Consider the following 288,358-nt stretch of genomic DNA (forward strand, 5'->3'; position numbering starts at 1 on the left):
TGCAAAAATCATTATAGAGAAGGTTTATGGAAAACTTCAGAATGGGTAGATAGAGCAAATAATATGTGAACTCACTATTCAATCTCAACATCACACACACAAAAAAGTAACCAGACATCACATATACTTTCTTATACATCACAATAGATAATACACTGCATTGCCTATAAATTATTTTTTCCAAACACCAAAATGAATCTGATAGAATTTCTAGATCCAAATACCAATTTACCAGCAATATAGAGGATAGAGGCATATATGAACCAATGCCATGGCCTGGTAATCAATCACATCCAGAATGTAGGACATTCTACTAATAAATGGCAAAAAGATAAATGTGAAGAGGGAAGTAGGTTTTTAAATATTCACCAAATTCATTACATGGAACTTGTTTTATTCTGAGTCACAGAAAACATCTAAGAAAATAAATAAGATAATCATAGAAGTTAATCTGATATTTGCTAATATTAAGAATCAATTTAGGGGTGCCTGGGTGGCTCAGTCAGTAAAGCGTATGACTCTTGATTTTGGCTCAGATCATGATCTCAAGTCTCGTGAGATAAGCCCTATGATAAGCTCTGTGCTGACAGTGTGGAGCCTGCTTGGGATTCTCTCTCTCCCTCTCTCTCCCTCTCTCTTTGTCCCTCCTCTCCTCTCTCTCTCATACACACACACACACACACACACACACACACACACACACTCTCTCTCTCTCTCTCTCTCTCTCTCTCTCTTTCTTTATCTCTCTCTCTCTCTCTCAAAATAATAAAAATAAAAAGAATCAATTTAGAAACTGTCCTTATTAAAAAGAAGTGTAAGTTTTCCAGCCATCCCTGCTTCTATTCAGTATTACACCCAATGTTCTAGGTAAAACAGATGAGAAGAATTAAGATTGAAAAAACTTGCTGTAAGTGAATGGGCATATGATCAAGCCTTAACTATCTCACGGAATCTATGTCAAAAATTAGGGTTAGAGAGTTCAGAAAGATGATCAGATAAGATAAACCTGCTTTTTTGTGTGTTTAATAAATTTGAGTAGCTTAAGCAGAATTTAAAAAGAAAAGACAGTAGCAGAATTTAAAAAGAAAAGACAGTATGTAATACATTGTAAGTAAAACAAGCTGAGCTTTCCTAAAAATAATAGGAAAACAAATTTATGCAATAAGCTTTATTTTAAACATATTTTCTACATATATTTTCTTTTTTTTCAATATATGAAATTTATTGTCAAATTGGTTTCCATACAACACCCAGTGCTCATCCCAAAAGGTGCCCTCCTCAATACCCATCACCCACCCTCCCCTCCCTCCCACCCCCCATCAACCCTCAGTTTGTTCTCAGTTTTTAAGAGTCTTTTATGCTTTGTAGATAGATTTTCAATATCAAAGTAGATATAAAAATAATTCCACTCAAATTTCATTGTTTCTTTTTAAATGTGAAGAAATGTTGAGAACTAATTTCATTTAAAAAGCAATAAATCAATAAATATATCATTATTATGAGAAAGAATTCCAAATTTCTGTGATTTCATTGCAGAGAAAAAGTCATCATAACTAAAATAAAACACATTTGATTACTGAATATTATTTTTCTTTTAGCAAAATAGAATTCTGTAAAACCATTTCACAGACAATATTACATTTCCCATCTACCTATAAATACAATTCTTTGCTTAAGTTATATATCCCTCAACCTATGAATTTTATTTTTATTGAATAACTCTAATTTACTGTAAATGTGATTATTCATTTCTGGGTCTTTGAAACCATTTCCTACTATTTGTAAATAATTGCTCTTGTGTCTTATTTTCTCCAAAATTTTAATTTTGTTTACTCAAAGGTGGCATAATATCTATTAATGAAACATTTATCTTTTTACTTGAGTGGAGCTTTTCAATTTCCTTTGGACCCTAGATTTTTCATGCAATCCTCATAGAATTTTTAAAATTCTAGTGCCTTTGCAATCTTCTGAAGGGGGAAAAAAAAAACAAAAAAAAAAGACTTCCAATATCCAAACAATAATAAAATTGTTTTGGAAAATTTCCTCCAAGTTAATGTAGTTCCTTGGCATTGTGTGAGGAAGGCTGAGTAATTTTATACAGTAAATAACAACTTCAAAGAACATTGAAAGTAACTTTCTCAATGTTTCAGTAGACTGATTATAAATATAAAAGATGGGTGCATGCCAATAAAGCACAATTTATTAAAGAATAGATTTGGCAATATATTTCTGTCTGTGGTTCAATATATGCTTTACTTTCAGAAGGTAGATAATTTAAAATTTAGAATAAGAATTTCTGATAGTAATTATTTTTTAGTAACAGTTGACACAATATAACATATTTCACATGAAATAAATGTTTTGCAGTTTTTCAAGCCTTAAAATTTCTTATAATGTGGAGCATGGCTTAAAGTCAGGTTAAATGATGATCAGAATTCATTGTTTTTAAAGAGGCTAATGTTCATTTGTTAAACTAAAAAATGAGTCCCTTCAAATTTAATTATGATAATTTTTGGAAAATAGTTTTACCCTTAACTAGAAATATACTATCTAACAATTATACAGTACGTTTTATTTTATATAATAACATAAAATAATTTCTCAATTATATTCTTATATATGAGTATATCATATGTAAAACATTCTATCATATTTATATGATCATATATATTTTATATATTATTTATATTATTTTTCTGTAAAATGGAGGGCTTAACCCTCCATAATTTTAAATTGGATTAAAATTTTTCCCATCACAATTTTAGCTTATAATTAAATATATGTTATATCATTCATATTTGTTATTTTCAAATCCATTATATGTAGGAATGGTTGATAAAGAAATTATAATACATTAAAAGCATTTAGAAAGTAAGAAAAATAAGGAGGAAAATACCTTTTTCACCATGAGATTTTTTTTCTCCTGCTTATATTTCTGTTGTTAATGGTACATTTACCTAAGCCTCATCATCATGTCAGTCAACTTTCCATAACACATTCTTCTGTCTTCTATTGGAAGGGATCGTTATGCTTCACGTATTGGAAAAGAAAACAAAACAAAAACAAAAAGCCCTTTTCTCCCTCTTATAACTTGTCCCTCAGTTACAAGTGTGCTCCTTAGAATTGGCAATGGAGAAATTCACTCTACTACCTACGATTCTAGGAGATAATTTAGAGCTTTTTCAACTAAATTGATGCTGCCTTTCTTGGCACATCACTTTACTATTTAGTACGCAATCAAATCAGACATGAAAAACTTTTTGTAGTGTTTAACTGATAAGATGTGCTTGCTGTTTTATAATGTATTAAATCATCACAAAGGATATAATGGATTTATCTGTTATGTTCAAAGTTGGGATGTTCCTGTGTCAATTTCTGCTGTCCTCAAGTACATGTTCCTCACCTCTCAGACAACAGTCTCCATTTACCCTTAATATCTCATGCTCACTCTGAACTCAAAATCATTTTTTGTATTATTGCCTATGCTGAAATGTTTTTATCCTTTTGATCTTTATATTAATGCTCATACTTGGCCATCAGCTGCCAATAAAAGGTTTATGTCCACTGATTTGTTTTTTCCAGCCTCCTCTGGCTGACATTAGTGTCTCATTCCCTGAGCTTTGTGATACTTCTTTGTGTTATGACAAACTCACATAAAAACGTATTTCTCTGAATTGGTTTTAAATATGTAGAAGGCAAGCCCTACACCTAAGTTGGAAAGTGAAAATTCTTCTTCAGTGCTTAAAAAAGATAGACTATATACATGAATGGGATTTGTGAGTACCTGTGGGGTGAAGGTATATGGTATTCAAATTAGAGGAATAGAGAAATGTATTCTTTTTTTCTTTGTCAATTATGAATATGGAGATGATTTATTTTGTCTACTTTCTAATGCACCATTACCACTGGAACCAGTGCATTCCAATTTCCATGCTTATGACACTTAATATGTTGACTTCTAAATGGATGTAACATTTTACTATACATGCCATCATTAGACTTTTTATCTTAAATAGAAAGAATATTTTTATTTTTGAATTTTAAAAGGTCATTTTTCCCTTAACTGACTAAACCACATCCTGCTCAAGTAAGTAATTTTATTTCCAGATCCTTCTACTGGAAATTGAATTAATTGAAGCACTGTTCTTTTATAATGTATGATAGGCTTGTAAGAAAGGCTGCAACTTTACTGCAGTTGGGGGAAAAAAAATCTATAAATGAATCAGTGGCAACTTCTCCAGCCAAATATAGCTAGCTGTACGTCTTTTAAAATTTTAGTGAAGATTAAAACTTTGTCATTTCAGTGCATCACTCAATTTAACATGTAAAATAATGTTCTTCAGTGAATGATGAAAGATAATGATATAAGAACTGGAAGGATATAATGACAAATGCTTGGGAGAAAACCTTCCTTGTTTGAATTATTTTTTTTTCCTTTTTAAAATGCTAAGGGTTTATAAACACAGGCTTCTCAGTATTATTCTGTGATAACAAGCTAATAAAAGTATAGCCTCATCTGTAAACTGGGAATGATGATACTTCTAATAAAAAGTTGAAAATGCTTTACTTTGATAGATGTTTGATAATGCAAGTAATTCATTATTTTTACTATTTTGTGCTAAAGCTAAACTGATATTGCAATTACATTAATGCATGTAAAAACTAAATTTCAACAATAGACACAAATGAATTATACCTTGAATCACTAACTGCAATATACAGCAAATTCATTTAAATCATTTTAATTTTATATGTTTGATACACCTATCAAATTTGTACATGCACTTACCAAATAGAAGATTCTACTTGTGCACAAATACTGACAATTGATGTTTTTATTGAACTTATGCATCTATTTAATGAGCTTCTTCTGTGATGTCAAACACTGTACTTGTCTACCTTTCTCACCTGACATATGTTCTGAGTTCCTGGTGTGCACACACACTAAGTTACTGAGTGACAAACTTCAAAATCATCAAGTTGGAATACTTTCTTATTACAACAGAAAAATTCAACCAATGGTGATTAATTTGCCATACAAATCACAGAACTCTCACGCTCCTACTTCCTTCCTTCCATTGCCCGTAGATTTTCAATCTAATCCTGCACTGATACTCTAGAATTTGACTGAAAATTATGTTGAGTATCAGGAACTGAATGAAGAATTTTCCTGGAATATCAAAATGAGATACCCAAATGGCTACTTGATTCCTACATATCTTTGGGTACCCCAAACTGTACCTATATATATTTTTGCTGCAAAGAACAGAGTGTCCTTTTCTATTGAAAAATTATCTGTTCCTTATGTCATTAAGTTTTATTACTATAATGTACTTTACCTGTAACTACTGCAAAGGACCCCAAAGGAGACTGTAATTGAACCACAATGTGACTCTCTACTTAAGCCTCTCACCTTGGAAAGTCATGCTATGTGATGGTTATTTATGTTGATTACTAATACAGTGAAAGACATACACAATCTAAATGCCTAATACAGGACATAGTATTGTGACTCAGTCAACATGAAATGACTACAAGATGATGACGTATTTCTATGGGGATTGAAAAGAATTAAAACAATAGAAGCATTAAAGAAACATAGATAACCTTTAGTTCAAATTATTGCAAGTGCAACATAAGTGTATATAAATATGTAAATTTGTACATAAAAGATGATAAAGTTTCCAGTAACTAAATTGAGTGAAAAGTAAATGTGGGGTGGAAAGATGTGCAAGAAGTTACCACTGTCTAATATTGCCTTTGAATGTGTGAGAGTTTATGAGAAACGTATACTAAACAAAAAGTTCTTGTGTGTGTATATGTGTTTATGTCATGAGACAAACTCCTGTTCAGCATTTTGCATTTGAAAATGTCTCGTTGATTATAATATTTAGAGATCTTATCCCGAGAAGGGAGAAACGCCAGAAAAATATAGCCTGTTCTGCCTCTTTGCAATTCTATGTAAGACAATTTTTAAAAACTTATAATTCAGAGGAATTCATAGTAAAGCCCATCTTATAAATGAGATCAAATGATAAGAAAATGGCTGGTGATGAAGAGATATCAGAAAACTTGAGAAGCTTATGACACCCAAAGACGCAGCTGGTAACTCTCTAGAACATTGCTGTAAACTCTCATTACCCCAGCATGATGACAATTGTTCATGCTTTTCACAGCTGTTTTTTGCATTGCCAGAACAGCTGTTACCTGCAAAAGAATATTTGAAGAGATTAGTCTCCTGTAGACCGTCCAATAGCCCTCTCAAGAGTGAGACAGAGGTAGGGCACAAGTAATGCTGCAACACAAGTAAGGCAGAAACAACATTAGGTTTGAGTTGTCAATTGAAGAAACATTGGTAATTCATGGGGATTAATGTTTCAATTTCTCAAACTTGTCTCTCAAGCTACTGAAGTGATTTCTGTAATCATTTTTTTAGTCCATTTATAGGAAGAATAACTTTGGCAAATTTCTAATTAATTGTGAGTTGATATCTTATGCAGATAAGTTGTCTTAAATACTTACTATTGTCCTGATAACTCTTAATCTGAACACTGAATGTTTTTAGGGTTTGTGAAAGAAATAAAAGAATCTTTGAAAAATTATTTTTATCTGAGAGTTTAGAAATATTTTTTCATCACTTCAGTTGATTTTTAAACCTTTAGCATTGAACAGATGTTCAAGATCTGCTGAAAATTCATTGGTAATTTTCCACCTGTCGTGGACTCTGTTTTGAAGGGATTGTAAACGGCTGATTGTTACTGACAACAGTATTTCTTTTTCTTATTTAGAATCTGTAGATATTGAGTTTGTGTGAATGGTACTAATGAAATTCAAAACACTGTATCAAATCCAGAAAATTTTGTTGTTCTGGGTGCCCTATCATTTTATATGAATTAGATCTTTTTAAAGTCTTTTCCTTCAATTTTATTATTTGTATTAGAAGTAGTAATAAAATGCCACTTCATACAAGAGCATTGCTTCTGATCTCTCTAATAATACAAGTATATAAGAGTTTTTTTGTGAAGACTTTTCAATAGGCGTATTCACTTCTTAGTAGCCCCTTCAGTTTTGTCCATAAAGGATGATATGGCCAAACACTGAAGATATATTTTTCACTATAGTCTAAAAAGATGACAGTTTGTAAGGTTTAAAATAAAGGTGACTTTCAAGTGACTGAGTTGGCTTTTTTTGCTGTTGTTGTTAGTTGATTTTATTTATTTTTTAGAGAGAGAGCATGAGTAGGGAAGGGGCAGATGGAGAGAGAATCTTAAGGAGGTTCCACAGTCAGCACAGAGTCTGACACAGGATTAAATATCATGTCCTTGGGATCATGATCTGAGCCAAAATCAAAAATCTAAAACTTAACTGAGCCATGCAGGCACTGCGAGTTGGTTTGCTTTTAGGCAGAGTAGGGTTTAATATACTTATCTTATACCCTCACCAAATAATTTTATCATGATATTGCTTTTTGCCGTGAAAGATCCTATATATTTGTTCCATCTTTGTAGTTTGCAGCTAATCTTTTCTTCATAGTCTAGTGTCTGTAAAGTTCAAAGTAAATATCTAATTATAGTGACAGAATATAATCCCTTTAATATATGTTACTGTTATAAGGCATCTATACATGTATAAATAGTATTTCTTGTAAAATTTAGACATGTAATTGCTTTCAACAAGGATATTCTGAAATGTAGATATGAAAATTTATTTTATTTTTTAAAACAGTGTTGATGACATCAATTCTACAAAAAAAAAGACCATTTTTAGAACTGGTTAAACAGTGTTTACAGAGTTTCAATTCCTTAAGATGGTTTAAAATTGGGACTCATATGATTACTTTGTTGTAAAATAAACTTATTTGGGAATAATGACATATTAATAATGCATTTAGCATTTCTACAATGACTAGTGTTGATTAGGAAATGGACTACAAAGAGGAATAGAGAATATAGCGTAAGAAAATTATGCTGTTTATATATTTGACCTGATTTTTTAAATGTTTTTACATTTTTGCAGTTTTTCTGCCAACTTATTTGTCCTTCAGGGAAAATAATTATTTTTTAAAGTTTTTATTTAAATTCCAGTTAGTTAACATACAGTATACTATTAGTTTCAGGTGTAGTTTAGTGAGTCAATATTTCCATACAACACCCAGTGCTCAACACAAATGCCCTCCTTAATCCCCCCATCACTCATTTAATTCATCCCTCAACACACCTACCCTCTGATAACCATCAGTTTGTTCTCTACAGTTAGGAGTCTATTTCTTGGTTTGCCTATCTATCTCTTTGGTTTCTCTTTCTGCTCATTTGTTTTGTTTCTTTTAATTCCACATGAGTGAAAACATATGGTATTTGTCTTTCTCTGGCTGATTTATTTTGCTTAGCAAAATCTTTTCTAGTTCCATCCACATAATTGCAAATGGCAAGATTTCATTCTTCTTTTTGGTTGAGTAATATTCCATTACACACACACACACACACACACACACACACACACACACACACACACCATTTCTTCTTTATCCATTCATCAGTCAATGAACATTTGGGCTCTTTCCATAATTTGAGTATTGCTGATAAGGCTGCTATAACTGTTGGAATGCATTTATCCCTTTGAATTAACATTTTTGTATTCATTGTGTAAATACCTAGTACTGCAGTTCCTGGATCATAGGGTAGTTCTATTTTTAACTTTTTGAGGAATCTCCATACTATTTTCCAGAGTGGCTGCACCAGTTTGCACTTCCACCAGCACTATAAGAGCGTTCGCCTTTCTCCACATCCTTGCCAACACCTGCTGTTTCTTATGTTGTCAACTTTAGCCATTCTGACAGGTGTGAGTGATATCTCCTTGTAGTTTTGATTTGTATTTCCCTGATGATGAGTGATGTTGCACATCTTTTCATGTGTCTGTTGGCCATGTGTATGTCTTCTTTGGAAAAATGTCTGTTAATGTCTTCTGTCCATTTTTCTTAAAGTTTATTTATTTTTGAGAGAGAGAGAGAGAGCAAGAACATGACTGGGAGAGAGGCAGAAAGGGAGAGACTAAATCCCAAGCAGGCTCAATGCTGTCAGCACAAAGCCAGATGCAGGGCTCGAAATCATCAAGTGTGAGATCATGACCTAAGTGGAAATCAAAAGTCAGATGCTTAACCAACTGAGTCACCCAGGCGTCCCATCTTTTGCCCAGTTTTTAGTTGGATATTCATTTTTTGGTGTTGAATTTGATAAGTTCTTGATAGATTTTGGATACTAACCCTTTATCAGATAGGTCGTTTGCAAATATCTTTGCAAATATCCCATTCCACGTGTGGTCTTTTAATTTTGTTGATTATTTCCTTCACTGTGCACAAGCTTTTATCTTTATATAGTCTTAATGGTTTATTTTTGCTTGTGTGTCCCTTGCCTCAGGAGAGTATATATAGTAAGAAGTTGCTGTGGCCTATGTCAAATAGGTTACTGCCTGTTCTTCTCTAGGATTTTGATGGTTTCATGTTTCATGTTTAGGTCTTTAATCCATTTTTATATAATTTTGTGTGTGGTGTAAGAAAATGGTCAAGTTTCATTCTTTCACATGTTGCTGTCATTTTCCCAACACCATTTGTTGAAGAGACTTCCCCCCGACCATTGGATATTCTTTCCTGCTTTGTCAAATATTAATTGACCATATGGTTATGGGTCCATTTCTGGGTTTTCTAGTCTGTTCAATTCTTCTATGTGCCTATTTTTGTGCCAGTACCACACTATCTTGATCACTATGACTTTATAATACAACTTGAAGTCCAGAATTATGATGCCTCTAACTTTTCTTTTTCAAGGTTGCTTTGACTATTTGGGGTCTTTTGTTGTTCCATACAAATTTTAGGATTGTTTGTTCTAGTTCTGTGAAAAATGCTGGTGGTATGTTGATAAGAATTGCATTCAATGTGTAGATTGCTTTGAGTGTTATAGACATTTTAACAATATGTGTTCTTCTGATTCATCAGCATGGAATGTCTTTCCATTTGTGTCCTCTTTGAATTCTTTCATCAGTGTTTCATAGTGTTCAGAATACAAGTCTTTCCCCTCTGGTTAGGTTTATTCTTAGGTATCTTTTGTTTTTGGCACAATTGTAAATGTGATTGATTCCTTAATTTCTCTTTCTGTTGCTTCATTATTGGTGTATAGAAATGCCACATATTTCTGTAGGTTGATTTTGTATCCTTCAACTTCACTGACTTCATGTATCCATTCTGGGAATTTTTTGGTGAAGTCTTTTGGGTTTCCTATATAGAGTATCATGTCATCTGCAAATAGTGAAAGTTTTACTTCTTCTTTACTGATTTGGTGACTTTTATTTCTTTTTGTTGTCTGATTGCTATGATAGGACTTCCAGTACTATGTTGAATAACAGTGGTGAGAGTGGACATACCTGTCTTGCTCTTGACCATAGAAAAAAAAGCTCTCGGTTTTTCTCTGTTGAGTATGATGTTAGCTGTGGGTTTTTCATAAATGGCCTGTATGATGTTGATGAATGTTCCCTCTAAACCCACTTTGTTGAGGGTTTTTATCATGAATAGATGTGCTTTGTCAAATGCTTTTTCTGCATCTATTGAAGTGCTCATATGGTTTTTATATTTTCTTTTACTAATGTGGTGTATCACGTTGATTGACTTGCACCCTTGCAACCCAGGAATAAATCCCACTTGATCATGGTGAATGATTCTTTTAATATAATCTTGGATTTGGCTTGCTAGTACATTATTCTCACAAACCAAGCTTTTATTGTATTATATTAAGAATTTTTGTTAACCATATTCATCTAGGATATTTTCCTGTCGTTGTCTTTTTTAGTGGAATCTTTATCTGGTTTTGGTATCAGGGTCATGCTGGCCCTATGGATTGAATCTAGAATTTTTTTCCTTTTTTCTTTTTGGGATAGTTTGAGAAGAATTTAAAGAAGAATAGCTTCTTTGAGTATTTGGTAGAATTCACCTGTGAGGCCATCTGGCCCTGGACTTTTTTTATTGGGGGGATTTTTTATTACTGATTAAATTTCTTGCCAATTATAGGTCTGTTAAGTTTTCTATTTCTTTGGTAGTCTATATTTTGTAGGAATTTATCCATTTCTTCCAGACTGTCCAATTTGTTCACATTTAGCTTTTCATAATGTTCTCTTATTATTGTTTATATTTCTGTGGTGTTTGTTGTTCTTTCTCTCTCATTTGTGATTTTATTAGAAAATAATTCTTTTTCACTTAATTCTAAGTTCAATCTCAAAGTTTGAAAATATAAATAAAATAATCAAATCTTTCCTTTTTATGTAAAGTATATCTTGTTTACTATGTTTTGGTTAGTCTGCCAAATATTTTATATGTAATTAAGTATTCAATTTTCATAGCGATCTTAAAATATACCTATCATATAATTTGGTTGTTTGAATTACTATTTTTGCAGTACATCTGTATACATTGAAAAGTATAAATACTAAGTGTAAAATTTCACGAATTTAGATAACGTAATCAATAATCCCCAATAATCAGTAATCAATAATCCTATCAGAATATAAATAATATAATAGGTCCACTTGCTTTCTGCCCATAAACTTCCTTTAGTATTTCATGTAAGGCAATTTTGTGACCAAATAATTCTCTCAGTGTTTATTCACCTAGGAAAGTTTTTATTTTGCTTTCATTTTTTAAAGGTAGCTTTTCTAGTCACAGGATTCTTGATTGATAGGTTTTTTTCTTTGAGCATTTTTAATGTATTATCCCACTCTTTTTTGGCCTGTTTTGTTTCTTATTGGGTTTTCCTTGTAATAACCAGTGATTAGAGTACATATTTTTCACTGAAGTATTGATCTGTTCCAATATGAGAGAAAACTTGATAGATTGGTTTTCTTGAGAGTTTTCTCTTTCTAGGGTGAGGATAGGGCTCAAGGGTGAGTTTTTTGTAATTTTTCAAACAGGTTTTTTTTTTTTTTTTTGAGAGAGAGAGAGAGAGAGAGAGAGAGAGAGAGAGAGAGGGAAAGCACAAGTGGGGGAGGAGCAGAGGAAGAGGGAGAGAGAGAATCTTAAGCAGGCTTCATACCAGCACTAAGCCTGAGGCAGGGCTCAATCCCATGAACTGTGAGATCATGACCTGAGCTGAAATCAAGAGTTAAATGCTTAACTGACTGAGCTACTCAGGTGACCCTGTTGTAATTTGTAACTTATGGGAAACTATCCTTTATGAAAGAAATACTCCTATTGTATTACTACAAGCAGCAATCCATAATAAAACTTCCAGTTTTAAACCTCACAACTATTCATTGATCCTGTTTTATTTTTGCTTATTTTCATTTCTCTTTGATGTAATTCCTTTATTTATACCACTTCTGCCACTGTCTTCTTTTTTCTGTCCACTAAGGGTCTACAAACAAGACCTTCTATCTGCAATTCTGTTAATTGTGGTCAATTGTCTTTCACACTGTAGTCAGAGTTATCTTACTGTTATGCAAATTAGAAAATATTTTCCCCTGCTTAAAACTTTTGGAGGACCTTCTATTGCCTTTATGACAAAAATAAACCCCATTTACTATTTTACAAGGTTTTCCAAAATCTGGTTCCTAATTTCCTCCATATCTAATTCACTCCTTTGCTTTCATATTTGACTCCCTTTAATACTCTAAGCCTAGCTAAGCTGAATTCGTCATTCCTTGAATACATCATATTTCCACTTACCTCTGAGCTTTTGCATCTCTTTACCCTGCATGGAACTAAATCTCACCTCGCTTTTTTCTACTGTCTCAGCACACCTGTCCTGTACAACTTCATCACTCTTTCTGAGTAGTTTTTTGTATATAATTCCTACCCTAGGAACTCACATAAAACATCATTTTCTTGTTAACACATTCATCTCTGGGGAAAGCAACAATTGGTCCCTTGTACACTGTTGTTTACAGCAGCAGCCTACAGTCCTTAAAACAATATTAAACCCTTTTTTGAACAGTATCTCCAAAGACCATCTTAAATCTTTGAAAAATAATTGTACATCAAACAATTGTTGAAAGTAATGCACACTGGAGAACAGATGCTTTTGAAGTTCTAAAGATATAATCTGAAGATTTGCTGTTGCAATTAATTCATGTGATTATTTATAGATATTTAAATTTAGTAGCATTTACCAAAATGTGATTCATACAGAATGATGGCTCACAACTACAAATGAATTGTCATGTACCCATGAGCCCTAAAGTGCAAACTTCAATTAAGTTACATTCTCATGTAGAAAGCATAAAATGGGTATAATGAGAAATATATAAATTTGCATTATCCCTTAATTATAAGAATATTACTATAATAATATAATTTTTATCTTGAGAAAATCAAGGAACATTTTACATATGTCTTTGATTGAAGAGTTACTAAAAGATAGGTTGCAAAATATACATGACTATTTTTGGCTATTTATCAGAAACCTATTATTTTTCCTCCTCATTTCCATGTTGGGTAATTTTATTGTGTTGCTTATTTTTATCACTTCTTTTTTATGGCAGTCTGTGAGATTTTTCTTGACTAGCCAGGATAATTATGCATTTTATATACTAGTAAGGTTATTTGAAACAAAATCAATGAGATCATATTCAGTCGAATACTTACAGAATAAAATTTGTTAGTAAATTTATTTTTTCATTAGGAGTTATTAGTTTGTAGAAGAAATAAGATTCCTAGTTTTATATTCAGAAAAAAAAATCTCTTAGAATTACCAACGTATTTTTCCAGATTTGTAGAAACAAATAAGGCTGAAAATCTCAGGAATTTCTTATAATCAAGTGAAATCATGCCAACCTTATAATGATGGAGACATAAATCAATGAAAACACACAGTGTGTAATCACTAGGTGTTATTAAGTGAATAAATTGCTTTTGCCACAGCAAACATTAAAGAAATTGTGCAATTATCAACATCTTGTATTTTAATGTTATTTTATTTAAAAGAAAACAGTAATTTTGTTGTTGTTGCTAAGGATATTAACAAGACATCTCATTTTCCTTTCAACATTTCATTACATCCAAATTTGGGCTCATTTTCCCCAAGACTAGTATTCTTCCTGTTTTATGAATCTTGATTAATGCTGCTTTCATCCACATCTAACAAACTCAACTTTCCTCTCATTCTTTCAATTTCAATAAATTATTGATTCCTTTTTTATTCTACCATATTTTTATCAGTTTCATTCCTTCTTTATATCCTCTGTTAACACCTTCATCTAATCCTTTCTATTTCCCCTTAAATTTTGCAATAGATTGTTATCCAGAATACATTGTACTTATTTTTCACACTGCTACAAGAGTTACCCTCTAAATCTTGTCACTTTTCTTCTTACAGTGTTCAATGAATCCCTACTACCATCAAGCTAAAATCTAAATTCCTTAGTATAACCTGAGATAATATTCTTTATTTTTCTACTGTATAAACTGTTTCAAGTATACTAATCAAGTTGCTCATTCCAAAAATATATATATTTATGTATATATATATTTTTTTCATAAAGAAAACAGAAATATTGACTTGTGTGTAATGGACAAAAAGGCATGTTACTCCTTCTATTCCCTCACAGATCTCTTACTTTTAGTTCCAAGGTAGGTTGATTTTACAATCGGAAGCAGAATAGATATGGTAATAGATATAACATTAGGGAATTCTCTTAGATCATGCTTTGACTGGTATAGGGTTCTTATTTTTAGAATAAGACAATTCAGGAGTGAAAAGTTATTTCTGGTCAGGTCTCAGTGTATCACCTGAACACACAAGGTGTAGATGACTACTGGAGTCAATCTTCTATCGTAAAACTGTTTCCAAATTGGTAACTCATTTTTCCCAGTGCACTGACTGACCAAGAAGTAAAATTTATTTATTATTGGTTTATTTGCTTATTTATTCCTGAGGCTTACACTCTTTACATGGGTTTTATTTCTTGCTTTTTCAACTTTATTGTGTAATGAGACAATCTTATGAAAATTTGAAAATGGAATAATCTTGTAACTGATATTGGTGGACCAGGTTGAGGATCCAAATTTTTCTTACTGTTCAGGGTGTTCACTTGTATGATAGGAACATAGGTTAGTTTCTATTTCAACTCAAAATTTCCCACAGGAATAACTAAAATATGTGCAGAGAGGTGGGCAAATGGAATTCTTAGAATTCGTAAATCTTAAATAATTGCAGATTACTCTTTTTAAAAAAATTTTAATGTTTATTTTTGAGAGAGAGAGAGAGAGAGAGAGAGAGAGAGAGACAGACAGACAGCATGAGTGCGGGAGAGGCAGAGAGACAGGGAGAGGAGAGAGAACCCCAAGCAGGCTCCAGGCTTTCAGCACAGAACCTGATGAGGGACTTGATCTCACCAAACATGAGATCATGACCTGAGCCAAAATCAAGAGTCAGACAGAAACTTAACCAACTGAGCCACCCAGGTGCCCCTGCAGATTATTTTTGTTAGCTTTAAAGTTTTTGATTTTATTAAAATTAGCTATTTTGTCACAAATATTCTCTCATATCATGCTGCTCATTTGATTTTTTCATAGTGTATCGTCATATCTAAATTATAAGGAAGAATATTAAAATAAGAAAAATGTTTGCTAAAATCATGGTAGAAATTCTGATTCATATAAACAACAACCTGTTTCAAACTAAAAATTTACATAGTTTGGTTACTATTTTATGTTTTCCAGCTGACGTTGACTCTTCTCATATGACAATAGTGTATATACGCAACTTCCAATTATTTGATCTGCCCATTTTTAGTTTATACAATTACAGATGGATTTTCTAATAAATTTTGGATTTGCATTATTTCAAACTTTATGTAAAAAAACATGCAGTAGATCTATATCACAGAATTTCAAGTGTGCTATGATAGATATTCTCCAAAGTTACCTGCTAAAAATTCCTCTCTTCCCTGTGCTTACATGATCTGTGTTCCAGAGATGGATTTCATTTCTTATTTTCTTCAGTCTGGATTTAACTTGAAGTAACACTGTTTCTATTCTACGACTAGCTTATATGAGGTCTGGTAGCTTCTACTGGCTAAAGAAAGACCAGGGAATCCAGTCTCATAGCCAGCATCAACTGCTAGTCAAATGCATGAAGCCTTCCTGGGCACTCAGCTCCAGGCAAGTTCCATGTTGAATTCAGCCTCATGCATGGCCAAGACAAATCATGTAGAGCAGAATGCTGCATTCATTCTTGACCCACAGAATAATGAGAAATAATATCTCATATTTTGAAGACTAAGTTTTGGGGAAGTTTGTCATAGAGATATAAATACATAATAAGCATTCACTTTAAATGAGGCTATATCGTCTCTGCAATTCATAAGCAGATTATGTTCTTTATTTTCTCCTTAGTTGAGATAATCAGAAAGAGAATTAAAAATAATCTATTGTGTATAATCTCCTGGTAACTGTTTATAATACTGTCATTCTTTAAAAACGTTTCTTGTATCTCTTTTATTTTCTACCTGGGTCAGTGTTTTTCATACAATTTACTTCCTTCCAGAAGGTATATCCTCATTGTTTCATCTTTAATTTCTACTTGTTCTTCCAAATTATATAGAGTCTACTCCTCAAAAAAATATTTTCTTTATTTACCTCCCTGAATCCACTCTTTCCTCTATCTTCTATGTTCTCTTATATGTTCAGAGATCTCTATGTTCAGAGATAGGAATTTGTGTTTTGCATTACATCTCTGCCAACTGTTGTCCAAGCTAAGCAGTTAGGCTTGTCTCTTCCATATTCTATGTCAGGAAATCAAGTGACTATATGATTAAACTCTTTGAAAAGATTGATTTCTCCCTCATCCTGACAGCTGATGAGTGCACAAAATCTACAAAAGCAAGCTAGAGACTGTAGGGCCTCTGACAATATTGGAAAGATAAACAGCTCTGTAGAAGTATACAACATTTTTCAGGATAATTCCATTAGTCATTTTGTTACCACTATGCTGCAGGTGACAAGCTTCTTCTTTCAAACCCATTGTAAAAATTCAATGATATAGATCTATTTGTACATAGACATGGTATATATCCCTTTCACAAAATTAGGAAGAAAAGATGAATGATTAAATACTGATCTGTTGCTGTCTCCCCTAGAATTTTTTGTTAGTTTATCTTGTTATTTTTTTTATTATTGCTTAACTGTTGGCACACCAATAAGACTTATTTATAATAATAATTTTTACTATGTACAGATAAATGATTGATATGCCACGTGTATATTAGTCTCAAGGGGAATAGCATACGTGAAAATATCTTTTAAACAGTGAAGGGATCATATTGTAATGATGCAATAGTAGTGTTATTGCTTTTATTGTAACTACTTTTTATAGCTTCTAAGTTAAAATGTTGACAAAACCACAAGTTGTTACTCATCCGTAGAACAGCAAAATAAATATTTTCAAGGGAAGATTATGGGTGGAAATTTCTGTATACTGAAATATCTTAAGTATAGTAATCTTGCTTCTCCAGGTAGTAAATTGTGGAAACTAAGGGAACAGTCTGGGTTATAGCTCTATGAATGTGGTTTTTACTTGCATGTACACTTAGGATATAATTCAAGGAGAGAAGATCACCAGTTCTTAACATTTGTAGGTACTAAATGTCTTCTCAATTTTTTCTTCTCACCTCCTTTATATCTTCTTTTTACCCACTCAGAATTTTATGACTATTTTTGTTCTATTTTATTTTCTAGACATTTGATTTGCTATCTTTATAGGACTTGTCATTTTGTATTATTGCTTAACTGCTGGAGCAACAATAAGACTTATTTATAATAGCCACTCTTACTATGTGCAGGTGATTAATAAGCTAAGTATACATTAGTGTCAAATGAGACAGAACTCTTATACTTACTTGTATAGGACTTTTGTGGTCTAAAGTCACATGATTTTAATAAGGCAGATTTTGTTTTGGCCACCTATCAGGATCAATTATATCAGAATCTCCTGGGTGAAGCCCAGGAAGTAGCATTTTGGAGTGGCTCCCTCAAGTGGTTACACACACATGAACGTTTCAGCATAATTATTCTCTAGACTGAGAAAAGGGGAAATTGCCATATTATTTTAGCTATCCTTATGTAACAGAAAAATAAAAATAAAATGATAAAATTAGTACCCTTGATGAGGGTAAAGGGGGAAATGATGTGTTTGTTTTATTTTCCAGTTTGTGAGGTTGTCATAGAGATATGCATAGTATTATCAGAGTTTTATGGTAAATTTATAGTTTTTTAAAATTTTTTTATGTTTATTCATTTTTGAAAGACAGAAACAGAGCACAAGCAGGGGTGGGGTGGAGAGAGAAGGGGACACAGAATCCAAGGCAGGCTCCAGTCTCTGAGCTGTCTGCACAAAGCCCTATGCGGGGCTTGAACTCACAAACTGTGAGATCATGACCTAAGCTGAAGTCAGATGCTCAACCAGCTGAGCCACCCAGGTGCCCTGGTAAATTTATAGTTTTTAAAGACACTGGATTAATAGTGCATAAACTAAATTTATTAAAATTCAGATGAAGCCTTTATAACCTATTAGAAATTAGGTTTTTCTGTTACTATTTTTTTCTATTTACTAATTTATTTCATAAAATATATCCTAAAATTTCTCTGTAGAGGTGTTTTTCAAGTAATTAGAATTACACTGGTGATAATATTGACAAGTTTTATATTAGCTTCATATTCATTTCTCACATTTTCTTAGATTTGAGAATGACAGCCATTTCATACACTTTTTAGTATCTCTTCAAACATACAATCTCTATACCATGTTTTATACACTATCTTATCTGACACTTCTCAAAAATTCCTTGAATATTACAGTCTGTAGTCTCTAAATGAAGTGCTGATTTCTGCTTACCCAAATAATGTATCAGTCAGAGACCTGGCAGTCAAGGTTGATCTGTTGTAGTCAAGGTTAAGAGAACCAACAATACTGAAGCATTTAAGGTCAGAAATATCCAAATACTTTTAACAATAGTCCCTCTCATTGTACTTCAGCCTAGATGGTAACACTGGCAAGAATGAACTGTATCAATGAGAGAGGAGCTACTTAATGGTAGACATGGACTTTGGTAGTACAACAAATCATATGGAAGGATGTAGGTGGGGACATATAACTGCCTCCACCTCCTTCCTCCCTATCTTATTCTTGTGCCTCCCATTAGTCAAAGCCAACCATATGTAAGAGGGAAAAAGGATTCTGAATGATAAAGTTTATAGAGAACTTCCCAAGGCAAAGAACAGGTCAGAGAGTAGGGGACTATGGATTTGAAAGATAAAAATCTGTGCTTGTCCTTTGTTTAGACAGAAAAAAAATCAGGTCAACAAACCAGAGGAAATATAAAAATCTCATTAGACTCTGCATCTTTGCAGGGAAGTTTTATTTCAATAATCACCAGAAGATTTCATATAAGGTAGTAGGGAAAAGCAGGAGATACTAATTAGTGTTAGAATCTTCACTTCTGTCCTTTGTCTTCAAGTCTAAGATGATATTCCCACAGCCCTTCTACCATAACTCCATGTTTTTTATACTCATTCAGCGTCGTGATGTATTGGGAATTTTTACTTGGTATGCTTTAATGGGGCAAGAATAATAACAGGCAGCCAGAGAATGCCTGAAGGCCTGAGTATAGTCCTCCTTGTTTCCATTTGTTTCCTTGTAATCAAGATTCTAAAAGTTTAACAGTTGGAAGATTTGTCTCCTCAGTTCTTGAATTGAACTGAAAACCTTTGCTAGTTAAATACGTACAAAACAGAGGATATGTTGTTTTCCTAGAATTATTATACCAAATCTGGAATTACAGCTGTGATTAATGTCACCACCCGAATAAGTTTACAATAACCCACAGTTATTATCCAAGACCCATCTGATTTTTGCACTGATCAAATAAGCAAATTAAATAGGGATATGATGGGAATTATTACCCTGGCATCATTCAGATTTTTGGTAATAGCACTAACATCTGTAATTTTCTCAAATGTATAGTAATGTTTTTGGTTATTATTTTGGTGAGAGATGGGAGGCAATTCTACTTGACCTTGCCTACAAAATTAGCCTTGACTATTCTTGTGAGATCTCTCTCAGTTAATAAGTACATATCATCACTATACATTTTGTAATGAGAAAATAACTATAATTTACTTCTACATTTCCACAAAACCATTTGTAAGATGTGAATTCCATTAACCACACTTTTAACTAGAAGACTATAGTGGCATTTTGGTTCTACAAGAAACAGGAAGTTTTGAGTATTTTCAGAGGCAAAAGTTTTGAGTATTTTCCTTTCCAGAGTAAAGAGTCACCCTGATATATAGCCAATGCTCCATTTGAGGGTAGCTTAGACTAAAAGGAAGAAATAGAGTGTACATTTAGTGTTTGCATTGGAGAGTGCATTCTCAAAGTACTATGGCCTGCCCCTTAAGGATATTTATGTCTCTTGAACTGGTTTAATACCACGGAAGGTATGACCAAATACAAGATAATTCAAACATTCCAAAAAAGGATATTCTGGAATGGGCAGAGTTGAGGAATAAATAGCATGACCTCTCCCTTCTCCCTTCTCTAGTGTCTTGGTAGTGTTTCCCTTTGATTAATTTCAGCCAAAAGATAAATGGCAAGGGAACACTGCTGATACAGCCCTCAGAGAGTAGCCTCCCAGAAAATGATGAAAGCAGAGGAAGGCAAAGACTAAGTACACAATGGTTCTGAAGGAGCAAAGAGAATAAACAGGAGAAAAATAAGTCAATTTTATGCACCAACTCTCCTCTTAAATATGAGATGGGGAATCCATTACCATTGAAGAAACAGCGTAGATAGACCTTTATACTTCACAGAGCCCCTAATCATAAGCCTTAAACAAGTAGGAAAAGGGTTTAGGCAAATTAAAGAGAAGTTTTCCAGACATTAGAGAATATGTATAACTTTTTCTTTGGAATTGTTCAAATTGAATAGTGTCATGTGATAATAATTCCATTAATAAGAGTAACTGTTACATACAGTTGAGAATAAAATGTACAGTAGTCCATGCACAGGTAAAATATGTGCATAATTTAATTCATTTAACTGTAACAAAAATTCTATGATATTGCTACTGATAATTCTGTAAGAATTCTAAACATTCTACAAGTTTTCACAGATAAATTTTATATTTTAGTAAGCACATATTTTCAGTATCACTGCAGTAAAAAAAAGAAAAGTAGAAAAAAAATTCAACCACTGCCATCCTTTTCATTTTTTTTATTTTTTTTAACGTTTATTTATTTTTTTTTAATTTTTTTTCAACGTTTTTTATTTATTTTTGGGACAGAGAGAGACAGAGCATGAACGGGGGAGGGGCAGAGAGAGAGGGAGACACAGAATCGGAAACAGGCTCCAGGCTCCAGGCTCCGAGCCATCAGCCCAGAGCCTGACGCGGGGCTCGAACTCACGGACCACAAGATCGTGACCTGGCTGAAGTCCGACGCTTAACCGACTGCGCCACCCAGGCGCCCCACGTTTATTTATTTTTGAGACAGAGAGAGACAGAGCATGAACAGGGGAGGGGCAGAGAGAGAGAGACACACAGACTCTGAAACGGGCTCCAGGCTCTGAGCTGTCAGCACAGAGGCCGACATGGGGCTCGAACTCACAGACCGTGAGATCATGACCTGAGCCGAAGTCGGACGCTTAACCAACTGAGCCACCCAGGTGCTACACATGCTTTTCATTTTTAAAAAAGAACTTAGTGGTGCAATGACTTTATCAAAATCAATCCACTGCCCTAACTCAGAGACTCTCTCTCTCTCTCTCCCTTTGTTTTTGTTTTTTAATAGTATATCTCAGTTATGCTATCTGTTCCATATATTTTTTTTTTAATTTTTTTTTTTCAACATTTTTTATCTATTTTTGGGACAGAGAGAGACAGAGCATGAACGGGGGAGGGGCAGAGAGAGAGGGAGACACAGAATCAGAAACAGGCTCCAGGCTCTGAGCCATCAGCCCAGAGCCTGACGCGGGGCTCGAACTCACGGACCGCGAGATCGTGACCTGGCTGAAGTCGGACGCTTAACCGACTGCGCCACCCAGGCGCCCCTGTTCCATATATTTTAATAAACATTCATCAGCACATTTTAAAATCAGTCTACACTACTATTCCAGATATTAATAATTCCTCATAATTTATACTATGAAAAGTCACTGATCTCATCTAGATAATCTGGCATGCAAAATTTTATAAAATATGTTTGACTATAATTTAATATAGAGATATGGATTCAGATCTTCTACTCAGCTGCTGTCTGTGGGCGTGATTATGGAAGAAAGAGGCATGAAGTGAAACAGAACAGATCTGGCATACACAGTGATTCATGACATGACTCAAAAGTAGGAAGAAACTTATAAATCATTCCCGTTCCTTCTAAAAATAAATGTTAGCAGATTTTTATTGATGCCATTCTAAGTTCTCCATGTGACAACATCATTATCTAAACTTAGAAGCAATATTCCCACAGGTGAAACGAGGGAAAATTGCAAAATACCTTTGACTGTGTTTGGTTGAATGATCCCAAATGAATGATTATTTTGGATCTTTTGAGTCTTTTGAAGCATCAACATCTTTATTTGAGTTCCGTGGACTAAAGAAATGGATTTTTAATTGGACATTTGCTGAGTTCCTGCACTAAGGGCATTTGCTGAGTTCCTGCACTAAGGGCATTTGCTGAGTTCCTGAACTAAGGTATCCCTTAGTGCCCAACATCTCTGGGGCACTTCTAATTTCACTGCTGAGGTCACTCCTCAAAGCATTTAGATTTGTTCTTGTCAGTGAAGTGTCCCTGACTTTTCCACTGGAATTCCTCACAGATTCACGGAATTATCTTTTTCTACAAATCTGTGACTTATATCCTTTTTAAAGACATTTTAAAAGAAAAAAAAAGTCACGTATAACACTTAGGTACTAAAAGTATGTGTATCTATGTCTAAAACTAAATGTTGAATTTATACACCTTCATTGTTGACAAGGGAACTTAAAAAATTCTCCTAATACACTTCCCTATTATCCTTAGTGGTCTAAGCTTAAAAGAGTGTCAGCCGTTCTTTTTTTTTTTTAATGTTTATCTATTTTTGAGAGAGACAGAGACAAAGTGCGAGTGGGGAAGGGGCAGAGAGAAGGGGAGACAGAATCCGAAGCAGCCTCCAGGCTCCAAGATGTCAGCACAGAGTTCGACCTGGGGCTCAAACCCACAAACCTGATCATGACCTAAGCCAAAGTCTGATGCTTAAACAACCGAGCCACCCAGGTGCCCCTGCCATTCTTAATATATGTCTCATCTCCTCAATCAAATGGGATGTTCCTGTGGCATCCATTTTTTCAAAGAACAAAAGGGGAAGGAGAGAGTGAGGCAAATAACTGTGTTTTTAAAGATGTGAGTTAGAAGTTGTACACTTTGCTTTTGTTCAGTTTGATTGGATTGAATTTAATCATATGGTTATATGTAACTGCTAGGGCTGGAAGATGCATCACCAGCTTGAAGGAAGGCAATGTGCCCTGCTAAAAATCAAGGTGAAGGAAAGAGAGGCAGGAAGAGAGAATGGGTATTTGGGAAGATTAAGAAGTTCCCAATACATTGTGCATATGCTGACAGTAGATTACTGTTACTCTTTAAATTCCATTTAAGAATAAACATATTAATGGCCTTACCTGTAAGAAAACTCTTTTTGAATGTTTGTTTATTTATTTTGGGAGAAAGAGAGAAGTCAGGGGAGACGCAGAGAGAGGTTGAGAATCCCAAGCGCAGAGCCCCATACAGGGCTCCTATCTCACAAACCGGGAGAGCTGAAATCACAAGCCAAATGCTTAACCAACTGGGCTATACTTAGGTGCCTCCACTACCTGTAAAAACTCTTCAGATTGGCCCTTAGAATATGTGTGTGGCCATTTTATGCAACTCTATTGCAAACACAGAGAATATCAGATTGAAATGGATAATGTGCCTAATCTGTCAGGACTCACTGGACAGTGTCTTATGCATGGGTGTTAGATATGTTTTCCACTCTTCTATAAACCCTGCAGAACAAGTGGAACAATTTGGACCCTAAGTCATGTGAGATCAGGGCAGTGGTCAGGAATCAAGAGATAAAGACTCAGATTCTCTTTCTTTCATTTAGTAATTGTGCAACCTTGAAAATCACTTCAGCTCCTTAGAGCTAACAAAAACATTTAGTGCTTTGGACAAGTTTATCTCTAAAAACCATTCCAGCTCTAACAGCCTGTGATTATGACTGTCTCAGCTCTACATTCCAGCTTTCCTTTCTTGCCAAAAGTCTTTGTTGCCTCCATTTTTCCTACTTTCTCTTTCACAGGGTTTCTTTGGATCTTGTATTTTGTGGACCAGAGGAAAAATACACTGTCTTTCTACTAATGACATTTACAAAAATGTTGGGGGAGAGGGAGGGCACAACTCATTATATCTTCTTTGTATAAGAATGGTGAATTTTTCACAGGAGTACATTTCATATCCTTATAGAAAGTAGGGAGTGTAATGTGGCAAATCATTGTTTTCTGCTCTTTTCTGTCATTGTGTTTGTTTGCTTTTAATATCGACAACTTACTTATGACCCTAGTTAATGCTTATGTTGTTGAATTGTTCTTCACTTTGCCTTCTCTTTGTATGTTACTTTTGTGCTACTTTCATTATGTCGCACTGGTTTCTAGCTTAACACCTAGTAAAAGTGAAATCTGAATGTATTCATTTTTGTCCCATCAACTTGTGTTGAGAAATCACAAGTTCAAGAAGACTTGAGTCAAACCAGAAATGTTGCTGAAATATATATCTGAATCCCTTAAAACCAGACCCCTGATAATCAGGAGGTATAGTTTCTGTTACATAACAGTTAGATAGAAAGAGTTTCCTTCTAGGTAGTCACTTGGGTACCTCTTAACACCCTTTTACCTGATTTTGATGATAAATAGACAAGTTAGGCAGTCATGGCCTGAGAATATCACAACGCTCAATGGCAAACACCTCTCAGGGAAGAGTGTTTGAGGTTATTGCACCAAATACACCACACATACCCAGAGGTGCTGGCTGAGAATAAGGGGAATCTAAAATGGATACTAAAGATAGAGGAAGGGAAAGTCTAGTACTAACTGTGGTCTCAAGACCAGCTGGAATGACAGATGTTGTAGTTTGTCCTGCTAAACTCCCACTCATAAATTTCCCCCTGGGGGAAATAAAAAGCCCATTGGAATCCTATAGTTCTTCTTCTAGAAATTTTTATTAAAAAAAATATGTCTAAGCAGGGCCTAGGGGGACTGCCATTGATGCGGTAATCCTTTCTCTAGATTTTCCCTCAGTAATTACCTGGAATTATTCCTGCCAGATACTAGGATACTCCAGGTTGACTGCCCTTGGCTGTTAGACTTTTCCATGAATTTTCCTCAGCTGAAGAGAGAAATCTAAATCTTGGTCATGCTCTGTTCCTAGGCAAAGGTTATATCCAATGACTGTTTGATGTGGACAGCACAGGAAAGTATACTATCAGAACTAAATGTAAATTTTTCTCTTTTTAATTTAGTGCATTAGTAACCTACAAAGATAGACAGGAGTTTGGAATTTGAAGTTGGAAATTTTAACCTATCTTCCCTTCCCCCAAATTCAAAACTGTGACTCTACAGAATCCTTATAAAATAACCTGAGAAAATATGATAAAAATATGCAACGTGATGATAAATAACATTTTATTTTATTTAACAAATGTTTATGTATTTACTTTGAGAGAGAGAGAGAGAGAGAGAGAGAGAGAGAGAGAGAGAGAGAATCCCAAGCAGGCTCTGACTGTGAATACGGAGCCCAACTTGGGACTTGATCTCACAACCTGAGCCGAAATCAAGAGTCATATGCCAAACTGACTGAACCACCCAGATCACCCCAATGACAAATAATGTTTTTAAAACATGAGTAAATTTTAACTCTAGAAGGTATTAGGGAACTTGCCGCTCTTCTCTTACAAGATTATTTTACTTTATCTAACTCCAATAGAAAGAAACTGTAAACAGAAGTCAGTCATTTATAACTGTTTTTGCTATCATTCATGTAATAGGAGCATTCAATAAATAGGCACTTTGCTTTATGTAGGACTATGCTAGATTAAAACAAAATGGAGATTTGCTTTTAAATCTCACAGCTCTAGAAGTAGCATCAAAGTGTATCTGGAAGAACGGCTGGGAAAAAAATGCAGTTGAGCAAGCAAAGTGCAGGGAGAGCAAGGCGTAATCTCATATATACTCACCTGCCAACTAATGAGGGTGGAATTGCTCAGCCTGCCTTTCCTGGGTTAAAAGACAAAGAAATTGAGCTCCCAGTTAGGTGGAAGGCCACCCCACAGGAAGCCATGTTTTCTCAGGCCATGACTGCCTAACTTGTCTATTTATCATCAAAATCAGGTAAAAGGGTGTTAAGAGGTACCCAAGTGACTACCTAGAAGGAAACTCTTTCTATCTAACTGTTATGTAACAGAAACTATACCTCCTGATTATCAGGGGTCTGGTTTTAAGGGATTCAGATATATATTTCAGCAACATTTCTGGTTTGACTCAAGTCTTCTTGAACTTGTGATTTCTCAACACAAGTTGATGGGACAAAAATGAATACATTCAGATTTCACTTTTACTAGGTGTTAAGCTAGAAACCAGTGCGACATAATGAAAGTAGCACAAAAATCAAAACTAGTGATTCTTATAAAGGACCATACATCCAAATAGGTGGTGCTTGTTAATTAAGCAGTAAGGCTCTAGAATGTGCTCAGGCAGCTTGAACTGATCAGGAGGTTAGCAGTTAGGGAAAGAGAAATGTTGGGTAACAGAAGAGCCCTCAGTAGGAATTAACTGGATGACTATTGGATGAAATGGACATACAAATAATTTGCTATTTGATACATGGTTTGAGGGTTTGACAAAGATGTTTTCATTTGTGCTAGAAAAAAATATATTTTGAATATCAAACTATGGCTTATTTCCCCATGTCTTAGGACCAAAGTTGTTATCTGAAAATTCTGAAGATGTTTTGTCTTTTGCCTCCCAAATGCTATTTTTTTTTAATTGTAGTGTTTTTATTTTATTTTTGAGAGAGAGGCAGATTGTGAGTAGGGGAGGGGCAGAGAAAGGGAGTCACAGAATCCAAAGCAGTTTCCAGGCTCTGAGCTGTCAGCACAGAGCCCCAAGAGGGCTTGAACTCATGAGCTATGAGATCATGGCCTGAGCCAAAGTCACGCTTAACCAACTGAGCCACCCAGGCGCCCCTGCCTCCCCTGTGCTGTTGCCTGATGTTTAAAATTATCTGAATCCTTGTAAGGTAGAGTAGCTCAGCCAGAGTTTTGATATTCTATTTAGCTATCTTGCAGGATTAACAAATTTTCTAGCGGATAATTCCACAATGGATAATAAATATTGCTCTAAAACTATGGGCAAGGTAGCGAAATACATCTTGTGTTTTAAAATGAATAAAAAAATTCTCCATTACATTGTAATATTTCATCAACATGATTCTTAATTTTGTTTTTCTGGCTGGCACACATTTGCCTTTTAAATGGAGCATCCAAATCCTATACACACAAATTATTTTAAATTGTAGATATTATATGATATTTACTATTACTGTACACCACAGGTGAGGCAAAGTTCATGGTCCAGGAGAGTGCACATTATTGAGCAACATTCCGCATAAAAAGTCAACCCAACAGAGAAGATAAAGGGAGTGTTATGAAGTTCATGACATCTTTACATTGGTTACACAAGTATAATTTGCACCAAATAAACAATATGCACAAAATCAAAAGCAAAGTTAAAATTTGGTAGTGGAAGCAGTGGGGAGGGGGGGCGGGAAGACAATGTTTTATTTTTTAGTAAAAAGAAAGCAAACATTCTTTAAATAGAAAAGTTATTATATCCTTAGCCAATACAATCCCAGAGCTGTTGTGGGTGTAAACACAGACCCTGATAAATATCTAATATTATAAAGTCTGTTTGATTCCTACAAGGCTCCAAGGCCAGCATCCTCAATGCATTCCTCATTGGCATCTAGGTGAGAGCCCCATCTTGCTGGATGTGCAAACTTACCTTTTTTGCCCTCATTTTACATAGCTTCTCTTTATTCTGTGAATATAATACTTTTTAATGCTGTTCTTCCCCTAGATTGAAGTTTAATTTTCATCTATTTGGACTTTGATCACTTCATCCATTACTTGCTGTTTTAGCGAATATCATTCAAGTTTTATTTTTTCTCATTTTCTGCTTTGTGGGCTGAAAACTTACTCTTCTACAAAATAATCATATCCTTTTCTAGAGCAGCAATCTCAGACATTTTCTGAAAAGCCATCTGCTGCGTTTTGGTGATCACATCTTTGTGGATGACGTTGTTGTCATATATGATCTACTCGAATGCAGATATATTTCTGTCTGTTAAATAGTAAACACACTAAGGTGTAGGTGTCAAAGAAGTTTCTTCCTCCCAGACGTGACATCTCTCCTTTTGTGCTTTAGCTACAGTGATTGACAGAGGGATAAGTTCTCTTGGAGAAAGTAAGAGTTTCAGCTGCCCCTGCAACCACAAGGAAACTTTGCAGACAGTGCCATATTGAACAGGGCGTGATCAGGCAACCACTTGCTTCTACTCTCTATGGGCATATGCTTAGTGCCCACTGCTTGGCTAGACAGTTCCCAGTCTCCAAGTCCTAATTGGCTTTAGGGTCTGGTAATGCAGAACTAACTGGTGACCTTGGATAAGTGGTGATTGGAAAGTCTGATTGGACTGAATGTCCAGGAAACAGGAAGCAAGCAAGCCTTTTGTGGAGTTTGGTTCTACACTGGAACTTAGTACTTGCCCAGAAGATGCAGGGATAAAACGTCCAGGAGGTCTCTGTTTTGTTTTTCAATAAAATATAGTATGTTCGTATAGGGTAATAATGTAAGCGTGTGTGGGGGGGTGGGGGGAATAAGGATTCATTAGTGAAAGGAGACACTTTCAAGAGCAAAATCTCTGAGTACATTAAAGAATTGGGATCCTGGTCAGGACTAGAGGGGTTGGGACTTGGGAACGTGTAAGTGCAGTTCATCCACTGTAAAGGTGATTGGCAAAGCAGGGACTATGCGTTCCAACATAGTTTTATGTGTTTATTCCTGAGTCTGATTTTTGTGCTGATTGTCCTTAAATGTCTGACAGTTCTTGGATTTATGTTCAGATTTCAAGGACATGATTATTAATTGCTATAGACAGTTTAAGCATATCTCATTGTGAGAAAAGACTGCCCACTGGATCTATGGATGTTGGCGACAAGTCCACACTGAAGGTCTCGATGAATAGGGTGCTGGCAAAGAGCAAACAGGGAGTCTGCCCCTCCCTAACATTATGCGATGAAAGGGAAGAATGGGCCATGCCGGCCAGTCCATCTTCACTCTGGGAAACCTGCCCAATATATTGTTCAGTACTTTTAGATATGTATGATGTGCTCAGTTGCAGTTTTGGGCCAGATCTACTACTCCCGCAAGACAGAAGAAGTGGGGAGAAGAATCCTGACACTCCTGACTTTCCATCAACTAATTCTTCTCAGTCCAACATTGTAACCCTACTGTTGTGTGACAAAGTCACTCTGCTTTGCTTTCAGAATTGAGACTTTACCTGGGAAGACTTCATCTTAAAAAGTTATTTTCCCAGGGGCGCCTGGGTGGCGCAGTCGGTTAAGCGTCCGACTTCAGCCAGGTCACGATCTAGCGGTCCGTGAGTTGGAGCCCCGCGTCAGGCTCTGGGCTGATGGCTCGGAGCCTGGAGCCTGTTTCCGATTCTGTGTCTCCCTCTCTCTCTGCCCCTCCCCCGTTCATGCTCTGTCTCTCTCTGTCCAAAAATAAATAAAAAACGTTGAAAAAAAAATTTTTAATAAAAAAAAAAAAAAGTTATTTTCCCAATTGCCAACATTTAGTCTCCTAATCCTGCTTTAGGTTATTTCAAATGTAAAGATAGTGGTGATACATTTGAGTAGAGACTTCCTTACAAGGGTGCTGACTGACCATTTATTTCCCTTTTAAAATCTTGCAATAGCTTTATAACCTTCCATTTCTTTAACTCTTCCTCCTGAATGTATTTAAAAAGTTATTGCTTTGGTTTGTGTTTTGTATCAAGACTCACAGTTAATTCATTGAGTTCACTCACTTTCTATTGTCTTATTTGTTTGATTCTTAATTTTGCCAATTCCTTCTCTACGTCTTAGACATTTAAAGCATGTAATAAGAAATTTAGTATTCACTTTTGCCTGGACAATAAGATATAATAGGAAAACATCTTTATTATGCTCATGAATTTTTGCAATTAAAACAAATATGTGCTGGGTTTTGATTTTTAAAAATGTATTTTGAAAAGCTTAATTGATTCTTTTTATACTTTCTCTTTTTATGTATAATTTCTAAGAAGCTTTTTCCAAATGAAGCAATTCTTTTTCTTCATTCCCAACAAATGCTAAAAATGGTAACTGTCCCTAGTGTCAGTAGAAGTTTTGCTTGTGTAAACTGCCAAATCAGGTCCCGTGGGTGGAATTTGACAGCTGTATAATGCCATACTGCAAATTTCTCGACAGCTGAGCACAGGAAGAAATTCCATTTGAAGATTTGAAAGTTCAGGATAAATTTAGTTGAGAAGGGAATTTCACAAATTGGAATATACATAAGCTTTTGAAACTGTTTTTGTTTTTTTCCCTTAAAAAGTGTCAATGACCATAAATGGTTAAGACCTCAATTTCATATCACAAAACATATACTATCCAGCTTCCCTGCTTCTTTGTCTGTCTAATCTTCCAGTTAAGTGACTGAAATAATTCATTGTTTCAATAGCAATTTAAAAAATCCTTTGTGGTCAAAAATTGATTACCTAAGATAATACCTCTCATTTTGTATATTAATGTAGAATTTTATATCTAGGAAAGAACATGAGGTAATGTGTAGGCTTCAGTGTTAGAATTAAAGCTTCCATGAATAACCCCTTTTGAAATGAACTCTTACAAATGAAATACTCAATTTTCTGGCAGTGCTGAAATCAATTATATTATTCTTGCATTCATTTATTAATTATTAAGTGTAAGGTATCTGCCAGGCAATAGTCTAGAAATTAGTAGTCAACTATAATAGATAGGCTTCTTGCTAGGATTTTAGTTTATTTCATTCTATTGAGGGAATCAAGACAATAAATTTTTCAAACTAATCATAATAGGAATTATTACATAGGGATAGTGTATCAGGTTCTTAAAAATCAGATAAACCTTGATTAAAACAGTAGCACCACCGCTTACACATTTAGTAATATTACCTATTCAATAATGTATTTAAAATTTAAAAAGATAATGCTTTTGTGGTTAACAAATAGTAAGTATTCAATACACTTTAGCTATTATTTTAGTATTAGCATCAGCTATAATTTTCCAGAATCATGATTAATGTGCTATGGAAATGCAGAAAACGTACCTTATGATTATCTTGAGAGCCTCAAAAATTTGCTTTTATTTGCCAAGAACTTAAAAGAGTAATAAAATTTTCTAAGTATTCAAGGGTGTATAATTTTCAAAAATTAAAATAGCCCAAAAAAGGTCTTAGTGGTTTTTAAAGAATTAGGCACATACAATATGACTGGGTCAAAGAGTGCCCAGCAATAAGATAGGAAAGTTAGTCAGTATTCAGATCCATGAAATATTTTATATCACATGATCACTAACACTAATCAGAGCAAGGAAGGTCCTGAATTTCTACTTAGCTACATGGCTCTTGAGAGAGTACTGAAAATGATTGAATGAGTTTGCAACTTCACTAGATCTTTTGGTTAACAATATTAGTTAAAAAGGAGCTTGCAGTTGAAGGGAAAAAATAAAACAAAATTGCAGATATTACAGGAAAACAAGAATATTGTGTCACTCAAATTTAAAAAGAAATAAAAGACATCCCTGTATTTACATCTGGGTAAGATAAACAGTAAAAAAGAGATGCTTTAGGTAACTGATAAATCCAAAGATTTAAAGGAAAGTAAATTTCTCATCAACTTTTTTGTGAAATTATAAAATTGGAGTTTTAATCATCATTGATATCTTAAAAGATATGAATAGACACATCTTTAAAGAGGCAGACACAGTATTAAAATCATCAATCATCATGGGGCGCCTGGGTGGCTCAGTCAGTTAAGCAGCGACTTCAGCTCAGGTCATGATCTCGTGGTCTGTGAGTTCGAGCCCCACGTCAGGCTCTGTGCTGACAGCTCAGAGCCTGGAGCCTGTTTCAGATTCTGTGTCTCCCTCTCTCTCTGACCCTCCCCCGTTCATGCTCTGTCTCTCTCTGTCTCAAAAATAAATAAATGTTTAAAAAAAATCATCAATCATCAACATATTAATCAGCTCATATATACTCTGAAACAAGCAACCAGTAACGATATTCAGAAAATCTATTTTATACAGAAAACGAATACTGACCTGTTAATGATGTTTGAAAAAGAAAAATAAATTGGTTTGGTTGACAATTAGTAGGAACAAAAGGCATTCTTTCTTTTGTCTGGAGAGTAATACTCAGCCTCAAGGGGCATAAGGCAGTTTTGACCTCCACCTTTTAGTACAACTCCCGGCAGCTAGTGATGGTACCTTGTTTCACAAATGTAAGAGAACAGTGTTATGCTTTAATTCACATCGAATCTTTGTAGCCAAAATTAACTATGCTTCTCTAATGTTTCTGTATTTTTTGACCATTTCTGAGATGTGCGTTAGCTCTCAAACTGACCTTGTTTAATTTATGAGTGAATTGTACAGAGTAGTTCATGGGCACAGGAATATTGTAATAATGGTATTAAAATGATTTTTATTTTGTAGTTTCAGCCAAAGGCATGGTCATCCACACATTCTGGAACAAGTGTCATTTTCTGCTGTCCTAGGAACAGGCTGTTCTGGTTGTATATCTTTTTGCCAGAGAGATATTAAACCCTGCCATACCTACCCAATCATCGGGTACCCAGCATTGACGTTGAACAAAACATGACACGTCCCAGAAATACACCAGGTGCTATGTAGATCCCATTAACAAAAAAGAGAAAGTTAAAGCATTCAGAGTTTATGAAGGCAGTACAGCTATCAACTTGAAGACATCATTGTTTTAGCTTAAATTTTCTTAAAATAAATATTTTTCTTAAAAGAGAATATGTCTTCATCCAGAGGGCCACGAACTTGGAGCTTTCTAGTACCAGCAGCCTGTTGAGAGCATTTCTTAAGCCCATAGTATTCTTCCTCAGACATCACTGCATTATGTCACAAGCTTATAACATGAAAAACAGGCGTGTGTTCTTATAAAAGCCACAAGCTGTAAGCTTCAGAGGGTGACTGTAAATAAGCAGACTCATTCATGTCTCTGAAAGGCAGCAGTGGCTCTAGCTAATCAACATGTTACCTGAACCAAGGTAACACATAATTGGGAGAAAACTGTGATTACGGGATGTTTGATCTGGGATGCAGCAAACCATCTGCTGACATATTTATTATGTTCTTCCAGAATCTCATAAGACACACAGGACAGAAACGCATTATCTTTACCATAACCAGCAATATCAAAATACTTGTGATGAGGATTTAGATGTCCTATAACAAAGACACCAGCCTCATCTGTCAGCTATTTTATAATAGGATCCTTACAAATCTTCCAATTCTTTCTTGAAACCTCTTGATATAAAGGTGGCAACTACAATAGGTGTCAAAATCCTCTGCAAAACAAAAAATTTTCTTTAATAGGTTTTGCCCTCAGACATTTCTGAGGGACTCATCACACAAAAAAACAACAATGTGATTTATAAACATCAGCACAGTTCAGAAAAAGAGTTAGTAGGCAGAAGAATAACTTGAAAACATATAGTTAATTATCCTGCAAATTCTACTTAAATATAAGGGGCCACTATCACAGTCAGATAATTGAAAAAAACTCATGAGTTCCACAGAGTATACTCATGTAGGGATTTTGTAAAGAAAAAGACCTATAAACATCAGGAACAAACTAATGGTTGCCAGAGGGACAGGAGTTGGAGGTATGGGCAAAACAGGTGAAGGAGAGTGGGAGATACAGTTATAGAATGAATAAGTCATGAGAATAACAGGTATAGCATAGGCAATATGGAATATAGTCAGTAATGTTGTAACAGCATTGTATGGTGACAGATGGTAGCTACACTTGTGGTGAGCATAGCATAGCATATAGAGATATTGAATTGCTATGTTGTACACCTGAAACTAATGCAATATTGTGAGTCAACTACACTCAAAAACTTTTTAATAAAGAAGAAAAAGAATGTGGTACAGCAAGAGAAATAGAGTACAGACAAATAGCTAAGAAATCTAAGATTTCCCGTTAAGTTACCAGGGCCTGTTCTCAATCACACAGAATGTGCTCTGTCTTCCAGTCACCAAGATACATGCATGATGCCTTTTTAGACTCCTCTGGTAATATAGCCAACTTCAGGCTGCATGACCGTTCTCAATGACAGAAACCAAGAGACCATAATGAAAACCGTGCAAAACCCATGAATGTGTATATTTTCTGTAAACATCATTAACAATCTAGTTCAGTCTGCTCTGTAACCTGTCTCAGACCTTAGTAGGTACAGGAGTATTATCATTGTTGGTTAGTTCATTTCAATCAAGTTTGGCTAAGATCAGCACCACGACTTCAGGCATCACCAGAGATAAGCTCTGGGTTACCACAGACAGCTGATGTGACTCCTATACCTATAAATAGGGAAACTAATATATGGAACATTTTCAGAAAAACAAAGGCAAAATATGATTTATAAAAAGCATTCAAAATTAAATGACAAATTCATAAATGGTTTGGAAAGACTGAATTTTGATTATTTAGGAATGTGGTAAATAATAAAGCTGTCATCTGGGAGTCACTCTGAGCGTTCTGTCTTTGATTAGGCTGACCAAGATTATAAAAAAGAAAAAAATCAGTTGTTTACAAATTCTGCATATAACATTGATGTTTCTGGAAGAATATGCCATTTACTTTGCTAAAATTTCCATCTTAATCCAGATCTACACCATTTTTCTCATCAGGATTTCTTTATCACTTGGAGAGTGAGAGACAGAAAGACGGAGAGATAGAAAGAAAGAGAGAGATCTTTACATCTTGGGATGCACAGGTTTAGAAAGAGTCCACTATGTTCAAATATGGTGCTTTTTAGACATTAACTGTTGAGGAATTCATTCAGACATGACTCTGTAACCTAAACTACACCCTTGTTGCAGTAACTATGATATATCTCAGAACATCAGCCAAAGTAATATAGAAAGTTGTTACACATGGATAGCTGAATTTGTGACTATCTTTGATGTATTTTAAAAAAAATCTAGAATCGCTATCATAAACCACTTCTCTAATAAAGTAGAATACTTTCATTTTATATCCAACATAGGTTATAAGGCTCAGCAAAGCAAGCCCTTTGATTAGGAAATATCTCTCATGTTTCTTTTTTCAACATAATAGACACAAATAAATATATTTTGGGTGTTTTTAACACAGTATTATCACAATGATCAATTTTGGAATCAAAAAGTCATTTGGAAATATTTTAGCACAGGAGAGATTTCACTGGGTATAATGGTAACTACCTAATTGTGAAGATTGCCTAGCCTTTAAAATAGATATGCTGTCTAATTCAAACACATCTTCTTGGTTTACCACCCCTAGATACAGAAAGGAAACAAATGAATGCAACTGGATGAAGAACTAAGCCATTGAACAAGTCAATCAATTGTTCTCGTATTAATTCTTCTTTAAAATTTATTCATTAACTAGATCTTTCTGAAGCATGTTTTAAAATGGCTGAAGGGGAACCTGGGTGGCTCAGTTGGTTAAGCATCTGACTTTGGCTCTGGTCATGATCTCAAGGTTTGTGAGTTTCAGCCACGCATTGGGCTCCATGCTGACAGTGTAGAGCCTGCCTGGGATTCTCTCTTGCTCCTTCTCTATCTCTGCCCTTCCCCCTCCCCTGAGCAGCTGCTTGAAAGCACTCTGCTCTTGCTCTCTCTCTCTCTCTCTCTTTCAAAATAAATAAATAAACTTTAAAAACAAACAAAAAAACTATAAATAAATAAAATTACCAAAATTACTTGATTACTATCAACAAAACTTTTTAAAACTTATTTTTTTTTTAATTTAAGTGTAGTTGACACACAATGTTACCTTAGTTTCAGGTATACAAAATAGTAATTCAATATCTCCACACTTTATGCCATGCTCACCACAGGGGTAGCTACCATCTGTCACCATACAAAGGCTATTGCAATATCATTGACTATCTTCCCTATTCTTTAACTTTTATTTCCATAACTTATTCGTTCCATGAGTGGAAACCTGTATCTTCCCTTCCCCTTCACCCATTTTGTCTAGTCCCCGCCCCTTTCCTCTGGCAAATGTCAGTTCTCTGTATTTATAGGTCTGATTTTGTGTTTTGTTTATTCATAAACTACTTTATAAAAGATACTACTTTATAAAAGGTATGCCATGAGGAATTAATTCTAAACCAGATAGAATAAAGGAGATGCATTTTGACTTCCTTGAAAAATGTTGTCATTCTTTTTTTATTTAAAGTGCAAGAGGGGGGAGAGCAGAAAGAGAGGGAGACACAGAATCTGAAGCAGGCTCCAGGCTCCAAGCTGTCAGCACAGAGCCCGAAGCAGGCTCGAACTCATGGACAGTGAGGTCATGATCTGAGCCGAAGTCAGACACTTAACCGACAGCCACTCAGGCACCACTGTCATTCTTTATTTTAAACATTTAGGAAAAAATAAATCGGACTTGCAGCATACGTATGAGAGATATGAAATGAAAATTATCATAGATAAGTAGTCTCTGTTGCCTGTAGTTAGCATTAGGACTACTACCACGGACCTCCTGCAAAGTTATTGGCTTTTTTCCTCCTGGATAACCACCTGTAAAGACTCCTATTTTTGTTTTTAGATGTAATGGATTATAAACAAGCATTCTAATGAAACACTTTTGTTCTATAGACAATCTTTAAGAAAACACAAATTTGTCATTACAATAGGAGAGCAAGCAAAAAAAATAGCTTTCCTATATACAAATTTATCTAAAATAATGTGAAGAATCCCAAAATATGTAAAATTCCACTTCTTGGGATGTAATTGACTAATTCTATCAGAAAAGCTGGTGGATTTAGTATAGATGAAGGTATACCATTAGCCAATATGCCAACATCAGCTAACCAACTAAAACAAGTAATGAGTCCATGAAATATTAAAACTAAATTACTTTCTTCTCTCTTTTAATGGAAATGATGTTTTGGTTTTCTTCACTGCCATTTGATAGATCAATAATTACATAAGTATTCTTTTTCTTTCTATCAACCGTAATCTTGTGACGTTGAAGGTGATCTGCTTTTGTTAAATGTATATAAAAATCATGATAATAAGATGATGGAGATTCAAACGTTTTGCATTATTTACTTTCCCCAGAATAATTAGTATATATATTTAATATAATATAATAATATATTATATATTATGTTATTATATTTTCTATATTAATTATATATATCATATTATATAACATATAATAATAATGTATTAATATAATAATATATATCATATAGTGTATATAATATGTAAATTAGTGTGGTTCACAGGAACTTTATTCACCCAAAACAAACAAAACAAGACAAATAGTATATACTACTATTACTTCATCATTAGTGTGATTGTGTTTTCTGTCCTGCAGCTTGCTGGCAGAGATGAAACATGTCTCTCAGGGAAAACAAAAAAAGCTGAAGGGTTTTTACAGGAGGAGTAGGTTCTTATCATTCCTTCTTTTGCCTCAGAAGAGTGGGGATGGGAGTAAGGAAGAGGCAGGGAGGAAAAGGAGGAAGGAGACGGAGAGAGAGAAGGGGAGAGAGGAGACAGCAGAGGGTGTGGGAGTGAAAGCAAGACTTAAGGAGAGAATCTGAGAGCACAAGAGTGAAAGTGAAGGAGGTTCAGAAGGACTTAGAGAGCAGGCAGTGCAGAAGGAGAGGGTATCAGAGAGGAAGGCGATTTCAAGAGTGCGGCCTGAGAGTAGGAAAGGATGTGTAGGAGGACAGACAGAGGAGAAGGGGCTATAAGACAGATTCCAGAGGGCACAGTGGAGAAGCACCAAGGCTGTGAGAGAAAGAGCGCCAGTAGGAGGCAGTGTGCAAGCAAGAAAGAAGCTGAGAAGGGAGTGTGAGAGCAAGTGAGAGTGCGGAAAATCAAAGGTGGTGTGTATGCGTGAGAAAAGTAGGGAAAGAATGTGTCAGAGGGAGAGAGGCAAGGAGAAATCTATGGTCTAGTGGAGAACAAAGAATTTGAGTCTGTTGGGACATTTCTTATTTAATGAAATGTAATGTGGTCCTGAAAATATAGGACTATACCCAGCTGCAAATGTAGTCCTGTCAGAGTGTGTCTGTGTAAGAGAGAGAGTGGGTGGGTGTGGGTGTATATGGGGAAGGGTTAGAGGATCAAAATAAGCATGAGTACAATTACTCTCTGGAGTTGGGAGAAAGACCTAAAGAAACTCATCTCTCTTCAAGAAGCCTAAATATATTTAATTCTGTCATTCTCCTCCCTAATGGAGAGAGACTCATTGAGACTAAAATTTAAAGAGAAATAAATGTGTCTGTATAAGTACAGTGTAAACACTACACATGGATGTTACCACCAAAATTTGGATGAATTTTTTTTCTCCTTTTTTACTATCTTGATAACAGGTGATAAAATTAGAATTCAGTAAAGATCATTATGTCTAAAGATGAGCCAGTTTCAGGGTGCCTGGGTTGCTCAATCGGTTAAGCGTCCGCCTTTGGCTCAGGTCATGATCTCGCTGTCTGGGAGTTCAAGTCCCATGTTGGGCTCTGTGCTGACAGCTCAGAGCCTGGAGCCTGCTTCAGATTCTGTGTCTCCCTCTCTTTCTGCCCTCCCCTGCTCATGCACTCTCTCTCTCTCTCTCTCTCTGTCAAAAGTAAATAAACATTTTTTTTTAAATGAGCCAGTTTCTTGCTGCAATACAGTGTATAAGTGGTATAGGAGCAAAATTAGTTAAAAGATGAAATCATAAAAAATATATCTAATTTTCTTACGTCGGTTGTCCTTTACCCACGTTTTGTTGTATTTAGCTTTGTGAGTGTGAGTACTCTTTGAACAATAGGAAATAGGAATTCATGCAATAGCTCATCACTGAAATATTCAACAACAAAGTTCCACTGGATTTGATGATTCCCAACTCCGTACTCTTTTTCTGGTTTGCAATCGCTGTGGCATTTTTAATGTTAATTTTATTGCTTAATATTGATGGGATATTAACTTTTTTTCATTGTAGAAGATATATTTTAAAAATTAAAAATAAGCATTGTGAAAATATAAACGTCAAAACTGCCAAAAATGATTCAAAAATTAGAAAAAGAAATGAAGGCAACACAGGAGTGAGATTTTATGTTAGAAACAGCATTGAAACCAACTTGTGATGATGATTAAGATATAATCAGACTGTGTAGTATGGATATTAATATTTGTGAATTAGTTTTATTTCTTTAAATATCTTATTGTGTTGGATTTTGGCCAAACTCAGAAATTTTGGCTGGTGCACTTTTTTCCCTTTATCTTTTTTGTTTTCTTTTTCCCTTCCCTTCCTTTCCCTTCTCTTCCCTTTTCCTTTCTTTCTTTCTTTCTTTCTTCATTGTCATCTTAGACTAAGATGTACTTATTATTATTCAACTGGAAAAAAAGCAACGCATGCTAATATAATAAATATTGTACTCTAAAGCAGTTAACTACTTTGACATAACTGTGAATAGGGGGGAAATGTTTACATCTTTCTAATAATTAATAATTTCTCCCTTATACTGAAAATTCTAATACCCTAATTCAATACAATTATTTTTTCTAAGAAGAGTATTTTATATATCTATTGATATGACAATCAGTGGCTTAGCTGCTAATGTGTTCTTTCAGTAATCACCTTCATACTCAGGAGGGCAAACAGTAGCTGACCCTGTAAGCTTTCAATGAAAGGAGCTATCTTTGTAGGCTGGGTTCCCTGTACATGTGTGCAGGAGGTTTAGCAGGGAATGCACTTGAGAATAACATCTGTAAGGGTATTGGAACACAGACTTATGCAGAGAGAGGGTGAACTGTGATTCAGCTGTGACAGAGGTGCCAGCCAACCACAGGAAGAGTTCAGAGGCTGAGATGCCCTCTGAGACGTGTCCTGAAATGAGTCCCAGTGGTTAGGCCTTTGGACAAGGACATCAACCAGTCATGGGATACAGGCTGCTCCCATGGAAAGTGGATAAATTTTGGGTGTCCTTCGGGCAGGGAAATTCCTGGGGAAGAATTTAACTAGACACCTTCAATAGCCAATACAATTTAAGGGTAAATTCATTTGATATTATATACACTTTCTTCTCTCAAGTGTTTTCTAGGAGTTTGGTCCTGGGATAGGCACGGATGATAAAGAGACAAGTCAGATGTGCTCATGGTGATGTTTGCTCTCAATGAGAGGGTACGATATGAGGGAATGATATGCCTCAGGGCATACTTGCAATAGGAAAAATAAGTGCAATATGAAAAAATAAGCCTAGATCAGTTATTTAAATTCAAGATTATTTTGCCTCTTGGGAATATTTAACAAAGTCTGGAAATATTTTTGGTTGCAGGAACTTGGTGGGATGCTACTAGGATGCTAGTTAGTAGGGGCCAGAGATGCTGCTGAACATTACAATGTCCAAAACAAGATTTATCTGGTCTAAATTGTCAATAGCTTTAAGGGTGAGAAACCCTGACTTAGATGCTTTGACTGAAATATGTATTGGATGCAGTGGAATAAAGTAATGAATATAGAAATATTAAGGGTTTTATTAGGCAGTGATCCATGGAATAAGTAATTGGAAAGTATTCATTATGTAGGAAAGGTGAGGGATACAGTAATGAAGACAAAGATGCAAGAAACATACAGTGTAGCTGGAATGTGCTGAGCAGAGTACTTTCAGTGGATATTGAAGAAATTGCCAGCACCAGAGAAAAGTATCTATATCTCACTCAAAGTATTAAACAAAGTCATTGGTTGATTTCAAGTAAATTGGCAATTTTCTTTACCCGAGCCCTCACCTCACATGTAGGAGGTGAGTTGTTTTGCACTTTGGGTAGGTTCTCCTCTCTCGTTCACTCCACTACCTTCCTCCTGGATACGGGTTTGACATTTCTACTCCAGAATTAGGGTGCTGGCACCAACTCTCTTCCAGATCTCCTCAGATCTCCCATTGATAGAAGAGGAAAGAAAAGAATCGATCAGTCAGATAAATTAACCAGTTAATTATGGGTTAACCAGTTAATTAATTATTAATGAATAATTATCTTATGCTAATCACTATTACACTATACTGAATCAAATACATTATACTCTCTTTAAAAATTGGAGTGGATGGGGCGCCTGGGTGGCGTAGTCGGTTAAGCGTCCGACTTCAGCCAGGTCACGATCTCGCGGTCTGTGAGTTCGAGCCCCGCGTCAGGCTCTGGGCTGATGGCTCGGAGCCTGGAGCCTGTTTCCGATTCTGTGTCTCCCTCTCTCTCTCTGCCCCTCCCCCGTTCATGCTCTTCTCTCTGTCCCAAAAATAAATAAAAAACGTTGAAAAAAAAATTTTTTTAAATAAAAAAAAATAAAAAAAAATAAAAATTGGAGTGGAGACAAGTTAAAGTTTCTCTCCATCCTCTTGCATTTTTATTCCCTTTGCTATTTGAAGTTGCACATGGTGTTTTTTAATTCCATTTAAATAAATCAGTGAGATGAGGTGTTAATATTTTATTAGATAGCTATCATCATCCTTCTGAAAAAGAATATGTTGTTTCATTATCAACAGTATATTATCTTAAAAAGATATTGCTCCTTGGCATGTAGGTGAATTTCAGAGTGTTCATCAGGAAAGTTCAGAGAAATCTGGATAAAATGCAGTCCTGAAATTCATCCCATTGATTTGTGTGTGTCAACAATTTTTTTTTAAATACTTACAAATTGATACAACCTTCTGAAAGCAATATATATCACAGTGTTAAAAATCTACATACCCTGGGCTACTATAAAAACTTTGCAGACCATAATCAATCTTATTTTTCAAGATCCCACTCTACATCAAATATATTCAATAATATATCAAATAAATTAAAATATATCTCTTTATTTTAATTATATTTTTCCTATAATTTTAAATGGTGCTTATAAAATAGCTTGCCTATGTGGAGTGTAATTATATGTTTGTTTCTGATTTTCATACGACAATTATGCCTACATAAAATTTCTTACTTCATAAGAAATTTTAAGCAACAAAATGTGTCTACTAGGTGATATTTTAACAAATTAAATGCAATCACCAATAAAGTAACAGTGTTACCTTTCAATTATTAATTTTGATTTTGTTGCTTTACTTAAATATCTTTTAACTAACTCCTTACTCTTTTGTGACTCAAGTATTTTTCCAGTGCCTTGAAAATGTCTTGAGTATTAGGTGCCTATATGTGTGAGGTGACCATAAAATTTCATATATAAAATGGCACCATATATACCCTTGCTATGAAAAGTCCACCTATAGGAATTTATAGTAAAAATGAAAATAAATAATATAATAAATCACTGACAAATATACTTATTGTAGAACATGTATTGTTTATAAACGCAAAAATCTATTTCTTAAAATGAGTTTAATGTGTAAAGTTCATATTTATAATGCAATAACAGGTGGTCATTAAATGTGATTGTTGTAGAATTTTATTCCCCGTGGAATAATATGTTAACATTTTTAAAGTTTATAAAATAGTATCCATATCCTGATTCCTTTTATAACATATGTATAAAGATATCATGTCTGAATGATACATAGTGACATGCATAAAAAAGGTATTTCTATGTAGTGAGAGGTTTTGTGATTTTCAGTTTCTTCATTTTTATTTTCTTTATTTTCTACTTTTACTGCTTTTACTATGAGCATGTGTTACTGATTTTTACAATCATTCAGTAAATATTTATTCAACAATATGCACTACACTATTCCAGTCCTCAAGAAGAATACAAACACATTCTCAGTGTGTTTATGGCCAAGTGACAAGATAGGTATGTAATGTAGAAATGTAATAGAACTTTTGATGAGGTTGGAAATGAGTCAGTGCTATGGGTGTATATATGAAAGATAAAAATAATCATAGTTAAAACTGGTAAAACATATACAGGAAGATAATAAATTGATATTTAAAAAAAAACCAATAGCTACTCAATAGATTCTAAAGCTAGTGTTGTATTCTATTATTAATGCTTCATATTTATACTTTGATATGTGTTATTTTTTAGTAAAATATTTTTTCAAGTTGAGACAAAAACAACAACAACAACACCCACTAACCACTGGGTAAAAACCAATAGTTAGGGGCACCTGATTGGCTCAGTTGATTAAGCTTCCAACCTTGGCTCAGGTCACTGATCTCACAGTTCGTGGGTTCAAGCTCCATGTCAGACTCTGTGCTGACAGCTCAGATCCTGCAGCCTGCTTCAGATATTGGGTCTCACTCTCTCTCTCTCTCTGCCCATCCTCCACTGTTCTCTCTCTCTCTCTCTCTCTTTCTCTCTCAAAAATAAATGAACATTAAAAAAAAAAACAATAGTTAAAAATAAATAAGTAACCCATGAAACTACAAGCAAGTACATCAGGCTTAATATTCATATAGTAACAATATTCTCAAGCCATTAAATTGCATATGCTGTATAAAAGTTGCATCTTTTCTTTCTTTAAATTTCAAATAATTACATTCCAAAATTGCTGCTTGTTGATTACTCACTCCTATTTATTTCATTTTTTAAAATCTTATCTTGTTACAGTTTCCTAACTAAAACTATTCATGATTTTAGATTATGCATGTTTGTCCTTATTGAAAAGTTCGCACTTTTCTTCTGGAAAGTTTCCATAAATGAACTGTGCAAGAATCCTTAATGATATCTTCTTCAGTGACTTACCAAGTCAGGGGCTATAGAAGTGATCTACCATATGGGAGAAGAAGACTTTATCATCAACATTGTTTAGAATTGGTAACACATGACAATGATAAAAAGCAGACTGAAATCATTAAGTTGATTGTACAACTTAGCTCAGGTGATCATGATCTTGGCTCAGGTCATGACCTCATGGTTTGTGAAATCGAGACTGCCCTCAGGCTCTGGGCTGACAGAGTGGAGCCTGCTTAGAACTCTCTCACTCCCTCTCTCACTCTGCCTCTATGCCACTCGCTCACTCTCATTCTCTCTCCCTCTCAAAATAAATAAAGACACGTTTAAAAAGTATGAATTTCCAAATTCATAAGGAAAAGGTTATATGTTAATTATAGAATGATACATAAGCCTGTAAGCCTTTTGGGGAAGCTAAATTAGATACCTAAAGAAATAATTAGCTAGGGGCACCTGGGTGGCTCAGTCGGCTAAGCGTCCGACTTCGGCTCAGGTCACGATCTCGCGGTCCGTGAGTTCGAGCCCCGCGTCGGGCTCTGGGCTGACGGCTCGGAGCCTGGAGCCTGCTTCCGATTCTGTGTCTCCCTCTCTCTCTGCCCCTCCCCCGTTCATGCTCTGTCTCTCTCTGTCTCAAAAATAAATAAACTTAAAAAAAAATTAAAAAAAAAAGAAATAATTAGCTAAAGTACCAATTTAATAACTTGTGAATTCAGATTTATGATGAAAGTACTCATTTAGAATCTTACTGGTTTGAGTATTATTTATGAGAAATGTTGGTGCCACAATTGTAAGTGTAGATAATGTCAATGGAAGGATTGCATTTTAAGTTTTAGTGAGAACTAGCTAACTTCTTGATATAAATAAACAGGGAGGGAGGGAAGCAAACCATAAGAGACTCTTAAATACAGAGAACAAGCTGAGGGTGGATGGGGTGGGGGTGGGGGAGACGGGAATGGGTGATGGGCATTGAGGAGGGCACTTGTTGGGATGAGCACTGGGTGTTGTATGTAAGCGATGAACCATGGGAATCTATCCCCAAAACCAAGAGCATACCGTACACACTGTATGTTAGCAATTTTGACAATAAATGTTTAAATAAATAAATAAATAAATAAATAAATAAATAAAAGAGATGACACTAAATGGTTAATAAACTAAACCTACTTATTCATTGCTCAAAAATGTATTTCACTGATATTCATCATGAGTGTGCATAGTGAATTCTGGCCATAAAATAATTTAAAGAAAATAATGAGGTCATGAAAAACTTGTAGATGTATTCAATTTCCTACATTATAGTCCATATGCAAAAATGTTAGTTTGTTTCTTCTCACAATAGCCACTTTTAAAATAGATACAATATAACAATCCGAGCACATTTTGTTTATTTTTATTTTCATTGTCTTTATGGTTCACACTTCCCTGAGGCCACAAAAGTTCTTTGTTTTGAGATTTCCTCTCTGCTTTCTGCTGAGTAAATGTAAACAGTGATAATGCTAAGGACTTAATTAATCAGAATAGGTGACTTTAAAAAACATTAGACTTAGCTTTGCAATTTAGATGTTTTGAATGTTGATACAGGAGAATGAACTTTTTTCTGTGTGGAACAAAAATAAAATTGACAGGTTCACTGTAATGGCTTACTAATTGAAAGTACTAATAGAACATTAAAACATAGAATCATCAGCTATAAACACAAATTTAATGAAACAACTATTGGGGGAAAATCATCTACCAAATGTTCACTTACTCTAGACCATGTGGCATGATATATTTACAATTCTTTTAACTTACTCTTTTAATTATTAGGCATATATTCCACATTTCCAAATTTCTATTAATTTTAGATTTGAATTAAAATGCATATCACTAAGATGATACATATCCAAATAAGGAGCCATCTGACATGCTTTTGAAAGCCTCTTTGTTTGGAAAAAAACCTTCCAAATGCACACAAACACCCATATGCAGTGTTCCAATTTGTGAATTCCTTTGTAAAACAATCACTTCTAGAGACAGTAACAAGGTTCTATCCACAGCAGAAAAGTTATGGGTGAGTGTTGACATATTTTGGTAATAGAGTGATTCTATTTTCAAAATAATTGACAAAATAAATATATTCTCATAAAAAAAGTCTTCACGGTTGTTATTTATAGACAAGGAAGATATATCAAAGTGTAATTTTAAAGCATCCAACAAATGTGTATTAGTTATCTATTGCCGCATAATAAAACATTAGCACAAACATACAGCTTAAAACAATACACGTTTATTATCTCGTTGACTTGGTGGGTCTGGCCCGGTTTCCTGCAGGGCCATAATCCAAGTGTTAGCCTTGCAGTCTCAGACTGAGGGCTTCAGTTGCTTGCTGGCTATCAGCTGGAGGCTTTTCTCAGTCCTTTGCCATGTAGATCTTTTCCTAAGCTACCTCGAAACATGTCAGCAACCTTCTTCAAAAACAGGAAAGGGGAGTCTGTCCACCACAAATACTTTTCCTTTTTATGTGACTTTAAATGTGCAGAACATATTGTTTACGTGGAATTTGTGCCACTAGCATGTGATAATAATTCGCAGGAATTACCTAAACCACTAGATCCATTAGGAGATATTGAGTAGTTTCTGAGATTATCTACTTAAAATCTACAGTGACAATTTTGAAAAAAGTATGGAGATATCAGGTATGTTGGTGGTAGTTGTAGTGGAAGATAACTATTGTTATTATCTAAACCTTAAAAACACACTGAATCCACCTATGATATTGTGGCAGACACTGCTGCTTTTCTAAAGACATTTCTAATCATGTTTCCTACTACTCTCCTCTGTATTACCTAGAGAGCCATATATACTCACTTTCCTGGCCACCCTTGCGTGTAGTGGTGGCAAAATTACTGTTTTAGTACATAACAAATAACAGATAAACTTTGGGGGAAGCTTCTACTTTTTTGGTTAAAAGAAAGCCATGCCTGGTATGACCCTTCTCTCTTTTCTAGCTTAAAGGTGAAAAACACCTTGCAACATTACTGAATATTTAAGATAATCAGAGAAATATCAGTGATGTTGTTGAGGAAATAAAAGAGCAGCGTAACTTTTGCATCTGTGGTGCTGAGTTTTGTGTTTCTTGCAGCTGAAAGAAATCTTAACTACTTAAGGAATTTATAATGCAAACCACAGAAATAACACTAAGCCATGATAGCATAGAAACAATCATGGATTAAAATAATTGATAAACACTGACCTTTAAGTTATTAAAGAGGTCTATTACATATTTTCCCAGCGGGTGTCTTCTGTTAGTTTTCCAGCGCTTCTTAAACATTTATGTGTTTTTCAATCACCTGGGGACCTTGACAAAATGCAAGTTCTATTTCTGTAGACAAGGTGTGAGGATTCATATTCTGCATTTCTCAAGTGATTCCAAGTGATGCCCATGCTAAGGGTCACACAATACACTGGAGGTAGCAGATTTTATAGCCCTTATTTTTCCTGCTGTCTGATTTCTGTTCATAACAATAAAAATGTATTATCCATCTCATGGAGGACAGATACTTGATCTATTTAGTTTACTGCATTATCCTCATTGTCCATGATATTTCTTTGCAAGTAATGAATGCTGAATAAGTGCTTGTTTAAGGAATAAATGCAGATATTCAATACAAAACTGAGTTGTTTCTTTAATGGGCATAAAATCCTGATGATAAGGGCACATGGGTGGCTCATTTAGTTAAGCATCCGACTCTTGATCTCAGCTCTGGTTTTGATCTCAGGGCTGTGAGTACAAGCCCCAAGTTGGGCTTCGTACCTAAAAAAAAAAAATCCTGATGATAATGGGTTCAAGAAATAGTGGGAGATAAATAAGTGGAAGTTTTTGTGTGGAAAGCTCTTTGTGTATATTTAGGAGCAATATGTGGAGAAATATTAGGGTCAAGGGCAGGTTTTTTTAAGGTGAGAATTTACAGCATTTTTGTACTCTGATGTGAATGTTTATTTTCTTATAATTCTGGTGGATAGAAGTCTGACATCAAGACTGACACCTCTTTCTTTGACTTGTAGATGGCTGTCTTCTTGTGTCCTCACATGTCTTTCGTCTGTTTGTGCCTGCGTCCTAATTTCTTCTAATGAGGACACCAGGCATATTGGATTAGGGCCCACACTGATAACCTCATTGTAATTTACTCTTAAAAGACCCTATCTCAAAATATAGTCACATTCTGAGGTACTAAGGGTTACAACTTAAACATATAAATTTGGGGAGGGGTGGGAAACAATTTGGCCTTTACCACATACCTAAAGATTATAAGACATTGTTGGGTATTGTATAACTTACAAAGTCATAAGGGTACTAGAGACTCAGTGCATGAATAAAAACTGTTTTCTAAAAAACAGATAAATAGAATGTGTAGAATCCAGTATAATGTGGTTCTTCTTCAATAAACATATAATCTGTTCTTCTCATGTGGTAAGAGAGTACAGATGAATATGTCCATTGCCAATGAATAAATAAACATCTGTGCCCACACAAAAAAATGGTTAAACAAACACAAAAAGAACTACTTTATTAATGTGACTTTTTAAACACAACTTTTCTAATATATCTACATCAGCATAATTCTCTATCGTTATTGTCTCTAGTTATTGTATTCTGTGCTTAAAATATCAAAAAAAAATGGATAATTGGGGGAAGTAACTGTGTACAGAGGAGTTCCATTTCACTTACAACAAGTTTAAGCCTATTCGTGGTCACTATAGCTAAATCCCAAAGCAAACATGATAGCTGACTTTGAGAAAAGCAGTGTATGATTCACAAAAGCTAACTTCCATTGAGTTTATGATGTTTGGTTTGTTGTACATAGTATATGATGATTCTGAAAGGTTTAAGATCAGCATAGGGAACAGTCTCAACCTTGAAAGGATAAAAGATTGGGAACTTCAATGGTGGAAATATTTAGCATTTTTCAAATATAGAACATATACAGTAGTAGCTGGCTTTCGTAAGTCCTCCCTGGCATTTAGACAGGAAGTGATGGATTTAAGTTGGGAAGAAGTTGAACATTGAAAATACTTATTCACCTTCATGGTGATACAATTGAATAATATCTTTTTCTGTAAGTTATTTATGAAAATAATTAATTTCTATATTCTCAAATGTTTTCAATATAGACTTGCCAAAATATCAAATGAACTTGAACTATCTTTAAGTAGTTTCAGGTTCATTTATCAGTAAAACTAATAAAAACTAATCCAGCTAAATTCACTCATTTTCAAAGATATCTTTGGCTTAGTACATATTTACTAAAGTATAATAAGTCAAAATATATTGATTATAAATACAGCACTATGCCTAATATTTAGGAAGTCAAGATTTACACACTTGGAAGAGAGAAATCTCAGGATAAAAGACCATGTTTTTTTATAGGACTGAGATAGCTTCAGATAAGCTAGAAACCTCAAAATGATCCTAACAAAATATATGATGCATGTGAGTGGAGAAGAGGAAAAATACTACACAGGAGAAAAAGTTACAAAAGATCATTCAAGGTATAGTTAGTAGATACTTCTTTCTGAGCTACAGAATTTATGTAAGAGAACATGGGAGAAGAGAGGTTGGGAATCAATGTTTATTGATGTTCTACCTTCTTATCTGAAAACATGTCCATTTTTAATAGACATGGGATGTCAAGAGAGCTGATAAGTTTTCATGTTAATAATAGTAATAATAATAAAAATGAAATACATGGCAAAATGCATACACAATGAGGTAAATTTAAAATATGTATTTGTTGTTGCCCAATATTTCTACATGTCAGTTATTATGTTAGGGAAACAGCCAACAACTGCAAGGAGAAATATACAAGGATGTCTAATATAGCAGATCTGCACCACCACAAAAATTGACTAAATACTTAATGCCAACCAGTAGGGATATAGATAAACAAGCTCTAATTAATTCATACTATGCAATACTATGTAAATGTGTGTAGCTTTAAGAGTACTACTATAAAAACATTGCTAAGATGTACTGTTAAAATTGAAAAGTCATACAAAATGAACTGATATCTAATATTATATTAATTTTGTATTTTTTAGGACATACAAAAGTTGTATAAATGGAAAGAAAAATGTAGGAAAATAGGAGAGGGAGGAGAGTCCAATTCAGAGTTAGAAGACATTGCCAACTTTATCTTAGTCTAATATAAATTTTTGTTGCTGAATAAACAAAATTATTTGCATAACTAAATTAACTAAATGTACATATTTAGAATTTAATAGAATTCCCACCAATCACTATGTTTTGGAAGACAAAACAGACAAAGGTGAGCCATGAGCTGTAAACAAATATTGTTAAATTATCAAATTCATCTGTTTAGGTAGTAATTTAGCAATTATTTATTAAACATTTACTATATGCCATTCATTATTTGGTGATTTATATCTTTACTCTTGGAGTATTTTATGAATTTTTAAGCCAGGATGAATTTATCATTATAATATAAGGGGCTTAAAACTTTATAGAAAATATTGGTCAGATTAGGTTTTTTTTTATTTTTTATATTTCTTTACTTTCTGACTTTTCATTATACCCTTTGTGTGGCTCAGATGATAAAAATTCCTAGTGTCCTTTTCTCCATCTGAAGTACCTTTCATGTCCTATTCAGTGGAAATGATCTGCCAAAAACGTAGATAAAGAGATACATCTTTAATCTTACAAGCTGTCTCCTTGCACAGGATCAGGAAAATGATTTTTCTTTTAACAGTTGTCAGCATGCTTGACATCTGTCACAAAGGCTTAGGCTCTATTTTTATTTTTCCTATTGAAATCATGCTCCAACACCTGCCCCTTTGATACTTTTAGACTGATGCAGTAAAGAACTGAGTGCTTTTCAGTCAAAGAACTCACGACATTTCCTTTCTTTTTTGTTTGGTTCAAAAATACGATTAAAAATAAAACTTATCTTCAGTAGGATAGATGTGTAGAAATATCCAAATTAAGTAAAAATCATTACTATGTTGTGAACAATGATGTTTCCTTTAAAAAAAAGATACAGCTGATCTACATATTCAGTTTTCTCAAAAAGTTTTAAATAACATATTCAAAATTATCTTCTATATTCATTACATTAGAGGTATTAAGCATTAAAAAATAGGTATGTGTTTGTCAGTCGTTTCTGAGTAAAACCTAATCACAAATGCTATAGCAACCATAATAGATGTATTAAAAGTTCATAACATGTTTATAAATTTTAAAATGGTATTTGCACCATTTTTTAAAAAATTCATTATTTTAAGGGTACCTGGGTGGCTCAATCAGTTCAGCATCTGACTACTGGCTTTGACTCAGGTCATTCATGATCTCATGGGTCATGATTTCAAGGTCTGAATTGGGCTTCAGGCTGACAGTGTGGAGCCTTCTTGGGATTCTCTCCCTCTCTCTTCCCCTCTCTTATTTTCCTTGTCTCTCTCTTGAAATAAAAAACAAAAACTTGAAAAAATATTTTTAAAACCGTTATTATTTTATACGACATGTCAGGAGGTGTGAAGAATTGTGATGCTTGCATAAGGAAGAGTAAGATAGTATTAAATGCCAGAAGTTATTAGCTTCACTGTATAGTAACAAAATTGCCAAAGTAGCATCCCCAAGTAAAGGAATTATTGTGTATGAGGCTGGTATTTTGCCCTAAACAATATAATAGATAAATATCTTGGACAATAACATCAGAAAACTGATAGAGTAGGCAGCTCAAAACTCTCATTTCTCACAAAAATATTTTTTTTTAAAGAGGCACAAACTGTCAGAAACAACTTTGTGAGAATTCTGGAAGATAGAGATTTACAATAACCAGTGAAACACTGAATCAAGAAAAAAAACAATTGAAAACAGTAGGAAAGTTGTGGGTATTTCCATTTGTACTTGGCTCATCCCACTCCCAGTATGACAGCAGCCTTGAATTGGCTGCATACTGTGTCCCCAGTGTCAACCCCTGATTCCTGGTGCTGGAGTAAATATATTTTATTTAGAAATAACTATACATACTTATGCTAACCTGTCTGAGAACTACCTGAAGGACTAATGCAAGGTATCCAACTTTGTTTTGCCTAACTTGTAACTCAAGCCAGAAGGGAGAGGCATTACTTATAAAATTCTGGCAGTAAATCTTACAACCTACATAATGTTTAAAATTAAGATTTACACTAGAACAGTTAAGATCTGGGAAGAAAAGTCAGGGAAGATTCTTGGAAAAATTAGGATGTTTAAAAACACCTGAGTATATAGGGAAATTTAGAAAGCCACATACTTGCCCAGGGCAATACTCGTACATAGAAAAGACATGAGAAGATTAAGCTTTCACCTGTGCTGAGCCCAAGGCTCAATGTGAACCTGGATAAGTGATGAAGAAATACCCCAGAAAAAAAGGTAATCTACACAGACTGAGATATGAGTTTGTTTTTTTGTTGTTGTTGTTTTATTGTGTTGTTTGATTTTGTTTTGTTACTTTCTGTAATTTTTTTGTTACTGGTAATTTTGTTTTCTTTTTCTTTTTCTTTTTCTTTTTTTTTGCTTTCAAGCTCTTTCCTGTCAAAGACATATCTGTGAAAGCACTTAGCTAAACATAAGAAACCTAGACTTCACTGACAACAAATGACGAAGAATATGGTCTTTGCAAAAAACAGTTTGGAAAAATCACTAAACAAATGGACCACCTTAGCCTTCCAATATTTTATATAAGCTAAATCATGAGAAAGAGAGAATTTTATTTCTAGTGCTACCATATTATACACAAATGTCCAGTTTTCAACAACAAAAAAATGACAAGCCATACAAAGAATTGGGGAACAAAATAGACTGATAGAAATCATCCATGAAGAAGCCCAGACATGAAACCTACTGAGGGGGCGGGGGGGGGGGGGAGCAACTTTAAAACAACTGTCTTAATTATGTTCAAATGACTAAGGACAAAAAAAACTAAAAAAAAAAAAAGAGAGAGAAAGAAAGAAAAGGAAAGAAAAAAAGAAAATCAGGAAAACAACGTATACACAAAATGAAAATATCAATAAAGACAATAAAGACATAGAAATTATAAAAAGAAACTGAACAGAAATTCTAGAGGTAAAGAATGCAATAACTGAGATGAAAAAAATTAGTAAATGAGTTCAACAACAGATTTGAGCAGGCAGAAGAAAGAATCAGTGAATTTGAAGATAGGACAATTGAATTCGCTAAGTTGGAGAAACAGAAAGAAAAAAAAATGAAGGAAGAAAAGTAAACAGAACCTAAGAAACCAATGGGACACCAATAATCAGAGCAACATGTATAGTATGAAAGCCCCAGAAAGAAAATAGGAAAAGAGGGAAAATATTTGAAGAAATATGTCTCACATCAGGTGAAGGACATAAATTTACAAGTCTAAGAAGGTCAATGAACTCTAAGTGCAATAAATTCAAAGAGGTCTTTACCTAGACCAATTACAATCAAAGTGTCAAAAGGAATTACAAAGAGAGGAGAGTGAAAGAAGCAGGAGAGAAGCAACTCATAATGCACAATAAAATTAATAGCCAATTTTTCATCAGAAACCCTGGAAGGCAAGAGGCTGTGATGTGACACATTTAAAGCACTGAAAGAAAATAAAGGTAAACAATTTTGTATCTGAGAAAACAGTCCTTTATTAGTTAGGGAGAAATTATCAACATTCCCAGATAAGCAGAAGCTGAAGTAGTTTATTACCAACAGACAAGAACTCTGAAAGGAATCTTTCTAAGTTGAAATGAAAGAACACTAGACAGTAATGTGAAGCTATATGAAGAAATAAAGATTTCTGGTAATGGTAAATATATGGTCAAATGTAAAAGCCAGTATAATTATAATTTTTCCTTGTAACTGAAATTTTATTTCCTACATGATTTAAAAAGAAAATTCATAAAATACAATTAACAGCCTATGCTGTTCAGGTACAAAAGAAGATGTATTTTTTGACAGTAAGATAAAGATGGATGCTATAGAGGAGCACAGTTTTTATATGTGATTGCAATTAAGTTTGTATATACCAAATTAGATTGTTATAAATTTAGTATGTTAAATGTAGTCACCATAGCAATGATAAAGAAAACATCTAAAGAATATACATGAATGGAAATGAAATAGCGATCAAAATGTTTCACTATAAAAACCAACTAACCACAGAAGAAGGCAGTAATAGAGGGAATGAGAGATGTAAGTAATTAAGGAATACAAAAATAAATAGAAAAATGGCAGACATAAGTCCTTCTTCATCAGCAATTACTTTAAATGTAAGTGGTTTAAACTCTTCAATCAAAAGGCAAAGATTTGCAGAATGAACTAGAAAAACAAAAGATAACTATATGCTTTCTATAAGAGACTCAGTTTAGATCAGACACAAATAGGCTGAGAGTGAAAGATTGAAAAAAAGATATTCCATGCAAATAGTAAGCAAGAGATAGTGAGGAAACTATACTAACAGACTAAATAAACTGTTACAAGAAAAAAAATAACACTTTGAGAGAGAGAGAGAAACACTCACTTGGGGAGGGATCCACTTTTAAACTCACGTGGTTTGGCAGAATTTCAGTTCCTGCAGGTCTATTGCACTATGGGCCTCAATTCCTAGCTGGCTATTCCCCAAAGACTACCCTAATTTATTATTAACTGGCCTCACCAAAATGTTAACTGGCTTCAAGTCAGCAAGGGAGAGAATATGCTATCAATACAAACTCCTAATTTTATATAACTCAATCATGAAAGTGACATTTCACACTTTTGCTGTATTCTATTATTTAGAAGCAACTTACTAGGCCAGTCTCCATTCAAGGAAAGGGTATTACACAGAGTGTGAATCCCTGGAAGCTGAGATAATTGGGGACCATCTTAGAGACTGCTTGCCACAACCTCTATGATATTTAATACATATAGATTTGCGTAAATGTCACAACAAATAATACAGAAGAGTTCTATCATTCCCCCCAAATTCTCTAATATTCTCCTTTACAGTCAGAGCCATCACCATACTTAACTCCTGGTAACTGTTGATCAATTATCCATCACTGGAGCTTTGTCTTTAAAAAATGTCAAAAAATGTATGAAATCAAACAGTACTTTTTGAAACCAGCTTATTTCATTCACATAATGCCTTTGAGAGTCATCCAAAGTACTGGTTGTAAAAATAGTCTGTAACTTTTATGTTTTTAGTAGTATTCCATTGCATGGATGTACCACCATTGTTAATCCATTCATCCTTCGGAAGGCATTTGGATACCTTCTGGTTTGGGGTATTATGTATAGATACGAACATCTGTGTAAACGTTTCATGTAAATATAAATTTTTCATCCTTACCATCAATGTATAAGGGTTGTAATTGTTCTACATCTTCAGCAGCAGTTGGGATGATAATTTTGTTGTTGTGTTTTGGGTTTTGTTTGCTTGTTTGTATTTAGCCATTTTAATATTTATGTAGTGGTGTCCTTATGGTTTTCATTTGTATTTATCTAATAGCTAATGCCTCTGAACCTACTTTTGTATACTTATTTTTATCTTTGATTCCTGCTTGGTAAAGGGTATTTTTAGATTTTTGCCCATGTTTAATTGGGTTGCCTATTTTCTTCATGCTGAATTTTAACAGTTCTTTACATATTATTTATATAAATCCTTCTTTAGATGTGAATTGCAAATATTTTCCCTCAGTCTGAAGCCTGGTTTTTTCTTCTCTTTCATGTGGCAAAAATTTGTAACTTTGTTAAAGTTTAATTGATACATTTTTCTTTTATGCATTGTGCTTTGGGTGTCATGTATATGAACTGTTTCCCTAATCCATGTCATGAAGATTTCCTCCTACATTGGTCTCCTAAGAGTTTTGTAACTTTTTTGTTTTCTTATACAATTATATGCAGGATGCATTTTATTTTATTAATTTAATTTAATTTAATTTAATTTAATTTTACTTTATTTTATTTTATTATGTGTTTTAAATTAATTTTTGCTTTTTCTTTTTTTTGTATATGATAATAACAAATTATTCCTATACCACTTGTTCAGAAGATTATTCTTTTTTAAATTTATTTTGCACCTCTCAAAAGTCAAATGGCCATGTTTGTCTGGGTCTATTTTTGGACCTTCTGTTCCATTGATCGATTTCTCTTTGCCTTTGTGAATACCACACTTACTTATTTTCCTAGCTTAAAGGTAAGTCTTAAAATCAGGTAATGATGTGTATTAGTTTCCTATGTTGCTGTGATAAATAGCACAAATTTAGTGACTTAGAACAATAAGAAGTTATATTTTTAAAGTTTATTTATATATTTTGAGAGAGAGAGACAGAGACAGAGACACTAAATGCAGAAAGGACAGAGAGAGAGAGGGAGACACAGAATCCCAAGCAGGCTCTACACCATCATCTCAGAGCCATATGCAGGGCTTGAACTCATGAACTGTGAGATCATGACCTGAGTGGGATGCTTAACTGACTGAGCCACCCAGGCATCCCTAAGCTATTATTGTATAGTTCTGCAATTCAAAAGCCCAAAATCAGTCTTACTGAGTTAAAATTAAGATTTTGGTAAAACTATGTTCCTTCTGAAGTTTCCCAGGATTCTGTTTCCTTGCTATTTCCAGCTTTTAGAGGCTGCTCACATTCCACAACTTGTGGCCATCCTGCAGCAATGGTACCACACTGACATCTACTTCTGTAGACACATCTTTCTCTGACTTTGACTGTCTTATCTTATAATGATTTTTGGGCCTATCCAGGTAATCCAAAATAATCTTCCCATCTCAAAATCCTTAACTTAGTCACATCAGCAGTCCCTTTTGATGTGTAGGATAACATATTAAAAGGTTTAGGAGATTAGGATGTGGATATATTGGAGGGTCATTTTTCTGAATACTAAATGGTGAGAGAATCTAGTTTATATGATTTCAATTATTTCAAAATTTAAAGGTTTATTTTATAACCCATGATATGGGTCACGTTGAATGTGAATAATCTACCTTGAATATGTATGTGCACTTGATGTGAGAACATTTATTATTTTTATTTTTATGTTTTGACAGAGATAGTATGAGCAGGGGAGAGGGGCAGAGGGAGAGAGAGAGAGAGAGAGAGAACATCTCAAGTAAGATCCACGCTAAGCATGAAGCCCAAGGCAGGGCTCAATCCCACGACTCTAGGGTCATGACTTGAGCTGAAATCAAGAGTGGGATGCTCAACTGACTGAGCCACCCAGGAACCTCAACAGTTTTTTTTTTTTTAAACACCCTACTATCTTCAATTAAGGTCATAGATAGTATGATCTAATTCTCTATCTAATTGAAAGAAATAAATAGATGAAATATGTGCCGGAGATTCAGAGTACACTTAACCATGATGAACACTGAGTAAAGTACAGAATTGTTGAATCATTATATTGTACACCTGACAGTAATATAACACTGTATGTTATTATATTTATATATTGCACTCAAATTTTAAAAAATCAATATAATGCCTATTGTTTTAGATTATTTTCCAGAAAACATTTACTCTGTCCCCCCACCAAACCTCCGTGGAAGACATGTACTTTCCCACAGCATTAATGCTGTACATAGTCACATGTCTTGCTTTGAACTCATGATGAGTGTGTGTATATCCTCACTCTTTGATTTTTTGGTTTGGTCATATGACTTGTTTTGGTGAACTAATGTTAACAGATGCCATATGAACACAGATTTGAATTGTGCTCATTCATTTGAGCTATATACTTTATGCTCCTGTATTTGAACAAAAAGAATATGTTTCAGATTGTCTCTGGCCCAAGGAGGAAAGATGTGGGAGCGGCCCTGACTGCAATTTTCTGATTGTAGACAAGTCTACCCTAAGTCATCCAAAACCTGGACTATTCAATAGTTAACACAAAAGTAAGAAATTAATAGAAATATATATATTTTAGTCTTTATTTATTTTTGAGAGAGAGAGAGAGAGAGAGCACAAGCAGGAGAGGAACAGAGAGGAAGAGACACAGAATCCGAAGCAGGATCCATGCTCTGAGTGGTCAGCACAGAGCCCAATGTGGGGCTCAAACTCAGGAACAGTAAGATCATGACCTGAACTGAAGTCGGGTGCTTAACCGACTGAGCCACTCAGGCACCCCCAAAATTAATAGAAATATTTATGTGCGATGGAATTTGTGGCTGAGTTCTAATGCAGCATCATTGGGGAAATAATTGACAAATACTATGAATAAATGGAAATTTCATTAATAAGTGTCTTTGAAATTATGTGAAAATATTTTCCGTTCACATATGAAACAGAGTAAGTCTTATGCTAGGACAAATTATACATAGGTTTATCACCCACACAATGTTTTATAGGTCACTTGAAAGTCCTGTGGCATAGTGTTTATCTGTGTAAACAGTTTGGATACCTACCAAGACTTTTATCATCTTTATTCCCCAGTTATTGAATAAAAGAGGAACTCACAACCATTCTGACAAACAAAAACACTTCTACAAATCTTTAAAGTGTCTTCCTAGTGGACAATATAAACCATACATGAATATCATAGATTTAAATGTATAGTAAACCTAAGAATATAATAAAAGGAGGAACTCAATTTCTAAATATTTGAAAAATAGAGTACAAAGGGTCTCCATAATGAGCGAACAATCTAGAATGCCCTCCAAGCATCAGGTATACTGGGTATCGCAAATATAAAAGGAGAATGCATCAATGAGTTTAAAACTTAGATAACAGAAGATAACTGTGGAAAATAGGGATTAATTGGAAATGATCTGAGTTAGCAGTCCAACTACATAAACCCAGAAAAACTTCCCATTATTAGTATATATCTCAAAGGGAAAGCTTCACAAAGAAGCTACTAAATGTTCCCTGACACACATTTCAATTCTAGACTCATATTGATAATTATATCATAAATCCAAATAACTATCTTAGCAAATGCTCTGGTGTTAATTAAAGTGCACTTAATGGATATATCCAAACCCTCAGTAGTGTTGAAAGAGCCACTTTTCCATGCAGTTAGAACAAACTGCATAATAGAATTTCACTGTAGTCTTTGACTTCTAATACATATGAGGTAGGGGAAGCAGGGCATTTCAGAAAATAAAACTGTAATAAGAAAATAACTATGAAAATACTTAATTTAGGTTAATTGTTTAGACTGCTGAAATAATTCCTGGTCGAACAGACAGGTAAGCTTATGGATCATTATTCTAAGCATTGAGAGGTCTCATTTAAATTTGATTTATTCCAGTCAAGAGAGCCAAGAATAATACCCTGCAGGATAGGGTAAAGGGTGACAGACAATTTTAAGCACATTTATTAATAGTCTTTTCTTCAATCTTAAAAGTCTTTTTTTTTTTTTTTTTATAAATTAAGATCTCTAAAATTAGATTGCATCTTGCAAATTATGGTTTCTTATGTTAGATAAAATACTGTAGTGTGTCAATCTTTACTCATTTAAATAGTCTATTTTAGGTACTCACTTAGATAAAAATCCATTCTTCTGGAATATTCTCTTGTTCCCTAAAAAGACATTTGGCAGACTCAGCACATGCATGAAATTGCAGTGGAAGGAGTGGGGATACCTGGAATCCACAGAGGATCAATTGCTTTCTTCTTTGCCTTCTGACTTCCACATTAGTGCCTTGCTCAGGTTTTTATATAGTTTGTTGGCATCTGCCACTGAAATCTCAAGTGTTGAACCCATGTTTTGTTTATTTGGCTTATTTAGGGCTCAGTGTCTGTCCTTCTGTAATATGTCTGTGCTGCTTTGATGTTGCCTCACAGTGCTGTAGACACATTGCCTTTCAGCCATATTCTCTACTTGATCTATGGGGCAGCTCAGCCCCCATAAAGCCGCTGCAGTCTGTTTCCTTTTCTTTGCCATAGAGACTCTCTTGCATGGTGCTGGAGCTCAGCTTCATTGTCTTTAATTTTATGGAGCCTGGGGAAACATATGCATTACTTCCATGCTACAGTGAGAATTAAGGTAGATCTGGGAGGTCTAATTCATGCCTTTTCACTGCTGATCTACTAAGTGTTGACAGTATAGTTCTTTGTTTCATCTATGCCCATGGATATAGGTCCACTCTGTAACCCTGGAAGAGACCACTGCATACAAAACCCTGCCTGCCCCCACCCCATTTTGTTTTGTTTTTTACTTCTCCCATCTGTATATTTGACAGTACTATTCTGGTTCCAAGCACAAAGCAGCAAAAGGAGTCTTAGTGCAAAAATATCTTCTAATCATTTTTGAGGAATAGAGAATCTATCAGATAGATCTGAAGATTACCTGTATTTTACAGATGGATACATCTTATTGTCATATACAATTAAATCAAGTAATTAATATTTTTATTCTAAGTTCTTTCTCATTAAGAAACTTTTTGACAATTTCCTTTCACATAAAGTAACCTATCCAGAAAACATTCTACTCAAGCATAGTCAAAGAACTAATTTCTTAGGTCCTGTATTCATAATTTAACTTAAAAATATACAGTATACTAGGGACTCCTGGGTGGCTCAGTCAGATAAACCTCTGACTTTGGCTTGGGTCATGGTGTCAAGGTTTGTGGGTTCAAGCCCCACCTAGGGCTCTGTGCTGACAGCTTCCAGCCTGGAGCCTGCTTCATATTCTTTGTCTCACTCTCTATCCACCCCTTCCCTGCTCACGCTCTCTCTCTCTCTCTCTCTCAAAAATAAAATAAACATTAAAAAAAAAATAAAAAATATGCAGTATACTGTATGGTATAAGTCTGTCAGTCACTTGTGGGTTTTGCTAATATGAATCCACATTCTCAAAGACTCTCTGAGACTCCAACAAGAATTTATAAAACTACAAGTCTGCGATCAAAATTGAGACTATAATGAATTCAAGGAGGTAATATGTCTCTGAGGATATATCTGGGTAGCTTTCCAGATTTCTACAAGTACCATCTCCCTATCTGCCTACAAAATTTAGATTTTTGCACCCAAATGCTCATAAATATTTCTTATCTCTACCACATTATAGCTTGCCTCAAATCTCCCATCGTAAATGTTCCTAAATAGGGGCGCCTGGGTGGCTCATTTGGTTGAGTGACTTCAGCTCAGATCATGACCTCTGGGTTGTGAGTTTGAGCCCTGAGTTTGGGCTCTAAGCTGTCAGCCCAGAGACTGGAGCCTGCTTCGGATTCTGTGCCTCCCTCTCTGTCTACCCCTCCCTTGCTTGCTCTTTCTGTCCCTCTCTCAAAAATAAGTAAATAATAAAAAAAAAAATTTAAGTGTACCTAAATAGATTTAAGTAACTAAGAATTTATGTTAAGGATTAAAAGCTCTTTACTATGTTGGACTAATTGTTAAAAAAAAAAAAAATAGCAAAAAAAAGTGCCCAAAGCATAGTGTTGTCCTCAATAAGTAATAGAATTTTTTTATATTTTAAAAGTATTAAGAATGATTTTAAAAAGTTGGTTACTGTAAGTCAGTTTATAAGTTACTACAAAATAGTTTATATTATAAAATTTAACGACAAGGAGACTTCAATATAAACTAAATACTGTGAGCCAAATATTAGCCTGATAGTCTGAGATTTAGCTAAATTTAAGTTTTTTATCCAATTACTTGTAGGAAGTTTAAAGTCACTCCACAATTTCTGGAATTTTCAGGAAAACTCATGATTATTTTTACTTGAACATCCAAGATTTCAATCCTTGGCTCTAATGGAATGTTATTATGATATGGAGTTTATCTCACCCTGGTATTTTTTCATTACTCTGCACAAACTCAGATGTCATCTTTTTTTCATTACAACTGGGTGATCATGGTAGTGGGGGACTTATGAGGTATTCATAGGGAACAGGATTTACTATAACATTGTGTTAGCAGTCAGAATATATACTGAAGTAAAAGGAACTAATAAAAATAGAATATTATCCATCAGTGCTTGTAAAAAATTCTTGAATCACCTTGTTCCTTCATCAATTGGAATTTATTGGTCATTGCTATGGACTGAATGTGCCCCTCCCTCCAAGTATATGTTTAGGCCTTAACCCCAAAAGTGTGATGGTACTTGGAGATAGTGCCTTTGAGAGGTAATCAGATTAGGTGATGAGGGTGGGGTCTTCGTGATAGGATTAATACCTTATGAAAAGAGAGACAGGAGATAGCTTTTTGTTTGTCTCTTTGTCCCCTTTCCCCCTCATGAGAGAGTACAGGAGAGAGTACCACCATCATGAGAGAGTATAGCAAGCATGTAGCCATTTGCAAATCAAGAAGAGGACTCTTACCAGAAACTGATTCTGTGAACACTTTAATCTTAGAATTCCTAAGAATTGTATCAAGAATTGTGATAAATAAGTGTGGGTTTTTCTTGTTGTTTAAATCAACTAGTCTATGGTATTTTGTTATAGAAGCCTAAACTATAACAATCATCTTTCTCTATATGCTCCAATATTCTAGGATATTACATAGACTGTGTCTGCTCTCTTACACTCCTACCATGCTTTCTGTTCTTAGACAGTTTCTAAATCATCTTCATTACTAATCCCAAGCAAGATATATAGTTAAATTTGACATCGTCCCTGAAGCTTAACCTTAAACTTATAAAGTCCATTTTCCCCTTACCTCTCTAGGAAATAGTTTTAAATCATATGTCAATAATGTAATCACACAGAAATTACCAATGGCTAAGTTTGTTATTTCTAAATTTATTTTGATGTTATTGGTTTTTGGCCAATTTAGTGGTACTGCAGGACATAACTGATCTAGCCCAGAACTGTATTATAAAATAAACTAACAAAAACTAGCAAAAACGTAGAACACTTAATCCTATAGTTGACTAATTTAAATATCCTGGAAACAGTAATTATTTTCTAATTTACATTTTTGACAGTTACCCCTTTATAATCACCTGCTGGATCAGTTGAAAGCCAGAATTACAGATGGAGGATAGATATGAGTAATTTACCAACTGGATTAACAATAATCATACACTAAAGGTGAATATATTAAGTAGCTTCATTCTTAAGGAAGACAAAAATGCATTTTAAACTTGTTAAGTATAAAAACCAAAATTAAATAAATTATGCGAATTATTGAATTATTTTTAATGTATTTCTTTTTCAATAGAACACTTTTTCATCTGAATCTGCTTTTCTATTTTTCATCTGAAAATATTTTTTATTAAGGCTAAGAGAAATATAAAAATAATAGGGAATATATTATCTCCAGTGTGCACTTATATGGCACACATCAAGTCATATAGGCTAAAATTTATGTTCATATATATATCCTTCAAATAAAATTATTTAAGCACCTTCAAAAATGCATATAGGGTATTTATAATAGGAAGATCCTCTCCCCTAAATGGATCACTCTCTTTGATTAGTGGATTGAATACTCTGATCAGTTGAACAGTTGGCTGCTCCATTTCTTCCTCAGTGTTGACACTGACAATGTGGATGTATCTCCTTACAAAAGAAAACAAAAATATCCCTTAAACAAAAATTTTCAAGTGGCTCTACTTACCTTCCAGGAACTTAGTGCTGTGCTTTGAAAGTTATTATTAAACTTCAAGAAACACTTCTTACTTCAGAAATACAAGTTTTACCAACCATTGTCAAAAATATATTCCCTTTATAAGATTTATATGCATACTTCCTACTTTTAATTTTAATACAGTAAATTTGTCATTTAATACTTAATATATTTGTTTGACCATGTAAGGATGGTGTTCCAAGGAAGTGTCACAAAAATTGGCTATAGTTACATTTTTTTTCTCTTTCAGTTCATTGGTTGAAAATTCTTCTTTATGCATGTATTATTGGCAGTTACATTACTCAGTTCTGATTATTAGTATAGTCTAAGATCAGAAGAAATAGCTATAAAAGAATTGCCTTTTTTTTGGAAAATATTTTTTTTAAAGTTTATTTTTAAAGTTTATTTTTAAACTTTAATCTTTAATTACTTTCAGTATGTGATCAGAAGGAAAGGGGCTTTGGGAATTTCAATTTTAGGAGTGGAAACTACTTATTTCTTAATAATATTCACCAGTTTGCTTAAAAAAGAATAGCACTAACTCCTAAGGAACAAAATAAATAACCCAACAGACACTTTTCTCTTTATACTTCTTGTTTAACTGTGGAGTGGGGAGTAGTGCGCAGGCCGTGTTGGGCATCCTGAAGATTTTTTAGAAACAGTTTGCCTTTGGAGGATCCGAGTGATAAGTAGATATCTTTAAGACGGAGGTACAGGAACAATGCCTCTTCTAACTCTTCTGGCCATGAATTTCTTTTTTTAATATTTCTATTTATTTTTGAGAGACAAAGTACAAGCGGGGGAAGGGCAGAGAGAGAGAGACACACACAGAATCTGAAGCAGGTTCCAGGCTCTGAGCTATCAACACAGAGCTCAACTCAGGGCTCAGACTCAACAACTGTGAGATCATGACCTGAGCCAAAGTCAGATGCTCAACCAACTGAGCCACCCAGGTGCCCCTAGCCACAAAGTTTAAGAAGTAAAGAAGCTCAGCTTTCTCAGAGGCTGTGTCTGCACAGTGAAACGAAACAGAGAAAAGCATTTTTGCAAACTTGCTTTAAGTAAATTATCCACTAGGATTATCCTTGTCCCTTAAAAAGGATTTTTTTTTTTCATTCCTTTTTGAATGACTTAAGGCCTTTTTGGTCACACACTATCAATGGACTCATTCAGACCTTTGTTTCTTTGTTTTAAATGTCTTTTCTGATCATTTGATTCAGAGAATTGGTCTAAAATGCAAATAGTTGTGATAATCCTTAGGCAATCATACTCATTAAGGTTTTTTCATCTGAAGCTTTGTTTCACCATAAGTGTAAAAAAATTGTTTTTGACAGTTATTTATTTTTTGAGAGACAGAGCAAGAGCAGAGGAGGGGCAGAGAGAGGGAATCAATCACAGATTCCCCAAGCAGGCTCCAGGCTCTGTGCTCTCAGCACAGAGCCCAACATGGGGCTGGAATTCATGGACCACAAGATCATGACCTGAGCGGAAGTCAGATGCTTAACCGGCTGAACCACCCAGGCACCCCAACTTTCACTGTTTTTTTGTTTTTGTTTTTGTTTTTTAATTCTGAGGTTTATTTAGGATTGGGATTTTGAATTTTCATGTCCTAAGGTAGGAGGGAAGGGCTTAGCCTACCCATTCATTCTCTCTCTGGCAACTCTAGGGTTGCCTGCAGCTTTTTGCAAACCAGCACAGAGTGGTTTGTTTTCTTTTTTGCCTCTTGTTCTTCCTTCTTTTAACTCTTTTGCTGCCCTAATGTTCTCTCTACCCCTCTAAATGAAATTTTCTAACAGACTGTAGGAAAGGGGATAAAGATACAAAACCAAAAAATAATATAACTGGACATGACATCAGAAATCTTGATTTTATAGAGCACAGCTCTCTGTACCACCGGGCAGCTTCTTTCATCTTAAAGGTGATGAAAGTTCATTTGATCCTATTCAGTGAATTTTGTGTGATAAAGCTCCATTACAGTATATTCATGTCAGTTATTTGGCCTGAATTTTGGAATAATGCTATTGATTATGAATTGGGAAAAATAAAATGTAACATCACAAAATTAAGGAAAAAACTGAGCAACAATTGACGATTTAAAGTAAAATATTTCAATATCACTTTGAGTTATAAGGTAGAGCTACAACTACTCCACCTTTCATGGAAAGGTGAAAATTATTGTAGCACTGCTTGTTCTGGGACTTACTCTATAAAGCACTTGCCATGTAAATGTTCTTTAAAAAGTATAGGTAAGTTTTATTTGCTATTGCATATTTTCAAACTGATTTTAATTATCAGTCCAAAACCACACTCCAAATTTTCACTCTTAGTATTGACCTTTTTTCTTTGGCACACAGTTTGGGGTTTCTGTAAGTACAAATAAAGTTTTATGTTAACTTCAGCATGCTTTTACAGTTCAGATTACTAATATACAAAATAATGGATTTCATTCGCTTGTTGATAACTAAATTGTCAACTGCAGCAGCTAAAATAAATCATGTATCTATCACTATATAGATACATATATACATATAACATAGATACATAGATACATATATATATATATAACAAGTAAATAAAAATTGTAAGTTTCTCATAGTGAAATATATTTATGATCGTGATTAGTTTTCACCATTATTTCCAGATATCTTAGAATGTATACTAAATTACAGGTTATTTATTATTTAAATGCACTTGACTATCATTTAGCTCTGAAAAGATCTTTTTTGGAGGGTGCCTGGGTGGCTAAGTGGGTTAAGCATCCAACTTTACCTCAGGTCATGATCTCGCAGTTCATGAGTTTGGGCCCCCATGGGACTCTGTGCTGACAGCTTGGAGCATGGAGCCTGCTGCTTCAGATTCTGTATCTCTTTCTCTCTCTGCACCGCACTCCCTCCCCCCACCACCACTTGCACTCGGTCTCTCTCTCAAAAATTAATAAACATTAAAAAAATGTTTTTAAACATCTTTTTTTTCTAACAACTGAAATGTACTTAGCATCAAAGGTACTGATTGTCAAGCAAATGAATTACTACATATAAGATGCAATAACAGAGATAATATTCTGTACACAGTTACAGTATTTTCTGCATCTGGTTTCTAAGAGAAAACTTTAATATTTTAACCAATAATGATTATAAACACAATATTTTTGTGAATCATTTACCTGTGAATTTCTGGGCCATTTTTTATTTGTCAACTAATTATCAAGATAGCATCTCCACTTGGAGCACCTTGCTGGCTCAGTTGGTAGAGCATGTGACTCTTCATCTCGGGGTCATGAGTTCAAGCCCCATGTTGTATATAGAGATTGCTTAAAAAAGTAAAAATAAAATAAATTGGTTAAAATAACAAAGGTTACATGTACTTTACCTGAATAAAATAAAAAAAACATATATATATATATATATATGGCATCTACCCAAGTGTAATTATTCTTGCTATTAAGTTATATAGATATATATATCTATATATATATAGATATATATAGATATATATCTATATATCTATATATATGGCATCTACCCAAGTGTAATTATTCTTGCTACTAAGTATATGTATCCATTCTCCATATCCCAATCCTTAGACATTCATCTTTTTCCTTTTCCAAACTATCTCTATTCAGTTCTTTTAACCCACTTATATGGTGTTTTGAGCTTTACACCTCTTCTTTAATTCCCATGGTTGCTTCCTCATTCCAGGCATCTCTCCTCTGGCTTATTACATTAGCTTCAATGCCTCTGTTGGGAGATGATTCTCGATTCTCTCTCGTCAGTCCCTCACATTTCTGCCCATCTTGTGAACAGATACTGACTAACTTGGTTCCAGATTATCTTTCCAAGGATGTCTGTATAACAAACAGCCTTGGAATATAGATCCAGTATGTCCTTCCAGATCAAAGAGCATGTTTGTTTATGGTGCATAATAATAAAGATAATGTCTCTTCAGGGCAAAAGTCAAGGACACTCACTGGCCTTTAAAAAAGATTGCTCCATGATGTTCTCTCTCATCTTCCTTTTCCTAGATAGAAGTAAACTCACTTCTATGTTGTCCTAATATTTAATCTACAATTCTGTCAAGCAAATTCCAATTTGAATTAATCTCATTGTAAATACGCCTATTGCTTTTGCACATTTTAAATCCTTTACATTTAAAACTTTGTAAATGTTTGAACTAAATCTAGATAATCCATCCTTCAGAACTTCAGAGTTTTAAATGGTCTTAGATATCAGTTGGTTGAGGTGTGAAAGAGTCCCTCATTGAAGTTATTGTTCTTCGATCAGATCAATGGCCATTTACCTCACCAAGGTAGGACAACTCAAAGGTATTTGACCAGGTGGTTATTCTATCACTCAGATTAAAAAGATTAATAAGAGAAAAGTACTCATATGTAAGTACCATTTCTGCCTCCATCTCATCTTTTCTGCCCTTAAAAAGGAAATCAAAATACATAGAGCAATAGGTGTAGAGGTGAAATAACCAAGAAGATTCTGGGTGCTCAAGTCCCACCCTCTTGGAATTTTTGCTTTTGCTTTTATTTTGTGGTGATGTTAGACTACATTTGGAATAGATATGTCATTTTGTTTTCTTTTTTCCTTTTTTCTCCATGAATTTGTTTGCTGCTGCTTCTTTTTGATAAAAAAGAAACTCAGGGCCTCAGTATATTATGTTAATAAAAAGAAGCTTACTTATTTTGGATAAAGTAGAAACAAATGTTCACAACTCCTGATCTTTCTTTTATTTATTATTTTTTTTCCTTCACTCCTTTAAAGCAGTCCCTATGATATCTCCATTAAATCCTAGTCTTTGGTGAAAACGACTTGAAGTTCTAATCTAATCGAGTTTTTTTAACTTTAAAAGACCTATAGAAGTATCAAAAGAAAGCCTTTTGGCTTCTCGATAAAATTCATTTTTGTTTATAATGTTATTTTTTGTAATATAAAATATGAAATTTCTCTTAAGTTTTTAAAACTTTTCTTAAAATTTTTCATTAGTTATTCAAATTGCCATAGCAAAAATATCTGAAGTTATTTGCTAGTATTCTGAATGCGTGTGTATGTGTGTATGAGAATGTATACATATATGTGTGCACATAAACACATATGTGTGTATATTTTGCATACATTTATATAAGTGATTACATGTGACATAGTATATAATGTGTATTTTATATATATAAATATTTAACCCCTTTGTGGTCGGCTATATGCTAGGTGACTCGGAAATAAATTATTTCTTTCAAATGTCTAGCATACTAACAGAGAAGCAGTTACTTAAGAATTTAAGAAAGCAACTTGCCACATAGTGACAAATTTAAAATGACTTCATTCTGAACTGCCATTTGAACATAATTTCTGTAGTGTGAAAAAAAAAAAGCACAATGTTGCAAGGTTTTAAGTGTTTTGGCCTTTTCCAATTCTTAAAAAATAGCCTTTAGACTTCCTTTTGACTTTTAAGAACTTACCAAGATGATCTTTTCCCCCCAAATTTTGTCTACTAAAAGGTCAAGAAAACTATGGAGATCACTTAAGAAATTGTATAGGTTAGATACTTAATTTAAAGAGCTGTTATTAAGAACATGACCTATCTAAGATGATACATATTCCTCAATTTACAGAAAATGAGACTTTTTCAGAGTTATTTGAATATTCTCTGTGTTTCTGCAAGAATAATAAATTATCATTAAAATTGGAGTGGAAAGTTGAAAAACAAATCACTCCTTTATTTACTGTCAGGGTTTTAAATTTGTATACTGTGCCAAAGTGTAAGAGTTTAAATCTAATGATCAAATCTTCAAAATTGTGACCCATGAATAATTTTAAACTACTGAAAAGCTTCAGACTGTGATCCATCTGATTCTCTTCATGCAGTGCATAATTGCATGTGTTCCCAAATCAATAAGTTTTATAGAAACTGGTCCGATACCTCTCCAGCTCTGTCCTTCTCCTTAGCATATTAAAAACAGTTTCACCTATGCATGAAGATTGCTAGGACATTTGAAATATGCATTTTTCATTTCTTTATTTAATAAACTATAGACACACTAAAACTGATTTTCTCTGTGGGGTCACATCCACTTTCCTTTTTGTCTTCCACTTCTCTACACTATTGTTAAAAATCCAATTTTGTTAGACTAATATGTATCATTCACCTTTTAGTCACAACGTAAGCATTACTTTTTCTTAAATAGCTTATATGAACCCCAAACGATGCTCATTTATACATTGTATAAATAGCATACTATTTTTGTCCATTTTGGTATGTATCACACTTTCATTTAATTGCACAATGACCATTTTTCATGCCACATTTTAAAGTTTTTGAGACCATGGACTATTCTCTTTCCACTGTATTATCAGGGTCTAGAATTCAAAGCCTAGAATATAGTAGGGACCAACAATGTTCATAGATTAAGTAAATCGCCTATGCTTTTCTTTGTTGGCCAGGACACGGATCTTAAGACTCTTAGGCTTCTTAGAGTTCTTTCTGCAACTCCCTAAACACATTTTGCTTTGTTTTTCCTCTTCTTTTGATACTCCAATATTCTCCTTTACCGAGTTCTTAGGTTCTGTGTAGGCTATTACATGATGGATGATGAACTTTATCAATACCATCCCTGTCTTGAGCCACCTTTTCTTCTCCTTCTATATTTTATTCCTAGATGACACATTCCTTATTTTACTATAGTCACTATACATAGGTCCTAAATTCTCATCATACAAGTAAAATTATCTATATTTGCATCCTCATGTATATCTTGAAAGGGATTCAAACTACAAAAGGTCAAAAATGATTTATGATATCTCTCTCAAATCTACTCATCATGTTCTGTAGGTTGTTAAATGATAGTTCCATTCATTTAATTTTATTACCTAGAAAAACAATCCTATGTGTTTACATTTACATTCTTTTTTTTTTATTTTATTCTTTAATACCTTTTGAATCTGCCCACTTTTCTCCACTCCTACTGACTTCAAACTAGAATGGGTAATCATACCATTTTATAACCATTTCCTACCATATCTATTGCAAAAGTAAATAGAATGGAGTCTGGAAAAACTGATCTGTGTATTGGAATTCCAAAGAGAAGTGATTTGTTAATAGTTCAAATAGAAAAATCAAGCAAGTGACACTCAAGAAGAGTATGGCCCAAACAATCAACAATGTTTACTGAAGGCATACAACTAAAAAGAAGATGGACTTGTTAGGGCAAAAGTTGGGAGTCTGTCTGTTCATAATCCTGGAGAAGCATGGGGCCAGGAGATACAAAGACAGTTGAAAGTAAGGCAGCAGATTGGGTGATTAATTGAAGATCTGTACGGAATCAACCTCATCTTTATTCTATCCCATTCCTCCCTCAGCACTACCACCTTCCTTCATCTCTAGGCAAGATTCTCAGGAAACCTAACAAACTACTTCAGGGATGCAAGGACTTTAGTGTGAGTATTACAGAGTAAAGTTCTCCCTGTTTTTACATTCTAGAGAGTACAGTTTTTTCCTTGGCCACATTCCCATAGGTCATAAAGAAAAACCTACTGGGGAAAATACTATAAATGGGTATTAAACTTCTAGCTATTTACCCATTCAAAAACCATTGGTAAGAGGCATCACAATCCCAGACTTTAGCCTCTACTACAAAGCTGTCATCATCAAGACAGCATGGTATTGGCACAAAAACAGACACATAGACCAATGGAATAGAATAGAAACCCCAGAACTAGACCCACAAACGTATGGCCAACTCATCTTTGACAAAGCAGGAAAGAACATCCAATGGAAAAAAGTCTCTTTAACAAATGGTGCTGGGAGAATTGGACAGCAACATGCATAAGGTTGAAACTAGACCACTTTCTCACACCATTCACAAAAATAAACTCAAAATGGATAAAGGACCTGAATGTGAGACAGGAAACCATCAAAACCCTAGAGGAGAAAGCGGGAAAAGACCTCTCTGACCTCAGCCATAGCAATCTCTTCCTCGACACATCCCCAAAGCAAAAATGAACTACTGGGACCTTATGAAGATAAAAAGCTTCTGCACAGCAAAGGAAACAACCAACAAAACTAAAAGGCAACCAACGGAATGGGAAAAGATATTTGCAAATGACATATCGGACAAAGGGCTAGTATCCAAAATCTGTAAAGAGCTCACCAAACTCCACAACCAAAAAACATATAATCCAGTGAAGAAATGGGCAGAAAACATGAATAGACACTTCTCTAAAGAAGACATCCAGATGCCCAACAGGCACATGAAAAGATGCTCAACGTCGCTTCTTATCAGGGAAATACAAATCAAAACCACACTCAGATATCACCTCATGCCAGTCAGAGTGGCCAAAATGAACAAATCAGGAGACTATAGATGCTGGAGAGGATGTGGAGAAACGGGAACCCTCTTGCACTGTTGGTGGGAATGCAAATTGGTGCAGCCGCTCTGGAAAGCAGTGTGGAGGTTCCTCAGAAAATTAAAAATAGACCTACCCTATGACCCAGCAGTAGCACTGCTAGGAATTTACCCAAGGGATACAGGAGTACTGATGCATAGGGGCACTTGTACCCCAATGTTTATAGCAGCACTCTCAACAATAGCCAAATTATGGAAAGAGCCTAAATGTCCATCAACTGATGAATGGATAAAGAAATTGTGGTTTATATACACAATGGAGTACTACAGGGCAATGAGAAAGAACGAAATATGGCCCTTTGTAGCAACGTGGATGGAACTGGAGAGTGTGATGCTAAGTGAAATAAGCCATACAGAGAAAGACAGATACCATATGTTTTCACTCTTATGTGGATCCTGAGAGACTTAACAGAAACCCATGGGGGAAGGGAAGAAAAAAAAAAAAGAGGTTAGAGTGGGAGAGAGCCAAAGCATAAGAGACTGTTAAAAACTGAGAACAAACTGAGGGTTGATGGGGGGTGGGAGGGAGGGTAGGGTGGGTGATGGTTATTGAGGAGGGCACCTTTTGGGATGAGCACTGGGTGTTGTATGGAAACCAATTTGACAATAAATTTCATATATTGAAAAAAATTTTAATAAAAAACAAAACCATTGGTAAATACAATAGCAAAGGGAACTCCTGCTTTCCACTATCCCAACCAGCTTATTCTTTCCATTTCAAGAATAAATGATGAAATAAGCATGAACAGATACATGGAATATCCATTAAAAAGTAAACACCAACATGAACAGGGAAATAATTGAGAATTTTTCAAAAGGAAATAGTATCCCAAAATAATTTTTTAAAAGATGAACTTCAGAGATGACTGGGTGGCTCAATTGGTTAAGCATCTGACTCTTGATTTTGGCTCAAGTTATGAACTCATGGTTCATAAGTTTAAATCCCATGTGGGGCTCTGCACTGACAGAGGGGAGCCGACTTAGGATTCTATCTCCCTCTCACTCTGACTCTCCTTTGCTCTCTCTCTCTCTCTTTCTCAAATAAATAAACATTAAGAAATAAAGCAAGAAAGCAAGCAAGAAAGAAGTTAACAAAATAGGGATACTATGAAGAAAGAGTAGAATAAGATCTATCTGACATTAGTAATATTTATGTATTTAAAAATTATAATATATATGTGTGTTGTGTGTGTGTGTGTGTGTGTGTATTTAGACAGACAGAGAGAGCGAGCATGAGTAGGGGAGTGGCAGAGAGAGCGAGAGAGAGAATCTTAAGCAGGCTGTATGCTCAGTGCAGAGCCCAGCATGGGGCTCAACTAATTCCATGACCCTGGGATCATGACCTAAGCTGAAATCAAGGGTTGAACACTCAACTGACTGAGCCATCCAGGTGCCCCAGTAATTTTGTATTTAGTATAAAACACTGGGTAGAATGGTTAGAAGAATGACTTCACGAGTCTAGAATATAGCAAACGAGGAAAGAAATGGTAAACTTAAGAGAAAAATAAGTGTTACAGAGAAATTTCCCATTAGTTCAACAAAGAAAAATGAAACAATTAATTTGAGAAAGGGAGGTTATTAATGAAACAGTTAAAAACAGGTCCTTTTGACCTAAAGAAGGAAAAAAATTTCGGGAGGCCATTAGGTGGCCTGGTTAAGTGCCAGACTCTTGACTTCTGCTCATTAAATGATCTCACAGTTGATGAGATCGAGCCCCGAATTTAATAAGCTCTGCACTGCTTGGGATTCTCTCTCCCTCTTTCTCTGTCCCTCCCCTGCCTGCATGCTATCTCTCTCTCAAGGTAAATAAATAAACATTTTTTTAAAGAAAGAAACAAATTTTAAAATTAAAACGATTCATTGAGTAGGGTGAATTAACAAAAATAAAACTATGGTGGAATTGCAAAAGTTGAAGGATAAAGAAGACAATTCTAAAAGTTTTTAAAAGACAAAAAAAAGAAGTTAACAAAAAAAAAAAGGATTTACTATAAAACAATAAGATTCAGACTGACATGGGCCTTCTCATATAGAAATTATTTTCTGTCTAGAATTCTAAAATATAAATTATCTCTCAAAGGTATGATCATCTATACAAATAGTTGGAAATTCATAAAGAAAGGATCAAATGGAAGATGCAATCAAGAAAAAGGGAAATATGAGATCTAGAAAACAGTAGATCTAATGCAGTATTATAGTGTAGGAAAATGCAATGGCAAGATTAAGTAGAATTCTGAAAGAAGTCTTTTTTAATATCTGATCCAGATTGGAGTAGAAAGCAAGAGGTATCCAAAAGGAGGAACACTCCAGTGAGAATATGGATCTTTTGATTCAGAGAATAAAACTAATGATGTTGATAAACTTGAAGCTATGACCAAGACAATCTTTTGCGAACAGCAATAAAAATGAGTAACGATATAATTTAAAAATAAAATGACTTAGAAATAAGACTAAAAGATGTACAAATGCATCACGGCCAAATAGGAAAAAAAATTAGTATGTGCCATGATTTTGCACAATTGGCAGAACATAAAAGAGGCTAATCCAGATAACATTCTCTTTTGCTTTGAAATCAGAATAATGGCCTTGGGTTTGGGTGCAGTATTTACATCATAAAAATCATATAATTATTTTGATTTTATAAACAATCTACAGGAAAACATCATTATGTATTTAATTATGATTACTGTGCAAGCATTCAGTTACAGAGCAATGACAGGAACTTAAAGGACAAAGTTATTGATGTCTATGAAAGTATTTTTATTAAAATATGAGAGTCAAAAGGATATGAACATCTATATGTACAGAAGCAATTACACAAAGCCAGACAATGTGCATACTCTCAGTTGAAGGTACAAACTACCATGGTTCTTGAAACCTGTTAAGGGACTTCACATTACAATATTACCATTCAAATACTTTGAAAACCTCTGGTTTGCCATTTTCAGGTTTTCCTTTTCTATCTGCCTGGCCCATCCTGACTGTTTTGCAGATTCTCAACCTGTCTGCTTAAATGTCAGATAATTAATACAAACTAAACTCAGCATATTCATGAAAACCTAGATGGAGGCCAAGTGAATTGAACATTCATTCCCAGATATCCCTACCTTTATGGTAGGAACAGTCTTCAGAACTGAATGCATATATAGTTAATATTATCAATATTAAAACAATAATATAGTTAACTAAAACCATGAAGTAAAAGTGGGAAGGGAAACCTAAAATGCTAATAACCATATATCATAGATAAGGGAGTAAGGGATAGTGTCTGAAGCTAATAAAATATGGAAATTGCAATATATTATAAAGTGTCAAAAAAGTTAAAAATAACAAGACAATATAACTATCAAAAATATGGAGAGAGTATAACTTATGCAAGATAAACTTATATCTATCTTACTGCTGAATTAATAATAATATCTAGAGTTGACAAAATAATGAAAGAGTCATAAACACGTTACTTGGAGCTATACTAGGAGCCTCATTGGGAACAGAAGAGTGAATCTGGGACTGTGGGGGGCGGGATCTCTATTTTAACTTTAAGTTCGTCCAAGTAGAACTTTTTTTTTCACCATGTTATATCACTTCGTTACTTCAATAATACTGTATACAAATACCTGCAAAATCAGTGACATAAACACAATAAGCACTTATTTCTTGCTAACATAGCTGTAGTTCAGCTAGTGCCACTCTACCCTGGGCTCTGGGATACACGTTTTATTCTTGAGGGCAAATTGCAGCCAGTTGCTACCCATGGTGTCCTTCTTATTGAGATGGCAGAGGCTCAAGAGAGCAATGCCAATCATACAAGCACAGAGAAAACCTCTACAAATATCATGCCCACTAACATTCCATCATCCCAAACAAGATAAATGATCCAGGTCCAAGTCAAGAGACTGGAAAATACACTTCACTATGAGATTTTAGCAAGTGTGGGTACATGCAATTCTTATTTAGAGGAGTAAAGAATCAGGACCAATAAATTAAATTTATCATAATTGCCCATAATTTACTTTGAAGAAAATTAATGCTTTTTAAATTTTACATAAATGTGAAGAAATCTATCTTGCCATGTCACTACTCTGACCAAAACCTTTCAATGCTTTCTATTTTGACCTGAATAAAAAATTCCAAAATAATTAATATATCCTGAAAGACATTTCATGATACAAATTTATATATTTTTTCATTTGGATAGACTCAGCCTCATTCACTAATCATATTGGACTTCTTTTTAGTCTTCATATACTTTATACATTTTCCCTTTACATGTGTACTCTTTTATTCTGTTGGAGTGTTATCTACACTTGCTTTTGACTACTTTGTAATCATTTTTTGAGTACTACTTGGCTTTAGATTAATGTTTTTTATGATCTTATTTTAGTTTTACCTTGTACTTTTTATAAGAAATGATCAACCATCATGAAATTATTTGTACAGGGACTTTCCTTCCCTGGTAAGCTAATGGGTACATAAGGAAATGACCTTTCCTTTTCAACACAACATCACCGGATGAAATATACTGCCTGGCATGTATTTATAGAATGAATAGTCTATCAACCCTTTTTAGTATACATAATGTATCCATTTCTACCTGAACTAGTTCCATGAAAAAGTGGAAGCTCTTAACAAATTTCCTTTCTCATGCTTTATTTAAGCAGGTAGTAAAATCAATCAATATTTGATCTGTGTTTGTTATATTGGATGTAATTAATGTTTTAATTCATGTATTAGCAGAACATTTATTAGATGTTAACTATACCTACCTTAGAAATTACTATATAAAACTTGTTGAAAATGCACTGACTTTAGAAAGATGTTAATGTTCATACAAGTGTTAATAAAACACATCAGTGTCGGTATACTGAAATATGAACTATATGAAAAAGTATAAGTAATTATATTCAGTATATCTGTTTATCTGTAACTATTACCCAAGCAAATTAAGTATAGTAGATGCAACTGTGTGCTGTTATTTCCTTCTATACAAGTGTCAACCTGAAAATAAGAAGTGTAATGAGAGACAATGGAGTGTTTATTTGGAATCAAGGAATTATAATCCAAGGAGAACAAATCCAGGCATATACCAAAATAGTGTCTTGCTTGTAGGGTGAAACCATGGGTATTTTATGGGGCAAAAGAAGGGAGCAATTACATGGGTTGAAGGAAATAACAAATTTTTCTATGGATGTTAACAACAACGATTTTACATTCATTGACTATGTATTCTATCTTCAGAAACTCCACAACTATCAATCTTATTATCAGGATATCTTGTTTCCCATTGATTTCTCAAGCAATTGCCCAAAACAATTGCTATTTTGCTAAGTCCAAAGGTTTCGACCTGAGTCAAATAAGTCAGGTAAGACAGTTTTTCTGCTGTGACCATTTAGGCTGCATTTTAAAATGGCTATAATCATGTCAAATTTTTGCACAAGTAAACACAAAAATTCAACAAATTGAATTGATTACATCCCACACCTCTCCACACACTTCACTGTAACATATTCTTAAATTAGAGTCATACAATATATGATTTTTTTTGAACTTAAGCACTATTATAAAACTAATCTCAGAGTTAAACCATTTCTTTTCAGTGTGAGAGGGAGGGAGGGAAAATATATATACTATAATTTCACACAGCAATAATTACTATAAGAAAAAATAACATATATTTAGAGTAGTGAGAACATTTTTTTTTGATAGAGACAGCTAGGAAGGCTTCTCTGAGATGATATTCAAGTGAATACAAAGACAGGAGTGATCTGGGAGGCAGCATCAGTAAAAATGTTGAAACCACATTATGAGAAACTGAGAAATTAAACTTTGTAAATTGAATTGAGAAATTCAGTAAAATAAAATATTGAAGTTTGAGTTAAAATGGCCAAGAGCATTAGCATTCTCTTATAGTAGAGTGTTAATGGTTAAATAACCATCAATATGGGACTAAAAGACTCCAACTCTTGTTGAGTGCTCACTGGAGTATGAAACATCTGTCATTGTGATCCTCTTCTGTCTTAGTTGGTAAGCAATAGAAAAGAGAATTGTTTTTGAAAGCTACTTGAAGTTTTTAACAACTAATTAACATTCTAGGGGAAAATATATCTTTTTAAAAAAACTAAACCTTAGAGTATTAAGTACTTGAGATTGAATAAATATGAAAACACTGCACATTGAAGTCTAAACAAACCAGAAGACTTATTATAATTTCTATTATCCTGACATCCCCCCACTGATTATACAACTATTCGATTTCTATCATCACAACATCTATGAGTATTTATGAAGATGGCTCAGTAATTTAGTGATTTACATCATAATCATTTACATTTAATTGTTTTTTACCTTTGTATGAGAGGATAACCGTGCCATTGATCAATTTACTGCATTTGTAGATATGTTTCTAATGAAGAGATTGTGGATTCAAAACTAAAGAGAGAATAAATGAGATACAAAAATATTTATGAGAGAGAGATTGAGGTAAGCAGAGGATTAAAATTGAGTAGCTTCACATGCATACATTGTGAATAAAAACAAAGAACCTACTTGGATAAAAGGAATTCTATTAGGGATTTACTGAATTTAAAGTGTGACTGAATGAAATTAGGCAACTAATAAACTAAATGTAGACATGAAAATAAGCAGTAACAGTGGTATCTAAAAGATAATTAAGATATAAATACCATATGGTGTTTTTTTGTTTAGGATGATGGACATGTGTTCATCCACATTCCCTTACAAACATAACATTAAAATGATGAAAACATCATAAAAAGTTGCAAGAATGGGGGCACCTGGGCTGCTCAGTTGGTTAAGCGTCCGACTCTTGGTTTCAGCTCAGGTCATGATCTCAGGGTTCATGAGTCCAAGCCCCGCATCTGGGCTCTGTGCTGACAGTGTGGAGCCTGCTTGGGATTCTCTCTCCCTCTCTCTCTGCTCCTCCCACTCTCTCTTTCTCTCTCTCTCTCAAAGAAATAAATCTTCTAACAAAGGTTTCAAGAACGAGAAGAACTGAAAAGCCCATTATAGAATGAAATATTTCAAAAGCCATTTTGTAAGATGAAAGGCACATGGAAGACCATGATGAGTAAACTTTGAAGCATAGGTAAGGAGGTCAAAATCTATGTGAAAAGCAGCTCATTTGCCCTGAAGGATCTTAAGAAGTCTACATATTAAAAAACTAAGGTTAAAAGTATGGCAGGAATGAAATACTTCTGAAATAGCAATTAAAGATCTACAAATGGAGCATCACCTCAATCACTACAATCATACGCACATAACAGCATCATGAGATGAGTGCCCATTCACTGAGGTTCATTTCTACAGAAGTAGAATAAACTCTCTGAGGAAAAAAAATGCACAGATAATGTGGGTATTGTTCAGGGCACAGATCTTCCAATTTACTTATTTATGGTCACTATGCCAAATAATTACTTTTCTAATTTATTAGAAAATATATCAGATGTTGAGTTATAATTAACTGTACTAATTTCATATTAAATTATAATAAGAAAACCAAGAATCACAAGTCATCTGAGTAAAGCTTGCAGCAGGAAGAGGAAAAAAGCAAAATAAACTGAGTAAATTACTCCCTAGGAAATATAAATAATTTAAAGAACATGGGAGAATAATAAACTAATGCAAAAAATCTCTGGTTATCACCTCAGATTTTCTGTTAGTTTGTTTTGATATTACATCCATTATGTAAGTTTCTAGGAGAAAGAATTTCCAGCACAATAAAGGTAATTTAAAATAAAAATGATTTCAACAAATGGTACTGGGGCAACTGGATATTTATGTGCAAAAAAAAAAAAATCTGGATAAAGGTCTTATACTCCTCACAAAACTGAACTCAAAGTGGACCACAGACCTAAATGTAAAATGTAAATGGTAAAAGCCTAGAAAATAACAAAAGAAAATCTAGATGACCTTGAGTATGGCAACAAAATTTTCAATACAACACTAAAGACACAATCCATGACAGAAATAATTATTAAGCTGGACTTCATTAAAAGTAAAAACTTCTGCTCTGTGACAATATTCAGAGAATTAGAAGACAAGCCACAGAGTAGGAGAAAATATTTATATGAGATACATCTGTGAAAAATGCCTTTGGAAATTTGATAGGGATTAAATTAAATCAATTAAATCAATGCATGCATTAAATCAATGCATGACTTTGGATAGTATGGGCATTTTAACAATAGTCATTTTTACAGTCCATGAACATGGGATAATTTTCCATTTGTTTGTGTCTTCTTCAATTCCTTTCATTAAAGTCATATAGTTTTCATTGCAAGGATCTTTCAATTCCTTGGTTTGATTTATTCCCAAGTAATTTATTATTTTGATACCACTGAGAATGGGATAGTTTTCTTCATTTATTTTTCAGATATTTTATTATTGTGTATAGAAATGCAACTGATTTCTCTATGTTGATGTTATATCTTGCAGCTTTACTGAATTCATTGATTAGTTCCAATAATTTCTTGGTTGAGTTTTTAGGATTTTCTATACATTGGAACATATCATTTGCAAATAATGACAATTTTACTCCTTTCTTTCCAATTTGGATGTTTTTATTTCTTTGTCTTGCCTAATTGCTCTAGCTAGGGCTTTCAGCACAATGTTGCATCAGAGTGGTGAGGTGGGTAACTTGTCTTGTTCCTGATCTTAGAGGAAAAGCTTTCAAACTTTCACTGTTGTGAATGATGTGAGCTGTGTGTTTGTCATATATGGCCTTTATTATGTTGAGGTATGTTGCTTCTATACCCAATTCGTTGAGTTTTTGTCAGAAAAAGTGTTAAATGTTATATCTTCTCAAATACTTTTTATGCATCTATTGAGATGATCATATGATTTTTATCTTTCATTCTATTAATGTGGTATGCTACATTTATTGATTTACATACGTTGAACCACCCTTGTATCCCAGTGATAAATCCCACTTGCTCACGTTGTATGATTTTATTAATTTATTGTTGAATTAACTGCTAATTTTTTGAGAAATTTTGCATCCAAATTCATCAAGAATATTAGTCTATAGTTTCTTTCTCACAGAGATAAAGAAATTCTAAAATTTGTATGGAGCTACAAAAGACCCCATATAGCCAAACCAATCCTGAGAATAAACAAAGCTGGGGTACCACCCTTCCTATTTCAAACTATACTACAAGGCTACATTAATTTTAAAAGTATTGCAATGGCATGAAAAGACACATAGACCAATGGAAGAGAATAGAGAGCCCAGAAATAACTCCCCACATATATGGTCAACTAATATTTGTCAAAGTTATCAAGAACACTCAATGGGGAGAGGACAGTCTTTTCAACAAATGTTGGGGAAATTGAATAATCATGTGCAGAAAAATGAAGTTGGAACCTTACCTCACACCACCCACAAAAATTAACTTGAAATGGGCCAAAAACTTAAGCATAAGACCTGATACCATAACACTTTTAGAGGGAAAAGAGATGAGATGCTTGAAAGTGGTCTTGGCAATGTTTTTTGTTTTTTGTTTATTTGTCTTTGTTTTTTTTTTTTTAATATGGCACCTTAAGCACATGCAACAAAAGGAAAAATCAACAAATGGGACTATATCAGACTAAAGAGCTTCTGCACAGCAAAGAAAAATGGAAAGACAAACTACATAATGGGAGAAAATATTTTCAGATATATTATACACACACAAAAATAAAAAACTCATACAACTCAATAAAAAAATTGAAAGAGTCCAATTAAAACACAGGCTGAGGAACTGAATAGATGTTTTGCCAAAGAAGACACCCAAATGACCAATAAGTACATGAAAAGATGCTCAATATCACTAATCATAAGGAAAATGCAAATATAAACAACAGAGATATATCATTTCACACCTGTTAGAATGGCTACCATCAAAGAGACAAGAGATAAGTGTTGGTAAAGATGTGGAAAAAGGGGAACTCTTGCGCACTATTGGTCAGAATGTAAATTGGTTCCGCTGCTATGGAAAACAGTATAAAGGTTCCTCAAACAATTAAAAATACAACTACCACATGATCCAATAGTCCCACTTCTGGGTATACATCCAAAGGAAATTAAAACAATATATCAAAAAGACATCTGCACCCTCATGTTTTTTGCAGTATCATATAAAATAGCCAAGAAATGGGAATTAAGTGTCCTTCAGTGGATGAATGGATAAAGAATATGTGATCCAAACACACACACACGCACACACACACACACACACACACACACAAAAGAATATTAGTCAGCTATGATAAAGTAAAAGAGGAAATTGTTGCTATTTTGCAACAATATGGATGGACATTGAGGGCATTATGCTAAGTGAGAGTAGTAGACAAAGACATACTGCATGACACCACTTATATGTGGGATCTGAAAAAGCTGAACTCATGGAAACAGAGTAGAATGATGGGCTTGGCAGGGTGGAGATTTTGAGGAAATGTTAAAAGGTCAAAACTTATAACTAGTGCATAAATAAGTTGTGGAGATGTAATGCACAGCCGAGGGATTATCATCAGCAATACTGTATTTTAAACTCCCAATCTGCTGAGAGACTAGATACTAATTGTTTTCACCACAAAAAAAGGCATGATCATTCTGTAATGTGACAGAGGTGTTATCTAATGCTACAGCTGTAATCATGCTGCAATATATAAATGTATCAAATTAACATATTGTACACCTTAAATTTATACAATGTTATATGTCAATTATATCTCAGTTAAAAAAATACATCTAATGAGGGACTGTTATTTAAAATATACAAACAACTCTTGGGGCACAAGAGTGGCTCAGTTGGTTAAGTGTCTGACTCTTGATTTCGGATCAGGTCATGATCTCATGGGTCATGAGCTCAAGCCCAGCATCAGGCTCTTCACTGGTACTGGGGAGCCTTGTTGGGATTTTTTCTCTCTGTCCCTCTCTCTCTCTCTCTCTCTCTCTCTCTCTCTGCACCCCCTGCTCATGTTTGCTCTCTCTTTCTCAAAATAAATAAATAAACATTAAAATAAAAATAAAATAAAACAAAGTAAAATATACAAAAACATCTTAAACTCAGTAAGAAAACAACCTGATTAAAAAATGAGACAAAGTCATTACAGGCACACCTTATCACATGAAAAAACACAGATGGAAAATAGCAGATGAAAAGATGCTCCATATCATACGTCATCAGGGAAATGATAATTAAAACAATGCTTAGATACCAGTACAAATTTATTAGCATGACCAAAATCTTGGACACTGACACCACACCAAATGCTGGAGAGGATGTGGAACAACAGAAACTCTCATTCGTTGCTAGTGGGGATGCAAAATGATATAGCCACTTTGGAAGATAGGTTGGTGGTTTCTTAAAAAAACAAAACATACTATAACCATATGACCAAGCAAAGGCACAAGTTCATATTTACACAAAGGAGTTGAACATATGCCCACACAAAAATCTGCACATGGATGTTTACAACCAAAAATTGGAAGTAACCAAGATGTCCTCAGTAAGTGACTGAATAAATAATCTGTGGCACATCCAGACAATGGAATACTAGTCAATGCTAAAAATAAATGAGCTATTAACTCATGAAAAGACATGGCATTATCTTAAACACTTATTATGGAGTGATAGAAGATAATATTTTATGGATTTATAAAATTCATTGTTATAGTTAAAAGAGTTTAAGAAGAATAATGTTGCAATATACACATAGATCATTCAGTTGTACACTGAAGCTAATACAATGTTGTATGTCAGCTATGCTTCAACAAAAAGACAAAAAATGAAAGCTTCTCCTTATTTTTTTGTTTTCATCCATGTATTACTTAAAATTTAAACACATTTTAACATGTATTAAAACTGTTTCAAGATCCAGTGTAGCTAAAAAATCCCAACTTGCTTGACGTATAAATACATTTTCATTTACCTATATTATTTGCATATAGTTTTTGTTATTTAACTTAAAAATGTGGCCTCATTTGAGCTAATATTGTGATTTTGAGAAAAAAAATGGCTCAATTGAGTTAATGATAAAGTAGCTACATGGTTGTCAACTTGGTTGAGACAAAAAGATTGACTTAATGTGGCACTGAAAACTTCTAAAATATCTTACCTTGAATAATCTTTTATACAGGCTTGAATAACCCACTCAGTAACAGTAAAAGGGAATTAGAAAAAAATCACAAAGCATTTAGATATGTTGGGGGAAAAAACAATAAGCCATCTGACTTGAATATAAGATTTTATTTCAAGAAACATTATACTGTAAGTGAATCATGTTTTGAAAATTTGTCAAATATATTTTAAATTGTTGTTATATTTACTATTTCCCTCAGTTCTAGGGCACAACGGTGTCTGAAACTTATTAAATTCATTTTTTTTTGAAAATTATAAAGTTTACTACATTTTAATATTAAACCATTCACTTTTAGAAAATGAAGTATTTTTCCCAGTGTTCAAAAACAATTACTTTTTATGAGTTGACACAGCTTTTGATTGAGTCTGTCAGAAAAACTTGTTTAGTTCTCTTGCTATAATAAATGGAATATTTGGGTTCTAATTTCCATAAAAATAGATTTTAGAAAATAACAATTCTGGGATTTATTAGATTTTCCAGCAAAGCATTGTAATTATCTCATACATCAACCGTAACTCGTGCTTATTACAAGTGCCAGTTGTAATCATTTGCTGATTTTGTTCATGTTCAAAGAATACTGAAGATGTATTTGCAGTTTAGCTTAAAATGATGAGCTCAGAACCCTACATTTTCTTTAAATTTTTTGATAAATATTCATACAGAGAATATAATGGCATGATATCAGAATTTACATGGCTGCATGAAAGGTTAATGATTATTTTTTTTACTTGATCCTAAAAGGGCATTGGGTATCTAACTCTTGGGTTGTGAAATCCAGAGCCTCTGTCCTGTTTTGCTTTGCCTCCTTTGATTTTTCTTGCTATGCACTTGACTGTTCCTCAAATAATCTGAACTGATACTTGAGTGCAGCTTTCATTGTACCAATGAGAAAGCTTGGCTGGGGCGCCTGGGTGGCGCAGTCGGTTAAGCGTCCGACTTCAGCCAGGTCACGATCTCGCGGTCCGTGAAGTCGAGCCCCGCGTCAGGCTTTGGGCTGATGGCTCGGAGCCTGGAGCCTGTTTCCGATTCTGTGCCTCCCTCTCTCTCTGCCCCTCCCTCGTTCATGCTCTGTCTCTCTCTGTCCCAAAAATAAATAAAAAACGTTGAAAAAAAAAAAAAAAGCTTGGATCCAGGAAGAAATAGATGACTTCTTGGACATGATAAAGTATTTAGTAAGTAAAGTAATTTTTTTAAAAAGGTCCAGATATAGTTTCATGCACCCCCTCCCTCTCACCAAGATTTAGCAATTCAAAAACATAATCTACCATATAATCACTCTGCATGTTCTTTAGATTTAAGTGTGATATGCTCTGTTCCAGTGATATGTAAAGCTACATATTTGTGAAAGATGAAATAGAAAAACTCTGTATAATCATCTTATTATCACTACAGTGATTTATTTGTGATATTTTCACATTGTATTTGTATTTTCAATGAGATTATGCTATATGATTCTGGACTGAGTAATGATTAATAAATAAGAGGCTAAAACGTACACATTACTATAAAACTCACAAAATGATTTAGGGATAAGTTATTGATATAAACTAGGGTGCTCAAGGCATAGTTAAGTGATGGTAGTTTTAAGCAATATTATCAGAGGGTTTGACAATTGAGGGTCAAAGTAAAAGTATTGCTGATATGTGTTTCCCTTCTATATTTTTCATCTTGCAGATTCACAACAAATAGTAGGTCATTAAAAGAACTGAGATACCCTGTAATAAAATATGGCTTACGTTTTAGTGGCAATCATTTGAAAAAGACATATTTTTCTACTTTGGGAATAACATTTGTAAACTTTACCTATTAACACTACTTAGAACCATTTTTTCTTAGCACTAATTGTAGTAAAGTGGAAATTAAGTATAAGGAAGTGCAAAAACGTATGGCATATCTTCTTATCTATCATCAAAGATCTGACGCCAATTTTAAATGTGTGATTCAGCGGCAGAATACATAGCTAAAATTCTGGCATACATAAGCCATTCTTAGTCTGTGGTTCCTGATAAAATGCAACTGTTGCACCAATTTTATTATCACAACTTTGATAGTAACTAAGTTAAATAAATTTGGACTTGTGAGGTCTATCATTTATTCCATTCATTAACAAGTGTGATTAAGTCTATACTCAGTCTTTCACTATAAATACGGTATTACTAGTTACAACTCAGTATCTCTGGTGGCACAGATCAAACTCTATCTTTTATAATTCAGTATTTTAGATTATCCGTAAACATTTTACTAAAGGTTAGCTTTAACAATTCTCAAGCCAGGATGACAATCCTTGACCTGTTATTTCTTTCATTCCCTTTTTCCTATCCCTCCCTTTACTCCAAATCATCAAAACAGCAAATCATACACTATACCACTTAATGGTGAGCTATGTTCAACATTCCAACATGCTTATGAAGTGGGCAGAGGTTTACTTCACTCCCAAGTTGATTTCCACTAATTTTGTTTATACAGAGTAACACTGCATTACATTATAGGCAAACTTACTTTATATATGAATTCTATTCTGCTTTGACTAGTTTTCTGGCACACTGATAATATAATAGTCCTCAGATTTATTTTGAATATTTTTTTTAATTATGCACCAACCGTGAGGAAATACTTTGTGGGCAATGCATTAGTTTAAAAACTTTAGTTAATCTTGGTTGCATTTTAGGTGTTAAAACTGGTTTAACATCTTATTTCACTGGATTTAGGATGTGACCATGTCCCCAGTAGATTTTTTTTTTTAATTTTTTTTTTTGACATTTATTCATTTTTGAGAGACAGAGTGTGAGTAGGGGAGGGGCAGAGAGAGAGACACAGATCTGAAGCAGGCTCCAGGCTCCGAGCTGTCAGCACAGAGCCCGACGCGGGGCTCGAACTCAGGAACCATGAGATCATGACCTGAGCCGAAGTCGGACACTTAACCAACCGAGCCACCCAGGTGCCCCCCCCAGTAGATTTTTAAGAACATGTGAGTTTAAAGATTAAGAATATATATTTGATTATTAATTTTTTTGAAAATCACAATAAAAAGACTGCCCTCTCAACAAGGTTTTATAGATTATTGAACAGAAGGCAGCTACCCAAAACCTGATGTATGCCTGGATGACATGATTTTATGGAAATTGTATTCTTATCAAAAAAGATTAAAAATTTTCAGAAAATCTCACAGGTAATTATTCAGTCAGCTTTTGGCATATGATTGATTGCTTTTGAAACACATTAGAACCCCTTGAGCGGAAGCAGAGTTAAAAGCTTAAGTCTAGACATGAGGTCATCATTCTTCATTATCACATTCTATGGAAAGAAAAAGTGATATCCTCCTGATTAAAATATAGGTTCTTATTGATAGAGTTTTCCATTTAAAGCTTAATTATTCTTGCTTGAATCCACTGCGTTTCTCACATCTGAGGATTCATGTCTTTAGCCTAACTTGGAAAACCACGCACGCTATCTCTTCAAATAATAATTCTCTTCAATTTTCTCTACTCATGACTTCTAGAATCCTATTAGATTGGTGTTGGCCCTTCACAAAGCTTTGAAAGCCTATTTATGTTGTCCTACCTCCAGCATCAACATGAATAAAATTTTTGTCTCATTTCATGGAAGCCAGGTCTATTGTGCCTTTTCCAAGATGAAAAAAGCCTGAGCTTGGCAATTATGGCAAATTAGCAGCTGCAGAAACAGTAAAACCTCACTTAGTAAGCATATGTGCTATTTGGAATAGTATTTGAATCAGTTGGGACGTTTGTTTGCAGGTAACCAGAAAACTTAACTTCCGACATTAAAAGGAAAGCAAATTTATTTTATAGGTTCCGTATTCCACAATGGGTCCTTGCTATTTTCCTATTCCTTTCTCCTTTTCCTCTTTCCATCTTCAGACACAGCTTTTTCTTCAAAATTCTACATATCATCAGGTCTCACCATGTCTGTATCTTTTGACTTAATTCGCTTACATGAGCATGACGAAAATGGCTGCTAGCTGGTAGACCAAGACCCAAGGTCCAAAAACAACAACAACAACAACAAAAAAAAAAAAAAAAAAAAAAAAAAAAAAAAAGAAAGAAAGAAAGAAAAAAAAAGGAGGGGGAGAATTTTTGTTTTGTTTTACTTTATTTTCTTCTGACAGGCTTTTACACACAATGTCCAGGATCCATTCTGATTGAAACATTTTAATGGTAATGTTTCAACTGATATGAATCAATGTGGTCAGAGTGATCACACTGCACTGTTTGGACAGGCGTGTGTCACACAGTGACTATGGAGTGTTGTGCTCTTTGACCCAAGGTGGGGTCACACATCCCAAACTTAGAGTTATAGATAGTAAATAAAATACATGTACCCTAAGTGGGCAAGATGTAGTTCCTAAAAGACATTTCAAGCACTCTTACTAGTAGAAAATGGAATGCTTATTGGATGAGCAAAATCAGCATATGTTCACTTTAATAAGATATGGAGGTAATTGACCAGAAACCAAATTTCACAACTATTTCCATAATTAGAAAAAAAAGGATATGCATGATATATATTAACAGAATGCAAAATTACCTAAGTGTGAAGTTAACATATTTATTGTATGTTAAATTATATGTTGAGATAGATTTTATTAATGTTTCCTAAATAATCAATTTTATTCCTGTTGTGCCCTTCTCTGAATCAGAAAAATATATGCTTGCCCTAGAGACCTCAGGATTGACTTGGCTTGGCCAATGAAATGGGAATATAAGTGCCATATGTCACTTCTTGGCAGAAGCTTTAAAGCCATTGTGTGATTTCCCATGTCTTTTTTCACTCATTCACAGTGACTTTGAATGTACTCAGAGGTTGGGGAATGAAATAAAGATTCAGTGGAGCTGGGTGAGGCTAATATGGATAGACATGTTGATTGAGTAAAAAAATAAATATTTTTGATATAAGTTACTAAGAGTTTGAGGTTATTTGTTGTCATATAACTACAAATCCTTATTGATAGGATCTTTTTATCTTAAAATAATGCTTATCAGGAACTCTTATGGTCAAAATAATTAAAAAGGTAAAGTTATTAACTTACCAAAGACTATTTAAGGTATTCTTCTACCTTAATTTTGGAGGATGGCAAATTAGCACAATTTAACTGTAGATCATCTGAAAACAAAGAAACAAAAACAAGAAAATAAACATCACCTGTGTCCCCCACTATCAAATTATCTGAGAATGCTATTGTGGAGAATATCTTTTGAAGACAGGTTGTATTATTCTGAAACCAAAAATAATACCACGTTTCTTTCTTTGCATACACACATTTGTATTATGCAGCCTTGCACCCTGCTTGACTATAGAAGATTATTTTATTCCTTTAACCTTGAGAGATGTCAAAGAATGCTTATGCTTAGATATTCTACAAATTAGTCCTTGCCATGCACTCGATTCCTTCCCTCCTTAAATCATTAATCTAGCCCACTCAACTAGCTGCTGCTCCCCTGTGATTTTTATATCAAGCATGAATACAGGCCTATCCCCTAATACTTTATTACACAGCAAACACAAGACTATTTCGCTTGAAGAAACAAAGTTCCTGAAGGCTTTGAGTATAAAAGAGAAACTTTAAACAAAGACAACTTAAAGGTTTCTTTTTTTAATGTATATTTATTTTTGAAAGAGAGACAGACAGACAGATTGTAAGCAGGGGAGGTGCAGAGAGAGTGGAAGACACAGAATCTGAAGCAGGCTCCAGGCTCTGAGCTGTCAGCACAGAGCCTGATGCGGGGCTCAGACTCACGAACCCTGGAACCATGACCTGAGCCAAAGTCAGACGTTCAAACTGAGCTACCCAGGCGCCCCTAAACAACGACAATTTAAAGCATTCCACTGATCAAAGAATTTATTATCAAAGAATTTTAACACCTGTTGCTCTTCATTCAACAGTGGCTTTAATTTTGCATAACTAAATACCCAAATATAAACAATTTTCTATATGCTGGACCCCAAGAGGTTCTTTTCTAAAGAATCAATAAGAATAACAACAAATAAAGAATCAATAAGAGCAAAACTATGTATTCCCAAGCTTAATATTTATTTTTTTTATACTTTTATGGAATACGTTTTTACAATGTATCTAAGAATCTGGTCTTATTCAGAATATTTTCTGACAAAAAAAAATCTCAGGCGTGAAATACATATACAATTTTTTCTCTATGGCTTATTCTGCATTTAAACATTTATGTCCCCACTGATAATAGAAAACACAAATGAGTCAGTTCTATAGGGACTTGATCAATTCAGTATTTTCTAAGTCATTTCATGTTTAATTGAATTCAATTCCAGATTTCCGCATACTATCTTATCTTCCCAAGATGGCATGCACATTAGAGCTATGTGAATTCCATACATCAGTGGCGAAGGAGTGTCTGATCCAAAACCATCCTTGGTTTTCTCATCATCCTTGGTCATTGAGCCATGAACTCTTCCTTTTCCTTATCTTGTTACATTTGTTACTTTTCACCCTACTAGAAACATTCAGATGCTCCCTCATACTTTTCTCTGCAAAGAGAAGACTCTGTGATCACCTTGGCACAACAAACTTCGTACAGATGTTTGTAGTTCCCCTAAGCTTCAACAGGAAATAAAGCAAAGCAGTCCACTTGACCTAAAATCCTTTCTTGTATCCAGGGCTCCTACTGCACGTGCTTTCTCCTGCATCAGTGCTTGGTACCTTTACAAGGACTGAGAATAAACCAATGTTTCTTCTGTTGCTCTCTTTAGGGATCTGCTTCATCTGCCTAGCTAACATTTATATAATCAAGGAGGGTTAAGTACTATAGTCTCCCATCTGTTCTCTTACCAATGTACTGATATGGCTTAGCTGGCTCTGCATCTTCCACAGCTTAGACCTTAAACTCAAAATGTTTTTTCTTGGTGATACACATGCTGAAGTATCTATAATAAAGTATGTTGGTGTTTGCAAATTACCTGCAAAAGCATCCAGAAGCAAAATGAATAGTTACATATAAATGGATAAATATGTGATAAAGCAAATATATTGAAATATTAGTGGTAAAATCTAGGAGTAGATGCAGGTGTTCCCAATAAACTTTTCAACATTTCTTTAAAAAAAATTTTTTTTAATGTTTATTCATTTTTGAGAGAGAGATAGAGTGCAAGTGGGGGAGGGACAGAGACAGAGAAGGAGACACAGAATCTGAAGCAGGTTCAAACCCATGACCTATGAGATAATTACCTGAGCTGAAGTCGAACGCTTAACTGACTGAGCCACCCGGGTGTCCCTCAACATTTCTATATGTATGAGATTTTTAATGAAAAATTGGGGAAATTTCTCAGAATCATCATGAGTTTCAAGAGTCCATTTCGTATGTAAAACACAAAGAAATCAGATCTTTGATGTCTGAGTTCTGAGTATTTCCTCTCCTGAGGAAATACGTGCTTTTGACTTCATAGATAAAAGTCACAATGTTCTAAGAAAATGTGTGAAAGGTAATAGAATAGAATCTTGTTTAATATTCTAAAATTGTGGGACACCTGGGTGGCTCAGTGGATTAAGCATCAGACTCTTGATTTCAGCTTAGGTCATGATCTTGCGGTTCCTGGTTTCTAGCCCTGAGTTGGGCTCTGCAGTGACAGTTTGGAGCCTGCTTGGGATTCTCTCTCTCTCTCTCTCTCTCTCTCTCTCTCTCTCTCTCTCTCTCCCCTCCCTCCCTTTGTCTCCCCCCCACACACTCTCTGCCCCTACCTGGCTCTCATACTCTCTCTTTCTCGAAATAAATACATAAACTTTATCAAAAATATTCTAAAATTGCATTGATATATATAGGAATTTATTTATGCATATATCCTATAGATTACACCATTTTTTAAAATACAAGCAAACTACAGTATGGGCAGCTTAGAGTCTTGTTTTTTTTTTTACTTTTCCACCAAGCTCTACATCATGGAAATCTGTCAGTTTTTTTTAAATTAATTACAGTATATGGTATTTCTTTGCTATAGAACATTTTGTGGTTAGAATATTTCAAAATTAATTTTGATACCTCTGATTTTTATGTGTAATTTATTTCCAAATTTCTTCCATAAATAATTAATAATAATAATTATTATAATAATAAAAGACAAGATAAAAAATAATAAAATGGTATTTATGAGAATACCCTCAAATTATTTAAGGGTAGAATCCTAAGGAGTGGTATCATTGAATGAAATAATATGGATATGTTTCAGATTTTTGTTATGAACTACAATACTTCTCTCTAAACGATTGCATACATACCCTCCCATAAAAGATCCACATATCCATTTTGGCACATTTCTTCAACATCATAAATGACATATTTTCCTCTTTGTCAAATTCATAGGCAAATTACTCTTGAAAAATTAATTTCTTTGATTTTTAGCAAAGTTAAACTATGTCTACATATATATTTGTGTATATAGTTTGCAAATTTTCTATTCATGTCCTTTGTCAGTTTTAAAAAAGCAATTTATACACTATTTTATAGATTTTAATCCTCTATAATATATTACAAATATACTTTCTGAATTAGTTATTTTACTTTTAATTATGTTTGTGTTATTTTAAGGACTGTAGAATCTGTTAACTTATAAGTATAAAAGTCTTTCCCATTTACATTTATGTTTTTTTCTTAGCATTTATGCTCACCAAGATTTTTGCATGATTGACTCAACTAAATATTTAAGTATAATATCTAGTTCTTTTATAGCTTCATGTAATATATAAATATTAATATATATTTATACTAATTATATACTATTATACTAATGACATCTATCTATCTATCTATCTATCTATCTATCTATCTATCTATCCATCTATCTATCCATCTATCCATCCCTCAAATATAGTTAACCAATTATCATAATTACTTTGATAAAACCCTTATTACTACTCTACTGCACAAACCCATTTTGAAATAATTCTCCCTTACCTCTTTTACCTGATCACATATTAGACATTTAGATTTACTTCAGATACCCCTTGGAAGTTATTATTGATCTGTTAACATTGTAATGTGCATACAATGGACATCTCCTCTGATGTAATTCCATAGTATTTTGACATAATTCCTATTAGAAAACAGATAGCAGAGTGTACTATCTCCTGATAGTATGCTATCAGTATACTATTCATTATGTATAAATGAATATTTAACTGAATATTTAAAAACTGTAGATTTATATTTTCAATGATGTTTTGGAAATCGAGGATTAGGATTCTGGAAGGAGTGCTACCTTTTTTATGTTATTCCTCTCTTAAATCAGAACTACATAAACTTATCAGTCAGAATTTATTTCTTATTCACACTACATATCTATTTTATAACAGGAGGAGGTTCTTTTCCATGTTATTTTTACACAAGGACCCAGAGTGAAAGAAACATTTAAAATTATCTAAATTATCATCAGTAAGGCGCAGCAGGGTGAACACAGAGAGGATTGGAAACATAGAGTCACATGTTGGCTTTTCTTAGCTTGTGCCTGGATTCCATGCATCAATTTCATTCATACTTTACTGGTGAAAACAAACAACATGGCTTCATTTAACATCAAAAGAGAGAGGATATGCAACCTTATCATGATGGCCAAAGATTGGAGTCACTAATATTCATGAACATCTCCATAACCATAACCTTATATAATAGTTAATATAGGAGGGAGGAAAGGGAAACTATGTGAGGTGAAGATGAAGAATTACTACGTTGCTGGAACCCAGATCAATGTTTGAACTCAGATATTAAAATTAAATGGACTTAAACAAGTTAGACAAGTGTGTAGCCATGAAAGTCACAAATATATTTATTTTAAAAAGGAGGTACCAGGGGCGCCTGGTGGCTCATTTGGTTGAGCGTCTGACTTTGGCTCAGGTCATGATCTCACAGTTTGCGAGTTCAAGCCCCACATCGGGCTCTGTGCTGACAGCCCACAGTCTGGAACCTGCTTCAGATTCTGTGTCTCCCTCTCTCTCTACCCCTCCCCTGCTCACACTCTGTCTCTCAACAATAAAAGTTAGAAAAAAAATTAAAAAGGAAGTACCAAATATAGATGATATGTGAGTACTTTATATAAACTTGAGGACTGTCTGGCTTTTTTTAAGCTTTAAAGTATATAATTATATAGCTTTGAAATACCTCTACACATTTCATATATATTATATGAAAGAAGCATAAATTGTTAACAAAAATTTAACAAGTATAGCACAAAAAAGGAAAGATTACAGAAAAGTCTTCATCAAAATGTTACCACATGTAATCCAGCAACATAGATTAAGAAAAGAATAATAGAACTTGATTAAGCTAGGTATATCAAGGAATGCATGGTTTATAAACAGTTAAATTTAATATTTAAAGAGAGTATCCTTTCCTTATTCAAGAATTTCACCCTAATACGCTGTTGACAATAGGTGTTACATACACATCTAAATGGAGCTAAGTTGCTGTTATCATCCTATTGGGTTTACTAAGAGGTAGTCAAGTTGGTCCTTCAACCATTTCTCCTGCTATGTCCCAGTTAATTTATTTGCCAAAGGTTATATAGTAAGTAGAAGGCAGGAGATTTTGATCCAATTCTAGTCAACATTAATACTGATATTAATACTCATGTCACATAACACTAGCTAATGGTGTTTTCCATAAGGAAAATGTTTCAGATAAATGCCTTAATTCAAAGTAAATAGGGGTGTCTGGGTGGCTCAGCCGGTTAAGCATCCAACTCTTGATTTAGGCTCAGGTCATGATCTCAGAGTTTGTGAGTTTGAGCCCCATTTAAGGTCTGCACTGACAGTGCAGAGCATGCTTGGAATTTTTTTTCTCTTTCTCTCTGCCCCTCCTCTGCGCTCACACACACACACACACACACACACACTCTCTCTCTCTCTCTCTCTCTCTCTCTCTCTCAAATATAAATATATAAGCTTAAAAAATAAAAAAATATTTTATTAAAATCATTAGTTTTTTTATAAATGTCCTTGACAAATATTTTAAAATTAAATAATAAAAGATACAATTCATAAAATTAATAAGACTATCCAAATACAATTATAAGTAGATTTATGAAATACTCATATGGAGGGGGAAAAATTTTTAGAGACATCAGGTAAGAAACATTTAAAAATAGTTTCCCCCTTATGTCTTGCATAGCCAATTCTTAAGGGTGTGACCTTTCTTGTGTCCTCTATCACTTGATAGGTGACTAGCAAGTTAAGCACATATGAGAAGACATTATGAAATTGATAGAATATTGTGTTCCTGAATTAGATGACATAATATTGTAAAGACGTTAATTTTCTATAAAACTCCATACAAATTTAAATTCATTCCATTTAAAACTTTGATAAAAAAATGGAACTTTACAAAATTATTCTGACATCATCTAGAAGAATGATAGCTAAGGAAAATTTTAAAAGAAAAATAATTGGAGGGAAATGATCTACCAGATACTAAAATGTTTTATATGCTACAGTAAATTAAGGCAGTATTTTACTGGCCCAAATATATTAAAGCAGAACTAGTATAACAAAGTGAAGAGTGATAAATCCACCTTGCTGTTTCTTTAATACATACTTATTGAGCTTCTAGGGAAACACTAAGCTCTGTGGATACACACTGGGAAAAAAGATTAGGTCCCTTCTGTAAGTACTATTGGTACATTTTTCTAATATATTTTGCTTTTTAGTATCTTGAGCATGTTCTATTTTTTTAACAACATGGATTCTTCTCGTTGGTCTCTTATGTTTATTGTCTTTTAAAATGTTTTTATTGACCTAACTTTGAATAAGGGGGTGTTATTTTCTGTTCTGTGGGTTACCTGAGAATATAGTGGATATATTCTCTCTGAGTACCCTCATACATGACTATCTACTCATAGCTAGTGAACATTCTTTTTAAATAATAAGAGGTATGGTCTATGTGTTTATCCACCTGTCTACTTTGGAAACTTCTGCAGTTGTTAGGAGAGACCCCAGGACCCTACTCCACACAAAGGTAAGTGCCATTTATTCTAAAGCAGTCACAGTACTCATCCTGACACATATCCTGCCAGTTTCACAAGTCTGGATTTAAAGTAGCATCCTGTATTCACTTCTGTAGATAGATATGTTACTTTGCTTAATTTTTTTCCTTTTATAAAAATAAATGGTATTAATGTAGAAAAAAACAGAATATTCTGATTCTGTTTATACCAAAAGACAGCTTTCAGACAACAGAGTTTTTATTTCTCCCCGTTTAATTAGATTTCTATGTCCCTATTGTAGAGAGGATGGAAATATTATACCACATTTTGACCCTTACATGTAACATGTACATTGTAACAATGTTAGGTATTTTAGAATCACAATTAATGTTTTATATTATAAGATCTTTCATTTGTGATATATATTAATGCACTTTCATACTGTAATAAGAATATGTGTACATACACACAATTTTTTTTACATTTATGATAGCACTGATATGTTTAAATGTTTCAAATTTGTCACATTATTTTGTCTTATATTTACTAGGTATATATTGTTATTTACTGTATTTCTCTATGAATTTTGTTTTCTTTGTTCTTCCCTGAACTCCGTTGTTTTTTAAGGAAGATTTTATTTTTTTTTCCCCCGTGGTTATCTTTGTATCAGTATCTTTTGTAATGCCTTTGTCCTTTCATCATCCAGAGGTTTTTTTTTTTTTTTTCCAATTGTTTATTCAAATTCTAATTAGTTAACATATAGTATAATATTGGTTTCAGGAGTAGAATTTAGTGATTCACCACTTAACATCTAATACTCAGTACTCAACACAAGTGCCCTCTTAAATACCCACCTAGATTTCTAATTGCTGTTTTGCCAGCTTTAAAAAACGGCTTTGAATCCTACTATCCCCAATGCAGCAATCAATACAGCTACTTCACTAGAATTTTTCTACTTTTTCTCCCGTGTTTAAGCTATATACTTTCTATTTTATTAGAGAACATAATGCTCACATGTCATTCTCTCTCTCCATACCCATCATGGTATTAATCCATGGTATAATCCAATTAAGTATGTAAAATACTCACAGTCAGTCTATGTGCCAGTTTCCTTGGTCATTTCTTAATGGAATAAAGTTTATATTCCAGTAGATTTCTCAAAAACAGCTAATTATTACGCTATTCCCTAAATTCTTACACATTTAAACTTTCCAGCAACATTATACTTGAAAGACAGTTTAGCTGGTATAAAACCCTTGACTCAAACATTCTTGAGTTTCTTTGAAAGGATGCTCCATTGTTGATGATTTCTCTATTGCTATCAAGAAGTTTCATGTCAAACTTATTCCTTCATTCATGATTTTCCTTTGTTCATTGTCAGTTCAAGGATCTTTTTTAGTTTTGCGCCTTAAAAATTTAATGATTCTATTAGAATATACTCAAAATTGACTGGTTTATTTTTATTTCCATGCAAATGACTAAGTCTTTACATATGGAGATGCAGATTTTCTTCTATTCCTAGAAGCTTTTTGGGATTATGGCTCATTGTTTCACTTTCCTCCTTCTCTTCCCCCACCTTCTCCCCCTCTCCCTCCTCTTCCTTTACTTCTTCTTCCTATAATGCAATAGTTGGGTCTTGGTCCACTTATTGATGGATCTTTATGACTGTTTCCATCATTTTTGTTTTTTCTCCTGGCCATTGTCCTCCTCTCCTCATTAGAGGAAATTTTAAATTAATTTTCAGTTTTTAGATAAATTCATCTTAATCTTTAAAAATTTTATTTCTGACATCTGTCAACTTTCATTTCTTTCATTCTGTTTGGATACTTTGTTTTTTCCTATTATCGTGTAGCTTTATGATCTTATGTATTTGCCTATATCCAATTGTGTAAGAATGTTTAGTTTACATAGAGTATTGTATTATGGTTTCTTTAGTTTGGTGGCATTTTTGAGGAATATTTTCAGTTGCAGAATTTATTTGCTTCTCTTGTTTCCTTTCTTTTCAAAATAGTTTTGTTACGTTTTCTTATTTTTTTAACGTTTATTCATTTTTTGAGAGACAGACAGAGACAGAGCACAAGCCGGGGAGGGGCAGAGAGAGAGAGAGAGAGAGAGAGAGAGACAGAATCCGAAGCAGGCTCCAGGCTCTGAGCTGTCCGCACAGACCCCGATGCAGGGCTTGAATCCATGAACCGTGAAATCATGACCTGAGCCCAAGTCAGAGGCTTAACCAATTGAGCCACCCCGGTGCCTCTAAAATAGATTTTTTTCTTTAAAAAAATTTTTTTATGTTTATTTATTTCTGAGACAGAGAGAGACAGAGCATGAGTGGGAGAGGGGCAGAGAGAGATGGAGACACAGAATCAGAAGCAGGCTCCAGGCCCTGAGCTGTCAGCACAGAACCCAATGCGGAGCTCCAACTCACAAACCCTGAGATCATGACCTGAGCCAAAGTTGGTCACTCAACCAACTGAGCGACCCAGGCGCCCCTAGATTTTTTCCTTTAGAAGTTACCTGCTATCTTTGTAAATGTTGAAAAATCTCCCTGTATCAGTATGAGCAGGTGTTTTGAAGCAGACAGCAGTAATGATTTTGGGTGGTTTACCAGGTTGTTTTTACTTCTTAGCAGACTTGTCTTTCTTCTCCTCCTCCTCCTCCTCCTCTTCTTCTTCTTCTTCTTCTTCCTCTTCCTCTTCCTCTTCCTCTTCTTCTTCTTCTTCTTCCTCTTCCTCTTCTTCTTTTTCTTCATTAACTAATGAATCATGAGATCATGCACCTGAACCAAAATCAAGAATCAGATGCTTAAACCAGGCGCCCCCTAGCAGACTTTTCTGTTGGTGTAGAGATGTGTAATTTCTTAAATAGATAATGTCTTTATTGAAGAGGAGGGGAGGGATTGGAGGTTCTTTTTGTGTAATGATACTGTTTCTGTTGAATCCACAGATTTCGTCACATCTTCTCTCCTTTTTTGTCAAGAGTAAGCCTCCAAGAGATAGTCTTTTTCAACTTGCTTCTGTCATCTCTAAATTTGTGCTTTCTCAAGGCTGCCACTTCTGCTCTCATGCTTTCAAGTTCATTCCTGTTCGGTTCCCCAGTGCAGGGGTGGAACGTGCCACTCAGGGCTTTATTACTCCATTTGTCTGAGGTTTTATTTATTCTAATTCTTTCATAGTTGATGATACAGTTTGCTGAAAACATAACCTCTTTTCCTACATGTCTTCTTTTATTCCTTCTCTTATGTAACTGAAATACCTAAATTGATTGTTGTAGAGTGGTAAATGAGATTTGTAAACTTTTGATTCTTTTCCATTTTAGATTTAATAATGCATGTATGTCTGCATCAGAGAGTATAGAGATAATTTTTCTTGAGGTAAAGACATTTGGTAGCATGCACAACTGGTTTCTTATTAATTTATGGTAGGTGCCATAGCCTCCCAAATAAGTAGGCTCACGTTATTGTTTTAGCCTAACATTGTTTACTTTTATGTTTTCTTCTACTAATTTAGAGATGTATAACCTATTGTGGGTAATTTTTAAAATTTTTTATTGTTTATTTATTTTTGAAGGACAGACAGAGCATGAGCGAGGAGGGGCAGAGAGAGAGGGAGACTCAGAAACTGAAACAGGCTCCAGGCTCTGAGCTGTCAGCACAGAGCCCGACATGGGGCTTGAACTAACAAACTGTGAGATCAGGACCTGAGTGGGGGTCAGATGCTTAACCAACTGAGCCACCCAGGTGCCCCTATTGTGAGTAATTTAATACATAAAATATAATAACTTTGGATAGTAAAAAATAAATCACAAGGTTCTTCCAGATTCCAAAATCTTCTGTTTTAAACAATGATTTCTGCATGGATAATTAAACTCATGAAGAATTGGCATATGATAGTTAATTTCAGGGTGACTTGCTTATTATTCAAACATCTCTGCTTTTTTGTCAATGTCATTCAAAGTGAATAAATCCCAGCATTGCCACTCAGTTGTACACCAACATGCACTGCTATAAAATATGAAGTTAATGTGAGCATAGTTGAACAAGCTCTAATGGCAGCTACTGCATACAAGTATTTATGGTTTATCGCTTTCTATTTGTCTTCATTTCACTAATTTACTTAGCAACACTAAATTCTCAACTAAAATTTAGTAACTTCGAACATGAATTTCCTTAGGCAAATACAAGGGTAATGGATAAAGTAAAATATGTTGGATAATTGGGAACAACTTACCACCTTTTACCTAAAATAATGGGGCATAATTGAAATGCTAATGAAACTGATGACAGCTGCTATCTTCTCATACCTTTGCCACTGTGTATCTATGCTTTCATTTTGCTTTCCTTATTGTCTTTTTTTTTTTTTTTGGTAAATATTTGCATTGTATCTATGGTGTACATTACATTATATTCATTGCTGTAACACATCTTGATCATCTCCACTCTTAAAATATTTTTCTTTACCTGATTACCTGAATTCAATTGCTCACAAGTTTGGGAGGTTTCATAGAAAGAAACATTTTTATAACACTCATTAACCTTTTTGATACTACATGGAAATGGGACAGATATTACATATAAATTAAAAGGTAACAGCTAGACAACGGATGCAATTAAAATTTAATATTGAATATTAGACCTCTAAATGGTAAATTTTGATGTGAACTACTTAGTTTTTCATCTTTTGGGGCTTGTTACATAGCATATCTTTATAGAAACTGGTATAGAAGTGTGTGAAAAGACAAGGCTACCTTTAAAACATTTCATTCTTCCTAAAATTTTATTCTCAGAAGCTTTGAGAGGTGGTCAGGCAAAACAAAACAAAACACTATAGATCCATGTCCTTCTGAAGAATACAGTAAAGCATTTGATGATAGAGTAAGTCATAAATGCTAAAATAGCAGCAAGATTTTCAACTATATGTGTAATATTTCTTCCAGTGGGATTATCTTTCTAGTCTAGAGCTTCACACTTTCCTTTTTCCTATTTTCTTGGGAAGACTCAGATTTTTTTTTAGTTATATGATTTTGGTAAGTGCATTTAAAGTAACAGAAGGATTATGAACATAGAGTATCTCAGGCACTTCTTCAAAAGTAATTCATCAGCATATACCGAATAGGTTGGTGCAGGAAATATGTGGTCCTAATTTACAAAGAAATACTATGAAACAGACATACAAACATTTAGAGGGATGGTATAACACAGTGGTTTAGAGGGGACTTTTAAATCAAACTTCATATGTTCAAATCCTGGATCTACCACTTATATCTTTTTTACTAAGCAGTTGACCTTATATTTTGTGCCTGAGTTTCCTCACTGAGAAAATAAGCATACTGTCTACCTAATAAAAACTGAGGATTAAACCATTTAGTTTATGGAAGGAAATGTGCTGTGTTTATTGTCATAAAATGAGTCATCTTCAATGAGTAATTGAGATTATTACTTAGAACAGTGGGTCTCAAACTGTGGCCCATTTAGCTCCCAGGGTCATCAATGTACTTTGACGGGATCAGCATGTTAATACCATTGTCATTATCATACTGAATGGTATTTTTATTTTTCAGTATTTTAATATTTTCATTGATGGTGAAAAGGCAATAGCAGACAAACATTTTGGTCTCTTAGTCCAAATAAAGGCAAGGGCACAAAACTAGTAGTCATTCATACTTCTTTACCATACACACTAAGAAGAAAGAAAATCAGTTTCACTTAAGAATGCATTGATGAAGCAGTACATTTATTAATGATGTTAAACTGTGACCATCGGGTATATGTATTTTGAAATGGAAATGTACATAAAGTACTTCTGTTGTATATTAAAGTAGGATGATTGATTTGACAAAAAGTATTTTGTGCAGTTGTTTGAGTTGCATGCTAAACTAGCTGTGTTATTCTGTTGAAATACAATATTCATAAGAATGGCTATCAGACCAATTGTATTATTCAAAATTGGGTATTTGAAAAGTTTTTGAAAGTAAACAAAGTTTGTCACTTCAAGGGAAAATCCTGGCAGTATTTGTTGCCAGTGATAAAGTTTGAGCCTTCAAGTGAAAATTAAAATTTTCTATGTATCTAGCACCTTGAGTTTGAGAACTGTCTAATATGTAAATGCCTTTTTAATGAGCTTGCTAGTGATACCACCATATGGTATTTTTGGTATTCTATAGCAAAATATGTCAGCATTTAGAAGATATGAATAACTCAATGAACAGTATTTTCAAAATCACTGGTGATTAATGCTACAAAATCATATACTAAATGAGTCATTCCAAATGCCGGATAGGCCGATGGATTTTAATGTAACCTAACAACTGAACAACAACAACAAAAGTTTACTCATAATCCACATTGCAACTAGGTTTTAAGAAGCTAGCAGTTGCCAAGTTGGGGTACAGCATCAAAAACAATATCCACCATTATCTAAAATACTTCTATTTCAAGTAACATGTCTGAGTTATTTTCTTCATATGCATCATCATCAACAACAACAACAAGAACAACAAAAGAGCACATGCTGTATAGATTGAATGAAGTTATGAAAACATAATTTTCCTTTATTAAGCCAGACATTTTGTTTGTTTGTTTTGTCTGAATATGTTTTTTTTAAATATAAATTTTAGTTAACATACAGTGCAGTATTGGTTTCAGGGGTAGAATTCAGTGATTCATCACTTACATACAACACCCATTGCTCATCACAAGTGTACTCATTAACACCCATCTAACCCATATTCTCACTCACCTCCCTCCATCAACCTTCAGTTTGTTTTCTATTGTTAACAGTCTCTTGTGGTTTGTTTCCCTCTCTTCTATTTTCCCCCTTGCCCATATGTTCATCTGTTCTGTTTCTTAAATTCCACATATGAGTAAAATCATATGGTATTTGTCTTTCTCTGTTTGACTTCTTTTGCTTAGCATAATACGTTCTAACCCCATCCACATCGTTGCAAATGGCAAGATTTCATTCTTTTTGATGGCTGAGTAACATTCCATTGTATATAGATACCACATCTTTATCCATTCAGTCAATGGACATTTGGGTTGCTTCTATAATTTGACTATTGTTGATAATGCTGATATAAACACTGGAGTGCATGTACCCTTTCAAATCTGTATTTCTGTATCCTTTGGGTTATTACCTAATAGTGCAATTGTTGGATCATAGGGTAGTTCTATTGTTTTTTTTGCAGAACCTCCATACTGTTCTTGAGTGGCTGCACCAGTTTGCATTCCCACCAATAGTGCAATGGTGTTCCCCTTTCACCAACACCTTTTGTTTCTGGTATTTTTTTTTTTTTAATTTTTTTTTTTTCAACGTTTTTAATTTATTTTTGGGACAGAGACAGAGCATGAACGGGGGAGGGGCAGAGAGAGAGGGAGACACAGAATCGGAAACAGGCTCCAGGCTCCGAGCCATCGGCCCAGAGCCCGACGCGGGGCTCGAACTCACGGACCGCGAGATCGTGACCTGGCTGAAGTCGGACGCTTAACCGACTGCGCCACCCAGGCGCCCCTGTTTCTGGTATTTTTAATTTTTGTCATTTTGACAGGTGTGAGGTGATATCTCATCATGGTTTTGATTTGTATTTCCCTGATGACGAGTGATGTTGAGCATCTTTTAATGTGTCTGTAAGCCATCTAGATGTCTTCTTTGGAAAAGTGTCTGTTCATGTCTTCTTAAGCCAGACATTCAAAAGTTTGCAAATAAGGAAAATAATGCCACTCTTAAAAAATGTTTTGCTTTCAAAAATGTAGTTTTTTTAATGTCATTTTTACCAACATGATACATGTATTACTGTTATTTTCATATAAATTAATAAATTAAACACAGTCTTTATCTTTAATATATAAATATCAGTAGATATAGCCGATGATGTACTGGAGTTGGCTCATACTGACACATGAGAGCCAATTGCTTAATATTCCAAAATTTTAAGAGGTAGTTCTTAAACTATTGGCATCTAGAAATCTGAGATGATACAAAGATTTACTCCAGACAAATCACAGAGGTTAGAAAGTGGGACTTTTTTCGGATATCTGGCTTACCAGCCACCACTGACATAACCCACATACCACATAGACAAAAGCTCTTTGGATTCCTTGGCAATTTTTCAGAGCATAAATATTCTTGAGATTAGAAAGCTTGAGACTGACTTCAAATTTAATATGATATATTATATTTACAATTAATCCCAATTTCTAAAATTAAATATAATTCAAAATCTTTGATAAGTAAAGATTATTTTAATTATGGACAGTGATGGGAAAGAGACTAATATTTGTTGAACACCTAATATGAACCAAGACATTGTGTGATATGATTTTCCATATTGTAATTTGGATATGAAGTAACTGTAGCTATAATAAACTATGTGAAAAACATCAGTGACTCAGATATAAAGTGTAAACTTCTGGTAGGCTTCTTTTGTGGCATTACAATTTAAGGGGATCTAAAAGATGAGAACAATACTTAAGTGGGGTGGGAGTAGAGGTAGTCAAATGTACCCAGAAATTAATGACTGATTTTGATCTTTTATGGTATCACTTTAAATCCAGCTCATCATTCTTCTTTTGGATTATTGAAATAACTTTTTAATTGGTCTCTCTGGTTCATTTGTGCCATCTCAACATATTTTTAACAAAAGTAGGTACAAAAAATTGTTTAATGTTATTTAGATTGTGTAATCTTCTGATAAAATTTTTATAATAGTACCACATCTCATTAAGAATCAGTCAGAGTCTTGGTAGTAACCTACCACCCCACAATATGGATCTGGGGTAACTACTTTTGTTACTATTCTTCCACTTGCTTCTCATCCAGCCATGCATAATCTCATGCTGTTATTTGAAGAAACCAAACATGACACTGTATTAAGGCCCTGGAACACATTGTTATTTCTACCTTGAACTTCCTTCACATAGATAGCCACATGGCCTTTATAATATCTCATATGCCTTTACTCACATCTTTCTCTATTAGACTCTCCCTGATAACTGTATTTGAATTGTAACCTTCTGGGGCTCCTGTGTGGCTCAGTTGGTTGGGCATCCAACTTTGGCTTAGGTCATGATCCCGTGGTTCATGAGTTCAAGCCCAGCATCGGGCTCTGTGCTGGCAGCTCAGAGCCTGGAGCCTGCTTCAGGTTCTGTGCCTCCCTCCCTCTCTGCCCCTTCCCTGCTCACACTCTGTCTCTCTCTCAAAAATAAATAAACATTAAAAAATAAAAAAAAAACAAATTGCAACCCTCCCTTGAGCCGTCTTGCTCCCCTTCCCTGTTTTATTTGTCGAATTTCATATCTTCTACCATAAAAATATTGCATACATTTTGTTTATAGACAAACACTGGAATGGATGCTCTTTTAAGGGGAATATTTTCCCTCATTTTAATTATTTCTATATCTTTAGCAACAATAAAAATGCCCAACATATAATTGGTGCTTATAAAATGTTTTTTGAATGAATGAACAAACAAGAACAGAAGACGAAACCTTAATCTAATACAGCATTTAGGGGACATACAATAATGCAAAGTCAATAGAACTTAAAAACATGTGTTTGCAGAGGGACAGGGAAGGGCAGAAACAGGGGATGAAGTAAGCAAGGTAAAATCATAAAAAGTTATTCATACCATGTATAACAAGGACAGTTTGAATCACATGAGTATGAAAAAACCAGAATTAAAAATTTTAACATAGAAATAAGGAAGAGAAAAGTAGAGGAAAAGAAAAATGAGAGGAGGAGACATAAGAACTAGGTCAGAGGAAGAGTAGAAGGCTTTATAAATAAACTTAGTTATAATGAGGGCATCAGTGGAAGCTGAAGACAGGAGATTGATATAATTGGTTTAATTTCAATTAGAGAAGACAGAAATGAGACTGAAAAGGAAACCCTTAGAAAATAGAAATGTTTGACAGAAAGGTCAAAGAATAGGAGCAGTGAATGGGGTGTTGATATTGTAGGGAAGTAGATATTGGAAGCAGTGGCTTACAGAGCTCATTTAGTTTGGCATCTAGGAAATCATGTATACCTTTGATAACAAAGTTTCATTAGTGTGGTCATGACAGATGCCTGATTTTCATGTGTGTTAAAATGAGAAACCTACAATACCCAAGGGGAATGGCCTGTTTAAGACTGCTCACAGGTTATTTCCCAAGATCTTAATTTTGATGAGATCTGGTTTCTTGTCAGTTGACTAATGGGTTTTTCTTATCTAGAAATCCTTTCGATATGTGGACAATAACAATAATTGAAGCCAGAATCTCCCAAGAATGTTTATTATGTTACATTAACCTCACCCAATGGGCAAACTAGTGGTAGCAGGCATTACTGGCATAAGTAAGGTAATAGTAAATGAAGTAGAGGCAGCAAGAAATTGACTTTATTGCAAGAGGTAGAATGGTTATGGGAAAAAATAGTGATACCTTGAGAGAGAGAGTGAATTTTTTAAAAGGCAAGTATGTTTTCAATTATATGTGTAGTACATAAGTGCATATATATGGATATGTATAACTGGTAATCTATTGATCAGATATTTTGTTCATAGAAGAGAGGACACAAGTATGGTATCTCCTTGGCAAATCCTTAAATGCAATTCTGTTACTTAAGAACTTCATTCAACTGTGAAAAAGTGGCATTATTTGCTACATATATTTCATCTACAATATCTCCTCACCATAAAGCTGGTTATAAGCATTAGAATTAGTGAGGGAAGTCAAGGACAACTTTATTGAACACATTTCACAAACAATCCATTAGATTGGCAAGAGAAGATGGTTCTCATTATGCCGTAAGATCACTTTGATATTACTTTAGTGCTGTGCTAATGAAAAATGGGACATGCAGCAGAAGCCTGCATTCCCAAATAAGAAAACCTAAGTACAGATGACCAATTGATTTTGAAACAGAAGTGAGCACTCCACCTGTTTGTTCATGCCCTGAATTTCACAATTTGTGATTCTCCCACCCTGCCCCTGGTGTATACTAGGCATGTGAAAATATAACAAAGTTAAATGTTTGACAACAGGCGGAAAAAGAGACAATAACCACTCTAATTCCAATATTAGTTTTGTCATTTGACACTCCTTCCAAACTTCCAAAATAGCTGTGAACTTTAAGGAATGACGTAAGCAAAGAGTTTATGGCAGCATTCATCTATATCATTAGTTAACTGCGTGGGAGGAAAAAAAATGGTTAAACGTATGTAGTTGTCTTTAATTCAAAATCCCAGTAATACTAAATTAAACATCATTTGTTATTCTTTTTTATTTTGTTATATGAGCTATAGTAAAGGTCAGTGAATCTAATCTGTATGAGAAGTGGATGTCACCAACAGAGTCCTTCTCATGGAAAAGTCTATATGATCCTGTACAATAACTGTTTCAACAGTGACTAGTGGTTACTACACACCAGTAGTTCCTCCTCCATTTTATTTTTTATAGGATAAGCCCCAGGGTCTTCGCCTAAACCTAGGAGAATGGGTAAAAATATACCAAAAGGGTACATATTGGAGACTTTACACTAACTTTTTCAAGTAAAATCTCAAAGCCAAGTTTGATTTAAATGAATACATGCCATAAATCTTGCAACTCGAAAATCATAAAGCAATTTATACTTGTTTAATGAAAAATTCCTGTGGTCATCTAGTATTTATTATACTGATTATAGGTTACCCGGAATAATTTATCTCAAATAAAGCCTACTAACAAATTTAACTAGAAGTGAAAAGATGTGAGAATATAAAATTAGAAAAATAAAGAAACTATTTTATTTCAATTTTTTCTTTTAAAACTATTGAACAATTCATGTGTAAAAGATTCACAAAATTGTGTGTTAATGACTTGGTACGATAAAAAATATAGCAAATAGTTTAAGGATTTTTCACTAATGGAGAAATAGAGCCAAAAGGATTTTATTTTCCTGTTAAGCTTTGTTGGTATAAGAAAAAAAAGCAAATAAATGCACAATCTTTGTGTTTCACCTCCATCCAAATTCACGGTTTCAGGCTTTAATCAGTGATGCTCAAAAATAACATCAAAGTAAAATAGAGATTGTTTTTGCATGATTTAGGGTGGAAATGTAAAGAAAAATAATATTAGTATCATTACTGAAATCTCTACTTATGTCAGTGAAGTGATATTTTGCATCCTTGTTATGGAGAAAAGATTAAAACATTTTAGAGTAGAGGTTAAAGAAGCTCTTTACAGATACATCATTTAGCACACAGATGTAACTTCCTTAAACAGTGATCTCGAAGAACAATCATTGTAAACAACGCAGACTTTTTCTTTCTGATCTGATTGTCTGCATCCTAGGAGTGTGACATTTTAATACACTGCACAAAGTTGACTAACAACTCAGGCTTCTTCCTTAGTGTGGCATTATCATCACCAAAGTCATTTAAAATGACTTTCAAAACTAAAATAGCTGAATTTATAGCCACAGAGTTTTCACACTTTTTAGCACACGACTAAAAAAAGCACTTTCCTGATCTTTGGAAGGCAAGTGTATAGATGTTAAAAAGGGAAAGAAATGATTAAGAGAAAAATCAAAGGTACTCTTTAAAATTAGTAACTTATTTATTTAACTATATATTCTATAATGTTATGCTAGATTAGTCTATAGTGAATATTAAGTTAAGTAGTTTGAACACATTCATTTATTCTCTGCCACATTCACATTAGACTTTAATGTGAATTATTCAAGCATTTGCAACACAACATGGATTTGTCAATCTCATGACAACCCTGAGATCATGACCTGAACTGAAAACAAGTCAGATGTTTAACCAACTGAGCCACCCAGGTGCCCCTCAGTATCTGCTCTTATGTTGTTGACACATTTATCATTTTTCATTCTATTACTACTTCTTATGTAGCTTTCAAACAATCTTTTCTCTTTTTATCAACTTTTTTTTGAGACAATGATAGATTCACAGAAATTGTTGCAAAGATAGTACAGAGGGGTTCCATGTAACTTTGCTCAGTCTCCCCAGTTATGATGTTTTATATAACTGCAGTATAATATAAAAACCAGGAAACTGTCACTGATACAATGTGTATATGTAGTTCAATGGCATTTTATCACATGTGTAGATGTATATGACCATCACACAGTCAAGATTCAGAAATATTTTATTACACCCGCTTCCCTAACCTCTGCAACCACTCATCTATTCTCTAGCTCTAAAATTTTGTCATTTTTAGAATGTTATAACCTTTTGATTTTGGCTTTTTTTTTCACTCAGCATAATGCTCTTAAGGTCCATCCAAACTGGTGTATTGATAGTTTCTTTTTATGGCTGCATGTAGTTGAGTTACATTTTTAGTTTTTAATCTACTTTGCCAATGTTTTTAACTGATTTTTTTAGTCTCATTTTTTGTTTCTTCTGTTTTTTTTTCTTGCCTTTCTATGGATTGACATTTTTAGAATTTCATTTTGAATTATCTATAGTGTGTTTTTAGTGTATCCTTTTGTAAAAGTTTTTAAATAATTGTTTTATGTGTTATATTACATGCTCATAACAGAAACAATCTACCTGTGTCCATTTATCAATTTGAGTGCAGTGTAGAAATCTTATGTCTTTTTGTCTTCCTTGACCTTTCCTCTTTATAATGCCCTAAATATTTCCTTTTCATAATTTACAACTACATAATACAACATTATAATTTTTGTTTTGACAAGAAAACATAACTTAGAAAACTCTAGAAGAGGAGGAAAATCTACTATACTTATCTGTATTTCTACTCTGTAAATGGTACTGTTTTCCTGACCTTGTAACATTTCTTTTTTTAAAAAATCATTTTCTTTGTTTGGGGAACTTCCTCTAGCAAGTATTTGATGGTCAGTCTGCTAGCAACAGATTCACTTTTCCTTTCATCTGAGGTTTTGATTTTCCCTTCACTCCTGAAATATATTTTTGCCGGTTATACGGTTCGGGATTGACAATTATCCTTCATGACTGGAAAAATATGTCACTTCTCATTGGCCTCCATGTTTTTGATGAAAATTTTACTGACACATAAATTATTTCTCTCTATAAGATGTCATTTCTCTTTCACTTTCAAGATACTTGTTTCTGTTTTTAGTTTTAGATTATGATGGGTCTTAATGTAAATTTCTTTGAGATTATTCTGTTTTGGGGTTCAATCAACTTCATGAGTCTGTAATTTTGTATATTTCATGATTTGAGGTTTGGTCATGATTTCCTTATATTTATTTTATAACCCCACCATCTTTTTCATTTCTTTCTGAACTATGATGACATAAATGCTAGATCTTCTGTTATAGTACCACTTTTCCCTGAAGCTCTGTTCATAATTTTTTCATTCTGTTTTCTCTCAGTTGTTCATATTATATAATTTCTATTGTGCACTATTCATGTTCACGGATTCTTCTTCCTTCAGAAGTTCAGCACATTTGTTGATTTTTTTTTTTTAATTTTTAGTTATTTTAGTTTTCTGGTACACAAAATGTATCCCATTACTGATAGATAGGGTTGAAGTCCAAGTTTCTTCCTTAAACTCATTACTGCTGATTGAGAGTCTCAACTTAGCTTCCGTTGATATCATCTTGGCTGAGAAGGGTAGGAGTGCCTTTCAATGCTCCCTTTGCTATTTCCATTGACACAGTGAGGGCTACTCTCCTTGATGAAAGCTCTGACTCACCATAGGCCTCTTCTGGTAACACCCAGCAAGTACTGTTACTTCCAGTTGAGAGTGGAGCTCCAGGATGCCCACATGGTATCCATGGACACTTAAAGTAGAAGAAGGTTTGTTGCCAAAAACCGGGGATAAGAGTCCCAGCTCCACACTTGTCCATCTCTGACATCACAGATGGTGTGTTTGTGTGTGTGTGTGTGTGTGTGTGTGTGTGTGCGCGCGCGCAAGAGAGATAAGCCTTTTACAATCTTGCAAGATATAAAGTGTAGGCTCTTTACTCAACCTTTGCTGACAGAACTGGTGGCATAGATTTTACTGAGAACTGTGGTGTTTGCCTGTAGTAGAATGATTATTGTCTAGAAGTTTTGTGTCTTGTCAAACCTGCTCTTGTTTTTCCTTTGGATAAACAGACCAGTCTTTTGGGGGACTTTCTTAGCTCACTGGAATTCCCAGGTTGCTGGTTTCCTTAATATCAAGGCCAGGATATATGAAGAAAACTGAAAACCCAGGGGACAAACCATTGTGTTGTTCCTCAGATCCCAAGGTCCGTAGCTGGTATGCTTTCTTCTTTTTAAGCTTTCAGAGTCTTAAGCTATCTCTTTTATGCATAATGCCCAGAGAGTTAGCTCTACTTAGTAGGACAAAAAGGGAAAAGTTCATCTACTCCATCTTTTCAGAGGTATAAGTTAATTCTTTACCTACAACATAGAATATTTTAAAAATGCAAAATAATACTGTAACAGCTCTGCAATATTTAAAATATGTTAATATAAATCAACACCTATCAATTTGCTACCCAATCCAAGAAGTACATAAGCCTATGCCCATTCCCCTGGCCCCAGGTTTAAAGTTGTTTGTTTGTTTTTTATTCATCAGTCCCTTCATTTTAATAGGCTTAGCAAGTTTTAACTATTTTATCCATTTGAAAATCCTATTTGTTCACATACAAGCATATAGGTCTTTCATCTAAGCTAATGGGGTCATCTCTACATCCTGTTCCACAATTTGCTTATTAAGATAACTATACTTTGATATCTTTGCAAGCTTTTCCTACAAAACATATATTCTTGAACAATAGTATTCTTGACAAAACATTTGAAACAGAGTTGGTATTAATGTATTATGCTTGGCTTTATTCAGTTTGGCAAACGTATTGCTTTTCTTCATTTGACTTTTGCTCATTCAACTTTTCTGTACATCCAGTATTCCTTTGAGGTACATACATAAGCTAGATAAAGAATTAGGATATGCTAGTTTTATCCACTGCTCCTCATTTTCTGGATAAGACATATGGATGTAGGCATAGTTTTAGCTTGTTTAATATTATTCACATGTTCATTTGCAGAACCATAAGTTGTATCCTGAAAGGGGTCATGACACCGAACTTACTCCAAATGTCACTTCTCATTTCAGCATCTCAAACTGTGGTATAAATTAAATAGTTTGGATTTCCCACCTGTCATACTTTTTAAAGTCAAAGTAGAAGAGCACATTCCAGTTAATGAGCACAAACTTTAACCAAGTTCAAGAAATTCACAGGCAATAATATGCTCAGCTGCTGCTTCTCCATAAACCTGTGAGTTCTTTGTCCCTTTAAGTAAAATCTACACTGGCAGGGTATTCAGAACAGATGTGTGCATCAGAAACTGATGTAAATGCATTATTAAGTGAAAGGACCCATGGATATTGATTGGCTTTGGATATGATTATAGTGTACTATCTCCAGTTCCTTCTAATAACAGATCATAGAACAACCCTTAATAACTTTAAGGGTTAGCTAAATTTATAATGAAAGTTTGTTATGAATGATATTTAGAATTTTGCTTAGGGATAACATACATTTATTGATTCTTATTTTCTCTTTTTAAACAGAAATCTAATTTGGAGAAAACCTTAATAAATCCAGTAGAAATACAATATTAATCAGAAAAAAGTCAGGTAACTTTTCCCATTCAAATCATTGTTCAAAAAATTTGACAAATTTATTTGAGAAATAGTAGTCACTGTGTCCGTAACATTTAAAGTGTTTTATAAATATTAACTAAGGTTATCTTCATAACAATCTTTTGAGGTAGACACTATTAGAATCCCTATATTATAGGTGAGGAAATTGAGGCACAGAGAGATTAAGTTATTGCCAAAGGACACACAGCTAGTTAGGGGTAGAACTAGGATACAAATCCAGACAATCTGCTTCCAGAGTCTTCATTCTTTACTATTAATATCTGTTGTCTCAATTATCCACCCCCCCAAATATTGAGGTGATGTTAAAATTAACAGCAAAAAATAAAATTAACTTTTTAAAGAATAAACAAGCAAAGTTCTTAAGCAGTAAATTTTTTGAGACTTGTATTTTTGTTCTCTCTATCTTTATGTATGATTTTTCTACTTCTGGTTAACACCAAATAACCAATTACCTTTCTGATCAGTACTTGCTGATCTATGTCATTATCTCTGTTAAAATCTACCTATAATCACCTTTTCTTAAGCCGTATTTCCTGAGTAGTTCCAGTCATTTCTTTATTAGGTGTTCTTTCTTGTCTCTTCCATACTTTTATCATGTACGTGTTGATTGACTTGACTCTTTAAGTGAATTTGTGTGAATGCCTGTATGTCAACTCAGCTGTTTAGTTAAGAGTGTTGGAGGGCAGGCACTGAGTGTAAGGACCCAGGGAAGGGGTGTGCTCCACAGTCTAATTTAACAATAGCTGGGATGTGGTAACAGAGAGAAAAGGAAAGTGGTGCTCATTTTACTGCTCTAGGCTTATCTCAGAATTTTTCTTTTCCTCCAGTCAGCAGAAATACAACTTTTCTGTCATCTGCCTACAGAAAAACTTTTCAGTTTTCTGGTCAGAGTATAAAATCACAGCAATGTGCCTTGAGAATTCTATGTGTATAAAAGTGGTTCTTGTTAGGTACCAGTAAATGGACTCAGTTGATTCATAGCCACACTTCATATTAATCAATCAATTGCAAGTAGCCAATGGTCAAACAAAATCTTAGAATAGCGTAACAAATGTGTTATATTGTAACACTGATATTTTTACAAATTTAGACAAAAGTCTGATAAATACGTATAAAAAAGATAAATGAGGGGTTCAGTTGGTTAAACATCTGACTCTTGATTTTGGCTCAGGTCTCGTGATATGCAGGTTCAAGCCCAGCATCAGGCTCTGTGTTGACAGCGCAGAGTCTGCTTGGGATTCTCTGTCTCCCTCTCTCTCTCTCTGACCCTCCCCTACTCCCTCTCTCTGTCTCTCAAAAATAAACATTAAGAAAAAAAGAAAAGAAAAAAAAATGGGTAAATGAGATTAAGGCTCAAAAGTGATTTTCCCAGTATGCCTTCCAAACATATTTATTTCAGTGACTTCTTTGGGAGACAAGTTTTAAAACAAACACTGTTTGAACCAATAAATGGATGTATGGATAAGCTAATAAATATTGTATAGCTCAGAAATAGTTTTTCTTGTTACCTATTAACACCTGTGAACAAAATTACATCTATAGAAAAATATCCACTGTTTGGGGGTACAAAATGTTCTTCCTGTGTTCCATCCTGCCCCACCCCACACCATATTAGTTTACAATAGCTGCTGTAACAAATCACCATAAATTTAGTGGCTTAAACAACACAAAGTATTACCTTTCAGTTCTGGAGGCCAGAAGTCCAAACTGAGTCTTAAAGAGCTAAACTCAAGGTATCAGCACAGTTGATTCCTTCTGGAGGCTCTACAAGAGAATCTACTACTTACTTCTAGCTTCTAGAAGTTGCTGGCATTCCTTGGCTCCTGGCCACACCACTCCAATTTCCTTTCTCCTTCCCACTTACAAAGACCTTACAAGTACACTGAGCCCACCTGGATAATCCAGCCTACTTATCTCAAAATTCTTAAATTAATCACACTTATAGCACCCCTTTAATAAGTGAGCTAACTCATTCAGTTTCCAGATATTAGAATGTGAGCATCTTTGAGGAGCTGTTATCCAGCATATTGCTTCCCCCACCAAAAAATACTCAAAATACATGTGTTTCCAGAATGCTGGATCATGGATAATTAAATATATTTATATTTAAAATGATGGATAAATCATGGATAGTGAAATCAAGGATAATAAAATAAAAATAATTGATAATTAAATACTTTACTGCTTCAATCAAAGAAAGATTTTCAGAAATCTGGGGTTTCCCAGGCTAACTTGACTCTTTCATATTAATTTTAGGTGTAGACAGGACTTAAATACCACTGTGCACTTTAGTTGGCCCCCTAAAAATATTGTACAAATTATTAGTTATAGAGAAATATCAAAGGAAGACTTAAGTGAAATAAAATAAGATAAATGTAGTTGGTTTGAGGAATGGATATTAAAAATAGGACAAGTAGGGAGATATAGGAGGAACAGATTTTTTCCCCATATTTTGATATGAAGCAGAATTGTGGTGTGATCCTTTAAAGAACAAAAATATTTTGTTGATGTACTACTCAGGAATGTATTTAGGTGCATGTAACAGAAACCTGATGAGGTCTTAAACAAATAACAGTCTTAGTTTCCTTACTTAAAAAGCAATCTGGAAGTAGGAACTTCGGTGTGGGCTTGATAGCTCCTCCTATATCCTCTGCCATACATAGGTGTATCACAAGATGCTTTCCACCTTCAGATAGCTTATCTGCATTTCAGAGATCAGAAAGAAAGAAAGTAACAAAAGTGTAATCCTGTGTTGGTTGCATCTGCCCCTTTTTATCAGGAACACAAAGATTTTCCCTGAAGCTTATACCCACAACTCTTTTACAAGGCATTTGCAAGACTGTGACATGGCTATGCCAATCGCATAGCCTTGGAAGTAAGTAGGCATACTACTTTCTCCAAGTAGGAGATGAGATTTTGACTAGGCCGCTACCAATGTCTGTCAGAGTTTATTAACAGTGTTCTTATATAATTGTTTCATCATACGATTCATAATCAAGGCTGGTGGTCCTCAAGAAAGGTTCTGTGGGCGGCATTTTTGCATCGCCTTGGAAGTGTCATCAAAATACCCATGACCCAAGTTTCTATTATGATTATGACATTATGAGATACACTGTGGGCATAAAGGCATAAACATAGATATTCTGGAGAGAAATTCCCTACCTTTTCTTCCCCATCTCCTAACATTTGAGAACTATCACACTATATGCATCACTATACACATAGTGAACAATGAGCCATATACCCAACATATAGGTCTCTAATTTGCATACAAATATTGTCCAAGAGAAAATTAAACTGAGGTGTTTTTTACTCTATTTTCTACATTTCTGGTTAGCCACCAACTAAAGGTGAGAAATATCTAATAAATGAGACCTACAAGATCTAAGAGACACAGGGTCAAAACAGGTAACCCCACATTACTCAAAATGAGATGATGACTCTTTTAAACAAAGAAAAACTTGAATGAAAAAACTCAGTCTTTTAGGAGAGATATCAGCTTAAAATGATTTACACACCGTTACTGAGAGAGATGATGTATTGCAGACCATTAATTTCTATCACTTTTATTTCTTATAAATTGATGTATATAAATATATTTATAAAGGATAATTTACAGTTCTTGTTCAAGAAAAAAACATAATACCTTGAAAAATACAACATATTTTTGGTTATACATTTACCTACAATATTTTCCCTGAATTAAAAAATAAAACCTGACACATTCTTTACTAAAGTTTAGATGCAATATAGCAGGAATTATCTAAGTTCTCCCTCTAATTAACTGAGTAATTTCATTGTGTTTAATATAAAAATGAATCAATGAATAATTTTATTTAATATGATCTGTAAAAACTATGGTGGGTGACAAAGCAAATATTTCTTTTCCTTAAATGAAGCAATTTAAAGTATCTTCAATTTATTTTTTCGTAAGAACCTATAAAATAGAAGACCTTTTCAGACTTAGTGCTATAGGTTTTTTCAATTATATTTTGTTAGCTTATTGAAAAGGGAAAGAGTAAGCAGAAGGAAATAAAAACTGCAAGATTCATAGTGGAGGAAAACAAATATGAATTGGAATAATGAACATTTTCATACCACCAAGAAGACTGTTTCTGCATTTCCATAACTTTTGACAAGGCACTTTTATATTTTAACAGCCTTGTTGTTCATGAATGAGGGATAATCCTTGAGGTCATTAATTTTTATACCAAAAGACAGTTAAACATTCTCATTTACTAGAATTACTGTGTATGAACAGACAAAATAATGAACTGGAATGGACACATACATCATATTAGAACATTACAGATTTTAAAAAGTATTTTAGAGTTAGGTTTCAGAAGCTGACAATGGTCTAAAAAAGGGTCTATTTTGTTTTATTTGTGTGCTTTGGTTTCACATTCTTTCTGAGAATAACTGCTTTTACAATATCCTCAAGAGGTGGTAGTTTATTTGTATTTACATACATGTAACTAGGTTCTAGAATGACTTTATTATCAGGTCACAGCTAGTTTTCACCAAAACTAGGCAGTGATTGCATGTATATATACAATGTGGGTGTATATGTTTGTATGCATCCATGTGTACACTTGCCATTAGCCTTAGCCTAAGAAATGGTCTGGTTAAATAAAATTGTCCCAAAAAGATGGTAATAACCAAATTTAGGTAATCATATTGTCTTGCAGGTTGGGAAATGCTTGAGTACTAAGTTTTCAATAAAAATTTCAATCTTCTGTGGGAACTATTGTTCTCCAGAAGTTAATCAGTAGAATTGTTATCAACGTTCTAGAACTACTCCTGTGTGTTATAATGATATTGCAGACTGTGAAAGTTAGCCACAGGGTCAAGTTTTCTGCTATCCTCATATCCAAATGTATCCATATTATTAACCTGCATTTCTAGATATAAACTGAATGATTCTGTTTCTTGCAAACTGGAAGAGTGTGGAGAATTGCACAAATAACATTCATTGTAGCAAACCTCCATTATGTCGTTACTTTCCAGGGTTTGATGGTAGTTTAGGTAAAGACAGATGATGTAGAAATTCTGTGCATGGGGTTTAAAGTAATAAAAAAAATTCTTGCCATATTTTTGAGAATGTCTGTATACCAGAAGTTTGCTAGTCCCTGGACATCAGCTTGATAACAGAGCCCAACCATTGTGTGTGTACAATACATTAATAAAGAACATCATGTGGAAGCTGAGAATGATTTTCACACATTCTATATTGTTAAGCTTCTTGAGAGAAGAAAAAATGAAAAGAACTGATTTTGAAATATGATACAGGGAGGCTGAGCCTCCGACTAGCACTCACACAGTCAGGGACCTCTGGCTTTGCCGTTTATTAACAATGATGCTGGTTTACATGACACTTTTATGTAGAAGCAGAAAGCTACTTGGGATTTTAAAATGTGAATTATAGTTCCATTGTACTTCCATTGAATTATGAGCCAGGGAATTATTTAATATTATTGGAGTTGTTCACTCAGAAGCTGATTATGTGTTCTCTTTGGTGTGTTAATGAAGAAGGGGATTTCTTGCATCTGCAGGATAACTTAATTGTCATTCTGAGAATTCTTTTTCAGGTAAATTGCATATTTCAATGTTAGTTTGGCAGGAAAAATTCTAACATGAAGATAATATTATTGACACTAAAAAAACAAGGGAATATTACAGTTTCTTAAATTATTCTCAGACTTTGGAAATATAATTAAATATTTTGTGACTAATCTTACTTAAGTAACTATAATATGGGGAAAAGTATAAGGTGCATTTTTCAGGACTGGGTGTGAAGAGGAGTGATTATTCTTACAAAATAGTCTGTAATTTGCAACCCAATATAGTTCAATGGAAAGACTCAGAGATGATTCGTACATAATCTAGTAAAATGCCATTCTAAATTCATCTTTGCCTTGTTGTGATGTGTTCCCGATGTGACAAACATGTAGCATTGTACTTTTGATTTATTTTGCTCTTAACACAATCCTATATTGATAATAACTACAATAGTTATTGCTATTATTATTTTTTAATGTTTCTCTATTTATTTTGAGAGAGAGAGAGGGAGAGAGAACAAGCAGGGGAAAGGCAGAGAAAGATGGAGAGAGAATGCCAAGCAGAATCTGTGCTGATTGGATCTCACAGTTTGTGAGACCTGAGCTGAAATCTAGAGTCAGACACTTAACTGACTGAGCCACCTAGGTGCCCCGTTATCTATATTATTGTACTTGCAGTTTTTTACTGTGTACCAGAGAGTATGCTAAGTTCTTTACATATATGATTTCACTTTATAGTCAAACCAAGCTAATGCAATAGGTATCAATAGAGTAGTTAATTAGATTGGCTTTAGAGTCAGATGTACATGCTCTATTTTTTGCTCTACCAATCAATAATGAGCTTTGTGATCTTATTTACCACTTTATGTGTTAGTTATCAATAACATGAAAGTAATAATATGTACTATTAAGACTGTTGTGAGGATTAAATGAGTTATTTGCATATGATAAGCAATTTGTAAATTATAGTTGTTAATTATCTCCATTTTATAGTTCAGAAAACTGAGGCTTAAATGTATAGCATTTCGTCAATATCCTATAGCTACTAAAACGATTATAAAGGATTTGGATCCAGGTCTTCTTTCTGAAATCAGAACCACATTTTCAAATACTATGGCTGTACTGTCAAATATCCAATACATATAGGTATATCTACATCTAATATAATTTTATCAATTATTTTTAATATTTTAATCCTTTTTCCATGTAGAAACTTAAATTCTCCATATAAAGAGAGTGAGTGATTTACTGAATATGACTGAAGATGGGGGGGGGGCTTGATACTCTATCTTGGGTATAGTAAATATTAATCAGAATTATATGTAAATAAGAAGGTGTGATCTTCATATTTTGAGAAATGTCCCTTTGCTAGCACATGCTAAATATTTCATGTTGGAGAGAAACCTTATAATAACCTTATAAACAGATGCATGTACTCCTGTGTATAAATTGAAGAATGAATATAAATTAGCACTTGGAAATTGAGGGATGGAGGAACCATGACAATTAATATTGATGGAGAAATAGAGCTAATAATTACTGATAGAGTACTGTGGTTCTACATGTTCATTCTTACATTAATTATCAAATAATCCCATAAGTCACTATTATTCCCATTTTAGAATACAACTGATAATCATCAATGTTGGGTATCTTGCTCACCATCAGAGTAAAAGATTAATATCAACTAAGAAAGAAAGAGAACTTTAGTTAGAAATATAAATGCCTGTTGCAATTAAACTTGAAGGCCATCTAGAATTGTATTCTAACATCTGGTGACAGTTTTAAATAAACACCGTTGAGGTGCATTGTTTGATGATTTTGGCTAATGCCATTCCCAGCACCAAACCAGTGATAAGCTGTTTTCCCAATATCACTTAGTGATGCAGTTCTTTGATTCAGTATGCATTTCCCTTATTTTACTGTTCAATCCTTTTGTATTTATCACATTTTGATTGTGTTTTTAAGCCAAATTTATTCCATTTGGTTAACTTGATCTATTTGGGGGCTTAGTTAATAAATTCCTAAAGAGAAGATGAAAACTACTCAGAATTAGTTAAAGCTGATCTTTGTCAAAGTTACCAAATAATGGAATCAGGCCAAGTAGGTATATTTGTGCTAGATAAACCCCATATATGAAGCATGATAATATCATTAAGGAGTTTGGAGTTATAGGAGCATTGTCTCCAACTCCTCAGTGGAAAAGTTATTCGGCAGAAATGTATGGGTCAGTTAGCCTTCCCTGAGAGTCTCCATTGAAAGCCAGTCCAATTTGCTCTGGTTGAAAGATGAAATAAATCAAGCACAGGACTGTAGAAAAAAGGTGTTTACTCTGTTAAATACATTCCTTCAGTTTTGGGACACACTGCCTATTTTATCCTGAAGACAAACTATTATTAAAAGAAATGGGGATGTAAAAGGAAAAATAAGTTTCAGATTAGATAGGAGGGTAATCAAGGCATGAAGTTGATCTCATTTATTTTATCTAAAATAGGGATAACACTATCATTGATTTATAACCTCCTTTGGAGCTTCCTGGGTGAAATCTGAAATCAGGGCAAAGGCAGGGGGAGACGAAAGAGGCCGAACAAGATTGGTAAGTGGCAGGTTTAAGAAGCAAGGGAACTTAACACAGGAAGCTTGTCTTGGACGGCTGCAAAAAGAAAAGATCTCCACACCTTCCCACCAAATCTTATAAGTTTATATAGAGGACTTAACTGAGTTAAGTCATGAATGCCTTCCAGATGTTCTTAAGAACACATCACTATTTTAAGGCTGTATTCTTGGGAAGCTCCTGTGAGCGGGAAAAGCAAGTGGAATGCATATTCCTGGGACAGGTCACAAATCTCTGATTGCCAGGGTCCAGCTCAGCAGTCAACTGGCTGTCAAGTCTTCTCAATGGCCTTTCCTAAAATAATATATTCATCACAGGATTGTCCTAAAGATTAATTTCGATTACATGTAGGATAGACGTAACACATAATACAAACTGCAATTTTATTTTGTTCTCCTTTCTCAAACCCCTCTACACAAAAACAAAATAAAAGCCTCCACTTATGGATTAAGTTAGCTATATCAGGTTTCCCTCAAGGAATATCAAGTTGAACCACAATTTTAAACATTCTTGTTTTTTGTGATCTGCTGCTTTTCCTAATATCTCTTTGCAGAGCCACGATTCCTGACAGGAAGTATGCGTGTGCTCTGGGACCAAGAGACTCCAAATTAAAATGTAAATCTCCTTTTCTGTAAAATTTGCAATTTCTGTAGGCAGTAAGCAAGCTAATGGCATGCTGACTTTATCCAATACGGTTCAATTTATTGTGTTGCCCACAGATAGTCCTTACCTTGAGGCAACTGGGATCCATTCCCACAAATGAAATGCCTGAACTGAAGCCAAGGAGACTGGGGAGGAAGACAGTGGGGAATCTTATTTTCTTCTCTATTTCTTGATTCGAAGTTGGCTGCAAATGAGTGGATGTAGACTACAGAGATAACCCACTAGCTAAGAAACTTCATGACCCTCATCAAGGCCATCATTTGGGATAGAGATGATCTATATTATCAGTTAAATAATCCGAAAAATAGAAAGCTACCCATCTTGATATTATAAATTATAAATATGGTCAAAAGGTTGCAAGACAGTAGGTAACTTTTAGTTAATCTTTAAAGGGTTGCAGTATTTGTTTTTGTTCTGAATGTGGTCTAAAATGTCTGATCCCAAGAATCTTAAAGTATATATTGTAATGCTTTTCTTTTCCTTCTGTGCATGTTGCATTCTCTTTTTAAGCCATTTTTACCTTACAATTCCAAAACTATTTTTTCAAGAATCTACACTCCAGTTTCTTATTTTTAGTATTCACATATTTCAACAAACCCATGGAACTTGACTTGTGTTTCACTGTAGAATGACATATTTTATATCAATATTCTTTTACTATCAGTATTATTCTGTATGTAATTCATTTAACATATAAATTAATTAGATGATTACTGTGCTAGGTATGAGAAACACAAAGATTATTGAGACAATTAGGCCCTACTTTGTAGACTTCATAGTTTAGTGCATCACTATTCAGTAGAAATATATTAAAATAACATAGATATTTTATTTTATTATTTTTTTCACATAGGTAATTTTAAGTTTCCCAGTGGTAACTTTCAAAAAGTAAAATAAAACAGGTAAATCAACTTGAATTATTTATTACTATAGGCAAAATATTATTTCAAAAGGTAATGAATATAAAAATTACTGAGATATTTTATATTCTTTTCTTCATATCTCAGTTTGTACTATCTACATTTCAAGTGCTCAAAAGTAATATGTAATTAGTGGCTACTGTATTCGACATTTCAGGTTCAATGGGTCAATAAAGATATATGTAAATGATATAAAATGTACTTTGAAGCAGTTATTTTGAGGAATGCTAATGGTATATTGTAAGGAAGATTTTAAAACTATTTTATGGTGGAGAGACTCTTCAGTAGAATAAACATGTATCATAAAAAGTGCTTTCTTACATAGTCATGAAAACAAAGCAGCCAGTAATTAAATGGAATTAACTTTTTAAATTTATTTCCACAGCAGCAGATGCAGAAATGCTGAGTCAGTAAAATGAGTTAAACTAGAGTTTAGAAACTGTCTTGTTTCAGAAACTTAACTTTGGAGGCGTAAACCAGGCACACTCCTGAGTGGTCATAAAACAGAGAAAGTTGTTTGACAGACTCTAAGCTACTTTGGAAAATATGTCAGCTTAAGTACCCTATTTCCCTTGAGAGAAACCTCTGGATGTAAGTGAAATTGAGCCCTACAGATGTTCATACTCTATGGTTCTGAGATTCTGTGTATTTCCTAATGAGATAATCTAACATATAAAACTCAAGAAATTACTACAGAAGTGGGCAGCATTATCAATTCTAATTTTTATATATGAATGTGTAAATATTTCAGTGTTAAGTATTTTCAGAGCTACTACCTTTATCCATTTGGAAAACTTGTCTTTGACAAATATTTTCATAGGGTAACATTTGTGAAATAAGTTATCTATGTATGATTCTTTTGAATGTTCACTAGATGGTTCAAAAATCATGGTCCTCAAATTTTACTCAATTCTCTTACAGTTTCTAGATTTATCAGGTTTTCTCAACCCCAGTACAACTGATATTTCAGAATAGGTCATTCTTTTTTGTAAAGAAAAATACATTTAGTGCATAATTGATTATTAAACTTACTTTTTTTTTTAATCCATTGCTTCCAAAAGAGTGTGAACACTGGGTATTATATATCAGTGATGAATCACTAAATTCTACTCCTGAAACCAATATTATACTATACATTATCTAGAATTTAAATAAAAACGTGAAGCATGGAAAAAAGAAAGTAACATAAAAGAGATTTAAAAATGCTACCAGCATGTAGAATGAAATAAGAATTGCAGATTTATTTCAGTGGCAAAACCCCATGACGCAAATGAAGCGTAAGCTTCAAATTTCTTCAATTTGTATGTCCTAGAAGTAGTTCTAGCGATGTATTCACAATTTTTTTAAGTTGCAAAAGTAGGGTATTTTAACGACCCTATGTTAAAAATCACTCTCTTTTTGATTCCCACTTCTACCAGTTTTTTTCCTCTTGTTGGGTGATGTTAGAAAACTTACATGCTTTTCTGGAAACTAGCAGAATTTTCATTGCAAGCACATTTAGTTAAGGTGTACTAAGCTATATTCATGTGATTTGGAGTCCCTTTTGTGTACATTTTAGTTATTATGTGTTTTCATGGTGTAGGAATAAAATCATAGAAACTCTGCTGCGTACTATTCAGACATACCTGATGTCACGTCATAAAAGTGAAGCACCAAAGGCCACATTCCTGAGCAGGACCTGCCGAGCCAAGCATCAGTATAACGTGGGGAGTGGAGAAATGAGATTTGACAAGTAAGGAATGAGAAACTAATTTATGAAAAATTCTTCCAATCCTCAGATGTGGAAAGCTGTAAGTGGAGGATTCAGTTCTTATTGACATTAGTCATAATGGAAATTCTCTCCAGGGAGGAATATAGGAATATACACTTAATATAAAATATGCAGCAATAAATGTCACAAACACACATGTACATACACCCTTAGAAAAAAATAAAGCTTATCAGAATTGTGTTTTAAAGAAAAAAACAGAAGGGGTTTATAAACAGCAAGCCTGTCTGTGCATTGAGTTTATGAATTTTTCATCTCAACACATCAAATCATGCCTTAGTACATCTAATGCATCCTTTGTGATGAAGACTGTCTATTTCAGACAAACAACCTGCCAAAATGCTACCGTGTATGATACTACGGTTTGAAGAAAGAAGTACTCCAATGAGAAGTCTCCTACATGTGTTTGTCAAGAAGTAAATGTAGGTAGCATAAGATTAATTGAATAAACAGTTATGCAGCTCAGAACAACATAGTAGCAAATATATACAAATAAATACAATTTAAAAATGTATTTGAATTATTCTGGTATATGCTATAATTTGAGATTAACTTTGTATGTTCATTTGCATGTTTCGTTCAGAATTGCTGATTACATTAGCATCCAAAATGAGTCATTAAAAGTATATCACACAGTAAATTAATAAATGTATTACACAATTTTTCTAGATTTGGGAAAATGTTATATTTATTTATTTTGTACTTATTTTGTTTTCATAATGTTGTACATTTCTAAAAGAGCCTCTATCATTTTTATAGATTTCAAATCATAAATCCTAGATCCATGCCCTCATTTGAATTACAGAAAATGGTAAGCAGTTTGGCAAGGCCATTCATATTTCTTTCTACAGCTGGGATGCCCAACATCCACTTCCTAAGTATTTTATACCTATTGTATAATTTCACAAAAATAAGCATAAACCACTTCTGAGCAAACTAGGGTGTAGAATCAATCCTTATAGAAGCATCAGTAGTCTTAGATTATAAGTTTTCCCATGTTTATAGTCAATATAATTACACCACACATTTTAGTGATGCTTTGAGGATTAAATTAGATAGAATTATTTTTTAGTTTGAATTTCATATGAATATCATATCTTACTATTATTATTTTTCTTGTTGAGTTTTTTTAGTTACTGAGATATGCTCTCAAAATAATTTAATATGACCTAATTTCCTAAAGTTCCAAATCCTTTGACTCATTATACCTTTTATTGAGCTTTATATACTCTATGAAAGAATCACTTAATGCCATTAAAAGTTATTCCATTTCCTTTCTTTTCCACCATCACAAGTCCATCAAACAGGAAAGTATTTTGCTCTCAGATCGTTTGTTTTGTTGGTTGAATGTCAGGTTACATTAGGGTAAAGCTAACTTTAACTGGTGTTTTCTTTTAAAACTCACTTTTCTTTGTGATGTAAAAGGGTTCTCTCTTTCTAAAGTGAATTAATATGAATTTAACTAGCATGGGGAGAGCTTCTTTTCTTTCCTTTTTCTTGTCTTTTCCTTTTTTTTTTTAATTGAGTTACTTCCCTGAAATGATGCTATGTTTACTTATGAACAATTCTGTCTTTCTTATTTACCCAGGGAAAAGAAACTGAGGGTTGTCCTGGAAATATTTATTTGATAGTTGTTTCTCCTTGCTGGGTGGAGAAAGTTAGGTATCTATTCTCATAGGCATCTTCTTATAGAGTCCTTTCCTTCATTTCAAACTCCTAGTCTAGGAAGTAATCTAGTTAGGTTCTCAAGTATGTTGGTTCCAATTCTTTTAAAGTTCATATGAATAGTATATCAAAATTAGCTGTCTTTCATTAATAGATATGAATTATTCAGCCAAGTCATTCATTTAATACAATGATTAATTAATCATTAATACAATGATTCAGACACACTCCAGTGCTCCATGAGCTAGTATATTCCAGGAAATTAGTCCTTACCTGTTTCTGTTTCCAGTCCTTTCCTGAATGAAATACTAGACACTTCATTAATCACATGCTCTTTACCTTTTCTTCAAAGTCACTTCAAACACCAGTGAACTTCTCATATGCTTCTCCATCTAGTCAAAGATAAAGAATAATGGTGAGTCCTAGGTGCAATTTTAATTTTTTTTAATGTTTTTATTTTTGAGACAGGGAGAGACAGAGCATGAACAGGGGAGGGTCAGAGAGAGAGAGAGAGGGAGACACAGAATCCAAAACAGGCTGCAGGCTCTGAGCTGTCAGCACAGAGCCCAACGTGGGGCTCGAACCCACGGACCGCGAGATCATGACCTGAGCCGAAGTCAGCCACTCAACCGACTGAGCCACCCAGTCCTCCTAGGTGCAATTTTAAAGTTAACTTTTGGTAGACTCTTTCTTGGAAAGTGACAACATTCGGTTGCATAAAATTCCAGTGGACAGTGATAATTGGGAAAACCTGAGAACAGAACCCCAAAACTATTTTCAGTCATGCAGAAAAACGTCAAATTTATTTTTTGTCAGTTAAGTCCAGTTGTACATGAAAGGATATGGAAAGAGATACTTTCCTTAAAGCAGGCCATAGGTCGTCAGGCTCAAATTAAAGGACCATAGAGAATTTTCTATGAGGTGGTGAGAACCTAGAGATAGGGAAACCTTCATCCAGGAAATTTATAATGACCAGGCCAAAAGGTAACAGCATTTTATCTATTAGACTTAAAGTTAAGGCAAATTTAGTTCTTCATTGGGAATAAAAGTAGAAAAATAAGGATAAACCTTAACCTGGAGAGTCTGATGGAGCTTGTAATCAATAAGGCTAGAGCTGAGGCCTAGGAAAGTGACACTGGGGGAAAAAAAAGTCACTACCAACATGGTACAACCTTCATTGGACTAAATATGTAACATGCATTATTTTGTTTAATACACACACGTGTGTGTGTGTATCATTATTATGTCCATTTTATCATTTTGCAAATTAAATTCATGTAAGCAAAAGTTTAAATACCATGTAACAACATTGTTATTAAGGACACAGTGTGTACTTCTAAAAGTATGAGTAAGGGGGCACCTGGGTGGCTTAGTCAGTTAAGCATCCAACTTCAGCTCAGGTCATGATCTCCCAGCTCATGGTTAGAGCCCCAAGTCAGGCTCTGTGCTGACAGCTCAGAGCCTGGACCCTGCTTCAAATTCTGTGCCTCCCTCTGTCTCTGACCCTCCCCTGCTCATGCTCGCTCTCTCTCTCTCTCTTTCTCTCTCTCTCTCAAAAATAAGTAAACATTAAAAATAAATAAATTAAAAAAATGTTAGTATGTATTCACAAAAGATCCAGGTTCAAATCACCTCCTGTAAGAACCCTTTCCTGACTATTCCAACAATCAAGATTTGGTTATTAGGTATCCTGAGTTCCTCTAAAACCTACTTTATTCTTAGTGCCAGGTATTATTTTACTCTTCAAGACAGTCTCTCCCATAGACTTTGAACTCCTTAAAGGCCGTGAATAAGCCTTTCTATCCTTTGAGTGATTAGTATGCAATACAGTGTCTAACAAATGACATACACTAAATCTTTTTTCAGTGAAGCAATTTGTTTGCTCAGGTCTCCCACATGGTACTTAAACTTTTGTTTATATGAAAGTAATCCACAGTTGAAAATAACTCATAATAAGGAAATCCAGTCACCATTTCCAGGATGCAAAGAGGACAATGAAAGAGCATCATGTGACTCAATTCTAATAATTGAATGTTGGATTACAGTTATTTAGGAAACTCTGTCTCAGAGAAGTTTTGGCTTTAAGGACAAAACTGAACTTAAGCTAACATAAGATTCAAGTATTTTCAGCTATGGATACAGGGAAATATGATGCCTGAAATTTAATCAGGGCTTAGTACAGATTTTCACAATAATATATAATCTTTTTGTCTCCAAAAGATTTTTGAGTTGTCAATAGTTTAGACTTCAAGAGTGTTCTTTTTAAAAGAGGAACATTGGGAATAAAGCAAGTGTTAATGTAAAAGAATACATTTCTAGCACTAAGACTAAAAATTAACATATCATTGAAAAAATAATTTTGAAAACTATGGTAAACTACTATCACAAAATGCAATATATATCTTTTTTTAATGTTTATTTTTGAGAGACAGAGAGAGAGAATATGTGCACAAGTGGGGGAGGAACAGAGAGAGATGGAGACACAGAATCTGAAGCAGGCTACAGGCTCTGAGCTGTCAGCACAGAGCCCAATGTGGGGCTTGAACCCATGAACTGTGAGATCATGACCTGAGCCCAATTTGGACGCTTAACTGACTGAGCCACCCAGGTGCCCTGCAATATGTATCTTTTAACCCCAAAAGTAGAGTTTTTGTTAACATGGTATGGTAGATAATCTTAGCACTCACACCAATATGTATATCATACTTTTTCTAGACACATGGAAGAGTTATACTTCTCATTTCTCCCATAAGTTGGGTATAAATACACATCTTTATTTAACCAAGGAAATGTGAAAAGAAATGTGTCATGTTTGGAATAAAGCATTGAAAACATTTGAAAGCTGGAGTGTGATTCTCTGTGATCTATTCTCCTACAATTACAAATGAGGAAACTCATGCTTCTTCAGTAGAGACAAAAGAGAGTGGACCTTCAGTTAACCTGGATCCTTAGGTGTGTGCAAGTGGAAATAAACCTCCATCAACCCACTGTTCATATGTCGTAGAAATAAGATATAAACTTTTGTCTTTTCAGCCACAGAACTTTGAGAGTTGATAGATTCTTCTGCATAAACTACCTTATTATGGCTGATTCACATGGTTTCCTTCTCTCTTCATTCCTTTCTATTTTTTTTTTCATTATCACATCAGTAGGTATGCCTTATAAAAATTATATTACAGTGAACTTTGAATAATTGTGACTGAGTGATGCAATCTCACAACCTTCCCATAGGTGATTATTGTTGAAGGACTGAAATAAAATGTGGGGAATGTCCCATTCTCCTTTCCATGTGAATCATACCCCCTTTGTTCCACAATTATTGTCTTGCTTGCTCTCCTAAGACAGACTATAACTTATAACCATACTTGGTACGTTTTTGTGGAACACACTATTTCAAGACTGTGGTGGTCTGCTGGGGTCTGTTATGGCTCAAATTGTATCTTCCACAAAAGCTATGTTAGAGGCTTAAAACCTAGTACCTCATAATGTGACCTTATTTGGAAATAAGGTCTTTACAGAGGTAATAAAATTAATATGAGGTCATTGGGGGCTGGGCCTTAATCCAATATGATGGCTATCCTTATTATAAGGGGAAATTTGAACACAGAGATAGACATCTACAGAGGAAATACAATGTGAAGACACAAAATGGATGCCTCCTACAAGCCACAGAATGCAATGCTACCAGAAGCTGGGGGAGGGGTAGGCAACAAGTTGTTCCTCACAGCCCTCAGAGGGGACAAACCATGCAGACATCTTAATCTAGGATTTTGAGCCTCCAGAACTGTTGAGACCATTAATTTCTGTTGTTTGAGACTCCCAGTCTGTGCTGCTTTGTTACTGCCGCCCTTGGAAAGTAATTCATGCTCAGAGAAAATATCCTCAACACACTTGTTTGCATAATTTTCAATTTCTTAAGTTTGAGTTAGCTTCTATTTTATTTTGCTATCTGTTGAAAATTATTTTACTAACTTCTAAGTACGAAAAAAGAGAAGAAGGTACAAATCATTACCTTGGAATTCACTTTAAATCTTAGCAATTAATGTTATGTGTAAGTCATAATATAACTTTAAGCTGAAGTATTCCATTTCAAAAAGATTGTTACTGTTTTAAGAAATAATGCCGTCCTATGGAACTAATAAAACTTTTAAAATAAATACTGAATATGGTTGTGAGTCAGCACATAACTCCTTTGTGAATTATGTCAGTAGATTGCCTTACATAGGATACATTTTTTAAAGCTTGAACAGTACAAATAACTGATTTTCAATGATGTTATATATCTTTTCTATGCCTGATTAGCTGCTTACATTATTTATAGCTCGAAGTTTGTGATGGAAACATAGGTTAAGAGTCATGAATCTTTATGCCTTAGTTGACAAGGCAACTAATATATCACTAAGCCTCCCCATTCTTGTTAAACTTACCTGTAAACCAATAGTGTCAGTCCTGAATTATTTTTGATATTGATTCTATTGATGAACTGCAAAGGTTAAAATTAAAGTGTGATTTATGCTGTGATCAAGAGCATGGTGTTAGAGCACCAAGTGATCTGTGCAAATTATAACCATAAATATACTTCAGATTCTGCTTTATAGCTCTGCTATGAAGCTCTGCATTCTCTTTCTTTCTCCCTCAAGGAGATTCCTTAGGATAAGAATGCTGATAAAAATCAGTGTCTTAGATCCTGACGACTTTGTGAACAAAGCACCTGTTTTTCCCCCACTTATAGTTGCATTCAGCTGGAATTTTAAGGCTTTGAAACGATGAATTTGAACAATGTGATCTGTTCTCTATTATTTGTAGGCAAGCATTATGGATCAGAAAATCACTCACTGTATTTCCTGATAGTTCAGAAGAGCTTGATATCTCTCTTAGTTAAGGGAATATGTGAGTCACTGAAAGCTTTATTTTTCCACATCTCTAGGCTCGATTTGAAGGCTAGCATATCAGTTCTCTCCAACTTATCTCATTTAAGCAGACAGGTTTCAATGATAGCACATTATCAAGAGACATGTAGGCATAGATAAATTCAAATATGACAAATAATGATAAACCCACTGGACCAAGATGGTAGAATATCAAAGGTTGCGTATTAAATTGGAATTTCTATTGGATTATCTTAAATGTAAATGAGTAAATATCATCAAGCCTGAGGATGCTCACAGCAGGAGTCTCAGAAATGCTATTAACTTCTTCCCAAATATTAGATATGACCTAACTAGCCCATGGGATTGCATTAACAGCTTAATCATTAAATCTCGCCAACAGATGAAAGAAATGAGTTTTTCCCTTCAATATTCTTTTCTCTGCTTTTTGATCCTGAAGCAGATGTCAATGAGTAGCATTTCTCTTGTATTAAGTGTTTAATGGGTGTCTATTTGTAAACAATATATGATCACAATTTTAAGTTTAAAAGAGTCATCTCTGGATCTATTCATGTTTGTGTATATAAAAGAGCACATGTAAATACATTTTAATGGTTATAATAAAATCACATAATGTAATGGGTTTCCTTATCAGATTGTATAAAAAGTAGTGAAAAAGAAATAATATTTATCTAATATATAAGTGGTCAATTGTGTATAAAAATGATTTGAAAATGAATTATTTTCAATTTACTTGGGAGATGTGAGATGTAAATATATATGTAACATTAAGAATCCATTCACAGAGTAGAGTCCTGTCAATTAAAGTTTAACAAACTTTCAATAATGTAGAAATATATTTTTCTGACAGATATTAAAACGTATTAAATGCCGATAAGTTCTATGGAGAAATGAGTGATAAAATTTTTTATTGAAAAAAATATAGCATTTCAATGACCAATTTTTCAAATTTGTATTTTATAGGTACTTAAGAAGGAGAACAAGGTCTCAGGAAGTGACAGTCTCATGGGAATAGTTTTTTCTTCTCTGCCTTGAATAGGGTAATGTATGTTTGATTTCTTGAAGTAAACAAATTTCCACTATCCCATAAATGCATAAGACTCGATTAATGACTACATAAAAGTTGTAGCATTATTCATTCAAAGTTTGCATTTTAGGAATATTAATATTACTGTTTTCTATGGTAAAATATTTACAAATTTTACTCAGTTTACATGTTCATTTTAGCTGTCACTCATTTCCCTTCTATTTTCTTATAGGAATAAAGTTATATATAGCCTAATAGAGTATTCTTTATCATTTCTCTGCTATTTTATATCCTAATACATACTCTTTTCATTAACAATGGCTTCCTAAGCAATGCCAATCAAACCAACAATGTGGGCTGGCAGGCCATATTTTTCTCCTTCACGGAGTGAATGGATATATGTTTTCTAAAGAAGTGCCATACTGCCTGCCCTCATTATTCACAGGAAATCACTGGTCTATGAAACAGATGTATTTATATGTGTGAATATACAAAAATATAAGCTTTAGTATAAGATAAAAAGGAATACATTTTTAAAATATGTTATGTTTAAAATGTGTTATAATTTTTGAAGGAAAAGTTCTTTCCTTATATTGCAGATATTTCAGTGAAATTATTTAATTAACATCAACATTTAGTAAAGTTTAAATATTTCACAAGCTACTAGAGATAATAACATAAACAAGACAGTAGCCCTTTCTTTTTGTTTAAGAGAGAATAGGGATCACCAAATTTTCCATTTATCTCTTTTTCTGAGTATCTCTAAGTAGTTAGGGTGGGGACGATATGATTAATTTTATCCAATGAGCCTTGAGTATAAGTGATATGGACCATTTTTAATTCAATTACTTACCAGTTCTTGTCAATTCTGTGTGCGGTGACTTCAGCTGTCAGAGTGACAGCAGGATCATGCATTAAGATGATATTGAGTCATAAGATTGAAATGGTCTGAAAACTTGAATCACTACCTGAAAGGGAAGTGCCTTGAAGTGACTTCCAGCCTTGCATTAAGCCACTGAGAGGGTTGTGATTTGCTTGTCATTGCAGCAAATATGGTCCAAATTGCTTTAATTACAAGATGAAAAATCCCAATTTGAATTGACGAATCAAGCAAAATACATGGAAAGTACTGCAATGATACCGAGTTACCATGGTGTATCATCTAAATAGAAAATGTAAGGATACAGACAGACTTTAAAGAGAACTGGAAACAATTTTTTGGACACCTCAAGAGTTTGATCTCTAATCTCTGCTTCTCTGTATAGTGACATTATTCATTTCATGGCCAACATGTTTTCTTCACATGGAAATAAATATGGCTCTGGGACCTCCAAAACCCTAAACTAAGCTTTCAATGTCTGTCACTGAAATGTTCCCTTTTCCTTAGGGAAAAAAATGGGAATATTACAAATAACACACTATTTTGGTTACTTTTGTTCAGTTGAGCATGCTCAAATCAATTTGAGCGCCAATTGAGTGGAGCTCAATTTGAGTCACAAAATGAAACTTTGATAAGAAAATTATGGCAGATATGTAGATTATGATGGTTCACATTTGAATCTCTTGTTTGAAGTGATAAGGTAGAGCTTTTCCAAGAAAAAAAAAATATTATTATTTCTAGGAGTAGCAGCAGTTGGTATTTTTAAAATGTATGTAATTCAATAAATAATTTTAAAATTAGCAAAATCAAATTCATATGGTTTGTTCATTCTAAAAATATTTATGGAACTTCTACTAGATGCCAGATACTGTTGTGGATATTGAGCATAATGTAATACACAAAACAAATAAGGTCTATGCCCTCATTATGTTTATATTCTAAATTCTTGCCCTTAATTTTCCTTTGGCATTAAATACCAAGAAAAAAAGAATAATCAAGATACTGTCAGTTCCCATGGGGCTGAAAATAGTCCTTAGGTAACTAATATTTAAATAAAGTTATTAAGTAAACTAAAGCAAATTTGTGGGGCACCTGGGTGGCTCAGTCAGTTAAGCATCTGGCTCTTGGTTTCAGCTCTGGTCATGAACTCACAGTTCATGAGTTTGAGCCTCAAGTGGGGCTCTGTGAAGCCTGCTTGGGATTCTCTCTCACTCTTGCTCTCACTGCCTCTCCCCTGCTAATTCACACACTCTCTCTCCCTCAAAATAAATAAATAAAATTTTAAAAAGTATAAAAAATAAAACAAATTTGCCCTATTAAATATCTGTGCTCTGAGCATTAGGAAAAAGAACAGGCAAATACCCCAAGCATTGAGAATAAGGGAAAGTGTGAGGGTTGAGATTTAACATGGCTTCTCAATGTACAGTAATTTTAGTACATTTACCAGTCATTTTTCAGTCAGAAAAGCAGAGTTACTGTGAGTAAGATGAGTACTGGTGATGTATTATGACAGGTGCACCTAACACATATGTGGGAAGAGCTGGTGAAGGAAGTGCAGGAGGACAGGAAAAAAGTCAACAATTACCTGACTGAAACACTGGTGTGAATAGACAAATAAGACTCTCAAGGAATTCTGAGACAGCCATTGCTTCTTGCCCCTGCAATGAATTTACAAAAGGGAACTTGTAGAAAGATCTATGGAAATCTGTTGCCTTTGTATACGTACTGCTTCATTGGATCTGCATGCAAGCACCCAGTGATGAGCTTGGGGACAATGTTGTACAACAGATTCAACAGTTGGAAAGACAATGATTGGAAAACATGAAACAGTGTGACCTGTCAGGTACTCTGTGGGTCTATCATATCTGGCTATGATAACCTTCCAGTAAAATGGCTGTTACTTCATGTTTACATAAAAACGGTTCACATAATATTTACATATTTCATTACGTTATTGAGATTTCACTGCTGAACATCTAAAGTAAGTTTTTGTGTTATTGACACTTTGGAATTATCAATGCATCTGAGATTTCCCTCTGACTACTCATTAAGAAAATTATTTTAGTCAGAGCACATCTTAGTCTTAGATATCAGAAATACATATCATACTTGTTTAAATACAAAGGGGGTTATTTGTTTATAAAATGAAGAGTTCAAAAGGAAGCCTTCAGGTACAGATGGATGGAAGTACCTAAATGTATCAGGATGCTTTCTCTCTCAGTGTTCCAATTTTCTGTGTTGGCTTCATTAATAGCCAACCTCTGTTCATACGGTAGAATAACAAAACTGGTCAAGAGTTCTTTGAATGTTTCATTCTAACATCCACCACCTGAGAGTATCTCTTTCCCATAGCTGAAACAAAAATTCAAGAGGTGGTGCTCATTAGCTAAGGTAGCTTAGCCATATTCCAGTCTCTAGAACAATCAATGTGACCAGGGATACAACAATGATTGGCCTGACTTAATCCATGTGTCCATTTCTGCAGAGGTGGGAAAGATTCATTCATATTCAAGCATCTTAAGCAGGTTACTAAAAAGAAAGAGAGCTAATGTTGCTAGAACTAGGAAGAATGGATTGTGGGAAGGTGTTGCAGGTTGAATTTTGTCCCTTCCAAAATTCATATATTGAGGTCCTGAGAATGTGTCCTTATTTGGCAATAGAATCATTGCAGATGTGAATAAAGTTAAGATGAGATAATTAGGTTGGGCATTAATACACCATGATTGGAGTCCTTTAAAAAGGGAAAATTATGACATGAAGATACTCATACAAGGAGAGTGCCATGTGAAGATAAACTCACAGAGTAGGCTGATTCTTCTACAAGCTAAGCCAAGGAATGCCAAGGATTCCTAGAAAACCACCAAAAGCTAGGTGAGAGGCATGGAACAGATTATCGTTAATAATCCTCAAAAGGAACCAATCCTGCTTACAACTTTATCTTGGACTTCTGGTTTCCATGACTTTAAATTTGAGACAATAAATTTCTGTTGTTTAAGCCATCCAGTTGGCCATTCTTTGTTACAGCAGTCTTTGCAAACTAGTACAGAAGGCAAAACCAATAATGTTCCATTACACAGAAATTGTAAATGACCATTCTTAGATATATGCCAATATTTATCATAATGTGCCAAAAGTCTAATTATGCAATTTTCTAAGCTTTTTTTTTAACTTTTAAATTCAAAAAGTGAGATACTGAAGGTTCAAATCCATAGGCGTGGTAGCCTATTCCTATTGATTATCATTGATAGAAGTCTTTGTGTCTGACTGATATCAGATGTCCCCCAGACATCAGATATCTGATGTCCCCCAGAATGTAACAGAATTTCTTGAATGACTAAATAGGTATTAAATAAATATTTATTGGTTTAAGGAACTGTAATTGTGGTATTTACAGTAAGAATCTACTAACATTAGTGTAGTGGAATGTGGTAGCCAACGGACTAGCTACTATCATGGAGAGAAGCAAAGGACACAAAACTTCACTTTGAGAAGTGTATGCATTTCCCAGTGCTGTGAAAACAAATTACTACAAACCTAGTAACTTTAAAACAATAAATTTATGTTACATTATACTCCTGTAAATTAGAAATCTAATATGGGGCTCAGTTGGCTACATTTTCGGTTTCAGCAGAGCTGTGTTCCTTTCTGGAGGATCTAGGGAAGGTCCATTTCCTTGCTTTTTCCAGCTTCTAGTGATTACCCACATGCCTTGCTTCACCCTGAGCCCCCTTTCTCCATTCCAAAACCAACAAATCTGTATCCTTGATTATTTTTCCACAGTCACATCACCCTCTGACTCTATCTGGCCTCCCTTTACACGTTTTACAACCCTTATGATTACATTTGGTTCACTTGGATAATCCAGGATAATTTCCCAATTTTAAGGTCATCTGATTAAAAGCTTTAATTCCATCTCCAGTTTAATCGATCTTTGCAATATAATATAACATATTCTCCACTGATCCAATGGATTAGAATGTGAACATCTTTGGGTGGCCATTATTCTACCTATTACAAGAAGCCCACAGTCATTTTCTTGGGGTGAGATGGGAAAACAGAGAAAGTAGAGATAAATTTTTAAGGCTTCCAATGGAATGCCATATTGTTTTTTCCCTCTTAACTGATATAATGGATACTTAACTGAAATAGTGTGTCACAGCAGTCACTTAATTTTTCCTTTCCCCTTTGGGAGTTGTTAGTACAAGAACAATTACATGCTTGTGTTGTAGCTTTTATACAAGGCAATGTATTCAGAAGTTTTAGTACTATCTTACTTTTTAAATCTATTGATTAATTTTAATACTTTCAGACCATTTTTAAAAATCATTTTGAATTCTCACATCCTCTAAAGTGTTAACTTCAGTACTATATTAATATGAAGCTTAATGGTGATCTATGTTTAGGAATATGTATTTTTAGTGTTTCAAAGTTATGCAAAATCAACCAAAATATTTTCCTAATCCAAAAGAGTACTAAACTATGCAGAGTTAATTAGATGAGAGATGACAGGGAATAAAATATGACCCACAAACATAGTTGGAAAGATGGAAATGAAACCTTTTACTTATTTTTTCTCCAGCATTTTTAGCAATTCAGAAAATCTGCAAATATAAAATGCCCAATGGATAGTAAGACACAGTGTTACAGTTATTTTGCCCTCAAAGATGAAATTATAATGAGAAATCACACTTTAGGACTTTGCAGAATCAGGGTGACCTGAAGTACAGAACTATATAATTCCCAAATCTTCTGGTTACAAACCTTTTTAAAAGAGTCTAATCCTTGAAAGGTGAGCTGTAAGAGTTTTCTATAAATAAATGCATTGCCATCAAGGGGTTCAAAACCAATCACAGACTCTAAAATATTAGAGGAGATGAATTTTGGTCTAAAGTTATGATGAAGATTATGAGCCATTGCTTAAGACTTTGTCCATGCTTCATTCTTATGATATATATTAGATCTTACTGTTGAGATTTGTTATGTGTAAGAAAAAACAATGTCTTCTGTGAAGACATTTTGGGCTAATTTCTTACTCTATATAGAGATTTTCCCTCCTTAAATTCCATAATCTGATTTCTGAGCTAAGAGAGATCAATATATTCAGGTTAAAAGAGAAAATAGCCACCTCAACCTTTCACTTACTCTCTGAACTAAAGCTTCAGAAAACATTTTGTAAATCATATCCCTTCAACAGTTTTTCACAACTTAATATCAACCTTTTATAACTCAACAGAGTAGCTTGACTGGTGTTTATAGCTCCCGAATAATTAGGACAGCAGGATAAATTGCTTTGCCTTTATAAGACTTTCTGGGTCTTCTTTGGGTCATGTGGAAATATTACATTTTCTCTGTGCTCTGTTTTTTTTTTTTTTACTTTTTTTTGGGGGGCAGGTGGGCAGAAGCTGAAAAACTGTCACTGTAATGACAGTGATGTGAACAATTCTATTGTCTGAACTTTGCCTCAGAGTTTCCATGTAGATTTAAAATATAAAGTTTTTATGGGTGACAAGGACAGAGGTCATGGAGAGGAGGAATTATGATTCAATTTAGTTTCACTGATTCCCATTGATATAAAACTTCAACCAACCAATTTGATCACAATGACTGGATCTTTCTGGTTTTCACTGAATTTAAGTCCACTGGTATAGCTTTGACATGTTAATAGCTTGCAATCAAAAGATGTTCAAAGATTAATAGGTTGATTTGAATTTCCTGGATGGATCTGAGGAGGAAAGAACAGATTTGGCTACATATTTGAAGTATGGAAATATAATACATATTATTTACACATATTGAATACCTCATTTCCTATAGCTCAAGTAAATAAAATAAAAATGGTAAGTTCTAGTTTTTACGACCTACTTATCTCTATTAAAAATGAAGTAGAATGTGGCTAAAAGTAGAATAACAGCGTCTTAGATAAGGACTTAAATTGGTAAAGTAAGGGTGTCATAGTACTTCTTTTAATTTAATTTAATTTTATTTTATTTAATTTAATTTTATTTTATTTTATTTTATTTTATTTTATTTTATTTTATTTTATTTTATTTTATTTTATTTTATTTTATTTTATTTTATTTTATTTTATTTTATTTTAATTTACATCCAAATTACTTAGCATATAGTGCAGCAATGATTTCAGGAGTAGATTCCTTAGTGCCCCTTACCCATTTAGCCCATCCCCCCTCTCACACCCTCTCCAGTAACCCTTTGCTTGTTCTTCATATTTAAGAGTCTCTTCTGTTTTGTTCTCCTCCCTGTTTTTATATTATTTTTGTTTCCCTTCCCTTAGGTTCATCTGTTTTGTCTCTTAAGGTCCTCATATGAGTGAAGTCATATGATTTTTGTCTTTCTCTGACTGACTAATTTCACTTAGCATAATACCCTCCAGTTCCATCCACGTAGTTGCAAATGGCAAGATTTCATTCTTTTTGATCACCGAGTAATACTTCATTGTATGTATATACCACATCTTCTTTATCCATTCATCCATAGATGGACATTTGGGCTTTTTTCCATATTTTGGCTATTGTTGATAGAGCTGCTATAAACATGGGGGTGCACGTATCCCCTCAAAACAGCACACCTGTATCCCTTGGATAAATGCCTTGTAGTGCAATTGCTGGGTCATAAGGTAGTTCTATTTTTACTTTTTTCAGGAACCTCCATACTGTTTGCCAGACTGACTGCACCAGCTTGCATTTCCACCAACAGTGCATAAGAGATCCTCTTTCTCTGCATCCTAGCCGCAATCTGTTGTTGCCTGAACTGTTAATATTAGCCATTCTGACAGTGTAAGGTGGTATCTCATTGCGGTTTTGATTTGTATTTCGCTGATAATGAGTGATGTTTAGCATTTTTTCATGTGTCGGTTGGCCATCTGGATGTCTTCTTTGGAGAAGTGTCTATTCATGTCTTTTGCCCATTTTTTCACTGGATTATTTGTTTTTGGGTGTTGAGTTTGGTAAGTTCTTTATAGATTTTTTGATACTAACCCTTTATCTGATATGTCATTCGCATCTTCTCCCATTCTGTCGGTTGCCTTTTAGTTTTGCTGATTGTTTCCTTCACTGTGCAGAAGCTTTTTATTTTGATAAGGTCCCAGTAGTTCAATTTTGCTTTTGTTTCCCTTATCTCCGGAGACGTGTTGAGTAAGAAGTTGCTGCAGCCAAGATCAAAGAGGTTTTTGCCTGCTTTCTCCTCAAGGATTTTGATGGCTTCCTGTCTTATGTTTAGGTCTTTCATCCATTTTGAGTTTATTTTTGGGTATGGTATAAGAAAATGGTCCAGCTTCATTCTTCTGCATGTTTCCCAGCACCACTTGCTGAAGAGACTGTCTTTATTCCATTGGATATTCTTTCCTGCTTTGTCCAAGATTAGTTGGCCATACGTTTGTGGGTCCATTTCTGGGTTCTCTATTCTGTTCCATTTATCTGAGTGTCTGTTCTTGTGCCAGTATCACTCTGTCTTGATAATTACAGCTTTGTAGTATAGCTTGAAGTCCAGGATTGTGATGCCTCCTGCTTTGGTTTTGTTTTGCAAGATCGCTTTGGCTATTCAGGGTCTTTTTTGGTTCCATACAAATTTTAGGATTATTTGTTCTAGCTCTGTGAAGAATGCTGGTGTTACTTTGATAGGGATTTCATTGAATATGTAGATTGCTTTGGGTAGTATCGACATTTTAACAATATTTGTTCTTCCTATCCAGGAGCATGGAATCTTTTTCCATTGTTTTGTGTCTTCTTCAATTTCTTTCATAAGCTTTCTATACTTTTCAGTGTATAGATTTTTCACCTCTATGGTTAGATTTATTTCTAGGTATTTTATGTTTTTTGTGTAAGTGTAAATGGGATCAATTCCTTGATTTCTCTTTCAGTCGCTTCATTGTTGCGACTGTATAGGAATGCGACCGATTTCTGTGCATTGATTTTATATCCTACAATTTTGTTGTATTCATGGATCAGTTCTAGCAGTTTTTTGGTGGAATCTTTTGGGTTTTCCATATAGAGTATCATGTCATCTGTGAGAGTGAAAGTTTGACCTCCTCTGGGCCAATTTGGATGCCTTTTATTTCTTTGTGTTGTCTGATTGCAGAGGCTAAGACTCCCAATACTATGTTGAATAACAGTGGTTGAGAGTGGACATCCCTGTCTTGTTCCTGACTTTAGGGGGAAAGCTCTCAGTTTTTCCCCATTGAGGGATGACAGCGTTGGGTCGTTCATATATGGCTTTAATGATCTCGAAGTATGCTCCTTCTATCCCTACTTTATTGAGGGTTTTTATCAAGAAATGATGCTGTGTTTTGTCATATGCTTTCTCTGCATCTATTGAGAGGATCATATGGTTCTTGTCTTTTCTTTTATTGATGTGATAAATCACGTAAATTGTTTTTGCAGATATTGAACCAGCCCTGCATCCCAGGTATGAATTCTGCTTGGTTGTGGTGAATGTTTTTTTTTCAATATATGAAGTTTATTGTCAAATTGGTTTACGTACAACACCCAGTGCTCATCCCAAAAGGTGCCCTCCTCAATAACCATCACCCACCCTCTCCTCCCTCCCACTCCCCATCAACCCTCAGTTTGTTCTCAGTTTTTAAGAGTCTCTTATGCTTTGGCTCTCTCCCACTCTAACCTCCTTTTTTTTTTTCCTTCCCCTCCCCCATGGGTTTCTGTTAAGTTTCTCAGGATCCACATAAGAGTGAAACCATATGGTATCTGTCTTTCTCTGTATGACTTATTTCACTTAGCATAGCACTCTCCAGTTCCATCCACGTTGCTACAAAGGGCCATATTTCGTTCTTTCTCATTACCACGTAATACTCCATTGTGTATATAAACCACAATTTCTTTATCCATTCATCGGTTGATGGACATTTAGGCTCTTTCCATAATTTGGCTATTGTTGAGAGTGCTGCTATAAACATTGGGGTACAAGTGCCCCTATGCATCAGTACTCCTGTATCCCTTGGGTAAATTCCTAGCAGTGCTATTGCTGGGTCATAGGGTAGGTCTATTTTTAATTTTCTGAGGAACCTCCACACTGCTTTCCAGAGTGGCTGCACCAATTTGCATTCCCACCAACAGTGCAAGAGGGTTCCCATTTCTCCACATCCTCTCCAGCATCTATAGTCTCCTGATTTGTTCATTTTGGCCACTCTGACTGGCGTGAGGTGATATCTGAGTGTGGTTTTGATTTGTATTTCCTAATGAGGAGCGACATTGAGCATCTTTTCATGTGCCTGTTGGCCATCCAGATGTCTTCTTTAGAGAAGTGTCTATTCATGTTTTCTGCCCATTTCTTCACTGGGTTATTTGTTTTTCGGGTGTGGAGTTTGGTGAGCTCTTTATAGATTTTGGATACTAGCCCTTTGTCTGATATGTCATTTGCAAATATCTTTTCCCATTCCGTTGGTTGCCTTTTAGTTTTGTTGGTTGTTTCCTTTGCTGTGCAGAAGCTTTTTATCTTCATAAGGTCCCAGTAGTTCATTTTGCTTTTAATTCCCTTACCTTTGGAGATGTGTCAAGTAAGAGATTGCTACGGCTGAGGTCAGAGAGGTCTTTTCCTGCTTTCTCCTCTAGGGTTTTGATGGTTTTCTGTCTCACATTGAGGTCCTTTATCCATTTTGAGTTTATTTTTGTGAATGGTGTGAGAAAGTGGTCTGGTTTCAATCTTCTTCATGTTGCTGTCCAATTCTCCCAGCACCATTTGTTAAAGAGACTGTCTTTTGTCTATTGGATATTCTTTCCTGCTTTGTCAAAGATGAGTTGGCCATACGTTTGTGGGTCTAGTTCTGGGGTTTCTATTCTATTCCATTGGTCTATGTGTCTGTTTTTGTGCCAATACCATGCTGTCCTGATGATTACAGCTTTGTAGTAGAGGCTGAAGTTTGGGATTTTGATGCCTCCTGCTTTGGTCTTCTTCTTCAAAATTACTTTGGCTATTCGGGGACTTTTGTGGTTCCATATGAATTTTAGGATTGCTTGTTCTAGTTTCGAGAAGAATGCTGGTACAATTTTGATTGGGATTGCATTGAATGTGTAGATTGTTTTGGGTAGTATTGACATTTTGACAATATTTATTCTTCCAATCCATGAGCATGGAATGTTTTTCTAATTCTTTATATCTTCTTCAATTTCCTTCATAAGCTTTCTATAGTTTTCAGCATATAGATCTTTTACATCTTTGGTTAGATTTATACCCAGGTATTTTATGCTTCTTGGTGCAATTGTGAATAGGATCAGTGTCTATCAGTATTTGTCTTTCTGTTGCTTCATTGTTAGTGTATAAGAATGCAACTGATTTCTGTACATTGATTTTGTATCCTGTAACTTTGCTAAGTTCATGTATCAGTTCTAGCAGACTTCTGTGGAGTCTGTCGGATTTTCCATGTATAACATCATGTCATCTGCAAAAAGTGAAAGCTTAACTTCATCTTTGCCAATTTTGATGCCTTTGATTTCCTTTTGTTGTCTGACTGCTGATGCTAGACCTTCCAACGCTATGTTAAACAATGGTGGTGAGAGTGCACATCCCTGTCGTGTTCCTGATCTCAGGGAAAAAGCTCTGTTTTTCCCCACTGAGGATGATGTTAGCTGTGGGCTTTTCATAAATGGCTTTGTGGTCTTTAAGCATCTTCCTTCTATCCCGACTTTCTCGAGGGTTTTTATTAAGAAAAGTTGCTGAATTTTGTCAAAGGCCTTTTCTGCATCGATTGACAGGATCATATGGTTCTTATCTTTTCTTTTATTAATGTGGTGTATCACATTGATTGATTTGCGAATGTTGAACCAGCCCTGCATCCCAGGAATGAATCCCACTTGATCATGATGACTAATTCTCTTTATATGCTGTTGAATTCGATTTGCTAGTACCTTATTGAGAATTTTTGCATCCATATTCATCAGGGATATTGGCCTGTAGTTCTCTTTTTTTACTGGGTCTCTGGTTTAGGAATCAAAGCAATAGTGGGTTCATAGAATGAGTCTGGAAGTTTTCCTTCCCTTTCTATTTTTGGAATACCTTGAGAAGGATAGGTATTATCTCTGCTTTAAACGTCTGGTAGAACTCCCCTGGGAAGCCATGTGGTCCTGGACTCTTATTTGTTGGGAGATTTTTGATAACCGATTCAATTTCTACGCTGGTTATGGGTCTGTTCAAGCTTTCTATTTACTCCTGAATGAGTTTTGGAAGCGTGTGTGTGTTTAGGAATTTGTCCATTTCTTCCAGGTTGTCCAGTTTGTTGGCATATAATTTTTCATAGTATTCCCTGATAATTGTTTGTATCTCTGAGGGATTGGTTGTAATAATCCCATTTTCATTCATGATTTTATCTGTTTGGGTCATCTCCCTTTTCTTTTTGAGAAGCCTGGCTAGAGGTTTATCAATTTTGTTTATTTTTTCAAAAAACCAACTCTTGGTTTCGTTGATCTGCTCTACAGTTTTTTTAGATTCTATATTGTTTATTTCTGCTCTGATCTTTACTATTTCTCTTCTTCTGATGGATTTAGGCTGTCTTCTGCTGTTCTGCTTCTATATCCTTTAGGTGTGCTGTTAGATTTTGTATTTGGGATTTTTCTTGTTTCTTGAGATAGGCCTGGATTGCAATGTATTTTCCTCTCAGGACTGCCTTCACTGCGTCCCAAAGCGTTTGGATTGTTATATTGTCATTTTCGTTTGTTTCCATATATTTTTAAATTTCTTCTCTAATTGCCTGGTTGACCCATTCATTCTTTAGTAGGGTGTTCTTTAACCTCCATGCTTTTGGAGGTTTTCCAGACTTTTTCCTGTGGTTGATTTCAAGCTTCATAGCATTATGGTCTGAAAGTATGCATGGTATGATTTCAAATCTTGTATGCTTATGAAGGGCTGTTTTGTGACCCAGTATGTGATCTATCTTGGAGAATGTTTCATGTGCACTCGAGAAGAAAGTATATTCTGTTGCTTTGGGATGCAGAGTTCTAAATATATCTGTCAAGTCCATCTGATCCAATGTATCATTCAGGGCCCTTGTTTCTTTATTGACTGTGTGTCTAGATGATCTATCCATTTATGTAAGTGGAGTGTTAAAGTCCCCTGCAATGACCACATTCTTATCAGTAAGGTGCTTATGTTTGTGAGTAATTGTTTTATATATTTGGGGGCTCCTGTATTTGGCGCATAGACATTTATAATTGTTAGCTCTTCCTGATGGATAGACCCTGTGATTATTATATAATGCCCTTCTTCATCTCTTGTTACAGCCTTTAATTTAAAGTCTAGTTTGTCTGATATAAGTATGGCTACTCCAGCTTTCTTTTGACTTCCAGTGGCATGATAAATAGTTCTCCATCCCCTCACTCTCAATCTGAAGGTGTCCTCAGGTCTAAAATGAGTCTCTTGTAGACAGCAAATAGATGGGTCTTTTTTTTTATCCATTCTGATACCCTATGTCTTTTGGTTGGTGCATTTAGTCCATTTACATTCAGTGTTATTATAGAAAGATATGGGTTTAGAGTCAGTGTGATGTCCGTAGGTTTCATGCTTGTAGTAATGTCTCTGGTACTTTGTCTCACAGGATCCCCCTTAGGATCTCTTATAGGGCTGGTTGAGTGGTGACGAATTCCTTCAGTTTTTGTTTGTTGGGAAGACCTTTATCTCTCCTATTCTAAATGACAGATTTTCTGGATAAAGGATTCTCAGCTGTGTATTTTTTCTGTTCATCACATGGAAGATCTCCTGTCATTCCTTTCTGGCCTGCCAAGTTTCAGTAGAGAGATCCGTCAGGAGTCTTAAAAGTCTCCCTTTATATGTTAAAGCGTGTTTATCCCTAGTTGCTTTCAGAATTTTCTCTTTATCCTTGTATTTTGCCAGTTTCACTATGATATGTCATGCAGAACATCGATTCAAGTTATGTCTGAAGGAAGTTCTCTGTGCCTCTTGGATTTCAGTGCCTTTTTCCTTCCCCGGATCAGGGAAGTTCTTAGCTATGATTTCTTCAAGTATACCTTCAGTACCTTTCCTTCTCTCTTCCTCCTCTGGAATACCAATTATGCGTAGATTACTTCTCTGTAGTGCAGCACTTAGTTCTCTAATTTTCCCCTCATACTCCTGGATTTTTTTTTATCTCTCTTTTTCTCAGCTTCTTCTTTTTCCATAATTTTATCTTCCAGTTCACTGATTCTCTCCTCTGCCTCTTCAATCCGAGCCGTGGTTGTCTCCATTTTATTTTGCAGCTCATTGATAGCATTTTTTAGCTCCTTCTGGCTGTTCTTTAGTCCCTTGATCTCTGTAGCAAGAGATTCTCTGCTGTCCTTTATACTGTTTTCAAGCCCAGTGATTAATTTTATGACTATTATTCTAAATTCACTTTCTGTTATATTGTTTAAATCATTTTTGATCAGTTCGTTAGCTGTTGTTATTTCCCGGATGTTTTTTTGAGGGGAATTCTTCCATTTCGTCATTTTGGATAGTCCCTGGAATGGTGTGGAACTGCGGGGCACTTCCCCTGTGCTGTCTTGAATACCTTGCGTTGGTGGGTGGGGCCGCAGTCAGACCTGATGTCTGCCCCCAGCCCACTGCTGGGGCCACAGTCAAACTGGTGTGTGCCTTCTCTTCCCCTCTCCTAGGGGTGGGATTCACTATGGTGTGGCATGGCCGTCTGGGCTACTTGCACACTGCCAGGCTTGTGGTGTTGGTGATCTGGCGTATTAGCTGGGGTGAATCGGCAAGGTGCACAGGGGTGGGAGGGGCAGGCTCAGCTTGCTTTTCCTTCGGAGATCTGCTTCAGGAGGGGCCCTGTGGCACTGGGAGTCAGACCTGCTGGAGGGATGGATCCACAGAAGCACAGCATTGGGTGGTTTCACGGTGCAAGCAAGTTCCCTGGCAGGAACTGGTTCCCTTTGGGATTTTGGCTGGTGGATGGGCGAGGGAGATGGCGCTGGCTAGCGCCTTTGTTTCCCACCAAGGTGAGCTCTGGGCTCACCCCAGTTGAGCTCCGGGGCTCAACAACTCTCCCTCCCGTTGTCCTCCAGTCCTTCCATTCTCTGAGCAGAGCTGTTAGCTTATAACCTTCCAGATGTCAAGTCCCTCTTGCTGTCGGAACACACTCTGTGCAGCCCCTCCACTTTTGCCAGCCAGTCTCGGGGTCTCTGCTTGGCCGCGGGCCGCCCCTCCACCCCGGCTCCCACCCACCAGTCCGTGTAGTGCGCACCGCCTCGCTGCCCTTCCTACCCTCTTCTGTGGGCCTCTCATCTGCGCTTGGCTCTGGAGACTCCGTTCTGCTAGTCTTCTGGCAGTTTTCTGGGCTATTTAGGCTGGTGTAGGTGGAATCTAAGTGATCAGAAGGATGCGCGGTGAGCCCAGCATCCTCCTACGCCGCCATATTCCCAGGATCCCCCTGAATATTTTTTTTAATGTATTGTTGGATCTGGTTGGCTAATATTTGTTGAGGATTTTTGCATCCATGTTCATCAGGGAAATTGGTCTAAAGTTCTCCTTTTTAGTGGGGTCTCTGTCTGGTTTTGGAATCAAGTTAATGCTGGCTTCATAGAAAGAGTTTGGAATTTGCCTTCCATTTCTATTTTTTGGAACACTTTCAAGAGAATAGGTGTTACTCCTCCTTAAATGTTTGATAGAATTCCCCTGGAAAGCCATCTGACCCTGGACTCTTGTTTTTTGGCAGATTTTTGATTAAAAATTTGATTTCCTTACTGCTTATGGGTCTGTTCAAATTTTCCATTTCTTCCTGTTTCAGTTTTGGTAGTATATATGTTTCTAGGAATTTGTCCATTTCTTCCAGATCACCCATTTTATTGGCATATAATTGCTCATAATATTCTCTTATTATTGTTTTTATTTCTGCTGTGTTGGTTGTGGTCTCTCCCCTTTCATTCTTGATTTTATTTATTTGGGTCCTTTCCTTTTTCATTTTGATCAAACTGCATAGTGGTTTATCAATTTTGTTAATTCTTTCAAAGAATCAACTTCTGATTTCATTAATCTGTTCTACTATTTGTTTGGTTTTGATAGCATTAATTTCTGCTCTAATCTTTATTATTCCCTGTCTTCTGTTGGTTTTGGGTTTTATTTGTTATTGTTTTCCCAGCTCCTTAGGTGTAAGTTTAGGTTGTGTCTCTGAGATCTTTCTTCCTTCTTTAGGAAGGCCTGTAGTGCTATACACTTTTCTTTTATGACTGCCTTTGCTGTGTCCCACAGGTTTTGGGTTGTGGTGTTATCATTTTCATTGACTTCCATATACTTTTTAATTTCCTGTTTAACTGCTTGGTTAGCCCATTCATTCTTTAGTAGGATGTTCTTCGGTCTCCAAGTATTTGTTACCTTTCCATTTTTTTTTCTTGTGGTTGATTTAGAGTTTCATAGTGTTGTGGTCTGAAAACATGCACAGTATGATCTCAGTGTTTTTGTACTTATTTAGGGCTTATTTGTGTCCCAGTATATGGTCTCTTCTGGAGAACGTTCCATGTGCATTGGAGAAGAATGTATATTCTGCTGCTTTAGGATGAAATGTTCTGAAAATATTTGGTAAGTCCATCTGGTCCAGGATGTCATTCAAAGCCATTGTTTCCTTGTTGATTTTTTGATTAGATGATCTGTCCTTTGTTGTGAGTGGGGTGTTGAAGTCTTCTACTATTATGGTATTGCCATTGATGAGTTTCTTTATGTTTGTGATTAATTTATATATATATATATATTTGGGTGCTCTCACATTTGGCACATAAATGTTTACAATTGTTAGGTCTTCTTGGTCTATACCCCTTGATTATGATATAATGCCCTTCTGCATCTCTTGATACAGTCTTGATTTTAAAGTCTAGATTGTCTGATGTAAGTATGGCTACTCTGGCTTTCTTTTGTTGACCATTAGCATGATAGATGGTTCTCCATCCCCTTGTCTTCAATCTGAAGGTGTCTTTAGGTCTAAAGTGGGTCTCTTGTAAACAGCATATCGATAGATCTTATTTTCTTATCCATTCTGTTACCCTATCTCTTTTGATTGGAGCATTGAGTCCATTGACATTTAGAGTGAGTACTGAAAGATATGAATTTATTGCCATTATGATGCTTGTAGAGTTGGTGTTTCTGGTGGTGTTCTCTGGTCCTTTATAATCTTTGTTGTTTTTGGTGTTTATATATATATTATATATATATTATTTATATATATAATTAATGTATATAGTATATAAATATACATATATAAGCACACACATATAAATGTATATATATACATATATGTAAACATATGTATATATACACATAATCATATATATACATAAACACACACACACACACACACACACACACACACACACACACATATATAAACACCAAAAGTAACAAAGAGTAGAAAGGATGAAAAAAAATATATATATATATAAATGGATATATATGTATATACATATATAAATGGATATATATGTATATATATATAAATGTATACATATATGTGTGTATATATTATATATAATATACATTATATATATACATATATATATTTATATATAATATATATATATATATATATTTTCATCTTTTCTCCCCTCAGAGAGTCCCCCTGAAAATTTCTTGCAGGGCTGGTTTAGTGGTCACAAACTCCTTTAGTTTTTATTTGGGAAGCTTTTAATCTTTCCTTCTATTTTGAACGACAGCCTTGCTGGATAAAGAATTCTTGGCGGCATATTTTTCTGATTCAGCACATTGAATATATACTGCCAATCCTGGCCTGTCAAGTTTTTGTGGATAGGCCTGCTGCAAACCTGATCTGTCTTCCCTTCCCTGTTTTTCCTTAGTTGTTTCATGATTCTCTCTTTGCCTGAGTATTTTGTGAATTTGACTATGATATGCCTTGTTGATGGTCGGTTTTTGTTTAACTAATGAGGGTCCTCTGTGCTTCCTGGATTTTGACGTCTGTGTCTTTCCCCAGGTTAGGAAAGGTTTCTGCTGTGATTTGCTCACAAAACCCTTCTACCCCTATTTCTCCCTATTACTCTTCTGGAACACCTATGATTTTGATGTTCCTTTTTAATGAGTCACTGATTTCTCTAATTCTTAAATCGTGCTCTTTTGCCTTCATCTCCCTCTTTTTTTCAGCTTCATTATTCTCTATGAGTTTGTCCTCTATATCGCTGATTCTCTATTCTGCCTCATCCATCCTTGCTGCTGCTGCATCCATCCATGATTGCAGCTCAGTTATAGAATTTTTAATTTCATTCTGGCTATTTTTTACTTCTTTTATCTCTGAAGAAAGGGATTCTAATCTATTTTCGACTCCAGCTAGTATTCTTATCGTGATTCTAAATTCTGTTTCAGACATCTTGCTTGTATCTGTGTTGTTTAAATCCCTTGCTGTCGTTTCTTCGTGCATTTTCTTTTGGGGTGAATTCCTTCGTTTTGTCATTTTGAAGGGAGAAAAGGAATTAATGAGGTAGAAAAATTAAAATTAAAAAATAAAATTAAAAAATATTAAAATTAAAAAAATTAAACACACACACACACAAAAATCGAATAAATGATGCTAGATCCTAGGTGTGTTTTGGTCTGGGTGTTGTAAGTGGTTTGACAGATTAGAGAGAAAAAGGGGGGGGGGGGAAAGGAAATCGTTTGAGAATTTGAAAAAATGAATACACTGAAATAGACTAAAATGAGATGATGGGAGTAAAATAAAATTTGAAAAAATATACACAAAAGTAAAGAATATTGTAGAAAATAATTAAAGAAAAATGTTTTTAATAAAAATTAAAAATAAATATGAATTTTTTCTTTTTCTATATTCAAGAAAAAGAAACAAAAAAGAGCGAAAGATAAAAAAAGAAAAAAAGGAAATGTTTGAAAATTTGAAAAAGTGAATACACTGTTGTAGACTAAAATAAAATGATGGAAGTAAAATAGAATTTGAAAAAATTTACATAAAAGCAAAAATTATAGTAATAAAAATTAAAAATATTTTAATAGAAATTAAAAGTAAAAATGAAGTTTTTCTCTTTTTGCATTCAAGAAAAAGAAAAGAAACAAAAAAAGAAAAGGAAAGAAAAGAAATTGTTTGAAAATTTGAAAAGGTGAATACACTGAAGAAGATTAAAATAAAATGATGGAAGTAAAATAAAATTTGAAAAATTTTACACAAAAGTAAAACATATAGTAATAAAAATTAAAGAAAATATTTTTAATAAAAATTGAAAATAAAAATGAATTTTTTCTCTCTCTGTATTCAAGAAAAAGAAGTGTAAAAGAGAAAAAAAAAGAAAATTGAATAGATGGACCTGCTAACAGACTGAAGTAGGACTGAAATTACTTCGTTTTCCCCTAGAAGTCAGTCTATGTAGCACTTTATAGTCCATAAACTAAGCCAGCGGTGAGACTTGTGTTCTTGAGCAGTGAAGTTGGCCCAGTTGGGTGGGGCTCAGTGTAACGACTCCAATCTCCACTAGATGGCGCTGCTATCCCACTGTAGTGGATTGTTGCAGTGCTCATAGGTGCATGTGTGCATGTGCGGGAGTGGTGAAAATGGCCATCCTCTGTCTTCAGGTTTCATCCACTCCCCACTTTTTCACTGTCTGTGACCAGGCCCCAGGCAGTACCTCTCTCCCAAGTTTTGTCTCAGATGCAGCTGTTTTCCCCAGCCCCTTACTTCCAAAGGACTGCGGCTTTGACCCATTCCGCCCTCTGCAGGAGGGCCTCATCAAGCAGTGGCCAAATGAGCAATGGCCGAATGTTGGCTGCGCCCAGGAATGCTTGCTGGACCCTGCTGCTGCCTGTGCCCCGAGACTCTGGCCAGGTGCCAGCCCGCCCCAGAAAATGTTGGCAAGATAGTGTGGCAGCAGTGTTTCAGGGATTACGGAAAATCACAACACACATCTGGCACCAGGCTTCACCCTTAATGACCTTGTTTCAGCACCAGCGAATGTGGCCGTTTTCTGGAGTCTGCTGGGACCAGGTGGCTTCAACAGTCTCTACCAAATGTCCTTCCAGCAGTGGAACCGCTTTTCCCCGTGTGGCCCGAGAACCTCCGGGACCCCACTTTGCTCCTGGGGATTTGCCCTTCCCACCAGAGCACCGCCAGGTATGGAGCTGCGGAGTTGCAGTCTTTGTACTCCCCTTGTTTACAGTCTTAATGGAATTTAAACCCTCTTCTTTCTCCTTTCTCCTTTCTCCCTTTTTAGTTTAGTCCCAGCGGCTGTTTCCAATTTTCCACTTTCTCTCCAGCTGCTTTTGGGGAGGGGTGCTTTTCCCGTATTCCTCCCCCCCCCCCCCAGTCTCCATCCTCTCTCTGCTCGTAAAGCATCTCCCTTTCTGTGCCTTCTCACTCCCCAAGTTCACCTCTCCGCACCGTGTATCTGCTGAATTCTGTGGTTCAGGTTGTGCAGATTGTTGTGTTAATCCTCCAATCAGTTTTCTAGGTGTTTGGATGTTTTATTGTTGGTCTGGCTGTATTTCACAGACGTGAGACACACAAAAAGCTTCCATGCTGTTCCGCCATCTTGGCTCCTCCCCAGAGTACTTCTTAAAATACATGGTATAACACAAGGAAGAAACATACGTAATATGCTATAAGTTACTAAAATATTGTGCATATTGCATCAAATTCCAAAACATCTAATGCTAGCTCTGATGTCTCTTTACAATCAAAATGACAAATCTAAGGGACTCACTGGGCTTTAATGCATGCTTCTTAACATGCTTTTCTTCAAGCAATGATATTTATTAAAAACCTATTGTGTTAACCTTTGGAGTAGCAAAGATTTTAAAAAAGACATGGCCTCCACATATAAAGAAGGAGGGAATATGTATAGATGTAATTTCAGTTCAAAGTATCCATTTTGATAAGTATTAACAAATATATGTTTGCACACAGTGAATAATGAGGAGTGACTGACTTTGCCTGAGGCCCACAGCAACACAGAAGGGATTTAGGTCTGGCAGAGATCTTACATTGTATCTTGTTGAAAGATATCAGCATAAAAGGGGCGGGGGGGGGGGAAGATACCAGGTAAAAAGAAAAGTGTGTTCATCAGAGTCTAATCAGAAGACAGAAACCACATTCGTTAATCTGAACAGGAAAATAGAATTGTTAACCATTAACACTTAGCCACATTTTGGGCTAAAAGAGGAAAAAGAGAACTGAGAAGTATAAAGAAATAATAAATACAGAAAGTGCTACTACCTCTAAGAATGAGGGAGAACACCCAAAGGTGGAACAAATTTGAAAAAGTGCACCACCCCAACTCCCAACCCAACCCCAGAATAAGGGTCAAACCTCATTGGAGAGTGTGAACAAGCGACTTGCTGCTGGTGAAGAAATATACCAGAAAGTCGGGGCTCAAGATGGTTTGGGGCACAGCCTCGTATGGGACTAAGAAACCTGCTAGACCAGAGTAGGTCCACAAGAACCAGGGCTGTGTGGGTGAAGTGCTCACTGCGGTGCCTGCTGGCAAGAGTCGGTCCAGAAGATGGAGAGTGAGTGTCGCTAGACCACCCTTTAGCCACTATCTGCTGTGTTACAGGAGGAAGGTGGAATCCCTCTGGACCAAAAAGAGAAGCCTATTCTTTGTTATGGTCTTGCAGTGGCTTTCCTGCATCCTTTATTGACAAAGCCTTACATTGCACCAGGTGGTCATGGAAAAATAGAGTTAAGTCTCACAAAGTAGGGTAAAGACAAGTGGATTGGAGCTGAGAAACAATACAACTTGTGGGATTTGGGCTTCATTGAGCATGAAAAAGCATGGATAACTTAGAAAACATCAAACAGTTGAGTGTGGCTTGGAGAGAATAACTTTGGTAAGATGTATAGAGGGTCTGGAATAGTTGAAGCCAGATAGTCAAAGCAGTGTAAAACAATTCTGAGCAGATCTTAAGGACAGTGATAAGGTGAGATTTGTTCTGAATGCTTTCATCATGGAGGATGAACCAAATGATTTTAAGGCTTTAGGGAATGAATCTCACCCTTGAAAATGTAGCAGAATCACCTGGAAAGACATAAAGTATCATAGGATTCTGTGTTTATTTTTATCTTTCCTGCATCAAAATCTATAGGCTAACACTCTTAAACCAGGAGATTCTAGTGTTAACTGACCTGAGTTTTTCGACTATAGTGAAAAAATGACAATGATTCAAATCAAAGCAGTTAGTAGTGAGGTAGAATTGGGAAAACTTAATCTTCTAAAGTTGCATATTTTTAAGTGACTTCGTATATGAAACATATGTAGAGTTGTTTCAAGGCAAACTTTCATCTTCAGTATTCTTCCTCTTTGATGCTCTCTCAACCAGTAACTCAAATACTCACCTATCAAAATTTGTCAGGAAAGGTTCTCATGTCAATCACTTGTATGTACGTGTGAATTCAAATCAAAGTGTTTCTTTTTCCTAGATGTATTTGAAGTTTGTGTCTGACCTTGTACTGCAGAATATACAATTTTGTTCTTATTAAAAGACTTCAAGTATCATGGAATTAGGCAAGTTGGGTGGCCCTCTGATATCCCATATACACAAATAAATGATTGCTCAATCTGGCAACATTTAAGGCTGTTATAATTGTTATCTGAGAGAGAGAGAGAGAGAGAGAGAGAGAGAGAGTGCTTAATGCTCAGAACCCAAGTTCTCATGATTCTGGATTAATAAATCATCTTGTATAGATGCTTAGAGAAAGACAGATAGACTGATAAATAGATGAATATGTACTTTGTTTCCACTTTAGTAGACCCAGTTCATTTGTAATTTTCTATCTGGTAAGGTTTATGTAAAAGAGACAAGGTACTCTAATATGCCTTGTGTATTTGGATTTTTGGTCATGCTGAAGCTGTTCTCCTGTGCCTAAAGAACCAGAAAATAAAGATACTAAAGGAAGTGCAGAAGCTCATTTACTGATTATATACTTAACAAAGTCTGAGGATCTTGAAGCAAAGACTATGATATCTAAAGAATTTTTAAGTACCCTGGTAGAATAATTAACAAATCATTACTGAAACAAAACTCATATGACATTTTCTGACATTTAATTATGTTTAAGGTCTAAAATAACGCAGTGTGTTATGTTGACAATTAAAAAAATAGATTTGGAAAGGTTGCGTGCTTCAGTGCAATTTATTTTAGTGTCTGAAAAATTAGTTTAATCAAAAAATGGTTCCTCCCCTTAAAATGGCCAGCGCTAGCAATTAAAATGAAAATAAAGGTCCACTTGGTTTATTTCTATGTGAAACATATTGAGCAGATCTGCTTTAGAAATTGTAAGGCTTTCAAATCTGCAGGAAATGTACTGCACTCTTGATACCCCTTTATGTATTGGCTTATTGGAAAATAGCTCACAAGGTTTGGAATTGTGGTTAATTAAAACAGAGACAAAGAGAAAAGGCAACCACTCTCAAGTTGTTGTCTGGAGTTCCCAAACAGTTTCTGACTCATTCCATTAGCAAAACTGTCACAACATAGCACTTCATTGGCAATATGCAGTTTTCAGGACCACCTGACAGAGAAAACCAAGGCTGCTTGTTATATCTTACATATTGACTAGTTGTTAAAGTCCCATCAAAGCCAAATATGATTCTATTACAGACCCATTTTCAATCATTTAAATTATTTCCCCTTTAGCTTAATCCAAAAAGGGTCCAAATAACATGCAGATGTTAGGGAAAGGAGGGTAACAATGATTGTTTAATATTTCAGTGAATTATTTGAGGTTATCTGGTACATTATCTTTTCAAGTCTCCAAGTAAAGAAGCCTATGTATGGTTGGTGTTGATTGAAAAATAATAAATAAAGTTTATAACCATGGTTGGTAATCCATGTCAGATAAATAAAAGGGAATCCTGAAATTTGGTTGAAGGGAAATAAGATTCATATTTGAGAAGTGAAAAAATATTTTGAAGATAATCCTTAGTTAACCAAGAATTCAGCTCAAATGATCACAAAAGGCATCTGGTCAACACAAGAGGGAGTGTGGAAAGAACTGAAAACCCTGTGTAAAGGGCACATGGCAAGCACCATTAGTGAAGATACAGGGCTTATTGGGGAAAAAATATAGACATGCATCTAGTCAAGTAAACATAACCCCTCACCCCTAACCCTCATTATCTGATGGCTTAGGACAGACATACATGGTCAGCATTCATCGTGACCAGCACAGAATGTCCAATAGAGAGTGTTCCTGTTTCTGTAATACTCTTAACTATTTATTGGGTCAGGGAGCAGACTACATCCATAAACCTATAAACTTACTGGTCAGAGAAGTATACATGTTATAAATGGGAGGCTCTGGAGGTTGCTGGCATATGTCAGCTTGTTCTGTTGACATCACTCAGACCTGTTAAAACAGCTCTTCTCTAAGCTTCTACAAGTGGAGAGATAATTAGTCTCCAAACCTTCAGTGACTATTCAGGAAACTGACTGTACTTTTCCTTTATTCCATGTGTTTATTATATCACTGCTTACTTTCATCATTGTTAATGTATGCCCTGGATAAAATTATGCCAGAATCAATGTAGGGTTTGTATGCTCGGTATGTGGAAAGCTCCACAGCAGGCTCTGCCTTCCATTGTCATCCTTTCTCACTTTCTTGTCTTCTTCACAAAAAAATGTATTAATGACCTGTAATTCCAGAAGTTGAAAAGCCCCTGTTCTGGTGTTAATTTATCTTGGAATCAAGTGGCTGTGTCAAATAAATTGATTTTTCAGAATCATTCTGTTCATTAAGTCTGTCAGCAGCATTCAAAGAACTAGCACTTAGAGGTTTAGATGGCTGGTCCTACACATGTATTTTTAAGGGCTATGTATTCGGACAGTCCTTGATACAGGGACAGTCCTTGATACAAGCACTTGTTTTCCTCATTCTTCTCCAATCTCTTAAATCAATCTCTCTTTCAGTCTCATCCCAATTAGGGGTCCAATATATTCCAGCTATAGCACTACTATTGAGTATCCCAATAGTGTGATCCATAGTGTAGGCAGGTGAAAAATCATGAGTAGGCACTACTCACATTTTGGACCATATCATTCTTTGTTGTAAGAGTCTATCCTGTGCATTTTAGAATGCTTATCAGCATCCCCAGCCTCTCCCTACTAGATGCCAATAGCAACCTTCACCAATTGTGACAATCAAAATGGTCTCTACACATTGTGAAATACTCCTTGGTGAGCAAAACTCATTCTTTCTCTCTCTTTTTTTAATGTTAATTTATTTTAACATTAAAGAGAGAGAAAGAGAGAGAGACAGAGCATGAGCAAGGGAGGGTCAGAGAGTGAGAGAGACACAGAATTCGAAGCAGGATCCAGGCTCTAAGCTGCCAGCACAGAGTCCAATGTGGGACTTGAACACACAAACCACGAGATCATGACCTGAGCTGAAGTCAGTTGCTTAACCAACTGAGCCACCCAGGCACCTTGAGCAAAACTCATTCTTAATTAAAAACCACTGATACATGTGTGTGTGTGTGTGTGTGTGTGTGTGTGTGTGTGAGAGAGAGAGAGAGAGAGAGAGAGAGAGAGAAGGTTAGAGAAAGAGAGAGAGATACGTATCACATGCACGTATGCATATATATTATACACACCCATAAACATGCATGTATCCTACATTGCCTAGCACAGAAACTCAGAATAAACAGATGTTTACTACAAGCTGAAGAGAGGAAGAGAAACAGTGATGATAAGAGGAAGAAAAGGAAAGAAAGAAAAAGGATGAAAGAAGAAAGCAAGATTTATTAAAATTTACTATTATGTATAATTTTTTGTTTACAGTTAGATTATTCCAATTATGTAATTGACAAATAAGTACCTCATAAAATATTTCAACAAAATAAATATAGGCTACAAGTATGTATGGGTTCAGGATTCCTTGAATATGAATCATTTTTATGTAAGTTTTACAACAGGTGTGATGTTGACATCTCATTTTATTTTTATCCCAGTCTAATTGGTTACAAGAAGTTGACATAAAGATACTGAACCTGGAATCTTTGCCTCATCTCTAACAGAACCCTAAGTGCCTTAAGTTCCCTTTTGGTTTTTACCTCTCACATCTTCTAAGAGGGGTTATTTCCCTGTTTCTTGCTATTTCCCTGGCTCTCTGCTACCATTCAGTGCAATCAGTTAACATCCATGTTTCCTTCCACCTTTAGTTGACTCTTTGTTAAGAAGAATTCGAGTTACCTAGATGAAGAAGGGTATAAAGATAATTCCTTTAAACCCATCCAAGTGAGTTGAAAGTACTGTTAGTATCTTTCTGTCTGAACAGTAGGTGTATCTACAAGGGATACAGTGGACATGGAATTTAGTGACTCCAAAATTTCATATTCATGTCTTAATGTCATGGTAGCTTACCCACACTCTCTATGAGAATGATGCACCTAGTAGTGAATTCACTGGTAAGAATTTGTCAAAGACTTTGGCTTATCAACTATTGTTCTCCCAACTTGTCACTTGTTCAAGTGGGAAGTTAAAGACTCAAGTCTTGATCTGGTCAATGTGGATGAACACAATAGTAAGAGATGCTGGAACTCCTGTGTGGCTCAGTTGGTTAAGCATCTGACTCTTGACTTCAGCTCAGGTCATGATCTTACGGGCTCATGAGATAGAGCTCCACTTTAGACTCTGTGCTGACAGTGTGAACACTGCTTGGGATTCTCTCCTTCCCTCTCTCTCTGCTCCTCTCATGCTTGTGCTCTCTGTCTCTCTATCAAAATAAATAAACATTTTTTAAAATAGTAAGAGATGTTGAAAACTACTGCTATCTTTGGAAATAGGACTCGTTAGAAGTAGGATTTATGTTTTATGTATGTATATATGTGTGTATTTATTACTTACTTATTTTTTGTGTGTTTTATCATTTCCTTACAAACTCCTAATACCTACTTATTAGGTGCGTATATCTACTTTCCACTGAGTCGGTGACCTCATCATGCTTAGTGACATAAAATTTAGTGGCCCTAGGAAATAAAATTTAAGAGTTGGAATCTGCTGTTTAATATAAGTTCTTACTTTTGCCTATCTAGCATAGTACATGATGACATATACTAAGAGATGCTCACACACTTTTTTTTTATATCTTAAGGAGAGGTCATTGAAAATAAGTTTAAGAATTCTCTTACTCCATAGCTCAGATCACAGCTTTTTTCTTTGGTTCCATTCAATGAACTAGAAAACATGACAGCAACAACTCAGAACAAAGGACTATTTTCCTCACTCTTAGGGGAATCTTCTCCTTTATAGATAAGGTCAACTTCCTAGGAGGCCCACATATATTTTACGTAGAAAAAAATGAATGAAACCTTGGTACTAATAGTACTTGGTATAAATAGAACTTCCGTTTGGCTATGACACAGACTAAATTTGCTTGTGGAATTATCTTGGAGGAAACCCTCTTTATCTTGTGGTGTCCAAAAGAAAATATTCTGAGTCTGGAATAACTACTGTAATAAGCAAACATTCAGAACACAATCTTGAAAATTGATTACAAACAGCTTTCTTTCTGTTTCTGCCTCTCATTACATCTTTGAGTTTAATATAAATATATATAATGTATGTATATATGTAAAAATCTTATAATCTTAAGTCAGATGAAAAATATTAGTATCTGGTTAGAGAATATATAGTATTGAAGTGTATAAAAATACATTTTATGGCAGTTAAATGCAATATTGTTGATATACATTGGAGATAAAAAGAAAATGGAAAATAGCCTTGCTCAAAATCCTTTTAAAAACATCACATTGTTAAAGTGTGCTCATAATACTTAATAAGAGTGTATGTCCTATATCAAAATGTGAAATACTATGATAATGCCATGTTCTATAACTTAAATTTTAAATTATTTTTATGAACATGTCTAGAAAGATAAATTTTGAAATATTTTATCATTTTGATTAGTGGTTTTATTGATTTGCAGCCTATCATTCTATGCAAAATTCAATATTAACTCAATTATCTTCAGTCATTACCTAGGGATCAATTTTAAGAACCCTCTTATTCCCACTATTAAATAAAAGCAACACTAATGATATTCTGTCAGCTTCAAATTGACTGATTTATCACATCATTACACAGCCATTCTGCATCTGCACTTTGTTTGTGGAATAATATAGCTTGAAAATAACAAATCACTATGTTCTCTACTAGTGAAATTGTTAGTAGAAAGGCAACTCACACACCAAGAAACAAATAGAACTGCAATGTTTAGGGGAATTTGACTTATATATTAGCTATGTGTCAGTCACACTTCTAAACATTTACAACTACTCCATTTCTAAGATTTCTAAATCTCTCTCCTCACTGCTTCTGACTGCTTGCTCCGCTTTGACCATTTGATAGATACACCTCTGAAATCAATCCACCTGTACAAAATATCTGGTTCTGGTTGGTTCTGACCATTGGCCTTATAAAGATGGATTTTATAATCATAACTTAAGTTGATAATGGTCATTTATTTAGCACGTTGATGGTCAGAACAACTTGAATTCCAGAAAAGTTGAGGAATTTTGACTGGTAAACCCCTACACTTCTGACTCATGGATTTTTTGTAAAAAAAAATTACAATTATATATTGTAGATGCAGAGAGCCACTATTTTCACTTCCTTTTAGTTTTTCATTTATGGATATATACAGAATAGCAGGGAAAAATGTAATATGAAATTATGTGTTTTTTTTTCTCTTTAAATGACTTAAATTATTTTATCAACCATATGATTGCTTTTGGTTTCAGAGCAGTGCTGAAAGTATCCTAAGTATTACATTAACCAAATTAAACTTATATTTGGTTAGATTATGTAGGAGACACATTACCTGTATTTTTTAATAATTACAAATGAAAAAAGTAGAATATCCTAAAAACTTAAATTAAAAAGGATTATTGAGAGGCGCTTGGTGGCTCAGTTGGTTGGGAGATCAACTTCGGCTCAGGTCATGATCTCGCAATTTGTGAGTCCGAGCCCCACAGCCAGCTCTGTGCTTATAGCTCAGAGCCTGGAGCCTACTTCGGATTCTGTGTCTCCCCCTTTCTCTACCCCTCCCCTGCTCACGCTCTGTGTCTGTCTCTCAATTATAAATAAATGTTAAAAAACTAAAAAAAAAGATTATTGAAAAATTCAATCATTTCACTATGGTAAATTAGCTTCATTAATTAAAAAAAGTTGAATCTAGTTAGCATCCTATTCTAAATGATTCCCTCAACTTATTTGGAACAATTTCCAATTGATTTTAAGAAACCAAGTGGGAATTGTGGAGTAGCTTTTAATAATATTATGCTTTTAAGGATTCATCAATGTTAATTGTTGTTATTTAAAACATCAGTCTCAGACTATTACTCTAATTACTAGGTATGGAATATTCTAATGGAAGCATTTGCTCTTTGTATTATTAAATTTTCTCATTATCATTTAAGCATAGTCCTGAGTATTTAAATGTTACCTGAAAAAAAAGTTCATTATATAAAATTGTTGTTATGGCAACAATCCTGGCTGAAGTTAATTGTTCACAGAGTGTACTCCCATCTTCAAGTGTGAGTCAGGTAGCTCTCAACCACTTTGTTAAGATGAATCTACCTCTAGCTTTTGTTCAAAAGTGGTTCTAATAAAGGCAAGTTCCTATAGCAAGTGAATATATATATATCTATATATATATATATATATATATATGTGGATATATATATGTGGATATATGTATGTGGATATATATATGGATATATATGGGTATATATATGGATATATATATGGATATATATATATGGATATATATGGATATGTGTGTATACGCACATATTTAGAATTAACATCATTAACATTAATATAATTAACTGTATTGTCGACAGTATCTACAGTTGTATTAAGGAAAAAATGTGAACTTAAAAATGGAATATGTTTGCTCTAGTATTCCATAGATTTAGAATTTGTTATTTTGGTTGATATAATCATGACTTACTATATAATAGAGCTTATCATTATAATATCACCAGTTGATAAGAAACTACATAAATCAAATTTTATAAATACTAATAAACATTACCATTAGCTTTATTGAAAGATAAGAGTTGTAAAATCACATTAGAAACAATCTCAAAGTGCATGGCTCCTGCCCTATCTCCAAGAAAATAGAATATACTCAGTGTTCCTTGAAATATCTCTGTGAGTCAGTAATGCTACATGATATTAATCTGAAATATATGACCACATTCATACTGACACTTAGGTTAAAAGCATAAGCAGGCCACAGAAATTATTCTCACAGAAAGCAGTCTTATACATTTGTAATTTTCTTGTTTCAGTCTTACTAGGTACCATTTAAATTTATCTTGCTTATTCTCTTCTGTCCCACCCTCTATGCAACACACGTGAGCACACTCACTCTTGACTATTGAACAAGAATTTGAGTGTAATCTCCAAGCTGAGGCTCACTCCATCATTTCTCTTCCTTTATGGCAAAAGGAGCCTGATGCAGGGCTTGAACTCACAAACTGTGAGATCATAACCAGAGCTGAAGTCAGACAGGTAATCGATTGAGCTACCCAGGCACCCCTGTACATTGTATCTTAATCCCTTGGGGAAAAGTGGGTTGAGAAAAGGTTATACTGGATACTGTCAGGAGGGCCTTGTCTTTATTGGATATATATTTATGATATAAATAGGGGGTTTAGCTTGAAGAAAGAGGTGAAACTAAAAGAGTCTAAGATGCTCTTTGGAGGACTAAAAAACATCTGAATGATTATTTTTTTGTAATTCATTTTGTTATGTTGAATGATGTATCGTTGATATATATTTCCTCTAGGTGTAGAAAACAGAAATGATAATGTTCTAAACATCTGCATCTTAAAAATTCTGAGTACTATTTTATTTATATAAAGACAGTTATCCAGCAATTTTTATTCTGTATTACATTTCAAAAATCTAGAATTGATTTAAAAATACAAGTATAAATTAAATATCACAGTTTCTTCAACAAAATTTATGCATCACATATCACAGAGAAATGTGATTTTATAAACTAACATATTGAAATAATCGTCATCATGAGAAAAGGGAGGAGGAGGAGCAGAAGGGGAGATAAGAAGTGGGTGGAGGAAGGAAGGAAGAAGAAATTCAGGACCATTAACAAAGGAAAAAATTTTCCAACACATTTCTGAGAATTTTGAGGAAATCAATGCATAAAAACAAATCTATGTATAAATTTTTGAGGATATCAATATATAAAAAGGAAACTTCATGATTTAAATTTAATATTGACTATTGTAAAGATAGAAAAGTATGCATCACAAGGTACAAGGATTTCGATATGTGTTGTTAAAATACGATTTGCTTTTTGTTTGCCATATATGCTCATTTAACTTATATTCACAATCAGCCTCTTGAGATGTTTAATTCTTTTTTTAATTTTTTAATGTTTATTTTTGAGAGAGGGAGACAGAGCATGAGCATGAGCATGGAAGGGACAGAGAGAGAGGGAGACACAGAATTAGAAGCAGACTCTAAGGCTCTGAGCCCAATGCAGGGCTTGAACCCACAAACTGTGAGATCATGACCTGAGTCAAAGTTGGACACTCAACCAATGGAGTCATCTCGGAGCCCTGAGATGTTTACTTCTTAATTATTTTTTAATGTTTATTTATTTTTGAAGGAGGGAGAGAAAGAGCATGAGCGAGGAGGTACAGAGAAAGAGGGACACTCCAGAATCTGAAGCAGGCTCCAGGCTCCAGGCTCCAAGCTGTCAGCACAGAGCCCGATGCAGGGCTTGAACTCACAAAACATGAGATCATGACCTGAGCTGAAGTTGGACACTTAACCGATTGAGCCACCCAGGCACCCCGCCAGATGTTTACTTCTTAAATAAACAAGATAAATGCCATGTCTTGAAGCAGGATTCTCACACAGACAGATGGGACATAGAGGCTTTTCTTTCCAGGAAGCAATTTTATTCATTGTGCCAAGCATAGGTTCAGTGGGTTTGTACCCAAAAAACTGAGCCCGGAGCACAGCAGGATGTAGCCTTTTATGCAATTTCTACTCTTTGTCTCCCATATATGATGACATATAGTCTAGTTGGACACAGCCCAAGTTACAGAGTCATTTCAGAGCTATGTATGCCTGTATAGGAGGTGATTGGGCCACATTGCTTTCCTTTGTTATGTGGAGGCCTCTAGCACATTCCTTAGGAAGGGGCTCTACCACAGTCTCTCTCTCTCTTTCTCTCTCTCTCTCTCTCTCTCTCTCTTTTAATGTTATTTATTTTTGTGAGAGAGAGAAACAGACAGAGTGAGTGGGAGAGGAGCAGAAAGAGAGAGACTGAGACACAGAATCCGACGCAGGCTCCAGGCTCTGAGCTGTCAGCACAGAGCCCTACAAGGGGCTCAAACTCATGAGCCGTGAGATCATGACCTGAGCCGAAGTTGGATGTCAACTGACTGAATCAACCAGGTGCCCCTCTACCACAGTCTCTCTTAAACAAAAGAAATTTTCGAGAGTCTTTGATTCTGGACTTTTGAGAGTGTTCTACATGGTAAGATGCATTTAGAATTTGAAGAGGAAGTCACTGTGTAGTTTCTCCCAACATTATTTGCAAAAAGAACTCTCCTGTGGAGTTCTCTCACTTCACTTTGAAAAATACAGCTCTACTGCTTATTCCTTTTTTCTTAACACGTTGCTTCTGAGCTGTTGTGTGGGAATGTGACATGTTATCCAAGGAATTATTAACTTATTTACATGTTTATTTTGTACATGTCATTGTTCATGCATGGAGCAAGCTTCTGGAAATATAAAGATGAATGAGAGAGTTCATGCTCCCAAGAGCTTATATTCTAAGTGGAGGAGGAAGGCAGGTAAATACTCAATTATCATACTTACTGGTATGTGCTGTACTAGAGCACAAGCATGGAACCCTTAAATATAAGAAAGCATTTCACCCAGACTAATGAATTTGCGTCTATAAAGTGTTCTCTGAGAAGTGACATAAAAGTGAATCTAAAAAGACAGGTAATGGTTAGCTGTGCAATGTAGAAGGGGTGATGGTATAGGGAGAAAGGATAAAACAGTTCGCAGGCTGAGGGAAAGCACTGACTAAGCTCTGGAAGTGAATGAATTGGTTATGGAAGGTTCTTATGAATTAACAAGAAGAAAAGAAAGGTGAGAATGGAGATGTAAGCCAGGGCCTGACAGTCCAGTGCACTATCCTAGGACCATTATACTTGACTGAGGGCTATCAGGAATGAGAAAAGGTGTTTTAATAAAGGGTAACATAATGATATTTATATTTTAGAAAAATCCAGAGGCTGTTTGGAAAATCGACTGTCAGAGCAAGGCACAAGAAAGGGAGATAGGTTTTTTAAGGTAGGGATCCAAACAAGAGATGAGGAGAACTTGGAAACAAAGTCCTTACACTGTTTACATATAAAATGAATTGTGAAGTATATAATACAGCTATGAGATGAAAATGTGTATGTAAAATCATGATATTTTCTACAAAAAAAAATCAATTTCAATATACATTTATAAAATGAAGTGTTTTATAGTTCTGGAATGTTATAATATGATTGGGTCAATTTTCGTTTTGTGGACCTTGCACATAAACATTGGAAGAAAGATGCTAAGTAGACATGTAATACAATATGCCATGATTTTGTAAGTAGAATATATAATTGAAATATTGTTTTACCCAAATCACACTTAACACTATAAAACACATTCTCTCCATGGCAGATTTTTAATTACTTCTTTCTATAGTAATCCTATTAACTTTTGTTTTGTAAGGTAAATAGAGATATTTTTAAGTGTACAGTGAAATTACATACAAATTCAGTGTATTTTTATTTTATTTAACACTTTGAAATACAATTTGGATTTCTAAAACTTTGAAGAAACACTAAAGATTTAATTTTATGGAACTTATGTGTACACACATACCTATATTTGTATATATATTTTCTATTAATAGACCTCCTATGAATGGCACATATACTTACGTATCTATGTCAGTATCTATGTTTACTATCAATAGAACTCCTGTAAATAGATGCAAAATAATTTATCTTGTCCCCTACTCATGTGCAGTTTTTCTTAATTTTTACTTTTAAAAACAATTCTACATGGGTGTCTGGGTGGCTCAGTGGGTTAAAATTAGACCCTTGATCTCAGCTCGGGTCATGATCCCACCATCTTGGGATCGAGCCCCGCCTCAGGCTTTGTGTTGACAGTGCAGAGCCTGCTTCGAATACTTTCTCTTTTCTTCTCTCTCTGCCCTTCTCCTGTTCTGTCTCTTTCTCTCTGACTTAAAATAAATAAATAAACTTAAGAAAAAAAAAACACAATCCTGCAATAAATTTCATTGTATTTAAATGTGTGTAAGACCACATTTAGAGGTAGTGTCTGAAATGGTTCAATCAAATAATACATTTTTTCTCAATTTATTCAACTATTTACTAGGCTAAACATGTCTATTTCTCCACAACCTCACCAAATACTAGTATTATCAAGCCTGTTGGTCTTGCCAATATTGTGAAAAATATTGTATTTTTTTCCTTTAATTAGGGAATAAGTTGAGCTTCTCCCTTAGGATCAACAGGATTAGTCACCACCCCATGATGGCCAGCTGCAGGAATGACTTAGAGCAGAAATCTAGCCTCCAGCTGCTGAAAGAAAGAGCTCTTTGCTCTGATTCACACTAAGCTATCACAGTAGCCAGTAGAGGCACTGATTTGCTCAGATATTCTTTGGCTACCATTCTATGGAATTGTTGAAATCTGTCTTAGAGCTATGACTTTTTTTTAATGTTAAGCATGTTTATTCTTTGTCTTATGTGCTGCAAGTTCATTTCAGAATTTCATTTTGATTGGTTTTATTTTTATCTGTAGAATTTTTTTCACCATAAGAAGTTTTAAATTTTTGTGTAAAGTTTATCACTGTTTCCTTCTTATGCTTATAAAGACATAACCTTCTCTAGCAAAAGGGAATATTATGCATATTTTCTTTTATACATTTAAAGTCACATATTTATGTTAAAATTTTGATACCTAGAATACATTGTGCTGTAGGACTGAGCTAGAAACCAGTTTTATCTTATCTCCAAATAACTAATAATTTTCCCCTCGTTGAAATGTCACTTAAAAAAATGTTTATTTTTGAGAGAGCCTGCACAAGTGGGGGAGGGGCAGAGAGAGAGAGGAGGACACAGGATCCCAAGTGGGCTCTGCACTAATAGCAGAGAGCCCCATGCAGGAGGGAGAGGGAACAGGGGATGGAAGGGGGTAGATTGAACTCAGAAACCCTGTGATCATGACCTGAGCGGAAGTCAGACTCTTAACCAACTAAGCCACCCAGGCGCCCCCTGAAATGTCACTTTTAACATCACTTCTAATTTATACTGAAATGTGTTTCTGGATGTTTTTATTGCTCTGGTTATTTATCCAAGTACACTGGTCTATTTTACTATTCTAGGTTTATAATATGATTTGAAGTACAGGAAAATTAATGCTATCTCCCTTTTCCCCCCTAGATTCAGTGGCTTGATCTTAAATGTTTAGTATTATAGGGAATTTTTAGTTCTAAATTAAATAATAAAGCGGTCATTTAAATTGATATAACATTTAATTTAGAGATAAAAAAATGGTTTACATGTGAATGGAAACAATACAAAACTAGAAGGCAGAGGAGAGAATTATATGAAAATACGTCTGGGAAAAAAGGAGCTAATAAATTGGAAACAGAATACAGAAAATTTTGGATAAAATGAGATAATGCTTAAGGAGTTGTACTGCTCATCAGTGATGACTTATGGAATCTTTTGGCTATCATAAATTCTAATTTTGCTTCATATCCAGTTTCCCTTTGCTTAATTACACCTATCCGCATTAGACCTGCAAGATCATCCCTATGCTTTACAACAATGTTGTGTTCTGTTGACATTTGGGCTGTTGAGGTCACACTCCTTTTACCCCCTTGGATTGCCCTATTTGTAGTTTTATTTTGCAAATTCATATCTATAGACCTGTCTCCAAGTACAGATGCCATGCCTATATCTTAATATTTAGACAAGCCGGATTTTATCTCACCTTGCCGGTTATTCTAGATGCCATGCCCCATATTTCCCTGTCTATTCCAAATTTCTGCTGCTGGAATGAGAAGTTCAAATTATAGATTTAAAACATGCTAAATGCTGGAAAAGATAGAAAATAAATATAAAATATGAACTTCATCAGCATCTAACTGAAAAACTTGCACTAAGGTAGTTTCATTTTCGTAAAATCACTAATTTGTAGCACTTCTATTATACCCATACATCAACTCATCTATAATATCAAAATAATTGAGGGGGGCTTGGGTGGCTCAGTCAGTTAAGCATCAGACTCTTGATTTTGGTTCAGGTCATGATCTCTCAGTTGGTGAGTTCGAGCCTCACATCAGGTTCTGTGCTGACATCATGGAGCCTGCTTGGGATTCTCTCTTCTCTTTCTCCCTCTCTCTGTCTCTCCAAAATAAATAAACTTAAAAAAAATTGACAGAAGTACTATTAAATCATACTCCTGTAATTGGGCAAACAAATAGGACAAACACTAAGAAAGTGATATTTGTCTTTGATATCCCAGAGCCTAGAAGAAGTTTTCCTCATAGATGATTTACGGTAGGCACTCAATAATATTTAATGAACAAGCAAGTAGAAAAGGAGCTACTTTTTGGAGTAAACATTATATTTTAAATGTTAATGGAATTTGAATATCAGTGTGAAATTTTGGAACTTTTATTAAAATAAAAATCAATATAGCACATGATGAATCATTACATTGTACGGTTGAAAGTAAGGTAACTTTGTGTGTAAACTATACTTCAGAGACAAAAAATCAATACAGCACAGGTAAGGGTAAATTTTAGGATGAGAATATATAAGAGTAAGTTTTCTTGGTGCCACACAGACTCTGTTAGAGTAAAGGAGTCATCTAGTTTATAACAATATGTTTCTTACTTAATGAGTATTTAATATTTTAATATTATGAAATTAATATTTAAATTTTTAATATGTTAATTATTTAATATTTTCCATAGAACTCATAGGCAAATTTGTCAGGTGCTATGGCTGCTTGAAGATATCAAATTGAACAATCTACACCTAGTTGAGGCCTGCAGAGTTCATATCCAGTGATCTGTGTCTAGTTGTACTAGAGATCATAACATATTTCAAAATGTGTCCAAGTTCCACATATAAAACATTTTCATAAGACCAAAAAAAAATGAGAATGTATACAAGGTGGAATTTTTAAAAATTAACACTTATATTTCATCTAAGTTGGACCAAACACAACTGATCTAATCCACAACTGTTAGCAAAACTGTGAAACCAGGTCATAGAAATTAAATAAACTTTCTTATTTGTCTTAGGAGCATTTTATATGAACATATGAATAAAGTGGTGAAGGAGGAATTCATAATAGATAAAATCAAATAATGCCCTATGAAAATATAAAAACCTGGTACCAATATTATTTTAAGGAGAGTCATGACTCTTGATTCCTGCATTTTACTAATTTGATGATTGGGAAGTAGCTATCATCTGGCCAAAAGGCTAATTTAATCATTTGGATATGAATGTCCCCATGGTGAAGTTATTTCAATATTGGCACATTTTTAGTTCTCTGCTCATAATTAATCTTATGCACACCATTTTTACATAATGTAAATCTATTTCTTGCTTCTAGTAATTGCACATCTAATTTACTGTGAAAAGAAGCAGCCAATATTGCATCTGCTAAAGTAACTAAAAAGCAGAACTGAAAACACCATCCACTAATGATTTTTATCACTTAGCTTTACTTTGTTAACTTTTGGAACTTTGCAAAATACAGTTGCTTTTGGCCAGAACTTTGAATTACAACTTCAATTTGGAAGAGGAATTATGTCTTGGCATGAAACAATACTTTATGTTAAACACAAGTTTCTTGTTGATGGTTATGTAAAGAAAGCAATCCAAAAACCACTACTGATAGGAAACATTACACTTAAATAAAGCTGATTTTCTTTTTTTTTAGCTGAAGCCTAGGGGATGAATGTGAAGCAGTAGAAAACATTTCAAACAATGCAGTTGTAAAATATGTTTTAAGAAGTGCTTACTTCGTTATAGTTGTTCTCTCTGATTGTAAACTATTCTGCTCCATGGAAAATCTTGAGCACAATGCTGACTTCTGGTACTCTCTAGATTTTGAGAAATACAAACTTATGTTTGTTTGTTTCTTTGTTTTACTTCTATAGAATAAAAAATCTAAATGTGATTTTTAATTTTTTTTTCCTTTTTCCTTTGTAGCTGTGACATCTTCCTCTCAGTTTATCTCCTGAGTTGGTTTTTGATGTGGCAACTTGATGTCCAGTTATTCCTCCCATTTTTTGAGTTTTTTTCCCCCAAGGTATTATTGTTAATAGAATATAATGATAAATCATGAGACAAAAGAGAATTTTCCTTGGTATGGGGTATTCTACAATTCCCTGCTGGAATATCCAGTCAAAATCTCAAGGTACATGTGTACTATTAATGGCCCTGACCTCAAATTTCATCAAGAAATATTTATCTTCTTCCAAAGTTTACTAATGATTTCCTAACCCCAGAGCAGCAAACTATTTCTGTTCATGTGAAAACATTGTTTTTCCCATTTTTTCTTGATTCAAATCAATGGTAGTGATCTTTAAATCTTAGACAATTAATGAGGTATTTATTTTACCTTTTTGATTCATCAAATTTCATATGAGACAGCCTGGTTTTATAAAAACCTCAATAAAAATTTTCCATTGATCATATTTCCTAGCTGCTACTTAAATTTGAATTCCTACCTCTACATAGCAAATTTTTCTGAAATTTTCCTAACTTTATTTTTTGGTAGTACATTTTATGAAAATTTAAATTTCCTTTTTTTTTTTTTTTGAAAGAGAGAGAGAGAGAGAGAGTGCATGCACACACAAGAGAGAGCAGGAGAGGGACAGAGGGAGAGGGAAAGAGAATCTCAAGCAAGCTTCATGCCCAATGTGGAGCCCAATGGGGGGATGGATCTCACCACTGTCAGATTATATACCTGAGTGAGATTAGGACCTGAGTTAAAATCATGAGTTGAACATTTAAATGACTGAGCCACCCAGGCACCCCTAAAAATTTAAATTTCATGGAAAGTGTGGAGTTTTACTTAACACCCCAGAAACAAACAATCCATTAAAAAATGGTCAGAAGACATGAACAGACATTTCTCAAAAAAAGACATACAGATGAAAACATGCTCATTATCACTTTTCACCAGGGAGATGCAAAGCAAAACTACAATGAGATATCACCTCATACCTGTCAGAATGGCTGAAATCAACAACACACGAAACAACAAGTGTTGGCAAGGATGGGGAGAAAAAGGAACATTCATGCACTGTTGGTAGGAATGCAAACCGGTGAAGCCACTATGGAAAACAGTAGAGAGGGGCGCCTGGGTGGCGCAGTCGGTTAAGCGTCCGACTTCAGCCAGGTCACGATCTCGCGGTCTGTGAGTTCGAGCCCCGCGTCAGGCTCTGGGCTGATGGCTCAGAGCCTGGAGCCTGTTTCCGATTCTGTGTCTCCCTCTCTCTCTGCCCCTCCCCCGTTCATGCTCTGTCTCTCTCTGTCCCAAAAATAAATAAAAAACGTTGAAAAAAAAAAAAATTAAAAAAGGAAAACAGTAGAGAGTTTCCTCAGAAAAGTTAAAAATAGAACTACCCTATGATCCAGCAATCACACTACTAGGCATATACCCAAAGAACACAAGACCACTAGTAGCAACATTATTTACAATAGCCAAGATACAGAAGTAGCCCAAGTGTGCATCAACTGATGAATAAAGAAGTGATATATATATGTATATATAGATAGATAGATACGTATATATATATAGATAGATAGATCTTATCTATATTTTATCTATATAATATCATCTATAATTATCTAAAATATAATCATAATATATAATTATATATTAAATATATAAAAATATATACATATATAATATATATACATATATACATATAAATACATATAAATATATACATATATAATATACAATAAATGTATAAATATATATATAACTATATATAATTGATGTATATATTAATATATATAATATATATGAGATATATATAGCCCATGTCCATCAACTGATAGATAAATAAGTGAAAAAATATATATATATGTATGTATTTAATAGATTACTCAACCATAACAAAGAATGAAATCTTGCCATTGGCAAGGACATGAATAGAGCTAGAGAGTACAATGCTAAGCAAAATCAGTTAGAGAAAGACAAATACCATACTATTTCACTCACATGTTGAATTTAAGAATCAAAAAAAAAACCCAAAAAACAAGCAAATGGAAAAAAAAATGAGAGAGAGAGAGAGAGATCGAGAAACATACTTTTAATTATAAAGAACAAACTGATGGTTACCAGAGGGGAGGGAGAAGTGAGGAGTAAAATAAGTGATAGGGATTAAGAAGTAAACTTGTGACAGCACTGGGTGTTATATGGAAGTGTTGAATCATGATATTGTACACCTGAAACTAATATAATACTGCATTTTACCTAACTGGAATTAAAAATAAAAATAAAGTCAAATAAAAAGAAAGTATGGAGTTAAATGAAATTCAGTTTGAGATGGGATGTCAGATCTATCTGTCATTTACCTGATTTTTCTAGCCTAAAGTCAAGCTAATAGATCGTCTTCATTTCCAGTTTCATGTTAGGGGGTTAGCAGCAGAGATTAAAACATTATGTCAAATCCATTACATTCTTTGTATTGTTATTTGAAGAGTTTGCAAGTAAAGTAAAAGGGGTATATTTTTAAAATTCGTGTGTAAGTATTTATTCCACTGCTTGGTTAAATCTTTGTTTTGATACCTGATTTCTATGTGAACCTCAGCCAAAACTGTGTTACAAGTAGGTGCTTATGGTTTTACAAAGGCATTTTGGGGTCTGCAGATAGAATTTTGTGGGAGGAATCAAGATAATCACTCTAAAAATTGAGTTCTAAATTATAGTCTATTATTTTCTCATGAAGGGCAATATTATCCTATAACCCAATGGTCTAACCCTGAAAAGTCACAAATCCTAGATTTTTATAATGTATTTCTTCCACTGTAACAAAGAATGGGAAATAATTTAATAATAAAAAGTTCTAAGTACCATATATCGATGTATAAAAGTTATCCCTTCATAATTATAAGAAAGATACTTAAACTTTTTGTTTATATCTTCATTTCTACACTTCAAGTATGCATATATTTTTTTTTATTAACTCAGATGAACTCCTAATCATATCATTCCTATTGAGCACACTCATCTAAAAACTTTTATTAGAAAATGCTTCCCTAGCTACATATTGGATAATTTTAAAGTATTCTGCCTTTTTAAAAATCCCCTATTATTAAAATGTCAGACATCTCTATTTACTCTAATTGAAAAATGTATACTAATGTAAAGATTTCAGAGTTATATATTTGCTTTACCTCTTTTATTAAAACAAAAAAACAGTCCTTTTGATATATAATTATTATTAGTGACATCGTAAAAGAACATGCTGTAAATTCTTAAGCACTTGGTTACTATTTTGACTTTACATTTCACAATTTTGCAATAATTTCACATAACTTTATTAGAGCATAGCATCCTGATTAAATATATGCATTTACCTTCTTCCATAAAAGTTAAAACAGATAGGTGATTAATTTGTTTATATTAAAATAAGGACAGTGGTCAGAGTTTATGTTGTTCCAATAATATTTACTATCAGTTAATGTTATATATTCTAAATATTTTGAAAATTAATTTCACCTAATTTTCTTGTCCTTCCTAATTATCTTGTAATTATCAATTAGAAAACAATTATAGATTCATTTCTTTATTTCCTTTATTAAACTCATATGACAAATTTAAATGACAATCTTATCATTATCAAACATTGCAACACGCTGTTTGGTTTTACCAAGCATTTTAAAAAAATTAACCATACATTAAATGATTTACCTACCAAATTTAATTAGTTTGACATAAGAGGGAAGTCAGGCTATTCAGAAGATTTCTTTCATAATAGACCTTGAACTATTTGCTCCTTATTAATAGTGAATCTCTGAAAGAATTTTTTTCACCTACCATACAAATGCCATTTATGAAAATACTAAATGATCTCTGGTAAATGCAGTTTATTCAAGATTTGGACAAGAACATTAAACTGAGCCCGGAATTCAAATATGTGACCATATGATGTTGGCTTTATGCTTTAGTTTAAGACAGTGGCTGATGTTTTAAAGTTGTCTGCCTAGTGGGAAGACCAACAACTAATAATGCTCATGGTTTTTCATTAGTTGCTCCTGGCTCCTCCTTGATTCAACTTCCTTCCTCATTTTAATGTAGGATTTCTGCTTCTGCATTAGCAGAGGCCTTTCCAATTGTCATTCGATTAAATTCCAATCCTTCTGAGGCCTTATGTTGATAACATTAATTTCAAATTCAGTTAGCCGATTTCCTTTTGCAATGGCCAGCTCCAATCTGTGATATGATGTTTGTTTAATCTAGCTGTCAACATAGAATGCTGAGTGATAAATCACTGGTCTATTTCTAGTCTAGTCTATTTCACTGTCATGTCATATTCTGATTGGTTGGTTTCAAATTGGTAGCATATTGTGCTCTTCTTCATTTCTTGGGTGCATATTATAAACTTTTTGGGTAATTCTGCTCTGGTCATTCACCAGCTTATCTCCACTAAAACAACTTGACTATTATATTTTGGTAGTTTGAGTGTCACATTAGTTTATGTCATTTATAACAATTAGATCCTGGCACTCATCCCATTTTCTAATGATGGGTTTGAACTCTGTTGAAAGCACTGTTGTCTTTTTTGTTTCTTTGTTGTGGCAAAAAGTAACTTTGGAATAAGCTGACAATGAATTCACTGGGGTCCAAAGTCAGCTATGGTTACCAGTTCTGTTGGAGGATGTGTGCAGTTACATCTAAGTGGGTATAAGTGTTACTTGAATTTAAAGTTTTACTCTTTAGTGTCTCATTATTATTTAATCTCTGTCTGTGTAGTTTATAAATAATGGATTTACTTGACATAGGAGCAATATACAATATGCCACATTTCACTTTCGGTTATCCCATCTTTCTTATTTTTAATTTTTAAAATTTTTAAAATTTATTTATTTACTTTGACAGAAAGCAAGCAGGGGAGGAGAAGAGAGAGAGAGGGAGAGAGAAAATCTCAAACAGGCTCCATGCTGTCATAGCAGAGCCCAATGCAGGGCTTGAACTCACGAACCGCTCTGATCATGACCTGAGCTGAAACCAAGAGTCAGATGCCTAGCCAACTGAGCCACCCAGGTGGCCCTTCCATTTTATTTTCTAATGGCATCAAAATGTCTTCAAAAATTTTTAGGACCTATCAGTTGAGTTGCTTTTAGAAATGAGTTATTTAGTTAAAAAAATAAAAACTATTAAACAAGCTCTAATTTACTACAAATAAAACCAGGAGATGTATGGGATAAAGTAAAAAGAACTGATGTATTTCAAAGGATCTCATTCATTGTCTTTCAAGGTACATACTGATGTTCACTCTGCCTTATTCAGGTATTTGCATTGTACATACCGATATTTTAATTATAGTCACACTAGTTTATGACAAACCAGTGGAAGTGATGAGAGGAGAGAGGATGTTGAAGAAAATTAAAGAGCGATTCAATGATTTACAGAAGTTGGCTAGATGAAAACCAGTGTTTCTTAAATCAAGAGAGCCAAACTGAGAAACTGAATGTCAATTGCAGGTTAGTTTATCAGTCTTCTCAGGCTGCCATAAAAGGTATCACATACTGGGTGGCTTAAACAACAGAAAAAAAATTTTTCTCATAGTTCTGGAAGCTGGAAATCCAAGGTCAAGGTGCTGACAGGTTTGCTTTCTCCTGAGGCTTTTCTTGTTGGTTTGTAAATGGCCGTGTTCTCACATAGCCTTTCTTCTATACACACACATTTCTGGTGTCTCTTCTTCTCCTAAGGACATCAGCTCTACTGGATTAAAGGCCTACATTTATGACCTCATTCAGCCTTAATTATGTCTTTGAAGGCTCTGTTTCTGAATGCAGTCACACTAGGGTTTAGGGCCTGAGTGTATGAATTTGAGAGGGTCACAATTCAAATCTATAAGAGTTAGCAATGCACAAATCAGTACAAAACCATGCCGGAAGATGACACACTCTTAGGCTACATCTATCAATTGTATTCTCAATAGAGTCTTGACACGGTTTGAAATTAAAATACCCCCATCAGCTACAAATAGCAATGCCAGGAAGCAAAGGAAACTACCAGACCAGTGGAAAGCCATGAAGTGTGAATGGGCTAGAATTCATGCTTTCTATGAGATTTTTGGTCTTAAAATCTCTTCATTAATAACAACAATGAACAAATGGAACTTGAAATTAATAATGCAATACAACTTACATTAGCAACCCCCAAATAAAATACATAGGCATAGATCTAACAAAATATGTAAAAGATCAATAGGAGGAAAGCTACAAAACTCTGATGAATTAAATAAAAAATGAAGCGACAGATCATGTTTATTGATAGGCAAAGTAAATGTCATCAAAATGTCAGTTCTTCCCAACTTGATATATACACTCAATGCACTCCCTAACAAAATCCCAGGATGTTAGTTTATGGATATCAATCAGCTGATTCTAAAGTATATATGGAGAGGCAAAACATCCAGAATAGTCCACACAATATTGAAGGGAAAAAACAAAGTTAGAAGACTGATACTTCTTAACTTCAGCTTTTACTATATAACTATATTATTCAAGATAGTATTCAATATTGGTGAAATAACAGACATATAGATTAATGAAATAGAACAAAAAGCCCAGAAATAAACTTTCATAAATATAGTGAACTGATCTTTGACAAAGGAGCAAAGGAAATACAATGGAAATTCAATGGAGTAAAGATATTGTCTTTAACAAATGGTGTTAGAACACCTGGACACCCACATTACAAAAAAAAAAATGATAAAAATTTTAAAAAAGAATCTAGATAAGGAATTTAACCTCTTCATAAAAATTAACTCAAAATGTATCACAGACTTAAATGTAAAATGTAAAACTATAAAACTCCTAGAAGGTAATGTAGGAGAAAATATAGATGACCTATGGTTCCACGACATCTTTTTGATATAATACCAAAGACATAATCAATGAAAGAAAAAAATTGAAAAGCTGGACTTCATTAAAATTAAAACATTCTGCCCTGTGAAAGACAATGTCAAGAGAATTAGAAGACAAGCCACAGACAGGGAAAAAATATTTGCAAAGACACATCTGATAAAAGGCTGTCTTCTAGTATACATAAAAAGTCTTAAAACTCAACAATAAGAAACAATCCGATTAAGATATGATCCAAAGACCTTAAAGACGCTTCATCAAGGAAGAAAAGGAGAGGGCAAATAAGCATATTTAAAGATGTTCCACATTCTATGTCACCAAGGAAATGCAAATTAAAAAGCAAGGTACCACTATACATCTATTAGAATGGCTAATATCCAGACACTGGCAACACTAAATGCTGGTGAGCATACGAAACAACAGGAATACTCAGCCATTCCTGGTGGGAATGCAAAAGAGTACAGCCACTTTGGAAGATAGTTTAGCTGTTTTCTGCAAAACTAAACATACTACTACCATGCAATCCAGCAATTGTGCCTGTTTGTATTGAGCCAAAGGAGTTGAAAACTTATGTCCACACAAATATCTCCGCATAGTTGTTTATAGCAGCTTTACTTATAATTGCCCAAACTTGGAAGCAAGCAGGATGTCCATCAATAGACAAATGGATAAATTGTGATACAACCAGGCAATGGAATATTATCTATTTAATACTAAAACGACATGAGCTATGACATAGAAGAAATTTAAATGCATATTACTAAGTGAAAGAAACTAATCTGAAAAGGTTACATACTTTAAGATTCCAACTATCTGACATTCTTGAAATGGTAGAACTATGGAGACCAAAAAAAAAAAAAAAAAAAAAAAAATCAGCGGTTGCCAGAGGTGAGATAGGGAGAAATGAACAGGCAGAGCACAGAGGATTTTTGTGGTAGTAAAACTACTCTGTATGAAACTATAATAATGATATATGTCATTGTACATTTGTCCAAATCCATAAAATATACAACACCAAGGGTCAGCCCTAAAGTAAACTACAGATTTGGGATGATTATGATATGTCAATGCTGGCTGACCTTTGGTAACAGATGTGACATTCTAGTGAGTGATGTTGATAATGGGGAAAACTATACATGTGTTGGGGTAGGGATATATGGGAATTCTCTGCACCTTCTCCTCAATTTTGCTGTGAACCTAAAACTGATATAAAAAATCGTCTTTAATAAAAAATCTCTGAGTTAAATCTGCATCTTCTCAACTGGCATTAATGATTAAAAGATAGCTGTATGTCCTATTATCCCAGGGCCTCCAGTATTCCTTTTAATGAACAGATTAATTGCCTCTATCAACATGGCAACCTAATTGAGACAATTAATGCTTCCAGCAACTTGCCAAAAAAGACATGAACAAAACCATGGATAGATAATTAAAAAAGATCTGAAATGACTGTGCTTTTTGTTGTATAAACTCACTCTTAAGATGTTTTTCAAACATTTCAAAAATCAGACAAACATGAGAACACATTTTGCAAAACTTGAAATTAGTGGTTGGTAAGAATGCAGACCTCTTTTACAAAACCTAAATTTGCTCATCAGATTAATTTCAAAAGTAAAGATTTCAAACACATGTTTACCAAAGGAAGCATCAGGATGGGGAAAATTGTGTCTATTTTTTCCTATGATATCCTGAACTCCCAGAATAGCAACAAACTGGACATTTGTAAGTATTCTTGAATAAACGGAAGGCTAAAATAGACAGCACTACAAACATTATATTCATATGATTGTTCAGAGATATTAACCAAGCATTTTTTAATCAAATCAGGTAGAAGTGAGTGCAGTACTTCCAAAGCAGTGTCCCATACTGTGGAGATAGCTCATGAGGGAGATGCCATCATTCTGGAATGATTTGAGAGGTGTAAGATTGTTTCACCGAGTGCCTGGGTGGCTCAGTCAGTTAAGCATCTGACTCTTGCCTTCAGCTCAGGTCATGATTTCAAGGTTAGTGAGTTTGAGCCCCATGCTGGACTATGCTCTGACAGTGCAGAGCCTGCTTGGAATTATCTCTTTCCCTCTCTCTCTGCCCTTACCCCACTTGTGCGCTCACTCACTTTTTTTCTTTCTCTCAATATAAAGAAATAAACTTATTTTTTTTGTAAAAAAAGATTGTTTCTCAATTTCTATTAGATATGAGACAGAATTGGTCACCATTTATCACATCTGTCCATACTAAAAATGACTATGACTAAAGAGGAAAAGGACCCCAGCATCTGATTATGGGTGCTTTGATCTGAATGGCCTACATGTTGACTAAGAACACAGAAGTGTTCAAGTTCAATCTATTCTCTGAGGAGTCATCTTTAAAGAAAACACTTTGTTTTTCTATTTATAGGTACTCTTTTATTGAAAGTTGCTCATATGAAGGGAGAAAATGCAAATGCAAGAAAGTAGCCTGAAAAGGAATACGAGTCATTATTTGCAGTTTTCTAGAAATATATATTGTAAAACTATACTTGAAAACACTGTTCTGATTTGATCCTGAGATCAACTCTTCATAATAGGACCTCTAACAAAGGCTTGCAGTTCATAAGGCAATTAAGGCTAAGTGACTCTCTGTGAATTAAAGGAAATAATGAGTTCACTGAAATATGAAGTACCGAGGAAAAAAAAAAAAAAAAGAAAGGAAAGGAAACAAACAAACAACAACAACAAAAAACAACTCCAGAGCTGTGCACCAAGAATAAAATAAATGATGCATAAATTACGCAGTTCAGGTAGATTTGTCACTTTCCCATGATTGGTTTAAATTAATGGGCCCCTGCCTGTTTCCACAACATGATTACAAAAATAGCCTCTCTTAAGAGAAAGCAAATATGTAGTGTCTCAGCAGTATATAAGTTGGTCTGTCCACTTGCAAAATTTTAAATAACTGGTTTGTTCAGGGAAATCATAGCTCTAAAGTATTGTTTACAATGTGTGCAGAATCACATCATAATGACAGCAGAGTTAAGTTGAAAACTTTCAAGTGACATACATTATCATCTGAATTGGGAAATCAAGTATGGAAGCTTTGAAGCAAGCAAAATAGTAATAATCAATACTGAATTTTAAAAAATTAATAATGCAAGCCAACTGTTAATGAAATAGAAAGGCTATTCACACACACATACCAAAGAAAGGCTATTAATGGAAATAAGATCAACTTCAAATTAGCATGGACGATTTTTTTAATGTCGGCTTATATCCCAAATATAAAATCTCTAAGTACCATGGAATCTGACAAGAATTTCAAAACAAAAGAGAGAATAGAATGATTTAAATGTTACATGAGGAAATACTTTACAAACATGTTTATGAGAGGTTACTAACATCTCACAAAGTAATAATTAAGTGCATTCCTAAATTATTAATTGCAGTGAACTGAAGTATACATATTTTTTCCATTTTGAAAACTGAACATTTTCTTAAAAAGAATAATTCTCTAGTTGTTCAAAATGGGAATGCAACACAAAGGTACAGTGATAGAATGAGACATGCTAATGAGATCCTTCCAGGCAATGACTCCTTATTTGCCTTTATTTCTCTAAAACTGAAGGGTCAGTGGCTGAGACATAAAAGATGGTAAGTAAATGTTTAAATAATGAAATTGAACTGAGTCCTAATGAACATAATCATTGGAGTCAGACAGCTTTAGTTCAATTCTTGGAGCCATCATTTACATGCTGAGTTGTCTTGGAAAAAGTCACCCAATCTATTGGACTCATTTTTTTCTTTCTTGAAAATAAAAATGTCCCCACTTTTTCAGGTCATTGTAAAGATTAAATGAGGTTATATGAATATTGAGCAAATGTGGCACACAGAAACATGTTGTCAGCACTCAGATCATGACAGCCGTTGTTAGTAATGTCTTCTGGTTTTTAGGACATTCCCAAAAGGACAGCTCTCTCAGCCTCAGTCAATATGCCGAGCTGCCCCAGGAAGCTTAGTTGCCTATTTCCTATTCCCGGGCTATTGCATTCCCTCTCCCATCACTTTTAGTGCATTCGCTTCACTTATGTTAATTCTTATTATTGCATACACTCTGCTATTTAAAAATTATCTGCCCTTTCATGAGTCTGCTCCAGTAATATGTGAGTTATCTAACAAGAAGAAATATGTCATATCAGTGACCGATAGAGTCCTTTTAGATAGTAGGCGCAACCATTTGATTAATTATCAATACACAGGAAATAATCTTTCCTTATATTTTTCTTTTAATTTTTATGGATAAGTCCCTGTTTGAGAGAAAAAGGTTGATCTTGGAACATTGTGCTATAACTTTATTAAAATAAAATTGAAGCACCTGCGTGGCTCAGTCAGTTAAGCATCTAATTCTTAATTTCGGCTCAGGTCATGATCTCTGGTTTCTGGGTTTGAGATCCGAATCAGGCTCCAAGCTGATAGCCTGCTTGGGATTCTCTCTTTCTCTCTCTTTCTCTCTGCTCCTCCCCAATGTATTCTCTCTCTCTTTTTCAAAATAAGTAAACTTAAAAAAATAAAATATAATATGATGTTATGACACAAAATGCTGTTGTCAATGTACTTTGAACATGGAGTTGTGGATGTGCTGATGCAATGCCTATTAACCATGAGATTCAAGAAGAGGAAAGATTAAGCTGTGTGTGGGAATTTAATCAGAGTATCACACGATAAGCACACATCGGCGCATCTTTAGAGGTCCAAGAAAAGAAATTTTAATTTACTTTGTGAAACACAAGCTTCAAAAGGTATTTGATCTACTTATAAAAATGAATTCAGGAAGGAATTGAGTAAAGCTATAAATAATAGATCCACAGTAAAGTATTAAAAGGAAACTTAAAAATCATGAGGAGAGAGTATATCCCTCACCTTTGGAAATTTTTATCTTGGAACATAATTTCTGTGCTGCCATACAAAGATGTTTTAGAGTTACTTTCAGAGAAGTTTAGATTAATTCCATCAGCACAGTATTTCTTACATCCTTACTATAAAGAAAGTTGGAAAGTTATTTACTCTGTTTTCATATTTTAGAGGAAGGAGAATCACATGACTCAAGTCTCTGGAATACATTAAGTAGATTTTAGAAATCCCCGTATGATCAAGGTCCCCAAAGCATAGAACTTTAGGACAAAATAAAATGGAGGGAGAAGGAAGGAATGAATGGAGGAAGGAAGGAAGGAAGGAAGGAAGGAAGGAAGGAAGGAAGGAAAGAAGGAAGGAGTGTCTTAGAACATTGTTATTAAGATTTTTGTATAGATGAACTGTGAAAATTGATATTGTATCAGAACTCTTATCTCTAACTCAGACACAGGGAGATTTCAGATCAATTTAGTAGGAAAATCACCAAAGAATAATACTTAAAATTTGAGATGCAGAGAGTGAGGTCATTGAGGGAATTATTCCAATGACCTGAAGGACTTCAGTTCCATTTTAATCCTGCTTAACATAATCCCCTATTATACACACTCTATATTTCAAGAGCTTTGTGGAAGCACATTTCTCAAATTGTTACAACCTAGTTCTCACACAAAGAAATAGTGAGTACATGTTGAAGTTTTATTTAATCCATTGAGTGATCATCTCAGAAGAATGACTTGAGATGATCAACCAAACAAAGAAAAAAAAAGAAAGAAAGAAAGAAAGAAAAGAAAAAACAGAGACATACACAGTTAACTAGGGCAAGTAACAAGTGATGAGTACTACGTTATGCACAAACTGGTTAATATCCTTTAGGCCAAGGAGACTGTCATTGCTGAAGTCATCTTCTCTATGGGAAAGGAAAAACTATTAACCCACCTTACATTTTCCTGCAAAGTTAACCTGTAACTATATAGGATGCTAAAATAGCTGAATCCCTATCAATTATGAAGCTACTCCAACAAAGTAAAATTCCACAAGAACGACAGATGGTCATTAAAGAGGATTATTAGGACATGATCTAAAATGATATTAAAAAGTCTCACAATCATCATATGCTTAATTTCCAAATTCCAAGTATTACATAATGTTTCGTGCACACCAGCTAAAGAAGATGAAATAGCTTAAGGCACAATTCTAAATTCTTAACTAAATTCAAGAATAGGAAAGGAAAAAAATGCATGGATGGAAAAAAAACTTGCAAGGATTAGGAAGAAAGTGAAATTTCATATTGATGCTGGTGAGTGGAAGAACAAAGATGTGTGGGAGAGAGAGACACACAAAAAAATCATTCTTTGAGCTCTATGACAGCTATAAAGCCATTTCTATATAGGGAGAATCTCTGTTTTCAGGTAGAGTGGGAAATGTAGCGGTTTCCGCCTCTTCCAGAAGAATCACAGGATTCTCAGGAAATAGTGGATACGGGAATGCCATTAACTTCTCATAGGTAGGAAACATAGTGATGATTTATATCTCTTACCTAAAAATCAGATATAGTCCTGGCCAGACAAACCTGGTGCTTTAAAGCTGTTTCAGAGCTGTGTGTCTGGATGGCAAACTGACCTGACTTACCATCACATGTTGGGACAAATAAGAGACTTTCTAGAGACAGAAATCCAACTTCACCCCCAAAGAATCCCAGACGTTGTTTAGTACCATGAGTGTTTCCTCTGTTTACCTCTTAAAACTAGCTTTTCCCAATCCTTAACACTTGAAAATCAACCAAAAAAGGTGAAATCTCTATTAGTTTACTCTTGGAAATCTTTGTGAGCATGCTCCCTCTTTCTTATTCCCTTTTCCTTTTTTTTGCTACTTTTTGTAGCTCCTAGAAAATTACCTCTATAACTTGACACTTCCTTACCTAAAGTCAATCCTGCCTTTTCCCTAATGCTGAAGTATTCTTTGAACCCCCCAGCCCACCAGGAGCAGACATTGCACTCTTCCTTCTCGGTGGATTTCAGGAATGTGAACTGATTGGCATCCTCTTTCTTGGCTACTGCTCTTGTACCCATGTTACTTTGTCCAAACCTCTCCTCGCTATTATTACCTAATAACACATCTACTTTGATGCATTCCTAAGGAAATTTGGTACTGTCGTAATTTTCACTTCATGAGGTTTCTGACTTTATCATATTTTTTTCATTAACCTAGTAACAATTAGGCAATCAGGAGTCTTAAAAGAGACATGCTGCAGTCAGAAAGGTATTCTGTATCTTATTCTCCAGAAAAATAATCTAGTAGGGGATTTAAGCAATTACATATCTAGAAAGTAAAGTACACTTGCTAAGAACAATAAGCAATGCCACACTAATCCATTTGATTTTTGGAAGGGTTAATGGACTGGAAACTACCTGAGGACAAGGATTACATCTATGGAGGTCATCACTGAAACCCTAGTACTTAGCAAATAATAGGTACTTATTAAATGTGTGTTGTATGAATGAATGACTGACCAGCTAACTAATTAAGAGTGAGTCATAATCAATTTCCAATCATAGTATGCAAGGATTTTCCTCGCATTTCCAACAGTTGTTAATAAAGTTTTGGGCGTGATGGATGTTATAAACCAGCCAAAAGATAACTTCTACCTATCTTCTTTTAGAAAGACAAAGCTAGAAAAGCCCAAAAATAAGAGATGTATTACCTATTTAGTATTATTTTATGAACAAAATTAATACTGATTTGTTCCATTTAAAGAGTCTAAATTTCTTGGAGATTTAAAAATATATTGTTTAAAATTTTTAAAAATTAGCTAATTAATGAGATTAAACATACATTGTTTTATAAATATGTGATCCTACTTTAGGATAAGAAAATATAGGTAATTCTGATTTTTAATGATTCACTAAATAGAATAGCAACATTAACTTTATGGTAATGGAAACTCTTAATTGAAGAATTAAGGAAAACATAAAATTCATGGAGTCTATATTATCCAAATATCCAATCAGATGCTTCCATAGCATGGAACTATTTGAGATTCTGTATTATTCGGGAAATACTGATATTCTTAAATTATTGTATCACATTTCAAAGTGATGTTACTTAATTTGCTCTTTGGTCTTTGTATGTAGAGGTCATGGTCTGTAAGCAGAAAACTAGTCTGTTTTTTAAAAGATACTATAAAAGTAAAGTAAAAATAGTATATCTTACTGGCAGTCTAAGAGGAATTTTTGTAGTAGATAACATGTTTCCATTTTGACCTTTTCTGGGGTAAACAAAACATGTATTATTTGTAATTCTTCCTAGATAGTGGATACACATATTAAAGTAAAGGCATAGGGAAAAAAAACAGGGAAAAAAAACCAAGGACTTTTCTTTTTCTTTTCAGTCATTTCGAAATGTGAGTCATCAAAGCTTTATAACAATGGAAACTTTTGAAAATATGAAACAATCTGAAATTAATCCATTAATTTCTTATGTATATGTGTTATTTTTAGAAAAAGCAATATATTTCAAAGCAATTTAATATTTGTATAATACTGGATATATTAAAATTATAATTATATAATATTAATTAAATTAAATGACACTATAATAGTTAATGCTTAATATTAAAACAAATATGCATTATGTACAATGTTACATTTTAAAATACTAGCATGTTGGATTTATAATTACATATAGATTAATTTGAGGAAACTTAATTTTGGCTGTATTACCAAATAAATAATGCATGATTTCTGTAACTAAAATCAATTTACCATGTCTTTGCTTTACCAGTCTTACTCATTTTTTAGTAACATCAGATGACGAATTACGTATTATACCTTCACTCTGAGTTCCTTTGAGAACTTAGAACTGACAAGGTACCTATGCTAATGTCATATTGGTCTGTTATCAGACAAAAAGGCATTTCATAAAAGTGAGCTTTCTAGATACTGAAATTTTAATAAATGTAACCACTGAACAATTATTAAATATTTTATGAAAATCTTTCTAAAATGCAAGATATCTGTATGATTTTTTTAAAACGTACTCTGAATATGCAATTAACTTCACTTCATGACTATGTTATTTGTGTTTGTATTTAAATTCCAGTATATTAACATACCATGTAATATTATGTTCAGGTGTATGATATAGAGTCAATACTTCCACAGATAGCCAGTGCTCATCACAAGTGCCTTCCTTAGTCTCTGTTACCTTTTTAACCCATCCCCTCCCCACTTCATGACTATGTTATGTAATTAATATTGCTCACTATAATGCTTTGCTAGATGTGTGTGTGTGTTTGTGTGTGTGTGTGTGTGTGTGTGTGTGTGTGTGTGTGTGTGTGTTTATAGTATGAAAGGCAAGACTTAAGCATGCTTTGGTGCTTTTATAATTCTTGAACTTGCTTTCTTTTATCCACCTACTGCTTAACACAGTTCTAGCTTCTGCAATAATAACTTCTGCTTATATCCAGTTGAACTTTTCCCACTATTCTGCCTCTACAATGTTCTATACTCAGGAACCAAATAAAACTCATGACTGATATTGTACATACATTGAGTTAGAATCTCTGGACTCTAACTGTTGAAAGAAATTTCTATTACCACAACAAATACCCATTTTTAGTAAATAGGCAGACAATCTGTTAGCTTTTTTGGACATTAAAGATAATTTTTTTATCTTTGGGTTCTTGCCTCTATTCTGAGTTACTGTTATAAAATCTCAAGATAATGAGGTATCTGTATATACATGTTAGTCATTGTTACTCTGCAAGGCAGAGGCAGAAATTATTGTATAAATATTTGCACACAAGTTAAACATCTCTTATTTAAGTTACTACTGGTGTTGTAAAAGAAGTCTGATGAATTTTTAGGGGATAAATTTGTCATTTAGAAGTTTCAGGGTCTTAAAAGGATGATGCACTTGAAAAATAAAGTAATAAAGGCAGATGAACTGAACCAACAAGTATAGAAATTGCAAACAGGTGATAAGGAAAACTTGCATAAACTCATAGTTAGATGCCATGTGACTCAGTTTTGGCCAAGAAGATGAGATTCTGGGAAATATTCTGCTTTTCTGATAAAAGAAATAGATTTGATTGTTATTGCCCTTGTCCCCTTCATCCTACCTTGTGCTTCAATCTAATATCTGGAGCCAGACAATCAGTTTGCCACCAGGAAGGAAAAAATAGGTTGAGGGCTCAGAAAGATACTGTCACTGGCATCATCAGGGCACTGATCCTTGAACAAGTGAACTGAACTGAATAAGTTCAGTAACTCTGTGCCCCAATTTACTGCAGACAGTACTCCTAACTGATGAAAGAATTGCACAGAGTTTGTTATTAACAGAGGTAAAATGAAAAAACCTTGAAAATAAATGTTAATTTAGTTTGGTAAATTATTTTTGCTTTGATTCTTTGTTGAAATAAATTGTATATAAGCATCTGCAGCATGCCGTAAATCCAGTACTCTTGATTTAGAATTACTACTATTGGTAAAAAGGACATTCAGTAGTCTGAGAAGATATGTTTAAATATCAACTATGCCATTTTCTATTTGTGTAGCATTGCGTAATTTAGATAGCCTCCCAGGCCTAAGCTCCTCTGTAGTTACTATTTGTACTTTGTCATAATGTTAGAAGCAAATTAAATGTTGTAATGCATATAAAATACACAGGAGGGTGCCTGGCATATAGCATATAGAGTCAATGCTCAATATTTTTTATTTATAGTATATTGTTAGATATATCAATTATTTTATAGATTATCTAATATTGATAAGTTAAAAATAAAGAGAATTTCTTTAAATCATACCACCCTTTATTTTTGTTAAGTTGTTTATTTATTTATTCATTCATTTATTTATTTATTTTGAGAGAGAGAGCATGAGCAGGGTGGGGGGAGAGAGAGAGAGAGAGAGAGAGAGAGAGAGAGAATCCCAAGGAGGTTCTACACTGTCAATGCAGAGCCAAATGCGGGACTCTAACTCATGAACCTGTGAGATTATGACCTGAGCTGAAGTCAGATGCCTAATGGACTGAGCCACCCAGATGCCCCAACCATACAACACTTTAAAGTAAATATCGACTGGATTTATTAGACATTTATGAAGTGCTCACTAAGTATCTGAAAGTCTGTCAGTTGTTGGCAACACAGAGATAATCAGAATATAATTCAGGAGATGTGGAATAGCAGGGAAGGTGAAGATGAAAACAAAGCATAGTAAACACTAAAATATAATTACAGACAAAGGACGGAAGGAGTAAAGAGAGAAGTATACTTAATACTCCTACACTTACTAGGGGAGGAGTATCAGAATTTGCAGTAAGTATTAAAGGAACCTAGGATAGAAAAATAAAGGAGAAAATGTCATTTCAGGAAGAGGGAGAGAATACATAGAGGCAAGAGATGTGCCACATGGTGGTGTGTTTTGGAAAATAGAACCGTTTATGCATGGCTGTGACAGAGGCTTATGGAGAGAAGTGGTAAAGATGAAACAGAACATATTCTTGGAATCAGATTAGGAAAGTCCTTGTATAGCTCTCAAAGCTTAGATTTCAAATCAGCATAAAGAGTGGTTTTCAAATTATGTTCCACAGAATCCAATTATTCCACAGAAGCCTCAGGGCTTCTGGCTTGTGTGTGAAAAAGAATAAACAGGTGCAGTTTTAGGATTCACTCCTCCGTTTAACCAATTTCTGCACATTCTTGTTGTTGTTAAAAATGTACGCACACATGCAGATACGTAGCTAGGCATTGGCATATGATTGCTTTTCCAACGGGGAAAATCATGACAAAAATAAAGACCTGATCATCAGATAGCATGTTTATGTTTTCATATCTTCTATTCAAAAGTTTACTCTGGCAAGGGTGTGAGGAATGTTCCTGTGAAGGTTGTTAATAATCAACGTGAGAAACCAGATAGTGTAGGCTTGAACTAAAGCCCTGAAAATGGGAATAAAGAAGGGTTGGAAGTTATGATAGTGTCAGGGACAGAATCAATAGTTTGGGGGACTTAATACAAAGATCTTCAAAATCTTTTCTCTCATGACTCCTAAAAATAATTGTGAAACCTTTGATCTCTCATCATGTACTTTTATATTGGTTTCTATTTTTTTGTTTGAAATTTCAATAGTAGCAAAGAATAGACTTATCTGGCATATTTTAAACACTGATATTTTATTTTTTTATTTTTAAATATTTTATTTATTTTTGAGAGGGATAGAGACAGAGTACTAGTGGGGGAAGCACAGAGAGAGGGGAAGACACAGAATCTGAAATAGGCTCCAGGCATTGAGCTGTCAGCACAGAGCCTGACAGGGGGCTCCAACTCGTGAACTGTGAGATCATGATCTGAGCCGAAGTCAGACACTTAAATGAATGAGCCCCCCAGGTACCCCTAAACATTGACATTTTAAAAGATACTATTCATTACTATCAAACATATCCAGTAGAATCTAAATTCCATAACAAGTTGATTTCAACCATTATTCAGTAGAAATGAAATAAAAAAGATTTTCTTTAACAGTTGTAAATTTTATCTCACTACTTTTATTCCTTGACTCTATCCTAATAAAAATATTGCATATTTGAAAGTTTTTGATAGTCACCAGATCATGTTTTTTTTCCCAATTTTGAAATTTACACTTAAAATTTTAATTTCCCTTCATTTTTTGTCTGTAAGTTGTTTAGTTCTATTCCTATTTCATTCTTAGAGAATGAAATGATATTTTGTCAAAAATCAATGAAAGGTACAAAGTTGCAGATATGAAGGATGAATAAGTCCAGAGAGGTATGAAGAACAGCATGAAGGCTAAAGCTCATAATACTGTATCAAATTTTGGAAATTTGCTGAGAGAGTAGATTTTAGCAATATGAAAAAATCAGTAACACGAAAACATATATTCATCAGCTCGACTAGTAATTATTCCACCATGCACATGTATATCAAATCATCCTGTTGTATATTTTACATAAATTTTACTTAAAAATAAATAAAAGGAAAAAAAAACTAAATAAATGAAAATGTTCTTCTGTGAGTGTAAGTAAATATTTATATTTAAATATTCACACTAGGGCAAAATTAGCATTGGATATATACTTAAGAAATTAATTTGTTTCTAAACGTGTTCTGACTGCATATTACTTTGTTACTAAAAACTAATAGCACTCTATGATTCTAATGGTACAGCAAAACTGTGCACTTTTAGAGGTCTCAATGTTTCAACATTGCACCAACTATTTAATTTCTGGACCATTTGGTTATGGAATAGATTATTTTTTCATTAAAATGAGAGATAACTCAATATATTCTATTTACTTAACACTTTAATACATCTTTGTAAAATAGACATGCAACAAAATGACAGGTGCGTGATTAATCTAATATATACGTTAGGCCCTTCTAAATAAAAAAATGATTTTTAATTTTTTGGTGTAATTATCTTTTTTTCCCAAGGTTTTCCTTTAAGGAGAAAAGTTGTTTCCACAAAACTTTCAGGGAGAGGGATGGGCTAATTCTATACATGCCATTATAACCCCTTCAATTACAAGTGATCATAAGGGATCAGATCAAAGATGTAACTTTGCTGAATACCCACTGAGAGTCAGCCAACAGAGGAAAAGAGAACTTTCAAAAGCCATTGCTAACTCAAAGTCTCCAGTGGGTTGTCTCCTGGGAAGTTCATTGCTTTAGGGTGGAAGGGAGAACAGGAAACCTGTCTATTTGATAGCTTTTCTTCCTGATGTGAGCAGGAAGCTGTCTAAACCTAAATAAAAACCACAGAGATAGAGGTGTATAATTTATGTGAGAATCAAATTGTAATTAGCTATAGAAACTTAAGAGATAACTATGTGTATTTTTTGAATGGCTGTGTTTTATACTGCCATCCCACCTCCAAAAATGCCATAGAAATGGTAAAATAACTGAAGAATATTATTTGGACAGAACAAATTCAACTATCAATAGCTGGATATAGTTCTTAAAAGTTTTTGCCTTTCATAAATTTAATTTGAGCAAAGAAGAATTCCTATTGGTGAAATTGATTTAATAAGCATGAATATCGTCTGCAGTGAAAGACAGGTGCATGTAGCATAAAATGTAAACTGGTGATGCAGAAAAAAATGTCTTAAGTACTGACAATTGAGAACTCCTGTTCAAAATACAATTGGATTTGGTATGATTTTATACACAAAGTTGAGCTATAGATGCAAATATCACAGTTTAACTGCTAAGTCCACTGACACAGAATGTGGACTCTGTGTTAATACTGTATATATTTGTTCACAAATGTTCAATTTCCGCATTCAGCTCTGAAATTATTCCAATTTGAAATGACATTACTTTGAAGGTAGTTTTAGCAAAATTACATATATTTTCACATATTTTATTTAGTAATGAATGTATGTTTTATTCATTAGTACGATATCTGCATCTCTTATAATAAATCTATTAAATATTTGAAAGGATAAAAAATTATTCACATTTTTCTCTCCCTAATTAGCACTCATTCATGGTTTTGTGCACTCACACATGAGTTTGTGTGTGTGTGTGCGTGTGTGTGTATGTAAATAAATTTGATGCATACATTTTACTTTTGTGGGTTTGTTTTTAATTCTATGATGACCAAAGGTGCAATGCAGTGTGATATTTGGATTGTGGTAACTATCAGTCTGAATACTTGCACTTAAACTGCATTGGAATTAACTGTAATATTCCAACATAAAATATTCCAACAAAATTCCACTTGATCATGATGTGTAATCCTTTCAATGAACTCTTGAATTCTGTCTGCTAATATTTTATTGAGAATTTTTGTATCTATATTCATCAGGAATATTGGCCTATGGTTTTCTTGTGGTATATTTATCTGGTTTGGTACCAAGTTAATGTTGGCTGCATAGATGAGTTTAGACATGCTTACTCCTCCTTGATATTTCGGAAGAGTTTGAGGATTGGTGTTTTTTATATGTTTGGTAGAATTCTCCAGTGAAACCATCTGATACTGGAATTCGTGTGTTAGGAGTTTGATTACTGATTCACTGTCTTTACTTATAATTTGTCTGTTCAGATTTCCTATTTCTGCCCTATTCAGTCTTCAAAAAGACTGTGCTTCTAGAAATGCACCCACTTCTTCTAGGTTATATAACTTTTTGGCATATAATTGTTCATAGAAGTCTCTTATGATTTCTATGCATTTCTGTAGCATCAGTCGTAATGTCTCCTTTTTTATTTTTAATTTGGGTCTTGCCTCTTTTTCTTAGTATAGCTAAAGTTTTGTCAGTTTTGTCTTTTCAAAGAACCGGGTATTTATTCCATTACTCCTTATTATTGTTCTTTTAGTCTGTGTTTATTTCCACTCTGATCTTTATTATTTCCTTCTTTCTCCTAACTTTGGGCTTAATTTCCTCTTTTTCTTCTAGTTCTTTGAGGAGTAAATTAAGATTGTTTACTTGAGACCTTTTTAACTTCTTAATATGTGCATTTATTGATATAAACTTTCCTCTCAGAACTGCTTTTGCCACATCCCACAATATCTGTTATGTTGTATGTCCATTTCCACTTGTTTTGAGATTTCTTTTAAAAATTCCCATTTGATTTATTATTTGATGCACTTCTTATTTAGGAATGTGTTGTTTACTTTCCACATCTCACTTTCTTCTTGTTGACTTCTAGTTTCATGCCATTGTGGTCAGAAAAGGTGGTTGGTATGATTTCAATCTTTTTAAATTTCTACTATTTGTTTTGTATATTATCGCAAAGACACATCCTGGAGACTTCCATGTGCACTTCAGAGGAGTATGTATTCTGCTTTTGGATAGAGTGTTCTCTATATGTCTGTAAAGTCCATTTGCCCTAGTGGTTATGATTTAATTCCAGTGTTTCTTTCTTGATTTTTCTCTTTGGACAATCTATCTATTGCTGATAGTGAAGTAGTGAAGTCCTCTGCTCTTGTTGTTTTGTTGTCTATCTCTCCCTTAAGATCTGTTAGTATTTGCTTAATCTATTTCATTGCTTGGGTATTGGGAGTGGTTATATTTACAATAGTTACATTTTCTGATGTATGACCCCTTTATCATTGTATAATGACCTTTGCCTCTTGTTACCCTTTTTGGCTTGAAGTTTATTTTTTCAAATATAAGTATGGCTACACTCACCTAAAAGTTCCATCCTTTTACTCATTTCCTTTTATATTTTTGATATCACAAATTATCTTTTTATGCTGTGATTTCATTACCAATTGTAGTAGCTATAGTTATTTTAATGTTCTTTTTATTTATTTAACATTTATGCCATAGTTGTTTAATATACTATTCTAAAAAAAAAGTTACAGTTTTCTAATTCTGTCTATCACCTTAATCAGAGTTTTGTGTATTTTCATCTTTTTGTTTCAACTTGAAGAGTTTCTTTCAACATTTCTTATAAGGTTGGTCTAGTAGTGGTGAACTCAGCTTTTGTTTGTCTGGGAAAACCTTTATTTCTCCTTCATATCTGAAGAATAACTATCCCAGGATAAATATTCTTGGTTGGTAATTTTTATCTTTCAGTTATGAATTCGTCATTGCAAACAACATATAGAGATTCTATAGAGATTCTGCAGAGAAATGTGCTGGTAGCCTAATGGGGTTCTAGTGGGTTTTATTTTACATTTTTTCTATATTATTAATTTTTTAATCCTAGCTACCTTTACATTTTTTTATTTTTAAGAAAATTTAAATGTTTATTTTTGAGAGAGAGAGAGAGAGCATGAGTGGGAGAGAGGCAGAGGGAGGGAGACACAGAATCCAAAGCAGTCTCCAGGCTCTAAGCTGTCAGCACAGAGCCTGACATGGGACCTGAACTTATGAACCCCAAGATTATGACCTGAGCTGAAGTCTGACACTTAACTGACTGAGCCATCCAGGCACCCCTACAATTCTTATCATTGACTTTTGATAGTTTTAACATAATGTGTCTTGGAGAAGGTATTTTTGTGTTGAAACAATAGATGTTCTGTCAGTTTTGTGAACTTGTATTATCCAGTTCCTTCCTCTCGTTTGGGAAGTTCTCAACTATCATTTCTCTAAATACACTCTCGGGGCGCCTGGGTGGCGCAGTCGGTTAAGCGTCCGACTTCAGCCAGGTCACGATCTCACGGTCTGTGAGTTCGAGCCCCGCGTCAGGCTCTGGGCTGATGGCTCAGAGCCTGGAGCCTGTTTCCGATTCTGTGTCTCCCTCTCTCTCTGTCCCTCCCCCGTTCATGCTCTGTCTCTCTCTGTCCCAAAAAATAAAATAAACGTTGAAAAAAAAAAAAATTTTAAATACACTCTCTGTTCCCTTCTAATGGGTACACCCACCTACAGTATGTTAGCTCTTCTAAGGATGTCTGAAATTCTTGTAGGGTTTCTTCATTTTTTTAAAAATCTTAGTTATATCTCCTCTTCTCCATGAAACATTTCTATATTTCTATCTTCAAGCTCTCTTATCCTCTCTTCCATTCTCTCTTCCACATTCTAATATATTCATCTCATTTACTGAGTTCTTCAACTTCAGAATTTGTTCAGTTCTTTTTAAAAATTTCAATCTCTTTGGTAAAGTACTCCTTCTATTCATTAAATTGTATTCCTGAGATCAGTGGATTGCCTTTCTGAGTTTTCTTGTATCTCAAAGTTTCTTCATAACAGCTATTTTAATTTTTTTTTACTGTTTGTTTATTTTTGAAAGAGAGAGAGAGAGCAGGGGAGGGGCAGAGAGAGAGGGAGACACAGAATCCACAGCAGGCTCCAGCTCTGAGCTGTCAGCACATAGCCAGATGCGGGGCTCGAACCCATGAGCAGCGAATTTATGACCTGAGCCAAAGTCGGATGCTTAACCGACTGAGCCATCCAGGTGCCCCGCAACAGCTATTTTAAATTCCTGATCAGTTAGAACCAATATCCTGTGTCTTTAGGTTCAGTTGCTAGAAAACTGTAATTTTCTTTTCATGATACTGTGTTACCGTGATTTTCCATGTTATTTGATGAAAAGTGTCTCTGTCACCACTTTTGAAGTAGCAAGCACCTTTCTCATCTAGCAAAGTTTTGTTTATTTTGACTCTAAGGGTGCAACAAGTTGGTAATTAGGAGCTTTTCTTTTGTTTCCCAGGAGGTGGCGCTATAGCACAAGTTTTTAGTTTCTCTTACGAGCTCTGACTCACCATTAAGGTTGGGAACAAGTGCATTAAAAACAAAAACAAAAACAAACAAACTAAAACCCTGATGGATAGGAATTCTTTTTAAAGGTAGGAGCAGAGTGGGGGTGAACTTGGCACTTGTGGCTTGGGTATACCCAAGCCCAGTAGAGAGATCCTTGAGTGGTGGGGTGGGCGGTGGGCAACGGTGGTGGGGAGTTGTGTCCCTGAGTTTTGCAGGCAGTCCTTTTTGCCAGAATCCTGGTTTGGACAGCAAGAATGTATCCACTCAGTTCTATTTATCTTCCTTTTTTTCCTTTCCTTTCTCTCCTCACAGTCACTGCTATTTCTCTTCAGAAAAACCAACAGGTCGCTCCTGCTACAGCACTGGTGGCCAGGTAGACTTCCCCGTTGAGACCTTCACTCTCCAGCTCTACTGCCATAAAGGCGATGCTGGCTCAAGCCCTCTGCCAACCTTTCTGCCAGCTGCCTCTGCCACCAGTACACCTTCCTTGTGACCCCCTTGGCCCCACAGCTTCCTCGTAGGTCCAATGCACTCTCTTTCAAGTGCACAGATGGATGGATGTCTCTGGTGTCCTGGTGTGCTGTGCAGAGGTGAGATTAAGGTGGGGGAGATTGTGTTTTGGGTTTTGGTTGTTTTGGTTATAGATATCTGATTAGTTGTAAATGGAAGGAGAAAGGAAAATAAAAGGATGACTCTCATGCCATGATGTTGACTTCACTCTCCAATACAATATGATCTTGGGGAAGATCAATTATCACCTCTTGGGGAAAAAGACATTAAGCAGCCCTCAAAATAATGTTAATTATGAAATAAAAAACCTAAAACTAAATACAGTAAAACCATGGTTTGTGAGCATCATTCATTCTGGAAACATGCTTATAATCCAAAGCACTTGTATATCAAAGTGAACTTCCCCATAAGAAATAATATAATTCTCATATAATTTATTCCACAACCCCAAAATACTCATATAAAAATGATTACAATACTGTAATATAATACAAAATAATAAAGAAAATACAAAATATTAAAAAAGATACAAATTAACCTGCTTACCTTTGAAAACCTTCGTGGCTGGTGTGAAGGAGACAAGAAAGAGGAGGGTTCCTGTGTAGGACGAGTTTCACTGTCAGTAACGGAATCACTGCTATCTATTGGCTCAATGGAATCTTTTTCTTTTCGTGCAACGTTAACAAGGAATCTATCCAATGACACTTACTCTTGCTTCCTTTTGAGGATTTTGCAGAAATGTGACATTGCATTGATGATCACCCACAATCCTGCAGCAGGGGAGAGAGAGAGAGAAGAACCACTGGTAGTTGTGATCATGTGACTTTTGGCATCAGGCACTACTATTGCCAGACAAAGCTCGCTTACCAAGTTAAAATTTATTAGAAATGTTTGCTTGTCTTGTAGAACACTCGTGAAACAAATTACTCGCAATCCAAGATTTTACTGTATATAGTAAGAATCCCTTTGTTAGTGGGTAGTTCAAGATTCTCAGATGGGCCTCATTTGGCCATACCACCACTATGTTTATCATCTAGTTTTCTTAGTTGTTTCATGGCTAAGAATTACCCTTTTTTAAAAAAATGTTTATTTATTTTGAGAGGGAGAATGAGTGGGGAAAGGGCAGAGAGAGAGGGACAGAAAATCCCAAGCCGGCTCTGTGCTGACAACAGTGATCCCAATGTGGGGCTCAAACTCATGAACCTTGAGATTATGAAGTCAGATGCTCAACAAGCTGAGCGACCCAGGAACCCCAGAATTATTCTTATATGTTGCTTTGAAACTGAACTTTCAAAAGTTACATACAAATGGATTTTGAAGAGTAAGTAGATACAAACATTGAAAAGACAGTATGGTAGCTAACAAGAGAATTTCTCATATCATTTACTAATTTACAAAGTATGTTACATGGGAAATTAATACTGTAAAATTAATCTAAATACAATGGAAATACTGGGTGCCTGGGTGGCTCAGTTGGTTAAACATCTGACTTCCATTCAGGTCATGATCTCATGCTTCGTGAGTTCGAGCCTCGCACAGGGCTCTGTGCTGACAGCTCAGAGCCTGGACCCTGCTTCAGATTCTGTGTCTCACTCTCTGCCCCTCCCCTGCTCTGTGCTCTGTCTCTCTCTCAAAAGAATAAATAAACATTTTTTTAAAATTATGAATAAATAGATAAAATGAAAATATACAATGAGATCACAAGCAAAATTCTGTCAGAGGAGTAGAAGTAATTAACAGAACAGGAGAAAGTAAATCAACTTTAAAAAACAATTAATGAAATTCAAACATAACAACATTAGACATTAAGCAACAAACTGGTTCCACATGTAGAAAGTAAAGGTAGCTAGAAAAGTACATAAAACTGTACAGCAAACATCTTTATCTAGGTTTTCTTAAACTTTGTACAAAAAAAATGTAGAACTCTTTCTGTATTATTGGAAATTTTAATTCCTTAGTGTCTGTCCAAAATAAATGAATGATGTCTTTCAGTGTGACTTTGCTTTAAATCCATCTAACACGGATGGATGAACCTTTGAGAACTAATTCTCATTTGAGAATGAACATTTGAGAACTGTTCTCAAACGTAGAACATTTGAGACTAAACATTGAACAAATATATTCTGCAAATAATTACTGGACTTTTGTTTCAAGAACCAAAAGAAATGACCTCTGGATTGTTTCTCTAAACAATGTTTTCCTTAATACTCTACTGGATAGCAATGGAAACACTGGGAATACCTGTGCTTGGCAGAAGACCACTGTATATTGCCATGGGATGCAAGGCTGGTACTGGCATTTGACTAAATGCCGTGCAATTTTCTAAGTGCACAAAATGGAAAGTCTGTTTCTAGAAACTGCTAAGGAGTCTAGGTCTGGGGTTGCTAAACTTCTAATAGATTCCCCGTTGTTCAAGAGAGATAACTGGGATTTTGGAGTTCCTACAGTTCCTGTATTTTGGTATTTCACTCATTTTTCTTATTTATTTCTCTATATTAATGAATGAGTCATCTTATTAAAGTCTATAGCAGACTGAACCAGCAATTATATTAAACATTTTATTGCTTCTGTGTGATTGGAAAGTGTATTATTCAGAAACAGTAAGCACCACAGTACCTTTTTCCATGTGCTTTAATTTATTTTATAGACATATATACGTATATATAATATATATACACATATATAGTGTATGTATACATGTATATACAATGTGTTGTATATATGTATATATAATGTGTACACACACACACACACACACACATCTTCCGGATGAGCATTTAATTCTGTTGACAATTTCCCTTTTTCAAGACATCTTTTCTATTTCACTCTACTCTAAGCCTCTAGATAAACAACCTCCAACTGGGGGAAACTTTGTGTCTCAGAGGACATTTGGTGATATCTAGAGATATGTTTGCTTCCTCAAATAAGTGAGGGAGGACTGCTACTAGGATCTAGTGGATAGAGGTCAGGAATGTTACTAAACATCCTGAATGACCAGAACAACACCCACAACAAAGAATTCTCTGGCCTAAATGACAACAACATGAAAGCTTAAAACCTCTGATGTAGAACAATAAGATTAGAAGCTGAAGTTGGAAGACTGGAGTAAGTAAAGATTGTAAAGTGTTTTGTATGATAGGGTCTGTTTGCCTGTTTGCCTAATAAATAGTCATTTCCCTTTCCCATCTTCTAACTGGTCCTGATAGTCAGGGGTTGTGAAATTGTTTATCCCACAGAATAAGTTCTAATTGGTCTAAATTAATCATGGAGTCTGTCCTTCTTTGCTAGTTATTGGCCTAAATAAGAAGTGTAACTTTTCTGATCAAAGATGTTTGCTGGAGACCTCTTGGAAGGCTGGAATTGTCATTCCATCAAAGGAGAGAAATCTACAAAGTGAAAATCCTTATTTGTTCCTTTCCTTTCTTCTGGCCTTGGGTTCTGTTATGAGATGCCACGATACTTGAAACTACGTCAGCTATCTGATATCTATGAAGTGGAAAGTCTCTAGGTCAGATGCAATACTCAGAAGATTTTCGAATGAAAAGATCCTGTGTCCTAACATTCAGTCACCAGAACCAACTCCAGGACTTACTAACAAAATATGACTAAGTAAAAACATGTGAGGTGGTGATATTCAGCTACAGTTGGATGGTTGATATCAAATGATATCTATGCTGATAATAGAAATAAAATCTGTGAAAGTACTAAAATAGCTTTTTGAAAGTATCAGAGAGAAACCAAGGCATCCAGAACTTGAGAATCCAAGATTCCAGACAGAAAGTAAGCTAAATGATGTGGACTTTCTATTCACTGCTGCCTTTTCTCCACAGAATATTTACTGATAAATATGAAGTATAGGACCACAAAATATTCTAAGAGTAAAGGTTTTGCAGAAAAGGAAACTTCAGAGAAATGACTCAAATATTCTGCACATGGTTCTACTTCAAGGCATTTGGTAATTTCTAATCTCCATGTGGAACATGATAAGAGTCTGAAAAACTGAACAGAAAGTGCGGGAGGGGGGCAGCTAAAAAGGCAGGTGTTTGCTAGAATGTGAAACAACTAGAACACTAGTAGTAAGTCAATTATACTTTTGGAAACCGTTTGGCAGTATCTACTAGAACTGAATATATGCACAACCTAAGAGCCAGGAATTTCATGCACAGATATATATACTCAACATAAGTGCACTCTTGAGCATTAAAAGACATGTGTATAAATATGTCTATGTTATTGTTAGTAGCCACAAACTGAGAACAACCCAATATCCATCAAACACTGAGTGGATAAATAAACTGTGCAATAGTCATAGAACGACATATTCTACAACAATTAAATGAACAAACTCTACCGCATGCCTGAACGTGGATGGAACTTGTAGATATTATACTGAAGAAAAGAAACCAGAGACAAACAAAACAAAACAAAACAAAACAAAACAAAATAAAACAAAACAGAAATGGACTGTTTGATTTCACCTACACAAAGTTCAAAGTAGATAAAAGTTATTATATATAATATATTATGCTATAATATACTATAGTATACTATAAATAATATATATAATGTATTATATATATATACTATTTTATTTGAATGATAAAACTCAGAAAAGAGTTTGTTTTTTGAAGGTTTACAACTCGGTGGACACATCCAGAAGACACAATGGTAGCTGAGATTAAAATATTCACCACAATAGAAATGGTGATATAAAGTTAGATTAAATATTTAGAAAAGTAGGGTTATTTTATTTAGAAAAAAAATAATTGCTGTTTATTTTAATTTAGTGTAACAGCAAATTAACCTATAGTATATAGGTTATAGTATATAGTATATAGTAACCAAAGTATATAACCTATATACTCTCATTCTTTCTTAGCAAAGAAATACCAAAAATATGCGAAAAAAAAATATTCTGCCAATAACTAATACAAGAGAAGTACAAATAAGTTTGCTGCCAATTTTCTTTGGCATAGCACTAATATTTCAGCTATTTCTGTATTATGATTTGCTCCCTTATGTCCTTTGAATATTACTTGTTATGGAAAAGGGCCATTGATTGGTGGTACAAAGTGTGTCTTAAAAGAGTAGATTATCAGGAATATTTTTTTAACGTTTATTTCTTTATTTTGAGAGAGAGAGAGTATGTGGGAGCAGAGGAGGGGCAGAGAGAGAGGGAGAGAGAGAATCCCAAGCAGACTCCGTGTATCAGTGCAGAGCCCATCATGATACTTGAACTCATGAACTGTGAGATCATGACCTGAGCCAGAATCAAAAGTCAGACGTGTAACCAACTGAGCCAGCCAGGCACCCCAGATTATCAGGAATAGTAATTGTAAGATGGATGAAATTGATTTTAAACCCAGGTCACTAATTGTGACATTTGTGACAAAGTGAGTGAGCAGGGCATAGAAAAACGCCAATGCCATATTCAGGAAAAGACTGATGTAATTCAAAGTGCTAGTCCTTAAAGGTGCTAACTCAAAGGATTCTGTTAGTTCACAGGAACAAGCCTGTAGCACTATTGTCACAGCGATGGGACCTTTTAGCAATAGTTTGTGAATAAGAACAGCTTCACAGATTTCAGATGTTTGATGCTCTGTATCTTTGTAAAACACATGCAGACCAGAAATAGTAAATGGAAGTATTGAGTACATCAAAATACTTTTAATGTGTTTTATTCTGGTTTAACAAGTTTTAATCATAATGAAGAAATCAAAATAAAACCACATAGAAGATTGATATAACTAACAGGTACTGGGTTGAATAGTGTCCCCCTCCAAAGGTATGTCTATATGAACCTCAGAATATTACCTAATTTGGAATAAGGCTATTTGCAGATATAACTAGCTAGGGATCCCAGGACGAGATTATCCTAGATTAAGGTGGACACTAACTCCAATTATGTGCTCTTATAAGAGACAAACAGGAAAAGACACAGAGGAGAAGGCCCTGTGAAGAGGCAGAGAGGAGAGTTTGCTACCACAAGCCAAGAAGTGCCAGCAGCCACCAGAAAGAACCTAGAAGCACAGAAAGATTCCTCCCTGGAGGCTCCAGGAGTGCAACCATGATTTCAGATATCTGACCTCCAGAACCAAGAGATAATAAATTCTTGTTGTTTCAGCCCCCAAGTCTTGGTAATTTATTACAGCAGCCCTAGGAAACTAAAACACAATATAAAAGTATGGAATATCCCATAATGCTATAGCTAACAATTAAAGGCAAATACCTTATACCACGTACCTTTCATCCCAGAATACAATGTACTCAAAATAATAGGAAAAAATATTTGAGCTTGAAAACTTATTTTTAAAAAAATTGTCATAGAACATTTTGTGTCAAATTAAGTTGGTTTATTTAGAGTGGCCTCTATGGCTGTTGTGTATATAGAAATATATTCTGTATTCCATGCCCTAGGTAAGAGGTTCTTCCAAGGAATGACAGGTTTTTCTTTTTTCTTTTTCTTTTTTTTTTTTTTTGGTGGTTGCTATTTTGTTTTTGTTTCTTTTTTAATATTTTGTCCTCATTGAAGAATTCAGAGAAAAACTATTTTTTATGGCGTTATCCATTAATCAATATGACTCTTCATGTGTCAGTCTCTCTCCTTCTCTCCCTCTTTCTCTCTCTCTCTCTCTCTGTTTAAAGCACTAATTTTATTTTTTTTTATTCATAAAACAATCACATCTTAGGCTCCTATTTAGGCCATATTAATGCACTGGATAGATAATCTAAACATATCTCCTATGGATGATCTAGCCCTATAGTACCATTCTCCTCACATCACCTATTATATTTTCCCTTGCTGACTTTATCCGAGTAGCAATGGTTCCTCACTATTTCCTGAGCAAACAGGACACATTCCTTCTGAAGCTTCCTAGAAGGCTCTCCAGGTAGTCACCTTACCTTCCATTACACCTCACTTAAACTCTTAATTATATAATGCTTACTTAAAATTCCAAACCCCTCCTCCTCTATGCCTCTTCTTTTATGCTTTCTTTATTTCCATCTTGTTGCTTTTTGAGATGTGATGTATAATTCATTCATATGGTTATTGTTGTATGCATCTTCTCCTACTGAAATGTAACCTGCATGAGTGTTAGCATTTTGTTTTTGTTTTTTTTAAATACTGTTTTCCAATGCTTAAAACAGTATTTGGCACATAGTAGGACATATAAAATCTTACTTGAAAAGAAAATAATAAAATTGTGCACTAAAGTCAACTCTTGAACACTGTTTCAGGTGTTTTAAATGTTAGAATGCATTTGCATCAAGCAAAACAACCAATGGCTGTGCTCTTGGATATAACACATGTGTATGTATTAAATGTAGCCTATTGACCCTCATATCTTAATTTTTCCCTAGTGTGTTTTCTCTCTTGAGAATTTTGGTTTTGATTATTTTTCATTAACAGGATTTCTTGTGTAATATTTGGAAGGCTCCCAATGATAGCGAAAACATCATCTTTCAGTAACACAGACATAAACAGGTAGGGTATGTAATTTCCATTCACTTCTGAGCATCATGTGAACTACCTGTTTCAGTGGTAAAGAAGAGAGCTGAAATCATTGGTAGTTTTCTGCAACTATGTTATTTTATGATTTCTTAATTTCTAGCTGTAGCTTTTTTTCACTCACCCCTTCTCAAACTGCTTACTTCCTGCCTGCTTACTCTATTTTTTGTAGCACTTATCACCTTTAACATATAATATAGTTTAATTATTGATTTTGTTTTCCTATTTCATCTGTTTTCCCCTATAGAATGCAGGCTCCAAAAACACAGTAATATATTTTCCATGTACACTGATGTATAGAAACCACACAGAATTGTACCTGACTCATTGTAACTACTGAATAAACATTTTTAAATAAGTAAAAACTAAATGAGTAAGTGAAACTTCCTTAACCCCTGCAGGAGACTCAGAATGCAAGTGTATAAATATAAGTGGAATAATTTCTGTATACTAGCCACTTAAATGAGAATGGTAAATAAATGAACAAGATATTTGCCTCCAAGCTGCTAATGATATAATAACATCCACATCTGTAAAATTAAAAAAACTCTAATTCAAGGTAAAATGCTAACAGGAGGTAACAAAAGCTGCAAAATTTTGGCTAGGAATGGAACTAAAGGTATTCCATGCTAAGGGTGCAATATGGATTTAGACTCTAAGGTAAAGGATATCTGTTATGGCTGCTACATTTGTGAAGATCTTTAATACATTATCAGATGTTTTAGAGTATCTACAATGGGACAGAAAATAGGCTGGACTTGGGAGATGTGAAAATGAATAATACCGGGTTAATGTGTTCAAAATTGTGACAACATCTCACCTGGTACCCTAAGTATTTATCAATTATGACATCGATAGCATTTAATTTTCTTCCCTTGAAATGGAATATCCTACATAGTCATGAATAACTGAGACTTTCAGGAAGGCTATAATGTCAAGAGTACTTAGGTTTTATAGGCACAGGCCAAACACACACAAGATGTTATCCTTCAAGATAAAACTCCCATATGTTAATCGCTTCTGTGAAGTTTGGATAACTGATAAAAGCATATTCAGAAGACATATTCTTGTAAGTGTCTGAACCTTCTATATCAGTACTGAATGAATTGAATTTGACATGCCCAAGAGGATTATAGAGGAAGTGCACGCAAGGAAAGCAGACCATTTTACACACGACCTCACCATCCTCACAAGACATAGCAGAGATAATCATATTGGTCCCAGCTTATTCTCTGAGATGGATACATTAGGGATATTATGACTGTGGAATGGCTTTCTATAGTTGGAGAGGGAGAAGATTACAGGGATTGTGTGAACACTTTATAAAATTCAAAATACCATGGGCTAAATGTTTTATTTATCGGCCACATTTTATTCTTTGACTTTTCCAAAGAAAATTTTTGAAAACATTAGAATTAAAGGGATACACATCCCTGACACATAGTAGATCACAATAAATATCGGTAACTGATGACTAAAAAAAAATATATGCAATAAAACTAATAAAATATGCAATGAAGTCACAAAAATGATAAATTATTATACCACAAGTTTCTTATTTTACTCATATTTTCATTGAAATTTCTGACAACCTAAGTAAAAATAAATAGTGTAGTATATAAGCTTCCTTATTAAATAAGAGAGTCTCTTCGGGGTCTGCAGAGAGTTTTTAATTTAATATGATTCTTATTTCTGCTACCTCTTTTCTTGGTTCAGACTTGGAGCCCTTCCAGAGCAGAGACTGGGCTAATACAAATAAGTGCTTATAGGGCTTGGTAAATAACATTACTGGGAAAACAGGCTAGGTATATGGAGATACCAGTACAAAGCTCTCCTGATTAATCTCTATAAAAAGGGCAACTGCTCTAGTTGACAGATGCTTGATAGGAATATCAGCTTAGTGTTGTCAGGTTTTTGTATTTTTAAAAAGAAAACCCCCCAATATTTAGTTTTTAAGGGTAATTACACTATAGGTAAATGTTTGTATTATTTCTTAAAACCAAGTTCGGCCAAATATGTGACCAGCAGGCTACTAGGTTACAAATTTTGGGTTATAATTTTTTATTTTGAATATATTTTCTTGCATATAGAAATATTTGTCAATGCCTACCGAATTAACGGTTTCTAAATGACAGACTGAACAACAGCAACAGAAGAAGGAAGAGGAGGAGGAGGGAGAGAAGGACAAAGAAGAGGAGAAGAAAGGGAGGAAGAAGGAGAAAAAGAAGAATCTTCATTGTTTTCATCATCACCATGACATTTCCATTTTACATGATGTAGCATTGAAAAGGTTTAACAGTTTTTAATCATAGTTCTTGATGGAAATTACTGTGGGAACTGAACTCTGATGAATTCTCTGTTCTCTTAGTTTCTTCAGATGGTTCTCTTAGCTTCGTACTCATCTTTGTGGTAAATATTTAAGTATAGAATTGTGTCTCTCTCGCTCTCTGCCCCTCCCCCATTCATTCTCTCTCTCACATGCGCGCGCTCTCTCTCTCTTAAAAATAAGTAAATATTTAAAAAAATTTTTTAAGAAAGAAAGAAACCTTCCTTTAGAGAACCAAAGACCTGTTATGAGGTCCGTGCTCAACACATTGTTATTGTTTGAAAATATATTGTAAATTTAATATACTTCAAAATTTGTATAAAAAGTTAGGAATTGTTAAAATGAGTGCAGAGATGGCAAGAAGAAAATAAAAAAGCAAAATTAAGCATAGAACAGCATTATCCCAATAATAGTAATCTTTGAAGGAATATGAAGAGTAAAAAGTAATTCCATGAGGACTAATCATTTCACATTCTTGCTGCTCCAGGCCATATCTTATGTAATGAATGAAAGTAGGCCAAAGAAAAACAGTTTCTCTAAGAAAGGAAGCTTGAATTCAAAAGTAGAAAGCATTTATATTCAGACCAAAAAAAATAATTTAAAGGTCTGTATCCCATGCTGGACATAAGAGGACTATCACAAGCTGAAAGAAACATTTGTTTAGGTCAATATAAAAATGTGCCAGTATAGCAGTCATGCTTCTTCCATAATTGAATGAAGCTAATGGGCATTCTTGGGTTTTGTTTCATATTGCAGAAACTAGAATTTATATTCATGCTATATCAATCTTTCAGAATCCCAAGGAGTCATAAAGTCATATTTGACTATGTTAAAACCTAAAAAAAAAATATGCCATTCCAATATTTAAGGATAATTATTTTCTATCAGTCCTTCTCTAACATTGCCTGTTTTCTCACTTGCATGATTAGTTTCTGTCTTGGGGACTTGTTTATTCTTTTTCCCCCTAACAAAGCACGTACTCTAGGCTACCTCAAAATAATACATAAATATATAAAATATACAAGTGATCTTAAGTATGCATATAATAAGCTGTCATATATGTGATTAGGAGAGTTACCATGAAGCTAAGAATAGGTTTTAGACTCATAAATGATACTGTGACAGTGTGTCTTTGTTTGCCTGTTGAAAATAGTTATCTGTAAATTACCAACCTTACATACAAATGCTATATTTCTGCCTCACCCTACAAATGCTTTTTCTGAGGGGAAAAAAAAGGTAGTGTGGCTCATAGAAGAAAAACAACATGAAGGAAATGTCAGGTCTCAGAGTGGCAATTTGGACTTCCTCTGCTGCCTGGCTTCCACATGCTTGAGCAATACCTGGCTTCTCTGGCCCTTAATTTATCCATTGCGAAGTGAGCATAACACCGCTAGCTGATAAGACTGTTGTGAGGAGACTCTAAAACACACTTTTCAAAAATGCTGCATAAATGCTAAATAGAGTAAAACATGTCTCGTTTCCATTGCATTTATGGAAGCTTTACGCGTGGGTTATTCTTTAATGAAGAGCACCTCACTGAGCTTCAGCAACCTTTCAAATACCATAGAGGCAAGCAATCCTTTTATTTATGTGAATGCAACATACATCTCTTATTCACACAGACAAGCATCTTGACCATTCAATACATATTCTGCTATATATACATAAGTATGTGAAATCTATTCAAAGCTATTATTAGAGGTAAAGGATATAGCACTCTATTTTGCAGAATAAAATATATTTCATACTCGGGTGCAAAGGGAACCACTGTGGATTCAATATTTATATTCTTTTTTTTAAACGTTTATTTATTATTGAAAGACAGAGAGACACAGAGCATGAGCACGGGAGGGGTAGAGAGAGGGGGAGACACAGAATCTGAAGCAGGCTCCAGGATCTGAGCTGTCAGCACAGAGTCCGAGGCGGGGCTCAAACTCACCAGCCGTGAGATCATGACCTGAACCGAAGTAGGTTGCTTAACCAACTGAGCCACCCAGGTGCCCCTTCAATATTTATATTCTAAATCGTTTGATTTTTAAGGAGATTTTAGACCATAATTAACTCTACTTTAATGGACTTCGGTAGAAATAGTTACAGATGTGGAGACCATGTTCTAGGTTAGATAATTACATGCTTTCTTGCTTTAATTTGTTTTTATATATGTAATTACAGATAAATAGATGCAAATAAAGTAAATAATCTTATAATTAGAATTTTGTTAATTAAGCTAGGTTTGTTGAATTGGTCACTCATTCAAACATGAAATATTTTTAACAAATTCTTTAATATTATCTACTTTGAATTAAAAATCAAATTAGTGAAGTAAAGTTGTAAAGGTATAATAATTTCAACTTTTCAAAATCCTATTGGCTGAATATAGACAGGTATTTATACATGTAATTCTTAATTTGCACACCCTATGTATCCTAGAAGAATTGGGTCTAAATCAGGCTATAAATATGGAAATTCCACTTATTATTATTTTTTCATTAAAAAGCTAAAAGGAAAATATTGTGGCTCTAATGATACCAACCATGTGAAGCATGTAATTTTAACATTAGAGTGGTACATATTTTCTTCTTATTCCTAGCAGACCCACAGACTCCTAAAGTATTGAGACCAGAAGAGATAGTAATTTAGTCTAGTGACTATCAAAATGAACTGCTCATTTCAATTACCTCTGAAATTCAAAACAGTAATAATACAATTTACTGGGCACTATTTTATTCTGTAGATCTGAGTTGGGCCTTTAAAAAATCAGTTCCTCAATGATTCTGTTGTGCAACCTATGACAGAAACCATTAATCCAATCAACATATTATTTAGTAAAGAAGAGTGAGTCCCAGAAGGGTTGAGTAATTTGGCTAAAATGTATAGCTAATTGACAGAGCCAAGTCTAAAGGCCTGGTATGCAGGGAAAAAGGGTTTATTATAACATTCTTCCCTGAGGAATAAAATAATGCTCCCAGGATGAAAATTCCATAAGTTTCAATTCTAGAGATGAATTAGTGTTCAGCCTTTTTCAATTCCATACATGCATACATGTGTACATGTTTGGTGTGTGTGTGTTTGTGTGCATTGGATTTTACTTTTTTCTTGCATCATATTCCTTTTCCCCTAATTTTGCATCCATAAGATTGTTTCTCTCAATAAATTGCACCTGTTTATTTTGTGTAGAGTTGATACTCTTATTCTGGAAATGTTTAAAATAATCTTTGAACAAGAAAGAAGTATCTTTATCATTTCCTAAGGATTCTTATAGAAGCCAAACACCAAAGTGGCTGACCAAAAGGCATGATCCATGTGTTGTGAGTGAGGAGAATATTTTGAGATCTGAAAAATATGCAGGCTCCTGAGAGCCATATCTACGGAAAGGCACCCAGAGGGACATATTAGTATAATACACGCTTAAGGAAGTAACTATGGACTCCGTACTGAAATTTTGTTAATAGTATATCAATCATGTTATTAATGATTTAGTCTTACCTATAGCAGGAAGATGATTGCTTATTCAGTTGGCTGTTCTCCAATATATACCATCCAATATATTCCTCAAAGGTCAGAAATTCTGCACAATTAAAGGAGTGAACATGCTATCAGCACTCTTAAAGATTCTCCAAGAATATTCTAAATATTCTAAATAGTCTCTAAACATGTATGCTGTAGTACATGATACATTCCTCATTGTAGAATCAGAGTCATTTATATGGCAAGTTAAGAAAAAAAGTAAGTAGATATATAATCAAACATAGATATATATAATTCATTTCATATATATTTTCAACATATATATTGTTCACCAACAATATATAAAAACAGCATCAACAAAAATGTCTATTTTCAGCCTAAACCCCTTTTTTGACCGCTGTATTTGTATAGTATATTTAATAGCCTATTTTTCATATTCACTCAAATGTCTACAAAGCACTTCAAACTATTTAGCAGACTAAGTTTTAGATATGTTAATCTATGCTTTTTTTTTTGGCAGATATTGGCCTACTTCCCATTGCCACCCCCTTAACCCTTCCACCCCCCCCCCTTCAAGCAAAGATGCACATTACCTAAAGTTAGGGATCAGAAAAGCAAAAAGACAGAAAAAAAAAAAAAGGTAAGTTCTCTTTGGATTTTGTGTTCACTTTGTAAAATTTGGTTATAAATTTAAAATGTGTGAGAAAAGAATGAGCAAAACACTGGGACTTTCCCAGGAAATACTATCCGCCCCCCAAAATCCCTTGGATTTAGATAAACTGAAAGTTGAATCTTAGAGAGGCATCTGGCAATCCACCACTGCATGCAAGCCAGAGAAACTATCAAGACACCACAGAGGAAATGGATGTATGCAGAATCCAAAGGCAGAAGCCATATGAAGCCTGGTAGAGATTCCTGAGTTATTGCTATAGAGGCCACTCTCTCATCCCTCTCAGATAATTACTCCTACTTATTTTCAGAACTTAATTACACTATGACTTCTTCATAAATGCCCTCTGTTATATGCTCTCAAGCACTTTACTACTTACCACTTACATAACATTCAAAATTAGAAATGTATTTGAATGATTTTATGGTAGTGTCTATCTTTAGGGTAATAACTTCTCCTGTCCTAAGAAAACTCTATGAGAGTAAGGCTTTGTTTATTGTTTCGTCAGTGCTCAGTAAATAATGTTTCAGAGAACAAAGAAATGAAATTATTATTATCTTCAGAACTCACTTTGTATAGTGTTTCACAGTTATGTTGTGGTTGGGCAATAGATCCTAAGAACATGCCCATATGTCCAGAAAAATGTTTTTCTTTTGTATTCATCAATCTTCAGGGAAACATACTCGGAACTACTTGAGGGTCTTACTCCTGCTTAATTCTGAGATATATTAATCTCACAAAGCCATTTGCTTATGTCCTACAGAGATAAGTGTAATAAAACCAAAGACAATAAAGGCAGCCTCCAAACTAAATCATGTGTGAATTGTACTCCATATGATCTTAAAAAATTAGCTTAGGGTTACGAAATTAACTGTCCCCTGAAAGCCCAAAGCTACCATGTCCAAATGACCTTCCTACCAATTTATACATTCCTGGTTTCTTTAGAGTATCACATTCTACCACCTATCTTTTAAAAACTCTTGGTTCTTCAAAACAATTCACCTCTAATAATTTTATAAAAGAATTTTAAACATAAAATGTTATTCTAATTTTCATAACAGCTGTCTGAATAATGTCATGCATTATCATACCCACTGCCATTTTAAAGATAAGGACACCAGGGATGCCTCTGTGGCCTAGCTGATTAAACAGTCAACTCCTTATTTCGGCTCAGGTCATGATCTCATGGTTCATGAATTTGATGGCTACTGTCAGCATGGAGATTCCTTGGGATTCTCTCTGTTTCTCTCCCTGCTGCTCTCCTGCTTATGCTCCTTCTCTCCCTCTCTCAAAATAAATAAATAAATAAATAAATGGACACCAAAGTTTAATGGGGTCAATTCACATGCACAAGACTGTACAAGACATACATGGCAAAGCTAAAATTTAAACCAGTTTTATAATATCAAGTATAATTTTTCTATTTCATCATAATTCTCTCCTTAAATATCATACTGAATATCAGTAACTTTTAGAGCTAGGCGCTGCCAGTAAATAAACCATATCAACAATTGTTCTTTGAGTTATAAGTTATCTGCAATTTTGTCAATAAGATCTTATCTAACTTTATAAATGTTTGGATATATAAGTGATTACATCCTCAGAGATTTGAGAGCTAAAATTTTACATAATTTACATTAAACATCATTTAGTGCAAACCATTTTTTGCATCAGGAAGTTGAGGTCCTAAGTGACCACAGCCAACCTAGCCCATCATCACACACCTATCTGGCAGCTTAGCAGATTCTAGTATTGATTCTTCTAACATGTTTCTTACTACACGTAAATTTTCAAGTTATTATGTATACATGAGAAGGACCCAAGAAAGTGGTTCTCAACACTGTCTGTGCATTCACTCTTTACATAGGAATTTTCTGATGAAGACTAGGCCCAGGAACAATGAATCCAGGCTTTGTAGTGAGGTCTTGGCAACAGTATTTTTATAAAGTTCCTCAAGTTAGTCCTAATGTGTGGCACGGGTGGAGAGCCTAAGTTTAAAAACTATATAGTTGCCAAATGTTGTCTTGAGCTTTCAAAAAGCACTTTTCTCTATTAACTGCTGAATTCCATGTTTCTTTTTATATCCTTCATAAATGTCATTTCATATCATTCCTCCACTGAGTTGAGTATTTGTGTGTGTGTGTGTGTGTATGTACACCTCTGTGTAAAGTAGAAGACAGTTTAGCTTCCTAACACATTGTGTGTATAGGGAATACAGGCAAAATCCTGCTTTAAGCATTTATGTGAATGACTGTATGTGTATGTCTGAAGACCTCTGAAAATGAAATTGAAAACTACTTGAGTTTAAAATTTTTGTCATTCTTGCCTAAAAGTTTTATATCTAAACTATCAGATATGTGTACATCATTATAAATCTATAGGTAAAGTAAGAGAATGTTATTTCATTCTGATATGTTTATCCCACTTACCATTCTCCACCATGTTCCTTAAGGTAAGGAATTAGAATGCAATCACTTGTTAAAATGTGTATTAACAGTTATAACTATATATATGGTTTAAACTTCTCTTTTTATGCATCATTTCATTTCCATCAGTGAAATTTAGCTTTCTCCTTACTTTAGGATTGTTTGTAGGGCAAATGATTAACAGAGCGAGTCTTTATGCAAATTTTCCCATAATGAATACATTAATTAAATGAATAATAATAATAATAACCAAGAAAAGGGACACACCAAGGTAAATCATAGTGTGGATACACACATGAGCTCATAAGTAATGTGGTTTGAATAATGCATGCAATGACATTAGGAAATATTTGTATTTATATGGCATGTGATTGCTATCTCAATATATTAAGTGTATACAATCAGGTATTTTTACTTTCTCCAAGTTTTACTCATGGTCTCATGGTGAACAATTTGAGTTTGTGGTTAAAATTCTAGATGTATATAAGTGCTGAAAAAATTAAAAGTCCAGGCAATAGATCATAATTGTTTTGAGAAGAGGCATCAAAATTAGAAGCTGTGTGTTTGGTAGCTGCACTATTCTCTTTGAATGGAAAAGAAAGCTTGTCCCCCTACAGTAAATATTCTAAGGTATTTTCCATTTCATTAATTTACAACTGAAGGAGAGTAGTAAATGTGCTCAAGTTCATGGTTATAATTATACATGCCTTTGTAAAATAAAAAGACTTTCACATTTTGGTTTTGATTTCCATATTTAAGTTTCTGGAAAAACATATTCTGAGAAAAAACTATGTATAACTTAGTTATAAAAGATAAGTTTATAATGCTTATAATATATTCAGAATAAATTTAAAATATGAATTCCTTTATCATGAGCTTATAAAAACCATGAAACATCAACCCAGTGGGCTGGAAATATTGACAAAATATCAAAAAACTGTCTTCATTTGCCACAGGATTCTGTTTTCCAACCTTTCTTTGACAAGATATGTCATTTTGACAAGCCAGTTAGCATAAATGACTTACAATTCCCTGAACTTTTGTATTTAATATAGTCAGGACCCTGCACTTCAAATTGTCATACACCATTATCATGTTTCAGAATGTCAGTCTCATTTCAGAAGGATATTACCTTCCCAAAGTGTAAATTCTTATGATATTTTGTCTTTCGATGTCAGCATCAAAATATATTATCTTTGATCACTAATCTAATATTTTATGGAGCTGTAAACAGACAATAAGAAAGCAAGAAATTTGTTTTGATTGATAGATTGTTACTTTGTGATCTTGAAATCCAGGGAATGATTTTTATTGACTGCTTACGTCTTCTATCATTTAGGATCAAATCCAAACCTTTATTATTACAGAATTTAAATGAAAATACTTTAATATTTTAAGCTATTTATAGCCTTCAGCAGCTTTCAAATTTAATTTTCAGAGCAGTTATTCTCCAAAGGCAAACTAAATTAATGAAATTTGATTCTTGTACTCCTCTTGTGTACAATAACCAGCAGAATTTCACATTCTACGTGTATATAAAGAATGGTTACATAAAAGTTTATAAAAATCATAAAAAATTTAGACATTTAAGACCTATCTGCATCCATGGAGTAGTGAATTTAATAGAACTGGACACCTGGGTGCTAACCTCTTCCTAAATATTGTTCAATAATGCCCATGACTGAAAAGCTCTGACACAGCAAATCAATGTAGCTAAACATTTATGTACACATATGGTAATTAATCATACAATTATTTGTAAGAGTAAACTAATAGGGAAAAAATACTATGTATTAGGGATGCCTGGGGGCCTCTGTCAGTTATGCGTCCTACTCTTGACCTCAGCTCAGGTTATGATGTCACGGCTATGAGATTGAGCCCCACCTGGGCATCTATGCTGGGCCTGGAGCCTGCTTGAGATTCTCTCTCTCCCTCTCCCTGCACCCCTCCCCTGCTCTCTCCCTCTCAAAAAACAAAAACAATGACAACAAAACAAAAACCAAAACTATGTATTAAACAGTAGGAAACAACATACAAATCACCATGTACCTATGTAGTAGAATATTATGGCATGCCAATATTTTACTTTTCAAAAAAGGACATTAGTGCCTTTATGTATTTTATTGTGCTATTAAAGAGCTGAAGGTTTATGTCTCATCTGCCTACAGTATCCAAACAATAGAAAGTCTTCCTTGAGCAGAAATTATTCAAAGATTTAATTTACCATGTGAATTTAAATATTTATGATTAAGAGAAAACACATGAAATCCAATCGATGTATATAATAAATATCTTTTTCTCAATTTCAAAAGCTTTTAAAGACTTAAGAGAGGCATATAAATCACTCAGCCATCTGTAAGAGATCACTAGTGACTAAACACACTTATTCTCATTCTATAAATGTTTGCATCATCTGTACCTGCAAACACTGCTAGAATCTGAAGATACAAAAGTTAGGTTTATGCCCTGCTGAAGCTCATCACTTATGGAAAACACAGAAGATGAGTAAATACATTAGAAAAGAATAGATGAAATATCTGAAGGCTTAATAAGAGACAATAATTTCCTATTTTCACATAGCTAACAAGTAGTTATGGTCTTGAAGGCACCACTAGCAAAACTCTAAAATTTTTCATATGTCAGGAATTTAAATGGACAAATCCCCAAATCATATTTTGTATAAAGTCCCATGACATTATGGACTAAGAACCTGAATCTGAAATCATTCCAGTGGAAACAAATTAAATTTGCAGTGGAGTAAAGCAATGTTATGAAAGAAAAATTCTCTCCACCAAGTGAAACTCAATAATGCAGTTTGACAGTAACATTCTTTTATGATTTTTTTGAAAACTTGGTAATCATTCTAGTAGCTTCTTCATTGTGGCTAAGCAGAGACTTAAAAATCTCTTTGAATTGTATAAACAGGTATGTTAATGTATACATAGTTTTTTGGCAATAGAAAAGACATATTGGAAAGAACTGCAAAAAGAATTAGGAAAGATTCTATATTATCATTTAAACTAATATGTATTTCTTTGATAGCCTTTAAAATAACATTTAATATATTTTACTGAAATACATTGTTATGAAATTTGCCTTCATCAACTCTAACACATTTATTTGGCTGAGTCTCTCATTAAAAAAAAAAAAGACAGTGAGAGTTGGTAATGACAAGTTAAACTTTTCTAATAAGTCTTATTGCAATGCAAATTTACATTCCACGCTGTATATATAAGGGATAATTTGGACAGATGCTTAACTGACTTTCCCTATTAAAATTCACTATAAATGAACTGTCAAATTCAAATTGCTCTAAGCACAAAAGCCAACAAAGTCAAATTAAAGTTAACTAACAGTAAAAAAGATTACTGCAACTTCTCGAAAGAAAAAAAATTAAAAATAATTAAATGAAGGGTAGCCTTGTGTGTATGACAAATAAGATGAAATAATTACTTGAATTTGACCTGCTCCCAAATCTTTTAAGAATGTCTTTATACATGAAGAAAAAGGAGGAAAAAGTAGATAATGTTTGGTTTAGCTTGTGTTGTTGTTGTTGTTGTTGTTTTTTCAGGCAAATCGGTATTTTCTCTTTACATATGAAAGAGGACACAAGATTTCCCCCTGTGTTTACATATTGAGAAGGGACTTTTCATTCCATTTCAGGAAGGAACTGCAAGAGAGAAACATTCCAGAAACTCTAAACCCCCACGCTATTTTCCAGGAGAAATAATTTAGTGGACAACTGCAATTGGGAGAGGAAAATAAATATGAAGACGGCCCTTCGTGGCTCTCTCTTTGGGAACTGCCTGCCTGCAAAGAGGGTACTTGGGGTCTGCTGATGGCAGTAGCTGTCCAACACTGTCTGTGACATCATAGTACTCCTACCTAGAATATATATTAAGAGGTCTATTTGGCCACAAGTCCATTCTACTTTCTCCAGTTTAGATTCATCAGGAAAAAAAGTTCGTTGTGATTTTGAGTCTAGCTCCAAAATGAATCCGAACTTGGGTATTAAAGAAGGGTGTTATTTGTCATTCTTCCACAATCTACATATGCATGACACCAACACATGATAGCAAATCTATCAATTAAATCAACTACTTTAATCAATTAAGTTCTCCTTTAGAATGTAAATAAAATATGAAGCATATCTATTTTTCATGGGCTTCTTTATTTTCCACCTCAGATTATTCTGTTTCGGTGACCATTTTACACACATCACATTGTTTCATGTATTTTGTCTGTCAGGCATTTTTAGTTGTTTCACATGGGAGGGTAAATCTGGTCCATGTTAATCCATCTTGGCCAGAAGTGGAAGCACTTGGTTTTTCATTTGTACTGTTTCTATGTATCCATCCATAGTTATTCTCAAAAAAGCTAGCAAAATATTCAATTATATTTGCCAAATAGCCTAGCATGTTAGATAATTTGTTCATTCAATTTAATTTCATAGGCACTTACTTCTAAGAGTCCTTCATCCTTCTGATCCTTGTCATTTTCTTTCCATTGGCTTTATTTTTAGAGCACATTTAAGCTCACAGCAAAATTGAGATGACAGTACAGAGAGTTCACACATACAGCCTTCCCCCAAAACACAAAATTCCCCCATTATCAACATCCCCACAGGAGTTGTTGATGAACCTTATACTGACACATCATAATCATCCAAAGTCCATAGTTTACATTAGGGTTCACTCTTCATACTGAACATTCTATAAGTTTGGATGACTGTATAAGAACATGTGTCCATTATTACAATAACATACAGAATATTTTCAATGTCCTTATACCCCATTCCTGATCATCGCTGATCTTTCTTAGTGTCAGTAGCCTTTTCAGATTGGTTTCTTTCACTTAATAATATGCATTTAAAGTTCTTCTATGTATTTTCATGGCTTGATAGTTATTTCTATTTAGCACTAAATAATATTCCATTGTCTGGTTGTGCCCTAGTCTATTGATTCATTTATCTGGGCTGCTTGCAAGTTTTGGCAATTATGAATGAAGTTGCTGTAAACATCTGTGTCTAGGATTTGTGTGGACCTAAGTTTTCAACTCTGTGGCATAAAGATCAAGGAGCATAATTTCTGGATCATTTGGAAAGAGTATGTTTAGTTTTACAAACCCACTAAACTGTCTTCCAAATTAACTGTACCATTTTGCAAACCCACCGACAATGAATGAGAGTTCCTGTTGCTCTGCATGCTCACCAACATTTCATATTGTGTTATGAAAATTGACCATTCTAATAGGTATATAGTAGTGTTAATTTGCATGATCCTGATGCCATATGATGCAGAGCAAGTTTTCATATTCTTATTTGCCATCTGTATATCTTCTCTGGTGAGGTCTTTTATTTTTTTTTAATTTTTTTTAATGTTTATTTATTTTGGAGACAGAGAGAGACAGAGCATGAATGGGGGAGGGGCAGAGAGAGAGGGAGACACAGAATCGGAAACAGGCTCCAGGCTCCGAGCCATCAGCCCAGAGCCTGACGCGGGGCTCGAATTCACGAACCGTGAGATCGTGACCTGAGCTGAAGTTGGACGCTCAACCGACTGAGCCACCCAGGCGCCCCTGGTGAGGTCTTTTATTAAGCTTTGGCCCATTTTGTAATTGGATTGTTTGTTTTCTTATTGTTAAATTAAAGAAGTTTTTGTATATTTTTGATAACAGTCTTTTATTATTAGATGTTATCTTTTGCAAATAATTTATCCCAGTCTGTGGCTTGTTTTCTCATTCTCTTGACATTGTCTTTCACAAAACAGAAAGTTTTTGGTTTTGTTTTGTTTTAGTTTAATGAAGTCCAGGTTGGTCCTTTCATGGATCATGCCTTTGGTGTTCATCTAAAAAGTCATCATCATACCTAAGAACATCGAGGATTTCTTAAATGTTATCTTCAAGAATTTTATAGCTTCAAAATTTACATGTATATCTACTTGGAGTTAATTTTTATAAAAGGGTATAAGGTCTGTGTCTAGATTTTTTTTTTTTTTGGTTTGTCCAACACCATTTATTTGAAAGTCTTTCTTTGCTCCATTATATGACCTTTCTTCATTAAAGATCAATTGACTATATTTATATAGGTCTATTTTTGGCCTCTCTATTCTGTTCTATTGATCTATTTGTCTATTCTTTTGCCAACACCACATTGTCTTACTGACTACTGTAACTTTATAGTAAGACTTTGGTCAATAGTGTCCATCTTCTAATTTTGTCCTCTTTCAATGTAGGTTTAGCTATTCTTTGACTCTAAACTTTAGAGTCTGCTGAAATCCACAAAATACCTTGCTGGAATGGGAATTGGAATTTCACTCAATTTATAGATCAAGTTGAAAATAACTGACATCTTCATAATTTTGGGTCTTCCAATCCATAAGTATGGAATATCTATTTAGTTCTTCATTAAATTTATTTATCATTTTGCAGTTTTCTGTATATAGATTTTCTATATATTTTTTAGATTTATACCCACAGTCTTCATTTTAGAGGGTACTAATATATTTTGTTGAAGATGTTGCATCTATGCATGAGAGATATTGGTCTGTAGTTTTTGTAATGTCTTTGTCTAGTTTTGGTATTAGGGTAATGCTGGCCTCATAAAATGATTTGGGGACTATTACCTCAGCTTCTAGGCCTCTGAAAGGGATTGGTAGAATTTTTTCCTTAAATATTTGGAAGAATCCACCAGTGAGCCTATCTGGACCTGATGCCTTTTGTTTGGAACATTCACTCAATTTCTTTAATAGATATAGGCCTAGTGAGATAATCTATTTCTTATTAGCTTATGTCTTTCAAGGAATTTGTCTCTTCCATATTGGTTATCAAGTTTGTGGGCACAGAACTATTCATAGAATCACTTTATTATTATTTTAATGTATGTGTTATCTCTCTTTTATTTTTCATAATAACTTGTACCTTCTCTCTTTTTCTGTCCTTATCTCTGCTAGAAGATTATCCATTCTGCAGTTTAATTTTCTCTCTTTTCTTAGAATATCTGTTAGAATTTTTTAAATAACTGCTTTAGGTGTTGCTAATTCAAGTCCAATTTCAAATACACCAAACAACTTGATGAGTAGTCTGAGGTTCCTAAAAATAATAAAATGATCCTAATTTCTCTCTCCTGTCTCTTGTTTCATTGCTGTCATTCATTCTATTCACAATAAGCATACAAAAGTGCATATATATTAAATATACATATTACACATTTATATGTATTATTTCTTATTTAACTTACATTTATATTTAGATATTAAATATATATTTCTGATATATAGCATATATAATATGTATGTTTTATATATATATTATATATAATATATCACATATATAAAATACATATAACATTTAACATATATATAATATATATGTGTGTGTGTGTGTATATATATATAACATATAACATTTGATTATATAACATATATAATCAATTACACTGTTGGCATCATTATTTTGGACTGTTAGATCAACTAAGGAGAAGAAAAATAATAGTTTTTATTTTACCTTCACTTATTTCTTTAGGGCTCTTCCTTTCTTTATGAAGACCTTATGAAGTTTGTGACCCATATCATTTTTCTTCTCTCCAAAGAATTTTTAACACTTCTTGCAAGACAGGTCTACTAGTAACAAATTTTCTCAGTTTTTGTTTGTCTGAGTAATTCATTATTTGTCCTCCATTTTTAAAGAATAATGTATCAGGGTATTGAATTCTATATTTTTGTTTGTTTGTTTGTTTTCTTAACAGTATGTATTTCACTCTACTCTTTTTGTTTGCATGGTTTGAAAAGATGTCAGATGTAAGTCCTACATTTGCTCTTCCATAAGTATGATGTGCAATTTTCTTTTCTTTTCTTTCTTTCTTTCTTTCTTTCTTTCTTTCTTTCTTTCTTTCTTTTTTTCATTTATCCTACCAGTGTTCTATTGATCTGTGGTTTTGTGTCTGAAATTAATTTGGGAAAATTCTAAGTTATTGTTTTAGATATTTCTTCTGTTACTTTCTCTCTTCTTGTATTCCCATTATGTGGATATTACAACTTTTGTAGTTTTCACTCAGGCCTTGGATATTCTGTGTTTTATTTTGTTGTGTTTTTAGTTTTTTCTCTTTGCCTGTGGGTTTTAAGGATTCTATTGATATATCCTATATTCTAGTGATATAATCTTAGAGATTTTTTTTCAGCTATGTCCAGTCTACTTATAAACCTATCAAAGGCATTCTTCGTTTCTGTTACATGGGAAGGAATCAATGGAAAGATAATATAATCTCCTTGATGCAGACCCCATAACCCTGGTATACAAAAGTTTCACCCATTAACCCATATTATTTGACTAGGGCTGACACAACAAAACACTACAAATTGGTGGCATAACAACAGAATTTATTTTCTCACAGTTCTGGAGCCTGAAAGTCCAAGATCAAGGTGCTAGTATGGTTGGTTTTCCCTGAGGCCTCTCTCCTTCACTTGCAGATGGTTACCCTCTTGTTGCTTCTTTTCATGGCTATCTCTCTGTACACACATCCCTGAAGTTTCTCTCTGTATCTTAATCACCCCTTGCAGGGATGCCAGACAGACTGAATTAGAGCTCACCCTTACATCCTCATTTTAACATAAATTACCTCAACAATGGCCCTGTGTTCAAATACAGTTTCTGAGGTCCTGAAAGTTAGGCTTCAGCATATGACTTTTGGAGGCACGGAATTCAATCTATAATATCATCTAATTTTTTAAATATATATTTATTTGTTTTGAGGAGAGAGAGAGCAAGCAGGAGATGGGTAAAGGGAGAAGGAAAGAGAGAATCCAAGCGGTCTCCACGCTAGCATAGAGCCTAACATGGTGTTTGATCTCATGAACCATGAGATCATGACCTGAACCAAAATCAAGTCAAACAAACAACTGAGCCACTCAGGTGCCCCTACATCATCTAAAATTTTTTATTGCTCCCAATGTGTCAAATTCCTTAAAATTCAGTGCTCTACAGTTTAAACAAATGGTAACATCTCCTTACAGGTGTACTTCTCCATTGTACTTCTCATTTACCACTTACTTTTCCACCTTTTACATTTTCCCAAAATTTATTAAAATTTGTTTCCCACTATTGTTTCCTCAACTTTTATAATAATTCTAGTGCATTTTTACCACTTTATTTCCATTTATCTAGGAACATAGAAGTGAGATGTGTTAAAGAGAAAGTTGAGCTGGATATTTTATCAGAAATTAAATAAATATTTTTTGACCTAAACTGGTCGCTGGTAACATCATTCAAATAAACACAAATATTTTAATTTTTTCCTCTAAACTTGTCTCTTCCAACATATTTAAAAAGGTCTTCACCCAAAGAGTATAATTAGAATTTATCATCCCGAGCAGTCATGGGGTGCCTGGGGTGAGCCTCTTGGCTTCCTAATAGTATAAGTAAGATTGGGCTGAGGACTTCCAGGGAGCTGAAAAAGAGCATCACTTATTCTTTCAGTGCCAATGGCCATGTGTATATGATTATTAAAAAATGCATTTAAGTCTCCTATGGATAGAAGCCTGGTTCCACTAATTACTGAAGCAACTGAGGCATTTGAAAAATGTTAATTTAAAAAAATAGTGTGGGAGTTTCACTTGTACCATGACAGTGTAAGGCATTCCATAAATCTGTTCCCCATTGAAGCTGGTGACAATGATAAAATAGAACAGCAAAATTTAAATTTTCTGGAAATGGACTGAAGAGCATAAAGAAAATTTAAAAAAAAAACATTTAAGAAAATATACTAAAACTCAGTAAGAATTGTAAGAATCTATTATCCCTTAACCAAAACTTATTGCATCCTTCCTCCTCCCAGCTAAGTGAGGTGGAAACTCTACTCCCCACCAGTACAGTCAGTAAGACGGGGCTCCCTCTTCCTTAAGCTCTCAATTAGAGGATGGGCAGGACTTCAGTATTTTGCATCTTGCCTTCAGCTACTCATTGATGAGGCTAGATTCTGGGGGGTAAAATCAGGAGATGGTCTCTCCAATTCTTCGCAATTTCATTTGTATAACAGAAGTTCTACCTAATATAGGGTGCTATTGAGAATATCAGTGTACTGATTATCTTTGGCCTGGCTTATAATGTGGGAATCACATGACCAGGCAGTCAACCATGGAGACCTAGGCCTGCTCTCCCCTACCCACGGAGCACTCAACACCTAAACTAGGGGTGTCAGAGAGAAAGTGTCATTTTTCCTACCCCTGGCAACAGTGATATGTCTCAGAGATTTTGCCTTGGAGGAGAAGCAGTCATAGAATAGAGAATTTATTTATAATGACTCCAATAAACTGACTTTTTTGCCACAGAGTATGCAGAACTTCATGCCTAAGGGCACTATTAAAAAACAATGGGGGTTATGATAAAAAAATGATTGATAGGAATTGATGGATTCATTAGAGATATGGGTTAAACTGTAGGCCTGATAGTTTTCCAGAGAGTAATAGGAAAAAACATAGCTGGGAAGAGCCCTTCTGAAATCAATACAAATCTCAGACACTGACTTCGGCAGCTTTCCCTTGTAAAGAGCTTGAATTTGGTTGGATTAGTCTGTAAAGCAAAGTATACCATAGGATATTATTGAAAACAATATAGTAATTATCTAGCAATGAGTGTGGTGAGAGAAAGACAGACCTCTGCTAAAATCACTGTCATCATACAGTGATTATGAGCATACATTTCTAAGATGTATCTCTTAGAAACAACATCAGAGGCTTCACACTGGAGGTGGGGGAAGTTGGAATAAATCTCACCAGAATCGTCAGTCACTAAATGAGTAAATAAGTAAATAATAACAAAGCCCAGATTAAGGAAAGCAAGAATACATAGAGTTGCTATCTTATACAAAACACAGTTTACCACAACAACCACAAAATGAGATATGCAAAGAAGCAAAAAAGTATGACCCATATACCAAAGAAAATAACAGGCAACAGAAATTGTCTGCAAAATTCACTCGATGTTGAATTTAACAAAAAACCTTTAAAGTAGCTAGTATAAATATGCTCAGAGAATGAAAGGAAAAAATGCTTAAAGAGGCAAAGAAAGCTATAAAAACAATGTTGCATCAAACAGAGAATATCAATAAAGAGACACAAATTATATTTCAGAGTCCAGAGTGCTCACTCTACAAATTATATTTCAACAGAATAAAATGGAAATAAGCAAGTTATAAAATATAGTAACACAAAAAAGTCACCCAGAGTAGCTTAGCAGTGGATTTGAACTGATAGAATAATTAATACACTTGATAATAGGTGGATGGAGACTGCAATTTGAAGAACAGAGAGATTTAAAAAATATAGGGGCACTTGGGTGGTTCAGTTAGCTAAGCATCTGACTCTTGATTTCATCTCAGGTCATGATCTCATGGTTGGTGATTTCAAGCCCTGCATCAGGCTCTGTGCTGACAGTGCAGAGCCTACTTGGCGTTCTCTCTCTCTCTCTGCCCCACCTCCACTCATGCTCTGTCTCTCTCTCTGTCAAAAATAAATAAACATAAGAAATAAATAAAAATGTTTAAATTTTTTTTTAATGAAGATAAACGGTAATTTAAAAAAACTCATCACAGCATTAAGTATATCAACATACACAAGTGGAAATATCAAAAGAGAGGAATGAAAGAGGCAGAAAAATATTTAAAGGAATAGTGGCTTTCACTTCTCAAATTTATTGAAAAATACTAATTTACACATCCAGGAACTTCAACAAACTCCAAGCAGGATAAATACATATATCTATAAGTACAAATTTCATGGTAAAAGTGCTAAAAGACAAGGAGAAAATCTTGAAAGTGGAAAGAGAATAATAATTGCTCACTTATAAGTTAATCCTCCTAAGATTAACAGCTGATTTCTTAACAGAAGCAATGAAAGACATGAAGCAGTGGAATGTATTCAAAGTGCTCAAAGAAAAAACTAAAAACTTGTCAGATAGAATTATATGAAGAGAAAAGCTATCTTTGAAAAATTAAAGCAAAGTAAAGACACTCCCACATAGACAAAAACTGACAAATTTTTGCCAGCAGATCTCCCTCAGAAGAAATACTAAAGGATACTTTTCAGACTGAAAGTAACTCCAGACAGTAATATAAGCTCACATGAAAAATCAAAGAGTAATAGTGAAAATAATTATATAATTATTAAAAAGTTGTATTATAAAGGATTTTTTATTTTTCTTGTAACTGAATAATTGCATAAAACTAGATGTGTATAATATATGGGGCTAACACAAACATACAGAAACATAATGTATTTGCTAAAAACAGCACAAAGGAGATGGGTGGGAGAAAATCTGAATTTCATTATACTGTGTTTTATGTGGAAAAGAGACAATATTTATGTATAAGTATGAGCCTCAGTATCCTAGGTTGCCTGGGGAATTACAAACAGATTTTTAGAGAATAGGCTATTGATTTGGTACATGCATTTAGGATGCTATATTAGCAAAAAAGTAATTTTGTGCAGTTTGCACCATTACATATGTTGGAGCTATCTGTTTCAGGCTTTCAAAGTTTCTTGAAGGAAGAAAAGGAATTAATAAGATAAAAAAATTAAAATTAAAAACTTAAAAACAACATACACAGACACAAAATCAAATAAATGATGGTAGATCCTAGATGTGTTTTGGTCTGGGTGTTGAAAGGAGCTTGATAGATTAGAGAAAGAAGGTGGGGGGCGGGGGGAGAAAAGGAAAACATTTGAAAATTTGAAAAAATGAATACAATGAAATAGAATAAAATTAAATAATTGAAATAAAAGAATTCAAAAAATTTACAAAACAGTAAAAATATAGTAGAAAAAAATTGAAAAATATTTTTATCAAAAATTGAAAATAAAAATATTTTTTCTTCTGTATTCAAAAAAAAAAGAAGAAAATTGAATACATGGACCAGTGAACAGACTGAAATATGATTGAAATTACATTGTTTTCCCCTAGAAGTCAAACTATGAAGTACATTATAGTCTGTAAAGTAAGCAGGTGGAGAGACTTGTGTTCTTCAAGAGCAAGGTTGGTCCATTTGGTCAGGGCTTAATGTAATGGCTCCATTCTCCACTAGATGGCGCTGCTTAACTTACTGGGGTGGATTGTTATAGGTGTGTATGCGCATGCACGGGAGGGGTGAAAATGGTGTCACCCAGCTACCGGCCTCAAGTATGGGAACTGTTCTCCCCAGTCAGCAATTGTGCACCCGTCCTTTGTCTCCGGCTTCCATCTACTTCCTGCTTTTACACTGTCTGTGACCAAGCCGTCAGTTTGCCAGGCAGCACCTCCCTCCTGAGTTTTATCTCAGATGCGGCTGTGTTTCCCAGCCCGTCACTTCTGAGGCACTGCAGCTTTGACCCTCTCAGGCCTTTGGGGGGAGGGTCTCACTGAGCGATGACCAGGTGCCAGCTGCACCCAGGAATGTTCGCGGGACTGTGCTGCCTCTGAGGCCCAGAGACTGCGGCCGGGTGCCAGCCCGCCCCAGAAAGAGTTCACGCGATCGTGTAGCAGCAGCGTTTCAGGGATTATGGAAAATCAGAACACACATCTGGCGCCAGGCTTCACCCTTAAAGTCCTCCTTCCAACACCAGTGGATGTGGCCATTCTCCAGGGTCTGCTGGGACCTTTTCCTGTGGGGAGGCCACACCGCCTCTACCAGATGTCCCCCCAGCAGGGGAACCGCCTCTCCTCATGTGGCCCAAAGACCACCTGGACTTCACTCTGCTCCTGGGGATTCGTCCTTCGCACCAGAGCACCGCCAGGTATCGAGCTGCAGAGTTTCAGACTCTGAGTTTCCTGTTTATAAATTAATGAAATTTAAACCCTCTCCTGTCTCCTTTCTCCTTTTTTAGTTCAATCTCTGCGGCTGTTTCCAATTTTCCACTTTCTCTTCAGCTGCTTTCGGCGAGGGTGCTTTTCCTGTACTCTCCCCCTGTCCCTGTCCTCTCTCTGCAAGCAAAAACAGTTCCCTCTGTGGCTTTTCTCTCCCCTAGTTCATGCTGCATACATCCAGAGTTCTGTGGTTCAGGTTGTGCAGATTGCTGTATTAATCTTCAAATCAGATTTCTAGGTGTGCACAGGTTGGTTTAGTGTTCATCTGGCTGTATTTTATGGACGTGAGATGCAAAAAAAACTTCCATGCTGTTCTGCCATCTCGGCTCCTACCAGGCTTTCAAAATTTCTTTAACCAACAGAAACATTATTCAATGAGTAGGGTGCTTTTGTAAGTGATATAAATATAATTAGCTAAGCCATTTAGCTGTGATCTGTAAGGAAATTGATGTCAGCAGCTAGAAAACCAAAGATCCTTTTTATGCAGAGACAGCATACTTGGCAAAACTGTTATGGCTGATAACTTGGAAAGCAGTCCATGCCCCTAACAAAGCTGCAGCTCTGTGGGAAGTGCTTGGAAAGAAATGGATGATAGTGTTGGCATTTATTTTCTGCTTTTACTATAGTACTAAACAAGAGAGATGTGCTCAGGCACAGAGAAGAATTGACAGTTTTCAGGCAGATATGTAAGAGAATAAGTAAAGTCCAGAAATGTGTGGCTTAGCCAGGTTGGAAAACCCAATTGCTTCTTAGCTTTAAAATCTAGTAAATGAGACAAAAGTTGCTTGAGTGGTAAATGTCCATTAAGTTTCCCATTAAATAAGGTCACTTAGCCTTGTGACAAAGTACAAACCAAAAGTCTTTCCTTCACACCTAAGCCTATAATTCAAATAACTTCATATTAAAAGAGAATGAATAGATTTGAAGAAGTCTAGAAATAAAGACAACTTAAGATCTATGCCTAAAAGAAGAAAACTTTGAGTAGATTTCTGGAATTCATACATTTCTAGAAGCAAAGAGATCAGAAGCCAGCTTATGATTTTAGAGGTGTGGGTGGGGATTCTCTTTTTTTTTTACAAAGTTCAGAAAAATCTAAGATAATAGTGGATTAATGTATTTCTTTTGCCTGCAAAGTTCCAATAGCAGGATATAAACTGTGAAAGCCGTGCAGACCCCAGTGAGAACATAATTTCCCAGTGAAATGATGACATAGTACATAACAAGCAAGGAAGGACTTCACAAAAATGAGGAAACACACACACACCTATACATAGGGCACTGAAAAGACTTGACAAGGTTATTCTTCCCAAAGAGTAAAATATGTCTAATTAAGGAACTTGCCAAACCTACAGGGAAGAAAGTTTTTACAAAGGTTATCCGGCAGGATTCCATGATTGTTATAAACCAGTGATTGCTGTGTGTGATTTCCTGTCTCCGCTCTTCCGAAACAGAGTGTTTATGTGATTATTTTCACCTTGTTCACCATTATATAGTGGATGATTGTAGAAAATAACGTTTCTTTTTAGTTTATAGTATGGCAATACATAATGAACTCTACAAACGGTGACCTGAGAGGACTGCACAGTTGCTGAATATTTGAGATTTTGAGGTGAACATAGTGACTGGATTTATGGAATAGTCATCAAGTTCATTCATATATATATATATATATATATATTCATATATATATATATATATATATATATATATATATATATATATATGACACATCTCTACAATTTTGGAAGTTAGTACTAAAAGTAGCTTACTTTACCTGATGAAATGTTGGCAGAAGTTATATAAGTTCCATGTTCTCTCCTTGCCATGGTGATCATGGAACTTTGTGACATGATGGTGATTCCATCCATCTGGCTCTCTAAATGACCACTACATTCAGAAACCGTCTGCTGGACTGTGTTGCCATGTATTGTGACTGAGAAATTTAAGTGCCTTTAAGCCACTGAGACATTGCTTTTGTTAGTTAGTAAGCACAACCTAGATTATCCGGATTGCTTCTTACTGAATCCGTTGAGGATAAAGTGATTGTGATTTGTATAGGAAAAAACATGGCCAGAAAGCCAAACAAGCAAACCAGAAAAAAAAAAAAATAGAACAGCTGCTTCTCTGGTTTGTCTTTTTCTCTCTGGGCACATAGTTGGACTGAATATTTCCTGTTTCCTTTGCACTTAGATGTGGTCATGTAACTTAATTCTAGCCATTAGAATATGACTATATATAATGTATTTCACTTAGAATATGACCTACGATTGTCTTCCACGTTTTTTTAGTGTCTTAAAACAGCAAACATTTATTATTTCACAGTTTCTGTGGGTCACACACTAATACAGCTTGGCTGCTCCATGGACTCATGGTCTCTTACTAGGTGCAATCTTGTCAAAACTTGACTGACAGAAGATACACTTTTCTGGAAATCACTGATTTGGTTTCTGTATCTACAATGTGTCCTATTCCAGAATCTCATAAATGGAATCATAAAGTACACAGTGTTTTATGACTAGCTTCTTTCCCTTAACTATACTCATTTAAGTTTCATCATGTTTTCACATGGCTTAATAGTGCATTCTTTTTATTGGTGAATAGTATCCCACTGTATGGATATACAACAATTTCTTTCTCCAGGCACCTTTCAAAAGACATCATGATTACTTCCAGTTTTTGGAAGTGGCCATTATGAATAGAATTCTTACGAACATTCAATAAATGGTGTTAGGAAAAATATACAGCTACATATGAAAGAATGAAACTAGGTTACTTTCTAATACCATACATAAAAATAAGCTCAAAATTGATTAAAGACCTAAATATGAGAGTTGGAACCAGAAAAATCCTAGAAGAGAGCACAAGCAGTAACTTCTTTGACATCAGCCATAGCAACATTTTTCAAGATCTGTCTCCTAAGGCAAGTCAAACAAAAGCAAAAATAAACTATTGTGACTACATCAAAATAAAAAGGTTTTGCACAGAAAAAGAAATCATCAACAAAACAAAAAGACAACCTACTGAATAGGAGAGGATATTTGCAAATTACATATCTGATAAGGGGTTAATATCCAAAATTAATATAAAGAACTTATCAAACTCAATACCCAAAAAACAAATAATCCAATTAAAAATGGGCAGAAGACACAAATAGACATTTTTCCAAAGAAGACATACAGATGGCTAACAGACACATGAAAAGATGCTCAACATCACTAATCATCAGGGAAATATAAATAAAAACAAAGAGATATCACCTTACATTGGTTAAAACACCTAAAATAAAAGTGACAGGAAATAAGTATTGGCAAAAATGAGGAGAAAAATGATCACTTGTGCATTGTTGGTAGGAATGTAAATTGGTATAGCCACTATGGAAAATATTTTGAAGCTTCTTCAAAAAACTTAAAAATAGAAATACTATGTAATTCAATAATTCTACAACTGGGTATTTGCCCAGAGAACATGAATATACTAATTTGAAAAGATATATGCACCTCCATGTTTACTGCAGTATTATTTACAATAGCCAAGACATGGAAGCAACCTAAGTGTCCATTAATACATAAATGGATAAAGAAAAAAGTGATATATATATATATATATATATATATATATATATATATCACAAATATTACACAGCCATAATAAAGGATGAGATCATGCCATTTGAGACAACATGGATGGATATCCTAGAGGATATCCTAGAGGGTATTATGCTGTTATGCTTAGTGAAATAAGTCAGACTGAGAAATACACATACCCTATAATTACATTTATAAGTGGAATCTGAAACACACACACACACACAACACAACACAACACAACACAAAACACACACCAAATGAATAAACAAATAGTTGAATCAGATGTATAAATACAAAGAACAAACTGGTGGTTGCCAGAGAGGAGGGGGGTGAGGGGTTGCGCAAAATAGATGAAGGGAAGTGGGAGATACAAGTTTCCAGTTATGAAATGATTAAGTTACAGGAATAAAAGACACAGCATAAAGAATGTAGTCAATGATGTTGAAAGAGTGGTATAACAGGACAGATGGTAGCTATACTTGTGAATATAGCATAATGTATAAACTTGTCAAATCACTAAGTTGCACATCTGAAACTGATGTAGTATTGTATGTCATTTATACTCAAATAAAACAAATAACACAAAAGAAAAGTTATGCTTACACTAAGCCCGCACACCTGCACATGAATGTTCACAGGAGTTCTATCCATATCTTCCACATTTGATCATCATAGTACTTCCTTTTCTGCCAGCCAGCTCTATACACAGAAGTACAGAAAACTTTGAAGTCATGTATTAGATGGAGGAACCAAAGATGCATTAATCCTGAGTATCTTGGGAAAAGCCTCCAACCAATTAGGAAGACTGTTTTGGATCTTAGTGGAATGCTTTTGGTTTTGTTGTTGTTGTTGTTGTTGTTGTTGTTATTTGTTTTGTGGAGTTATTTTTTGTATCAGATGGCATTATTATGTTTACTTACTATCTTCTCTCTTCATCCTCTGTACACGCCAGGAAGAATAAAGTTATAATTGGCATGATAATTTTAAAATGATATAGAGATTTAAATTCATAAAATATTGGCCTATTTGGGAAGTTAATATTTTTGAAGAGAGGTAATTCTTGCCCTTAACCAACTATGGAAAAAAAAGGGAACACCTGATAGGTTCTTGCTTTCCCTTCCCCAAACCAAATAATTAAGATACAATAAAAGTATTTATAAGATTCAGAAAGGGCAAGAAGGAGAAATATACATCTTATTTCTTTGCTTACCTTATGTAGTTATACGTGACTGGCATGATGTGATTCCTTAAGTGAATACTGTAATAAGGTTGTAGTAAAATCTTTTGGGATTGTTGCTCATTACATACGAGGCTTGGGGTCCATTAGCAGTAGTCTCTTACTAAGATAGTCCATTCTAATTCCTGGCTGCTCTCAGATAAACATGGTTCTTTTGAAAGTCCCATAGCCAAGTACCTCCCTTCTCTCATATATTTACCTTTTGTACCATGCTGTGTTTGGGTACAACCCAGCTTTAGGAAAACCTAAAGCCCCTAAACTCACATGGGAACTCCTGTACTCCACATTTCTGGAACTTGTATGCAAATGTCGACTGCACCTTCCATACTTTTCATAAACTATGAGCTTGAAGGTGGGATGCATTTTCTTCTCTACTTGAATATACTGTTATAGCATTTGTCTCAGCCCTTTCCCAGTTCTGTACCACAAGGAATGGTTATAAGCATGGTGGCTGAGCAGCTGGTCACTCAAGGAATGATCTCAAGGAGGAGATAAAAATTTCTCCTTTCTTCTGAAAAGATTCTCTTGGAAGTGCCCGGGTGCCTCAGTCAATTAAGCCTCCGACTTCGGCTCAGGTCATGATTTCATGGTCTGTGAATTCGAGCCCTTCTTTGGGCTGTGTGCTGACAGCTCAGCACCTGGAGCCCTTTTTGGATTCTGTCTCCCTTTCTCTCTTCCCCTCCCCCACTCGTACTCTGTCTCTCTCTCCCAAAAATAAATAAACATTAAAAAAAAAAAAAACTTTAAAAGATTCTCTTCGATCCTCCTTAGCTTGGTTTGGGGATTGAAACTACACAATGATCTGTCCCTCCACACCAAATAACTTAAAAAAAGGTAAATGATACAGAAGCACTGAGCTCCCTCAGAGGATACCCTATATTTACATCAATTATTTATGTCTGGTGTAAATAATGATAAGTGATAAGTATTCAGGGTTAAATGGGAAATACCTGGCTAGTGACCAAATCTAATCATGATATACTATTTTTTTAAGTTTATTTTTTGAGAGAGAGAGAGAGAGAGAGTGTGTGCACGAGCAGCAGGGGCAGAAAGAGAGGAAGAGAGAGAATGAGAGAAAGAGGGAGACAGAGAGAGAGAGAGAGAGAGAGAGAGAGAGAGAGAGAGAGAGAGGGAGACAGAGAGAGAGAGACACAGAGAGAGAGAGACAGAGAGACAGAGAGAAAGAGACAGAGAGAGAGAGAATCCCAAGAAGGCTCCACACTGTCAGCGCAGGATCTAACTCAGGGCTGGATCTCATGAACCATGAGATCATGACCTGAGCGGAAATCAAGAGCTGGACACTTAACCAACTGAATCACCCAGATACTCTGTGTTATACTATCATTATTACCATAGTTGTGCATGATTACTGGCAGGACTGATTTCAAGGCAAATGGAATCTGGGAGAGTTATAACTGGGGGTATTTGTCCAAAGTAATTAATTTCATTGTTAAATTCAGACCATTGTACTTGACATCTGACTATTAATTCTGACTTTCTTTTGGCTTCTTATCTTTAATCTTATTAAATACATAGTTTTTAAATTTTTTGCACCTTGTTTCCTCCTTTTGACTTCTGCTTTCCCTGTACACTTCTCTCAATAGCACTTTTACTGATTTTAGACTGGCAATGACTTAACACCTAAATTTTATATTTGTCTTTACTGCAGTTTAAATGTCTATCTTTTCTACCCATGCAAACTTTACAATTGGAAACACAAAACAAAACAAAAATAAATGAACTTACAGAATGAGCATCATTGACAGCATATGTTCTTGAATTTGTTCTGATGCTGCCTGCTGTCCTACAATTAATTGCCTTGTAAGACTTTCAGGTCCCAACTGTACCACAGGAAACATGGGGAAGAAGAATCATGTTTTCAGTTTGCATTGGTATGGGAAGATCCATGAGTACACATGCCCATCCAACATTCTAATATAGCATAATCACTTAGTATGAGTTGAGTTTAGGAAAACATGCTTTATTTCCAATATTATTATGAAGAAAATAGAACATAACTTGATATTTACTATTCTTCCAGGAATAATGAGACTTAGTCATCAATATATAACACACTATATGAAAAAAAATTTCAAGAAGATAGACCTTCTGGAGAACATTATGGTGAAACTGCTAAAAGTAAACAATTCTAACTAGAGATTAATCACTTCAACACGAATCAATTATTCACTTTCAAGACAGATGTTATGAACAAAATGTTTGTATCCTCCTAAATTTCCTATGTTGAAGCCCTAAACCCCAGTGTGGCTATATTTGGAGATGTGGCCTCTAAGGAGGTGAAATTAGTCATAAGGCCGGGGCCTTACTCTAATAGGATTGCTGTCCTCATAAAAAGAGATATGAGAGAGCTCACTCTGTGTGTGCTTGTGCACAGGTATGTAAACACGCATATGCATGCATGCACTAAGGGAAAGCAATGTGAGGACGTAGGAAGGAGGTGACTCCCACTAAGAGAGCTCTAACCAGAAACTGAAAACCAAATCAGTTAGAACCTTGGTCTTAGCCCTGTAGTGTGATAAACCGGGAGAAAATTAATGTCACATAAGCCACCCAGTCTATAGTATTTTGTTATGGCATCCTGAGCAGACTAATACAACACACTATCACACATATATTCTCTTTAGCACATTATTTTATTTGTTCAAATTTAAAATCAAAAAGAAAAAGATTAAGCATTTTCAACATTCATAATGTATATTCTTATATATTTTATGTAATGTCTTGCGTTTCCACAATAATACTATACATGTTTTAATCTTTTTTCTAATGTAAAAAAGCATCAGTTCTATATATTTTTTTAATTTTTTTTAACGTTTATTTATTTTTGAGACAGAGAGAGACAGAGCATGAACGGGCGAGGGTCAGAGAGAGGGAGACACAGAATCTGAAACAGGCTCCAGGCTCCGAGCTGTCAGCACAGAGCCCGACGCAGGGCTTGAATTCACGGACCGTGAGATCATGACCTGAGCCGAAATAGGCTGCTTAACCAACTGAGCCACCCAGGCGCCCCCAATTCTATATTTTAAAAATAGATATGGGAAATGTCAAATAGAAGAATCATTTAGGCTTAAATAGGTAACAGGTAAAAGTTACTATGTTGCATGTTAACAATATAGGCTATTTTTCTTTTTATTTTATAAAATTGATTGTACCTGGCTTTGTATTCCCACTTGCAAACTTTGGAAGGGAGTTCGTAATAGCTATTTCTGTAGCTTCTTTACTGAAGCTTATATAGCATGGAAACATAGGAATGGGGCAAAAAATGAAGACTCTGGTCACTAACTCACATTGGTTATTTAATGCTGGATCTCTGACATTTGTTAAATATGGCTATTGAGTCCTAGCCTGGCCCATTTTGGGCAAGGAGATCATAGTAGAAGACAGAGATAGAGCTAACAGCATTCCTGACTATGTGTATCCCCAAAGCCTACTAAAATTTCTTTCACTTATTTGGAATTTCATAAGTACTAACAAGTAAATATTTTTAACTATTCCTTTTCTTCTCCTCACCCCAATTTTCTTCTTTTTTTTTCCTGTTTGGTTTATTTATTTTTTTAATTTTTTTTATGAAGTTTATTGTCAAATTGGTTTCGATACAACACCCAGTGCTCATCCCAAAAGGTGCCCTCCTCAATACCCATCACCCACTCTCCCCTCCCTCCCACCCCCCATCAACCCTCAGTTGGTTCTCAGTTTTTAACAGTCTCTTATGCTTTGGCTCTCTCCCACTCTAACCTCTTTTTTTTTTTTTTCCTTCCCCTCCCCCATGGGTTTCTGTTAAGTTTCTCAGGATCCACATAAGAGTGAAACCATATGGTATCTGTCTTTCTCTGTATGGCTTATTTCACTTAGCATCACACTCTCCAGTTCCATCCATGTTGCTACAAAGGGCCATATTTTATTCTTTCTCATTGCCACGTAGTACTCCATTGTGTATATAAACCACAATTTTTTTATCCATTCATCAGTTGATGGACATTTAGGCTCTTTCCATCATTTGGCTATTGTTGAGAGTGCTGCTATAAACATTGGGGTACAAGTGCCCCTATGCATCAGTACTCTTGTATCCCTTGGGTAAATTCCTAGCAGTGCTATTGCTGGGTCATAGGGTAGGTTTATTTTTAATTTTCTGAGGAACCTCCACACTGTTTTCCAGAGTGGCTGCACCAATTTGCATTCCCACCAATAGTGCAAGAGGGTTCCCGTTTCTCCACATCCTCGCCAGCATCTATAGTCTCCTGTTTTGTTCATTTTGGCCACCCTGACTGGCGTGAGATGATATGTGAGTGTGGTTTTGATTTGTATTTCCCTGATGAGGAGCGACGTTGAGCATCTTTTCATGTGCCTGTTGGGCATCTGGATGTCTTCTTTAGAAAAGTGTCTATTCATGTTTTCTGCCCATTTCTTCACTGGGTTATTTGTTTTTCGGGTGTGGAGTTTGGTGAGCTCTTTATAGATTTTGGATACTAGCCCTTTGTCCGATATGTCATTTGCAAATATCTTTTCCCATTCTGTTGGTTGCCTTTTAGTTTTGTTGGTTGTTTCCTTTGCTGTGCAGAAGCTTTTTATCTTCATAAGGTCCCAGTAGTTCATTTTTGCTTTTAATTCCCTTGCCTTTGGGGATGTGTCAAGTAAGAGATTGCTACGGCTGAGGTCAGAGAGGTCTTTTCCCACTTTCTCCTCTAGGGTTTTGATGGTTTCCTATCTCACATTCAGGTCCTTTATCCATTTTGAGTTTATTTTTGTGAATGGTGTGAGAAAGTGATCTAGTTTCAACCTTCTGCATGTTGCTGTCCAGTTCTCCCAGCACCATTTGTTAAAGAGACTGTCTTTTTTCCATTGGATATTCTTACCTGCTTTATCAAAGATTAGTTGGCCATACGTTTGTGGGTCTAGTTATGGGTTTCTATTCTATTCCATTGGTCTATGTGTCTGTTTTTGTGCCAATACCATGCTGTCTTGATGATGACAGCTTTGTAGTAGAGGCTAAAGTCTGGGAATGTGATACCTCCTGCTTTGGTCTTCTTCTTCAAAATTACTTTGGCTATTCGGGGCCTTTCGTGGTTCCATATGAATTTTAGGATTGCTTGTTCTAGTTTCGAGAAGAATTCTGGTGCAATTTTGATTGGGATTGCATTGAATGTGTAGATAGCTTTGGGTAGTATTGACATTTTGACAATATTTATTCTTCTAATCCATGATCATGGAATGTTTTTCCATTTCTTTATATCTTCAATTTCCTTCATAAGTTTTCTATAGTTTTCAGCATACAGATCTTTTACATCTTTGGTTAGATTTATTCCTAGGGGGGCGCCTGGGTGGCGCAGTCGGTTAAGCGTCCGACTTCAGCCAGGTCACGATCTCGCGGTCCGTGAGTTCGAGCCCTGCGTCAGGCTCTGGGCTGATGGCTCGGAGCCTGGAGCCTGTTTCCGATTCTGTGTCTCCCTCTCTCTCTGCCCCTCCCCCGTTCATGCTCTGTCTCTCTCTGTCCCAAAAATAAATAAAAAACGTTGAAAAAAAAATTTAAAAAAAAAGATTTATTCCTAGGTATTTTATGCTTCTTGGTGCAATTGTGAATGGGATCAGTTTCTTTATTTGTCTTTCTGTTGCTTCATTGTTAGTGTAAGAATGCAACTGATTTCTGTACATTGATTTTGTATCCTGCAACTTTGCTAAATTAATGGATCAGTTCTAGCAGACTTTTGGTGGAGTCTCGGATTTTCCATGTATAACATCAGGTCATCTGAAAAAAGCAAAAGCTTGACTTCATCTTTTCCAATTTGGATGCCTTTGATTTCCTTTTGTTGTCTGATTGCTGATGCTAGAACTTCCAACACTATGTTAAACAACAGCGATGAGAGTGGGCATCCCTGTTGTGTTCCTTATCTCAGGGAAAAAGCTCTCAGTTTTTCCCCGTTGAGGATGATGTTAGCTGTGGGCTTTTCAGAAATGGCTTCTATGATCTTTAAGTATGTTCTTTCTTTCCCGACTTTCTCAAGGGTTTTTATTAAGAAAGGGTGCTGGATTTTGTCAAAGGCCTTTTCTGCATCGATTGACAGGATCATATGGTTCTTATCTTTTCTTTTATTAATGTGATGTATCACATTGATTGATTTGTGAATGTTGAACCAGCCCTGCATCCCAGGAATGAATCCCACTTGATCATGGTGAATATTTCTTTTTATATCCTGTTGAATTTGATTTGCTAGTATCTTATTGAGAATTTTTGCATCCATATTCATCAGGGAAATTGGCCTGTAGTTTTCTTTTTTTACTAGGTATCTGTCTGGTTTAGGAATCAAAGTAATAGTGGGTTCATAGAATGAGTCTGGAAGTTTTCCTTCCCTTTCTATTTCTTGGAATAGCTTGAGAAGGATAGGTATTATCTCTGCTTTAAACGTCGGGTAGAACTCCCCTGGGAAGCCATGTGGTCCTGGAGTCTTATTTGTTGGGAGATTTTTGATGACTGATTCAATTTCTTTGCTGGTTTGGGTCTGCTCAAGCTTTCTATTTCCTCCTGATTGAGTTTGGGAAGCGTGTGGGTGTTTAGGAATTTGTCCATTTATTCCAGGTTGTCCAGTTTGTTGGCATATAATTTTTCATAGTATTCCCTGATAATTGTTTGTATCTCTGAGGGATTGGTTGTAATAATTCCATTCATTCATGATTTTATCTATTTGGGTCATCCCCATTTTCTTTTTGAGAAGCCTGGCTAGAGGTTTATCAATTTTGTCTATTTTTTCAGAAAACCAACTCTTGATTTCGTTGATCTGCTCTACAGGTTTTTTAGATTCTATATTGTTTATTTCTGCTCTGATCTTTATTATTTCTCTTCTTCTGCTGGGCTTAGGCTGCCTTTGCTGTTCTGCTTCTATTTCCTTTAGGTGTGCTGTTAGATTTTGTATTTGGGATTTTTCTTGTTTCTTGAGATAGGCCTGGATTGCAATGTATTTTCCTCTCAGGACTGCCTTCGCTGCGTCCCAAAGCGTTTGGATTGTTGTATTTTCATTTTCGTTTGTTTCCATATATTTTTAAATTTCTTCTCTAATTGCCTGGTTGACCCATTCATTCTTTAGTAGGGTGTTCTTTAACCTCCATGCTTTTGGAGGTTTTCCAGACTTTTTCCTGTGGTTGATTTCAAGCTTCATAGCATTGTGGTCTGAAAGTATGCATGGTATGATTTCAAATCTTGTAAACTTATGAAGGCTGTTTTGTGACCCAGTATGTGATCTATCTTGGAGAATGTTCCATGTGCACTCGAGAAGAAAGTATATTCTGTTGCTTTGGGATGCAGAGTTCTAAATATATCTGTCAAGTCCATCTGATCCAAGGTATCATTCAGGGCCCTTGTTTCTTTATTGTCTAGATGATCTATCCATTTCTGTAAGTGGAGTGTTAAAGTTCCCTGCAATTACCACATTCTTATCAGTAAGGTGCTTATGTTTGTGAGTAATTGTTTTATATATTTGGGGGCTCCTGTATTCGGCGCATAGACATTTATAATTGTTAGCTCTTCCTGATGGATAGACCCTGTGATTTTTATATAATGCCCTTCTTCATCTCTTGTTACAGCCTTTAATTTAAAGTCTAGTTTGTCTGATATAAGTGTGGCTACTCCAGCTTTCTTTTGACTTCCAGTGGCATGATAAATAGTTCTCCATCCCCTCACTCTCAATCCAAAGGTGTCCTCAGGTCTAAAATGAGTCTCTTGTAGACAGCAAATAGATTGGTCTTGTTTTTTTATCCATTCCGATACCCTATGTCTTCTGCTTGGCACATTTAGTCCATTTACATTCAGTGTTATATAGAAAGATATGGGTTTAGAGTCATTGTGATGTCCGTAGGTTTCATGCTTGTAGTGATGTCTCTGGTACTTTGTCTCACAGGATCCCCCTTAGGATCTCTTGTAGGGCTGGTTGAGTGGTGATGAATTCCTTCAGTTTTTGTTTGTTTCGGAAGACCTTTATCTCTCCTTCTATTCTAAATGACAGACTTGCTGGATAAAGGATTCTTGGCTGCATATTTTTTTCTGTTCATCACATTGAAGATCTCCTGTCATTCCTTTCTGGCCTGCCAAGTTTCAGTAGAGAGATCAGTCACGAGTCTTATAGGTCTCCCTTTATATGTTAGAGCACGTTTATCTCTAGCTGCTTTCAGAATTTTCTCTTTATCCTTGTATTTTGCCAGTTTCACTATGCTATCTCGTGCAGAAGATCGATTCAAGTTACGTGTGAAGGGAGTTCTCTGTGCCTCTTGGATTTCAATGCCTTTTTCCTTCCCCAGATCTGGGGAGTTCTTGGCTATTATTTCTTCAAGTACACCTTCAGCACCTTTCCCTCTCTCTTCCTCCTCTGGAATACCAATTATGTTTATATTATTTCTCTTTAGTGCATCACTTAGTTCTCTAATTTTCCCCTCATACTCCTGGATTTTTTTATCTCTCTTTTTCTCAGCTTCTTTTTCCATAATTTTATCTTCTAGTTCACCTATTCTCTCCTCTGCCTCTTCAATCTGAGCCGTAGTTGTCTCCATTTTATTTTGCAGTTCATTGATAGCATTTTTTAGCTCCTCCTGGCTGTTCTTTAGTCCCTTGATCTCTGTAGCAAGAGATTCTCTGCTGTCCTTTATACTGTTTCCAAGCCCAACAATTTATTTTATGACTATTATTCTAAATTCACTTTCTGTTATATTGTTTAAATCATTTTTGATCAGTTCGTTAACAGTTGTTATTTCCTGGACGTTTTTCTGAGGGGAATTCTTGTATTTCGTCATTTTGGATAGTCCCTGGAGTGGTGCGGGACTGCAGGGCACTTCCCCTGTGCTGTCTTGAATAACTTGCATTGGTGGGCAGGGCACAGTCAGACCTGATGTCTGCTCCAGCCCACTGCTGGGGCCACAGTCAGACTGGTGTGTGCCTTCTCTTCCCCTCTCCTAGGGGCAGGATTCACTGTGGGGTGGCGTGGCCCATCTGGGCTATTTGCACACTGCCAGGCTTGTGGTACTGGGGATCTGGCGTATTAGCTGGGGTGGATTGGCAAGGTGCACAGGGCCTGGAGGGGCAGGATCAGCTCGCTTTTCCTTCGGAGATCCACTTCGGTGAGGGGGGGGCCCTCTTCTCTGGGCCTCTCCTCTAGCACTTGGCTCCGGAGACTCCGTTCCTCTAGTCTTCTGGCGGTTTTCTGGGTTATTTAGGCAGGTGGAGGTGGATCTACGTGATCAGCAGGAAGTGCGGTGAGCCCAGCATCCTCCTACGCCGCCATCTTCCCAGGACCCTCCCCCAATTTTCTTCTTTTACTTCCTATACTACTTAAAATTTTCTCACTATAAAGTGATTCCAGACCTATCTTTAAATATGGTCTCTTTTTTATCCCTACCCCATGAATTTCACAGGGTATATTGCTCAACTATAACTTCCTGTTAAATCCTAATTCAGATCTCATTACTTCACAACCTATGTGTAGAAATAATTTTCTCTTATTTATTAACTTAACTTTATTTATCAAAATATTTAATTTGCCAATTTTATTGACCCCAGTTTTATAATTACTTATGAAAAAAAGAACTTTTCAAATTTCAATAGACATTACCAAACAGACACAAACCATACCTCTGAAGCTATATTATAGTCCCTTCTGTTTTTAGAAAAAATATAATAGACTGTGTTATCCTCATTTTATAGAAGAAAAAACAAAGACCTAGAATTATTCGAGGTCACAGAATGAATAAAATCTGCAATGTAAACTCAATTCTGTGACCTAGCAGCGTTTTTAGTTTTTCTACAAAAAACTTCTCTGCAGTATAAGGATCAATGTAGGAATATAAAATAAATATCAATATTGAGAGTGATTTTCATCCAAAAACGTTGGACCTCACTTAATAAAATACATACCTGGAAGTTAAAGCAATTAAAATCTAAAGTTTTCAAAATTTTATGTATCAACTTTGAGTATGTTAGTATTAGTACTCATTTAACATGGCTATTATTTCTTTGGATGATTGAAATATTTACACTACAAGGTTTGACATGTCCTCTCTTAGTGGAGATTTTTTTAGGTCATTCTATAACAAACTTCTTGAACTTTATTATAAGTAGTTTTGACCTTCAAAAATTATGAAACCCGATTATATGAAGTAAATATATGTGTTATACTATTGAAATGTACTGTTGTTTATTCTTGGGGATGACAGCACCTACTCATTCACTGGAATTTAAATAAAGAAAAAATATATGACTGATTATTCCTATTAAATGTCATGGAGTCTGGATATTGATGCCATGGTCTACAAAATGTGACAGGGAGTCAATATGTAAGGGATAATTCCACCTTGTTTGAGGACTAGGAAAAAAAATTCCATATATATCTGTTTAAACAAGTGAAGGTGATACATGACAGTATGCAATGCCAATTTTTGTGTAGATATGGAGAAATAGAAACATAAAGAAAACATATTTGAAACTTGTTAATGCTTATAATTATATACTTAAAGAAAAAGACATGTTCCTGTTCTTAACCTGTCACAGTATCCAAAGGAATTTCTATTGCACAGCAATTGCTATCAACAATCTTCTTAGGAAGAACAAAACACTATTGTTTGATAGTCAAATCACCCATGATTATTTTTCAATGTTTATAATATTTTTATAAAAAGTGTTAATTAAAATATATGGTGTTCCAGGACAATCATATAGTCAGTCACTCACCTTTGATTCAGCTCACAAATATACAACATACCATCAGTTTCTTTTATTCCAACTAAATTTTGTATAATGAGGCATATGCATGGAAGTTCAGGGTATGGAAATTAAGGCAGTTAGAGGAAATTGAAACAGTAATATACACACAAAATCTTTTTTTAAAGTAAGTCTTTTTTAAAAATGTTTATTTATTTGGGAAGAGAGAGATAGCATGAGGAAGTGGCAGAGAGAGAGGGAAAGAGAGAGAATCCCAAGCAGGCTCTGCACCATTAGCATGCAGTCTTATGGTGGGCTCAATCTCACAACCATGACATCATGACCTGTCATGAGCCAAAATTAAGAGTCAGTCACCCAACTGACTGAGCCATACAGACACCCTACAAAACTCCTCTTTTGAAAAACTCAAGAGACACTAAATTTTATAGGATGCAAAATGCTGAATTTGTGACAGTTACCTCATCCCCAAAACAATAGCCTAATGATTCAAAGATGAATTAAGCTCTATAGAAATAGCTTATTGATTCAAGAATGCAACCAAACTGTAAACTTAAATGCAATTGTTATTTGTAAGCTTAGATTTTGCTGAACATGAATGTGAGAAAAACAAGTAAATTTAAAGCAGCAAATATAAAGAAAATAGTTTCTATTTTACTTATATTAAGGCCTTAAGGAAAGCAATATGGATAATATTTTAAGTCTGAAATATGAAAGTGAAGGGAGGTTATTACTACATAGATAGAGAACATATGTACATATATAAATATATATATATATAAATATATATATAAATATATATAAACATATATATACTTAATCTTACCATATACAGGTTAAATTGTGACCTGAATTTTCATGTAAAATTATTAATAGGGGTTTTGAGGATATCCTTTTGGAAACACATAACATTGTACTTACAATTTTTAAGTAACAAGTCATTCATATTAGAATAAATGAAAATATCTACTATATAAATATTATTGAAGACATACATAAGAATATTGGATATTAATCAGATCTGTGTTTTAGCCACTTCATTAGTGACCATGGCAGCAACATATATAGTTAATCTAATAATGTATATCATTAGAGTTAAATTTTAAATTGCTTGCTGAAAAAAAGGAATGCTTTTATGGGAATGGTACATTAGATAATGATGACCAACCCTCTTAGTAATGTTAGTTAGAAGTGCTGAATAATATATTTTAATAATTTGTTTGAAGGTACTGGGAAGCTGGTAAGTCAGGGAAGTGTTTACAGACCAAGACCAGAAAGGGAAGGCTGACACCCAGCCACCTTCCCGTAGCTAACTCCAAAAGAATGAGACAGGAATCTTGAGATGCTGACTTGCTGTTACAACAATGTCTGTTTCAGGCTGTGTCCTTGGAAAAAAGTGAAATTGATATGTAGGATATTGTGGATAAGAACATTTGGAAAGAAGAACAAGCAAGCGGCATTGAACACAAAGAAAAATTAGCTATTTTTTTTAGCCCCTCCTATGGTCTAAGTCAATCTCATGAGAAGCACTAAGCTGAGATGACCCAACATAATTGTTCTGAGTTTGGAAGGAGTCAAGAACTTTATATGTTAGGTTGATCACTCATTGTTGTACTTTAGATCTCAATTACAACAATGGACAGATCATATAATCAGAAGATCAACAAGGAAATAATGGCTTTGAATGACACACTGGACCAGATGGACTTAATAGATATGTTCAGTTTATTTCCTCCTCAAGCAGCAAAATTCACATTATTTTCAAGTGCAAATGGGACGTTCTCCAGAATGGATCACAAATCATGCCTTAACAAGTACAAAAGGATTGAGATCATACCATGTATATTTTCTAAACACAACACTATGAAACTTGAAGTCAACCACACAAAAAAAATTGGAAAAAAATAAAAATACATGAAGGTTAAAAAACAACCTACTAAAGAATAAATGGGTCAACAGGAAATTAAAGAAGAAGAAAAAAACAAACTACATGGAAACACATGAAAATGAAAACACAACAGTCCAAAACATTTGAGATGAAGCAAAAGTAGTCAAAAGAGGGAAGTATATAGCAATCCAAGTCTTATTCAAGAAGCAAGAAAAATCTCAACTATGCAACCTAACCTTACAGCTAAAGGAGCTAGAAAAAGAACAATAAATGAAGCCTAACACCATCAGAAGAAGGGAAATAATAAAGATTAGAACAGAAATAAATGATATAAACACACACACACACACACACACACACACACACACAAGATAGTAGAACAGATCAATAAAACCAGGATCTGGTTCTTTAAAAAAAATTAATAAAATTGATAAACCCCTAGCCAGACTTAATAGAAGGAAAGAGAAAGGACCTAAATAAATAAAATCACAAATAAGAGAGATCACAACCAACACCACAGAAATACAACAAATTATGGGAATATTATGAAAAATTATACAAACAAATTGGGCAATCTGGAAAAAATTGATAAAACCATATATACCACCAAAACTGAACAGGAAAAAATAGAAAATTTGAATAAACCAATAACTAACAAATAAGTTGAATCAGTAATCAAAAACCTATCAACAAACAAAATTCAGGGTCAGATGGCTTCCCAGGGGAATTCTACCAAACATTTAAAGAAAAGTTAATACCTGTTCTTCTCAACTTGTTCCAAAAAATAGAAATGGAAGGAAAACTTCCAAACTCATTCTATGAGGCCAGTATTATCTTGATTCCAAAACCAGACAAAGATCCCACTAAAAAAGAGAACTACAGGCCAATATCCCTGGTGAACATGGATGCAAAATTTCTCAACAAAATACTAGCAAATCAAATCCAATAATACACTAAAAGAATCATTCATCTTGCTCAACTGGGATTTATTCCTGTGTTGCAAAGTTGGTTCAACATTCACAAATCAATCAGTGTGATACACCACATTAATAAAAGAAAGAATAAGAGACATATGATCCTCTCAATAGATGCAGAAAAAGCATTTGACAAAGTAGAGCATCCATTCTTGATAAAAACCCTCAATAAAGTATGATGGGGAAACATACGTCAACATCATAAAGGCCATATATGAAAGGCCCACAGCTAATATTCATCCTCATTGGGGAAAAACTGAGATCTTTCCCCTCTAAGGTCAGGAACAAGACAGAGATGTCTACTCTCACCACCTTTATTTAACATAGTACTGGAAGTCTTAGTCTCACAATCAGACAACAAAAAGAAATAAAAGGCATCCAAATCAGCAAGGAAGGAGTTCAACTTTCTCTATTTGCAGATAACATGATACTCTATGTAGAAAGCCTGAAAGAATCTATATGTAAAAAAGGAATCTAGACACAGACGCTTCACAAAAATTAACTTAAAATGTATCTTAACCTAAATTATAGAAGCAAAACTATAAATTTTTACAATGTAATTAAGAGATAACCTCAATGATCTTGGGCATGGTGATTCCTTTTTAGATATACTGTACCACTAAAAATGCAACCCATGCAAGATATTAATAGATAAGCAGGATTTCATTAAAATTAAAAATGGAAATGGCTGTTCTTCAAAAGAGAATATCAAAATAATTAGAAGACAAACCACAGACTGAAATAAAGTATTTGCAAAAAACCACATATGATAAAGGACTGTTATCCAAAATATACAAAGGACCTTTAAATATCAGCAGTAAGAAAACACCCTAATCCAAAAAATGAACCAAATACTTCAACAGACACCTTACCAAAGAAGATATATAGATGGCAAAAAGGCATACGAAAAGATGTTCCACATCATATGTCATCAATGAAATAATATTTAAACGATTAAATACCACTACAAATCTATTAGAATGGCCCAAATCAAGAAGACTGACATCATAAACTGGTAAAAATGTGGAGCAACAGGAATTCTCATTCATTGTTGGTAGGAATGAAAAATGGTACAGCCACTTTAGAAGACAGTTTTGTGGTTTCTTACGAAACTGAACATATTCTTATTATATGATTCAGCAATCAAGCTCTTGGTCTTAATCCAAATGAACTGACAGCTGACATCCAAACAAATCTCTGCACACAAATGTTTATAGCAGCTGTACTCCTAATTGCCAAAACTTGGAAGCAACCAAGATGTCTTTCAGTAGGTGAATAAATAGTGGTACATCCAGATGGAATATTATTCAGCACTAAAAAAATAGCTATAAAGCCATGAAAATACATAGAGGAAACTTAAATGCACGTTATTTTTTTAAATTCTTTTTATTTTTTTTCAACGTTTTTTTTTTTTTTTTTTTTTATTTTTGGGACAGAGAGAGACAGAGCATTAACGGGGGAGGTCCAGAGAGAGAGGGAGACACAGAATCGGAAACAGGCTCCAGGCTCTGAGCCATCAGCCCAGAGCCCGACGCGGGGCTCGAACTCACGGACCGCGAGATCGTGACCTGGCTGAAGTCGGACGCTTAACCGACTGCGCCACCCAGGCGCCCCTAAATTCTTTTTAATGTGTATTTATTTTTGAGAGAGAGACAGACAGACAGACAGACTGTGAGTGGGGGAGGTACAGAGAGAAAGGAAGACGCAGAATCTGAAGCAGTCTCCAGGTTCTGAGCTGTCAGCACAGGGCCCATCGCAGGGCTCGAACTCACCAACTGCGAGATTATGACCTGAGCCAAAGTCAGTTGCTTAACCGACTGAGCCACTCAGGCACCCCAATTAAATGCACATTATTAACTGAAGCTAATCTAAAAAGGCTGTTTAGGGGCGCCTGGGTGGCGCAGTCGGTTGAGCGTCCGACTTCAGCCAGGTCACGATCTCGCGGTCCGTGAGCTCGAGCCCCGCGTCAGGCTCTGGGCTGATGGCTCGGAGCCTGGAGCCTGTTTCTGATTCTGTGTCTCCCTCTCTCTCTGCCCCTCCCCCGTTCATGCTCTGTCTCTCTCTGTCCCAAAAATAAATAAAAAATGTTGAAAAAATAAAAAAAAATAAAAAAATAAAAAAATAAAAAGGCTGTTTATTGTATGGTATGATTCCAACCACCTGACATTCTAAAAAAGACAAAACTATGGACAATAAAAAGATCAGTATTTTCCAGATGTGAGGTGTGAGTAACAATGAACTGTAAGGGCCCAGACAATTTTTACTCTGCATATTTTAAAAATAGACATTTGCTATAATTTGTCCAAATGCATAGTGCGCAATACCAAAAGTGAACCCTATAGTAAAGAATGAACTTGGATGATTATGATATGTCAATATATGTTTATCAATGGTAACAAATGCACTACTCTGGTGAAAGACACTAATAATGGGGGAGACTATGTTTTTTTTTTTAGTTTAGTCTGAAATATTTTTTAATTTCCCTAGAAACTTCACTTTTGACCTCTGCATTATAGAAGTGTGAAGTTTACTTTTGAAATATATGAGGATTTTCCAGATCTCATTCTGTTATTGACTTCTAGTTATTGTCTGAGAGCATACTTTATATGATGTCTATTTTTTTAATTTGTTATTTTAGTTTCTTGGCCCAAAATATGGTCTATATTGTGTAATGTTACACATGCACTTGAGAAAAATGAGTATTGTGTTCTTATTGCATTGAATGTTTTGTAAACATCAAACAGGTCAAGTTGTCTGATAGTGTTATTCAGGTCATCTATCCCTGCTGAATTTCTGCCTGGTGGGTTCAGCCTTTTATTGAGAAAGAAATGTTCATATCTTCAACTATAATTGTGGAGTTACCTATTTTTCCCTTCAGATTTACCACCTTTTCACTTCATGCATTTTAAATGTCAGTACTACATCTATATGTAATGAGGATAATTCTGCCTTCTTAGATAATTGATGCCTTTATGATTGTGTAATTCCCTCTTTATCTCTGACAATTCCATATTTGAAGTCTACTTTGACTGAAATAGCTATCTTTCTCTTGGATAGTATTAGGATGGCATTTCTTTCTTCATTCTTTTATTTTTAACCTGCCTATTTTTAGACTTTGTAACTACTCAACTCTATCACTGTAGCATGAAAGCAGCCATAGGCAATATCTAAGTTAATAACTTTTTTTGTTTCCTCACATAGTTTCTGACAGGCAGTTTCTGTTTAATTCTTACTCTTTATCCACTGTAAGTAATATATGTGTTTTTTGTTAGCCATCTTCAATTTTTTCTCTTTGTCTTTAGTTTTCAGCAGTTTAAATATAGTATGGCTAAGTGTTGATTGTTATTTTTTATTTTATTTTTCCTTGATGTTTTCTGATCTTCTTATCTGTCACTAATTTTGAGATAATTTTGCCCTTTATTTCTTCAAACATTTCTTTTTCTCTATTTTCTTTCTTCTTTAAGGATTCCAGATATGCATATGTTAAACTGTTTGATATTGACTTAAAGTTCTTAGACTGTTTGGTTTGCTGTTGAACTCCCCCACCCCCACTTTTTCTCTTATATCCTTTCAGTTTAAGTAATTTCTCTCTGCCTATCCTCAAGTTCTTTAATTTTTTCCAGCTGCTCTGAAGCTCCTGATGATCCCTCAAAAGTATTCTTTATTTCTATTACTATGTTATTTCTAGCATTTAGATTTAGCTTTTTCTTCAAGCATTAAACTCTGTGTTGAAAATACATGTGTGATCTTATATGTTGTCTGCTTTTTCCATTAGGGTTTTTAACAAATCATTCATCCCTACCCTATAGTTCCAACACATGTGTTATATATGACTTTTATACCAATGATTAATTTGTCTCTTCAGACTGTTTTTTTCTTACCTATTTGCATGCCGTATATTTTTTTGTTTAATGGGAAACCTGCTTTATAGAACAGGGATTAGCAAACTGTGGCCCTCAGGTCAAATCAGGCATGCCAAATCAGAGCTGATGTTGTACAGCCCATGACACAGAATAATTTTTCATTTTTAAGTGTTTGAAAAAATCAAAAGAATAATAATATTACATGAAATGTGGAAATTATAAAATAGATTATATGTAAATGAAGCCATGATAATTAAAACTATTTCCAATATACATAATGCATGGTTTTAAAAAAAAAAGTCAAATACATAGTAAATATTTTTCATGACATTAATCTTCATATTTATAATGCTCATCATCAGGTACCAGATAATATTTTTCTTCCATCAAATTAACTTTCTCCTTCAGTATACTCATTAGCTATTCTAAAGGTTAAGTCTTAAATAATTACAGAAATCCTCTATGGAAATTTAATCTCCAGTAATTATTGTCATCTTCTAATATCCATATAATTGTTCTTTATTTACAACCACAGATTATTTTAAGAAGTTAAGATAATCTACTAACTCCTAAATTTCAAAAACTTCCGTATCTGAAGAGATATTTGAACTCCAACCTCTAAATATTTCGTCAAGATTTTGAATGATTTAAAACCTTTCATTCATTTGCATTCATCCAAACTCAAGAACCTGATTGTATTAACTTACAGAGATATTTTTGTATTTTACTCTATAAACCCTTTTTTTTAAATTAATTAATTAATTTATTTATTTTTTAATATATGAAATTTACTGTCAAATTGGTTTCCATACAACACCCAGTGCTCATCCCAAAAGGTGCCCTCCTCAATACCCATCACCCACCCTGCCCTCCCTCCCACCCCCCATCAACCCTCAGTTTGTTTTCAGTTTTTAACAGTCTCTTATGCTTGGGCTCTCTCCCACTCTAACCTCTTTTTTTTTTTTTTTTTCCCTTCCCCTCCCCCATGGGTTTCTGTTATGTTTCTCAGGATCCACATAAGAGTGAAACCATATGGTATCTGTCTTTCTCTGTATGGCTTATTTCACTTAGCATCACACTCTCCAGTTCCATCCACGTTGCTACAAAAGGCCATATTTCATTTTTTCTCATTGCCACGTAGTATTCCATTGTGTATATAAACCACAATTTCTTTATCCATTCATCAGTTGATGGACATTTAGGCTCTTTCCATAATTTGGCTATTGTTGAGAGTGCTGCTATAAACATTGGGGTACAGTGCCCCTATGCATCAGTACTCCTGTATCCCTTGGATAAATTCCTAGCAGTGCTATTGCTGGGTCATAGGGTAGGTCTATTTTTAATTTTCTGAGGAACCTCCACACTGCTTTCCAGAGCGGCTGCACCAATTTGCATTCCCACCAACAGTGCAAGAGGGTTCCCGTCTCTCCACATCCTCTCCAGCATCTATAGTCTCCTGATTTCTTCATTTTGGCCACTCTGACTGGCGTGAGATGATATGTGAGTGTGGTTTTGATTTGTATTTCCCTGATGAGGAGCGACGTTGACCATCTTTTCATGTGCCTGTTGGCCATCCGGATGTCTTCTTTAGAGAAGTGTCTATTCATGTTTTCTGCCCATTTCTTCACTGGGTTATTTGTTTTTCGGGTGTGGAGTTTGGTGAGCTCTTTATAGATTTTGGATACTAGCCCTTTGTCCGATGTGTCATTTGCAAATATCTTTTCCCATTCCGTTGGTTGCCTTTTAGTTTTGTTGGTTGTTTCCTTTGCTGTGCAGAAGCTTTTTATCTTCATAAGGTCCCAGTAATTCACTTTTGCTTTTAATTCCCTTGCCTTTGGGGATGTGCCGAGTAAGAGATTGCTACGGCTGAGGTCAGAGAGGTCTTTTCCTGCTTTCTCCTCTAAGGTTTTGATGGTTTCCTGTCTCACATTCAGGTCCTTTATCCATTTTGAGTTTATTTTTGTGAATGGTGTGAGAAAGTGGTCTAGTTTCAACCTTCTGCATGTTGCTGTCCAGTTCTCCCAGCACCATTTGTTAAAGAGACTGTCTTTTTTCCATTGGATGTTCTTTCCTGCTTTGTCAAAGATGAGTTGGCCATACGTTTGTGGGTCTAGTTCTGGGGTTTCTATTCGATTCCATTGGTCTATGTGTCTGTTTTTATGCCAATACCATGCTGTCTTGATGATGACAGCTTTGTAGTAGAGGCTAAAGTCTGGGATTGTGATGCCTCCTGCTTTGGTCTTCTTCTTCAAAATTACTTTGGCTATTCGGGGCCTTTTGTGGTTCCATATGAATTTTAGGATTGCTTGTTCTAGTTTCAAGAAGAATGCTGGTGCAATTTTGATTGGGATTGCATTGAATGTGTAGATAGCTTTGGGTAGTATTGACATTTTGACAATATTTATTCTTCCAATCCATGAGCAGGGAATGTCTTTCCATTTCTTTATATCTTCTTCAATTACCTGCATAAGCTTTCTATAGTTTTCAGCATACAGATCTTTTACATCTTTGGTTAGATTTATTCCTAGGTATTTTATGCTTCTTGGTGCAATTGTGAATGGGATCAGTTTCTTTATTTGTCTTTCTGTTGCTTCATTGTTAGTGTATAAGAATGCAACTGATTTCTGTACATTGATTTTGTATCCTGCAACTGTGCTGAATTCATGTATCAGTTCTAGCAGACTTTTGGTGGAGTCTATCGGATTTTCCATGTATAATATCATGTCATCTGCAAAAAGCGAAAGCTTGACTTCATCTTTGCCAATTTGGATGCCTTTGATTTCCTTTTGTTGTCTGATTGCTGATGCTAGAACTTCCAGCACTATATTAAACAACAGCGGTGAGAGTGGGCATCCCTGTCGTGTTCCTGATCTCAGGGAAAAAGCTCTCAGTTTTTCCCCGTTGAGGATGATGTTTGCTGTGGGCTTTTCATAAATGGCTTTTATGATCTTTAAGTATGTTCCTTCTATCCCGACTTTCTCAAGGGTTTTTATTAAGAAAGGGTGCTGGATTTTGTCAAAGGCCTTTTCTGCATCGATTGACAGGATCATATGGTTCTTCTCTTTTTTTTTGTTAATGTGATGTATCACGTTGATCGATTTGCGGATGTTGAACCAGCCCTGCATCCCAGGAATGAATCCCACTTGATCATGGTGAATAATTCTTTTTATATGCTGTTGAATTCGATTTGCTAGTATCTTATTGAGAATTTTTGCATCCATATTCATCAGGGATATTGGCCTGTAGTTCTCTTTTTTTTACTGGGTCTCTGTCTGGTTTAGGAATCAAAGTAATACTGGCTTCATAGAATGAGTCTGGAAGTTTTCCTTCCCTTTCTATTTCTTGGAATAGCTTGAGAAGGATAGGTATTATCTCTGCTTTAAACGTCTGGTAGAACTCCCCTGGGAAGCCATCTGGTCCTGGACTCTTATTTGTTGGGAGATTTTTGATAACCGATTCAATTTCTTCGCTGGTTATGGGTCTGTTCAAGCTTTCTATTTCCTCCTGTTTGAGTTTTGGAAGAGTGTGGGTGTTTAGGAATTTGTCCATTTCTTCAAGGTTGTCCAATTTGTTGGCATATAATTTTTCATAGTATTCCCTGATAATTGTTTGTATCTCTGAGGGATTGGTTGTAATCATTCCATTTTCATTCATGATTTTATCTATTTGGATCATCTCCTTTTTCTTTTTGAGAAGCCTGGCTAGAGGTTTGTCAATTTTGTTTATTTTTTCAAAAAACCAACTCTTGGTTTCGTTGATCTGCTCTACAGTTTTTTTAGATTCTATATTGTTTATTTCTGCTCTGATCTGTATGATTTCTCTTCTTCTGCTGGGTTTAGGCTACCTTTGCTGTTCTGCTTCTAGTTCCTTTAGGTGTGCTGTTAGATTTTGTATTTGGGATTTTTCTTGTTTCTTGAGATAGGCCTGGATTGCAATGTATTTTCCTCTCAGGACTGCCTTCGCTGCGTCCCAAAGCGTTTGGATTGTTGTATTTTCATTTTCGTTTGTTTCCATATATTTTTAAATTTCTTCTCTAATTGCCTGGTTGACCCACTCATTCGTTAGTAGGGTGTTCTTTAACCTCCATGCTTTTGGAGGTTTTCCAGACTTTTTCCTGTGGTTGATTTCAAGCTTCATAGCATTGTGGTCTGAAAGTATGCATGGTATAATTTCAATTCTTGTAAACTTATGAAGGGCTGTTTTGTGACCCAGTATATGATCTATCTTGGAGAATGTTCCATGTGCACTCGAGAAGAAAGTATATTCTGTTGCTTTGGGATGCAGAGTTCTAAATATATCTGTCAAGTCCATCTGATCCAATGTATCATTCAGGGCCCTTGTTTCTTTATTGACTGTGTGTCTAGTTGATCTATCCATTTCTGTAAGTGGGGTGTTAAAGTCCCCTGCAATGACCACATTCTTATCAATAAGGTTGCTTATGTTTATGAGTAACTGTTTTATATATCTGGGGGCTCCGGTATTTGGCGCATAGACATTTATAATTGTTAGCTCTTCCTGATGGATAGACCCTGTAATTATTATATAATGCCCTTCTTCATCTCTTGTTACAGCCTTTAATTTAAAGTCTAGTTTGTCTGATATAAGTATGGCTACTCCAGCTTTCTTTTGGCTTCCAGTAGCATGATAAATAGTTCTCCATCCCCTCACTCTCAATCTAAAGGTGTCCTCAGATCTCAAATGAGTCTCTTGTAGACAGCAAATAGATGGGTCTTGTTTTTTTATCCATTCTGATACCCTATGTCTTTTGGTTGGCGCATTTAATCCATTTACATTCAGTGTTATTATAGAAAGATACGGGTTTAGAGTCATTGTAATGTCTGTATGTTTTATGCTTGTAGTGATGTCTCTGGTACTTTGTCTCACAGGATCCCCCTTAGGATCTCTTGTAGGGCTGGTTTAGTGGTGACAAATTCCTTCAGTTTTTGTTTGTTTGGGAAGACCTTTATCTCTCCTTCTATTCTAAATGACAGACTTGCTGGATAAAGGATTCTCGGCTGCATATTTTTTCTGTTTAGCACACTGAAGATATCGTGCCAAGCCTTTCTGGCCTGCCAAGTTTCAAAGGAGAGATCAGTCACGAGTCTTATAGGTCTCCCTTTATATGTGAGGGCACGTTTATCCCTTGCTGCTTTCAGAATTTTCTCTTTATCCTTGTATTTTGCCAGTTTTACTATGATATGTCGTGCAGAAGATCGATTCAAGTTACGTGTGAAGGGAGTTCTCTGTGCCTCTTGGATTTCAATGCCTTTTTCCTTCCCCAGTTCAGGGAAGTTCTCAGCTATAATTTCTTCAAGTACCCCTTCAGCACCTTTCCCTCTCTCTTCCTCCTCTGGAATACCAATTATGCGTATATTATTTCTTTTTAGTGTATCACTTAGTTCTCTAATTTTCCCCTCATACTCCTGGATTTTTTTATCTCTCTTTCTTTCAGCTTCCTCTTTCTCCATAACTTTATCTTCTAGTTCACCTATTCTCTCCTCTGCCTCTTCAATCTGAGCCGTCGTGGTTTCCATTTTGTTTTGCATTTCGTTTAAAGTGTTTTTCAGCTCCTCGTGACTGTTCCTTAGTCCCTTGATCTCTGTAGCAAGAGATTCTCTGCTGTCCTGTATACTGTTTTCAAGCCCAGCGATTAATTTTATGACTATTATTCTGAATTCACTTTCTGTTATATTATTTAAATCCTTTTGATCAGTTCATTAGCTGTTGTTATTTCCTGGAGATTCTTCTGAGGGGAATTCTTCCGTTTGGTCATTTTGGATAGTCCCTGGAGCGGTGAGGACCTGCAGGGCACTTCCCCTGTGCTGTGGTGTATAACTGGAGTTGGTGGGCGGGGCCGCAGTCTGACCTGATGTCTGCCCCCAGCCCACCGCTGGGGCCACAGTCAGACTGGTGTGTGCCTTCTCTTCCCCTCTCTTAGGGGCGCGATTCACTGTGGGCTGGTGTGGCCCGTCTGGTCTACTTGCACACTGCCAGGCTTGTGATGCTGGGGAGCTGTCGTATTAGCTGGGGTGGGTAGGCAAGGTGCACGGGGGCGGGAGGGGCAGGCTTAGCTCGCTTCTCCTTAGGTGATCCACTTCAGGAGGGGCCCTGTGGCAGCGGGAGGGAGTCAGATCCACTGCCGGAGGTTTGGCTCCGCAGAAGCACAGAGTTGGGTGTTTGCGCGGAACGAGCAAGTTCCCTGGCAGGAACCGGTTCCCTTTGGGATTTTGGCTGGGGGATGGGCGGGGGAGATGGCGCTGGCGAGCGCCTTTGTTCCCTGCCAAGCTGAGCTCTGCCGTCTGGGGGCTCAGCAGCTCTCCCTCCCTTTGTCCTCCAGCCTTCCCGCTTTCTGAGCAGAGCTGTTAACTTATGACCTCCCAGACGCTAAGTCGCGCTTGCTGTCGGAACACAGTCCGTCTGGCCCCTCCGCTTTTGCCAGCCCGACTCGGGGGCTCTGCTTGGCCGGCGAGCCGCCCCTCCGCCCCGGCTCCCTCCCGCCAGTCCGTGGAGCGCGCACCGCCTCGCCGCCCTTCCTACCCTCTTCTGTGGGCCTCTCGTCTGCGCTTGGCTCCGGAGACTCCGTTCTGCTAATCCTCTGGTGGTTTTCTGGGTTCTTTAGGCAGGTGTAGGTGGAATCTAAGTGATCAGCAGGACGCGCGGTGAGCCCAGCGTCCTCCTACGCCGCCATCTTCCCTAGAAGCCACTATAAACCCTTTTAACTATTTAGTGCATATTTAAAAAGTACAGAATGAAACAAAGCTAGCATTTTCAAGCTTTCCAATCTCCCTATAGATCTCAAAACTCGTAAGCAAAATGAAACAATTCAATGTTTTTGACATTGAAATTGGAATGCCACATATTTCATTTCCTTTAGCAACCCTTATGTCAATTTCATTTACTAGCAAGAGCAAAGTCATCTCTGTTAGGATAAGCATTTGAACTGTCAGAATCTGAATGATTATACTGGACATAAGTAATTTATGTGTCAAAAAGCTCTTCTACTCAGTACCATCAACCTCTATTGCATGTACTGTTGAGAAATACAGTTAAACCTTTCTAATGCATAGATTGATATTCAATGCCAGTCACATATGAGATAAATCATAGCTCTTTAAATCTTGATGGTGGGAAGGTTATAATTTCTTAGTCTATCTCCTTCTACTTTAGCTAATGAGAAATGTTGAGATAATATTTATAAGATTTGGTCATGTGTGCACACACACACATACACAAAAGTGTGTATATATATATTTTTTTCTCCTTTATCTATATCCCAGCATCTAGCTGGCTTATATTGCATTATATTATGGAAAAGAAGAAAAAAGAAAGGAACAAAATATTCACATATTATTTTTTGATGGAAAAAATTACCAAAAATATATAATATGTAAAAGATAGTTATCTTATAATCATCTTGTAAACATGTATATTATAAATATAATTATAATAATATATATTTACATAAATATAATTATAAATATAATTACATATATGTACATAACACCTTGAGTTACTCTTGTTTTAAGTTTAAAATTTGAGGTAAGAAGGTCTGATGTATATTGCTTCTTGGTAACCCGTTTACTGCATTGTATGAAACTAGTATGGCAGCATACCAAAAAAACTGGCAAAAAAATCCACATGCAAATCATCTAACTTACAAATGAAAGAAGTTAGTTCCTAGAGCAATAATCTAGAGCAATAATCTAGAGCAATAATCTACCTAGAGCAAGGTAGAAGTGCAGAAATTCTTCCCTTCCTTAATTAACAGCAAGTATTAGAAGGTAAGTATAGGAGACTAGTCAACAAAGAATACACATAATGTTGTAAATCAAAGTTACATTGAAGCAGTAGGAGAAAACATGTTCTCCTCATGAAGAGGATAAATATAATAAAGATTATGTGCTTGATGTAAACATATAGTCTTCACTAAAGATTATAGAATTCATTGGACATTTTAATCTGATTAGATGAGATACGATTTTTCTTTCTCCTGCTTTAAACTTTTTTTTAGTTTTTTTCATTCCTTCTTCTCATTTTGACCTTCTCCTTTTCTATTCTACAAATTTCCCACTAATTTGGAAACATATTGTCTTCAGAGGGCTTCATTAAAGTTTACTACAAGGGGCACCTGTGTGGCTCAGTTGGGTAAGTGTCCAACTTCAGCTCAGGTCATGACCTCGTGGTTCATGAGTTTAAGCCCTGCATGGGGCTTGTTATTGCGGGCCTGGAGCTGTCTTTGGATCCTCTGTCTCCCTCTCTCTCTGCCTCTCCCTCATGTGCATGTGCTCCCTCTCTCAAAAATAAACATTAAAAAAAGTTTACTACGAGATTTATATAAATGTATTCTGCCTTTTTGTTTTTCAAGTGAATGAGGGTCACATACTATGTGAAAAATAAGAAACTAAGACAATAAGATGATTGAAAGTATCATAAAGTAAATAATATTAAAATATCACATTTTTATCTAGGCATACCTAATATTTGCTTATCTATTGTTTTCCAGGGTTATTTTACTAACAGTTGTCTGGGTGGTTTAACCCAGAAGCTGATCCACTCTGATTTTAACTGGGTTCATTTACTAAATTGTTTGTAAGACTTCTGTCTCACCTTTTTTTTCTTTTTACTCCTTTGCAAGGGCACATATCAACTGTGACCAGAAAGTATGGTATGTTTAGTCAATAGGCTTTATGTTCTTTCCCAAGGTATGCCTAAAGATATTCAGGAACTTACTCTTTCCATACTTAATATATGTGGAAAATGAAAATGAAATTATTATATAGAGAGCTCTAAATATTTCAGAGCATTTTAAATATAGCATAATTTAAAAATTATTTAATATTTTCATCTAATGATATTATGATAAGTGAAAAAAGTCAGTCAGAGAAAGACAAGTATCATATGATTTCACTCACATGTGGAATTTGAGAAACACAACAGATGAACATAGGGGAAGGGAAAGAAAAACAAGTTAAAAACAGAGAGGGAGGCAACCCATTAGATACTCTTAAATACAGAGAAAAAAAACTGAAGGTTGCTAGAGGGGAGGTGGGTGGGAGGCTGGGTTAAATAGGTGACAGGCATTAAGAAGGGCACGTTTTAGGATGAGCACTGGGTGTCTTATGTAAGAGATGAATCACTGGGTTCTACTCCTGAAGACTTGACTACACTGTGTGTTAACTAACTGGACTTTAAATTAAAAAACGAAAAGTTTTTTTGAGTATTTAAATAGTGATTTTAGACATCAAGACAAAAGATGTATTTCATATAAACCAAAAAGGCATTATATTGTCTATCACCTATATGAAGGTTGGGTAAAGGTTGGTTTACATATAGCCTAGACTAGCCTTTTTATTTTTATTTATTTTTTTTAAATTTTTTTAATGTTTATTTATTTTTGAGAGAGAGAGAGAGACAGAGAGCATGAGCGGAGGAGGAGCAGAGAGAGAGGGAAACACAGAATCTGAGGCAGGCTCCAGGCTCTGAGCTGTCAGCACAGAGTCCAATGCAGGGCTTGAACCCATGAGTGGTGAGATCATGACCTGAGCCGAAGTCAGCCACTCAACTGACTGAGCACCCCGGTGCCCCATAGCCTTTTTACTTTTAAAGAAATAATGCAGGCCTATTACCTTTTCTTTTTCATAACATCAATATGAAGAAAATTCTATTTCTTCAAATTAGTTTTTTCTGGATAAAGACCAAGCTTAGGCTAGTATGTAAAACAAAATAAAAAAACTATTAATTGTGTTTTGTTTGTGATGTATATTCTGAAAGTTGTCTAGGTAAAACTTTTATGCTTTCACTAACACAAGTGCATTTTAATCCTTTTCCATGGTCCTTCCATTAGTTACCTTCAGTAAACGCTTCACAATGTTATCAGCTGTAGTAAACTCAGAATCTGTAATCAAAAAAGAAAATCAAATCAAATAATAGTCAAATAGGGAAATTAAACAAAATACTGTAGAGTACTATATATAAAATCAGACACTGAATACAATTGCAGATAGTTGTTTTTGTGAATGGACACTATATTTCTTGCTGCTTTTCATCACAAAGTAGAAAGCCTATTTTATTTCATGCTAATAAAATTGTAAGGAGTTATGCATATGGTACTAAATTTGTACTGGATGGAGTTAGAAAACAAGACTTTATTCAAAACTATTGCAGTAGGAAGTGATACTACTGCAATATGGAGAGAGATTGAACTCAATTCCATTGAAGCAAAAAGACAGTGTAGTTTTGAAACACGAGGGTGAGTTAATCAAAAAGTACTAAAGAACATTAGAGACATTAGTCAATGTGACTGCGCCTATGTGTTTGCTGACTGGTGCTTACTGAAGTTAGGTTCTCACCTAACACAGGGTGGGAGATAAAGAATCTATCTTCAATGATTACATTTCAACGAGATGGCTTTCAAGCCCTTGAGAAAGACATTCCTGGGTTGAACAACTGGCAATAGACAGGGAAAAGATTTATCTACATTCCAAAGAGCAGAGAAAGAATTTGGAATTATGTGTTTTTTAGAGTAAATACTCTAAGAAAAGGGGGTTTAGAGGTCTACAGTCAAGAACAAACTTGCCTTAATTTTTGTCAAGCTGAGGAGGAAGTTGAGGCCATCTTGGTTAATATCACATGATTTATTTTAGTTTATTTCAAATAGTTTATACTATCTCAATATGAACACAATATGATACAATGTTAAATATTTAATGATAGGAAATGTTTGAGAGAAGACAATATTACATGTAAGAAGTTAAGAAAAAATGATTTATGACTCAGAATGTGAAACAGACATTCCATATCATGCTGGTTTTTTAAAGAATCACTGGATACTGGACAGATGTGATGTTTATTATTTTGGTGGTTTTGTTTGGTATTGCAGGAAGTAGAGAAAGCACAGATGAATGATATAGAATGGATTTGCTAGAATTAATAACTGGTCAATTGTTACATATAATTCTGATTTGGTAAGTTAAATGCATCTATCCTATTCTTTCTTGAATCTGTGGCGGCATGATGCTCATCAAAATACTATTGAAATTCTATTAATCAGCAGGTAATGAACAATGGAAATGTAAAAGGGTGCACACATATAAGACCTGAACAGTATTTTCAAAAACGCTCTTGGCATGATTGGAGAGTAAATAGCTGGGGAATATAGGCATGACAAAAAGAATGACATCATCATGGTGACAGTGTAATTTTGTGGATGAAATTCCTCCTAACCTTGAAGACAGCATAGATCTCCAGCCTTTTATGACCCAGGGAGATAATGTAACCCTGGCTAACATTTTAGAAGTTAATACACAGTTGGAGTTGTTTTTGTAAAATTAGCTTGAAACAAAGGTAACTTTCACTGTAGGGCTGAAAGAGTACATGCTCAGGGCAGGAAAGATTGGTGCAGAAATGATCAGGATTTGAAATGGAATGCCAGAGTCGTGTTTGGGAAAAAAAATAAGATCATCATTCTCTTGGGAAATTTAGCTCTTAATGATATAAAAGCAGATAGATGAGAATAAACTAATATCATTATTCAATATATCCTAGGAAAAGGTCAGGTCCTATGTTGTCAAACTTTCTCTGAAAAAAAGGAGTATTGGCTCTGAAAGTTTAGGATCAGGGAGGCAAAGCCAAAGTAGAATTGGTAAGACTGAACACTACATGCTGTTGGTGGTACTTGGAATGGAAGAATAGAGTGTGGATCTTTTAAAGAGTTGGTTTAGAGTTTTCTGTACATAAAATATTTCCAGCCAAAATGCAGACATTACCAATTCATACAGTGGTATGCATACCCCATGTTTGTCATCAGGTAATTAGCTAACTATGTGTTTTGTCTTTTGTGCCTTAAGGAAGGGCTCTGTTTTAAAACCAGTATATTCTGTCTGTTTAATTAGTGTTAAACAATTGGAAATCCTTGTCATTCTAGTCATTGGTGGAGGATGCATGGACAATGAGTAGGGGAAGAATCTATCATTACATAGGTGAGATTTGAAGAAACCCATTGGCTTAGAGCCCCTTACAAAAGTAGGCATTTTGTGTATTAAATGACTTTGTTATAAAAAAATTGTAGTACAGCTTATGCCTACTTCTTTCCAAAACTTCTTGATTGTATCCAGGAGGAAAACAGAGACACAGAAATTCACTTAGGTCAGTAGTACCTAAAAAAACAGCACCAACTACTCTGCTTCACATCTGTTATTTGTAGTGTAAATATGAGCATCTGCTCATGGTGGTCTTTTGCTCATGGCAAATTACTTTCAATGGAGATGGATTGGAGAGTGGCTGACTTCTCAGAAAATGATGAGAAGATTTGGAACCATAAATTGTCAGGAAACAACTATCTGATTATAGCCCATCTGGCAAGCTGCATGATTCAGAAAGAACAGGGCTTGGAGTTAGGAGGTTTCTTCAATGGCACTGTGTAAATACCTAAAATCAAGGTGATAGGACGTTAAAGAACAAAATTCTCAGTGTATCACCAAATCAAATGGGGGCACTGAAAGGAAACATTAAGGTATAGATTAGAATCAAGAATCAAGGCTGGAGGGGCACTTGCCTGGCTCAGTCTGTTAAGTGTTCAACTTTGGCTCAGGTCATGATCTCATGGTTTATAAGTTTGAGCCTTGAATCATGCCCTACACCGAGAGTATGGAGCCTGCTTGGGATTCTCACTTCCCTTTCTTTCTCCCCTTCCCCCATTAGCGAGGGCATGCACACACTCTCTCACTCTCTCCCAAAATAAATAAATGAACTTTAAAAAAAGAGTAAAGGCTGGAAAGACTAAAACACGCAGGTAAGTGTCAATACTGAAGTCACTGAGGTTCAAGTTCAGGGCTCTTTGCATTTAATTGATATGAAGTTCTAGGTGTATGGATTTTTTTTTTTTAAAGCAGAAAAGATGCTAGTGTCTATATTATATCTCTAAAAATGAATGACTACTTAAAGCCTGGATCCACATAATTGATGTCTTCTGTATAACTCCTATCCTTTTGATAAATCTTCACAGAGCATTTACTATTTATTAGACTCTACTACAGAGTGAACACACAATGGCTAAGGCACAATCTACTTTCGAAGATGCCAATGTCTAGCATTGAAGACTACATTAGCTCTCTATTGCTGTGTAACAAATTACCAAATATTTAGCAGCATAAAATTACACATTTATATTGTGTCAAAGTTTCTGTGGTTCAAGATCTGAACATACTTTAGAAGAGTCCTCTTCTCAGGGTCTCAAAAGATGGGGATGGAGGCTTCAGCCAGCTTAGGTTTTTATCTTCAGGTATGACTAGGGAAAAATCTGCTTCCAAGTTTACTTAAGTGGTTGAAAGATTCATTTCCTTGAGATTATAGGACTGAGAGCTCTGACTTACTGCTCCCATTTATCTGCCAGCGGCTGCTCTTAATATCTAGGAGCCACCCTCAGCTTCTAGAGGCCGTCTTGCAGTTCCCAATGGACTTCCACAATTTTTGCCTCATGACGTTTTTCTCAATATGGCCCCGTATTTCATTAAGACAGCAAGTAAAATCTCTAGAGAAGCCTTGCGATAGCAAGATGGAGTCCTATATAATGTAATTGTGAGAGTGATATCCCATCACCTTTGCCATAGACTATGGATTAGAAGCAAGTCACAGGTTCTGTGTATACCCAGGGAAAGAGGATTACACACAGTCATGAACACAGGCAGTGGGAACATTGGGGAGCCACCTTACAGTTTGTACACCACAAAGACTGTGATATAAGTAGAAATGCAAATCAAAATTGTAAGAGCCAAGACAAATACACAACTAAAATGAAAACTGTAGACAAGAGGGAACTAATTTGTTATATGGATTGCAAATAGAAGAAGAAATCGTGAATATCAATTTAGAGAATTTGTTATATGAAGTAATTACCCCAAAATGAGTAGTAATCTGACTGGATAAGAAAGGACCCAAGAAATTCTAAGAAAGTAAACATTATGAGTAGCAATGCAAAATTTAAAGATAATGACATATATGGGATAAGCAACTTTATATAGTGAAATATCAGATGTGGAGAAATAGACAAGCTAGAGACAAGGATTAGGTCATGGAGGCACTGGTAGAGCTCTGTAAAACTTGAATTTCATTTAAAAATCATAGTTCCATTAAGACTCATTCTTAAGGAGATCATCAATCAAGGTTGGGTCACAATCTAAAGATGAAAGTGGGAGTATGGAGGAAGAAGCATGTAGGAAAATATCCCAGGTGTATTCCAATATACCTCTTGTTCCACGACTTATTAAAATCACTGCATTAAGTGATTTATGGTAGAAATGTGCCATGCTTAGTTTTTTTTATACTTGATAGCTATTCCAGTAGTGATGTAAAGATATGTGGGAATAATAAGAGATGGCAGATAAATTATGAGGGCTGGAATGAATGTGATGGCAATAACAATGAAGTGAAGTGGGTAGACTTAAGAAATACCTAGTAAATGTGTCGAATGTGGCGAATGACTGTCTGAAATCAGAAGAGAGTGCAGAAATAGTCAAGGCTTCCTCCTCCAATTCTGCCAGTGGTAGCTGCGATGATAGCATTACCAACTTAACTGAGAAAGCAATGGAAAAACAGGATTGATGGTGACAGTTAATAACACTTTTCAAGATATTGATTGTGAATTGCCTATGGTAGACCAAATTCTAAGAATGACCTCCCACTCCAATGAATCACTCTTGGATAACCTCATGCCCTTCAAGTGTAGTTGGAACACTGAATATGATATGCTATCATTCCCATGACTATGATACATCATATGGGAAAAGGAAGATGCATAGCCTTTAAGAGTAATCTGGATGGTGGCAGATGGGGAAGACAAAAAAAATTTGAAGTGTAAAGAGGATTTAATGCTATCTTAAAGACAAAGATACTGAATAGCAGTCTATGCAGAAGATATGAGGTGTGATCTTGGTAATGTGAGAGGGTGGAAAGAGGGTGCAAGGTTTAGAGTAAAAAATGGACAGGTGTAATTTCCAAGTATGACTACACTTGACTACAAAATTAGAAATGGTTATAGAAGGGTTTTCAAGTCAAGGAGCATGTGCACATAGTCAATACATTGGAATTGTCAAAAATTCATTATGTTACAAAATTGAGAGGAAAAATTCTGAGTTATAAAATCCAAATCAACCCATGACCCTCTGTCAGAAAAACAGTATTGTCGAGTACACAGTTGAACCGAGTAAATGGGAGGACTTGACCTTTTTAAAGGTCAAAAAAATAACAAGCAGCTCTACACTAATTGATATTGGTGTGTTCATTGTAAATGGCAGAGAGCAGGGGAAGGAATCAATGACGAGCAGCCTGGGAGAAACTTGCAAAACAGATATGTCAAAAGAGACGACAAGATTTAGTGAGCGCTGAAAGACATATGAAGGAGAAATAAGAAATAGGGGGATTTTGGCTGTTTGCTTAGTCCTTGGGTGTTTTCAGATTGCATGCAGAAGCAGAAGGTGGAAAAATTTTGTCTAAAAAATGAGGAAAAGGTTTTACTTTTTAATGTTAATTTCCTGTGTATCAGCTACCTTTGTGAAAATGAAACCGAATTACAGTACCAAACTTCTATGAGGACTAGGGAGGAATATGTTCAAAGGGGAGTAGGTAAAATGAAATAGAAAAATTAAGGGCCTTACAATCAACCTAGAGCGGGTTTCCAGTCACTTCTAAGATTTGTGAAATCTGACAGCTATAAAAAAATTCTAGGTTCTAATTTCTCCTATAGAAATTAGATTTCTACACATGATTCTCATTTTTGTAATATAGTTAAACAAAGTGTAAAGTGGTTTATTTTATGATAATGAGTAAGTACTTGGTAAATATTTTTATTTCTTTAGAATTATCGAAGGATAACAGAAGGACATCTCTATTGAACACTATGGAGGAATCTGTGGCTGCATTGCAATGATCATGATTCTTTAATATAATTTTATAGCTAGGAGCTCATGGTTAAGAATTTAAGAACATACATTTAAGTCCGAATCTCATGCTCCTTTCTTTAACATTTCTTATGTTAACCAGGAAACTAGATAGAGATGATAAATAAAGCTAAAGTAGATGATAAAGGTGAGATGAAGTCCCAGTTTTACAAGAGGACAGCACACGTGCATACACACAAATACAGTCCACTGCTATTTAGATATTTATGTCCTCAATTGAAATTATCCTCTTACTCCATTTATTAATTGATAATTATAACTTATCATTTCTAATGGTTAACTTACAGTTTTCAGAGACAGTATCTTAAGCACTTTACATTAATACAAACACAGCCAATTACTGAATTGCCAGTTTAAGACAAAAATGTATAATGCATGGGGCGATTTGCTGTCTATTTAGAGATGCCAGATGAAGAATATTTTTAAGAAGAAAAGTAAGAGAAATCATTTTCATCAAGCTATTCTCAGCTGTAAGTCCTAGAGATTTTATGAGGAAAAATACTGTTCTATAAAATAGTGAAATGAAACATAATTTAACTTGTCATATGAGAGTGAAAATAATGAGTAATTTTTGCATTGAGCATTAAAAATGCAAACCCTGAGAGAAATTTTCAATATAACATTTTAGCAAATTCTGAAATTCATGTTCCATTTCATTTCTAGTCATTTTCAGAAGATAATAATACAAACCAAGACAAACCACACTTTAGTTTTAAAGTATCACTCTGTAAATGAAATTTCTAGAATGATCAACAACCTTTTGCTAATTGCAAAACAAATGCATCATACTGCAGAGATTCTCCATTTTTTGGCTGGGATCATCTGTCAATGACACGAAGTAACTTAGAAAACCTTAAAAATATGTATAATATGTGTATTAAAAAGTATTGCTGGTTCTGGAATATTGTTTTCTTTGTTATTTTATTATTAAAACATAATAGAAATAGGTAAATACATGATTTTCAAATTTTGGAGTAGGCCAAAATTAAGAATAATAACAGTAACTAGCATAGCTAACATACCAAATGGTTTGTAGGTGTCAGAATATTATTTGAATTAGTTACATAATTTGTACAATAATCTTACTATATAACACTAATGTTATCTTCATTTCTACAGATAAAGAGGTTGTGATTCTCTCACTTAGGACAGGGGCCCAGTCATCTGTATTTTTCATAAGATTCCTAGATGGCATGGATGAAAATCACATTTTCAGAAGTGGACTAAAGCATATTTTGTACTAATTAAAATATATTGTCATTAAAATCTTGTCTATACACATGAAACTTCTCTGATTATCTTGTACTGTAAGTTCAGTTAACTCATGATCTAAAAACTCACTGATTCATTGGGTGTTTCAAGGTTCTAGATATATTTTCTAGAACTGAATTATTTTTAGAGAGCAAAATATTCTAATTAGGAAATTCCAGGAATCTTCTTGCCTCCAATAGATTGATGTTCTCTAGTGATTTGACATGTTTTACACACTGCACATGTTTGGATCTGAAATATGATACATAATACACCTTTTCTTTACAATAGCATATGAGATGCTTAATTTTCACTCTGTAATTAAGTAAGCATATCAACAAAACTCACAAATGTTCACTATACAAAGTATTAAGTAGTTGCTTAGTTTTTTAAGCTTATTTATTTTGAGAGAGAGCAAGTGAGCTAGGGAGGGGCAGAGAGAGAGGGAGAGAGAGAATCCCAAGCAGGCCCCACACTGTCAGCACAGAGCCCAATGCAGGCTGAAACTCATGAACCATGAGATCATGACGTGAGCTGAAGTCAAGAGTTGTATGCTTAACTGACTAAGCACCCAGGTGCCCCAGTAGTCGATTAAGATTTAATCAATAAAGGGTAGTTAAGTGTCATATATCAAAATGGCCAACTAAAATTCTGTCTCACCAGATTCAGATAATTTAGAAGGATGTCAATCTTACCCTGTGGCTTTATGTTGAGTAGATCTACTGCCTTGAATGCTCAGTCTTTCAGGACATACACTATTTAAATCCCTTCAATATGTAATACTTTCTTCTGTCTTGTGCCTTACATTCTTACTGAGAAACATTGTTACCGAGATCTTGACTTGGCAATTAAAATTTTCCCACAGAAAAATATGGGAAAAATATATTTACAGTTTTAGTTTCTAAATCTAGGCTCTCTCTCTCTTTTCGCACATCCTCACCCCGCTGTCCCTATATCTCTGCCACACACAAAACCACAATGAGAACTTGAAGGATGCTTCAGCAGCAATTTAGGCACTTAAAAAAATGCAAAATATTAAGCAAGTAAGTACACAATAATAATGAATTTTTTACAAAATTCAAGTTAAAGAAAACACATCTTTATTTTCTATTGTAATATCTTAATTACATATGTGTCATAATTATATATGTATATATATATATATATATATATATGCCATTTTGATGGAAAATAAAGACATGCACTCACTTTGACTTAATTTTTTAGAGGCAACCATAAGAATTAAAACCGCATTTTGATCAAATTGTCTGTTGTTAGTTGGGGTATTCAATGGTGCTTGTTTCCAATCTAATAATGGTGGCTATTAAAATTCAAATAATTGCCTGGCATTCTTTTTTTTTTTCTTCAAATATCATAGCATGCCAGATAGAGTAGTGAGTGGTACATGTTCCCGAGAGAATTTCATATTTGAAATTTTAAAATGCATATACATTCTCAAGAGATTTTAGTCTTATATTACCATTTTAAAAGTGTGGGGGAGAGAACCCCAACATATAGAAAGTTCAACTTAATGAGAGCTTCAAGAACATCTTATTGGAAACTATCAGGATAGAGATTAAAGAACCTGAGGTCATTACAAAACTAGTGAGCTGCAATGGGAACTAACCCTCTAACACTTAGGTTTCTTGACACATCCCAGCTGGATTTATTCTATTCCATGTGCCATTTTTTCCCTTTATCTAAGGTTAAAAACAGCAATAAAATATACCAAAATCTATCCCTGGTTTGATTCTGGGTATGTAGAAAATGGATTGGTGGAGACACCCTAAATTTCAAATTTCAGGGAGAATATGTGGGTACTCTAAGTTAGACCTGTACTTGTCCATGATTTTAGACTGTAGCTGCTAAGACTGCATCTATTTGGTATGAGACAATGAGTTAACTTTTATTAACCTTTCACTTTGTGCAATACACTGCTCTAATGATTTCTATGTTTCAGTCTGTTTAATTATTATTGGTTTTGTGTTTTAATTAATACACAAAACTATGGTGCTATTTTTGATTCCTTTAAAGAAAATTGTGATACCGACTGAAAACATTAAATGGCCACTCTGTCTTTTTGAAGGAAATATCCCTGTCACGAAAAGATACTGAATTTAAGAAGTTGATTTGTATTAAGACCATATCAATAAGACTAAATAATGACACCACAGGACACTTATTCTGAAAGCCAATTCAGTCATCTGTGTGGACGATATTAATAATTGTAGAAAATGGTCATTATTTCAGCCTCAAATACCTAGACAATTTGAATTTGAATAGACTCAGACTTGATGTCCTAGACTCTGGGTCTGAAGTTCTCTCTTGTCCAGCAAGAGAGCGGATGCAGGATTGAAATGTGAGAGAAGCTAATGTCCAGGGGGAGTCAAGAGCCCCAAATAAGGGTCTTTGCTCTGATTTTATTAGGGTCAGAAGGCTTACAAGTGTGCACAAAGAAAGAATGAGACTGTGAACATTAACTCAAGGGCATGAGGGGAAAAGGGGGCATTGAAGACATGCGGTGTTACAGATTTGGGTCAATACGAAACAAAGTCCTGGAGTTGGGCAGATGGTTGTTTACAGCAGGCATGAGGAGCTACCTTAGGGTCAACAGGCACCTTTATTTTGCTAATTAGCTCTGCTCAGTCAACTTAGCCCTGCTGTGGTCTATAGCCCTGTTTATGTGTTTACCTAATTTGGTCCTTCCCTCCTGTGAAAGCAGCTTCTGCTATTCTAAGTTGGGGGGTGTTACTACCCTGAAGACCTAATCTTGTTTACCTCATTTTTGATGCTTTCATTCTGAGGCCTTTCTTTTCCTATATCTTAGTTCTATGCTGGGGGCCTTTGCCCTATTTACCTAATCTTATTTATCTAATCTTGGATACCTTTATCCTGTGGCTTTCTATTTCTTTATGCCTTGTTAACCCATCAGTGCAAGCTCAGGGAATTCCTAAGCTTATTCCTCACAACTTGACCTTTTCTTTAGGTGAGGTGCTGACAGGAGACCATTTTGAAGTTATATTCTTGCTCAAAGTCATATAACTAATTGCAACAGAATGGTCAAAAATGCTTTTCCTTTGTTTTGATGTTAGAGAATTTGAGTTTTTAAGGAAAGGAATTTGTGAGAGTATATATGTCAAAAATAATCTATAACTAAACAGAAAACGTGTGTAATGCAGACACTAGTAACAGCTCAAAGGAGCAGTCAATGCTTCAAAAAATGACTGTGAAGTTTCCTCCTCTGGAAGTGTCATGATTAGGAGCGAATAATAACGTATAAATCTACTATTTTACCCCATCTCTAGAGCATAGGACTGAGGGTAATTGAGTGACCAGCAACCTTTCTTTATTGTAATATAGGTTCTGGTCTTTGCTGGAGATTGTCATTTTCAAACGTGAGATTTTGATGGAGACTCTCAGCAGCTGATATACCATTGGTGATTTTGCCTTTTATATACACATGTAGCAGGTGATGAATCTCTGATTTAATTAGTATATTTTCCTAGTCTATGAACATCACAATGAGCAGGTCATATTCCCCTGAACAAATAAAAGTGGAGTTATAGGGGTAGGGTGTGTTAGTTGACTCTATTACTTAAGTAGATGAAAAACATTTATAATAATGAAACTGAATTCAAGGATTTCATCCTAAGTACATTATGTCTATTGTAACTAACTAAGCAGAGTAAAAATAACTGTGATTCATTTAGAAGCTGAGAAATTTTCCAATAGCCAAAATTCCATGAACTGACTCTATATTATAGATACGACTTCTAAATTTTTGGTTGTTTATTTCCTTTAGGCACACTTTTAATGAAGCAAGATGAGAATTTCATTAATCTCTATTTACTATTGGTAACTAGTAAAAAAATTTTAGGTGCAATATGTGCAATTTTATTTGTAACTGAAGTACAGTTGACTTTTAAAATGTTTTATTTTTAGTTGCATTTTTAAGGTTGTCTCTGTTCAAACAGATTTTTGTCATGTTTTTTTTTTCAATGTTTATTTATTTTTGAGAGAGAAAGAGAGTTGTGGAGGGGCAGAGAGAGAGGGAGACACAGAATCTGAAGCAGGCTCCAGGCTGTCAGTGCAGAACCAGATGCGGGGCTCGAACTCACCAACTGCAAGATTATGACCTGAGCCAAAGTCAGTCGCTTAACCAACTGAGCCACCTAAGCACCCCATGTTTATTTGTTTTTAATGTTTATTTATTTTTAAGAGAGAGAGATAGACAGAGACAGTGCACAAATGAGGGAGGGGCAGAGAGAGAAGGAGACACAAAATCTGAAGCAGGCTCCAGACTCTGAGCTGTCAGCACAGAACCTCATGCAGGGCTCAAACTCACAAACCGTGAGATCATGACCTGAGCTGAAGTCGGATGCTTTACTGACTGAGCCACTGAGGTGCCCCTGTCATTATGTTTAAAATGATTCCAAAGTTTTTCTTTCTGCTACCAGAACTACCTATTTAAGATCTATATGCTTTATATATGTTTTATACCTTAATAAAAAATACATTAAAAAATTTACAGAACCACTTACAAGGAGAAATAGACAAATCCACAATTATGACAAGATATTTTACATACCTCTCTTAGTAACTGATAGAACAAGTAGATTTTAGAAATTGGTGAGAATGTAGAATATCTCAGTGACATGATCTGCAAACTTGATCTAACGGGCATTATATGAAACATTGAACCTAAGAAGGAAAGAACATGCATTCTCTTCAAGCTCACCTTGACATTTACAAATCTGGCTACATGTTGGTATAATGCAAATATCAACAAATTTCAAAGAATTAAACTCATTTAGTTTTTTTTACTGTAAGACAATTAAGGTAAAGAGAAATTTATAATGATAATCAGGACATTCTATATATTTGGAAATTAATAAATACACTTAAAAATTTGTTTAATGTTTATTTATTTTGAGGAAGAGAAAGCATGATCACGGGAGGGGCAAAGAGAAAGGACGGGAGACACAGAATCTGAAGCAGGCTCAGGCTCCGAGCTGTCAGCACAAAGCCCAATGTGGGGCTTGAACCCACAAGCAGTGAGATCATGACCTGAGCTGAAGTCGGACGCTTAACCAACTGAGCCACCCGGGCGCCCCGATAAACACACTTTTAAATAGCCCACAGGTCAAAGAAGAAATCACATGAGTAGGAATTAGAGTTTTTAAATAAGTTATGATAAAAATACATGTTGAAACTTTTGCACTGCAGTTAACACCATGTTTGGAGGCAAATTTATACTTTTATTTTTTATTTTTTTTTAACGTTTATTTATTTTTGAGACAGAGAGAGAGACAGAGCATGAACGGGGGAGGAGCAGAGAGAGAGGGAGACACAGAAACAGAAGCAGGCTCCAGGCTCTGAGCCATCAGCCCAGAGCCTGACGTGGGGCTCGAACTCACGGACTGCGAGATCACGAGATCGTGACCTGAGCTGAAGTCGGACACTTAACCGACTGAGCCACCCAGGCACCCCTATACTTTTAAATGCATATATTAAAAAAGAGGAAATGCTGAACATCAGTGAGCTAAGTACCATCTCAAAAAGCTAGAAAGCGAATTTAATCACTTTAGTCTTTATCATTTCTATACCCTTTCAGTGAAGATGTTATAATGTATTTTAATTACCAGTTTTCTTAATCTCACCAGAAACAGTGATCTATGAGTTCCTTGGGGGGATCATGTCTTATTCCTTATATCCCCGGTTCCTATTAGAGTACCTTGTACAAGTTGATACTTGTTTGAACTGAATTAAGCTCATCATCAGTGCCTTAGATTGTTAGATCCCCAGAGTCTCAGACCCAAGAGCTTACAAAAGCCAGGCAGGTGTTATCATGGATGGGGCACACTATAAACTGGAGAGCACATGCCCCATCTGAAGCAGGACTGCTGCTTTTTAACCCCAGGTGGTTGTTGTGGTGGGAGAATGCTGGCCTGGTATGGCTAGATCTCACCTACTTGTTTATAAGAAGGCAGAAATTCAGATTTCAATGTGAAATCTCCATTTTTAAACGTTAGAAGCAGATATTCCTATTTAAATACAATAGTTTACTTCTATGTTTTCTATTCAATTAATGATTTCCTAAATTCTATGTGTGTTTACTTCCAAAGTTTCATTTGACTATAGTTATTGTAGCATTAATCCATGAATTCTGTTTTCCCATTTGCTTTTATGTACAACTAACCTGATACTTGTACTCTTGTGCTATTAATTTAATCAGAGTGTTTGACTTCCTTAAGAAGTTAATATATTGCATAATACAATCAGTATTCAGTGTTGAAGAAAATTACTAATAACAATTTATTGGTATACTTTTTTCCTGCTTTTAATTTTGAGTCATTTCCTAGATCCACAATTAACTTAATGTGAAAAAAACAACAAAGTTTACAAAATTAACCTATTCCTGACCTGAAGTGAAGAATTAGGCAGGGAGTAGAAAGGGAATAAAGCCTAAAGCTGTCCATTGTAAAGGTCTACCTTCTTGTGAAAGAGCTATCCACTCACTGTGTGGCCTTAATTTCCCTGACTGTTTCATTGATATAATGGAAGTGTTGGGCAAGATAATAACTTGGATATCTCCCAGCTCTATTATTTTTTCTTACAGAAAACTTAACATTAAGGTAAAAAAATATGGCAAATATTTGTTACATTTTTTTATTATATTGAGTTTCTCTTGGCATTTTTCAGAAAGAATTATGTAGCTGACACGATGCCAAATTGTCACCTTTTCAATGATTCTTTGAAAAAATAATGCCCACCAATATCCTACAGTAGTAATCAATGTGAAGTAATCCATTAACTGTATGTGTTGCTTTTTATTTTTTCCAATTCTGTCCCTTTCATAATTAGCCAACAAAACAGAACATTAGGGAAAAGGAAAGAGGGAGAAAATATTATGAACAGTACAAAAACACTGTCACTGACAAATTAATATAGCATAGTCTCTTGGTTCTATTTTCATGGCTGGTCTTCTAATTTTGACTTGCAGGGGATAACTCTTACAGAATTAAATCCTAAAATTGGGTACCTGCCCTTCCCCTCTTATCTCTTTCTTTCTCTTGCTCTTTCTGTTTCTCTCTCTTTCTGTCTTGCTCTGTCTCTCTGTCTCTGTCATCTGTCTCTGTCTCTCTGTCTCTCTGTCTCTCTCTCTCTCTCTCACACACACACACACACACACACACACACACTGTGCACACAACCATAACATCAATTTGAAGAAAATTTCAGTAGTTATTTCAGCACTAAGTAACAAATGCAAAATGTAAGCAAGTAAACATAAAATAGTAATGAATTATTTTCATCTCTGTGCTCCCTACTTAAAGTATTAAAAATTAGAAGCATATAAGCAAGTATGCTATGGCCACATGGTGAGTCTGTGGCTATATTCAAGTCTAAAATAAAATACTTCTGTTCAACAACCTGTTGCTGCAAGTTGGATTTATGTAAGAAAAAGTGTATTGCTGGGCATTACCATGAAACGTATGTAATTTGAAGGTTTACTTATTTGTACATTTAGCTTCATATAATGAAGGAAACACAGGAAAAAACATTCTTGATTGATGCAACATCAGATTTAAATGGAAATAAATGGTTTTTCTGCAATTCTTAAAGGAAAACCAAAATGATAAAATTACTCTCTTTGCTAGTAAGCTTTGTTAAGTTTTGACAGTTTCCTGAATTTGGAACTTTTGATGAAGGGTAGTCTCTTGATTTTATGAACTAGAAGAATCTAATGCAGGTTGGTTGCCTGTGCTTTATGCAGAGACACAAGAAAGTAAATGCAACAAAAGTTTAAACTGGAAAATTTCCCAGGTTGCTGTTTTAGTTAGTCTTTCTTCAGGTTCAGTTCCCACTTTTTAACATGTAAAATATTCAGTTTAAATATACACTACACAGAGATATGTGCAGTGTCTGAAAATAAAGAGTGAAATAGAATTTAATTGCACTGGAGTAAAAAAAAATAATAAACTGAATGGCACCATTCATTTCACTGTTTTTATATTGTAAAGTATAATGTTCTCATTTTATTCTGACCTGATTATTACAGTATCTTTTATAAGAGCACAACCATTCTTTTCCGCTTAATATGCTTTTAACGCAAAAATATTTAAAATATTATTTCAGTTTGAGGCACCTGAGTGGCTCAGTCAGTTAAGTGTCCAACTTTGGCTTAGGTCATGATCGCACGGTTCATGAGTTCAAGCCTGGCATGGAGCTCTCTGCTGTCAGCGCAGAACCCACTCTGGATCTTCAGTCTCCCTGTCTTTCTGCTGTTGCCCCACTCACGCATGCACGTGCTCTCTCTCTCTCTCTCTCTCAAAAATAAACATTGAAGGAAACATTTAAAAATGTTAAAAAAATAATATTCTGATTTAAATTTTATTACACATATTTAGAAACATAGGCATTTTTGACAGTGAGTGAACAGTGAATAGATTAGTTGACAAATTAATTTTGTGTTCATTATGAAGACACAGGCTTTGAAAATAATATCCATCGTATTCCAAAGGAGGATGTAGATGTAATGCTAGTGTGGATAGAAGTGGAAAAGCACAGCAAATTCTAAAGAGAAGCTTATATAAGAGTAAATTCTGGGGGCAGCAATAATTTTAAATCTTTCTTAGAATATTTATGATGATAAATATCAGAGATATTATGACTTATATCTCCTATATTGGTACCCATGTGTTCTGGAGAGAGAATTTGTTGGCACAACTCTCTAGAGTAGAAAAAATGTTTTTTCATTTTGCATATTCTTTTGCTTAAATGGGAGCAAATATATATATGAAATCACCATGAGCAATCTTCACACAAGGAACTTTGGCATATTAGTAATTAAAAAATAGAAGATTTCGTTTGCTCAGAATCTACATAAATACATATATTTCACTTCTTTCTGCCCTGATTATGGTTTCCTTTGATAAAAAATGCATTATGTATCTTGAACTCTAATGTCATAACCAGTTTTAAAACATAGTAATTAACTAAAGCATTTCAAAAATTGCTGTTAACATTCCTATTTTGTTAATTTTAACATCAGTAGCCAATAATTTTGACATATTAACCATAGTGGCCAAGAAAAAACAAACAGATGACTCATCGAGTGCTGCTGTGTACTATACACAAATGCTTAATTATTTTACATGAATAAGTACATTTTACTTGATGCCATTTTTTTCAGCATCTGGAAAGCTGATTTTCTTGTTATTTAATTCTCTAGGTCAAGTGGCCTTTTTACATTTTAACTATAAGGGTAATTAATATAAAAAAATTAGTATTTCCCATTTCCATGCTATGTGAGCATTTAAGACCCCATCAGCTAGGTAGTTACCTATATTGTATTATTTGGAAGTTAGTTAAAGACCACTTACTAAAACCTATTTTGGATGAAAAGCATATTTTCTAACATTCCAAATGGCCTTTTCTCTTTAATCACTGGAAACACTCTTAAAAATGGAACCATGTAACTTGGGACATTAACTTCCAATTAATCATGAGCCCCTAACCATTTTATATTGTTGTAAAACAGACCCTCTCTCACAGGATCTGAGGCAACATGGTAACACTTATGCTTATGGTAACATTGGAATGTCATTGAACCTCTTTAGATTCCTCACCTTGGCTATTGTTGCCGTGTTCTAGAAATAACAACATGTGCTTGAGAGAATTATTATTAAGGTTAAGAAAAAAAGTATGTGAAACTGCCTAATTAATGATCTGGGATATAGTAGACACTCAATTTTCAGTTAAATGCATATAAGAAAGACACAGTTTTTTGTGGAGGAAAAGATCTGAATTTTTTTCAAGCAAGAAAAGGCTTGGGGTTACTTTTGGGCAAAGTAATAAAGTCTCAAAGAATAGCCCTGAAAGGGAAAGAATAACAAATATCTTAAAGAGGTATTCCCCAAAGTGGGGAAGAACAGGGCAAAAGACAGATTTTTACCAATCATTGAATGTTGTGATTACACATGCATCTCTATTTATGTACACATATTCTAATGTTATGTTACCCTAATGCTATAAATATGTAGTATGGCAAAAAACTTCTGGAAATTAATACTTTTTAAAATAACCTAGAATAAAGCATAATTTATATAAAATAAAATTTGACAACTTTAATTTTACAGTTAGATGAGTTCTGGAAAATGCATGCTGTCATGTAAATGCCACCACAGTCATGAAATAGAACATTTTTTATCACCCAAAAGGCTCCTTGGTATTCATGTGCAATCATACCTCTACTCTATCTCCCACCTGGGATCCTTAGCAACCCCTGATATAACCACTGTCGGTTCTAAAATATTCATATAAATGGAAGCATACAAGTGGTAGGTTTTTTGTATTTGGCTTTTGTCACTTAGCATAAAGATTTTGTGTCCATTCATGTTGTTGCATCTGTCAGTAGTTTGTTCCTTTATATTGTTGAGTAGCAGTCTGTTTTATGGACACAACTAGTCTAACTATTTAGGTTATTTCTGGAGTTTTATTTTTTTTTCTTTCTGTTATTAATAAAGTTGCTATAAATATTTAAGTATAATTCTGTGTGGATATTGTTTTTATTTCTTTTGAAAAAATACAGGCATGCAATTGCTAGGTTGTATGATAATTGTATGCCAAATGAATTTGCTAAAATTCTTTCCGAAGTATCCATAGCAATTTCCTTCCAACCAGCAATGTAAAGCATTTTATTTGCTTCACATCCTCTCCAACACATGTTTTTAACTGTCTCTTTACTTCTAGCCAATCTAGACGATGGGCAAGGGTACTTATTTCCTGTTCCCTGATTCAAAGCTTGATAATATATTGAACAGGTTTACAATTGCTAAATTCCCATTCCTATATTTTCTTGGATGAAATACTCACCAAAATGTTTGTCCAAGTTCTTGAGGGCTATTTTTCTTCCAATATTTCATTTTAGGGAATCTTTATATATTCTCAACTCAAGACTTCCTCAGAATTATGCTTGGAAAAAATTTCTGCCAGTTTTTGGCTTGCCATTAAACTTTCTTTAGAGCATCCTTTGGAAGCAGAAGTTTTCAATGTTTTAGAAGTCCAATTTAATCTTTTCTTGTGTTTTATAGTTTCTACATTTTTCTGTTTAATCTTAAAAATCTTTGCTTAAATAAGGTCACACAGAGTTTTCTCCTGTTTTCTAGTTTTAATTCTTATTTTAGGTCTAGCAGTCATTTTTATTTATTGTGTCTATGTGGGAAGTAAAGGTACCAGTTTATTTTTTTCCCTTTATATGTGGACATTCATTTCCCTAATATATGTTTAAAAACTATCTTTTAACCTATTGAATCACCTGTTAACTGTGTCAAAAATCAGTTTGCCATATATGTATGGATCTCTTAATTTTGTTCCATTGATCTGTATGTGTATCTTTATTATAAATATAATACTGTCTTCATAACTACAGCTTTATAGTAGTGTACATCATCCATTTGTTCTTTTTTTTTTATTTGTTTTGCTTATTCTCAGTTCCTTGCACCTTAATACACATTTTAGATAAGTCAGTTTCATTCTTTTATAATCATAATTGGACTTGTCTTGATTGAATAGATCAATATAATTATCATAAGAATAAGGTGTCTTTCAGTCCATGAACATACGTATCTCTCCATATATTATAATAGTCATTAATTTTTGTCAGCAGTATCTTATAGTGTTCAGGGTCCAAGTCTGGAACATATTTTGTTAAATTATCCTTAAATGTTTCATAGTTTGGTGATATTTACATGACTTTTTTTTTCAGTTTCAATGGCCAGTTGTTTGTTGCTAGTGTAGTGTGTGTGTGTGTGTGTGTGTGTGTGTGTGTGTGTGTGTATCTTATATACTGCCCTGCTAAACACAAGTATTAGTTCTACAGATTTCTGTAGAGTCCATGAGATTTTCACGGGATTTTTCCCTTACTTTATTATTATACTGACTAGAACATCCAATATGATCTTGAATAAGAGTGGTGAGAGAAATCTTTACTTTATTCCAGATCTGAGGGGGTAGACACAGAGAACTTTACCTTTGAATGTGATGTGAGCTCTAAGTTAAATACGGACCCTATTTACCTGGTTGAAAAGCTGTCTTATATTCTTTTTTTCCCCTTTCTATTTATTTATTTATTTATTTGTTTGTTTGTTTGTTTATTTTTAAACATTACATCCAAGTTAGTAAGCATATAGTGCAACAGTGATTTCAGTAGTAGATTCCTTAATGCCCCTTACCTACTTAGCCCATCTTCCCTCCTACAACCCCTCCAGTGACCCTCTGTTTGTTCTCCATATTTAAGACTCTCTTGTGTTTTGTCCCCTTCCCTGTTTTTATATTATTTTTGCTTTCCTTCCCTTATGTTCATCTGTTTTGTGTCTTAAAGTCCTCATATGAGTGAAGTCATATGATATTTGTCTTTCTCTAATTTTGTCTAGCATAATACCCTCTAGTTCCATCCACCTCATTGCAAATGGCAAGATTTCATTCTTTTTGATTGCCTAGTAATACTCCATTGTGTATATAGACATCACATCTTCTTATCCATTCATCCATTGATGGACATTTGGGCTCTTTCCATATTTTAGCTATTGTGGATACTACTGCTATGAACATTGGGGTGCATGTGCTCCTTCGAAACAACATACCTCTATCCCTTGGATAAATACCTAGTAGTGCAACTGCTGGGTCGTAGGGTCATACTATTTTAATTTTTTTAGGACCTTCCATAATGTTTTCCAGAGTGACTGCACCAATTTGCATTCCCACCAACAGTGCAAAAGAGATCCTCCTTCTCCACATCCTCGACAACATCTGTTGTTGCCTGAGTTGTTAATGTTAGCCATTCTTACACATGGGAGGTGGTATCTCATTGTGGTTTTGATTTGTATTTCCTTGATAATGAGTGATGTTGAGCATTTTTTCATGTGTCGGTTGGCCATCTGGATGTCTTCTTTGGAGAAGTGTCTATTCATGTCTTTTGCCCATTTTTTCACTGGATTATTTGTTTTTGGGGTGTTGAGTTTGATAAGTTCTTTATAGATTTTGGACACTAACCTTTTATCTGATATGTCGTTTGCAAATATCTTCTCCCATTCAGTTGGTTGCCTTTTAGTTTTGCTGGTTGTTTCCTTCACTGTGCAGAAGATTTTTCTTTAGTTGAGGTCCCAGTAGTTCATTTTTGCTTTTGTTTCTCTTGCCTCTGGAGATGTGTTTAGTAAAAAGTTGCTGCAACCAAGGTCAAAGAGGTTTTTGTCTGCTTTCTTCTCAAGGATTTTATTGGCTTCCTGTCTTACATTGAGGTCTTTCATCCATTTGCAATTTATTTTTGTGTATGGTGTAAGAAAGTGGTCCAGGTTCATTCTTGTGCATGCCACTGTGCAGTTCTCGCAGCATCACTTTCTGAAGAGACTGTCTATTCCATTGGATATTCTTTCCTACTTTGTCAAAGATTAGTTGCCCATATGTTTGTGGGTCCATTTCTGGGTTCTCTATTCTGTTCCATTGATTGACGTCCAGGATTGTGATGCCTCCTGCTTTGGTTTTCTTTTTCAAGATAGCTTTGGCTATTCAGGGTCTTTTCTGGTTCCATACAAATTTTAGGATTATTTGTTCTAGCTCTGTGAAGAATGTTGGTGTTACTTTGATAGGGTTTGCATTGAATATGTAGATTGCTTTGGGTAGTATCGACATTTTAACAATATTTGTTCTTCCTATCCGAGAGCATGGAATATTTTTCCATTTTTTTGTGTGTCTTCTTCAATTTCTTTCATAAGCTTTCTATATTTTTCAGTGTATAGATTTTTCACCTCTTTGGTTAGATTTATTCCTAGGTATTTTATGGGTTTTGGTCCATTGTAAATGGGATCGATTCCTTGATTTCTCTTTCTGTTCCTTCATTGTTGTTGTATAGGAGTGCAATCGATTTCTGTGCATTGATTTTGCATACTGCAACTTGGCTGAATTCATGGATCAGTTCTAGCAGTTTTTTGGTGGAATATTTTGGGTTTTCCATATAGACTATCATGTCATCTGAGAAGAGTGAAAGTTTGACCTCCTGGCCGATCTGGATGCCTTTTATTTCTTTGTGTTGTCTGATTGCAGAGGCTAAGACTTCCAAATCTATGTTGAATAACAGTGGTGAGAGTGGACATCCCTGTCTTGTTTCTGACCTTAGGGGGAAAGCTCTCAGTTTTTCTCCACTGAGAATGATATTAGCATTGGGTCATTTGTATATGGCTTTTGTGATCTAGAGATATGATCCTTCTATCCCTACTTTCTTGAGGGTTTTTATCAAGAAAAGATGTTATATTTTGTCAAGTGCTTTCTTTGCACCTATTGAGAGGATCATGTGGTTCTTGTACTTTCTTTTATTGATGTGATAAATCATACTGATTGTTTTGTAGATATTGAATCAGTCTTGCATCCCAGATATAAATTCCACTTGGTTATGGTGAATAATTTTTTTTTAATGTACTGTTGGATCGGTTGGCTAATATCTTGTTGAGGATTTTTGCATCCATGTTCATCAGGGAAATTAGTCTATAGCTCTCCTTTTTAGAGGGGTCTTTGTCTGGTTTTGGAATCAAGGTAATTCTGGCTTCATAGAAAGAGTTTGGAAGTTTCCTTCCATTTCTATTTTTTGGAACAACTTGAAGAGAATAGGTATTAACTCTTCTTGAAATGTTTGGCAGAATTCCCCTGAAAGCTATCTGGCTCTGGACTCTTGTTTCTTGGGAGATTTGTGATTACTAATTTGATTTCTTTACTGGTTATGGATTTGTTCAAACTTTCTATTTCTTCCTGTTTGAGTTTTGGTAGTGTATATGTTTCTAGGAATTTGTCCATTTCTTCCAGATTGCCCATTTTATTGGTAGATAATTGCTCATAATATTCTCTATTATTGTGTTGGTTGTGATCTCTCCTCTTTCATTCTTGATGTTATTTATTTGGGTCCTTTCGTTTTTCTTTTTGATCAAACTGGCTAGAGGTTTATCAATTTTTTTTTTTATTCTTTCAAACAACCAGCTTCTGGTTTCATTGATCTGTTCTACTATGTTTTTTTTTTTTTCTGGTTTTGATAGCATTGATTTCTGCTCTAGTCTTTATTATTTCCTGTCTTCTGCTAGTTTTGGGTTTTATTTGTTGTTATTTTTCCAGGTATTTGAGGTATAAGGTCAGGTTGTGTATCTGAGATCTTTCTTCCTTCTTTAGGAAGGCCTGGATTCCTATATACTTCCCTCTTATGACCAACTGCCTTTACTCCATCCCAGAAGTTTTGGGCTGTGGTGTTATCATTTTCATTGGCTTCCATGTTCTTTTTAATTTCCTCTTTAAATTCTTAGTTAGCCCATTCATTCTTTATTATGATGTTCTTTAGTCTCCAAGTATGTGTTATCTTTCCACATTTTTTCTTATGGTTGATTTAATGTTTCATAGTGTTGTGGTCTGAAAACATGCACAGTATGATCTCAATCTTTTTGTACTTGTTGAGGGCTGTTTTATATCCCAGTATGTGATCTATTCTGGAGAAAGAACCATGTGCACTGGAGAAGAATGTGTATTCTACTGCTTTAGGATGAAATGTTCTGAATATATCTATTAAATCCATCTTGTCCAGTGTGTCATTCAAAACACATTGATTTTCTCTTTAGATGATCTGTCCATTGTTGTAAGTGGTGTGTTGAAGTCCCCTACTATTATGCTATTATTATCAATAAGTTTCTTTATGTTTGTGATTAATTCTTTTATATATTTGGGTGCTTTCATATTTGGGGCATAAGTGTTTACAATCGTTATATCTTCTTGATGTATAGACCACTTAATTATGATATAATGCCTTTCTTCATCTCCTGTTACAGTCTTTATTTTAAAGTCTAGATTTTCTGATATAAGTATGGCTACTGCAGCTTCTTTTGGCGACCATTAACATGATAGATGGTTCTCCATCCCCTTACTTTCAATCTGAAGGTGTCTTTAGGTCTAAAGTGGGTCTCTTGTAAACAGCATATAGATGGATCTTGCTTTCTTATCCATTCTGTTACCCCATGTCTTTTGATTGGAGCATTTAGTTCATTGACATTTAGAGTGAGTACTGAAAGATATGAATTTATTGCCATTATGTTGCCTGTAGAGTTGGAATTTCCAGTGGTGTTCTCTGGGCCTTTCTAGTCTTTGTTGCGTTTTTTTTTTTTTTTCTGTCTTTTCTACCCTCAGAAAGTCCCCCTTAAAATTTCTTGCAGGGCTGGTTTAGTGGTCATGAACTCCTTTAATTTTTGTTTCTCTGGGAAACTTTTAATTTTTCCTTCTATTTTGAATGACAGCCTTGTTGGATAAAGGATTATTGGTTGCATATTGTTCTGATTCAGCACATTGAATAATATCCTACCACTCCTATCTGGCCTGCCAAGTTTCTGTGGATAGGTCTGCTGCAAACCTGATCTGTCTTCCCTTGTAGGTTAAGGACTTTTTTTTTTCTTGCTGCTTTCATGATTCTCTCCTTGCCTGAGTATTTTGTGAATTTGACTCTGATGTGCCTTGTTGCTGGTCGGTTTTTGTTGAATCTAATGGGAGTCCTCTGTGCTTCCCTGGATTTTGATGCCTATGTCTTACCCAGGTTAGGAAAGTTTTTTGCTATGATTTGTTCACATAACCCTTCTATCCCTTTTTCTCTCTCTTCATCTTCTGGGACCTCTATGATTCTGATGTTGTTTCTTTTTAATAAGTCACAGATTTCTCTAATTCTTAAATTGTGCTCCTTTGCCTTCATCTCCCTCTTTTTTTCTGCTTCACTGTTCTCCATAAGTTTGTCCGCTGTAACACTGATTCACTGCTCTGCCTCATCCATCCTTGCCACTCAGTTACAGCATTTTTTATTTCATCCTGACTAGCTTTCATCTCTGCAGAAAGGGATTCTAATCTGTTTTCAACCCTAGCTAGTATTATTATTGTGATTCTAAATTTTGTTTCAGACATGTTGCTTGTATCTGTGTTAAGTCCCTGACTGTCATTTCTTCCTGCTGTTTCTTTTGGGATGAATTCCTTTGTTTCATCATTTTGAAGAATGGAAAGGAATTAATAAGGTAAAAAAATTAAAATTAAAAAAATTAAAAACAACGCAAAAGAAAATGATGCTAGATCCTAGGTGTATTTTGGTCTGGTTGTTGAAAGGAGCTTGACAGATTAGAGAAAAATGGGAATAAAAAAGGAGGAAATAAAAAATAAAAAGAAGAAAAAAAGAACAAATTAGAAAATATTTGAAAATTTAAAAAATGAATACAATGAAATAGGATAAAATTAAATAATGGAAGTGAAAGAATTTGAAAAATTTACAAAACAGTAAAAATATAGTAGAAAAAATTAAAGAAAAATATTTTTATCAAAAATTGAAAATAAAAATAATTTTTCCTTCTGTATTCAAAAAAAGAGAAAAAGAAAAAAATTGAATACATGGACCAGTGAACAGACTGAAATATGATTGAAATTACATTGTTTTCCCCTAGAAGTCAAACTGTGAAGCACTTTATAGTATGTAAACTATGCAGGCAGAGAGACTTGTGGTTTTCCTGAAGAGGGAGGTTGGCCCAGTTTGGTGGGGCTTAGTGTAATGGCTTAAATCTCCACTAGATGGTGCGGCTTAGCTTACTGGGGTGGATTGTTGTGGTGCTTGTAGGTGTGTATGTGCATGCACAGGAGGGGTGAAAACAGCATCACCCAGCTACCCAGTCTCCAGTATCAGAACTCTGTTCTGCCCATTCAGCAATCACAGACCCGTCCTTTGTCTCCAGCTTCCATCCACTCCCCAGTTTTACACTGTTTGTGACCAAGCCATCAGGTTTCCAGGCAGCACCGCCCTCCTGAGTTTTACCTCAGATTCGGCTGTGTTTCCCAACCCCTCACTTCTGAGGGACTGTGGCTTTGACCCAGTCAGACCTTCTGGGAGAGGGTCTCACTGGGCAATGACTAGGTGCTGGCTGCACCCAGGAATGTTCAGAGACTGTGCTGCTGCTGCTGCCCAGAGACTGTGGCTGGGTGCCAGCCCACCCAAGAAAAAGTTCATGTGACCATGTAGCAGCATTTCAGGGATATGGAAAATCACAACACACATCTCTGCTCCTGGGGATTCGCCCTCCCCACCAGAGCACCTCCATGTATCGAGCTGCAGAATTTCAGACTCTGCACTCCCCCTGTTTATAGAGACTTATACCCTCTCCTTTCTCCTCCTCTAGTTCACCTCTTCACACTGCATACCTGCTGAGTCCTGTGGTTGAGGTTGTGCAGATTGTTGTGTTAATCCTCAAATCAGTTTTCTAGGTGTGCCGGATGGTTTAATGTTGATCTGGCTGTATTTCATGGACACGAGATACAAAAAAGACTTCCACGCTGGCCCACCATCTTGGCCTCTCTCCTCCAAAAAGCTGCCATCCTTTCTTAGTCTTTTGAGACTTTTTGAAAAATATGGGTATTAAATTTTTTCAAAATTGTTTTCTACACATATTAAGAAGATTATGTCATTTTTCATTTTTGTTTTTTACCCATGAAACATTTAATTTTTTTTTCATTAATTTTATTTTTAAGAGAGAAAGAGAGTGTGAGCAGGAGTAGGGGAGGGGCAGGGAGACAGGGAGACACAGAACTCAAAGCAGGCTCCAGGCTCCATGTTATCTGCACAGAGCCCAATGCATGGCTCAAATTCATGAACATGAGATCATGACCTGAGCTGAAATTGGATGCTTAACTGGCTGAGCCACCCAGCCTCCCCTTGCCCATGAAACATTTTAATAACATTCAAGAAAAGGTCAGGGAGAAGGAATTTCATAGTCCTTGAGCAGGTAACTATAATTTCAGTTCCTCCTACAACAAAGGAGATAGAAAGGGCAGGCTGACCTCAGGAAATTACAGGGCAGTGGAGGCCAGGTCAGACCTGGGTAGGGTGGTGTTTGTAGCCACATAACTTACTACCTGCTAGGAACTCTGGAAGCACCTTGGGGAAAACTGAGAGATAATGATGGGTAGGGGTATCCCAGGGGAATGCTTTCACATCCAACATTCACACCTCTTGACAGCAGCCTAGAGGTATCATGCCCATTTTGCAGATGAGAACATGAAGTCTCAGAGGTGATGTGGAAAGACCGGCATACAGCAAAGACAAGAAGAGCAGGGCCTACTCAATTTCACATGAAGTCCAGAGCTCCAGGACTGTCAGCACAGAAGTCGCCACTCTGACGTTTTTGTATAAGCTGATGTTGAACAGTGGCTGGCAGAAGATGGCCCATTGTCATTCTGAGAATGATCTTCACCTTGTTATAGCCCATTTTCTTAGGCACATTCTCACTGGCAAAGAGGTCAAAGTTGTAATGGTCCATGGTCTTATAGTCCAAGGGAACCTAGATGCAAATGTCTGCTTTTCCTTAGACAGAGGTATGGAAGATGATGAAGTGCTAGGACATTTTCCCCACCAGATATACCTCAAACATGCTTTTCAGGCCCAAGTTCCATTACTGTATGATATCCTCAACCTGTGGACCACAGGACAGAGATGAAGGCACAGTGGAGTTTGGAAACCCCTCTGGAGGAAATGGAATTCAGAGAGGTTGAGTGAGCCACCCAAGGTTGAACAGGTTGTTGGGGACAGAGTGAGGATAAAAGTTTAGGCCCAGATCCCAGCCTAGGGTGACTTCTAGACTGAGGGAAGTGGGGTCAGGGAGTCCCTCAGTTGAAGCCTCAGTGCAATAGAGTTACTGGAGCAAACTGAGATGGTAACACTGAGGACTCTAGGGCCAAATCTAAGAGAATGTCTGCAGGTGAGGCAAAGCAGGGAAGGATGCCCTGAGAAGGGGAGTTTTGAACTGGCTTTAGTAATGAAGGTAAAATGGACTAGAAGAGCTGGTTTTTCATTTTTAAAAATGTGTTGGGACATCTGGGTGGCTCAGTCAGTTAATTCTCCAACTTGATTTTGGCTCAGGTCATGATCTCAAGGTCATGAGATCAAGCTCTGCATTGGGCTTCTCACTGGACATGGATCCTGCTTGGTATTCTGTCTCCCTCTCTCTCTGCCCCTCCCCTGTGCTCTCTCTTGCTCTCTCTCAAGAAAAAAATGTGTTAATATGGTTGATTACACTGATTCACTATTTAATATCGAGCCAACGTTTCATACCTGGGAACATACTTGATTATGTTACATTATCTCTTTGTAAAATGTTATTGAAATTTTCTGTTTGTGTTCTAGAGGGATACCTATCTCTAGTGTTTGTTTTCTGGAATGTGTTTGTCTGGTTTTGTTGTCAGGACAATGCTGACTTTTGCCATATTGTATTATCTGGAGGACTACATAAAGACATGGTATTATTTCTTCCTTCGTATTTGCAAAAGTCTTTTACTGCTACCTAACATTCTAATTAAAGATTTTTTCAAAAAAATAATTTCTTATGTTAGATATAGGGCTATTCAGATTACAGATCTCCTCTGGAGAGAGCTTTGGTAGTTCATGACTTTCAAAAACAAATCGTATATTTCACCTAAAATGTTAAACTCGTTTAAAGTTTTTCATAGTATTTCCTTTTCAGCCTTTAATGTATATAGAAATATAATAAAGTCTCATTTTTCATTCTTAATAATAATCTATGTTTTCACTTTCTTTTGTGTGATCTATATGGCTAAAATTTTATCAATTTTATTGATAGTTTCTAAAGATTTTGGTTTTCTTGCCTATTATTTTCTATTTTCTATTTTATTGATTTCTACTTTTACCTGAGTTATTTATTTCCTTCTGTCTACTTTGGATTTAATTTCTTTCTTGTTTATTATCTTCTTTTCAGGCATATTTTATATGGGAGTAAACAAGGACTCTAGAAGTTTAAGTGTTTAAGGTAAAGCTCCACTATAACATATGGCACATTGGGGAAAAAATGGTTCCTCTTTTTATATCTTCCAGATGGTTAAAAAAATTTTTTTGCACTAAATATACCTGCTGAAATCAAGTTGCTATCTTGTAACAGCCATAACTTCAAGTCTTTCTATCCCTCTGTTGTCAGCCAATCCAGGCCCATAAGCCCCCTTACTCTGTAATAATGAGATATAAATTTAGCCTTGGTGGCTGAAAGCCATTAATTCTCTAGCACCATATTCTTATAGAAGTACTCCTTAAGGAGAAATATGAACCCTCTCCATTTTTAAAATAATCGACTAAAAAAAAAAGATTATTAAATGTCTTCAACTGGTTTATAGTTTTGTAGATTCTGAGTAAAAACAGAAAGTGGTAAATAACATCGATTATATGTAGATATATATTATATATTATATACATCATATATTTATTATGTATGTATATACACACATATTAGTTGTATATATGTACCAACTAATTCTAGTTATATATTTTTATATATATAACAACAAAATTAATAAAATTGCTTTAAGCATCTTGTTGCATATTATATATATATATATATATATATATATATATATATATATATATACATATATGTATCCTCTAATTAAAATATATATAATCCTTAATATTTAAAAATGACACTTAGGTTTGTTATAGCAGATCAGGTCTGTTATATATTCATTCATATTTAATGAAAGGCAGAAAGATAATTTAATCCTAGTTGTAGCATATGTGAACTTTTAAACCTATGCAGGTAAAAACTGTTCCTTTCTCCAATAAAATATATTAATTGAATAGGGTTAAAGGTATTGTGTTAAAATAGGTTCTATGAAATAATGGTATATATAGTTTATCTATTTAGCTCTCTGTGTCACACTTTAAATTTCACTCATCATTATTTTACATCATTGTTGTAAGACTGTAGAGGTTAATTTCAGTTAGAAATATTCTTAAATTCATGACTCCTTTAACATCTTACTACTTAGCTTCTATGCAAATCAACATGATAACTATAGGTTAAAGCTTGTATTTTATTGTCATTATGTAAACAAACTAACATGGTATTAAATTGATATTTTAATTTTACATCTATTTATGCTGGTACTAGGCAGACATATACTACTTTCACCTCTCCTTTGTTGCTTAGAATTATTGTGACCCTGCTCCCCTTCTCACCAATAGGAAAATAAGTTCTGCATGTAGTACTATAGCAATGTTCCATTTATATCCCTTATACTTGCTGATGAAATAACCAGTCAATCTATTTATCTGACTGTGTAAAACAACAACTGATATTATCTGTATGGAGACTTTTTCTACCACTTCTGCTGTCGTTAGGTAAGACAGCCCTTAATTATGGAAACATCATGTGTATTTTAGTGGTCCTACATGTTCAGCAACTTTCAAAATAATGGACAGAGTTTTCCTTAATAAAACTAAATTGAAGAACATTCTTTTTCCTATTATTGGGTGTCAATAGGGCCTAGGAGTCTGGTGGGAGATGACCAAGGGAAGAAGCACAAGTGCCAGAAACTGAGAAAAATATTTTTTTGTTATTTGACTCAATGTTTACAAGAATTATGCAGCAAGGCACTATTACCCGTACAAGTTAAAGTAACTAAGGCAAAAATATTAAATTAATTATCTTGAGGTTGTATATTTCATAAGTAAACTGGAAATCAATCGAAGTATCCCTGGCTCCAAAATTGATGATACTTTCACTGTAAGTTCACCTAGGCGAAAACTTGAGATAGCTAAGGTTAGCTGAGTCTTTGCACTCTTCTAGGCACTCAACGGAAGTTTTCAGAGTATATAAACAAAGGGAACTATAAATCAGGAACACTCAGTATCCACCACCTCCCAAGTGCAAAGAGAAGCTGAGAGGTTTCATGATAAAAAATAACTCCATTTATTAAGTAATTACCATACATTAGACACCTTTCTAGTTTAATAGATTAACTTAGTTAATAACCAAAATACTATGATGAAGTAAATAGTTTTATTGTTATTGCCATTTTGCCTAGTAAAACTGAAGTAGAAAGAGAAAAACTGACTTTCCTGAATCACTCAGATATAGATATAAGGGGGTGATGAAATTTGAACAGGAAGTTTGGTTGTAGAGCTCAGCTCTTTTAGCCATTATATTATGTTACCTCATCTCATAGATATATATCAGAGAAAGTCAAGAAATACATTTGCATGTAAGAAAATAAATAAGCCAGTTTGGGACACTTTGAGGATCTGGACAAATTCAAGCCATAAACCAATGTGCACTGATAATCAGGATCACTGCTGACATCATCACCACTAGCACAAGTTTCATTATCATTATCTAACATTTATTAGCACTGTTCTACACATATTACACATGTCTCTTCATTTAATCCTATCAACGGCCCTATTTCCTTCATGG

General features: G+C 34.8%; 1 pseudogene; it reads right to left on the reverse strand.

Annotated features, from left to right (window-relative positions):
* Positions 1 to 27,928: 27,928 nt before the first annotated feature.
* LOC131513122 (mitochondrial calcium uniporter regulator 1-like) lies at positions 27,929 to 183,758 on the reverse strand (annotated as a pseudogene).
* Between the last annotated feature and the right edge of the window lie 104,600 nt (positions 183,759 to 288,358).

This window comes from Neofelis nebulosa, chromosome 5 (assembly GCF_028018385.1).
Source record: "Neofelis nebulosa isolate mNeoNeb1 chromosome 5, mNeoNeb1.pri, whole genome shotgun sequence".
In the NCBI taxonomy this organism is placed as follows: domain Eukaryota; kingdom Metazoa; phylum Chordata; class Mammalia; order Carnivora; family Felidae; genus Neofelis; species Neofelis nebulosa.